Here is a 202223-nt window from a genome sequence, read left to right on the forward strand (position 1 = left end):
AGATTCTGATAGCGACAACTAATAGTTGATTTAATGCGTTATGGTTGAGAAATACTAGATGTCGTTATGTACGTGGGAAAAAACGTCCGGCTGACTCGTCCGGCTGGCTGACTGATAAACCACGTTATAGATATGTATATTTACTCTATTCATTAAATTATTAAATAAAAAGATGTCTCTTACTTTTTTAAAATATGAACTAATAATAAATACTTAGTAAATCTTCTATAAATAGCTTTAGCTATTAATTAAAAAGAAAATAAACTAATAAACTTTATTATTAAATATTGTTAGCATAGGTATAAGCGTATTCCGGGGCGTGGTATATGCGCCTATATAGTATAAGGTTATAGATGTGGTAATGTTATGATAAAAGGTAATAATTCTGAGCATTTATGAGCATTTAATTGTATAGATAAGAATAAGGGAACAGATGTATTGTGATGAGTCTGGTTGTTGTTGTTCGCAGGTTGCATCCTCTAGTAGGGAAAAGTGAGGGGAAAGATAACCTGAAACGTAACCTGCTAAACTGCTAATTACATAATGTGCTTACGTAGCTATACGTATTACATAATCAATATTAAAGTTATAAGTTATAATAAATCAAGTATTTTTATATAAGGTTTTATACCTTAAACTTTATTAGTTTATTTTATATACAATATTAAAGTAAGTTTAGCGTTATTATTATTCTTATATTATTATTATTATAAAAGAATGTTATATGTTAACAAATATAAATCTTCTTTAAAAATCTACTAACTTTAAAACTATAATATTAATAGCTTTTTTTTGTAAAAACTTCTCTATAAAGTCTTTTTATATAAAGTTAACTATAACATAAATATCTATATTAACTACTAATTTAACTTTATTATATATTTGAAACATAATTATTTGACTTTTAATACTTTAACTTATAAAAACTAAAATAAATTCTAATATAATATTTTTTAAAAATACCTCTATATTTACTTATTTTTTAAATCTTTAGTATTAATTATGTGAAAGATTACAATAATATTAATCTTACTCCTTCTTAAATTTAAATTCTAATAACCACTTATATATTATATATAAAATTTAATATAATTAAAAGAAATATCCTTATATTTCTTATAATTATAGAACTAAATCCTTTAGAAATTAAATAGCTTATTATTAGGGCTAAATATTATATAAAGGTTTACTAAATAGTTATTCTAAAATAAGGTTTTCAAATAGTATTCTTTTAAAATTATAAAATTATAAATTACTTTTATAAAAACCGTTTAGAGAGCTTAAATATAATTACTTATATAACTTAAAATAGCTAATAAGTTTTTCTATATATCTCCTTTTTATAATCTCTAATAGCTCCTATATATATAGAGTAATAATATATATATTAGTATAATTAATATTTTATTCAAAAATTTATTTTTTAAAGTCTTAATAAAGCTTTAAAAATATATATAAGCTTTCATAATATTTATATTTAGCTTATTAAAAGCTTACTTAATGAATTCACTTTGAATTAGCTTAAAATATAATAAGTTTATTATTATTCTTCTAATAGTATTATTTTAAAGTATTATAATAGTTCTATTCTTGAAGTTTAAGTACTATATATTACTTTTTTATAAAAACTCTAAAAACTTTTTTTATAAAGTTAACTTATTTATCTAATATATCTATAAATACTTACTAATAAGTTTGTTACTCTGTCTATAAGATATATTTTATTATACTTAAAGTTTACTAAATATATTAACTATTAGATTCGCTGAAACAATATTCATAAACCTCCTCTATTATGATAAACTAATCTTCTTCTTATATAGTAATAGATTTATTAATAAAATAAACTATATTATAATTTAAAAGTTTTTTATAAACCTTCAGTAATTATTTAATAAGTATTTAGTTGTTTAATATAATAATAATTAACTTATACTAATTAGCTATTATAATTATAATTTACTATATTATTATTTAGTAGTTTTATTTAGCTTTTTACTTTAAGCTAGTTTATTAACTATACGTATAAATATTTAGCTTCATAGTTTATTGAATTTACAGAGAGATGTTTTATATTCTTTATTCTCCTATATATACTTATTATCTAATTAACACATATTTAGTATCAATGACTTATTTTTTAAAAACTTCTAGTTTTATTTAAAATATAGTTTTTGATTTCTTTTTATTAATTTATATTAACCTCTAATTATTTACTAAAATTATCTTCTCTATGTAGACTTATATAAGCTATTTCGCTTAGTTCTTAATAAGTACGTAATATAAATTCTTTAGCTTAATTAATAAGTATTATTTAAATATATAACGCTATTATTATTACTAACTTTCTTAAAATTAAATTAAAATAAAAGAATTATAAAAATATTTAGGAACTATAAGCTATAGTTAGATTAAACTAATAGAAGAAATACTTAAAAAGTAAATATAATATTATTATACTACTTTTACTTATTTCTTTTAAAATCTCTTTTTCTAATCCTCTAGTAAATATTTATTAAGTCCTCACTATAGAAGGTTTTATACTTTATCCTTATTAAGTTCTCTATTTTTTTAGTTTGGTTTAGCTAAGCTATCTTTAAGCCTTTCTAGCTTAAATAGCTAGACCGTTGTACTCTTTTAATAACCTCTTTAGTTAAAGAGTTATTTCTTATATAGCAGTATATATAATACTTTATTAGAAGGTTTATTAAAGCTATTATTAGCTAATATCTAAAAGTTTTAATAATCTTTTTAGGGTTAATATAATTAGCTTTATTATATATAATCTTATTAGCTTTATATTATATAGCTAATAAGATTATTATTCTATTAGTTTATTTAGCTAAAATATATAGTCAACTTAATATAAAAGTTTACTTATTAATAAGAGTGTATAAAGTAAATCTTATTATAATTCTTTTATAAAAGGCTTTATTATAACTATAAACTTAATAATATATCCTTTCTCTTATTATTATATATATAATTAAATACCCATAAATACTAAAGATTATTATATTTTATTATTATATTTTATTATTATATTTTATTATTATATTTTATTATTATATTTTATTATTATATTTTATTATTATATTTTATTATTATATTTTATTATTATATGTTATTATTATATTTTATTATTATATTTTATTATTATATTTTATTATTATATTTTATTATGGTATAGGCTTATTTATAACTATATACTATATAAGAATATATACTACACCTCTAAATATATTTATATTTATACTAGTATAATATCCCTATAAAAAACCATATTATAGCTATAAGCTTAATTATTTAAATATATAAAGCTATTTTATAAAGTGTATACTATTTTATTTACACTATTAATGTAAAAAATATATTAGTAATAATATTTAACTTTTAAAGTGTTTATTACTTTTATAGTTAAAAATACTAGCTTTTATTAATTAACTAATTAATTTATAATTGATACTTTATAAATTTTAATTATATTTCTATTAAAAAGTAAGTACTATACTCTTAATAAGTATTAATATAGTTACCTATTTAATATGCTTATAATATACTTAGTTTAATAACCTTATAAGCCCTTTTATAACGTTAACACTCTTATGATTAACTTCCCCTCCCTCCTAAGATTGTCCCATCGCACCTACAAGCTCCGCTTGTTCAGCACCGATGGAGCCAGATACGCCAACCTTATTCCCTAATGATGTTGATCAGAGCAAAAGGAACCGAGACTCTTCGCCTGTCTTCCCACTACTCAATAATGATGAAACAGCGGATGCGCTGTCCTCAGATGCTGCGAGACAAAACCGAGTTGGCGAAGATGACGTGGATGAAGAACCAGCCGTCGCGAAACCTTTTATCCGAACGTCTAGCCCGGACTCTGCGGCCCGAACTGCCTATGCGTATGACGACAAGGGATTTGACCGCCTCGATCGCAAAATGCACAAGTTCAGCCTTTACGAGACTGCAACCCGATACTATATTGTTGGTGGCGATGTGACGGAACGTCGGTATCGGATTCTGAAGATTGAGCGGACAACGGACGACTCAGAGTTGAGCATTACGGATGACAAGATTATTTACAGTCAGAAGGAGATGAACCAGCTCCTGGACACTATTGACGATGGCAACAAGGGGACAGGAGGCATCAAGCTTCGGTGCACAACATGGGGCCTCCTCGGATTCATCAAGTTCACAGGACCATACTACATGCTCCTAATTACAAAAAAGAGTACAGTGGCTATGATTGGTGGGCACTACATCTATCAAGTAGATGGTACAGAGCTGGTGCCGCTCACTCCTACCCGGTTCAAGGCCGACGTTAGAAACACAGAGGAGTCCCGCTTCCTAGGGATACTGAACAACCTCGATCTGACGAGGTCATTCTATTACAGCTACTCCTATGACGTCACTCGTACTTTACAGCACAACTTGAACCGGGAGCGAGAGGCTCTTGCCCAAGAGTTGCCCGGTGCTATGGATGACTTCAACGGCATGTTCGTATGGAACAGTCACTTACTGCAGCCGGCGATGAAGGCACTGAAAGACCCATTCGACTGGTGTCGTCCCATCATCCACGGATACATTGACCAAGCTGGTAAGCAGACTGGCAATCTCATGTGATGCGTCGATACTGAAACGAACAACCAGCGCTGTCGATCTACGGACGTACGGCCTACATCACGATAATAGCAAGGCGTTCCCGTTTCTTCGCTGGCGCAAGATTTCTCAAACGAGGAGCCAACGATCTGGTAAGCACCCGTCATAATAAGTCAGCCTCCATTTGGATGCACAGAAGTAGCCACTGACCTCCGGCGAAGGGTTACGTTGCCAATGATGTCGAAACCGAACAGATAGTTTCAGAGGCTCTTACCACGTCTTTCCATGCACCTGGCCCAAGGCTCTTCTCCAGCCCGCAGTACACGTCCTATGTACAGCACAGAGGAAGCATTCCCCTCTACTGGACGCAAGACAACACAGGCGTGACCCCCAAGCCTCCGATCGAGCTGAACCTGGTGGATCCGTTCTACAGCGCTGCAGCCCTACACTTCGACAATCTCTTTGAGCGTTACGGCGCCCCAATTTACGTCCTCAACTTGGTCAAAGCCAGAGAGAGAACGCCACGAGAGTCAAAGCTCCTGTTGGAGTACACCAATGCGATCAATTACCTCAACCAGTTCTTGCCTGAAGGACGCAAAATAATCCACAAAGCTTGGGATATGAGCAGGGCCGCAAAAAGTCGCGATCAAGACGTTATTGGGACCCTGGAGCGCATTGCCGAAGATGTTGTTGTCACCACCGGATTCTTCCATGACGGCGACGGTAACATCAATCCAACCAGCGTCCAGAATGGAGTGGCCCGGACCAACTGCATCGACTGCCTAGACCGCACAAACGCAGCGCAATTTGTTGTTGGGAAAAGGGCGCTCGGCCACCAGCTTCATGCCTTGGGAATTCTCGAGGACACATCTATCAATTACGACACCGACGCCGTCAATCTTTTCACGCATATGTATCACGATCATGGTGACACCATAGCTGTTCAGTATGGCGGCTCCCAGCTTGTGAACACCATGGAGACATATCGTAAGATCAATCAATGGACTAGCCATTCTCGCGACATGATTGAGAGTTTCAAACGATACTACAACAACTCATTCCTTGACGGACAGCGCCAGGAGGCCTACAATTTGTTCCTTGGAAACTACATCTTCGCCCAGGGACAGCCAATGTTGTGGGATTTGGCGACCGATTACTACCTCCACCATGCAGATCCCCGCACATGGTCCGAAAAGACTAAACGGGATTACATCGATTGGTTTACACCGGAGAATCTACAGGAGCGCAAATTCCCAGCCTACAGCCCACCTCCTGGCGATGCGAAGAAGATGCCCGTATCCTTTTTTGACGACTATTGGGTCGAGTACTACAGGCCATCCACCCTTTCGTCATTTCTCAAAATGTTTCCGTACAAGATGAATTCTACCATCAAATATATACCGTTCAAATCCACCCAAGACGGTCGATATGACCTGAGCCCTTTCAGAGTGCGCAATGAGACCGACATGGATGCGCATGAGAAAAAAAAGCCGAAGAAGGAGGTGACGATCGTTGATCCGCAGGACTATCGGTCTCCGCCAGATCTAGACGCAGCATCTGTCATATCGGACCGAACAACAGGCGGTAAAGGAATTTCGATCCACCGCTGGCTGCAGCCGATGCAGGAAAGGGTTGTTGGCCATCATGGAATCATGAAGGAGACGCAGGCGGAACCTCAGGGGTCGCCCAAGACGAAGCCCACAGCCCAGGAGAAGACAAAAGCAGCACAATGGACATTCACGAAGGTGGTCAACGAGTCTCTGAACCCGTCAGTCAGTCAACAAGAAGCCGCGGATTATGAGCGGTACATCAGCCACCCACAGAACCTGCCCTTGGTTGTATCAGCCGAGGCACAGGCCGAGAACCAGTCTGAATACCAGGATTATGTCCAGAGCAGCTGGCAAAGCGACCCGCTTACGCCTGTGGGTGCTGAGGAAGATATCGCTGTCTACACCGAGCTGCTCAAAATTGGAAGCAACCCGCTCACAGTGACAGAGGAGGATGCACAAAAAAAGCGATACAAAGCGTATAGAAAATGGTTGCGCGGGAAGTCCTTCTTCAAGCAACAGCCTCTGGACTGAAACCAGTATTATCCGGCAGCTCGCTGGCCTTTGCCTCCGCATCACTAAATAGGCCCGAGAGCCTAGGCTCTACGTCACACAAGGGTGCGAATTGCTGCCGTGGGGATATGCCAGCGGACTTGAATATCGTAGACAGCAATCGTGCCATGCTGGCCAAGGCCACAAAAGCATCTTGCGGTGCCTTGTCTTGCGGCACTCCTTGAATATCCTTCAAATTCAGCCAACACACGCTGACGGCCCTCAGTACCTCATTTGAATGCACTGGATCCGCAACCCTAGACCAGCAATTCAGCAAGACGGTCGACAGCGCCTGAGAAGCTGCCTGGACACATTCTGGACGAGCAACGATGAAAGGGTCGGATAGAATGGTCGTCAGCATGGACAGCAAACCCTAATCGTATGTAAGTAACGAAACAAAAAAAGTAGCATCTGCTTCTGACCTTGACGTGTGGGATAGCGAACGTGCCCAGTCTGCAGACGACTGACGAAACCTGTCGTGACAGCACTTCGACAATGCCGGCATAATCGGATGCATGCCAGTAACCGGCAAAAATGGCCTCCCTGAGCAACCTGGTAAGAAAACGGTTCTTTTGAGAGCCGGTGCTTGAATCTGGAAATTGGACATCTGCCAACCGTATCACAGCACCGTACGCCGGAACAAGGAGCTGTATCGATTCATCCTCATGTGTCAAGGTCGGCAAGGACACCAAGGAGGGAAAAATGGATTGCTCAAATATTTCACCAAGCCCTGTAGCCCTTAGCATACTGGCAGTGGATCGCTCAAGGAACTCCTGCAGGATAGCAAGGCCCCGCGCCTTATATGCAGTGTCTGTGTCGTCTATGAGACACAGAATAACGGGGACAAAAAGAGGCCATTTTGTGGCAATAATGTGCTCCTGGACCGTTCGTTACTTGGATGTGTTCAGCGCGGACTGTCCCTTCTTTTTTTTTAACTCACATCTGACTGCTCCACAGTCCAGGCGAAGACAGTGACAGCATGTGACTGGGTACTTTTCCATGGTTTCGTGTCTGTGCCACTAGAGAGAGCGCTTCCAGTGACCTGATCGTGATCATCGTCACGATAATAGGCTTGCCTGCCAGCTGAAGTGAGACGGCTGGAGGAGTAACGAGAAAAGATTGGCCGGATAAATCTGTCCAGAACTACTGAGGTGATGAAAGCGGTTTTTCGATGCCCGTCGCCTAGTGCATGATCCAACAGGTCTTTGGCTATTGAGGCCGTTGTCGGCGCCGACCAGTCTTCATGGCCGTCTGCGTACGCGGCCACAGCCAGTAATATGTCATCGTCAAGGCATGATGAGTGATGCACGACGAGGCTGAGAAGGACGCCTAGGACGTCGTCCACGGGAGCAGCATCTTCAGATGATGGACAACATAGAGGCAGGCCATCCGGGGTTCGCTCGAGGAGCATCGCGGCATAGTTGGCTAATCTGGCAGCATTTTCAGCATCTACAGATCTCCTCTCAATGCGATCAGTCTGCTTCAGGCAGAAAGATACCCCCTCGATGACACGGCGTTCCGGCTGCATCAATTTAGTCAAGGTTGGAACCCTTGGCGAGGGAAAAAAACAAACTCACCAAGGTCTGGCATTCGGACAACCCGTTGGCAATGTCGAAGAGAGTATAATGTTGTGGCAGGACTACCGTTGATTGTCAGTCTCTAGATAGCGTCGTTTGTTTCCTCGGGGGGCCGTAACCACCCACCTTGGGCTAGCTTGAATTGGATAGCCGCATTGGGTTGTTGCAACTGCGCAACGAGGGTGCGGAGCATAGCGCCGCCTTTCAAGTAGGGTTGGGCTTGGCTGAGGTTCGTGATTGCCAATTGCAACGTTCAACGGGGATTTTTCGGTCGCAGTGAACTTGAGAAATGGGTGAATCGCAAACGGCGGTCACAACCTCGAGGCGAAGAGGATAGCTGTTCGGGTAAAGTGGCTAACGATCCTAACTACATAACCTACCCAAGGCAGAGAGCAGCTGACTCAACAAAGGGGGCTTGGTGAGCAACGGCGCAGCGCTTCCCCCTTGGCACTCGCGGTATTGGGGAAATGGTAAAAAAAAAAGGGAAGAAGAAAAAAATACGGCCTGTGCGGTTTGGTTTTTTTTTTTTTTTTTTTTTTTTTTTTTTGCGGCGCCATGTCCATCCATGTTTATGAGGTTAAGGGTGACTGACTAAGTGACCAATGCCCGGCTTAGACAATTATATTGCATTCGTCAACAAATCGGAGAGAAGAGAGGAATAATCACTTTGGCAAACGACCCGCCCGCTGTGCTGGTCATGGTAGATCGCATAGTTGATAGTTGACGCGCTCTGTAGTACAGTAAACAGACTTCATTTGCAGCCCACTGTCTTCTGGTGTTGGTCTTCAATATCTACCGTACACCTTTATGGCCGGTCCCTACGATTGACGAGGCAAATATCAAGCCCGCCCCGCCGGCCCCCCCCTTTTCTTTATGCTTTTATTTCATTGACGTAGCTGTCTGGAAAGGCTCTCAGTTCTGCCGTTGCATGCCTGTGATTCCAAGCTCTTTAGAACGTTGCCTCACTTCGGCTATCGCACCAGCTGGATCGGTTTCGCCGCGGTGGCGGAGCTGCCACGCCACACACACTTCCAGGGCTTGCCCCATCCATTTACCTGGGCGAACACCAAGCTCCTTCGTTAGTAACCAACCGTCTACCAGGCGTCTCAGTGATGGGGCATCCATAACGTCCAAATCAGCCAGGTGGTCCAAGAAACATTTCCAGCCTGTGAGGAATCCCGAAACGTCTGCAATGGTGTTAGCTACAAATCTTTACTGAGATCAATTTTATAAGTACTCACCTGAATCGGAGAGGGATTCCAATTTGTCCGTGGCCTCAACGAGAATGGCATATACAATTTGAGTCTGCCAGTGGCCTCCTTGAGCATCCCATTTTCGGACTGCCATACCGACAATATCTCTTTGAGAAAAGGGCGGGTTCTTGGCACAAACATTGTCCTTCATGGCTGTGATCTGGCGGCAATGACGGGATGCCCCGGTGATCATGTCACACAGTTTATTCGGACCCTTTATGCCCTCTCGCGCCACCAGTGTGGTCACGGGTATAGTTCCCTTACTCTTTGGAAAGGCAACCTCGTCCTTCACATGTGAGTATGGTATGACTGCCGCCAATGCCCACGCCAAGTAAGCAGCCTCGTCTGTGGCAACGAGAGTGTTGTAAATGGATCCCGGCACGCGATCGCGAAAGAGAAGATCGAGACAGCCATAAGCAAGCTTCCACTTGGAGAGATCTGGTGCAGGGCACTGCTCGCCACTTGGATCTGTGAAGATGGCCTCGTAAAGCCCAAGGTTATGTATGAGTTCGAGAGCTTTCCGGGGATGTCTACCCTTGAGCATCTTCTCGACTTCGACCCCAACCCTCTCGCGACTGATCTTGAGTTTCAATGCGCCGAGCACAGAAGGCTCCGCCATGACTGCCGTTGCAGCAGGGTCTATGTCGAAGTCCAGACGACTGGCAAAGCGAACTAACCTCAGGACCCTCAGCGGGTCGTCCGTGAATGTCTGAAGAGGAGACATTGGGGTCCGAATGAGTCGCGACGCCATGTCCTCAAGACCACCTGTGAGGTCCTCGATGAGACCAGTATGCAAGTTGTAGAACAGGGCGTTGATGGTGGCATCCCGACGCATAGCATCCTCCTCGGCTGTGCCAAACTCCATGATTGGGTTGCGACTGTCTTGGGTGTAAGTCTCCTTTCGAAGGTTAACAAAATCGACGTCTAGGCCAAATATGCGGCAAGTGGCAGTCTCGAGGTGTTTCGACTTGTCTGGGTTGGCAGCAATCTTGTGGATGCTCCCCAGATCATCAGGGCTGATGTTGTGCTTCCTCCTGTTTTCCGAGTCGTCGCAATAGTCACGCATCTTCTGGCTGAAGGTATAGCCGGTCATGACATTGATAGCCGTGTCAATGTCATGACTCTCGATGCCAAGGAGCTTGTCGCGAACCCAGCCACCAGCCCAACGAAGGACCAGAGGGGGATCCGAAGGGCGACACGTCCTGTCGATCGAGGCAGCTACTTCGACGAGAAGTTCTTTCAGCTGCTCTTCCTTGGCAGTAAGTTGAAGGACGGGTGTCCCAATGGTGGTGGCTGCAGCAGCCATGTTGCGAGAAGGCGGAACAGGACGGCCTAGGAAAGTGTCAAAGTTCCTCTTCATGGGGTAGACCGCCCAACAACGTTTCCAGTTCGTGGCAGCTCGAGCACAGGTATGTATCATGTCATGACACACCTAGGGCAAGGAGGACGCCCAGGAAAGCTTTGAAAGTTGTTGTGCCGAGTCTCTTGCTAAGAAGGCGGACGGTGGAATAGCGCTACTTCGTTTTGTGGCCGTGCAGGTAGATGATGGGGTTGCAGAGCAGTCTGAAGCGGGGCTGGGTGCGGAATGGTTCATGAAAATGGGATGATATGAGGCAGCGGTGGGTTTGGAAATCTGGTAAGACAAGCGGGTAGGAGAGATGTGTGTCAAGATACGGTTCCACCGACTTGACTCACAGGCTCCAAGTTCCAAGCGTTCAGTCGAGGGCGGAGTGACGCTCCTCAACACCGAGGTCGAGGTGCCCGGGCCTTACCTTAAGGTACCTTAGAAGCAGGGTTTGGTAGACCGTACCTGGTAGCGCACGTGTGTCCTGGGCCTGCCCTCCCCGACACACCAAGTGCTGGGTCCCGCCCGTAGGGTCACCCTGAAAAGGTACCTAGGTCGTTACGTAAGCCACCTAGATAGTGTAGAAGCCCGCGCAACTCAGAGTTCCTTGGTGCCGCTAAACTATTACGTGATTGCTTTAGCCTTCGCTGTCATACACAACCTTCTTTTCTCTGAAGTGTACAGTCAGAAGTAGAGGTGAACACCAACACATGGACGTCGTGCACCAGCTCAAACTGCCAAGGCCCGCCGCAGAAAACTGTTGACGTTGCCCTTCCTCCCTCTCTGCGTCTCCGTTGAGAAGTTCGGGAGACTCATTGGACGAGACCGTTCTGCCCACAATGGCCAGGGGAACATGTCGCCATGCGTAGCTTCTGGATCCTCACCTCAGCCTACTACCCAAGTGCTCATCCAGAGCTTAATTGGGTTAAGGTAGACCCGAGACCCCTGCCGTGGACTGATTTAGGCTTGTCTTGTAGCTTAATCGCGACAGGGACTTGATCATCGGATTTACGCCGACCCTCTTGATAGAGCCCACCGTCTTCTCTCCATGTTATTTTTCTTTTCTTCGCTTTTGCTGCAACCCCAGCATGCACCCTTGTGCTACATCTCCCCAATTCCCCCTTGTCTTGTCTCCATGCTCTCGAGAAACAGGATCGGCACTGCTCTGGTAAGACTTCATGCGATTGGCCCTCCATACACCGTGATGCGTTTGGCAACTCGGTTGCACCGACGGCCGGTGCGCAATCTGCCAAACAACGTCCGTCTCATGAATCCAGGTTTCCTTGCCCTGGATGGGTGGCCTGATAGGCGGGCGGCCTTGGTGCACTCACACGCCCAGCGCCTCCTCGCCCCACCCGCTGCCCGCACGCTGTCGAGACCAATCTTCTTAGCCCATGCCCGACATATGCGCAAGTCAACGTTTGTATCCGTATCTTAGCGTCGTCTTATAACAGTCTCGCCCGTAAGTCTAAGTACTTGTGCTCCATGGTGTATCGCGTATGGTCCAGACGGCCCTGAGGAGCAGGACGGCTGTCGCCGTCCTCAACAACTAGATTTCAAAATACCGCCCAGACTTTTGGTCATGGTCATTGCCAGCTGCAGACAGATCAGCCTGGCTTACTTGGGATCGCCCTGCTTGTCGTCACCGCAGACTTGGCCGCGAATCCGCTGCCCAGTCTGCTCGGCCTTGCACCCAGGGGAGATTAGGTCACTACCTACCTTACGCGCTGGTGAGGCGCTGATGATTTCTCGCACTCGGTATCCTTCTCCTTGTCTCATGTCCGTTAGCCGTTCTCATACTGTCTCCCAGCGCATTACAGCGTACCGCGCCGCATCTTATCGCAACGTTCCGCCCCGTCTTATGTTGCTTGATGCAGGGTTGTCCAGGCTACTGCGGCAGATCGTGAGCAGCAGTGCGCGCCGTTGACGCCGGCTATTGTGTCGTTCGATTCGGTCCTCCCTTACCTAAACTTCTGGCTCGTATCTCCTGTGGGTGGCCCCGTTGCTGCAGATCCGGTTTGGGTGCACCCGTCGCGAATCGAGGTTCGAAACGCCGCCGCCCACTCCCCGTATCGAAACGCGCAAGGCACTTTGGCTGGAGCTTTGTATATGCTGGCCCGTTGCTTTCTTTACCCCCAGCTTAAATGCTAGAGGGTAAACGAAACGCTGACTTCCAATTATTCGGTGCAACCTATGGTCCTTGTGTCGATCGCCCGGTGGTGACCTAGGTATCCTCCTTCGACTGCCGCTATGCAACTGCCAACAGTACCTCGAGGCTAAGGTGGGTATGTTGATACGCTGGTACACGCCCGTACACTATGGTGAAATCTCTCCTTGCCAACGGTACCGGTGTGTAGTCCTGTTGTTCGTCAAGAGGGGCTCAACGAACAAGCAAATGAATGATGTTCCTAGGCCAAGTCGCTCCTCAATAATATGAACATGCAATAACATAACCCGTACTGTTGAACAGGCCACCAGGATTCCCAGGCGTGCAGGCATGCAAGTCATCGGCTTGTGGGCCTGCACCCGCCGCGTGCCGTCTCCCCTTTCCCCTTCTTTTAGAACGTTTGCTGCGTATTAATGGATCAGCTCAAGGCTTAATCCCATCCCTGGTTATGGGCTTGGGCTTTTCAGCTGACATTCGGCCACACCAACTCCGGAACCTTGATACCACCCTCGTCGTCAACCAACCCATCTCTCACACCCTGGCCCGAGGCTCGCATGAGGCTCTGCTCTTACAGCTTCGCCACAACTTGCTACTCGGCAGTTTTCATTCCAAGGCATCAGCGCTTCTCGCGCGCGCCTGGACCTGAATACTTCCGCACTCCTAGTCGCATTGGGGCTCTCTCGTAAAAGAAAAAAAAAAATTGTTTGGCTTGGCGGTTTGGGACGTCGGATGGACATCTAGTCAACCGCGCCAGGCATCATGGAAATCACACCAAGATGGAATAGATGGATAGGGGAGAGGCATAGCGTGTCATCCCGACATCAGTCATCGTGAAATTGCTTTGACCCTGCGACGGAATCTTCCTATAAGATGAGGCAACTTCCCACTTCAGTTACCGTATACCATTCCTGTCTTCATCAAGCAATCAGCAGTCTTTTTCCAGGTGTCCTTCTCTCCTTTCAATCTTTCTTGTATTGTATAATTCCCCCCTGCCGGTCAGGACTTACCTTCTCTATCACAAGCAACATGTCTTACATGAAGAGCATTTTGGCCGTCGGCCTTCTGGCTACCGCCGACCTTGTTGCCGGACACGCCGCAATCGTCGGTGCCACTGGCGATGCTGGTGGTCAGGGTATGGCTATCGGCATCGACTCCAGTACTCCCCGTGATGGTACCCGCCGCAACCCCTTCCAGCAGGACAGCACCCGCTTCAAGGGCGACGCCGCTGATACCTTCGGTGAGACTGTCGGTGGAGGCACCAATAACCTCGAGACGGGTACCAAGGCTATCATGGCTGAGACCGGCCAGATGCTTCCCCAGGTCAGCGCTGGCGGCTCCATTGACATGACTCTTCACCAGGTCAACGGTGATGGCGGTGGTAAGCAGCAGAAATCTATAATTCGGTTGCTTGACAGTCGATTGACAAGTGCCCAGGCCCCTACGACTGCATGATCAACGCCGATGCCACCGGTGCCCAGTGGACTAATATCAACGTTGTCACTACCCCGCCTGGCCAGAATTCCCGCAACCGTGACGGTGCCATGACCGACTTCCCACTCAAGGCTGCTATCCCGGCCGATCAGACCTGTACCGGCACCGTCGCCGGCCAGTCTAATGTCTGCCTGGTACGCTGCCAGAATGCCGCACGTGCTGGGCCCTTCGGTGGTGTGGTTCCCGTTCAGATGGCTGGCACTACTACACCGGCCGCCGCTCGCCGCAACCTGATGCTTGCCATGAAGAGAAGTGAGGATCTTCTTGCCAGGATGGTCAAGCGCGCTCAGTCGGCTGCCGCTGCCCCCGAGGATGATCCCGCCTACTTGGCCGAGCTTCGTGCCGACGGTGAGGAGATTTAAGGCGGTTTTTCTCGGATGGAATATGAGGTTGTCGCGGGGCTTAGTGCAAGGAAAGCCGCGGAGGCGGAAAGGATTGGCGATGGCGAAGGTGCTGATCTGATAGTGATGTTGATGCCTATTAAACCGTGTTTGGAGGTGGCTTGACTGCGTCTAGTCGTCGACAGTACACAATTCCATTCTTTGACTGCTGTGCTTATACTTGGAAGTCTATGATGCATGTTGGCTATTATATGTCGTTTACTCGAGATTGTTGGATCGTGTGGTTAGAAGGTACCATGACGACTCATACGCTGAAGTTGCATAGTGATGTACAAAGGCAGTATGGGCAATTGTCGAAGCTGCCAGACAAATGCAGACAATGATGATAATGGTGTAGGAAGGAGACGTTCAAAGAACATAGCATGCTCATCCTGTGGATTTAGGGGAGTTGGGGGATCGGATATTAAGCGTACATACATGGGCGTGGAATCTAGAGCATGTAAATCGAATGCATAGCTAATGGGAAAAGGATTTGCGGCCTTAGCTATGCTTTGGACAGGCTGATGCCAAGACCCGTGGCCGAGTGCGTGGTAGGGAGAGAGCAAATGATTCAGGAGCAATAGGCGATAGAGACGAAATAGTCACAGGATCATTTAAAACCGAGGTGCTTGGCTTGGCTTGACGATCCAGGGTGACCGGTAACGTGACTGCAGTTTACCGCAATGATTCTGCCCGTTTGGCCCCCCCGTTCATCTCAAGTGACCTTGTGATTGACACCCTCATGATGAGTTCATCTTGACTATAAACGACCCTGGGAGCATAGAGTGGTGCGGCCGCAGACTGGTATAAGGGGCCGAGTAACTTGAGGCGAGTCTTTCTTCCAGTCGAACGGATGACGCGTGACGTCAATGGCAGCCGCAGATCCTCGTCACCTTCCCCGCGAAAGTTAGATTATGTGCAGGCAAGGGCCTCCCAGCATGCACATAGACACCAAGCCCGAAGTCCCCGGCCAATAAGAGAAGCATGCGACAGCGCCCTCTTACGAAATCCGGCATAGCATGTCGACAAGCTAAAGTGCCAAGAGACGATGAGCGTTTCTCCAAAGGAGCAGATGTCTTGCAGAGACAGTGAAGTCGACTTAGATCCCTCATGTGTGCATCGTTTTTTGCCCCTCCGTCTCGTAGTCGCTCATGTAGATACCCTCAGAAAGGGATTGCCCCCTTGTATGTGGGCTTGTCCACGGAAGCTGGCTGGCCCAAGGGAACTCGATCCAATTGCACACGTCGATCAGAGGACAATCCATGCTTCGCCCATTCGTGTGGGACGTTATTGGCAGATACCTTCCCCAATACTCCGCACGCCATACTTTCCTGTACAAGCACTTAGTGTCGCTGACCTCACATTGGCATAGTAGGCCAGACCAGCTCGTTGGTCCTTCTCTTGTCCAGTGTTATTAGACTCACCAAGCAACCCTACCTCACCTTCGTTCTTCGAGTAGTGGGAGTCTGCTGGTGCGTATGGGAAGATGCTTCAACGTACTACCCCGTCTCCTTCATAAATACGGCCACCCCCTCATTCCCGCCAGTTTACCCAACTTACCTCCAAGCTAATCTACTCATTGCACCGTCTGACGTATGCAACAACCATCCCTACCTACCCAACCTCCATTATTCTAAACCCCGCATAACAAATACCTAGAATACAGTCCTAGCAGTCACCCAAATCAACTCAGACGCCTTTGCCGTTTGTCCGTATCTGCCCTGCAACGTTCCGTGCCCATCTTACAATGTCTAGTAAGCGCTCCACACGATGCCGGCTCGTTTGCTTATAGCATGTGCTGATTCGTATCGGTATAGACGATCAAAGCCGCACCGATGCCATCCCCATCGAGACTCATACGTCGCCGGTCGCTCTCAACGGAGAAGCCGCACCGGCCCTCTCTTCGTCGCCTGTAGATCGAAGAGCCAGCACTGATGAATGGGGTAAGTGTGCGAAGCCGCGTCCCGAGACGATCCGCAATACTCACCGGTAACCTGGATCAGACGCTTCGAAGGTGCCGCCGAGTCGCTTTCAAAAGCGCAAAGGCTCCATCTATGCCACCCCCGGCTCTCGCGATGGCCATGTCGACAGGAATTACGCGACAGGCTTCCATGAGAAGCACACCGAGAAGGGTTACGGCAAGACCCCTGCTAAATAATTTGCCTTCGACACGCTTGGGAAGTAAACGTCTTACACAAAAGTCTGCACATCAGAATCTATCACGCTGTGTACGAATCGACAAGTAAAGAATTGAATTGGCGACACCGGATCAGAGATAATGTTTTGGGTGTGCCTGTTCTGAGTCTGCCTGTATAAAAATTGCTATACGTAGCCCAACCATCGCCAGTGTATTGCCCAACTACAAAAGGGCAAGAAATTGATGTGTTATTCGTCCATGTCGTCAACATCAATTGCGTCTGGGTTGGCAGCAACAAGTGTGGTGTCTGTTGCGCTGACTTTTTGGGTGTCGCTTGCTGCCACGAAACCGGCTGGTGCTCTCGCCTGTCTCTCGAGTGCGGCCATGGCATCCGCCACTTCTGGGTCTGCCGAGTCGACGTCCGGCTGTCGCTGGCTACGAGCAAGCGCTTGCGATGCGATGAAGTTGACGTCGGTGTTGTACTGCGCCTGCACACTCCGCTTGATCCGAAGCATCTCTTTGAACGTATCCTCGTTGCCATGTTGCACTTCAAACGCTTCCCACTTGGCCCAAAAGTCTGGACTGGTACGTGGGTCGCAAAACTGTGAAGCATGGCCATAAATAGCCCGCGCCCGATCAATTTCGCCAAGGCGCTTCTCCATGTCGGCAAACTTGAGACACATATCCCGTGCCTCGTTATCAGGCAAAGTGGAGATGGCCTTTTCGTAAATGGGTCTTGTTGACGGCAGTCCAAAATTGGACGCCGACTTGGTAATATAGAAGTTGAACATGTCTGCCCGGTCCTCATCGGCCACCGCACGGGTGGCGCGTTCGTAGATACGCATGGCGTGTCGAGCAAGACCTCTTTCCTCTTCCAAGTTGCCGTACATAAGGTAAATTACCTTCGCAAACTTGGGCGGGCAGTCTTCGATCGCCTGTTCGAACAGGTCGCGGAGACGTTCGATGCCAATCTTACGATCAACGGCCTTCGTAAGGTAAAGATTCCACAGCTCGAATGCCACAGGATAGCTGAAGAGATCCAGGCCACGTTCGTAAATCTTGAATGACTCTTCGTAGTATTGATTCTCCTCGAGCAAGTTGGCGTAGTTAACCACAGTCTGTGGCGTCGCGATCCGCAACTCGAATATCCGCTCATACACCTTGCGGGTGTCTTCCAGAGAACTAACGCTTTCCACGAGGTCCACGTAGAAACTCCAGAGCTTCCAACTTTTGTGCACGCGTTGTTGCGGCGATAAGGTCTCGTCAAAATAGTCGACTGTCGATCTTTTTGGCGCCTGAACTGCCTTCGCCATGATCCGGACGGCATCGTCAAAGTTCTCATTCCGCAACTCCATTTCGGCCCATTCAATCCACATGTCTGCAAGTTCTGCTACGGACTTGAACGGTACCTTGACGGCCTTCTCCATGATAATGCGCGCATTGCGAATGTCGCCACCCCGCTCATAGAATTTCGCGTAGTTGGCCCAGAGTTGATGGAAGGGCCCAACGGCCTTCTTCGGCTGTATCGTCGCGATGGCGGCAGTGTAGGTTTGCACAGCTTCTACCTTATTTTCACCCCAGAGTGCGACCCTCTTCTCCCACTCGGCAACGTTATTGGGGTTTTGTCGCAGAACGACGTCGTTCAGGAGAAATGGTCTCCGATCCATGAGCTGCTCAAACCGCATCATGCGTATGTCGAGTTCGAAGTCCGCCTCTTCGTCCACGATGCCCTTGTCTGCACGATCAGAAGCAACTTCCATGAGTGCCCCGATAATTGACTCTTCAAACTCGGCATACGAGTCAAAGACAAGCGTGAAGTCTCTGACCGTCATAACAGTCGTGACAGCCTCTTCAAAAACGTCTCGAGCACGTTCGAAGCTACCTCGTCGAATCCAGTACGTTGCCAGCCCGCACCAGAGCTTGCCTCGTTGGTCGGCAAAGCGAACGATACCACTTCTGATGATTCTTTCCACATCAATACCTGTTTCGTGCCCGGTCTCTATTTCGGCTGCGTGCTCCACGATCATGTCCACCATCTCGCCCCACAGCTCATAATGCCCCTTGCCATGCTTGCTTGTGAAGCGCAGGTTATTGAGAACATCAATGTACTTCTTCACGGCCTCAGTGTAGAGGCCAACCTGTGTAAGAAGCTCAATAAAGTCTTCGGCGTCTTCGGGATGGATCTGCATGTAACGACGCCAAACTTTGACAGCACTGATGCCTGCAGCTGAATTCGCGAAGGGCTTGTATAGAGCCCAGATTCGATTGTGCTGAGTAATTGGCAAAGCGCGGAGAGCTCGATCAAACGTTCTTCTTGTAGTGGTCACCAGCGGTTGCTGAAGCAAGAACTTGAGGTAAAGCTCCCATATTCGAGGCATCTTGTTGAGAAGAATCAGCCCCCGTTCGAAAAGCGCGTTTACTTTTCGATACTCTGCAGCGAATATTGCAGGGTTTAGTTTCGAGACGTGTTTGACGCGGAAGGTGAGGTACTGTCGTGACTTTGTCAGCATGATAGGGAAGTTGAAACCTCAGACGCACGCGCGCATACCATCTTCCACAGCTTGTACGATCGAGGGAGTTGAAGACAAGCTCTCTCAAGCACGAAGGCGCGCTCGCGAAGCGTCCCATGTTGTGTCTTGAATTGTATGTAGGCCAGCCATGGCTTCGCGCTGCCGGGATTTCGCAGAACATCCTGTTCGTAGACAGAATCCTCGTCACTCTAAGCAGGCGTTAGCATTTGTATATTGGGGCGCGGGGGAGTCTCGAAGACGGAACTCTACACGTACAACCAAGTGCAGGTCTGCGCATATTTGGGAGCCGTCAGGCAGCAGATGTGCCGGCATCTTGATGCTGTTCGCTTGCCCAGTAGTCGTGTGCAATAGAGGGCTGAGGAAGCAGGAGGGAGAAACGGGACATCTGCGTCTGCAGAACGAAGAAGCGATTGACGAGTGGTTATCGGTGTGATTCAGACAGAGGCCATTATGCGGACGAGGTCTCGGGGATCATCGCGGCGCCAGCTGCCGGGTAACAGATTGGGTATCGTAACATTGACGACGAGGGAACGATAATGAAGAGCCCTTCGCGACATCAACAAGCACCGACCGGAGAAACCAGACCCACTTCAATGTAGTTAGTCAGCGCGCGCCGCACTACCATGCTCATGCACCTTAGTGTTGTCGCAGACGTCGGGCCCACTAATTGTCGCGATTGAGGACGGAGCACCTCCATGTAAATGTATCTGCATCGTCCCCAGGTGCCCAGGTGCCCGAGGTACCTCAATTCAAGATATACATAGTACTGATGCGTAAGACCCTAGCGGCTACATTACCACTGATGGTACAACTCGAGGCCACAGAGCTCTACGGCTCGCTGCGGCCTAGGTTCCTTTGAGATAGGTAGCCCTTCATAGGCAACTGGCACCTGCGTGCCTGAACCCACCTACTAGCTGGCTAGGTACCTTGTATTGCGTTCCATACCTACCTATCTTGGGTGCCTGACATAGGTGCCTACGTACCTTAGGTAAGGTAAGGTAGGTAGGTAGGTACCTTAGGTAGGCACCTAATGGGGCCCGGGCATCCCTACGTACCTTCGGTACCTTATCCCAGACAGGATACCTTTAGGTTGGTAGCTGCTGGAGCAACTACGGCAATTGAAGCACTGGATTGACGCAACGAACTTCCAATCGTCAACCCGCAACGACAACCGAACTCGACGCGCATTTTCTTGCTGGGGCGTTTACCATTCACCTCCTCAATCTTCCCTTCTTTGCACTCTCGTCGCACGCCGCTTATTAGCCGCCTTGTCCTACGGTCGTTGCATTATTATCTACGTCGATCTGGTCAACCGAAGCTCTCCTTTCTCGCAGCTCCAACCATCATGTCGGGCGCTCCTGTATGTGAAAGACTTCCGCACTGAAAAGGTACATTCTTCGGATTGCGTGGCTGACAGGGAGTTTGTTCTTGTGCAGGATCGAGAGGCTGTGTTTCCCACGCGCCAGTCTTTGGGAATCATGAAGGCCAAACTCAAGGGTGCTGAGACGGGTCACAGTCTACTGAAGAGGAAGAGCGAGGCTCTGACGAAGTATGCCTCTTTGATATCTCGGAATGACTTCTCATCACGTGGACTGATTGCTGACATTCTTTGCACCGTAGGCGATTCCGAGGTTCGCCGCTTCACCCCTTTTCTCAGTTGCGCCGGCTAACAACACCCTAAGAGATTACAAGACGCATCGACGAGGCCAAGCGAAAGATGGGTCGCGTCATGCAGATTGCATCCTTTTCTCTAGCCGAAGTCACATATGCTGTTGGGGGTGACATTGGCTACCAGATTCAGGAATCGGCGAGATCTGCTAGGTTCCGTCTACGCACCAAGCAGGAGAACGTGTCTGGTGTCCTGCTTCCAGCCTTCGAGAGCTATGTCACTGAAGGTAATAATGATTTTGGCCTGACGGGCCTTGGAAAGGGCGGCCAGCAAGTTCAACGTTGCCGTGAGACGTATGCTCGCGCCGTAGAGGCCTTAGTTGAGCTCGCTAGTCTGCAGGTGCGCAACCTCGGAACATCCCTCGTGTGCCTAGCAACCTAGCTGACGCCCGAAGACCGCATTTGTGATTCTGGACGAGGTGATCAAGGTTGTCAACAGACGCGGTAAGTCATCTAGGTCGATTTCGTGCCCTCTCGTGTACTGACGCTAGACAGTCAATGCCATGTAAGCGGCGCACAGCTATCTCGTGCATTCAATAGCCGTTGCTAACCATATCAGCGAGCACGTCATTATCCCTAGAACAGAGAACACCATCAAGTGTACGATCTGCCGGACTAAGTTGGTGGTGGCCATCGGCAAGCTAATTATGACATAGATATCAACTCAGAACTGGACGAACTGGACAGAGAGGAGTTCTACAGATTGAAAAAGGTGCGCTTCGGTATAAGACGTTCTTGATTGACATCAACTGACGGTAGAGTAGGTGGCGAACAAGAAACAACGAGACACGGCAGCCGCAGACGCAGAGATCAAGGCGAAGAAGGCAGCCATGGCAGACCATGAGGTTGATAACAGGTCAGGACCTACCGACCTCCTCGCCGCTGACGATGACAACGATGTCATCTTTTAAACATCAAGCATGTCCATGCCGATGGGCCACGACGATTGTATTATAGCCTAGGTAGCTAGCCAATTTGGCCGTCCCTGATAAATAAGTCCCTTTCGCCCTAAGCCGAAATACCCACTACCACTTGAGAACACGGAAACATGACCGTATGAACTACTGTCGCTGATACGTAACCTTGATTGTGTGCGAGTCTCCCAGTACCATGCCGGCCGTGTTCTCTTTCGCCGTAATGGCACCCTGTTCGCCGTCGTACTCTACGAAGGCTATGCCACGACGGCCAGGCACCAGACGGACCTCCCGAAAGCCCTCGAAACGTCCGAATATGCTGGTGACAGCCTCAATATCGTAGTCATCAGGGAGGTTCTGAACGAAGAGAATCTTGTTGGGCGGAAGGTACTCGTCTGGTACGACGGCCGTAGCAGAAGGGTTGGTGGACTTGAGGCCAGTGCCACGGGCAGCTTTGGCAGGTCGGCCTGTCATATCTGGTACGCTGCCGGCCGGCCCTGATCTCTTCAGTCGCTTCTGCTCCTCGGCGGCCTCGTAGGCCCTCTTTTTGTCTAAAATCGCAGTCATCAGTTGGATGGTCCGAGAGGTATAGACCGAGCAATAGACAGAGACGAGACAAAATACCTTTCTCAGCCAAGCGACGACGCTTATGCAACTCAAACTCTTCCTCATTGCCGGTGGTCTTAACTGTCGCGTCGCTCCTCGTTCGTGCCAGCGCAAGCTGCATAGGTTTATCGAAGAGTTCAAATCCTTGGACATCGTCGATAGCCTTTTGCGCAGACTCTGGGCTATCAAACACCACGAAAGCCTGTCCTTTGGCTCTCAGATTCGATTTGGCTACGATGTCGAGGACGTTGCCATACTCAGAGAAGATCTGGAGCAGAGCATCTTTCAGCTGGTCGATTTTGGCGCGTTCCTCGAGATTTCGCACATAGACTCTGTAGCACAAGTCAGCCAATGACCCGACGTGTCGAAGTGCAATGACACGCACGTGGTAATGGGAGCACTTGAAGCCATGCTGACAGTAAGTAGCGTTGTAGGGAATCAGTGATCAAGAAGACTTAACGACGAAGCTGAGGTTGAGAAGGTCCTGGATGGGAAGTGAAGACGCGACACGTGACAAAATGTGACGGGAGGTTTCGGTGACTCGGTGAGGCTGCTATGTGTTATCCAGCGCGTACCCACAAACCTAACAGGCACCTAAGGTACCTTAGGTATATAGATAAGGTAAGGTAGGTAAGGTGCCTAGGTAAGTGGGAAGGTGAAGGCGAGTGGGGTGCGTGCGTCGATAAGAACCTTAACTCAGACAGGTACCTCAGCCAGGTGCGGACACAACAAATGTGCCCCACATTGTTAGGCTCAGATCCGTCAAGCCACATTTTCAAGCCTCATTCCATGTCTAGCACCGCAGAACGTGGCCTCTAGAAGCCATCAGCTTTCGTGTCCAAACCTGTGAGAACACATCTCGCGCTAGCTACCACTTCGCCGCATCTTTTAGGAAAAAGCTCTGCTTTTGAAGCGAATCTTGTTCTGCAAGCTTGTTTCCAACTTTAACAACCCAACTTCATCGCAACAGCTGTCAAGCAAGGATGGATTACGAGGCTCTCAAGGAGCAATGGAGTGAGGTCGAGGACCGTGACGGAGTCCGTCTTAGCTGGAATGTCTTCCCCAGCTCGCGAATGGTCAGTCCAATCACCAAGTCGTCAAGCTTGCGTCAACTGACCATTACCTATAGGAAGCATCACGCCTCGTTGTGCCCATCGGAGCCCTCTACACACCTCTCAAGGAGAAGCCCGACACCCCTCTTCTCCAATTCGAGCCTGTTACCTGCAAGCAGCCATGTCGCTCGGTTCTCAATCCCTTCTGGTAGGCTGCCATCGCCTTCAACCCGAACTTTTGGCTGACCTTCTCCCGTTATCTTGCAGCTCAGTAGATGTTCGCGCACGTCTCTGGATATGCCCTTTCTGCCTCTCGCGAAATCCCCTGCCACCGCATTACAAGGACATCACCGCGAACGCCATTCCCCCCGAACTGCACCCCTCTAACACGACGATTGAGTATCGACTGTCCCGCCCTGCTCCCAGCCCTCCCATCTTTCTGATGGTTGTAGACACATGCCAAGAGGAGGACAGTCTTGCCGCTTTGAAGGAATCCTTGGTCATGAGCTTGAGTCTTCTACCCGAAAATGCTCTCGTTGGCTTGATCACCTACGGCACTATGGCTCAGGTCCATGAGATTGGTTACACCGAATGTGCTAAATCTTACGTGTTCCGTGGCAGCAAGGACTACAACGCTAAGCAGGTGCAAGAAATGCTTGGTCTTCTGTCTCCGGCTATGCGCCCTGGCATGCCTCAACAGCCCGGACGACCTATGCCGGCAGGTCCCGCATCGCGGTTCTTGCTACCCGTCCAGCAGGCCGAATTCCAATTGACAAAGGCTCTGGAGCAGCTTCAGAAGGACCCCTGGCCTGTCGCGAACGATCGCAGAAATCTACGATGCACCGGTGTTGCTCTGAGCGTGGCAGTCGGCCTTCTTGAATCCTCCTTCCAACATGCTGGCGGTCGCATCATGCTTTTTGCCGGTGGCCCCGCCACGGAAGGGCCTGGTATGGTCGTCGGCCCCGAGCTACGTGAACCCATGCGGTCACACCACGACATCGATCGAGATAACATCAAGTACTACAAGAAGGCATTAAAGTTTTACGACAATCTGGCTAAGAGAACAGCTCACAATGGGCATGTCATCGACATATTTGCCGGCTGCTTGGATCAAGTCGGTCTGCTTGAGATGAAGGGTCGTAAGTCTCGAATCATTCGTTGATGTTTATTACAACGCAGTGTGTGCTAATGTATCACGTCAGTTTGCCAGCAGACTGGCGGCAGCATGGTTTTAACTGACAGCTTCACAAGCTCAATGTTCAAGCAGTCGTTCATTCGCATGTTCGAAAAGGATGGCGACGATAATTTGCTCATGGGCTTCAACGCGACGCTTGAAGTGTTGACAACCAAGGAATTGAAGGTCACGGGATTGATCGGACATGCCATCTCGCTCAACAAGAAGTCTACTTCAGTGGGCGAGACTGAATGCGGCATCGGCAACACATGCTCATGGAAGATGTGTGGAATTGATCCTGGCTCTAGCTATGGCGTCTACTTCGAAATAGCCGGCCAAGGGGGTCCAGCACAGCATCAACAAACGCCGCAAAAGGGTATGATGCAATTTCTCACATACTATCAGCATTCGTCGGGCCAGTTCCACCTAAGAGTGACGACGATTGCGAGGAACCTTAGCGGGCCAGCAGGAGATCCAGCAATCGCTCAGTCGTTCGACCAGGAAGCCGCGGCTGTTCTCATGGCCCGGATCGCCGTATTCAAGGCAGAAGTTGACGACGGGCCTGATGTTCTGCGATGGGTTGACAGGATGCTCATCAGACTCTGCTCCCGTTTTGCAGACTATCGCAAAGATGATCCTTCTTCATTCCGCTTGGAGAAGAACTTCACTCTATACCCGCAATTCATGTTTCACCTGAGAAGAAGTCAGTTCCTCCAGGTGTTCAACAACTCGCCCGACGAAACCGCATTCTACCGACATGTTCTCAACCATGAGGATGTGAGCAACTCGCTCATTATGATCCAGCCCACGCTGGACTCTTATACTTTTGACCAGGCGGAGGCATCGCCGGTTCTCCTCGACAGCTCCTCCATTCAACCCACTCATATTCTCCTGCTAGATACCTTCTTTCACATCCTCATCTTCCACGGTGAGACAATTGCGGAGTGGATGAAGGCGGGCTATCAAGAACAAGAGGGCTATGAGAATTTTGCTGCGTTGCTTGAACAGCCCAAGGAAGACGCAAGGGTATGTCTCTTTGCTGAAAGTCTTTCTGTTGTCGCTAGGCTGACTAGGTACAGGACCTCATCACCGACAGATTCCCATTGCCAAGATTTATCGTCTGCAACCAAGGCGGTTCGCAAGCAAGGTTGGTCACTGCTGCGGGGGTTCCTGCGAATTGCAACTGACGGGCCATAGATTCCTGCTCTCAAAACTGAACCCCTCGACAACCCACACGACTGGTGCCTATGGCGGCGTTGGGGCGCAGAACGCGCAAACCATTTTCACCGACGACGTATCTCTCCAAACCTTCATGGATCACTTGATGAAGTAAGTCTTAGTTGTGGATGGCTTGGTCGGCGAACTGGTAACTAACGTTTATGTCCGTGCAGGTTGGCTGTGAGCGGCACAAACTGAGGGTGCCGCATGTGCAATAGACGCTGGTGAGCGCGCCGCCAGTATTGTCGAAGTTGATAGAAAACGGCGGAAGCGCGTCGTGGACAACGATACCAGTTTGACAACAGGTCTGGATTGGCATGTTCTGGCCAGAGCGGTTTTCATAGGCGGGATATTCTACCCATCATGAATCATGCATGATGCCCATGCCAGCAGACGGCTGTCAACAAAGTTTGCGGGATGATCTTCTAGTAGACGCAATACCACAAGTTTAGGAGAACCCATATCTCAAGTGACTCTTGTCTCTGGTTGCAGCATTGTGATCAGGAAAGGCCAAAGGCAAATCGAACTAGAAACTGGAGTGCTATAAGAGCTATCCAGGATACCGATGCGGACGAACACTGAAGATTGCCCCGTCTCCTCCAGCTTCAAAGAAGGCACACTTCAATGACCGCACTTGTGGCTGGTGGCTAGTGGCAGAAGTGTTTAAGCGACTGCTGAAGTGAGCCTAAACCGCGCAGAAAGAAGAAGGCCAAAAAAAGAAAAAAAAAAAAGAAAAAAGGATCCGCATGAGGACCTAATTGGTAGAGGATCACGTGAAGGCAGCAGAATGCTCCCTTGCAATTGGCTAAGGCTCAAAGAGTTCTCGCCAAATTTTCTCGTTACTAGGATGCCAGCCACAGTTTATGTGGCTGTGCTCTGGACTGCCATCTAGGGCTGCGGAGACGGCGCACACATCTGCAAAATTTCCTCGACCCTCTCAAAGCGTCTCAATCCTCCTTCGATCACCAACTTTCCCACCAGACCCAGATCCGAGAGCAGTCAAGATGCGTAAGCCTACCCAAGATTCAGCATGTCTGTGGACGTTGAAATACTAATTATGCCGTTGCCGTGCAGCTCCCAAGTTCGATCCCAATGAGGTCAAGGTCATGTTCGTCGCGCCGCCGCTGTTTGCTCGATCCGAATCGAAGGGAATCTGTCACTAACGTCGTGTTTGCGAATGCAGTCACCTCCGTGCCACCGGAGGTGAGGTTGGCGCCTCCTCCGCCCTGGCCCCCAAGATTGGTCCCCTCGGTCTGTCTCCCAAGAAGGTTGGTGAGGACATTGCGAAGGCCACTGGCGACTGGGTATGAACGAACTCCCCTCCCCCTCCCGCTCCCCTCGCGGGACAGGGTCGTGGAGAGAGCAGCGCTCACAGCTACAATTATAGAAGGGTCTCCGCGTCACGGTGAAGCTCACCATCCAAAACCGTCAAGCCGCCGTCTCCGTCGTCCCCACCGCCTCCTCCCTCATCATCCGCGCCCTCAAGGAGCCCCCCCGCGACCGCAAGAAGGAGAAGAACATCAAGCACAGCAAGTCCGTCGCCCTCGACGAGATCATCGAGATTGCGCGAACCATGCGCTACAAGTCCTTCTCGAAGGACCTGGCGGGCACTGTCAAGGAGATCCTGGGTACGGCATACAGCGTCGGATGCCAGGTCGACGGCAAGCCCCCTCAGGCCATCATCGATGCCATCCAGTCTGGCGAGATCGACAGTAAGTGCATCCCACGAACCGCGACTCCGCCGCCCGCTCGGTGCAGCGCAGCCTGGCCGCTCAACACGCTGACGACGTCTTGCAGTCCCTGAGGAGTAAACGAGGTCAACAGCTTGACGGTTACTCGCATGACTTCTGGAGTTTAGGAATGGTTCTGCATTAAGGGGACTACCCAAAAGGGACACTCTCTGGCAATCAAAGAAATTTGCCAAAAAATGATCAAATGACCAACCGATGCTTGCCGCAGACGATTTTCACTCGAGATGATGTGTTGTTGAGTCTCCCAATATCTGTCGCAGCGGGCCTGCGGCGTGGCCAATTTGCGCCTACCCGCCAACTACCACCCTTGACTACACTCTGAGATATTCCACGCTCTCCCATGGTCTATTTCAATTTTGGTTTCAAGGAAGATGATACGCTTTTTCGGAAGCAGATCCCAATACTCACCGCGACATCCCACTACACCATGGAAGTCGAGGTCCACCAACGCGGCTCACATGCTTGAATTATACTTGTGCTAATGACTTTGAAGAAGTGACATTGAGTACTAATGGCGACGATCAGCCATTGCACCCTCAAGATTGTTAGGCATGACTATCACGCCCTGCTGACTCTGCTTCTGTGCAAAGGTCCTCAAGCCCATCTTCGATCGCCTGGTACTTCTAATAACTCTTTCATTTTCTGGGCATCCGACGGCTCAGCCCTGCGCCCGGGACTGCCCCAGGGTTATGTCTGTTCGGTGTAACGTAAGCAGTACGTCACGGGACGGTCGCATGAGCGGCGCAATGCGCTCGGTTTCGCCTGTGTTTGTACCGTCCGTCAGACGTCTAGGCTGTAGACCATGGAAGCAACGCGACACACAGACTGTCCGGACGGCTAGGACCAGGACAGGTTGTCAGGCTGCGAGACAAGGCAGCGCAGGCGGCGGGAAGGAATGGTGTTTGGTGTTTGGCACTAATGCATGGGTCCAGGTTCGTCACCCCAACGGTCGGCGTTTAAAAAGAAAATGTACTGTGCATGGCCCCTATCCTTCGACTTCGCACGCACGTTGGCATGTCTTGAGCTGCGCGCGGAGCATGCTGAGTTACGTGTCCAGAGGCATCTCCTCGTCGAACTAATCCACGCGATCTTGTGGGTGCCATTTTGTCTGCTCAGGCCGTGCTGTTCGTCTGAGGTGAGGAGGCCTGTCGGTTGCTGGAAGTAAAGGAGCAGGCATCTGAGTCTCATCGAGCCCACGCAGGCGCTTACCAGGAAGCCTTCACTAAAGCCGCGCCCCAGTGGCTACCCCGAAGGCTGCGGCACGGCACACTTTTTGCGGTCCCCTGAACTCTGAGATGCTCGAACATTCCTCGTGGCCACCCAGTTAGAAAACCCTTTACGTTCAAAAACAAGAAGCAAAACTAGTAGTGACGTTGAACAACTGTGAATCACATGGATGTATTCGTCTCCCTAAAGACCTACTACTTCCTCATAGCTTTCAATGCGAAGTCCCCAGCACCCCTCCCTCTCACCCACAGTGAGGTTATGGTGCAATCAGTGGCAGGGTATGCTGCAAGTAGATAAGCACGTAGGTGACTAGGGTATCTTGGTCCTTGACTGGGTTGGCCGCTTGGCCAAGGCCTTGGGCAAATCGAGTCCCATCGGAACGAACAACACCTCGATGGATGGTCTGGAGAAGTGACTGCTCAAATAAATCCCACCTGCGTTGGCCTGGGCTCAACTGCTTTATCCGGTGTATCTCTCTTGGTTGTGTCGGGCCTCCATAGCTACTAAGAGAGAGGCAGAGCAGGCAGTAGTACAACCCGACAACAACAACAACAACAACAACAACAACAACAATAGAGGCAAAGCCACACACACCACCACCACCACCACCACCACCACCATCGCGCTGGAACTTGACGCTAGTGCCCTTGCGCCTTAGTCCCCTGCCTAACTACTTCACGTTCAACTTTTTGTTCCACCTCACTTTGCTTCTACACTCAACCATCCGCTTGTCATTTTGACATTCCGCCACCATCCGCCGCCGCCGCCGCCGCTACCGCAACCGCTGGCGCCGCCGTCGCTGCCCGTCCCTCGTTTCTGCGGATCCGACCTCCAAATCCACCCTCCATCCACGCCCAGTTCAACCATCTAGAACATCGACCGAACCGATCTGGTATTTCTGGTGCCATCACGATATCCCACAAACCACGAAGCTTGTTCAAGTCGCTACCGCAGCCACTTTCGCTGCGTTTCGAGTCCGACTCGACGGCCTCTTCTTCGGCCCAGGTCAGAGTCGCTGACGGCACTGGTGTCTGGTTGGCATCTTCATTCAGCCAAGGCAGCCCAGATGCCATGCCCGTCAACGGGCCCGTCAGCCATGCTTTAACCAGCGGGCAATGACAATAGGTTCCCGAATCGCGGCTTCCAGCTTCCTCTTCGCCTTGCCTCGACCTCTTACTATCCTATTACTAGCATCGCATAGCCTCTGTGCCTGCTCCTGGGCCGCATTCTCCCCTGAGCTATCGTCTCTCTCATGTTGCCTCTAGTCCAGATGCACCACATGGTGCAGCCGCCACCGAATTTCGACCCTCTTCCGACGTTCCAGCAGCAACAGGATCACCTGCACGTACAACAGAATCAACTGCCCTTTCCTCATCAGCAAGCGTATACCTATGATCACCCTCTAAGCGGCCCGCCTGCCGAATCTCCGAACGTCCCGTTTCCCGATGGCAAGATCCCGAGATCTTTCCCCATTCGTACCTCACATCAACAGCAGCTTCATCGGCAACGTGGGGTTGCAAATGTGGCCGAAGTGTCACATTTCCCCGATCGATCAGAACATCATTTGCGACGCAAGACACCGAACGGCACAATCGATGCGGGTTACGATGGCTCTGCTGTACATCTAGCCTCGGGGCCTCCGCCCCTGAAACAGATGATACTCCCAGCCGCGCCTACTGCCTACGCCGCAAATCACCTTCGCCCAGTCACCGTCACGGATCCAAACCTCCGCTCCAGACTGATTCCGGGCACAAAACCTCGCGTTTCCGTGCCCGTGATCCATGACGCAGCTGCCGAGAGCGTGAACGCATACCAATCATGGGCTCTGGGATTGGACATGTCGGCTCAGCCTTTGCCAGGCGTATGTTCTGCGAGTTCTCATGCCCCAGGCACGTTACAATATAGGTTTAATTCTCCCGACACGTCCCAAATTCTTGGGTCTGCTGCGCTATCGCGTCCTCGGTCGACCGCGTATAATGCCAACCCTTTCTTTCCTGCAGCCCTTCCTACGGACCATGCCACTCCAAGTTTTGTCCCGGGGCTTCTCCAGTCGGCGAACCCTTGGTTTCCTCCGCCTCAGCAACCCAGCTACGTTGGCCCGCCTTCCTTCCACACGCCATCTCCATCCACGTATGACTACCGGTTATGTCAGCTCTCGAACCCATTTCTTCGTCCGTCCGCCCACTTCACTCCGCCGCATGCTTATGTGCGCAACGCGTACGGACCAGGCTTTCTTCAGCCCGCACAGTTCAATCTGGAAGCTTTGGCATTAGAATCCAACGTTGGCGGCGTCATTGGTCTGGAAAGTGAGGCCGAAGCATCCCCATGTGGCTTCAGGGAAAAGGCGCTCGCTCAAGCTCATCGGAGCTATGTCGATTTGCTTACATATCTTCACCATGGTCGCAAGACGCAGCAACTGCGTCCCGGATCAGCGCTGAGCACGATGTCGAGGATGGTTGTGTACCCCAAACCCCCGAAGCAACCAGCAGCTACAACAGCCCCAATCTCTTTTTACCAGAGAGACATGCTCGCGTCGCACAAACCACAAATAAAAGCGAACCCGAGTGGCTTGTTCCTCGGGCCATCTGGGAGCGAGACACAACTCCCTTCACGTCCTAATATATGGGATGGCAACCAGCCGGATTTGAGAGAGAACATGTTTTCAGTCACAAACCCACCTGGTCAGCTTTTCCCAGCCAGTTCGGGCGAAACTCGCCACTTGCGAATGCGAAAAGTTCGTTAGAAATACTCACTCACTTGTGCGAGCAAAGCGGATGGAAATGGATTGACGGCGTCTTGCTCGGAGGATGTCTTCACTATGGCCTGGAACACTTTGAAGAGGCCATGGAATGGTTTAATCGGATCATTTCCCTGGACTCCGAGTAAGTCAACTCCCTGCAAAATCATCACGGCCGACTACATGTGCGTGAACGCCGTTTTGCTAACTTCTTTATCGTAGCCACGTGGAAGCGATCTCAAACTTGGCGGCCACATTCTATTGTCTGAATCGACAGGAGGAGGCTGAGGAATACTGGCTGAAGGCTATCAAAGCTAGACCGCAGTATTTGGAGGCAGTTGAGCATCTGGTCGGCCTTCTCTACAAGAAGAAGAGCCTTGACGCCGTCGAAGTAATCAGTTTCGTCCAGAAGGCTCTACAGCTTCCAACAAGCCAGTCCGAGTCTGTCGGGTCCGCTGCCGCTACATCACTTGCAGCTGTCTTAGATGAGAATCTTCCGCAGCCCGGCTTTGGCTCAAGCGGATACGCGATTCCAGGGAGTGAGAACGGTCGTATTCTCGCCCTTGTCCACGCCAAGGGGACAATGTTGTATAGCATGAAGGACATTCCAGGGGCATCCAAAGCCTTCGAAGAAGCAGTCCTAATCAGCACGGGAAGGCGCACATCCTCAATTCAGACACTTGTGCGACAAATCCAGCAGGTACTTTCTCCCGGTAGTGGGCTACGGAATGTATCTGGAACGGCGACCCCTGTACGACCATTGCTGCTACCTCCTGAGAAGGCGAGATGTACTGCAAAATTGGTATTCTCTGGAAACGGCGAACTTCCAGGGCTTCGATTTGTGCCAGAAGGTGGTCCGAAAAGGGCAGCCGTCCAAACCACAAGCAACTCGCTCCTCTCCCTCGCCAAGATCTTTCAGGATGCCATGTCATCCGGCACATCGTCTAATGGACTAATGCGGAAACCTACTGGTGTTGGTGACATCTTAGCGCTCTACTATTTATCCTTATCTCTCCAAGAGAGCCCCTCGACGGCCAACAACGTCGGAATCCTTCTTGCGAGCGTTCAGCAGCCTGCCGCAATCATGTCACCTGGAACTCTATCGACGCAACCCAACATTCCCGGCATCCCCCCTGGCAGTGGACTAGCCCTGGCTCTCGCTTACTACAACTACGGCCTGCTACTGGATCCGAAACATGTCCATCTGCATACGAATCTCGGAAGCCTTCTGAAGGACATTGGCCAGCTTGATCTGGCTATTCAGATGTACGAGCAAGCTGTTCAGTGTGATGGCAACTTCGATATCGCCTTGACGAACCTCGCAAACGCCGTGAAGGACCGCGGACGCGTCAACGACGCCATTACATACTATAAGCGAGCTGTTAACTCCAATCCCGAGTTTGCTGAAGCTGTGTGTGGGCTCTCCACCGCCCTCAATTCAGTTTGTGACTGGAGAGGCCGAGGAGGCGCGCTCGTTCAAGGAGGCGACTTCGACCGTTGGCACGTCGACGATGACGGCATGTTGGTGGACGCACGCCTACAAGGCCGATTTACCGGTCTTACCAAGAAGGTTATCGACATTGTGGCCCGTCAGCTCGAGGACGCATCGACGTGGGGTTCAGGGGCGCTATGCGAAAGCGATATCCTTCCTCTCGCTGTACAGCTTCAATCGATCGACCCCGACTTGAAGGATACCTCACCTGATTTGGCGGGAAAACTTCGAACATGGACAAAAAGCCCATGGGAAGGATCTCGGTTGTTGAGGCTGGTGGAGCGAGCCACGCGGGCTTCCATGCGACAATGGTACTGTGACAAATACGTTCGAGGTGTAGTCAACGGTTCCAAGTATGAGCGACCGCGCTTGCCAGCCAACTTGACCGTGCCCTCGGCTCCTACTGTCCTACCTTTCCATACCTTTACGTGCCCCTTGACAGCGAAAGACATTCGCATGATATCACAGCGCAATGCCTTCAGGATCTCATGCTCAACACTCCGATCACCATGGCTGCCAAACACCGTGTACCCGCCACCTCGACCTCCTTCGCCGCATCTAAATGTTGGTTACGTGTCGTCGGACTTCAACAACCATCCTCTGGCGCACTTGTAAGTCTCTCAACATCACCGGGGTATGAATTGCAACGATTGACTGATGTATCATGTTTAGAATGCAGTCCGTCTTCGGCTTCCATGACAGGAACCGGGTAAAGGCATTTTGCTATGCTACCACGGCAAGTGACAAATCAGTGCATCGTTCACAGATCGAACGAGAAGCGCCAGTCTTCAGGGACGCGAGCAATTGGTCTTCAGACAGGCTCGTGGAGCAAATAGTCCGAGATGAGATTCACATCCTTGTGAATCTCAATGGATACACGAGGGGCGCTCGGAATGAGATATTCGCTGCAAGACCAGCCCCAATTCAAATGTCTTTCATGGGCTTCGCTGGGACACTGGGCGCAGAGTGGTGCGATTATCTCCTCGCAGACACCACTGCAATTCCCCCGGACACGTTACGCCCCTGGCGTGGAAACTTGACCATCCACGACGTGTTCAGAGACAACACAGAAGAAGAAGTAGGTGACTGGGTTTACTCAGAGAACATTATCTTCTGTAGAGATACTTTCTTTTGCTGCGACCATGCGCAGTCGAGTGATCCAGACGAGCACAAGGTCTCATGGGAGGATGAACAACGCCGGAGATGGAAGATGCGCAAAGAGTTATTCCCAAAATTGCCCGACGATGCAATCATTTTAGGGAATTTCAACCAGCTGTACAAGGTAAGCTGAAGTGATGGAAACTCAGAAGACCGATAAGAGACATGGCTGACAGCTTCTTCAAGATTGATCCTACTACCTTTCGGACGTGGCTGCGGATCCTTTCCCAGGTGCCCAAAGCGATTCTTTGGTTGCTTCGGTTTCCTGAACTAGGCGAGACCAACCTACGGAGAACAGCAAAAGCTTGGGCCGGCGATGAGGTCGCCAGCCGCATCATCTTTACAGACGTGGCGCCCAAGAATCAACATATTTCGCGGGCCCGTGTTTGTGATTTGTTTCTCGACACGCCGGAATGTAATGCTCACACGACGGCAGCGGACGTTTTATGGTCCAGCTCTCCACTCCTGACCCTCCCTCGGTATCCCTACAAGATGTGCTCTCGAATGGCCGCCTCTATTCTGAAGGGTGCCTTGCCGAGAAGCCCTTCGGGGCTGGAGGCAGCGAACGACCTCATTGCCAGCAGTGAGGAAGAATACGAGGCGTTCGCAATCAAACTAGCCAACGGCCTCTCGTATCAAATTGTCCCTGGAGGTTATGGCGAGGGAAGCGGTCGACTAGCAACATTACGCAAGCTGCTGTGGGACAGCAAATGGACTTGCGCCCTTTTCAACACCAGGCGATGGGTAGCCGACCTGGAGCGCGCTTACGATGAAGCGTGGCGACGCTGGGTTGCTGGTGAAGGCGGTGATATTTACCTGTAGAAGGCGGCATTGTTAGGAAAATGCGGCAAACTGCTCGGGCACACCGGTCGCTGCTATTACGAAGGGCTCGTGAACAGCACCTGTTGGTCAGGGCTTGCCAACCGCTAGATCCAGCTCGTTGTTTTTCTGTTTCCTTTTGCACCCATGGTTTCGTCATTTCCTTGGCCAGAAAAGCTGGCTTGCCTATGTTTGGCTCAAATTAGACTTCGGGACGAATATGTATATCATGCATGCGGTTGTGAGTGTTGTTCACACCTCGCTTAGAGTTTTGATCACTGCTCATCCAAACGACAGCTGCGACGGAGTTGGGTTATTATCATAGGCATAGGCAACCGTCTAGAGCATCAGAGCCTTGGACAGGTTCTCTTTCTTTTTTTTCTCTCCTTTTTATTGGTCATTTGACTGGACCGATGGGTAGCTCCCCGTTAGGTCCAACGGTCTAAGGCGTTATCAGGAGGCGCGCCGCATGCGAGCTATGGTGTACATAGTAATACCCGGGGCCTCTTTCCTCCTTGTCGTGAGATGTGAGGTCCTTGCGATCCATGTCCGTTGAATGGCTTCCGTTGCTCTTTCCTTGAGGTCAACCATCTATGATACTTTTTTGATCACATACTTGGCTTAAGATGTGCTTAGGTTTACCAAGACATTCGGGGTCATGGGGCTATGGGCTTGAGACTCATGAACAAGCGCCCAATTGCTTCTGATATTTTCACGGCCCGTCTCAGCCGGTTCACTACGATTTGTCGTCTCATGTCAGGTTATGGGTTATGCCACGCCAATCGAAGCATCCATCGTATGCCAGCCAATGACAGGTTTTGGCAAGTTTTTACGCATGCCACTTTCATCAGTCACACACGTTCCCCTACAACGGCCGCTGCGAATATATTCGAACGCCACACACGTACTTATTGGTCGACCCACGCTGTCGGCTGCGATACAGGCCGGCTTGGCGGGGTGGAAGAGGAAGTTGCTCTAGTGCAACATGGGGGCAGCTGAGTTGATCGCATGGGTTGTGACTCTACCCCAAGGCAGCGGCGCGCCGCTATTGAATCACAGCTGTATAGTACCTAGTACGGTTCAGTAGTAGCCACAAACGTGGGACGGGTAAGGATTACTTCTTCTGAACGGGTGCAGTATTTTAGTGTACGGCAAAGGGATCATCGGAACTCAGATATCATCTTCGATGGGGCAATACTGTACTAAACATTGCCATTGTGTCTTTCTGGGGAGTCTGAACGAAGAACTTGATCCTAGAACAAGAGCATTGCCGATGGCATCGCAACGCTGTAATGTGTATCGCGGATTACGACGATGTCATGGAATTTCTTGCGTATACCTCGGTACGGGACATGGCTAACGGGCTAGGAAAGGTAGACACCTACATGCGGTACTAATTTCAACAGCCGCATGGGCCACGGCATGAATTTATGACTTTATACATTGAGGCGAGGGAGGGCGTCAAGGACGAGTTCATGCGCATGGGTTGGTTCCGTTGTCGCTCGGCAAGCCATTGTTTCAGGAGCTGGAGATGCTATGATATGGCGAATCAGACGGGCTTATTCCCTAGCTTCTACAGAACATCTGGCAGCGTCCGTTGGCCCGTTTCTGTGGCTGATCCGGTGCTTAATGCCCATAATGTCTCCGTACAAACAGTTTTCAAGGTGTACACGGCTACTGAGCTGTATAGGTGATCTAGCCAAACACCGCCGCACTTCTGACAGCGAACCGTCAGACACGTTAGATGGCTGGCTAGTCACTGGGCAAAACGGCCTATTTTGGCGCTTCAAGAGCGTCGTGTCCAGAAATGTATTGTCTTCAGAGACTTTGACCCGTCGAATGTCAAATGTGGCTTTCTCATGCCGCGCCGGCTATATCTCTGACTATCAACTCTGATATGTAAAATGCAATGTAATCAACTGAACGGGAGAAGGAAAAGGAAGGGCAAATCAGTTACATCACTCGGACGGACGCCCTGTCGACTGGTGGCGACTTCAGCGTAATGAGGCCATGTGAACAGTATGCTATGATTAAGACTGCACGAGAGTGAAGATTAGAGACGAGGCCGAACGGCTGCTCACGAGCCGATATTTAGCAACGTGTACATCTCGCGAGGCTAGTCAGATGCTCAACGTTCTTCCATGTCGGCGACCGTTGACAGCCGCATCCGCATCCAGCCGTACGGACGGGCTGAGACCTCTCGGTTCCATGGGTATGTGTTGTGGCTGGCTGGCCGGCTAGCCGTCTGGCCACAAGAAATGACCCCTTGTCTGTCGTGGTACCAGAGTCATTCATTTTGTTTCCTGGCGTGTCCCGACCTGGTGGCCCATACTGCCTTGGTCCAGGGAAACATCCTTGGATCCAGCCAGCCGCACGAGCGGGTCGAGGGACACTCGATGGAGTTTCAACTATCGATACTCCTACCCATCTTGGACACACATACATGAGGTGGGATATCGCGGGAGGCAACTGGTCACGGAGAGTCTTCGTGCCGAAAGTAGCCCCGGCAGATCGTGGGTGCAGAGAGGCAAACATTGGGCGGCGGTGTGGGTGCAAATCACGATGAGAACGGGGCTCAGGGGCCGGAGGAAATATCACGAGTATCGGCAAGGACAAGGTCAGAGGAAAATAGAGAATAAGGAACGCAGGTGAATGGGATGGCTATTTGGTAACCGGGGTTCTGTAGAACTGCAAATCACGGTAACCGCAAGAAGGCAGAAGATTCCAAACACACGGGGTTTGCGGCATCATCCATGGATGACGCCCCTCCCTCCGGGCCAGCATTGGGACTGAGAGGGACGGACGACGGTCGGAGGGAGGGGGGGCAAAATGCACCTGCAGGTGAATGTTTCATGGAACCAATGGGTCGGGCTGATGACAAGGTTAGGAACGGGTGCCCTGGACGGAGATCATTGGCGGGACGGGAGGTGCTAGTGCCAGCTGAACAAATTGTGGGAATTGTATGTTCATGGGTGATGGAGGGGAAGAAGGACGGGGGGGAGGGATGGTGGTCACTCGAAAAAAGAATCGTCAATTGGGTGCACTCGCTTACCATGTCCATTTGCGGCCTAGACCGACCGAACGACGGACAGGGGGGAGGCTACCTGGCCGTGAGACACCTCGCCTCGGACAGGGAGTTCCAATTGTGAGCTGCCACCCCAACTTTCGAATATCTCTACAGAGAACCAATGCGACGCACCCGCAGCCATGCATAGGGTTGAAGAAGAAGTAAGGAGTCTAATAATGTCGGATAAGGAACCCTCAATGGACACCACCCAGCTTCGTCTTGATTGCTTCCCAGCCGAGCCTGGCTTCTATTGCTGACATCGGCAAACAATGACGCCCATGCCGCAATCCCGGGAACGTGGATGCTGGCCCCCGCACCGCGTCGCCTGCCTGAATGCACTAAAACAAGCCGCCCTGTGCAGACTGACGAGGGGAAAGAAGCGTGGACAGAAGCTTGAAGGTATCTCTGTGTAGATCATCGACAATCACGCACATCGAGCCCAAGCCACAGCTCAGTGCTCCCTCGATTGCTGGAATCCAACGTTCGCCCTGCTTGGTGCCGTATGAACGGTTTTGGACTCGGCATGACTGCTTGTTGCTAGCGCCGCCCGTGGCTGCCACCGGCTACAGGATCTAGTCGCCGGTGTACCAGACCCTCGGGCGCAGCTAATGTGCACAGAGAAGTGCCGCGGGAACGCGAGAACCCGGTGTCAAAAGAAATCTCGTTGGCTCCGGCTGAAGACAACGACACCGGCGATGGCGACGGACATATGTCTCGTTTGGGCCCGTGGCGTCTAGTAGACATACGAACACAAAAACAGCAAGCAAGGTCAACTTAAACACCCCCCCTTCTTCTCTTTCCTCGTCTCGTCACGTCTCGTCACGTCTCGTCACTCTATTGACCAGTCGGCAGTTTTACCAGGCCATGCAGTTAGTTCTGTCTGTTCGATATTTCGCTTGCTGTTGTCATGCCTGCCGTGAAACTGGCCAAGTGGAGCTTCCGTTCCCTATCCCACGTGAAGGATGCCGCCCGACATGACGTACTTACTGATGAGCAGGGACGGAGTGGTGGAGGAGAAAACCACATCAACGTCAAATACCTACGATGAAGAAAAGCATTGTCGTCCTGGTATTGGCGGTATCCTCCAGGCGATGTACCATGGCCACCGTGCAGTAGATAGAATGCTATGGTATTATTGCTCATGAAGGTGATGCTGGGAAGAGACTAGCGACGCCCTAATGATTTACAGACATGGCCGCTGTCCAGCAGCCGTTGAAAACAGACCAAATGACAACACAAGGCCCGGGGGTTGGATCCTTGCCGCCAAATTGTCCGTTCACCGTTCCGGGTCCCAGAGAATTGGAAATGGGGAATCGGGCACGAGGCGATGGCGTCGAGCCCATACCAAAACTACTGACTACAACAATATTCGTACATCCCGCAGTATTAGCGCCAACATTGCAGCAGGGGGAGTCATCCTCCAGCGAAGTGTGACAATCACTAGGGAGTGTTAGGGAACAAGGGCACCCCATAGTTACGGACGAAAGCCGTCGCATCCATGCTCTTCCAACGAACGGCTCGTGTCTCGACGGACGTAAGGCACGGTCAGGACTCAAATCAATTCGCCTGTCTACCTAGGTCAAGGAAAGTTAGCGCAGAATACCTTGGGTTGGACAAGCAAGTCGAAATCACGGTGGTGTACCCAAGGCCGTGGCACATGGCCGGGGAGGGGGGTGGCCGACCATGCCTACGGATACAAACACTGTACGGCGGTGGTGTATGACACCCGTGATGCGTCCCGCTTAGCAAGTGACCGACCGTCATTGCCTGGGGTTCAAATCCCCCCTTTCTACGCAGGCTGTCATCTGCGATGAAATCCGTCACCTCATCTCCCATCGTGCTTGCTGTGGCTGCAGCGATTGTTGTTGTTGTTGTTGATGATGATGATGATATCGTTCTTGTGGTTATTATTAAACCCCACCCCCCAAACCCCTGTGTCTGCTAATACTACTCTCTGCACTTGTTTCTTCCAGTTCCAAGACCGATGTCGGGTATGCTCACGGTGGGGGAGAAGCACTGGCACCCACTCGTGCAGCTGAAGTGCCGTCGTAAAACTTGTCTCTCTTTATTAAGGCGCATGATGAGGGTGGCAGTAGGTCGTGGAACAGGCCCGCGAGGAATTCCGAGTCCGTACCCGTGGGTGATGTGAAGCTACGGACTGGATACAGACAGCGAAGGACAACGGGCGAATGATGGCTGGTCGGCGGTAGGCCCTGACCCATGTCAGTGGTGGTGGTCCCAGTCACTTGGTTTGAATTAGCCCGGGGCTGTTTTGGGCTTGACCAGGCACCGGCAACCTATTCGTGCCTTGGTAGGCAAGTAGGCTGGTAGGTAGCTGAAGCTGGAGGCGATCTAGACCAGTCCCGCGAGCGAGGGTCGACGTTTGCAATTCGTGGCAGGCCTGGAGATCCGCATGCGTCGCAAGCACGAGCGACTGGCTATCGGCAACGGTATTTCCTGTTTTGCGGACCGTGGACGTGTGTGCAGCGGACAGGACAGGTAGCAACGGCGACGGCGACGGCGACGGCGACGGCGACGGTGATGGGGAAACTGGCCGCATGCGGTAGCTCATGAGGCAGGAGATTGGGTAGCCATCATCTACCTTGCTGGCATGTCTTGGGCCGCCGACGTGTCGGTCGCCGGAGTGGGAGTGGACGACGACGCCGTCGATACGCACGTAAAAGGGAAGTACAGAAGACAAGGAAACGTAGAGACACTGCCTCGAGCGGCACAAGGATCTTGCGGGAAGGGGGAATGGAAGGTCCCGTCGTCCAGTCGGCCGTTTTTGGCAGTGCGCGGTCGACGGTGAATCCTTTTACACTGTTTTTGTTGTTGTTGGTGAGGTTTAGTGGCCGGTAGTACAGTCCCCAAGTTGTGGTTCAACGCTCTAGCCGTGCCACCACGACTTCTCTTAGGTCACCTGCTGTAGAGACCTACTTTAGGTACTTTGCGCACCTATCCGTACCTACGCAGTCAGGTAGGTAGTGATGGATTTGAGGTACGTGCCTCGCCTCACCTCTGTACCTACCCAAGGTTCCTACCTACCTTACCTACCCTACCTACCCTAGGTAGGTTCGAGAGGTGAGATGGACTAGTGGATACGCCGTACGGAACCGGTGAGGGGGCCAGCCGACGCCGCCCGTGTAGGCAAAACTCTGTACGCAGCGGGACCCGCCGCCGCGGACCCAGGTGCCCGGGTCAGGCTTCGGGTTGGTCCCAGCAGGGAGGAAGGTGTGCAAGCCTCCCCGCGATCCGCACATGGTCTTTGTGCCTCGCCATCTTTGCCTTTCTTGTGCTTCTCCATCTCACGATGTGATGCAGTGCCATCCCCTGGGCTGTGCTGTGCTGTGCTGTGTTGGGCTGGACTGGCTTGGATGCCACTCCGATCGCATCTCGTCCCAAGCTCTCACTGCCACCACTTCCATCATCGTCCTGCTTCAATGGCCCTTCCAGCGCTCCGGCTCTGGCCGCCGCCTTTGCAGCAATTTACGATGCTGGCGCCCAAAGCTCGCAGCAGCCACGGGACTGTTCCAAGGCGCCGACGTTGGCCCCCGTTGCCAAGACTGGACCTGGCCCGTGATATTCACATCGATAGCGCAGGGCGATGAAATGTTGTTCGTTGGAGCTGGCTTAGCTGGGATTGGTTTCGCATTGCCGGCCTAGTTGGGCAGGTGAATCTCGTCATTCCCGGCAATCTGCAAGTACAGACAAGGCAACCCAAGACACGACGCCCAACGCGGAGGCCTTTCGTTCGCTCGTCGTCGTCGTCGTCGTCGGTCTCCATGGAGGGAGCGAGATTTCCACCCGACACAATCTATCTACTACCCGTATCCTCTGCAAAGGAAGACACCACTGCATGCTCCAGGCAGGGACAAGGTTCCTAACTAGTGTTCATTTACCCCCCTTCCTCCCCAGGCGGATTACCTCCATATGCAGCCTGGGTGATACAAATATCACTCCCAGAAAAGAGGGCGGGTACCGCGGTTTATTTTTACGTAGCGTTCACCAAGACGAAACATGGCCTGCAGGGCAAGAGAGATCTTGGGACCAGCAGAAGAAAGTTGACCCTGCCCCGGCTCTCCGACTGGTGGACTGGTGGAGGTTTGCGGCTCAGGGCAAGGGGCTCTAATGGTCCTTGTTGGCGCACGACGACAAAAGTGACAACTGATTGTCGTCAAACATCCACAGAAACGGCAACACAAACGAGTGAGGCTGGATTTCCGGACCCTCTCCCGCATCGCGACGTCGTGATGGAGAATGAGACATTGCAACGCTCTGTAGGGGAGGTGAGGGGGTGGCTGCCTCCGTCTATCGCTCTGTGATCAGCAGCATGCCGGCCCAGACAGCAGACGACGTCCGTGTCTGCTGTTGGACTTACGCCCATCTCCCCCGCTGGATCAGTCTGCAGCCCGATTTCAAATTGTATTTGTGTTTTTCTTTTTCCATCTTTGGGATGATTGGGACCGTGTCTTTTTGCCTTAGGTAGGTGAAGGAGTGCTTCTGGAGCTGCGCTTGATCTCCAACTGCCTCGGCAACTGAGGCCAGCCAGCATCTGCTTGCCGTCCCATCCCTTGTCGTCTATTGTTGATGTCCCGGGGATAACGTCCATGCCTGACCTGACCTTGCCTTGCCTTGCCGTGCCGTGCCTTGCGTCTCCTTGCCTCGGTGAGCTCTTGGCGCTCGTTGTCTGAGGTCCTGACAGGTAAAGTGGCATGCCTATGACAAATGTCCAAAAGTCATTGACGGGAGACGCGGCGGATGCGAATGCGGTTGTGCTCGGCCCCCCGATTGCTACATGCCCACCTTGCTTAGGTATCCGTAAGGCATGTGTGTACATTTTGCCGCGCCTGAGCCAATTGCGCCTCCCCTGTTCCTCCTGGCGCTGCGTCTGTGCTGCGGCGGCCCTTGGAAGGAAAAGATACCCCAAGCTTACTTGTTGAATCCGATGCGTATGCGAACTGCCGAGGCTTGGGCTTACTGCCATGACTTTCCTTACCCAAGTGGAACAACGGACGTCTGCCGCGTCGGTGTCAGTGTCAGTGTCGTTGTCAGTGTCAGTTTCAATGTCAATCACATTACGTCGCATCTCGCTCTCTGAACTGATGGGAATTCGCTGCTGCTGTCAGAGTGCCTGGGTTGCCGGCCTACACTCCCCGTACACCAACATACGGTTGGCGAGCGCGCAGGCTACTGTAGATGTTAGTCACGCGCAAGAAGCTTTGAAGCTACCATGCAACATCCAAAGCTGTTGTTGGACGATTTCCCCGCTTCCCCAACGGACGGAACTCTGTACATTTTCTGTCATACGTGCTTGGAAGCGGACTTGGAAGCGGACTTGGAAGCGGATGTGCACCTAGCTCGATTGGCTGTGCGTTGTTGCTCCCTTGTCCTCGAGCCACCATACTTTACTTAGTGATGGATTGGTTCAACGCGCCCAGCACAACGTAAGTGCCATGACTAGCACCCGTTGCGCGGTTTTCGTGTCGCTTACCTCGCATCTTGTCTTTCATCCGTCATCGTTCAGGTGGAAGCTATTGATTTTCCGGTAAGGGCATAGACAAAAAGCTCTGGCTCAGGCTCTGGCCCTGGCCTAGCCATCGACTACGCCCATTAGCAGAAATTTGTGTCGTTGTGGCTCATGGCGGGTCCATTTAGCTTCGACCGTCCAACGTGAAGTCGACATCTATAACGCCGTCGCGCCGAGTTTGTCTTCTTGGATGACTGCATCCTGAGCCGTTTTTGAGTGTCGCAATGCAGGAGGGCATGCAAGTCCAAACACATGACAGTGTCGTCGAACTTGGGTATTGTTATAGTGGAACAACATAGAAGCCCCAGCATGGCAATGTCGCTGTGTGTCCGGAAAAAGATGTGTGCCACCTTGTCAATGACCCCAATGCTGCCGGACCTGATGCGTTCATTACTCGCGAGTCGCACCCGACCTGAATGACTGCATTTGCACTTGTTGTTGCGCAAAGTACCTACCAAGGTACCTTAGGTAATGACAAGGCACAGACAGGTCTAGGTCTGAGGAATCCAATGACGGGAGTACCTTAGTTAAGTGCGCTGGGTGTTATCCAGCCCGGACAAGTGCGAACTGCACCTTGCTGCCCCAGTCTGACCAATGAGACTGAACCACTCGAGGGCCCAACATGAGAATCTTCGTCATGATTGGTTGCGATGCGAGGCGGGCTTCCGAGGCAACTCCCGGGGGGCCAGCGGGCAGCTACGTGCCCGCAACGCAAGGTACCTACCTTATCCGTAAGGTAATTAAGTCCTGCTCTTCGTTGGGGCGCCGTCGACTTGCGGGCTTCGCCGCGTATCGTGTCAAAGCAGGTTGGCTATTTCCGGCTGTAACCCAACACAAATTGTATCATGAATTGGATCGACAAACAACTCTGTTCATCGGTATGCGAAACAAAAAGAGCCCGCCCAGGTATCATACGCACCTGGGACGACCAAGTACAGAGACTCGGAGAGCTTTGCTCAATCGACGACTGCCTCAACTCTCGGAGCAGAGCTTGCACCCTGCGGCAGGATCTGCGCAGTGAAAGATGTAATCATGTCACTGCGCCATCCCACTCCAGGGTCCACGCCATCCCGTTTGGTGCTTCCGGGGAACACGAGAGAGGCCCTCGTCATCGCTACCTACCTACCTGCCTGCCTGCCTGCCTTACCTACCCACGGCGCACGTGCCGAGGCCAGGCAAGGCAAAGGCACAGAAAGCATTGCCGTCTCAGGCACAACCACACTTACAACCAACCGACCGCCCACCACCCGTTCTGTCAGGGGACGAGGCAGCCGTCACTCAGCTGTCAGTGATTTGGGTCTAGACAGGAACTCACCCTCGGGCTTCCCCCGCCCGGCTCTGTGCAGAGCTCGTGCTGGTGGCGGAATCAACTCGATACATCTGAACTGGCCTATCTTACATATACGCGCATGGGATACCTGGGCAACTCAAAACAACCACAAAGATCGGATTGTGCTGATCGGCCCCACCAGAAACGGCGTCCAGACTCTGACCTTCCCATCGTGTTTCTTGAAGGCGGCTTGAGCAGCCGTACGTAAGGCATCGTCGACAATTCCAAACATGACAGACGACCAGGCGGGAAGGCACCCGCTGGATTGACAACTGCTCAAGCAGCATTACCTCCTCTGACGACGCGTCAACATGTCGTTGCGGACTCAAATCATAATGCCCTACCAGAGACAGCACAACACATGCTGAGAGCTGCGCTCGCTGCTTGTGTTACGTCCCGTCGCCTTGTACCACGCCCCCCTGCATGATCGCCGGTCTGCTCTCCCCACCAGGCGGTCTTGGTCCACCCTCCTTCGACCCCGGCTGAAGACGGCCGCTCCGAGCGAAAAAGAGTGCTGAAGGATGCATCATACTCACTATCATTTCGGTCCCAAACTGCCGTTCAGCTCACACTCAGGCTCCAGCTTTAGCTGCCAGCTCCGGAGCATCTGTCTCTCTCGGTCTGCCTGCCAATACTGCATCCGTCATTTGGCCGGACTCGATATTTCGGCCAGCGTGCGCAGCGTGCTTGACAGCCGCCGTTTCCAGCATGACGAGACCCGATTGGGATTGCACTCTACGTTCCTCGAGGAAAGAGCAGGGTCCGAAGACGGAAAGAAACAACTGTCTCGCGTGGTGATTGAGCAACGAGAAACGAGAAATTCAACGCTTCTCTCTTTGCATGGTACTTCGCATCCGCATCGCATCGTGTCGAAGCCATGCACGGCGCACGGCACGCTGCATCCCCATACCTAACGTAAGGCGAGGTGAGGTGAGGTAAGGCAAGGCAAGGCAGGGTATACCGTATGCCGGCCCGCTCTCGACGCGCCAGTGCGTGTTGCTGTCCACGCCCGTCGAGCATTGATGCAAAGTCCGTGCCTTTGGAGATCGCCCAACTGAAATGAAATAAATGGCTTCGGCTCTATTCCGTGCATCTGACTTTCAACTCCAAGCCTCGGGACGTCAGATTTCAGTCAAATCCAATGAACGGACTCGAGGGTCTTGAACCCCAGGTCCCTCAAAAAGATGCGTTTGGGAAATCCCAGACATGGATGCTTCAATCAAGCTTACCCGTGCATATCGATGAAGTTGCGTTGACGTTTATTTCCCCGGCCGGGGCAATGAGACCGTACATCAGTGCATCACACTGGACATTAGAGAGCCGCAGTTGTTCGTCGGAGGCATTGCAGGACATGGCACGGAAGGTATCGAAACGTCAAGCAGTCCGAATGCGCTTGGCTGATTTCGTCAGGTTGAAGGATTTGCACTTCCCAACACGGCGCTGCAGTGCTTTCGTCTCTCTCTGTGGCCTTGTCCGGTATAGTAAGGCCACAGTCGTTGGTCCTAATGCCCGAGGTAGGTAGTCCTCGCTCGATCGAGACCGTCTCCTCGACAAGCTATCTAGCCTCATCCGTCAGTCCAGCAACGCCCGATTTCAAGAGCTTGCGATATCCTGGCATCATCCTGGCATCAGATCAGAGATTTATGTCCCACCGGGTGCATGGCGTGGGCTTGGCTTGGGCTGTGGCTGAAGCCGGGGCCTCTACGAGGGGCAGGGACAGGCCCAGGACGGATACCAGTTCAAAAGCATGAACAAGGATCATGATCAGAACCGGGACCGGGACTAGAACCGGGGAACAAGGACAGGGTCTGGTGGGCTGTGGATATGGAAGTGAACAAGGGCCAGGGGTGTGTCTCGAAGGAAATAGCCGTAAGTCAGTCTGTCAATCGAGACTCGGAATCTGTCCCATGGCCTAGGATACATGCTTCTTACCTGGGCACGACAGTACGGTGGAAGGCATTGTTTGCTTTGGTCTTAGGCTCTCGACCTACATACCCTGGGTTCGCAGTGCATCAAGCGCCCTGAAGCCATCTCAAGCCTTCTTGCCTGACCGCCCGACTCCAACGCACATCGACAGAGATCGTCGGCTGCTGTAAGTGACTGGACTCGACATTCGCTCAGCCTCGTTCTGAAGAGGTTTCTGTCTGTACCTACTTTTGGAACGGACGGGTAATGAGGTGGTTGTGGATGCGCTAGAAACCCCCGCGGGGCCAACAGTCAGTCAATGGGCCTAGACCAGAATGAACCTGGGCCTCTGGGGTTCTCTCATCTTAGGATTCCCCCATGTCGGCCTTCTGCGCAAAGAAACGACGGATACAGTTGAGCTGGATTTTTTTTGTAGTACCTTTACCAGGTGCCTTGCCTCTGGACGATGCTATTGCGACACCCCACCTCCATGTGCCACGCCTCCCGTAGTGATCTCCCACGCCCCAACTCTGATCCTCACCCACGAAGCACAGTCAAGTAGGCCTACACCATCTTCTGGGGGGATGGTACATGCGGCAGCTTTTGTTTTGTCTCACCCCCTCCCCCATAAGGAAAGGCGTCTGTCTTCTCTTTCCTTGCCCTGCTCTATCGGATCGTGCTAGGTGCGAATACCGCAGCAGCTGGACCTCTGCTTTTGGGTAGGGTGCCTCACTCCATCCCAGGTAATGTGGTGCAGTTCCTTACCTCACTTCTGGGCTCGCCGTGGGTTTACAAGAACGCTCCACTCGCCATCACCATTTCTTCGTTCTTCTCCCACCCTTAAACCAGGTTATTTCAAACCTTAACCTTTCTTTTTCGCCTGTTATCCCCATGTCCTCCAATCTTATTGTTGGATTTGCATAGATCTCGTTCTTCGGCACAGCTTCTCATACTCCGTTGTCTCTCTCCCACGCCGCTTCCATCTGCTCAAGCACATATATACGCACACAACCCACACCTTTCCAAGATCTCCAACAGCCTCTTCATTCCCCCTCTCTTGTATCGTCTTCATCAACGACAACAACAACAACAATAACAACAACAACAACAACAACAAGACCATAGCCACCCCTTTCTCCTTGCTCCCAGCTTGTACACATCTCGACCTCATCGCCCAGCTGCCACATAGTTACTCTGGGCTTCGGTGTCTACCACCACAAACCTCCCATCATAATCTTAGTCAATCCACACCACACTTCTACAATGGCTCAAAGAAGAGGACCGTGGTCCCAGCAAGAAGACGGTTATCTCATGCAGCTTGTCAGCGACCAAGGCCCCTTGAACTGGGTTCGCATTGCCCAAGCCCTCGGAACCCGCACGCCCAAGCAATGCAGAGAGCGCTTTCACCAGAACTTGAAGCCCACACTTAACCATGAGCCCATCACAGCCGAGGAGGGCGCCCAAATAGAGATTCTCGTCGGCGAGATTGGCAAGAGGTGGGCCGAGATTGCAAGACGTCTGCATGGTCGCAGCGATAACGCAGTCAAGAACTGGTGGAACGGAAGCCAGAATCGCCGCAAGCGTCACGATCGCCGCAGAGCCAACCAGAGCACTTCTGGCTACGACGACAGAAGATATGGCCACTCCGCCTTTTCACGCCCGACTCTCACCCTCAACCCCCACCCGTCAGCACTCCCACTTCCAAGGCACGCCGTGTCGTCGCCTGTATCTCCGACGTTCTATGGTCACAGCCACAACCACACTCTCTATCATTTGGAATCGCCTCTGCCGTCACCCTGTTCGACCTCGTCTCCTGGCAGCGACGCACTGGACGGCGAGGCCTCGACTGTCTCCGATGCCGCGTCAAGCTACACCACATCTCCCCAATGCCTTTCCAGAGGCACATCGCCATCTCTTCAACTCCCTCCTCTTCGTCATCTAGACACTGGCTCCCAGCCTCGATCATTACCTAGTTTCGGTTCTCTGCTCCATGCACCGAGCGAAAGGAAAGAGCACGGTCTACTACCGTCAATGGGATCGCATCTTTTGACGGCGCCAAACTCGCCGGTATCGAGCACTGTCGCTTCACTTATACCAGCCGATAAGGACTCCCGGATGGACGTTTCAGCCCTTCTTGGATGACTTGGCGCGCCGTGCAATGCAAAACAGCACGTGGAAAGTTGAATTTAATCTGAACTTGTGTTGTGGCCGAAACTGTACCAAGAATCTACGGGCTTGAAGGCGCAATTAGACAAAGGATCGGTTCTTTGATGGCGAGTGCTGGAAAAGGCAAGCTGCCTTGTTTTTGTCTTTCTATTTCTATTTGATCTGTACCAACTCAAGCGAGGGAAAGGCGTTCGGAGACCAGAATATGATGGTTCGGCATGGGTCTGATAAGGTCCACAAGATGTACCGGGGAAAAGGATAAGAGCGTGTGTTGATTACCTTCACGCGCACCGCAAGACGCGGCCTCGTAATGCAAAAAAATTATTGCTCAGCTCATGAACTTTACCCTCTCGGGTTATGCACTTTTATCTGCTGCGAAGTTGAGAGCACGCTGTACAGCTCGAAAGTGACATGTTTGGTGTTTCCAACGCATGTGTCAGCGCAACTTGAGCAACTTTGGGGCTCGAGTAGGAGTTGCCGGGAATGGGCATCGTCGAACGGGGGCAGAGAAGGCTCAGCGAATGTCTGAACAAGGGCATAGACAAGGGTCTTGTCTCTGTTCAACGCCCTCTGTTTCCAACACAAGTCGAAGGGGTTCCCCGGGCTCTGTTGGACCCTGGGCCCAAATTTTGGAGCCCTCGGTTGGCGGACTACTGCGTACATAGTAGACAAGCCCAGGACAAGGTGAGGCGGAGGACAGAGCGGCAGCCAGGCCAAGCCAGCCGTCAGGACAGAAAGTCGCATTCAACACGAGGTAGATGGGGTTAAGGGGCGGGCGGGCTGATGTCGATCATGACGAGCAATTGCCCATGGGCGAAATTTCACAGTTTGCGATGAGATTTGGCTTAGTCAGGACGGACTCAGTTGCCGGATTTCGAAGCCAGTAGGAAGGGAGTCTGACGGCGACAGAAGATCGGACCAGCTGTAGAGGCAAACTTGTGTGCTTGCACGATAAGGCAGAGTTCAGACCTGGTGTGGTGTGATGTGGTGTAGTGTGGTGTAGGGCGGTAGAATGAACAAAGTGCGTAGTTAACTTTCCCGAGGCATATACGAAGCATGCGTGTCCACCGTCTACTATGGTACTTCATCTGATACAGGGTTCGATCACGGCCGTCTGTTGACAATTCTTCAAACGAGCGAGCACACGGCAAAGAAAGTGGTTGGTAGGGACGGCGGTATGACAATTGTCCAGAGTCAATTGCATGGCATGGGGCAGCTCATCTTTCGTCGTGCAAAAGAAGACGGTGATCTTCACAAGCCCCTGGTCTCCCACCCTCGGGATGTTCGCATCCCGTAGACAATCCCTGAAGGAAAGGCGGATGGCAGCGAGTTGGCCACGAATTGGCAGCGCGGCCGCGCTGACGGGACCGAGCAGGATCTGCGAGTGCAACCCTCCCTTCCCCTTTGACAAGAAAACCAAGGCCCGGCCGGGGAAGCCCTGCTTTTCTTTCGATGCCTTGCACCCTTGACGAAATTGAATGGATTGTCGTCCGAAGCACCGACACCGCTACACCACCAGAGCTACCTACTAATACCTACCTTACCTTGCCTACCTACCTACCCTCGACCGTTTCGAAGGCCCGCGGCGCACCTGGCACCGGCGCGGCTGGGTCCTGGCCTGTCCAATCCAATTTGACACCAACCAAAGCGTCAGTCACCCAGTGTGCCAGCCAAACCAAACCACACCAAACCATACCAAACCATACCAAACTAGGTAGATCCGACCACACGGGCCGTTTCCGACCACAAAGGTCGGTTGACCGTTCGCGCTCGCCATCCAACCTCGACTGGCGACCACCTCCACCGACGACGGCACCGCTGCGCCGACCGGAGCAGTCCAGTTGGTGGCCGCTACGTATGGTGCGACCGCGCCCGCCCGCGTCCGCAGACAAACTGGACAGGGACAGGCAGACAGACAGAGGGACTGAGGGACGCCTGCATCGTCACTGTCCACCGGTGCATTCGTCCAAGACAACGGCCCATCGAAGATCTGCCCCCAATTTCATCTACGCTCGCTCACTGCACCGCTGTTCCCCGCTCCCCCCTATACCAAAATCATCGACGTGATGGCCGGCGGTTCGTCATTGCCGTCACTGGCCTCAGCAGCATCATCATCTCTTGCATCATTACTGCTTGCTATTCGCTACCTTTTCGCGGCCGTGTTTTTCATCACATACCCAGAGGAGAATAAAGAAACAGTCACAGAAGCGAACGGTCTCCATACGTGCAGAGCCGATGTGCGAGACCCAAACACTTCGTGACATGGTACCCGATAGCATACGGGCGTAGCATACGCACGCGAGAGAGAGGGAAAGAACCAAAATTGCGATGCCTTTCCTCACCTCACTCACATGCGAGGGTTCTTGGCATGGTGATTCCACATCAAATATCCGTACTTGCTCGACTACCGCCTGTGTCGGCACAGCTGGGGGGTTCCCGGATGGATCTGAAGCTGCCTGTGGCCCGATGCAACATTGGAAAGTACGGGATTTTGCTAGATTTGACGATCGTTCTTGGGCAGGTCGGATGGGATTTGGTGGGTGGGTGGTCGATGGGGAAAAGGGCACCGGCGCGTGAACACTGAAGTCAGGATGATGGCAGAGGAGACGGGTGAGGACGTGGACAAGGGTTAGGTGGAGACGGATCTCAGATCCCATTTTTCTTTGGGCGGGCTGCAGGTTCACAGTTGCGAATCGACGAGTTGGAATCGACAATGCATGTGATGTGGGACAGGTTCGCCCCATCCACCACCGGGGCCGGGGGCCAATGGGCATCTGTCGATCAACGGTCGGCCAGCAGCAGCAGTAGCAGCGGCAACGGCAACGGCAGCGGCAGCTTGAGAACCGAACAGGTGGAAGCAGATTCAGAGGCAGATGGCACCGGAGCACGATGAGCGGCGACAGGGGGAGGTGGGTCGCCTACATGACACTAGGTAGGCACCTACTCTAGGTACCCAAAGTAAGGTACCTACCTACCTACCTACTTTCGCCGTACCTATTCGTTCCTCAGATACGTACCTACTTAGGAGGCAGTGGCAGGGGCAGGGGCATGGGCCGGGCCAGACTCGCCCAGGTCTCTCAGCGGGAAGCCTCACCAGCAGGGGCTGGTCAGGCTACCCATGTTCTCGCAATTTACCAAGCCGTAAGCAGAGTGCATGCGGTCTACGGGCACGTTCCGTGGGTCTTTCTCCATCACCACCATTCATCACCCGTAAATGCAGCATCATATCGAGATTACAACGTGCCAACCAACTGGCCAGCCACTCAGCCCTTCAGCCGTTATACGGGTGCCTGCTGTCTCTTGCCCCTGGACTCTGTCTGAGACATGGAGCTAGACCAGGGCCAGGCGGGTAAGGTATTTGCAATTGGGGAGTCACCTTCAAGAGACCAATAAGCCTGGGTCAGGATGAGTGGGCACCACCAAGACAGTCATACGGAGCCCAACGGTACGAATACCGGACGTAAGGTAAGGAAGACAGACATGCCTTCACTTTGTGTTGTGTTGTTGGAGCGAGGCATCATCGTGTATGTGCGTGGGAGGATCCTGCTGCATACTGTCTCGTCGACTTACACCACTGCTGCAGCGGGAATTGAGAGATGGCCGACCACTACGCTGCCGTTGTTGTGACTGTTGTTGTTATTGTTGTTGATGTTGCTGTTGTTGTCGCCGTCGTTATTGCTGCTGCTGCAGCTTCTGCTGAGCTCACGAGTTCCCGCCCAGGTTTATCAATCTGTATGCATCTGCCACTTCATCGCCTTGGATCGTTATATCCGTACGTCATATCCGTTCTTTATTTCACCTTACCAAGATTAGGCAGCTGTGCGAACAGACGACATGGGAGCTTGGGGATTGGGGGTAGTGGGGTAGTGTGGCTTCCACATTGCATCCATTCAGTGTTCCCGCATCCGCACCCGCACCCGCCAAGGTGCAGCAGGGAGGGGAGGGAAGAGCGCTCCAGGGGATCCGCACAGAGTGTATCGTAAGGTAGGTGCCCATCATCATGCTGCATATCCGTATGAAGTACAGATACAGATACTACTACTGCTTTCTCACCCACCCTCGCTCACACCAATGCCCACGCCCACGCCCACGCCCACGCCCACGCCCACGCCCACGCCCACGCCCACGCCCACGCCCACGCCCACGCCCACGCCCACGCCCACGCCCAACTACCCACCCTTGACCAACGTTATTTCTTTTTCCACCCCTGGGTTTCCCTCCCTTAGCATTGATGATTACTGATGGTGAGAGGTGCAGCTGAGTTGAGGCACCACAGACAGGCAGACATCGTGAAAGACAAACATTTTGGCTCCCAATCCACGGTAAGAGAACCCAACAGGTACTCACACCCACAGCATACATAGCACTGCGGTTGATCCCAGCTTCCCCGGTGCAATCTGAACTGCAACTGCACCCATTCGCAACATAACCCCCTTGTCGCTAGAACCCGATGGGTTCACCGCAGGGGCTACTACAGAGGCTTTGCCCCGTCATCGTTGACGACTTCTGGATACTTGATGCTCTCTGTTGCTTGACGCGGCACGAAACCCAGCCAAAGAGATGAGCCTTGCGCGGTTCACAGAGCAAGTTGAGTCACTCGCAGCATCCCCCGTGTCCCCCTCCCTCAGCTCCCCCATGCCTTGGGTCGCACAAACCAGGGGAGAACAATCCGCAAATGATCCTCTGTCACTCTTGGGTAGCCCTGAACCTTGGCCACGGATATCAGTACTCACATCCGCGGCTGTGGTTCAGCCCGATTTCGATCCCGGTGTGGTGAGCGACGCCTACCATATTGTTTTCTTTTCTGGAGGGTAGGGGGGCCGAAAAAAAAGAAAAAAACGGCAGCCATTCATTGCATTTCTCTACCGCCCACGACCCTCTACACTTCTTTGCCTTCTTTAACACAGGCAACCCGCGATGCAGAGTCGTCATCCTTGACATGGCGTCAATGACGCCTCGCATCATCAGCCTGACTTCCCAGCGTCTTCCTTGCCCCCAACCCCCAAGTCTTTTATGCGACCTACAATCTTCTTCGCTGGCTGGCTGGCTGATCAACTCAATGCTATTAATGGTTGGTTGACCTGTGAAGAGCAATTGGGTAAGTCACGTGGCCTGTCCTTCGAGGAGTCTCCGTGGCTTGGAACCTTCGCATATTCCACTCCGGCCAATCAGAGCACTAGGAAGCCGTGCCAACGGCACGCCACACACCGGTAGGTCCCTCACGGATAAGTTCCCCCAGACGCCATAACAGACATGGGGAAAAAACCCGGTGGTTAGAGCGAAACTGTCTTGGGAGAGAGTAGCTCCCCCCCCAGCATGACAAATCCCCCCCCTTGTTCTCTCAAGTGTTGGATGAAACCCGTCCGAACAAGATAAGACACGCAGAGAAAAAGGCACATACCCGAAGATGCGGCGAAGCCCAGTACGGATACCCTAGTCAGGGGATCTGCCAAACTGGTGGTCTGCGTGACTTCGACTTAGACAGCCGTCTCAATCTTCGCTCAACCATGTGCATCCCCCCCGCAACCGCTGGGATGGTAAGCAGCAGCAACATCAATAAAGGCGCCTCGTATCCAAGGATACAGCTCTATCTTTCTCTCTCTGTCTCTGCCACTATCCCGGGCTGGTTGTTCACGGAGAGGGGGAGGGGCTAAGGAGGGTGTACCAAGCTGCAACGCAAGCACCGTAAAATAACACGATGGCACCATATCGTGCCGTATGTGTAAATATTGGTTCAATGTGTGCGCTGGTAGTGCGTATCAATCATGCAGTCGATTCAAGGAATCAACGACGCCCGCCTGCAGTGGGACACCGCGGGCACACATAAGCCTCCAACACGGGACGACGAAACCATATTCCCCCGTTGGGAATACAACATTACACACCACAGTCGCCTCAGCCAGCCTGTCTGTAATGTCATCGCCGAACTTGTGTGCACGTGTGCACTGAGGAAGCTTGCCTGCATCGTTGACGGCCCAAGGATCAGGGTGATGGGCGCTTGTTACCTCATGTATCTTGGTGTGTGTGATCCTTCTTCGTTTATATTACGCTGTGGTGGCTGTTGGTCTTGGGGTGTCGACCTTCATATTTGTCATTGATCCTTCAATCTTTCTGCCCCCTTTTCTTTCCATCGTCTCAGCACCCTGTCCTCTTACCCTCTTGCCCACAGACCTGCCCTCACAGGCTTTTTGCAAGACATACATAGAGACAGGCGCGGGTCGCGCGAGCCCGCCGCCGCGGCACAGGTACCTGTGGCCCTATCAGAATCCCTCGAGGCTTTTGTGCGATGAACCACATGCAATTAGACTTATGTTAATGACCAGCCGACACGCAAGAGCGGAAGGCTTTCGCAAACGGAACTGTAGAGTTCTTCGTATCTCAATTGTATGCTCGGCAAACACTTGTAAAGAGACGCCCAAAATCAACTCGTCTTCAGTGGCCGAGGCTCATTACTCATATACATATTCCTCGTGATTCTTCGATTGTGTTGCTCTTGGATGCGTGTCACTCAAATGGTGAAAGCATGACTTCAACCTCTGTCGCCACCTAGTGTCTTGGGGCGAACCGTTATACTTCATCCGCAGACCCACTGCCGGTGCACTCACATCGTTGGGGAAGTCTTGTTTGCGGATGCTGCAAGTCAATCTTTGGCGCAATACCGGAACTGGAAAACAGCCACCGACTGCCGATTTGAAGTCTAATCGTCCTGAGACTCGGTATTGCCGTACCCACGGTAGGAGTATCGAGGAGTAAGTGGAGGGCTTTCTGGTGAGGCGTATGTGAGTGACCAAGAAGTCGTGCGATACTGAGCTAATAGTTCTTCCGAAATAAATATTAATCTGACCTGGACCTAATTCCGTCAAACGGTTGGCGTGGGGAAAACCTTCCACTGTTTCTGTGGTTGCAATATCTTCGACGGCTAGCAGGCCAACCTGAGTTCCAACAGTTCTGCCGACTGACGAGACAAAGAGAGTTACGAAACCGTCCGTGGGAGTCGCCATTGTGGTACTCTGGTTGGAGCGGGTTACATACCGAATTCCAGTTGCAACGGCGGACGCTGAGTGAGGCGGTCGCCGTACAGGTGACGATATACTCAAGCACTTCCAGTTATGGACGGGGAAGGGGAAAATAAGCAGGCGTAGTTGACGCTCCTCCTCCAAAAGTATTGCTACCCGGCGATCTGGGTGAAAAACGCCTCACCTCATCTACTCGTCTCCCTTCGGCTTTTCGGTCCCTGGGGGCGTTTACTAGTTGCTGCCGACCAAAATGCACCTTGATTCGTTTAACACACAAACCGAGCAGAGTAAAGCGCCGGCTGCTAGGTGTAAGTATTCGTAGCTGTTTGATTTGCTCGTGGTTTCGCGCCTTTCACTGTGGCTTCCCCGACCGGCACATCCTTGTTCGTCCCTGCTTCGGAGACTGCTTTCAATTCGACAGACCATGTGTCGCTGCCGCGAAATTCACCGGCGACGGAATGCACCCAGTCAAGACGCAGCTATCTCCTTACCCCTGAACCACCTTGGTCTTATGGGGATGCAGCCTACAACCTGTGCAAAGCATCGCCCTAAGTCCCGCTCATCACTATGATAGCCGCCGGGCAGGGGACAGGACCCTCGGAGACAATCGTGAACCTAAACGGGGTCTTCACGTGGCAATGTTTACAGTCATGGACGGGAGCTATCGGGGTACGTATGGCGAGAAGGAGTTTGCAAATGGGGCTCAAGTATTCGGGGCTTATGTATTCGCTCGGATATGGAGCACGTTATGGCAACGTAGACTTCAACAACACATAAGATCCAAGTTAGTGAACACAATGCAGGGAGATGCAGTAATACATTTGGGAAGTGAAAACGCGACTAGGCGGCTCAGCGCTGCTTGTTATTTCGCAACGCATGTCATTCCTTTGCCCAACGCAGCAAGCAAAAAAGCCCAACTCGTGCTTGATACAACGAACTTCGCTAACAATTCGTTTTCTCCACTGCTCTTACCCCTTTTCCGTCTGCACTGGGCGAATGGATGTATCGTAAAACGATATCGTACGGACTGGGCCGCTATCTTGAGAACTGCGACGACTTCCATGGATATCCGCCTGGTCGCAGTCCGGACTTAATCCTGCAGTATTGGGTGAGGCTTCGATATGTGACAAGATGACACCAGGTGCACTGACGTTGGGCTGTGACTTATTTCTCTAACCATCAGCTGTCTGCAGCGCTTGAACTCAAAGGACTGGCTTTTGCACCTATCGGTCGATATATGCCGCCTCGCTCCCGTTTGCGCATGTTCTATGACTGTTCCATGGTTCCATGTGGGTTTTGGTTTGCCAAGGGCAATAGGAGAATGCCGTCCTCTCCTGGATCGAATGAAAATTCTCTCTTGTGGCGGCTGACTTCGCGTTTACATCCCAGGCCACCGCCAGTCTGCGTCGAGGCATCCGGGTTTTCGCCCAATAGACCGTTCACTGTCGCCTTAGTGGGTATGGTTTCGAGTCTCCCGTCAACAGCTCGATCGTTGGGACCGGCCGGCACATCCTCGTTCATATGCAGGACCGTCACTTCGCTAGTTGAATCCGGGTCATCCGCGATGTTGTTTTGCATAGTAGTTTCTCCTTTGGGAAGCGACTTGGCAGTGGAGTGACATCGATTATGGTGATTTACGGGCTTATTCGAGGTGTGGCATGATGTCAAGTCGGCTCTGCCGGGCGTCTTTCGTGGATCGTACTTGGTGTCCCAAAACCGCCTCAACTGGGCTTTCCTCATCTTTTCGCTCAACTCGGCATCCGCGTTACTGTCCAGGTTTGGGCGCATCGACACTGCATACGTTAGCAAGTGCATCTAATGCTTGGCGACGTTCGGGTCAGCTTACGATATGTGGTATGCGTACGACGCGGGCTGCCCGTTGCGTCGGAATCAAGGGTATTCTCCAGAGCGGCGGTGTCGTCAGGATCTCGCGCTTTGTATCGGAATCCGTCAGTGTTCAGACAGCTAGGACAAACTGCGATAGAGCTCTCCTCACCTTTTGTAGGACTCTTGGCCTTCTCTACCCTGGCTTTGAAGAGCCGGGATGACCTGCTGCTTCTGTCCACGATACTGCCGGATCGCGCGAGGGCGACCGCGCCAACACCGTCGGGAGCAATGTCGGCAAGGACCAACTCCATGCGCTTGATCTCGGCGCGGAAGTCAGTCTCTTTCTTCTCCCATTCGGATGACACCTTGGCAAACTCTTCGAGGCTACGCTCCTTGGTCTCCTTCTCCTCCGCCAATGCCTTCTCGGTCACACGCAGCTGTTCTTGGAGCTCTCGGTACCCCTCAAGCAAGTGCAGAATGCAAGAATTATTCTCAATTGGCACCGGGTCGAGAACAGGCTTGGTCATCATGACATGGTGCAACGTGTTGATCATTTGCTCCATAGACGCTGCATGGCCAGTGTTGAGATCTCGCTCCTGAAAGAAGACACCGTCGCCGGGTTCGATTAGCGAGAGTGAGAGTCGACGAGGGGATGCAGGCCGTCGTTCCGACCGGATGCTAGGGCACTTGTTCACTCCTAGGTTCGCAGGTACAATAACATCAAGACTGGCGATGCGGGGAATGGATGTTCGTTGGCGCGGCCTGTTGCCGATGGGTAGAGGGCGTGTCTGCTTGTCGTCGTCTGCAGGCCGCTTCAACCCCAGATCAGACCTCATGCGACGAGGGAAAGGGCTCAATCTCTCAGAATCCGCCATTGTAAGGAAGACCGTCGCCCGCGCTCGTCCTTGCTGAACAGCCCGAGAGGTGTGCAAATGGCGAAGACTTGGGAAGTGATTGACTGTTGGCAGTTTAGCTGTTACGAGAAAGTAAAAGGCTTGATGTGATATCCCACGAACAAAAGCTGGTTTAATTACCGCGAACAAATCTCAACGGAGGGCCTCGTTTTGTAATGAAATGAAACCAACAGACTGGTGATGATGCAGGACGTGGCGCGATGGACGCTGCAAAGCGAAGGGGTTCGGAAATAAAGACCTGAGAGGCAAGCTTTAATGCTTGTGCAGGCGGCTCACTTCCCTCAACGTCGAGCGCGACGACGGGTGGAGCGAGTAGAGGCATCCTCAATTCCAAGACGCACGATGGCAGGAGCGAGTACCGTCGCCAGCTGTGCCTGCCTCCTTTTGCCTGCTCAACTTCACTGCAGGAAGAAACCGCTAGTGTCCAGACTTCCGAGACCACTTTCGTCTAAACATCCGGACCGCCTCGTCCAGATGTGCAGAAGAAGTATCATAGCCTACCGCTACATTTTGCACCTCGTCTCGGCATCTCACGATGGCCAAGCCGAGCCTGCTTCATTTATGTGATTGAAGAGGAGCTCTCCGCCACAATATACATCTAGGAAGAGATGCGATCCCAGTACTAATAACACGTGTTTTCTCCTGGACACATCATGTTACCGCCAAATAGTTCACCGGGAAACATGCTTTGCTCAAATTACCGCACCTATGGTATTTGTTGCCTGCGCATGTTTGCCGTCTTATCCAAAGCGTTACGGTCACCTCTGGCTCCTGCGCACAAACCGTGGCTCCCGTGTTGATCCAATCGTCTGTACACTAAGAGAACAAATCCTCGGCCTTCTGTCGTCTCTTCCCACGCCCCTCTGGTCTATCTGCGAAGAGCTCCTTTCCGGTGTTTCCGCCGAATCGGCTGGGGAACAACTCTTTGACGTTGGAGTTGGCCGCGCCTTTGATGGCAAAGCCCGTGCCGGAGCCGAGCTGTCGATTGAAGAGATCGCCCTTCTCACGCCTCCCGTTGCCGACAGACATGTTGCTTTGCATGAGCCGCGTAGCCTCGTCCGCGCCATCCATTACTCGGTCCATGTGGGTTTTGCCGATTGAAGGTCCCTTGGCGGGGAATAGCTCCTTCGACTGGTTGTCTTGCGCCAGTCTGCCCCGGATGCCAGACGCTCTTTCTCTGTTGCTTACCGTGTCCGCACGACTGACTTCAGTGTCCATTGAGGCATCGCCATCATTGTCTCTCATGGGCGATGCCGAGCGATTACGCTGCCCTCTCACCGAGCCGCGACCAGGAAAGAGCTCCTTTTCTTGGTTGCGTTGCGCGTACGACCTCACACGTGGACCTTCCCTTGATCTTCTCCGGGAGCGCGTTGATTTGGACTCGCGATCGGCCAGTGTCGCTTCGTCGTCATCGTACATTGCGGCGTCGAATTTCTCAACGCTTGGACTTCGATCACGTTGATGTCGTCGACCTCCGCGGCGGCGATCATCACCCTCGCGGTCGCGGTATCTGTTCCTTGTATCGCTCCTTCGTCTTCGTTCCTCAGGGTCGAACTCCGGGTGGAAAAGGTAAAAACGACTGCGTTGGGCTGCGCCCGGCGCCTTCTTGTCGGAGAGTACTGCGAATCGGATCTGTAAATTGGCCTCAGGATGCGATGCTATGTTCTTGGCTGGAATCGTCTCTAGTAATGGAAGCTGAGTCGGATCGGCGATTTCCATGGCGCTAAGGGCCTTCAAAGCTTCTTGTGCTATGGCGTCGGAGCCAAAGATGAGATTTGCGCAGTCGTCATCGATCCATTCGATCCTTTCAACAGGGCCATGGTGATCGCTGACGTATGTCTTGATGTTGTCCGTTGTCAGATTATCCAGTCCGCGAACGTGGACCTTGTTCCCGACCAAGGTTGCGCTTTCCATATCGAGGCCGACGGCGTGGGCAGGTTCGGTGGCAGAGGGTGCAGTATTCTGTGCGGCGGAATTTGATCAGCGAAATGCAGCTCAAAGGTATCTGGCATTGGGGCCACCCACCGTGTTGTCGGCGATTGATGCAGTCGGAGGCGCGAAGCCCTCGGCCACGTCGTCCATATCGATATCCCAATCCATGATGGCTGGTTAAGTAGTTGTGGGAGATGGTGTGAAGATGGCGAAAGTAAGGTTGAGAGTTGTATAGAGAAGCGAGCGCAAGTGTTTGTTTTGACAGTGGAGACAGGAGCGGTGAATGGGAGGCAGGAACAAGCGGGAGTCTTCTTTCCACAACAAACGGCAGGGAATCTGAGGAGAGACGAAGGGAATCCGAAGGCAATTGAGCATCGAAGTCTGCCTCTCGGGTACGGCAAACGCGCAATGTCTGGGAATGATGTTGGAAGTTCCGCGGTACGAGCTAGTTGTGTGGAGAACCGAGTACAGAGCATTGAGCACACCCCAGCGTACTACCTAGGTACCTACCTGCGTACGTAGGTAGTGCGGCTGACTGGTGGGGCCGGTGCCTGCCGATTTGATGCAAGCGCAATCGGTGACGGGATGCCCGGGGTCCCGGCGTTTGACGTCGCCGTAATTGCCGCGAAAGCCGGTGACTTAGCCTGGCACAGCAAGGTGAAGAAGGTGCCTGAGACTGACTACCTACCACGGCATTTGTCCTACCATTTTCTTTCTTCTACGGCGATCTATTTCTACAGCTTTCCTCAAGATTTTGTGTCTTTCATTTTCCATCTACTTCCATTTCCTGACAAGTATCTACTTTATTCACTACAGACCAATGAAAAGGGTATAATTCTCCGACTTCTCTCAGAACCAGCAAGTCATCTAGTACCTGATGAACTCATCCAGCCCTGTCTTCATGTCTGTGTTGCGCACCGTCACCTACTCATAGAAAAACGCCAAACGATCCCATCCCCAAATCTCCGTCTATGATCTTGAAAACAAATCTTCCCCAATGTAAGTGGGCCACTTGTTATTACACCGTCTCTAATCGTCTATGCGAGTCCGCCAAGGTGGATAGACAGGCTGTCCGAGGTGCTTTAGTCCTCGGTGTATCGTTTTCGCCAGCAGGCGGAACAGCCGCCAAATTGCTGGTCTTTGATATTTCAGAGGCAGCTCTTTTGAGAGAAGGCAAGCATGGGACAATGTCACCGGCTGACGGGCGATCGTGTTCGTCTATGCTGTCGTCCTCCACTGGGTCGTTGGGATCAAGGTAATGGTCATACACCCAGCAATTCTCGAGGCCGTCAATGAATTTCGGCGAGTTTCGCAGAAAATGCCAAGACAGCTTATCTTTGCGCATGGCGATGTATAACGACTCGATCTTCCCGCTGGGCTCGCACACGCCACAGTGCTTCCGCAGAAAGTCAACGTTGTATTCGCTGTCGACAAGGTTGGAGTCCAGTGGTCGTAACATTGGGAGGCCCTGGAGCCGTTCTGCATCGCAAAGCTTCGCCTGCAGAGGCATCCATGGCCGTCCTTTCAACAGACCCTCGAAGGCTCTCGCGACAGCGTTCGTGAAGGAGTCACTATCAGGACCCCCCACAACAACTGTGCGATGCAGACCACGCGAGAGGCATCGCTTGTAGGCATTGGTATCCCTTTCAAAGGGAAACGGCTGTGAGAAGGTTGGAAGCAGGGAAATGTGAACAGTCCATGCGCCGCAGTTACCTGGGTTACCGGCAAACCCAGTCGCGCCAGGTGAAGAGGAAGCACGAAATTCAGACCGGGAGAGTTCCATGTCAATGACAGACTTTCCGTGAGCTGTCCGGGTCGGCGTGGGTTGGCGTCGGGGTCGAGAATCTGCGCCACTAGGCCAAGTCGCTGCCTCAACCGTGACCTCCAGCTTTCCTGCGTCTCGTGTGGCCAATGAGTCCTTGTCCGACTCCAACTGTTCCAATCTTTCTTCCATGCTGTCATCGGCGTCAAACAGTTCCATTTGTCGATTGCTGATGTTCCGCAGTTCGCAGTCTACATTCCCTAGCCGCTCCGTGTGGGAATGTATGCGTTGTTGCATTTGAGCAGCTTGCCGTTCTAAATGATCGACTGACTGCCAGACTCTAGTGATATTTCGGTATGATCCCTTGATCTCTTGGCCGATCTCCTCACGGCTTTTCTCGACCAACTCCTCCAGCTCGCTCACTCTAGTAACAATGTTTCCGAGGCCTCCCTGTCGTTCATGATCAAGATGTTCTTCCAGCGCCTGTAAACGCTGTCTGAGCAACGCGACCTCGTGCCTGGCCGAGGATGGCTCTGGTGCCTTGACATGGTAGCAGGCCATATGTCCGCAGTCGCAACTGGCACCGGGGGTTGACCGATTCAAAGAAAAGTGCGCGCAAGCACATCGCTGACCTTTGATGCCCGGGACCAGAAGGATATAGCGACAGTGACCCTGGGGAAGGTTCGCCCCGTCAACACTACCGCTGGGGCCTTGCAACGGTGATGAGGAGGTGGTGGCCGACATCGAGGCAGCTAAGGTAGTGAGGAGGTTAGGGTGGCAGTGTCAGTGCTGATGATCGACCGCTGCTAAAACAGCAAGCCCAGAAGGCAGATCTACTATCCGGGCAAGATGCTATCGCAGGTAGAAAACAATGTGGTCGAGTGAAGTCCGGACGTGAGCTGGATGACAGACTGCGATCCTGTGGAGTGGACGGTCCATGGAACGGATCGAGAGGAGCGATGTGGGATTGCTGCAGCCGGCGATGAGGTGAGTGAGAGCGATGACGGCGTTGAAGGAGACAAATGTCTGGGCGCGATGGATGTCACAGGTCAAAGTAGTAAGTAGTTGGTCGAAGAGAAAGGCCTTGTTGCGGGCGGGGGGGTAGGCGGGGGGCGGCTCTTGAGATAACTACGGATACAAGAGAGATAATTGACCGGGAGGTTTGCCGGGACCGGGAAGCATGGGCCTGGGCGAAGTGGGTTCGGAAGTCTGGACTTGAATGAGGGAACTGACCGAGTGAGTACCCGTGGTGTGGTATCTCTACCCACCTGGAGACGTGGGATTCCTGGGTGAGGAATCTGAGGTGAGGCACGGAACGCTACGGTAAGGTATGGATGGCACGGGCGGAGAGCGGATTTGGCTAGAGAGAGAGAGAGAGAGCGAGAGAGGTGCAAGGGCGATGGCGAGGATTTCGGGCTGATGATGAGGCGGATTGCGGAAGATGTTGGCCAAGTGGAAGCAAAGTGGCATTGGATAGAGATAAAAAGGGCGTGTGCCTTGAGCGGCAAGGGGAGGGGGGGAAGACAGACGTCCAACAGGAGTTGGCTTGTCAGGTTTTGCAGCGTGAACCGGGGGATAGGGGAGCGACAGGGTTCGAGTGGGTGACAAGGCTGGATCGAGTGGTGTGGGATCAATGAGGCCGAGGATGAAGGGCCGGCAAAAACGAGAGATATCTGCGCCGGCAGGGTATTTTGGATTTCTTGAGTACTGCCTTTCGGGTGGTTGTGGTTGTGGTGGTGGTGGTGATGATACGGGGAAACGGGGGGCGGGAAAGTGGGTTCAGGCGACGGGATTCCATCCAAGTTCGATAGGATGATGGGGATGGCGGAGTGGATCTCACGGATACCTCCGCCGATGAATACCTTACCTGTGACCCACCTAAGGTAAGGTGCCTAGGTACGTAAGGTACCTTCGGCAAGGCATGGGGGCTCGCACTGTACAATGTAGTGAATGCTGGCCCCGCCCCCGGGAAAACCCCGCCTGCTACAAAGTGGTGCCCTGCAGTGTGCACACCTAAAATGTAATGTAGGTATGTAAGGTAGGTAGGTAAGGTAGCTAAGTTTGGTGTACCTTACACAGTGTGCATCATGATGGTGAGCAGCTTGGCATGTCGCACCGTTTTACATCACGGTTATCAATCAACTCGACAAACCATTGCTAGGGCCTTCCCGCTGCAGGACGCGCCAGCGCCCGCCAGGTGCTTCATGAGGGGCCTGTGACTGGCGTGTGTGGGGGGCAACCAGATAAGACACCTTACGTAGGTATGGATACCGTACCTCAGGAACCCGCGTGGGTTGCTCACCTTCTTTAGCCGTACCTTAGCTAGAGGTTCAGTTGAACAAAGCACCCAAGCACTGTCTGGTTCGACTTGGAAGTGGCCAATGCTTCGCTCATTCGGACGAGCCTTCACTTGGAAGAGTGCCCGGTTACCTCGTGGAAAGGTGCCTCCCATGTGCCTGCCCGCTTGCAATAGACCCCCACGCCATCGGCCGGCCGCAAAACACAGAGGAGAAACACCCCCTCCGCCGACTGCTCGTTAACCCAACCAAAGGGCCATGCAGACGATGGGGCAATCAGACACGCCTATTGCGACGTTGCCCTGCGTCACATCTTTCATTGATATCTCCACGAGTACACACCTCCAGATACAATGATACCGCTGCTGTCCAAAACTCTCTTCTTGCCAGGAGGCAACACTCGGTGAGCGTTTCATGGTGGTCCATTGGACCGGTGCCCAAGATTGCGATCCTGTCCCCTACGGGAACGCCATCCGATCCCGACGCTTCAACTCTTGGCGCGGGCGCGGTCGCGGGCGAATTGACATCGCAACCTGGCCTGATTCGACTGCTTTAACAACATCCCTGTACAGACCTGGCATCGGACACTTCAGAGCACGAATGCAGTGTCCATCTCTGGCAAAATGGCCCGGCCTGCCTTATCATCTAGAAAGAATAGATGTCTGCACTTGACTCAACTCACTCCTTAGCTAGGCTGACCCGGCTTTGTATGTAAGGCCGGGGATGGGGAAGGCCAACGGTCGGAGATGCGCACGCTCACCACACATTCTTGTTCTATTGAGGCTCTGCTTTCTGGATCAATGGGCGGATTCGGTGACAAAGTTGACGCCTTACTGGAGACGTACTCCAAGTGCTTGTCGCTTCTGGGGGGCCTGAAAGGATCAGAGCGAAACAGTCAACCACGACAACTCCGAAGATGCGTGCGTTCTGACCAATCCGAGGTGCGGCGAGTCTACTCATCGCGTCTCTCCGTCACTGGAAGCCACCTGGAGAAAGGAGATGGTACGCATGCGTCGACTCAATGCACACCTCTCACATACTTACCGATATCTTCCTCAGCCGCGGCCCGCTCTTCACTCAAGAGGATCATCAAACGCCTAACTTCGGCCATGACGCGCCTGCTGCGTGTTATGACAAGAACCCAGAGCCCAGCCATCGACTGCCGGTCGTTGAGGTCGTTGTCCAACTCGTCGCGCTTGGATGCCGTTAGAACCATCAACGATCTTTCACGACGGCTCAGCAGTACATCCCTCAAGTCCAAGTCGAGCAAGAAGAGCAAGCGCCACACAAGAATTATCCCACCAAACAAAGAGGTGAGACCGAAGCATGGGAGGTCTACCAAGGGCAAATTCAACCGACCGGAGGAGCTTGAGGTGCGAGAACCGATGCCTGCTCTAATTGCGAGCACATTTGTTGTTCCTCAGAACAGCCCGGACAGGCGCGTCTCAATGGCCACCATGTCGTCGGGAAGCACGAAATTGGGTGAGGTTCGCCCTAGGAAGCTACATCGAAAGCAGTCAGACAACTCGGCCGACTCAGACGTGTACAGCATGCCGCCAACGTATCCCCTGAGGCCGTACCATCCCGAGACCAAACGAAAGAGGTTGTGGGGATTGTTTGGAAGGGGATGAAATATCAGCCGTTGGCTAGTTCACTATGAGAACGGACGAAGTGACATGGCTTGGGGTCGGTTAAAGAATATGGCGAAGGAAAAGGCGCGGGGAAGCGTGCGTTGTGAGGGCGAAATGCGATTTTACGAATTATGCGGAATGCATGGCTTATGATGGATTCAGATGACGCCACGAAAAGTCCATGTTGCGGTGCGGTAACTGACTGATGGAGTATCGAGGACTTCAAAAATTGAGATTGTGGGTAGGTTGTTACACCACCAGCGTAAGGGTATCGCAAAACGAACTCGTAGTATGGTAGGTACCTGTCTAAACCCGTTATGTACCTATACGCCGAGCTTCCGTGGAAGACTACAAGCATTACAAGCCTCGAGTCTCCGTTGGACGTCACTGGCTCTGCCCCACTACCTATCCACAATTCAATCCTGAGCTGCACCGCACCGTGGCTTTCCTCTCTGATGTCTGATTGAGACGCCAGCGACAACCGCGACGCCGAAACCACCCCCAGAGGTACCTACGGTCCCTTCATCATCTTTGCTGCTCACCTCCTCTTGTCGCAAGGCGCGAGTCCAAGCCGATTCTTTGCTTGAGATCTCCTCAAATCGATCGAACATGCCGGATCGGCCCAACTGAAGCAAAACCACACGTCCCACCCCTCACGATGGCTCCTTCAGACCCCGCCGCCAACCTCAGCGCCTTGCTGCGTGCAGCCTCCATACAAGACCATGAAGAGGTCCTCAAAGCTGCAAACGCTTCGATAAAGGAGTCCAAGACCGACCTCACTGCCCACCGCACCCGCGTCGTCGCCCTGCTCAAACTCGATCGCTTCGACGACGCCCTTCGCGCCATAGCCGATGGTGGTGACAAGCTCCAGGATGCGTGTGTGCTCGAGAAGGCTTACGCCCTGTACAAGACCGGACAACTTCAGGCGGCCCGCGAGATCGCAAACTCGAGACCGCAGCGCAGTTTTAGACACGTTGCTGCCCAAGTTGCTTATCGCGCCGAGGACTTCAAAGACGCACTCGATCTCCACAAAGGTCTGCTCGATGATCCTCAGGACGAGGCGAACGACCTCAACATCAACTACCTGGCCTCCGCTGCTCAATTGGAGTGGAAAGTCGTGGACGACTTGAGTGACGAGGTCGCGCCGACCCCCCTCGCGGCAGATATCGATACCTTCGAGCTCGCATATAACAGCGCCTGCGGCTGCATTGCTCGCGGAGAGTTGTCCAAAGCATCGACGCTACTCCAGCGCTCGCTGCGCTTGTGTGACGATTCTGAGGATCTTTCCGAGGACGATAAACAAGCCGAGATGGTACCAATCATGGTCCAGCAGGTCTACGTATATTCCAGGTTAGGCAAGCTTGGGGAGGCACTTGACGTTCAGAACCGCCTGTCCGTTTCGGAGTAAGTTTCGCTCAACTGTTCAGGTCTCGACCTCGCTAACATCTGCGCAGTAGTTGGGACGCCGAGTCCAAGCTGATTAACCAGAATAACAAGTCGGCTCTCGCGACCGGAGTCGAGAATCCTTACCTCGCACAGCGTGAAGGCGAGCTGGCATCTGCTCTGAGAAAGCAGGCCAAGCTTTTCAAGTACCAAGAGAGCCCACTGAAGCAAAACCAGTATGTTTTGGGCGTCCAGACACAGAAGCTGGCCGGCGTCTACCGGGGCACTTCTAGAACCTTGGCCGAGGCTACGCCTACCGTCTTCGCCAACACAAACGTCCTCTCTGCCATCAACGCTGCGGCCCATGCTCTACGTCCATCCAAGAACGTAGACGTTAAGCATGTCATTCCTCTGCTTGAGAAACGCCCCACGGACGTCGGATTAATTCTCACTATTATCCAGCTCTATCTCGCCGCGAACAACACCGGCGCGGCACTGTCTATTCTCGAGACGTTCCTGCGCAATCTGGAAAACCAGGGAACGCAGGATGTTCGATTCTCCCCTGGTCTGGTCGCTCTGGTGGTCTCCCTTTACAGACAGCAAGGACGCCAAACCGGTATACGCACAGAGTTGGCCAAGGCCTCCTCGTTTTGGGAGAAGCGGAATGGTCGCCACGCCGACTCGCTGCTCCGCGGTGCCGGCTCCGAGTTGCTCAAGTCGTCTGATCCTGTTGATCTCGCTGCCGCAGGTGCTGCTTTCGAGAAACTTTGCGAGAAGCCCGGCACCGATGCGGACCATGTTGCAGCCGCAGGACTGGTGGCATCGTTCGCCACATCAAACGCATCCAGGGCTAAGCCATACCTGACGGACCTCCCTCCCATTGAGAGTCTCATTCAAGGCGTCGACGCTGGCCAGTTGGCTGGCGAAGGCATCGCTACACTCGCGACGCCAGCTAATCAGGCTACGAAGCGAACAATGGAAACCCAGCCAACTGAAGCAAGTGCCAGAAAGAAGCGCAGAAGAAAGCTGCCAAAGAACTATGAGGAGGGGAGGAAAATGGACCCCGAGCGATGGCTGCCTCTCCGCGACCGCTCTTCCTACCGGCCCAGGGGCAAGAAGGGCAAGAAGAAGGCAAACGAGTCCACGCAAGGTGGTTTGGCAAAGGAAGTTGAGACGCTGGAGCTTGCAGGTGGCGCCGGATCTGTCAAGGTCGAAAAGGCGCCAACGTCGTCAAACAAGAAGAAGAAGAAGGGTAAGAAATGAACGGCTCGGAGGACGCAGGTGTGAGATCGAGGACTCGCGCGCTAGATTACAACGCAGTCTACGCAACTGCCCGTATCCAAACAAACCGACCTATGAGTAAGGAGAAGAAGGAGAAAAGATTGAATTCGCTGTGCAACAGGTCTTTCTGTGAGACTTTCGACCGCTGTGCTCTACTCTACACCACAGCCCTGTCGGCCGTCCTTTTTGTTGACCCCAGTCGCCTCACAATGCTATGCCCAAAGTCCAGTGTCCATTCCCGCTTAGCCATGAGCCCACACATATGTAACACATCTGCCATTAGATTGACTACAAACACCTCCTTTTTGTTGTCAAGAAAAACAAAGAATGACGCTATGGGTGCATACCCACCAGCGCCTGATTTAGTGAGGGTTTCTTCACCTCTATCGCTTCAGACCAACGGATCAAACATCCGTCACCCTGTCGACGCTCTCTAACGTATCAGGGCCATCAAGCGAGCTGCCTGGTTCGGCGTGACAGCTCAACACGCATTTCTAGATGAACTCGGCCGAAGTGGGAGTGTCGTCCCCAGGGCAGGCAGCGATTTCGATGACTAGGCCTTGACCGCCTGGATCGGAGGACTAGGTAGTCGCTGCATCTCGTCGCTCTTTTCTTCTTCGCCTTTCTCCTGTCCTTGAGGCGTCACCGGCTCGAGGGGTGATAAGAACGCTGCACGGATTGGCTGCGGACTTGCCACAGTAGGGCTTGTCACGCCCGAACTCGCTACGACGGCGTCACTTTCTTCCTCGTCTCCAGACTCGTTTTCAATTGGGGGCAGCGGCGTCCTTCGGCCTTCGGAAAAGCTGACTGCGGCTTCACTCTCACCATCAGACGGCACTGAAAGTTGACCTCTGAAGGCCGGCGACCGAGAAGCGTGCGCAGAAGAATACTTTCGGTGAAGTTCACGAAAGCTTCTTGCCGTTGCTGTGCTAGCGCTTGCGCCCGACTCTCTGCGCTCCTTGGGAAGTAACGATTCATTAAGTGTGTCGCGGAAATCTTCCTCGACGCTGGCGGGAGAAGCAGGCTCATCGCGCTGACCCGGCTTTCGCTGCCTCAGACGCTCCTCGGGAGTCAGCTGTTGCAGTTCGGAACCGAAATTGATGACGGACGCCTTCTTGCCGTGTACCACGAAGCTTCCAGTGCCTCTAGTAAGCACGTCTTCGCGACCAGCGTCTTCTGAAGCGCTTCCGGTGATGACCTCTTTTCCCTTTCTGCTACGATGGTGCGAAAGATGGCCAGCGCTCTCCCTGAGGGTGCGTTGCAGGCTTCGTCGAATCTTTGTCCTGTCTTGCTTGTCGATGGACCCCGGGGTATCACGCGACTCGGAAGCATCTCCAGCTTCAGAGAGTGACCCGGTTCGCTTTCTTTCAGGCGGATTGCCGTGAGATTCTGATCCTAGCAAGCCTGCCTGCTCAAGGAGGACACGTTCGTTCGCATCCACGTCATCATGATGTTCCTCAGCCACACTCGTTTCTTCGTCCTTCCCTCTCCTAGGAGTCGGATGCTGCTGCGGGCTGTAGAACGTCGGGTCACCAGAGGATTGACTAGAACTGGAGCAGGGTCGTTTGCGGTAGACTGGCTCTTGGGATTTGGAGACCTTGGAGTCCCATGAGTTCTGGTGTTTGTGGGGGTTGAAGGTCGCACTTGTAGGCGGTGTCTGGTAAGCATCATTTGTTGGCGATTCTGGCTCCCCTTGCGCCATCTTCGCAGGCCCTTGAACCACGGAGATGGCTGCCGATGACCTCCGGCGGCGGCGTCCCACACTTGTCACTGATCCTGCCTCGAGCATGGGTGGTCTTTCTCGGGATGGCGACGCCTCGCGGATCTCATGGCCATTTTGAGACTTGGTCGGCACCAGACCTTGGAGTCGCTGCTCTTCGGCCATATCCTTCAAAAGGACATCTCGATGACACCTGGATTTCCACATGTCCATACGAATCCACTTGATTTTAACATCCATGTGAGCAGCAGCCGAAAGAACCTGATCCCTCGTCTTGGCTTGGATGGGTGAGAGAATCTGGAGATGGCGAGCGTTTCTCAGATGAATCTCCAGCTCTTGCTCCTTGATGGCGATTTCTTCATCTGCTTTAGCAACAGCGTCCATCATGGTCTGCCGTCGTTGAGCCTGAATGGACTCGGCCTCCTGGTGATCAATTTTACCACGAACGATGCTGACCTCGCCGGTGGGAGTCTGAATAACCTGCGCGGAGGCCGAACTTCCAAGTCTCCTGATCCCCCGTCGACTTTGTCCCTCGTAATTGCCGCCCACGACGCCTCGCATGCGGACGCCAGACGTAGTGAAGGCGGCAGCGTAATTCAATTTGGCGAGCCAGTCGTTCATCTCCTCTTCATTGTCAGCAAGAAGAACCTCCTCGACGAAGGCCCCAGGCCGAGAGTACTTGAAAGCGTTCTTGTGCTTCTTATACGTGGAGTCTACGAGCGCAACAGCTTCCTTCGTCGGGAGATATCCATCAGGCTTGAACTCCGGTAATGGCGGTTTAAACGTGATTGGTTCGCCGTAAAAGCCTTGTTTAACGTGCGATTCGTATTGGTGCATCAAGTTCTTGATCCATGTGGTGTTGCGGAAGAAATAAAGCTGGGCGCCCGTAAGAATGGCTCCCCATTCCTGCCAGGGTGATCTGGTTTTCTTCTTCTTCACATCCTTCCGCCACAAAAGACCGACCTTTGTGATTTTGATATCGACCACGCCCTGCGCCGCTTCGGCAGGGTTGATAGCGCTCTTTTCGTCGCGAAAGGCATCTGGCCGTGACCTGGCCGACACAATTTGCAAGACACCAGTTCTGAAGAATGTCCGCTGAAGCTCCTTTACGTTGAGGTCTTTTGCCGTTCCCAAGTAGTCATAGTGGTCCTCGAGCTCCATCACGTCTTTCAGACTCGGCCTCAGTATATCCAGCTTGCCGTCTATGATCAGCGTATACGGATCAAGGGGTTCACGGTTAGACCGCTTCGCGGCCGCTTCCGGCGTGCCTCCAGGAAACAGGGTTTTCCTCTTGGCTCTGTTCGCTATAAGTCGATCACCATTGAGGTCCACGTCGTCCTCAACGTGTATAAAGGGGGTGTAAGTGATGTTGTCGTAAAAGCATCGAAGGATCGGGTCCGAAACACCCTCGCCTTGGGTATTCTTCAAATAATCAGGTTGCTGCATCTTGTGCTTGTTATTCTTGTTGAATACATCCGTATGCAGAATGAGAAGCGAAAACGCCACGAAGTAGGCCTGGTCAGGGGAGGCATAAATGCCCGGATTGCATTCGTGATAGCGATTCGCAAACGCCTGCAAACACCTGTCGATCTGCTGCGTCTCTTTGGGCAGCTCGGCTTCCATGAGTAGTTTCCGGATTGCCATGTCCATCGGGTCACCAAAGAAACTAAACCGGCGCATGTAACTGCGCAACACGGCTGCTGCGAAAGGATCACTTCCCTTGGACAACGCACTCGCAATTACTCCTCTACTGAGAATCTCTTCTATCCTGGCCAAATACTTGGCGGGCGTTTCGTCCTCGAGCTTCTCAGGCAATGCAATCGGCTCCCGCGCAATCTGGAGTGAATTGTTCTTGGATGTGTTGGAGCCAGGGGTTGCAGGTGTCAGCGTGCCCGCTCTCTGGCCCAGATCAGAGTTTTGTCGCAGTCTGTTCAGGCCAAAAAGATCGCCAAAGCTCTTGCGCCCAATCGACGTGGATGTTCGACTTGCTCCTGGATCGAGATGCCCTTCCAACGAATCTCTGCCTAAAGAGCTCATGGTCGAAGATCTCCCTCGGCGTTGCAACCGGGCTCGGGTCGGTGACGACTGGCCGGAGTGAGTCGAGCCGGGACGAAATAGTGCAGTTGCCGGTGAGGGGTTCGTCTTGAGTGGCTGCTGATCAGGGGCAGAGGACGACACGGAGTCGGCGTGTGTACTGTAGCTTGATGGGGGCCTCGAGCCATGATGGGGTCGCGGAGTGCCCTCTCTGGATGTTGACGCGATGGGTGGGTGAGCTGCGCCTAATGAGGACGAGGATGTCCCATTATTGTCTGCGCCGTTGGCGGCGGGCTTGCCTTTCTGAGGCAGATGTGATAAGTCGAACATGGGTGATGGTGTTTTGGGTTTCCTGCGACCTAGGCGAAAGAAGCTAGTGCTTGACGGCACTGGAGGAGAGTTAGCTGCAGTGCCTGCAGTGCCTGCGGTAGTTGTGGGGTATAGTTGTTCCCCGAAGCTCGCATCGGATCGCGATGATTCGGAAGCTCGATTGGGGGGGAGTGACAAGGCGATGCCATCGTGATGGTCTCCGTTGGTGGGCGCCCTGGACGAAGACGGGCGGTTGGGTTCCTCGAAAGTAACAAGAGTAGGCCGATTTCTAGAAGCGAGGTCTTCCAGGCCCGTTTTCCTCCTAGATGACTTCCACGTCATGGCTCGGTTGGCCCCATCCTCGCTATTTCTAGGCAGCTCACCAGATCTTCGAAATCGGTCGGCTAGTCGCATTCGAGACTGCTTCTTCTGTGGTACTTGGAAATCGACTGTAGGTGCGGTCGTGATAATCTCAGGGGCTGGCGCGGATGGTTAGCACAATGAACAGGGCCAGGCGCGCTTTGGTGCCGCAAAGGGACTGGAGGAGACACACGCCGAGGGACAGGGGGAGGCTTTTCAGCCTGCTGCTTGGCCCTTAATGACAGCTGGGAGTCGGAGGCATTGCGGAATCTTAGGATTGAAAAGCGACGATGCTTAGGCGTCTCATCCTGGATTGGAGGAGTATCTGGTCGAGCGTCTGCGTCGTCAGGATCGAGGCGTGTCGAGGTATCGATGTCACCGTCGGTTTGGGCGGGCACAGTCAGGGAGGTGGAAGGGGTTTCAGACACGGAGACTCGGGGGACTTCTTGTGGTGGGTGTGGCGGCAAGGGTAGCGGCGGTTGTTGAGGCTGTTGCTCTTGCTGAGGCTGCTGCTGTTGCTGAGGCTGCTGGGGTGGAAAGTGTTGCGGGAGCGGCGGGAGCTGAGGCGCATCGGCATCAAGAATGGTATGGCGCCTCATATCGGTCTCGCTGACCATGTTGCCGCGACGGCGTAGAAAAGGCATGACGGCGATGGGTCATTGTTTGCCAGGGATACAACGTCAGAGTGGGAGGATGACGACGGCAGCCAGGAGAAGGGAAGCCGTTGGATCCGGGCACTAGGCCATCAACACAGCGGGCAGCGGAACAAGGAGGCAGGCCACATTGGAAGTCAGGTTCGTGATGGTAATGGCGGGAAAGAGAGAGCAATTGAGGAAGGGGAAAAGAAGTTGGCGGGCAGTCAGCGAGATGAGGTGAGGTCCAAGTTAGGTAGTCGGTAAGGCAGGCAAGTAAGATAAGGTAGGTAGGTAGGTAGGTAGGTACTTGACGGTGAGTTGAGGCAAGGTAAGGTCCGGTAAGGAAGGTAGGGAAAGGGTATTAAGCCAGCCGCAGTGCAACGCAGAAGACAGGACGCCAGGGCATCCTCCAGTTGGGTACGGGGCAACGTAATGCGGTGCGGTTGCAGGGGATCGAATAAGGGAGGGCGAAAGGATGGATGGGAAAGTGAGGTGGGGAGAAACGGACGACGTCCAGGGAAGGAAAGGGAAGAAGGGAAATGCTCGTGGCTAGTATGTGTCCTTGGGTATGATGGGAGTGCAGGGTCGATGTTGCACGCAAGGTAAGGCAAGGGCACCTTACGACGAGAGATGGTGATGGACGAATAGAGCGAGAAAAACAGGGGAATTCGATTGGAGATGGTGTCGCGTTGTCGACGAGTCCAGAGCCAGAGCCAGAGCCAGAGCCAGAGGTCAGGTATTCGTAGGTAAGGTGGAGGTAGGAAGGTAAGCACCGGTGCTGGCTCGGGCTTAATTGCACTGAACCTCACTCAGTTTGCCCGTACGAGGTAAAGTACGAATACTTTTTCATCTACCTTCCATCTACCTACACAGCGCAAGGACCAAGGATGGGTTTTCCGCCGGGGCTGATGTGGCCCGCCTGCACTAAGGGATTCGTGAGGTGCATTACCTACAGGTCACCTCAGTAGGGCCACCGGATTGGCATTGGCGGCTCCCGTCCTGCTGGGCTGCTGGGCTGCTGGGCTACTGCAGGATGTCAGAGGGCGGCATGGCAGCCGGGCGGGCAGCAGGGTCAGGCCCGGTGATGTATTGATTATCCCATTGTCGTTGTGTTGTTCCTCAGACAGCCCGGGCAGCCCCGCCAAGACCTCCCATTGGGTTCCTTCACAGTAGGATACTTTACATGCGTCTCCAGCCCATAGTGTAGGTACGAACACTCGACGCAAGGTACCTCAAAGTAAGGTAGGTCTTCATACCTTTTACCTCCCTGCTGAGCCAGCCCAGCCTCCAGGAGCCGGGACCACTGGCATGGCATGCACGCCGGGACTTTTTATTGATGGCAGCATGGTCTACCACCCCGTAGCCTGGGCACCAGGACTGGTGGCCCGGCCCAGCTCAGCCCAGCCCAGCCCACTCCAAAAGAGACGGACCGCGAATTTGACACCCCAGCAGTGCTTCGTACCGCAGTACTTGGGTATCCGCAGGTATTCATGGTCCGTCTCAGGGGTTGTGGTCGTGGTTGTGGTTGTGCTTGTGGCGTACAGACTCGAGTGTCGTGGTCTCGGCCCCCAACTCTTGTGCTGCCCCTACCTACAAATACCTCCAGCCAGTCTGCCGTGAACACAGTCAAAAGTCGCCATGATCGCTGCAGATCTCCAGTGTCAATTACCCAGGATTGCCTCTGTGAAATGAGCACTCCGTCTATTGAAAGCGACATGATACCCTTCGGGTCTCTGCGTCGACGTCTAATCTCTGTTTCGAGACACTGACCACGCTTGCCTCTCGTCAGTGTTTTCTTCGGCTGCAAGGTACATGGAGCTGAAGAAAGGGGGCAATGTAAAGCAACGAAAAAAGGGAGAGAGAAAATTGCATGACTTGGACAACAACGCTTTCGTCTCAGTGAGTTCTTGGTCGGGAATATGCTCCCAACAGTCCCGATAACACGCGGGATTCAGGAAGGGGGACCAAAGAGAAAGAAAAAAAAAAAAACACAAGGCACAGGTAAGCGGCTGCCTGCGCCAGGTTGCTTCCCTGCTCTCCGACTCGGGGGGCGAGTGTCATGCTGCAGAACCTGTCGCAATCTCTCCCGTTCGCCTCTATGTGACCTCTTTCATCATTATCAAAGCCCCCCCCCCCCCCCCCCCCCCCTCTCATGTGTAGCGTTTCTACATTATCTGCCTGACGGGACGAGACGACAACGACAACGACAACGACAACGACGACGCCGGCGACGACAGCGACAACACCCACGCCGAGCCTCCAACATGCGTCCCCACGTGTTACTGCTCTCGGCTGCTAGTCTAACGCTCCTGGCCCCTTCCGCCAATGCCGCCCGCATCGATCTTCATCATAACGATCACAATTCCCCGACCTCTCGAATCTTCCCAATTCTGACTTGGCTGCGCGACGGTGCAATTGAATTCGTGTTCGGTCCCGCGCCGGCCAGGTCGACCGCCCGTCCCGCTTCGCACAAAGGGAAAGCCAGCCTTCGGACCAAATACAATGATCAGGTCGTTCTGCGATTCAATTTGACTATCCCTGAGGAGGAGACCGTCTTCTCCGAGGCTGCCACGCGCCTGTTTCTCGATGTTTGGGCTTTTAACCACGACTATGTTGACATCCGCATTCGCAATGCCGACATTGCCTCCCTTTTGGGTCTGCTGCCCTCGTCTCTGAGATCCTCATATTCCACATTGATTCCTGATCTGGCTGCGTCTGTCTACGATACCTATCCGGCCGTCGCGGCTCCGCCGCGACATCAACGCCTCGATGACCGCCGGACATCAGTCCAGCTGTCCCGTCACGAGGGCGATAACGTCTTCTTCCAAGAGTATCAGCCTCTTTCTGTACGTGACGGCACCGCCTTCAGCTATCTCCCAATACCATTGAACTAACCTAGCCTAGGTCATTGTGCCGTGGATGCGCCTGATGGAAGCCATGTTCCCCTCCATTACTGAGATGATCAGCATCGGGCAGTCATTCGAAGGTCGCGACATTCCTGCCCTCAAGGTCGGGGTCAAAACACCTGAAACTCCTGGCGGCAAGAGGAAAACGGTTGTTGTCACGGGAGGCATGCATGCGCGCGAGTGGATATCTACAACCACAGCAAATTACGTCGCGTGGTCCTTCATCACGTCCTTTGGCAAGGAGCCCATGATCACCAAGCTGCTCGAGCACTTCGACTTCGTCTTCGTTCCTGCGGTTAACCCCGACGGCATCGAGTACACCTGGCAAGTCGACCGACTCTGGCGCAAGTCCCGACAACAGACCGGAATGCAGTGGTGCCGTGGATTTGACCTCGATCACGCGTTCGGTTTCGAATGGACCGGTTTGGATTCTGAGAACGACCCTTGCTCCGAGAGCTATGGCGGCACCGAGCCCTGGGAGGCAACCGAAGCTATTGCACTTGCAAAATGGGCGAAGAGCCAGTCTCAGGAGAAGGCTGAGTTCGTGGGGCTGATCGATCTGCACTCGTACTCTCAACAAATCCTCTTCCCATTCGCTTATTCCTGTGACGTGGATCCACCCAATGTCGAGAACCTCGAAGAACTCGCGACCGGACTTGCCAAGGCCATTCGTCTTTCCAATGGCGAACAGTACTCGGTCACTTCTGCCTGTGAAGGTGCCGTCGCCTCTCGAGGCGGTGACAGCAACGTCCGGCGCATCGAGACTGGCGGGGGATCGGCCATTGATTGGTTCTATCACGAGCTGCACGCTCACTACAGCTACCAGATCAAGCTCCGTGACACTGGCAGCTATGGCTTCCTGCTTCCCAAGGAAAATATTGTGCCTGTCGGCGAGGAGATCTTCAATGCCATGAAGTATTTTGGGGACTATCTGCTGGGGAACAATGGTATCGAGAAGTCGACCGAATTCTTACGACCGGCAGACCAAGACGCAGATCGTGGCGTCGAGCTTAGACGGATGAGGCGTAGGAGATGAACGCGATCATTTGCTGGCATCGAAGGATGATCATCAATGTGGAGGCGCGCGAAAGTGAGGGCGGAAGGGATGGCTATGATGTATAAGACTGGGGTAAATATCTCTTTTCCCCTTTGTGATGAAGTGTATACGACTGGCGTTACGGCAAAGGCGGGTTTACACTAGAGAGCATGAGACATTCAGGTCATGCACGCAGCGATACGCGAGCACCTGCTCGCGTTCCGCTTTTACTTCTCTTCTTTTTCTTTTTCTCAGGGGAGGGAAGACTTGTGTTTATTGAGTTACAGGCGCGCAACTTCCTACAAGATTGTCTGACAGCGTTTATAATTACAGAGTTCATATGAGTTGGTGCCGGCTGACCCTGACTTGGGTTACCAGTCCATAATCATGGCAACGGATGTGTAAAGAGCCATGAACTTAAGGGCGGTATCGGTGAGGAACGACCCAATTGAACCACTGTTGTTCAGTCAGTCAGGGCATTCTCTGGTGCACATTATGCCATGGAGCACTCACCGGACGCGACCTGCAGGGCCGGCAGCGCTCGTGTAGCCAAAGGCGTAAATTAGTCGGGAGAGGGCCCAGCCCGCTCCAATAGCAGCGCTGGCAACGGGGAAGCGAAGACCGGAGATGAGCAAGGCGCCGAGGAACGAGGGCTGGTTCTCGGTGAAGTTGGCGTGGGCGCGTTGCGCTGCGGTGCTCATCAGTGGCCGGCCTTGTAGGATTCCAGGAAGGGGGGGGGGGGGGGGGGGGAGGGGGGGGGGTTGGGGCGCAGACGTACCACAGTTAAACATGTAAGCCTTGCGGTCTTTCTCAGCAGCCTCGTTAGAAGCGTAAGGTACCGGGTAGACGAGACCGCTAGCCTTGCGGAACTTGCTCGTCAGAAGAACATGGGTGGTGTTGATGAAGAAAGTCGAGGCAGCAACGAGAAGGACGTAGCTACAAAGGTTCATGCGTTAGCAATTGGCATGGCGTCCTTGTCCCAAGGTGCTAACAGTCGGCGAGGGAGCTTTAGACGGAGAACGTGACATACCCGTACTCGTCGGGGACCTGCAGCGTCATAGGCATTGTGGCTGGGAGTGATGCGGTGTTTTTGGTAGGCTAGTGGTGAATTGACGGTTATTGATCGTATTGTAATCTGTTCCGCTGCGTCCGAGAGGTCAATTGAGCAGGGTAGAGTAAAGTTAGTTGAGTGATGGAAGTTGTCTAGTTATAAACTTAGATGGGAGGAGGAGGAACTTGACAACGGGGACCAAGGTAGGCAGCTCGAGACGCCAGGTGTCTGGGCTCTTGTCCGCCCCGATTCTCCGCTCGCTAAGAGGAGCAGCTTATTCAATGTCCATTCCCGTTCAGCTGGTCCCTGACGAAATACACCAAACTGTGCCCACCCACGTTGCCACGGCGAGTCTGCCTACTAGCTACCGACGGGATGGAGACGGCCACACTTAACGCCCGACTACCGATTCACGGATATCTGGCCAATGAACGTTGTTGAAACGAGATAACGCTGGTCCCGGACGAGGTCTGATTGTCTTGCAAGACCTTTGCCTTGCGGAATTCGGCGGAGTTTGATTTTTCTGTTGCGTGTGCGATGAAAGACCTCGGATTTCAGACGACACCAATTGCCATCAAAGACCCAGGAGTTTCGATAGCGCCCCGAAGAAGTCGAAGCCAGTAATGAAGCTATTCGCAGTCTATTTCAGCCCTACACGAAGCTTTAGCATGCGAGTGGTTTTAACTTCCAATAAGGTGCTGACCCAATCAGCACGCCATTTTAACTCCCGCTTCACCATCAATGTGCTGCTGGGGGGTTTGACTCCAAACGCAGTAACTGTTCATAGCTTGTGGCCACCATCTCGGCCTTCAGGCATAGCTTCCTCAACCCCTTATGCCATTTTCTTTGTCTGCATCTATTTTACGCCAAGATGAGACTCTATGAGGAGTGAAGTATCGTCTCTTCACCCCGTGCACCGATCCTCCGGACGCACCCAGTCCAGCCCCAGGCCCTCAAACACCCTCCTCTCCGCCGTTAACATGTCCGGGGCTTTTCCATTTCCCTCCAGGTCCAACCAGCTACCGTCAAGGCGACTGCGGATACCACTGCTGTCAAACTTCAAGTCCCTCTGCTTCTTGCAGTAGCGGCGTAGATCCCGCTGGAACGTCGTGTCCCCGCTCCATCCCAAAACAGCACAGCCAACCGTTTTCCAGGGGCTGATTATAATGTCTACCCTTCGATGCGGTGGCCTCTGGCTGGCGGAATCGACGCTGCTGGCCCTGCCTCGATCGCTCATTTCCGGCTCCTGCCAAACCACGAGTGCTTTGTCCAGTGTATCAAAGCCACCCCCCCTTCCCTGATTTCCGTCCCAGCTGAGTGGTCGCTGGCCGCGCTCGCTATTGTGGTTGCTCAACGTGAGGGTATGGGTTATCTGCCCGCTCTTCTCTAGGCTCACCACAAGCTTCTGAACGAAGTTGAGTGTGGCACACTCATCTGGATGACTGATGATCACATCCACGTCCCCGCTGTTGTGCTTCCCACGTCGGTACCCACCAACGATGACCATCTGGTAGCCAGGACTGAATTTGCGCGCATGCTTCAATATTGTGTTGGCAATGGACTCGACTTCGACACGAGTAATTTTGAGCTTGAGCTCCTCATAGAACTTGATACCGATTTGCTGGACGCGTGACAAGTCGTCCCAGCCATATTCTACTATATCGTCCAAGTCTCGCCACCCTACGTTTCGGTCAGCATGTTTTATGCCGAGAATTTTGGTAACCCGCCTTTCTTATAAAAGTCTCGAGCGGTGGCATCGCCAACTCCCCAGATGTCATAGAACGTCCGTAACACCGATAATTTGGGATCTGCTTGAGCTTCAGAGGCCTCGTGGAGCCTGCCTGCGTCTTTCCATTCATGCCACAGCTCAGCAACCTTAGTGCCGCAGCCGGGCAACCTGGCAACTTCTGTTCAACGGTGAGAGTCGGCACCGCATGTTAGGTATCATATAGGCACTGACCTTGCGGGCTTGAGATATTGCATGGGTATGCGGATAATGTCGCAATCGAGGTGGAATATGCTCTCACGCCGATCTGATCACCCATGAGTTTCCTCGTTGTCCGAATTGCCTTCAATTCCTCGATGAATGCTGCATTTGCAGGGTCAGCAGGCGTTGCCCGCTGACATGCGTACGTCGTCCTCAAAAAACCAGGTATCGGCGCCAGAGTGATAGTCAAGTCGTGCTCTGAGGTTGTTTGTCTCAGCAGCGAAGGCATCGTTGTCCGCTGACTCGCTGATGCTGACGCATTTTCCTCCGCCCGATGGAACACAGGCTGATGGTCCTGCAACGTCGTGTCTGCGGCAGCACGAGCTAGTATGTCGTTGCCTTTCACTGCTACCAAGGTATTGGATTCACCACACTTACGGCCCTCGTAGATGACAAAGTCACGAAGCGGAAGGACCCGGCCCTGATCAAGGGATTCAGTAAGCCAGTTGAGCTTTACTACTCGAACGATATCGACTTCGAGAGATTTTAGGAATGTCTGCGGGACTGGCCAAGCAGCTGATCCATTCCTATGGCCATCCTCGGTATACGCAGATGAATCGCTGTCGCTTGAGCCTTCATCCCGTTTTCGCTTACACGAAGAACCCGGAGGCTGTGACTCGGTGGCTGCCTCCACTGGCACTGTCTGTAGTTTTCTCTGCCGTAGCTCGAACAAAGCTCGTTGCCTCTTCGAGATTTTGCCGAGAATCACTTCAGCCTCTTGTATGTCGTAAGTCAGGCTTGGAATCTTCTCCTCTAGCTCGTGAAGCCGATCAGCGTCAAGGTGCGTAGGCAAGAGAAAAATGAGCGGAAATTCGAGGTCTGTCGCCATTCTTGTAGCCGTAGCTGAGGATGTTGGTGATGCTCCGGCAAGCAAGAAAAGTCGGCTCGGGAGGCTGGCGGGCGCGGCGCAGCCGAGTCAAGAATGAGGTTGGGTTGATGTGCATTCGAATTGCGAGAGGGCTAGACGCTTGCTGCACCGCAGGTTAGCCGTGTAAATGAAGGCGGTGCCTGCGAACTGTACTGCGCTGGGTGGGTTCCGAGGGTAGCATGGCTTTTGAAAGACGTCTCATCCGCGGCCATGTACAGACGCGACGCTGACATCATCGTCACCGGACCAATGCGCAATCGCACTGCAAATTTGCATGCTTCACTTAAAACGCTTCCCAAACATTCTTCTTAGATGATATCGTGTTATGATTAGTTTAGTTCTCAAGAGCCTTTTAAGTAGTAGTACATTGAGTAGTCGCGCCCTCAGACGTCCTCGAATTCGACGTCCTCATCACTCTCGCCGTCATCTGGCATCTCTACCTTCACCCTCTTGGCTGGTAATTCCTCCGCATCAGCAGCAGGTTCCGCCTTCGGGATCGGTGTGTTGTTTCCCATTGGAGTCACGTCTTCGAAAGCGTCTTCTTCTTCCTCTTCATCGTCGTCCGAGCCCTCCTCCGCGAGAGCCCTCGCAGCTTCAGCAGCTTGTTCGGCCTTAAGACGAGCAAAATAGTCGTCCAGTTCTGCATGTTCTTGATTATCGCCTGACTTGGCCAAGGCTTCTTTGCTGTCGACCTCCTCAACCTTAGCCGCAGGCGTCGGGCCCGCGTCAGCAGTGAATGATTCACCCGTGACAGTGCTGTTGGACATCCACGAAGGAAGTGCGTTTTGCTGTGCAATCTTCTCCTTCCGCGCCTTCTCCGCCGCCTTCTCAGCCTCTGATGGGCCATCCGTTGTCGAGATGCTGACTGACATGGATTTGGGACCGACATTGTCGAGACCCTTGACCGCGGTCGGTTGCAGTGACGAGACCGGTATGGTTGTGACAGTTTGGTAACTGGCATCTCGCACTACTGGCAAGGCTTTGCTAATTGCGATGTCGAATGTGTTGTCGGGAACCACCATCTCGTCGATGCGTGGTAGTAACTCGGTTATGAACTTGAACTGGTTATTCAGCCGTGTCGACTGCTCGTGGCCAGTCGAATTGCGCTCGAGATCGTGCGTAAGAGACGAGCCACACCGGTGGCAGACGAATCCTTCGGGTCCAACATTGTCTAAAACCTCCATCTGCGTCCACTCCGCCTTGCAACGTCCGCAAAAGTACTCCTTGCGCTCGCTTGCTGGAACCGTGGTGCCCTGGATCTGCTTGTCGACGGTGTATACACGCCACTTTATGGCATCAATGGTCTGGCGATAGTCGATGTAGTAGTAGGTGCGATTCACTGGTCGCGGTTTCGCCTCGGGGTTCTTGGGATCCTCGCGATATTCTAACCTCGTGTATCTGAAGTGCGCCCGGCGTCAGCTTCAACCGGATACCACAAGAGGAAGATTGCGAGCATACACAGCCAAGAAGCGATCCTCTCTTAGCTTTCCGCAGGCTTTGTGGAGGTCTTTTGTGTTTGTCGCCATCAAGTAGGCCAGGTCGTCGTCTCGCAGTCTGTGATGTCCTTCTGTCAGCAACCAACCAGCGGCAGAAACAGAAACCGAGCCTACGCTGAGTGAATGATGAGCGCGTCGATGATTAGGATGTGGCGCGTCTCGTAGAAGGCGCGCATTACCGACTTGACGAGCGTTTTGGCAAGATCCAGAGGCTGCGCCATGGTGTGCAGTTGTTCTTGCTGAGAGGTTTGCTGATTGTAGACCACCCGGTGAAGGTGAAGTAGGCAAGCCGAAGAATGAACTTTTGGCAGTAAGGTAGTTAGTGGTAGGTAGGTATACCTTAGGTAGATGGTGTAGCTGCGGCAAAGTACCTAAGGGTGGGGCCACCCTCTAAAGTAGGCACCCACGTACCTGAAGGAAACCCGTGCTTCTTCTCAGTGCGTTTGTCCTGGTCTTCCACCCTTTCCAGGTTAATTCCACCTAGTGAACCAGATGGTGATTGCACACTGCGGTCAGCGGCATGAACTGATTGACAACAGATGCCATGGATGACGATGGAGATCGCGAAAGGTGTCAATGAGGAAGATGGAGCGTGACAGATAACAATAAGAGCAAACACATACGCAAACAGAACAAACATAGCCTCGAGAAGCCTTGTAGATAGCGTAAATCGAAATTCTCCTAGAAATGATTATTCTATGCCCTGAAAGAGATGGTGAGTGGTGGGATGTGGTGAAGGTGTTGATTTTGATCTTTTCTCTTCGCGCCATCGAAGCTGCCTTCCACCTCGCCTACCACAGCGGCTCCTTTTTTTTTTTATAACCACTAAGTCACAATCACCAGGATCGAATGAGCTTGTCAGCAATGCGACAGTATCAAACCGGTTGTAGATGAAGACCTTGGACGGAGAGAATGTTGTCGAATGTTATCATTGGCGCAGAGGGAAAAAGAGTTCATCAATAACGTGAATGGAAGAATCCACCGGCCATATTACAGTCCAAAACTCCATCGCAGGCTCACCAAAACCTAGCGTCGCCGCAACACCATCTCTGGTATCATCTGGGGTGCAAATCACCTGCTCCGCCCCGAAACCCATCTTCTTAAAAGTCAAGCATGCAGGGCTGCTAGCATCGTAGCTGGCGGTTGCGCGCAAAACCCACGACCTCAAGCCCGAGTGCCAGCGCTGCCAGGTCCACCGGTTATTTACGTCCTTCATGTCATCAATCTTCTCTCTAAGCATATTTTCGGAGCTAGTTCATTGTCAGCCTCTGTTCAGCTACGTTTTTGCCAGTCACAACTTACATCTAAGGTGAGCGTCCTTGAGCTGTTGACTTCTTGATCTCGGTAAACACCGACCAAGCTCTCGCTGTCCTGGAACAATCCGGTTTTGAGACTGATAACGATGAATTGCATGCCTGGCCCAGCATGTTCACGGATGTACTTCTTGATCTTGTCCACGTTGGCGTTGTCAAGTGCGGCGTCTACTTCATCGAGCACGAAGAAAGGACTTGGCTGGTAACTGTGAATCGCGAACAGGAGAGCCAAGGCGGCCATCGTTTTCTCGCCTCCAGAAAGGTGCTCCATGTCTCTGAATCGCTTGAGGGGCGGCATGGCATGATACTTGATACCAGACAGGTACGGCGTGTCTGTGTCTTCTTCAATATCCAGGTAAGCTTGCCCTCCCAAGGGATAGGCTTCTGACCGTGTAAGGTCCTTGTAGACGTGCGAGATCTGCTCCTGGATGTGTGAAAAGGCCTTGTTGAAGAGTTCGTACCGCTGGGCTTTGACATGGTTGAACGCATCGCGGGCTGCCTTAAGTGCCGCTCTGGAATCCTCAAACTCCTTTTCGGTATTCTTCAGTCTCGTCTCGACGCTCTCTAACCTCTCAATGGCTCTCATGTTGGGGTTGAGCTTCTCGAGCTCCGAAGTGATTGACGCAATCTTGTCTTGCAATCGCTCCTCGACGCTAGGATCATCCGACTAGAGAAATGTCAGCAAACACAGCTTTAATATGCAAATGGCAGGTTGCCCGTACATTCTTCAATTCTTCGTCCAGACTGTCATAGTCGACCTCGATGCCGTGATTCTCGAGGGCGGCGGTCATCATTTCCTCGTCATCCTCCTCGTCCACGTCCATAGCATCGGCGTCTTGCCGTAGCAGGTTATCTTCGTTTGGCAGATTGTCGAGCGAGCCCTCTTGTAAAGGAATCTGCATCTGCTCGAGCTTGCAACGCCTAAGCAACGCAAACTTGCCGGCACTGTTCTTCTGGACTACCGTTTCCAGAGCATTGATTTCCTTTTGTCTGGCGTCGATCTCCTTGCTTCGCTTCTGAACCTCGGCCTTGGCCTGTGAGACCTTCTGGCTCTTCACCTCTAGCGTAGCGCGCTTCTCCTCGAGGGTCTCCCGCAGCGCGTCGAGCTCATCAGATACCTCGTGGCTAGCATCCTCGATATCTGACTTTTCCTGCTGATAGGTCTGGAGGTCTCGTTCCGATGCCTTCAACCCCTCTTGCAGTTTCTTCAGCCTTGCGTCCAGGTTGTTATACATGTCGCGCGTCCAGCTGAGTTGACTCTGGTACTTGGACTTTTGTACTTCAAACTTGGTTCGTTCCTCATCAGCTTCTCGTTGCAGATCTCTGTGCTCCGATTCATAGGCTCGGATGTCGCCGAAGCCAAGTCTCTTGCAGAAACCAGAAAAGACTTCGTCTTCCACTTTGGCGATGGCGTCGGAGAATTCCTTGACAGTACGCTTGGTTGCCTCGAGCTCGGCTCTCTTCTCCTCGTATTTGGGTTCCAGCTCGTCAAGCTGTCTACTCTCGTGATCTACTTCTCTCTTCTTGCTGTTGTAGTTCTTCTCCAGGTGGGCAAGTTCGGCCTTGGCGGCCGCCAGGCGTGGCTCAAGGCCGTGAATTTCAATCTGAAGAGACTCCTCAGCAGGGCTACGTCGCCCAGACTTTGGGAGCTTTTCGATCTCTTCCTTGTACTTGGCCGCCATTTTCTTGAGGGGTTCAAGGTCAGTGCTTTCGAAGCGACACTTCCCGCCCTTTTGCTCCGGGCCACGACCACCAGTCATCATGCCCGTCTTGTGAATGACCAGGCCGTCCAGAGTGACGGTCTTGACGGGGATGCGCTTCTCATACGAAATGAGCTTGGCGATCTTTTCGCTGTCGCAAACCACAGAGCTGCCACATGCATAGGCCATGGCACGCTCATACGCAGGCTCAAAATCAATCGTGTCGATGGTTAGGCGCGCTCCGGATATGCCTTTGATGGCCGAATTGACCGCGTTGACCTTGATGTTGTCAAGAGGGATGAAAGTCATAGGCGGGAAGCGCTGGTCCTTGAGATACTGGACACAGTCGTGACCGGTCCTCTCTGTGTCCACGATGACCGATTCGTAGTCCCGACCAAGCGCGGTGCTAACAGCCTCGTCGTACTTCTTCTGTTTAGGCTTGCACAAGTCACCAACCCTGCCCTTAACACCGGGATACAGTCGCTTCAGGTTGTTGACCATTTCCCTCATCCTAGCTTCGCGGTCATTCTGTCGTCGGCCATCATCGGCCTCTCGAAGCTGCTTGGCGACTTGCTCAAGCTTCTCCTCCAGTTCGGTGCGTCTCTGACTCGTTCTTATACGTTCAGACTGCATCTGGTGATACTGCTTCTTCTTCGTGTCGATTTCTTGGGACAGGGCTTTGATGTTGGCCTCTGTTGCCGACTTGCGTTCGCCGATGGTCTCCAGCTCTCCTTCGTACTTTTCCAGAGCGGCAGAGATGGTGTCGACCTTGCCCTTAAGGGTGTTGACTGTGACCTCATCCGTTTTTTGTTGCCGAATCAGATTGTCGAGCTTCGCTTGGTTGGCAGCAGTTTTTGATATGACCTGAGTTCGCAGGTTGTTGTATTCTTTGCGGTCAGCATCGCTCAGCTCCTTGCCGGTCTTCTTCATGAGCTCCTTATGCTGCTTTTCGAAGTGCTGTTGGGCCTTTTCGAGCGTCTTGAGTCTGTTTTCATCTTCCTTGATGAGCCCAGCTTGCTTGTCGCGGTCCTTACGAACTGGTTCTATACGCGAGCGGGTCTGCTCGATGTTGCGGGTCCTCTCTTCGATCTTTGCATCAATGGGAATCAACTTGTGCTCCAACTCGTCAAACTCGCGCTTCTTCGCATTGATGGCCTTCTCCACACCCTGAGCTTCTTTGGACGCCGCGTGCTGCTCCTTCTGAGCGGCTTCGAGCTTTCGTCTGAATGACTCAACGTTACGCTGGAACTCTTGTAGGTTCTGCTGGTGCTCGTGAATCTTCTCGGAAGACTCATCCATGCCCCGCTGGAAGTGGTAGAGCTTCCACAAGGCGTGTTTCACGATGGCCTCGTCTCTCTCTTCAGTCTTCTTCTGAAAGTTGTCGGCCTCCTTCTTCTGCTCCTGATACTGTTTGATCTCGGAATTGATACCACGCCGTCTGTGGAGCTGGAAGCTCTGGTTTTCCGCGGCTTGCTCGGCTTCCGTCTGTAATCTTTCGTACTCGGCCTTGTACTCCAAGCTCCCAGAGATCTGCTCAATCATCCTTGTCAGGTCTTGAGGGGATTGAGCGGCGATGGCCTCCACGTCACCCTGGAAGACAAGGAAGTTTCTGGCTTTGATGAGAATGTTCTCAGTCTCGAGGGCCTCGTTATACTGCTGGGCGGTGACGACACGGTCGTTGATGCGGTACTCGCTGGAACCCTGGTTCGTGATGGAGCGCTTCCACTTTTGCTCGTCGCCGGCGTCATCCTCGTAGACGGCCATTACCCAGGCTGTCTTTGGGTCGGTTCGGGAGGCTTTGTGCGACACGTCGTCTTCGTCGCCGTTGGCGTAGCCATTCGTCTGCCCATTAGCCTCTGCGGAGCCGTCATCGTTGATTTTGGAAGTCTTGAGAACGCGGCCGCGGTAGACAAGGTCCTTTAGATGAGCCGATCGCAGGTGCGATGATTTAATACCCAAGACGAAGGAGATCGCGTCCATGCTGGCAGTGGCAACCCGTCAGTCGGTGAGTTTCTGGGAGCATGACGAGAAGCGAACTTACGAATTGGATTTTCCAGATCCATTGGGTCCGATGATGGATGTAAAGTAGGAGTCGCCGAAAAGCAGGACATGATGGCCCTTGTAGGATTTGAAGTCTGGCGACAAGTGTCAGCGCGCGCGCAGGAAGGGGGGAAATCAAGACCGTATTGAGCATACTGAAGAGCTCAAGACGAATGAGCTTTCCCATCTTGCCGAACGGTTGTCGCGACTATCACGACGGGCGGCGTTGAGTTTCCCGACGATGAGGCGAGTTGATGTCGAGGCTCGTCGCAAACGCGAATCGGCGCGCGGAAGGGTAAGAGCAAAGACAGCCGTGTGGTGTGGCTCGACTGTAGGTGGCAACAAGTGAAGCCGGGATTGAGTTGATCAAGTAACAGGGGCCTCTGGCTGCCCAGGCGCATTCGGGGAGGCACTCTAGCAGGCAAGCGTGTGTTGCGTCTGGCGATATTCGTCCAGATGGCCGACTGAGATTCCCCACGCGCGTCTGGTTATCTGGACGCGACGGGCTGCGGGATGCGGGCCATACTGAGGCTGCCAAATTGGGCGCGCAACAAGAGCTCGAGCCACTTTACGGGGCAGGCGCCAGAGGCTGGCACCACGTGACCTAGGACTCCTTGATTATGTCAGCATCGCCTTACTGCCGGCGTGCGGAAGTCACTTCAGGTCCACGAGCCCACTCTGCACCAAGTTCACACCCACATCTAGTCCCCTCAACAGGTGCTCAACGTGGTGAACCAACCAACCAACCACAGGCTTGGCCAACGACACCTGCACAGATTACGGGCTAGACGCAGCTGTCAACGCATCTCGGCCAAGTGGCGCACGAAGTAAGTACTAGGTATGGCGGGCAGGTCTATTCGTAGGGCAGAGTGCGTGGCCCAAGTATCCGGGGCAATGAGATACCTATCAAGCCATATGGAACGGGCCAGCAGCGAACTCTCTCCACAGAGCAGGTACCTGAAGCAAAGTAAAATGCGGTAGCAGCATCTACCGCCCTGCCATGTGACGTAGACATCTCAGAGTGAATCCCTGTCTCGACAACTCGTTCCAGCTTGCATGCATGGAAAGTACACACAAAACCCGTCTGTCCTGCCTTCGGAGCGGTCAGCCGTTGATACATGCTGCCTTACTCCTTGCCCCAACTCAACGGGTTCTAGATGTGTTTTCCCACCTTCACGCTGCCTGCATCACGAGCCCGCCTTGGTCTGTGTCGCTCGCATCCCCCGCCAATCCCTAGCACGGCCTAGGTCGTCACGCTGCCGCCCAAGCTACGAGGTCGGCCAGCTACCTACCTGGTATACCATCCAGACTGGCCCAACTCAGCGCCGCCTGAAGCTGTCCCTTACATTGACCCAACGTTACCTACCTCCCGAACAGTCTCGTTTCCAACCTGTCGATAAAACCTCCTTGTCTCCTTCGCACCGTAGATACTCGAACGGCCGTCCCAACACATCGCCTCAAGATGGCAGAGCCAAAACCGGTGGACATACGCACTGCAAAGGGCGAAGACATGCATACCGACAGCGACGCAGCATACACCCCTGATCACACCGAGGCGCACTCGTCGTCTTTCGCCTCTTCGCCGCCTGATCACGATGGCCTCCATACGCCCACCATGGCCCCTACCAACCCGGGAAGCCCCAGGCTCTCAAGGAATCCTTCCTTCTCGGGCAGCAGCTCTTACCACGAAGACTGGGACCCCTTCCCGCCCCTCGACCGCCTTACCATGCTCGACCTCCTCGATAACTTCGCGCTGCCGCAACAGCTCGAGAAACTTCAAAAAGGCATTTCCGCCCAGACACAGAAGGTTCGGAAGTCGAGAGATGCTTTCAGGAATAAGAGTCAGCACGCGCGAGAGCGCATGGTAGAGGAATGGAGGCGTCGCGTTCCCACCGCCGAAGAACAGTTGGAGAGATACAGGAAGCGCATGCGCGTCAGCGTCGATAAGCTCGGCAAGCAGTGGAACGACACCAGAGTGGTGACCATGCGAGAGAAGGTCTCTTTCATCTGCGGCGTCATGAACATCTTCGCCAGCGGACTACTCATGGGCGGCTACCCCGAATACTTCCATCTCTGGTATTCGGTCCAGGTTCTATACTTCATGCCCATCCGCTACTTCACTTATCATCGCCGAGGATACCACTACTTCCTGGCCGACCTCTGCTATTTTGTCAACTTCCTCCTGATGCTCAGCATTTGGGTCTTTCCTGGCTCGAAACGACTCTTCCTGTCCGTCTATTGTCTGGCCTTCGGCAACAATGCTGTCGCCATCATCATGTGGAGAAACTCGCTGGTTTTCCACAGTTTCGACAAGGTCACCTCTCTCTTCATCCACATTATGCCTTGCGCAACTCTCCATTGCATAGTTCACTTATGGCCTGAAGAGATGAAATCTGTCCGGTTCCCCGCGACATGGACCATCCAGCACTCTCCAGCCGGCTCACCAACTGCTTATGGAAACGTGGTGTCCATGTTAGCGTGGAGCTCCATCCCCTACGCTGTCTGGCAACTGTCATACTACTTCTTCATCACCGTCCGGCGGCGGGAGAAGATCGCGGCCGGCAGGCCTACTTCTTTTACATGGCTGCGAAAGTCGTACTCAAAAAGCTGGATAGGCAAGCTGGTGCTTTCGCTCCCGGACTCCCTGCAAGAAGCGGCATTCATGCTGATCCAGTACTCATATGCGGTCTTGACGATGCTCCCTTGTCCCATTTGGTTCGCGAGCAGATACGCGTCGGCCGGGTTTTTGATGATCGTCTTCACATGGAGTGTTTACAACGGAGCAACCTACTACATTGATGTGTTTGGAACACGCTTCCAGAAGGAGCTGGAGTCGCTCAGAGCTGAGGTCAAGCAGTGGCAGAATACACCGGAAATGGCCGGCCATTCCCCTCTCATCACACCGAACCCGGATGGGACCGCGCCCAGCGAGCTGCAACTATCCTCCGGCGTCGAAGATGACGGCAAGATTGATTCCGCCTTTCAACACGAAAATGAGGATAACCAGGAGAAAACGAATGCCGGCGCACGTGGGGTAGATGGGATCCCGCTGCTGAGCGAGGAGCTGCCTGCCCAGGCAGAAGCCTCCGGTGTCGATGGCGGGGCCAGAGACGTAGCTAGGGAGAGGAAGGCAATTCCTTTGGAATGATGGTTCTATACGAAGTTAATAGATGCAAATGATATGCTTGTATGAAAGCACTATACGGGGCACAACGACGGTGTGAACTGTTGGCTGTTCAGAATGATTACTTAGGTTCATCCTCCCACCCTTCTTCTGCATCAAAGTCACGTCGTATTTCACTTTCCGCCTCGCGGTACGTTGAGGAGTATTTGTTAATTCTGCGATGGAACTTGACACAAGCCATACCCTACCCCCTATTGAATGATATGGGAATAGATACTGCTGCGCTCGCGCGATTCGTGTCCGCTCCATTTTTCCCATCCGTTCCTCATAGGCCTTTGAGCAGCCATTCGTTTCCTCCCATGAAGCTAATGCCATGAAGCTCATGCACAATCCCAAAACAACAAGAGTCCCAGCCTTCCCGTCGTGACGCCGTTTCCATGCACATAACGCAGCCGGTAGCAGGGTATTTCGTGACCCCATAACCAGTTCCCCCACCGAGAAACCAAAAAAGAAAAAGAAATCAGAATTCGATTGCTCGCTCCATTCCGCCACGTCTTTCAACCGAGCCATATTAACCTCCTAAGCCACGCAAACGGATGTCATTAATGTAGTTCGCCAATGCGTATCCGCGACGGGGCAAAGCGGCAGCAGACGTCGATGCTTCTGGCTGTTACCGGATGATGCCCCAGTCAGCAAGCTTGCCCCCGTCGCTATCTTCTCGAGCTCCCGGTCGCCGGCCAAACACGTTCCAAAAACGCAGCGTTTCGTCACCGGCGCCCGTCACGACGACTCTGCCATCAGGGCTCATCGCAAGATATAGAACACGATACGTGTGACCGGTGAGACTGACCACCTGCGTCATTGACGGATACTTCCAGACAACGATCTGGTTTTGGCTGTACCCGTGAGTCGACACGATTTCGTTGGAGTTCTTGGACCACGCTATGTTGCAGACCTGGCTTCCCGTGTCCACCTCGTTGATCACAGTGCCACGGACGGTGTCGTGGAAAATGATTCTGCGATCAGCAGTTCCACCTCCAGATGCCAGAAGCCCTCTCTGGTGCGGTGACCATGCGATGGCTTTGACGGCAGCGGTATGGTCCGAGAATTTCCAGAGTGGCGTGTCCGAAAGCTTATCCCATACCATCAGTTTGTTATCGTTACCACCACTGGCCAGCTGCCCATCTTCGCAGTTCCATTTCAGGCCGCACACTTCCTGTTTGTGACCCACAAGTTTCCGCAACCACTGATCCGGAGCGCGAACGTCTCTGTGGTAGATGAGGCGGTCGCGAGAACCAGATGTCAAAATATGGGTGTTCCAGGCCAGCGAGCCTACCCTGGCGGTGTGACCCGTCATTGTTCTCAATCGCCTCGTCTTCTCTGCGTCCCAAATCTGAACCAATCCTTTCCCCGTCCCGATGGCGATGTGCGTTCCCTTCTGGATCCACGATACGCTGGTGACCGTGTCATCCTCGAGGGTGCACAGCTTATTGACTCTACTGGTCTGCGCGTTCCACATGTACACGCTGGACCCAAGACCGACTCCCAGCACGTTGGCGCTGCCCCAGTCGACCAGGTTCAGATAAAAGTCGTCCGCCAGGTCGGGGGCGTCCAATACTTTGTAAGGCACTTTGCTGACCGCGCGAGGTTGCCGACGTGGGCTGAGGAGCATCTGTTGGCTATTGAAACGAACTGGAGAGAGGCTGTAGATTTCAGAGCGGGTGTCTAGATTGGGGCCGTGCCGACTTTGTGGCGTTCTCGACGGCGTGAGGTGGCCTGCGTTGCTTAGTTGCCGGGGTGACATGTAGGAGAATAAATTCTTGTGAGGGGTTGAAGGGGTCAGAGTGGATGGTAGAGAAGCCGCAGAAGCATTGTTTGGCGGCGTGCGCGATCTCGTGGCATCATGAATGTTGGCCGAGTGAGATGCGGTGGACAACGAATGCTCCGGTGACAGTGTCGACGGTGTCGCTTGAGGTATTGAGCCCTCGAAGAGCTCAGCTCGGAGCAACGTCGAAAATGTGCGGTTTGCTTCCTCGGCTGAAGAGCGTTAGATGAAAGTGCCGCAACGAGCTGGCCCGATTTTGACTCACTCTTTTGGAAATGAAGCTCTCCGTGCGGAGTTCGCTTCTTTTGCTTTGAGGGAGTCGCTGGTGAACCGTCTTCGTGCAACAAACTAAAGCTTGCTTGGAGGTCTTGACCAGAGCGCGTGGGAATGAATCTATGAATCAGATGTTAGCAAGAGTTCTTGCATCGTGTGGTGTTGCTGCACACGCACCTGTCACCGTTTATCCTCTGGCGCTTACGATGCGGGCTGGCACCCGGGGTGCTCTCCCGTTGCGATCGATGATGAATCTCTCGGAGCAAGGCGTGGTCGACAGCATCGGCATCAAAAGCAGTGCCCCGAGATGGCTCGCTAGGGCGTCTGATATGCTGGACTTTCCGCTGGTTCGCATTTTCCAAATGTTGGCGACTCTCCAGATGGCCACGATCTGAGGGAGGGGGCGGCGTCGAGAAGCGAGCAGGGGTCACGATCGCGGAGGTATTCGTCTCAGCTACTGGTCGCTTTGCTGGAGCGGAAGCAGCGACAACTGCTGGTGGATCGCTCGGGAGCGTCATTGTGGGTTGTGGAAGTGAAGTCGGCAAGAGAATGCGGGCCAGGGCAGTGTAGAGATTCAGGTCGAGGACGGGCGAGGCGGCTGGGACGAGCGTCGGGGGAGATGGCGGGGAGCCGAGCCTGTGCGGGCGGGAGACGTCGCAGTCGCACGTCGGGTAGACAAAGTTGCAGGCAATTGATGGAAGAGGTGTTTATCGTGACGTCGGGCGCAAGCGAGAGTGAATTCGGCGGTGGGCAAGTCGTTCGGAGGATTGGCGCTGGCAAACGATTCACCACCTTATCCCTGATGGTGGCGCTCAACTCGGCATCAATCGCATGCTTTCCCCTCGGGATGGTCGCAAAAGGTGAGTCGTCACCGTCAAAAAGACAAGACAGGGACCAGTCGTAAAGCTGTTCGGATGCGATTAAATAAATGAAGCGGACAGAACGAGAGAAACAGAAAGTGTCGTCGTGCAAAGTGCGGACGTGGGTATCGTGAGCGTGTGTACAGATACAAGCTGTAGAACTCTGGGTCCACGGTGCAGAGGTCGCAGCAGGGTAAGGTACAGCACGGCGGAGAGAAAGGCGTCGACGGCGGACGGGACGGTGAGGTAAGTCGGGGTCGACCCAAGGTGTAAGGGACGGGAAGGTGTCGGATGCCAAATGGTGGTGGTGGGTGGCCGCCCAGTACAGTGCAGGAGCCAGCAGCAAGCAACATGGAAGCAACAACATTGGACGTGGCAGGCAGTACCTGCCTACACTGTACATGACTTACCTAAGGCACGGTACCTACCTACCTAAGGTACCTAAGGTAGTTAGGCAAGATGCCTAAGGTGTGGTACCACGCAGCCCGGTTCAGGGAAAGTCGCGGGCGACGACTTGATGGTTTCTGCCCTGAGGTGTTATGTTATTGACGCTATTGGCCGAACAGGGAGCTAGCGTTGACGGCAGAGCAACAACACAACGGGCCAAAGGCCAGAGTCCTCACAATGTCTACCTTAAGGGTACTCAGTGGGTTCCATTCCCTGGATTGGGTGTTTTGACTCCCTGTAGGCCCCGTCCCGTCCCTTCCCTTAGGTCCCCCGCCTCCCCGTGTCCCTGGTTGAGTTGGCCGCGAATCTGGACGCGACGAGACTTACTGTATGTAGGTACCTACCTTACCTTCCCTTTAGGTACCTTACCCAGGTAGGTACGGTATCTTATGTTACACTTGGATCCGAGGACGCGGGCGCATCACGTCTGTAGCACCTCACCTCAGCGGAATGATAACAATGACGGACAACGGAAACCACAACAAAAAGCCCGTCTGCACGCGATGGCGAATTGCTTTTCCAATTCTTGCGTATCTCTTTGAGAGTTGGGGCATGGGGTTCAGCCAGAGTTTCAACACAGATGACTGGAGGCCCTTCCTCCCTGGGTCAGGTAAGGTATCCAAGTTGAGCACATCCAAACTGGTCATGCGGCTCCATGATCTTCAACTTCGTCAGGGTTTTCCTTCGAGTTGACAGTATCCGTAAAAGCCAGGCATCCAGGACAATCCACAATAGCCCCCAACACGCCTACTGTATCCGTATGCAGCAAACCTGAGAATGGGAATGCAGACGGCAGACTAGGGTCAAGCAGTGTGCGCGTGTGAGAAAAGGGGGGGAGGTGTCGCGCTTCTCGGGCCAGCGTGTGTCGTGGAGCCGCGCCGAAGTCCCATGTGTTTGTTTATTATTGACATACATCCCGCCAGCGGCCAGCCAAGCCTGGGGCTGGAAGGCTGGAAGGTCCACGTTTCCACGTTTTGCGCCAGTCAACACGTGCTAAGCACCATTGTTGTCGCAGTGTTTTGTTTGCTCTTAGGTTTTCCCTCTCCTCCCGGGCCCGAAAATTCGCGCAACAAGACCCCTAAGTCCCTCCCGTGTCCCGCGTCTCAGCCCCCGTCCTCACCCCAGCCACCTAGGTGCGCAGAACCTTGGGTAGAACAAGCTCGATGGTATGTGGATGCACCCAGCCACTGCAGTTCTATGTTGGCATTTGATACTAGTGGTATCTGTATCTTGGGGCACTTCAGCCTGACACGCTCCCATCGTGATGGGGCTTTCCTTCCCGTGAAAGTCGCGACAATCCAGGAACATAACCATTCGATGCGGGGAAGATCAAGACGAGAGGGAGGCAAAAAAATACAGAACAACATGGGGAGTGGGGACAGAGGCTGGGAGCGACGCGAAGCAGTACGCCAAAAAAACAACAAAAAAAATAAGGAAAAAAAAAGGAAAAAAAGAAAAGAAAGGGGAAAAAAATCCCTTCTCAGCGGTTCCTCAATACTCGATACGTCATGTGAACCATCCGCGAGCTGGTGTGGCAGAGACGCGAGGGGCGACGCGTAGAACGCGTAAAGAGCTCCACGCGAAAAGCGTTCCGTTCCATCATCTCGTCTCAAATTCGGGGGGCGCCCAGTACAGTTTGAACAAAAAGACACTGCCCACTGTACTGCACTCCTTTGACTTCTCCGCTTGTTGTGGCAGCCCCAGCCTGCATTCAATTGGCAGACACATGGGAACTGTATTCGTAGCCAGCAGTCGGTCTTCCGCTGATAAAGGTTCGCTATGCCTATTGGCTCCCTTGCCGCTTCCATGCACTCAATGAGCCCCTCGCTCTACAACCCCCTCACCCAATGAGCAACAAACATCGACTGTGGTCCGCATGGCCATCTCTCTCGGCCATGGAAGCGTGATCCTTGCTCATGCTTGTCAGCATGCAAGGTACCGACGGCGCACATTGGATGAGATTACATGTCAACGGGCACTGACAAGTGCGATGACTTGCTCTGGGTCATAACACGACGACCTTTGTTTCGAATCTTCTTATCGTCTCATATAATTCGCCGTTCCAATCCCATCCGCCTCTCGCCTGGGCACTCCATGATTCCCGACTGCTATCATAAGCATCACGATGGCTGTCTACTCCTGGAGGATCGTCGCTTAGGTATCCATCTCTTCTCCGGGTTCAAGCAAGCCCGAGCAGCCTAGTAGATGTGCCCCGTCGATGGTAATGACAGGCAACGTCATCCCTGGCTTGCCATGGGCACAGCACCCGTGGCGCAGATGGTCACCATTCAGTCATCCCGCGCTATATTGTGGAAAGAAGGACCATCAACGCTTAGCCTGGTGCTTCGGGCAACATTGACAGAGGCTCGCTGTTGAAGATTTTCTTGGTCATTCAAGCCATCAGTCCGGGGGCTGATCTTTCGTCTCTACGTCTCCTTCCCCGCCTGCAGCAACTGAGCCAAATATTTCTCGAGCTGCCGCGTGGAAGTCTTGCTCGTTCTCGGTACTTTGCCGCGTGCTTCCCCAGCCGACTATTTAGTGTATGCAGATCCCAAGCAAGACACTGATCCTGGCCTGTGGAAGCTGGGCGCTGATGCACGATGCGTGATTTGAAAAGTGATAGCCCTGCTTCCAACAAAGATCACCGACGTCGAGCAACAAGCCAATGTCTGCTTCTTTGGTTCGGTCAGCATCGCGGCGTGGCCATGAGTGACAACGCCGAACGAGAGAGACAGCGTGGTTGCGACCCACGTGAGAACACAACAACGATACGACGGTTCAGGTCGTAGGCCATGGTGCCAGTCTCGACCGTCGGCAGATATATGACAATCACCAAAACGTCCCTTCAAGTCGTCTTCAAGAGGGCATCGTCCGTTCGCCGATTTGAGCCTTTGATCGCAGCTCCGGGGATCGAGCGAGCACGGGCTCCTGGCTGTATTCTGGCTTGCTCTGGTTGTCCAGGCTGATGGCATCGGTTCCAAACATTTCGGCCAGCGAGATGACGCGCAGGTCGATTCGGAAATGGTCCCCAACTTAGCCCCGTCTGCCATATGCCACTTTGCGGTTTTTGTTAGGTCGGGGGCGCCGCGCTTTTCCTCGATTAGGACCTTGGACGTGGTTCGGGGGTCGGCCGCGGTGGGGCCGATGCCGAAATTGGTCAAGGCGTCGAATATCCCGCCCCATAGCATTCAACCACGACCCAAGACGTTGGCTAAAGGACTTCGAAGTTGGAGCGTGAATATCCCCGTCATGGCATGGCACGGACAGCAATTCTCTTGTCTCGCGGCGAGTGCACCGCAGTAGCCGGTCTAGCCCGGCAGACCCTGACAACGTTGCTCTTGGTGCCGGCCGGCGACAGACTTGCCGAGAAGCATTGCAGGCGACGATATCACGCTCATCGCCATCGCTGCTGGCATCGTGGCATCCTTCACCACGGACTACCCTCAACGTTACTCTACATTGGCTTACTATTGCCTTTCGGGCTACGGTGCCAGTCGACGAAGGCATGTACCGCATCCTCCAATCCTTGCTCCCTTTTTCGTCCGTCTCACTGCCTGTTCTGCTTCTTGTTGCAGCGGCTTGATGCTAGGAAACCAGGTTATTCTTCCCCGTTAAGCCCGCAGATCCTCTTGTTAGGGGCAGCCGCACACCACCTTCGTGTTCAGCAAGGTTGATGGCGACGGTTCCCAGGGCTCCTGGTTCATTGGTGCAGCAGCGAAACTGCTTCCCAAAGGCGTATCTTCGACTGCACGACCCCGTCTTGAGCTACCTGGTCGCCCCCAGTCACCTAACGAGCATGTCAACACCCTGGTGTCGTCGAGCTGTTGTGTGGATGGATGATGGATGACGGTTCTTCTGCCCGAAGCCAGTGCCCATGGGCCGTGCTGAGCTCGTAGGCTTCGGACAAACCATCTGACTAGTCCCAACCCGTCACCCAACCCTAGAGTTGTCACCAGCCCAACAACAAAGACTAATTTGAGAGCCGGGCATGGCCATTTCAGCCATGAAAATTCTCCTGCACAGCCTGGAGCGATGCTCGAGCAGGCTAGCGCGCGATCGACGTGCTCGGCCGAAAGTCAAATCATCTTACCCATCCACCCATTGTGACGAGGTCTGAAGTGACCACCACAACACAACGCTGTGGGGTTTGATCTCTTCGGCTTGCCGCCAATATCGACAACGCTTGATTGATTGCCTGAATCAGACAGACGGCGAGAGGCACGGCCAGGCGGTTTGGCGGGTACCTGACACACTTGATTTTGGCTCGCTCACGGGCCTACGTGCCTGACATGCAGCTTGCGCTTCTTGCCTCGTCCGTCAATAGTCCCATCTTGTCGTCGTCGATCGTTGTCGGCACGCCCTCCTAGACCTGTGTGTACTTTTGCCGAGCCCCCCGTCTTTGATCAAACCCCCCCGCTGTTGAGATGGCGGCGCCCCGGCGCTTGTGGAATGATGTTGCAGGAGCCAATGGTTCGGAGCCACAGCTCTATTTCTTCTTTGATATACCCATGCCTCCGTTCGTCCACAATCCCTCAACCTCGACGCCTCATATAAAGTACTCCCGCTCTCAGCCAAGATCATGTCTCCATCGCCCGTCTCCCCTCAGGCCCGTGATCTCGGCTCCCGTTCTGTCCTTGCCCTATTCCGGCGGAAGAAGCACATGGCTCAAGTAGCTGCCAATCCCAACCACCGCCGACACAGGCACGGCGAACTTACTCAACCCCAGGCCAACGGTCCGTACAGCTCTCTCAGTGTCACGTCTCTCGCCAGCCAAAATTGCGACATGGATGTGGACGAGGGCGGTGCTGATATCCCCGATATCCCCTTGAAGCGGCCAGCCACCCGTCTGCCGCAGGACAAGACGTTCAACCCGTCTCGTTTCGAAGAAGCTTGGGTTGAGGACGACAGCAACTGGACTCATCACGGGCCCATCAACCCCAATGCTCTGAATGTTAGAAAGGACAGAAGGTGAGAGAATAGGTAACGGCTGCAGGTGCGTTGATGTTGACCAACCGGCTTTTGTAGTGCTGTGCAATCTCCCGAGATCCCTCCAAGGGGAAGGGTCAAGTCTCCCGAGCCTCTTCAAATCCATGAGCGGCATATGTCCTCCAGTCCACCCAGAAGCCCCCGCACACGATCTTCAAGATCGAGGGCAAACTCGACTACATCGTCATTCCAGACGAACGCCACCTCCTTGCCGCCTCTTCAAACCAAGGGCGCCGGAGACGACGAGATCCTCGAACCCCTAGCCGAAGAGGAGGTGGAGCCTGGATCATTCGACCTTGTGGTGCCTTCACATGGCGACAACGGCATCTACTCGCTGGAGACTCGGTCAGAGCTCCTCTTCTCGAAAGAACATTTGCAAGCCATCTTCAAGGACCATGTTCTGCTCCAACGTTTCACCGACTTCCTGCATTCCGCCCGACCCGACTCACTTCCGCTCCTCACGTACTATCTGGACTGCCTGAAAGCTTTACGCGCCATTGCGTACGCTAACGCCATCGCCCGCGGACTGGACTCGCTACCTGCACACGGGTTTTCAGTTCAAAATGCCGAAAACACCTCCAACACCTCGTTGGAGAAGAAGGCCGAGGCCGCCTTTGATGTCCTCGTGCAACAGGACCTCCCGGCCTACATTACGTACATGTGGATCCAGACAGTCAGCGTGTCCATCAAGAGACGCATCACGGGGACCCTTCCCGTCCAACTGAGGGAAATGTCAGAGGGGTTGGCGGAGGTATTCTGTCTGACGGATCCCTCAAGGCATGATAACCCCATTGTGTTCGCCTCAGAAGGTTGGTTAACCCACGGTAACGCTTCCAACGAACCCAGCTAACCTCATAAAAAGAGTTTCACAGAACCACGCAGTACGGAATGAACTATGTGATCGGCCGTAATTGTCGGTTTCTCCAGGGCCCGAAGACCAACCCTTTCAGCGTAAAGCGGATCCGAGATAAGATCCTGGCTGGCCAGGAGCACTACGAGACCTTCCTCAACTATCGCCGTGACGGCTCACCGTTCATGAACCTGCTCATGGTCGCACCCCTCTACGACAGCCGGGGTACGGTCCGCTACTTCATCGGCGCCCAAGTTGACGTCTCTGGCCTCGCCAAGGAAAGTTCCGGCCTAGACGCCCTCCAAAACCTTGTCGTGGAGAAGGAGGCTGCTGCTGCTGCTCATATACGGGAGCAGGAAGTCGATGAAGAGAAGGATGAGTTCCGGGACCTGAGCGAAATGTTCAACATGACAGAACTCGAGACCGTCCGCAGGCGAGGTGGCAATATGCATCGCGTTCCCCAAGACGAGGAACATGCAGCCACGTCAACGAACTGGCACAAGCCTCGCATCCTCATTCAGGATGAGACTTCGTCTATCCAACAACACAACTCAGCCCCGACCATTCACAGCGGTAAGCTCTCCGGCGTGTACGAGCACTATTTGCTAGTCCGCCCCTATCCCAGCCTGCGCATTCTCTTTGCTTCGCCCTCACTGAGGGTGCCCGGAATCCTGCAATCCAACTTTATGGACAAGATCGGCGGGTCCAATAGGGTCCGTGATGGCCTCCACAGGGCCTTCGCCGAGGGCCACGGGGTGACTGCAAAAGTTCGGTGGATGAGCAAGCCTTCCAGCGAAGGCCGGATCCGCTGGATACATTGCACACCACTCCTTGGCAGCAACAGTGCTGTGGGCGTATGGATGATTGTCCTTGTCGACGATGAATCTGACGCTGGCATGCGCAAGGGAAAAGAGGCTCCCCCGGTCGATGGACGTTTGCGTCGGACCGGTGCCCTGCAGCAACCGCGTCCCTCGAAAGATGACAACATGAGCCTGTCATCTTTCGCCGCGATGAACAAGGCCCGCGACGAAGTAGATGCGCCCGCAGATTTCGACATTGACCCAGACCGGCCTGGAAGTCGAGCGAGTCGATCGAGTCGGCTGAGCCGAGGGCCTGCCGGATCCCGCCGACCCATGTCCCCGGCCTTCAGCGACAACGACGAGCCTCCCCGGCCTGCGTACAAGGTGCGGCTGGAGGAGGATTAGTCGCGCGCAACTTGGAAGACTTGAAAATGGCCCATTTGTTCCTTTGTACTTGATACCACAAAACTCACAACTTTCTTGTTACCGGCACCGGATTATAACGTTACACCGCGTGCAAGCATTGATCTAGAAAGGAAGGTGGTTTGCAGTCACCAGATGTATCATGCTGAATGCATCCCTTCCGTAGTATATACACCCTAATTCAATATTTGCGTCATACCGCACTCTCTACGACACTCCTTTGATGAGTGAAGTCAAGTTGCATGCGGTGTGGAGCAGAGTCTGGCGCCCATCAGTGTGGACTTTTCACACCCACGCCACCACGCTCACCAGTGCTAGCCAGCGACAACCAGATTTCTTTGAAAGGGTCGTTAGATCCTAGTCATATCTGAATGTCCGAATTGGACCCCTCAGCAATTCCAGTCGTACATTGTGCTATTGGGGTAGGCGCCAGGCGAGTTCGGGAGCAGGGTGATATTTTTAGGCTTCATTGACTTATCGTCATGTTCATCAGCTCGTCAAATTCATGTAGTCTAAAAGTACGAGCTGCAAAGGCCTCCTCAGGCCTACCAAAGACACTCGTTATCTAGCCCGACGCACATCCCGCGTAACCCAACCTTGGGACACGACAGAATCAACCTATATTGTCTATGCAGAGGAAAGCGTGGGTATGGTTGGCATCGTGGAAGATGTCGATAGGCAAGTCTCAGGCCGGAGCAGAACCGGCTTGCTCTAGTAATCGTGCACGCCATCCATCGCAGACCTCCTCAAAGCCACTCACAACATCGCCACATACCCCCGCGCACTCGCGTTTCCGCAGTCTCTCGCTCCAGTTTCCACGTGTGAGCCACCGCTCGCCTTCCTCGCAGAGCTCCTCTTCTCTCCTGATCTCAGCAACTAGCTCCTTGGCGCTCTTCAACCGACGGGTGGCTGTCGTAGTCGTCTGCCTCGACATGTGCAAGGTGTCCGATAAGTAGTTGAGGCTCTGGACGAGGTCACTTGTGAGGGTGTGGAGCGCCGTTAAGGAGTCATATGCTTTCGTCGTTGGCCGGGGCATTGACTCTGACAGCTCGAGTAGGAGGGGCAACAAGTCGTCGACGGTCTCTGAATCTGGAGGCGGGACGAGCGGAGAAAGCAGCGGAAACGTCAAATTATGTAGTTGACGGGTCTGGTGTGTCAGGTGGGTCGTGAGTGCCGAGTGAGCGGTGATAAGCCTGGTCAAAGTCAGGAAATAATGCGTGGCTACGGCATGCTGCCGGTGACATACCTCGTTGCGCTGCCCTCGACGCCGGCCTGAGATCCAAGATCCCTCAAGCTCTCCGTTACGCGGCTAAAGACCCCATCCGTGGGCCCCCCGTTGCTCTCTGTCCCTCTTCTAGCCAGTGACTCCACCGCATCGATTTTTGCGACCAGGCTAGGAAGCATGCCTGGAGAGTCGAGATCCGACTCAGACCCGTATTCACTGCCATCGTACTCGCTCCCGCTTCTGCGGTGGCCCCGCCGGGGAGGCGACGGAGGGCCCAGGTTGAGATTCCTGGCCTTGCTGCCAGCTTCACCAAGGCTTGCGACATCAACACCACTGTCCCGTGTTCCCTCTGCGCCCGGTTTGCCATCGGCCTCCTCGACACTGATGTTTGGGGCACCAGTCTCGTCTTCGTAGTATTCTCCCTCGTCGCCCGAATCGGAGAAGGCGTCGGCCAGCTCGTCTGCGAGATTCCCCAAGCCGTTCCCGGCAGCCGCGCCCCCACTGGCGTAGGATACATCGAGAGCATCTTGTTGGTTGAAGCTGCCCCTTAGGGGCGTTGTCGATTCGTGTGTTGAAGATCTCGACTGTCGGCGGTGCTGGGGAGACGAGGTTGCGCTGTACTGGTATGAGGCATCGACGCTCGAGGCGTGACGCGAGTGGCTCGGAGTCGAAGGCATCATGGAATCGGGTCGGAGAAAAGGAGTGGCGGTCGGTCGCTCGGCAGTACGGGCCCAGAACTGGTGTGGGAAAGCCGTACGGACGAGAGTTATATGTAGAAAAGGCCGGATCGATGACACTCCGCGGCGTGCGTGTCGTGGCAATCAACAAGCAAAGCAGACGAGTGTTGTTGCTCTGCTTGACCCGGGGTTGCTGGTGCAGAAACAAACAACAGGGGTTGTCGCATCAAATATACAACCAGGAAGACCCAAGTGGAGGACACTGCAGCAGGATGAAGGCGGGTTGGTGCTCGAGGGCCGCAGTCACGCAACAAAAAACAACGTCGAGCGGAGCAAAGCAAATGCTTGTTCGACAGCCCATGCAAGTCAACGTCGTGGAAAATAGAGAACGCGGGCGTGGGCAACGGCAAGGGCAGAGGCGATGGCGATGGTAATGGTAATGGCGAGCGGCTGTGCGGGCGAGCTTGGGAATATTACCTCTCTTATTAGGAGAGCAGGCGGATTGCGGATAGGGCGAGCGTCCAATTAATGCAATTTGCTGGGCGGGCACGGCGGGCTTTGCTTTGTTGTTGATTATTATCGGCCGATGGATACTCGTAATAAGGTAGACCGGGCTAAGACGAGATTCCTTTGCGCCTGTGCGTCGGGTCGTCCTCTGTGTCTTGGCCGTGGACCTCTGCAGTCGTTGCTTGAGTACCCCCACCTACCTTAGTGAGGATGCTGCAGGGCAGTTCGACTATGTCCAAACTGCAGTGTAAGTCAAAGAACCAAAGGCATGTACCTGTTTGGGACGATAGGCAGAGGGGAAGGGAAGGAGAAGAAAAAAAGAGAAAAAAAAAGGAGGCCGAGATGCCGACTTGCTGGATCGCCAGTTTGATGTGAGACACCGACCGCTGCCCTGTGGTGTAACTGAAATGTACCTACCTTTCTCTGTAAGGTGAATCTACCTAGGTAAAGCACTCACCTACCTTGGGTACCTACCTACCTTACCTAGGTAACCTAAGGTATGTAGCCTGTGCCACGCTGCTGACTCCTGCGTCTGGGTCCCCTGTGGCCAGACGGGCTTTTCCCATCCAGGGCCCGGTATCCAGGCCGTTTAGGGCATCTGTCAGCTCCTTAGCACACGGTCCCTGCATAGGTGCCCGCTTTCCAGAGCTGTACCTAAGGGGGAGGGAGGGGGGGGGGGGGGGGGGGTGCGCTAGCAGAATGAAGGCAGTCTGTTCGCAGTATGTTGAAAATTTAGCATTATGCTTACACTTAGTTATGAACTAACTATAAATAGTATAATATTATTATAAGCTATAATACTATATATAAATACTTACTACAAATAGTATAATATTAAAATAAATAAAAATTAAAAAAAAAGAGGTAATTCACTTTATAGCTAGAAATTAAGTAAGTTTAAGAGAATAAAAGTTTTTATTTTTATATTTAAACTTAAGACTTTTATGATATTTTATATAGTTTTATAGCTATAGTATATTATATTATTTAATAGAGTCTAAGTACTAACCTTTTTAAGTAGGCTTAGGTGCTAGTTTATAAAGCCCTAAGGGTACTAAGCACTATAAGTAAGTGTACTTACCTTACGCCCTGCTTTACGCCTACCTACCTTAGCACACTAACACTTACTTATTATACTAACGTGCGAACAGAGTATTGAGGGAACATAACGTGCCAGACCCCCCCCCCCCCTCCCGGGTAGGTACCTACCTTGGTAAGGTAGGCAAGGTTCCTTACCTAAGTACCTAAGGCGCCGTTGCACACCTTATTATGTCAGCACAGAAAACCCCTCCCCCTCCACTTCTTTGAGATTCATGGACACGGCTGTTATCGTTGTGGTCTACCAACACTGTCCGAACCAAAAACATTTGGTTGCCGGCGCTGCTTTCGCGGACCCTTTGTCTTTGTCCGGCCCTCGCGCTCCATTCATGCCTAACTCTTCAGCTGTACACCCTGCAGCTTTATCACAGTTGGAGTCTGACCATCACCACCCACAGCCACTTCCTGGCGCAGACACTCCTCGATAGTTCCGACTCCAAGTTCGCGGTCCGGTTCCGCAGTCATGGCCACCTTTCGTCGTTTCCGCCCCGACGATGTCAACAAGTTCTCCAAATGCAACCTCGATCCTCTGACCGAGACGTACGAATTGGCGTTCTACCTCCAGTATCACGCAAAGTGGCCTTCCATGTTCCAGGTTTGCGAGGACATGAATGGAAATATCATCGGCTACAGTACGTCAACAACAACACTGCCAAAGGCATGGTGGACCCATCTGACATGATACCCAGTCATGGGCAAGCTCGAATCTTCGCCCGATGTCTACAAGTTCTCGGAGCACTACCTCCCCTGGCATGCTCACATTACTGCCCTCACCGTCGCGCCCGAAGCGAGAAGGCTGGGCATTGGCAAGATACTCTGTGAGCAGTTGGAGGCCGCCGCCGACGCAAACGATGCTTGGTTCGTCGACTTGTTCGTTCGCACCAGCAATCACAAGGCCATTACGTTTTACAAGAACTTGGGTTACAGCGTCTTTCGCGTGGTCAAGGACTACTATGGCGACCATGCTACGGATCCTACGCTCGACAGCGAGGACGCGTTCGATATGAGAAAACCCATGAAGAGGGACATCAAGCTCCAGCATGTAAGAGACGACGGAGAGAAGCACGAGGTTGATCCATCCGATGTTTGGTGAGAACTTGGACCATCTTCTCCGGCACAACCCGCCTGCACCTCAGATCAGCGCAACGTGCCATCGCCCGCTCAAAGCCACGCACCATCGACGTTATAGACGCTGCCGCTTACGAAAGAGCTCTCTGGGCCGAGCAAGAATGCGATGACGTTTCCGCACTCCTCCGCGGTACCCTGGCGTTGGAATGCCGTCGGCTCATCGAACTCGGCGTCCGACGGGCGGTTGTGGAACTTCCAGGCCTTCTCCATCAGCGGCGTGTAGATGGCCCCGGGAGCTACGGCATTGACCCGCACCTCGCGACCTCCGTTCTCGTTGGCCGCCGCGCGGGTAAGACCAATTACACCATGTTTGCTGGCGTCATATGCGCCGTGTTTGGCGAAACCTAGGCAGTCGGCTTGTCAGACGAGTCTCCTGCAATGGGTCCCTCAAAGAAATGACAGCGTACCTTTGACGCCATGTATCGAGGCCACATTGACAATCGAGCCGCCGTCCACTACATTTCTTAATTCCGCCCTGAGGCAGTACATGCACCCCGTCAAGTTGACAGCAATGATCTTGTCCCATTCCTCATCCTCTAGGTCCGCGACAGCCCGGATGCCGTGGTGCTTGCCTATGACGCCTGCGACGTTGGCCGCTCCGTCCAGACGGCCAAACTGCGCGATGATACCGCTTATCCAACCTTCGACTTGATCCTTTTTCGAAACGTCCACCCTCGTTACCGAAAATGGCATCTTTTGCTCTGAAAAATAGGCCTCAGCCTCTTTCAGGGCATCGGGGTCGACGTCGGCAAGACACACAGTTGCCCCTCGCTTGGCAACGATCTTTGCCGTGGCTAGGCCGATGCCACTGGCACCGCCGGTAAAGGCATAGACCTTTCCTTCGAGTGATGCCATTGCAGTGGCTCTACTTGTATATGAAGACCTGCGAATAGATGCCGCTAAGAGTTCCAAATCGTTGAGTCGAGAGGGTGTCGTGTGGACAAATTGGGTATCCCAAAGCTGGGTCGCATCGTGAGGGACACGGCCTAATATCCCGTGGATCCGATGCTAAGCCGCCACCAATCACAAGACGTCGGCACTGACTAAGACGGATGTGTTCGCACACACTTGACCCGGACCGAGGAAGGCGAGGGTCTGGGGTAATCGCAGTGCTCAGGATGGCTGTTCGACCCCGAAGCTCGTGAAAAATATCGTCCCGTCAAGACGTTTGCGACTTCACGGGTGCGGGCCAAGCTTCTCTGTGTCGGCTGAGTTGCTCTCGCAGTTAGACGGGCGAGCAAGAGTGGGAAGGACAGCAGATCCCAGGTTAAGTAAGTGCCTGCCAACTTTGCCGATCCTTCGTCCCGTGTGAGAGTTCCAGTGGTTGGTTGCCTTTTCCCTTCAAGAATGAGGGCGTATCTGAAGTTGAGTTGACAGCCGGCGGCCTTCATAGACTCGCACAGACAGCATGCTGGCATCGGGAGTCTAAAAACGTGGCCAACCCAACACAACCTTTGTAGCCAGACATTTACTTAGTGAGTGGGCGGGTTGTCCTTTTTGCGCGCTGGGCATGACCTGACGGGAGACCTGATATAAGATCAGCTCCCACAGAACACTTCGGTTGTTTGTGTGTGGTGAATGGAACCCCGCAAAAGCAGACCCCGCAGCCCCCCATATCACAGGGGCTCGTGGCGCGGCAGTTCGTGTTTGATTGGTGCCCGTGGAGTCGGAGGACGGGAGCTGCAGCGAGCCCAGCCTTGCTCTCCCCCACCTGACCCGCCATCCTGACGTACATGGTGCCCAGCTCTGCGCCGGCTCTTGCACCTCGCCATGCTCCTTTACCTGTGACGGGATGCAGCTCCTACCCCAGATTTCTCCAACTGTTCCCGTGCCATCCCAAAACTGGGCTAAAGACGACCACTCCCTTCGAGTTGCGGTAAAACCGAGAGAGGGAAGGGTTTGCATCTTGTCCGAGCCCATCTCCTGATTTTCCCTCTCGCCGCCTCACCTGACCTGACGCTGCATCTCCTCTTCCAGGGTCCTTAACATTGTGCGGCCTCCGGCATTTCTGTTATTTATACAGCAGACGAGAGACGAGCTCCCTACAATATTCTGAGCCGTATCTTTTAATCTTCTTCTTCGTGATTACCGTGGCGAGCGGTGTTCGACTGTCTCTGGAGCCGGTCTCGAAACGATCTCTTCGCCATGCAGCTATTCTCACTCCTGGCCGTCGCCGTGACGGTCGGCGCCTCTACTTTGACGCCTCCCGTTCTTCCGCTGATTGTCCGCAACCCGTACCTCAGCACTTGGTTGGGCAACGCCCGCGATGCGCCTTGGGAACATTGGCCCATGTTCTGGACCGGGAGCAGCGTGAGCTCTAGAGCCACAGTCTTCGTCAAACATACGTGTTGCTGACTTTGAACCGCGCTCCAGGTCGGCTTCTCCGTCATGGCATCTGTTCCAGAGTCCAATACTGTTTATCCGCTGCTCGGACGACCCCAAGACTCCTTGTCCTCGTCTTCCAAGTGTGTTTGACCTGCTTGCGGACGTGACAACACCTTGAACTAACATTCTTCCCGAAACTACAATATAGCCTTCCCAACATACCTAGGCGCTACGTTTGATGCTTCGACCACGAATCTGTCGTACTCGATTGCCCCGCCAAGGGGGTCTTCGGCGCCGGTCAAAATCGTCCTTTCGTTTCTGTCCCCAATCACGCCCACGTCAACCTTCCGCCAATCCGTACCTGCTGCGTATCTGACAATCCATGCCGAGGGGTCCTTCGATATCAATATCTACACGGATTTGAATGGCGAGTGGGTGAGCGGCAACCGGGACAACAAGATTGTCTGGGACCTCCTCAAGCCCCAAGGCGCCAAGGAGCAAGGTGCGGTCCTGAAGACCTGGCAGGTCTCAAGGCAAACACAACAACTTCTTACCGAGTTCGCCGACCACGCAGAATGGGGAACGCTGCATTTCACTGGCCCCGCCGACGTCTACCACCAATCAGGGACGTCTGGAATCCTGCGACAGCACTTTGCGACCAAAGGCAATTTGAAGAACGAGGTAGATACTTTGTACCGGAAGATCATGGACGAGGAGCCGGTGTTTGCCTTTGCCAAGACATTCCACCTGAGTAACAACACGGGGGCCGGTCTTTCATCGACAGACAGCGTGTTGTTCACTTTCGCCCTTGTTCAAGATCCAGTTGTCCAGTTTGCAGCCGCCAGAGGGTTGACGCAGATGAGGCCTCTGTGGTCTTTCTACTTTGCAACCTCACCCGAGCTGATCCAATACCACTATGATGACTTTGCCGTCGCCAACCTTCTGGCAAGAAACTATTCGGACCAGCTGGCCGTTGACGCTTTTGCCTCCGGCTCCCAGGACTACCAAGACATTGCTGCGCTGTCTGCCCGCCAAGTCCTCGGTGCAACCCAGTTCTCAGGAACTCCTGATGACCCCATCCTGTTCCTAAAGGAAATATCTTCAAACGGGAACTTCCAGACTGTAGACGTCATCTTCCCAGCATTCCCATTCTTCCTGTACACGAATCCTCGCTGGCTTGCTTACCTTCTCGAACCTCTTTTGGAACATCAACTGAGCGGCCAATACCCGAATGACTACAGTATGCATGATTTGGGCTCACATTTCCCCAATGCTACTGGACACCCCGATGGCAAAGATGAGTACATGCCCGTGGAGGAGTGCGGAAACATGCTCATCATGGGTTTGGCCCTTGTCAACGCCTTCAAGTACGACACTCAGCCGGCGTTCATCCAGTCCGTTGATGGTCTTGCTGATCCACTAACGTTGTTGGACCCCAAGAACTCCGGCGGGCGACCTTTGGCGCTGTCTCCCGATGTCTATGGCATGGATCGTTCATCAGCTGTCACTGCCTTCAGAGGAGCCAAGGAGGCTGAAAAGTGGGTGTCCAGGTCTTACGAACTTTGGACCAAGTGGACGGGATATCTCGTTCGCGAGTCGCTCATCCCAGCCAACCAGCTCTGCACTGATGATTTTGCCGGCTGGCTTGCCAATCAAACAAACCTCGCCTTGAAAGGCATCATTGGGATCAAGGCCATGGCCGAGATCGCCGACGTCTTGGGGAAGACGGATGACTCCAAGTACTACTCGGACATCGCCAGCGACTACATTGAACAATGGCAAGGCTTCGGAATCTCAAGAGACGGCTCCCACGCCAAGCTGGCGTACACGTGGTACGGCTCTTGGACGACCATCTACAACCTCTACGCAGACTCTCTGCTTTGCTTCCACTTGCCAGAACGAAAGGCGGCATTACGGGGTGGACGTATCGCGGAGTGGTTGCAAAGGACCTTGAGTATGGGCTCTCAGACGTCTTTCATCCCGGACCAGGTCTACAGCATGCAGAGCAACTGGTACCATGCGGTTCTGCAGCATTACGGCCTTCCGCTGGACAGCCGTCATCTGTATACGAAGAGCGACTGGCAATTCTTCGCCGCGGCCGTCACGAGCAAGAAAACTCGCACTGAGATACTTCAGAGTATCGCAGGATGGGTCAACGAGACGACAACTGGTAAGAGGGCAGTATTTGATGACCGAGCCTGAGACATGCTAACAAAGCCATCGTAGACCGACCTATGACCGACCTGTACGAGACGGAGGGCACTGGTGGATGGCCCGGGCCACATTTTATGGCCAGACCTGTTGTTGGGGGCCACTTTGCCTTCCTGGCATTGGAGAGAGCATGTGGAGGAAAGGCAGTCGAAGGTCTCAGCTTCTTAGATGAGCCGGGGGCGTTCACGGAAATAGATGTCCGTAGGGCTCTCGAGGTAGAGGCTGTCGAGGGAGGGGACGTTGAGCAACTACCAGTGATGGAAGACTTGTAGAGCTCGTAATCCAATGAGACCAGAAACGCAAACGTAGTCGGAGTATCAATAGCCGAATATCAATTCGATTGGGCCTCGGTCGTCCATCAACCCATAAAAAGTGCCTTGCATTAGAAGAGCAGTTGCGCATCACACAAACAAACACCATTGCGAGTGAATGCATAATGCAGGACGTTGAGGGAGCTCAAAGGCCATTCGCCTAAGGTTGTGTTCACAGGATGTCCCGTCAACTCTATCGATTTTGGTTTGATGTATGATTTGGTCTGGGGTTGAACACGCATGCCGACATTTACCTTTGGACATCAAGGTCTGGGCCCGTGGTCTAGAAACATCGCACGCCAGGACGGCAGGTCAAGCAGTATTACGCCTGTTTGCCTTCGCCATCCCGAATTGTTAAAGCTGTGGGTCTACGTCGTAAGGGCAGTCGGCTCCGCAGCACTTGGTGGCAGTCTGGTAGATAATGAGGTGCCATGTGTAGGCCAGCAAAAGTGCAGCTTAGGAGGTGTGTATCGCCGTCTGCCTACCTAGTATCGACCTGCAAGCACAGTTGGCTCGTGCGCGTTGGGAAGAAAACAAAGAGCTAGACTGATTATGGAGTAGTCATATGCTAAATCTCGCCAAATCAACATGGGGCATTCGCTTCAAAGCAGGCTCACGCAGGGGAGGGGACTGTCGTAGCTTCTGACTGGTCAGCGAACACAGGGAGAGGACACAGGCACGCTGGGCTCCTCCGCGCACGGCTGCAGCTTTCCCTTTCCCAAATTTTTCTTCGTACGGTTCCCACCCTTCCCCGGCTGCAGTCACAGTCAATCAATCAATCACAGAGCAGTCTTTTCTCGCCTCCCCTGTTCGCTGGCGTTGCCTGCTCTGCTCTTGCTGCTGCTGCTCCTTCTGCCCGCCCTGTCTTTCTTTTCCTCAGGACCAAAACTCTAGCCCTGTCTGCACCTGCCTAGCCTGCTGGTCCGCCTCACCTGCTCCAGGCTGCCTATTGCTTGCATCCACGGGTCGTCTGTGCCTTCCCTGACTGACACCCTGAGTACCTTACCTTGGTAAAGTAGGAAGTGTACGGATACTGTCCAGTCTAGACTACCAACAGCACCCCCCAACTCAGCACTAGGCTTCTACTACCAGTAGTACCTGACGGTAAGACGGTACCATACAATTGACCACGCGCGCCCCAAGGCACGCACGCACACGCTCCTTCGTCGTATCCCATCCCACCCACGCCTCGACCTTCCGACGCCTTTTCCTCTCCTTCACATCACTCACTCTTCCTCTTTCCTACCTGGCATCTCCACGCCGCGTCCTTCCTCCCGATTGATGCTTTTCGCTAAACGCATCTAATTACTTATCGGCGACCGTAATTCTTCCCTTTCTATTTCATTCGTCCCGTCCCGTCTTGTCGACTTTTTTTTTTTTCTTCCTCTCTCCCCCTAACCTCGATTGAGGCTCCAGCCTGATTCTATCCCTCTGTTCTGACCAATCTGCCATCACAACAGAAGAGTCTGCGTCAGTCACCAGTGATCGCGTCGCTGGCCAGCTTCCCCCAGCTACCAACACCCAAACACCGACGTTTTTACAGTCGACGGAACAGCATCACTCAACATGGCTACCACATCCATGGATTACGAGGCCGCCAATGGCGACCGCTACGATGGTTCGTTTTATCTCGATGCTGCCCGTCGCCCTCAAACCAATTCGGCACTGACAGATTCACGCCCTGCAGACGAGGCTCCTCGTTACGAGCGCGACAACCGCAGCGTTTCCCCTCGTCCCATCCGCGATGATGGCGACTCTGGACGCCGTCGCTCTGCTTCGCCCGCTGGTAACGGCGACCGGTACGCAAATTTCCGTCCTTCTCAGCCAATTTGGTTTTTTTCCCTCTCGCTTTTTGACTGACAAGCTTCTCTGGTTCCAGTGGCAACAAGGACGAGACTGGCTCCAAGGGTGGCGATGATGACGGCGCTATCAACCCTGGCTCCAACCTCTTCGTCACCGGCATCCACCCTCGTCTGACCGAGTCTGAGGTCACTCGTTTGTTCGAGAAGTACGGTGAGGTTGAGAAATGCCAGATCATGCGCGACCCTCACACCAAGGAGTCCCGTGGTTTCGGCTTCGTCAAGATGGTCACCTCGGACCAGGCCGATGCTGCCAAGGAGGGTCTGCAGGGAGAGCAGATCGAAGGTCGTACTCTCAGCATCGAGAAGGCCCGACGTGCTCGTCCTCGCACTCCCACCCCGGGCAAGTACTTTGGTCCTCCCAAACGTGGTAAGTCCTGCCTTCCCAGTCAATGTCTTGTTTGTAGCAGTCTACTGACGCTTAATCCAATAGAGGGCGGCGGCGGCGGCCGCGGCGGCGGTCGATTTGGCGACCGCTATGATGACAGACGTCGTGGTGGTTACGGAGGCGGCTACGGAGGTGGTGGCGGTGGCGGCGGCTACGGCCGCGATGACCCCTACCGTTACCGTGGCTACGACAGACGCGGCTACGACGACCGCAGCGGTGGCTACGAGCGCGGCTATCGTGAGGACCGAGGCTACGACCGCAGCTATCGCGAAGACCGTGGTGGCTACGAGAGACGCGACCGCGGCGGCGGTGGTGGCGGCGGCGGCAGCGGCGGTGGCGATGACAGCTACAGCGGCGGCGGCGGCCGAGTGGACCGCTACGGTGGTGGCGGTAGCCGCGAGGACCGCGGTGATCGCTACGCCCGTGGTGGCCCTGATGAACGTCGCGGCGGCGCTGGCTACGAGCGTGAGCGCGGCTACGACAGGCCCGCTGATCGCGACGGTGCTCGTTCTCGCGATGCCCCTGCTGCTGGTGCAGGTTACAGCGATGCGCCTGCCCGCTCTGAGGCCCGTGAGCCCTACGGAGGTTGGATTATTTGATTACCTATCCGCCCGCATACTCTGATTGCTAACATGTCTAGGTTCTCGCTGATTTCCTACACCTTTCACCACATGCTGTTGATGCGTCAAGTTTCTTGGCAATCGACAGATGCTTCTTCTTCCATCTTTCATAGTGCGATCGATTACGGCGGATATCCCAAAAACTTGCGTCTCATGGAGTTCTTGTGCACTACAACTAGTCGGGATGGAAGCACAAAAAATGGGGTTTTCGGCCTGCGTGGTTTACCTTTTCTGAGCCCCGGCATTCTCGCTCATGACGGCTCAAATGCGAGAATTCATTGCCATACTAGACGGCATATTCCTCTCAAGTAATGCTGTTTCAGGACGACGAATGTCTGGCGGTTTCTCTGGTAGCTTTGGCAAAAAATCAACGCGGCAAAACGGCAGGCTTCGACAGGCTTTGGCCAGAGTGAAAGTCACTTTACCCTCTCGTGGATCAGCACTCTCGTTACACCAAGTCATGGGCCCGCGCCGGTCTATGGCTGTTCCCCTTACGCAAACCAATTTTCCACCTTGTACCATTATCTATCGCATCCCGCTTCGGGGTCGAGTCGAGTTTGAGACGCCCTCGCAAATCCGGCATGGCTCGATGCAAATTCAGCATGATAAGATGTTGACCAGCAATGCAACATGAATGACAACCGCGTCCCTAAAACAACTAAAACGTAACTGTGCCGCCTGAACGCCAACTTTCAGCTTTCCAGTCGTAAATGAAACGCCCTTTTTCGCCATTCGCTCTCTGTCTCGTCTCTTGTCACCATTGCACCTCAGCGACGCCGGGCACAACAAAGTCTTGGCTCCCTCTGCATCATTTCGCGTTGACTGTTACGAAAGCAGGCTGAATTTACATTTGCGGTAGAGAACGCTGGTCAAAGGTATCTACCCCTATTGTAACAGGAGCGAAACTAACTGCATACTTGCCGCCAGCTGTGGCTTCTCCCAACCACGACTTTCCCCCATCTTGACTCCTGTTCAACTTGTGCCGCCATCGCAAGGGCTTCACACTCAGGTCATCCCGTCCAGGACTTGTGGATGCTGCGCTGATCGGAGCATTCTCAAGATGCTCTACGGGTTCCCGAGTGGGCGCTACCGAACCCCCCGTAGATTGGTTCCAAACAATGCCCGAGCAAGGCAGTCCCTACTTCTGCGTCGACTCCAAAAAGGCAAAAGCAGCCAACCTACGTCGGGAGGTTTCGTCGGAATATGCTCGCCAATCGCAGGGGGGGGGAATGCTGGGGTTAGGGATAAGTCAGCTTGACCACAGACATGCCTCGCCAATTCGAATGAAATCCACTCAGGTAAGGGGTCGCAACAGTTTTGACGCCAATCTAGGTTAAACACATGTCAAGTAGTGTAGCATAGTCCCTCTTGTCTATAGAGAGGCACCACAGAGGCTAGAAAAAGTTGATACCAGACAAGAAACACATGACACAGTGCTCTTTCAACCCGCAATTGAATTTGGGTTCAAGTGGCACAAGCTGAGTTACACTTGGGCCAGCCATCATGCTGGAAGTAGGTTTGTCAGTTGTTCCGTGTGGAAGTATATCATTCATCATCAATCGTAGAAAAATTTACATGAAATCGACCCCCCCCCCCCAAATCAGTCGTCTCTGGCCGTGCGGTGGTCGCTGGGTGCCGGTGCACCAATAAGCCAGCCAACACCTGATGTCAGGGTTCCCATGGCTGCATCACGAAGCTGATCTCGCTTCCTCGCCCTGGGGTGGTCGTCGTGCGCCTCTCCGTCACCGCTCGCGATTGATTCGGCTATGCTCGGCGCCTTGCTGCCGCCTACAGACTGCTGCAGAGTCGAGAGTGCAGAAAAATTGCGCGATGCAGCGCGAGCTGTGGCACGAGACAGATCGAACAACGACATGGGCGCATCGTCGCCTGCCTTGGCGGCCGCCGCCGTTGTGGAACGAGACTGATTGCCGTATGGCCTGTGGGACCGGATTGCCGGCCCTGAGTCGAATCCTCCAGGCATGCCGTGCGAGCCAACATCAGCAGCGGAGTCTAACGCGGCTTCGCGGGCGGCTTCCTCTTTGAATGCTGAGTCGAGCTGCTCCTCGCAGCGCCGGAAGGTCTTGAGGATCTCCTGGAGCTGGGAAGGCGGAGCCATGCGAAGCGCAGTAGCCAGGCAGTCGATGCGGTGCTCCAAGTGCCTGATCTCAGCGTTGCCGCTGGCATTACCCAGATGTGTCGGACGGACGGTTCTTGCCGTCCTAATGTACTGGCCTGCTTGCAACGCTGCTCGCCAGGACCAGTCGTCGTCAAGCTGGACTGTGGCATTCGAAACCGAGTTGTCCGCTCGGCCGCTCAGCCGGTTGGCTACATAGGAGTACGCAGTCTCAAAATCGTCTTCCTTCAGGGCGGCCTCGATGCACATGGCCGTGATGCGTTTCTGCGCGGCATCAATGTGTGCTTGCTCGTCGTTCTGAACCTGAGGAATGGCCCCCTTTTTGACTCGGTCTACCAGACCGGCGCGGACCATATTGACGCCCATGTCTGCGAGGTCCTGGATACGTGTATAGCTGTTCGGATTCTGCTCCAGGACTTTGCTGATGATGGAGACCGGGTCGGAGTGCACGCGGAGGACAACGGGGCTGAAAGGCTCACCCTGCCTCAGCACCAGGCGGTAATCACTGAGGGCGTGTGTCGCCTTCAGTAGCGCATCGATCTTTCGCCGCTCTGGCAGGGATTCAGGAATGGTAAGGGGGAAGGAGTTTATGCTGCTACTGTCAGCGGCTATTCCAGGTTGTGGACTGTGTGATACTCACATCTCATCGCATTTCTTGAGCCCACCCCTAGTACGGTTAGGATTGGAGGCATTGTCATATGCGTTGAGAGCTGCCGCAATCACCAGCTCCTGAACGACCTGGGCAGGTAACGGTTTCTCGGCAGGGTCCTCGTACAGCGACCTTGCCAGAGGATATCCTGAACATGTTTAGCAGACAGCCCGGTGTTCCCTTTTCAATCCCAACTTACGTCCACTTGCAAGCAGGGCTTTCAAGATTTCCGTCTCAACAGTTTCGGCTTTGACTCGCGCAAAGAGTCCTACGACTGGCCCATTTGCACTCGATACGCCCCAACATCGGAGCCAGAGCAATTTGTTTCGAGCCTTGATCCAGAAATTCGCGTCATGCTTTGGGGCTTGTGCCGCAACGGCGTGTATTAGCTTCGCGGCTTCGGCATTCTGGTCTCGTTCGTCCTGTATAAACGCCAAATCCCCCGCTCTCTTGACGGTACAGCCCAGCCCGAGTCGTGTTAGTATATATGCACTAACAATAATAGCGTGCAGCAGGTGCGTTGCCTTCTTTGAAGGAGTAGTGAGCGGGTTGTGCGGCTTCAACAGATCGTCCCGCATGAATGCTGTATTTTTGTGGTGTAGGATACCATCCCCTTCCAGATGAGGCACCGCGGACAAGGACTCTGCTGCGGCCTGTAGCGGAAGCGTGTCATCCTCACCAAGAAGATCCATGACTTTTCTCAACATTTGATGGGCGCCCTCAAGTGCTTCGACAGAGGCCTCGGGGACGACGTAGGCGCAGGCCAAGACGGCACGAGCATACCGACGGTCAAGGTACTGTTGCTGCTGCTCGTTGAGCCATATGGCATCACAGTCGCCCAAATCAACATCTACAGCACCTCCCCACTGCTCAACGGCCGCGGCGGCTGCCCTCCAGGAACTCGAACTCAGTGACAGGAGCCACTCCAGAGCTCGCTCCCAACCTGGACTGTGCAGTTCTTCGTCCGTGGATACGCTCAGGGAACTATCCTCAGACTGTTTCCAGCGGGCGTCATTGTGAAGCCACGGAACCAGGAGGCCCCTCAAGTCCCGGCCGATTAGCGCGTGGTCCTCGGATCGCACTCCAGTCTGAGATAGGAGAGCGTCCACGGCAGCGCCGTCAGGTAGCTTCTGAAACTCGGCAAGGGTATAGGGTGTGCTGTCCGCAGGGTAGTATTCGTAATTCCTCCTCAGCAATGGCAGCAATGTCGAGACCATCCACAGACGAATGCCTGGAGCGTATTGCAGAAAAGGACCAAGAAGCTCAGGCAGCTGCGTAAGTAAGCCGGCCTCTTCGTCAACGCGGTGGGCTCTTCGGAGGAGGAAAAGCGTTATCGGGTCGTCCTCTGTATTAAACGGTGCATCTTCCCATGCCAAGGATAGCAACCGAAGCTTGCGAACCTTCTTCGCCGCGTCCTCCTCGGACAGGTTCTCGACAACAGTGTAGTCCATGCTGGCGGCCTCGCGATCCGCAAAATCCCCCGTAGACAGCTCCTCAAGGAAGGAGACATAGTCGCGGGACCTGACCGTCTCGGGAAGGTAGGTTAGGAGTATGCGCAGGACGACATCTTTGCGCAGGACGGCGGCGTGTCGAGAGGTGAGAAAGGCCAAGCTGTCAATATCGGCGTTAATGGCAAGGTGGACAGCCAGCAGCACCAGCTTTGGCGGGTACAGGACACGGCTCATGATGCAGGGTTTCGACCATATCCGTGGAGGAGTATTGGTCGAGAGATTTGGATATCGCGGGGATCTTGTTACGCTGGGTCAAGTTATCGGCGTATCGAGTGTCGAGACGCAGGTAGAGCTCTAAAGTAACAGACATGCACAAGGTCCCTTAGCTTCGTCATAATCAAGTGGGTCTACAGGGATCGAAACGGGGAGAATTAGACGCGCGCTAGCCGAGTGAACCCGCCGCGGCTCCGGAATCACTGTTGGAATCAGGTACCTTCTGATAGGACGAGATTTCCTTGCAGCCGCGGTGGCGGCCTTCTTCGGCTAGACACCACTTCAGAACTTCGACATCGCGATCGAGTCCGCGACCTTCCGACGACCTTGAGCTTCACCCACCATCCAATTGGCGTCTGCAAAATCATAATGGCCTCTGGATACGGTCTTCACGGAGGCATGTGCTCGGTTCCGAAGATTTTGATGCGCTACTGACTCGGGATCATCGTTATAGGCCCGTCGCGGTGCTTTCCCTTCTGGCAGGAGCTCCTCGGCTGCTACGTTGTGAACACCACTGGCGAGGACCATTCCGGCAAGAAGAAGTGTGGTCTGGCACTGGAGGACTACTACGAGTGTCTGCATCACAAGAAGGAGGTAGGTTTCCAGGGACCTGGCGTCGATTGGGCAGCCAAGGGCTCACCATAGTTAAACAGGCTGCGAGAACGAGGGCACTCCAGGCCGCCTACCGAAAGGCCGAGTCAGCCAGCGCACGAGACAATTCCCCGAGTGTCGGTCAAATACGCAATCTGGGACTTATCGGCAAGGAGGATGACACCAAGGCCGTGACGGGGAGTTGAACCAGAAAGGGTGGCTTTGCGACACAGTGAAAGAAATGTATACGGCGCGAACCGGACAGGTGGCAGTTGTACGCAGCAATGAAAAACCACCGATCTTTTCAAGTCATCGGCTTGCGTCGTGACGATAACTAGCGATGTTGGAAACCCGGGTATACGAGTGACAGTAGAATGCCGACGCACCTGGGAATGCTACTGTTCTTGAAACTGACACAACCATCCAAGGACCATCATCGGATACGGTTTAGTGACGACAACAGCGGCGGGCTTCTGGCTCAAATCTGTATAGGACGGATGTCCTTGAGGCAGATAAATGGTTAAAGTACAGAGGGATTCAGTCTGAATCCGTCCGCACATGTTTTGAAATATCGAGGCGCTCGGCAGCGAAGAATTGCTGGGTTTAGTGTAAGGCAGTCATTTGAATTCCCGGGACGAAATAGGGATAGAAACGCCCCGAGTAACGCACGACGAACAAGTTGTCTATTCTTTTTTGGTAGGTGGCGAGCGATGTCTGGGTAGGTGCTGCTTAAGGAGAGCGCGGCCCAGAGGGTCTGCCGACCTAGGTAGGTAGCCAGTAGTACCTGCCAAAGATAGCTTTGACGTTCTCACCTCTTCAATGGTGAGAATCCTGCCAAAACCCAACCCCGCGTCACCACCACCACCTGCGTGCATGGGAACTGACCAGCCTTACTTGGCCGCGTTCCCCGTCAGAGAAGATGCCAACTCTTCGTGGGATTGACGTCTCTGTCGTCCTCAATCCCACCGAGCCTCCTCTACCCGAACTTCCTCACCCAGACGCGTCTTCTGTTAGCCTTCGTGGACTGAAGCTGACCAGCCCAACGTCGTCTCCAACTTCGAGCTTGCACGCCACCCCTGAAAAGTGTCGAGCGCAGAGCACGGTATATATCCCGTCCGCCCCAGGTGCCCAGTTCCACCTCCGCTATGGAATCAACAGACCGCCCGCCGACGCCAGGTACTTATATTTCAGGCTGGTAATGAACGGTCGCCCAGTGGCATCGTGGGGCATCAAGTCACAGACCGGCACCATCGAGATTGTCAGCCACGCCTTGTACGTGCCGGACAATAAATGGACATACCGAGAAAGCGGGATGGTTTACAGGCGGGAAGGCGTCGAGAAGAGATTCTTCCATTTCACGCCTCATTCCGGCAAGGATACGCCTGCCGCCATGGACGGCGGCCTCGTCGAGCTTCAGGTCTTTCGTTCAAAGGGAAGGAAGAGGAGGTCCCCCGAGCTTGCCGATTTCAGAAACCAGGACGCCTACGGAATCACGTAAGTTTCCCCATTTTATTCGGGCAACTCAAGTTCAAGATGTTCATGTTGGGTGGCAGCTCTCCTACGGGTGGTCTCATTGAGACGCCCCAAGACTTGACTTATTATGACTGGCGTCTTGTCGACGCCGTGGACATACCATACGCCACGTTCCGCTTCTTCTACCGTACTTGGTGTCATTTGAAGGAATTGAATCTCGTGCCAGAATCTCTTTGCAATGAGCTCATTGCATCATCGGGATTCACTGAAGAAACCACAGAGGAAACCCCGCCAGACACCCCCAACGTGCCAGCCGAGCCAGCAAGAAGCAGCGAGACAACCAATTTCACCTTTGACCCAGCCGACGGTTCTGTTTTTGGAAGCGGCGTCTCTCAGAGCAGCCACAGGCGGGACCAGAAAGCGTTCAAGCTTCCTACACCACCCAAGCTAATGCCCCCGAAACCCGCTCGACTGGAGCTGCCGCAGCCAAGCAAGCTATCTCGCGATATCAGGAAGGTATCAGATCCTGCGAGACCGTTGCCACCTTTACCAGACATTGAAGTGCCTATCCGCAGACCTTCCCTGGAGTCATCACGAGCTCCCTCCGTCACACCTTCCCTCCAAACATATGCCGATGAGTCGAGCGGGGCCGACGAGATTGAGCTTGGAGTTGCTAGGCGAGTTGTCTTGCCTCAAGCCTCCAATGAACCGGGCGGAACGGAACAGCCGCTGCGCCCGCTCCCCGCACCTCCCACGATACCCCCGTCACCTTCTGACTACGACACAACGCCCCCTTCCTCGGGCGGCTCCAAGGCATTCAAGCACATTGGGCGGCAGGAATACTTGGTCGGAACGACACGTCAGCGAGGTGCTTCGGGGTTCGATGTCGACGCCCCTGGTGAGGGAAGCTCGTTGACCACTGAGAACTTTAGCAACATAAGCATTTCGGAGGGAGAATGGTTCAGGAGTCCATCACCACTGCGCCGCAAACGAGGCAGGGTGAATCTGAATGAACCCAACGCGCCAACGACTCTGCATACGACCTTGTTCTCGCTGGGAGGGGAAAACGATGATTTCATATAGTTGTTGATCACAGAGACGACAAGGCGGTGGCGATGTCACATTTATCATACGATAAGGGGTTCCTGGCGGAACATTAGTCAAAGGCAGCAGGTGATGTGCAACCGGAATTTTCTTGGGAGGTGAAGGTTGCCATGGCCTTGATGTGTAATGAAATTAGGTCATTGGTACGCGGCGGAATTTACTCTAGTCGATCGACTGTGTGGAATTGTTCGTAGCACAACAAAGCGTGCACTCAAAGCAAGCAAACACATGAATCACCACCACTTTTCGCAGAGCACTCGATCGCTTCCGAGGTCCAGCCCACTAGAAGAAGTGAGCTTACGGACGAATTCGTCCGTCATCGATGGCACCCCGCAGACATACACTATTGCCGAGCCGTGATCCTCCTTTGGTCCCAAAGCTGCAGAAATGTCCTCCAGAGTGATTCGCTGGGGCCGAAAGCCGACGTCCATCTCGTTACACGACAGGACGTTCCTGTCAACCGGCTTGTTCAAGCCAGTCAGAAACAGCTGCAGACGGCCGCTGACCTTCCCTCGTCCATAGATGGTGGCCAGGCGTTCCACAAATAAAATCTTCTCAGAGTCGAGGTCATCAGGTGCCTTCACAGAGTATAAGAAGTGGATGTCGTATGGACAATTTTTCTCAGATAAATGGCTTAAAATACTCATCAACGGGTTGATGCCGACGCCGCCGGCCACAAACACAATTCGGCGAACAGATGAGAGATCAACATCGGGCGGGGGCCAGACGAAGGCGCCGCCCACGCGAACCTTGATTAAAGTTCCGATGGATGCCTCCTCCCAAAGCCAGGCGGCCGGTGAGTTTGTTGATCTCTGCACCGCAAGCTCGAGGTATGACGCGGTTGGGAGACTGGCTTTGGAGGGAGGGCTGGTGATGGTGAAGCCGCCAGGTTTGGGGATGTTGGGAACGAAGGTATCAAGCCATTGCCCAGGGAGAAACTGGAGTTGGTTCAGCATGTGCCAAGGATGTGATGCATTTGGCGCTCTGTTGCCGCACGATGCGTACCTTGATGCTTGACTCGTCACTGATCCCTAGGCGAAACAGCCGCGTGTTATCATTAATTTGACCGATTTGATCCAGAGTCACAGAATGGATTTGCTTTGATCGACGTCAGCGCAGGACTTTGGTGGACATAGTAGAGGGAACGGAAATGATCTCTCACTGAATCACGCGGGTCGCTTGCGGTGCGTTCAATGTGCGATTCTTTACTCCGGGTTGCCTCCATTCTAGCGGCTGATCGGAACTCACGAGAGTGAGGGCCTGAAACGACACAAAACAGTCTTGATCGGCCGAGGCCACGCATTTGGTGACGCTGTGGACTCTAGCAGATATTGGAGTTGAGACGCCCTTTGATGGCCCGACGTCGGACACTGGATGACATACGCCGTCGCGCGCGCACACACCCACACACACACCCAGGCCCGTGTGGGCCGCAAAGCCAGGAACCGCCGTAGACAACAAGCTACCGCAACCCCTACCGTTATCTGGCAGGTAGTCGTCGGCCTTGTGCCGTAAAGCCATTTATTCGGCCGGTCGTCGCCTGAAACGGAAGGATTCTCTCCCGAATTTGGCTGCGCCGATTGACTACGTTTCCAGACCGAGCTGTACCTGCACACCTACCCATATGGATCTGGGTCACGACGGGCAACAGAGCGCACCGTCAGCTTCTGTCGGGATTCATCAATTCATTCATTTACGACTATGGCTCTAACGCAAGAAAATATCCGTTGATGTACAGTCTACTACAGGTATCCCGGATCTCTATCAGGAAATGCAGGTATCCACCGATGCAGGTATTTACAGCTTGGAAATGATGGCGCCAGCGAACTCGTCCGTCTTGGCCTTGCCACCCAGGTCACCAGTGAGGGCCTTTCCTTCCGCGAGGGTATCAAAAGCAGCCTTCTCGATTCTGTCGGCGTACTCGCCGAGGCTCATGTGACGCAACATCATCATGGAGGAGAGCAGGAGAGCAGTGGGGTTAGCCAAGCCCTTGCCGGCAATGTCGGGGGCGGAGCCGTGGACAGCCTCGAAGATGGAGCACTCGTCGCCGATGTTGCCGGAGGGGGTGAGGCCGAGACCGCCGATGAGACCGGCGCACATGTCGGACAGAATGTCACCGTACAGGTTGGGCATGACGAGGACCTTGTCGTTGTAGGGGAGAGGGTCGGTGGTCATCTTCAGGCAGGTGTTGTCGAGGAGCTCGGCATCGAACTCGATATCGGGGAAGTCCTTGGCGACCTCGTTACCGGTCTTGAGGAAGAGACCGTCGGACATCTTCATGATGGTGGCCTTGTGAACAACGCGGACCTTCTTGCGACCAATCTCGCGGGCGTGCTGGAAGGCAAAGCGGAGGACGCGCTCGGAGGCCTCGCGGGTGATGAGCTTGATGGACTGGACGACACCATCAACAACGACATGCTCGATACCAGAGTATTCACCCTCGGTGTTCTCGCGGATCAGGACGGTGTCGACGTTGTCGTAGGGGGTCTTGTAGCCGGCGACGGATCGGCAGGGACGCAAGTTGGCGAAGAGGTTGAAGGTGCGGCGGAGAGTCAGGTTGAGGGAGACGTGGCCCTTGCCAATGGGGGTCTGCAGCGAGAAATGGTGAGCAAAACTGGCTGATGATCCTGGCTTGGTAGGCATATACATACGGCGAGGGGACCCTTCAGGGCGATCTTGTTGCGCTTGATGCTCTCAATGGCGGCATCGGGGATGGCAGTCTTGCCATCCTTGAGGATGGGAGTGACATCGACAGGCTCCCAAGTGACGGGGGCCTTTTCTGAATGATCAGTACCAGGTCTACTGCTGAGAAAAGAGGCGCAAGTGCTGTGACCAAACGTACCTTTGCCGCGGCGAAGATGTCCTTGACGGCCTGGGAGATCTCGGGACCGATTCCGTCACCCTCAATCAAGCTGACCGGGTAGTTGCCCTGCGCGACGAAATCAGCATGCTAGTGCCTCAAAAACCTGGAATACTGCGGATTGGGCGTCGCCAATTGAGCTGTCCAACGTGTACAACAAGAGCGACATATTCCTATTGCGCGCAAACCATGTGGGGCATCTGGAACGGGAACGAGCTTGATGGTGTACATACGTTAGAGTCCTTGACGCCGTTGAACTTGGCGACCTTCTCGCTGTAAAATCTGGAGTTCTGCTTCTTTTGTTAGCCAACGCTGTGCTAGCCGTCAGATGGTGATGTTGCGGCTCGACGCTGCGGGTTGTACGTGGAGCTGCTGGAGGGGCCAGATCGGGGGATCGGGGACTATCAACTGCGTACCTGGAACTGGGAAACGGCGGCGGCGCGAGGGGCAGCGCGCAGAACCTGCCGCCTCATGGGCGCAGCGAAAGTACGGGCGGCCAGCATTGTGACGGAGGTATGAGCGGTTCTTTAGAGGGGAGAAGGATACAAGTTACGCCGAAGGAGTAGAGTTGCGACGAGGTGGCTGATCCGGGAAGATTTTGTTATCGGGGGATCGGAATTTCAAAGTCGGGTAAGGTCGGCTACGCTTCGTAAATACGTCGCTTACATAATATGACAATTCCCAGGATTCGCTGCGGGGACTTTCAGTAAAAGGTTGGCAAATTATACAAGCGCGTCAACGGTGCTATTATATAGGACGAGATTATCGTAACCCTGATCGCAACAGAGAGCACGCTTCAGTGGAGGAATGGCCGTTGAAGCCCTGAGTAAGAATTGGTGTTCCCGCCAGGTGCTTTGTACCTTAAATGCTTTGGGACGTCGGACGCCCGTCAGGCTCAGTCCCCGCAAAATGCCCTGAACGTCAAACCCAAACTACCTACAAACCATCTCAATAGGTATGCTTTCGAGGCACCAGTACTAAGAACGCTGCTCGACTTTTATCGTTGCAGATTCATCTATTTTGATCACGCTTGCCTTGCCATATTAAATACACAAGCCCAAGTCATCAATGCTCATTTGATCTTGGTGGGCCGCCGCCTCAAGATGGTTCGGTCCAGTTCACCTGGTCCATCACTTCTCCGGCTGATGGGTGCGCATAGCCAATCCTCAAGCGTAAACGCAATGGCTACATACAGTTAGCTTTGTCTGTATCAATCGGCCACGAACTTGACTTACTCCCTTGGCCCCAGAGACAATCATTTTCTGGGTGGCCTCAGCACCCGGGCCGACCTCCGTACTGGAGATGCTCATGAGCTGCAGCTTCTGCGTCTTAGGAACGGCTGCTTGCAGTCCCACGTTTGACAAAGGACCAGCACCCGAGTTTCGGAACCGCGCAATGGCCTGGACAAGACCCTCGGCATTGCGCTGAACCTGGAAGCTGACGTTGAGCCCATTGTTGTCGTAGACTGGTAGACCTGCCGGTGCCTGCGGAGCAGCTTGCGGCTGGGGTGGAGGGGTTGCGGCAGCCATTGAGGACATCAGGTCCATATTTGAGCCGCCGCCTACGACGGGGGCAGGGGAGGCCGCTGGCTGAGCAGGGCCTGGAGAGAAAAGGTCCATTATCGACGCAACATTGGATTGTTGCGGCTGGGGAGAGGCGGAAGTAGGAGGTGACGATGTGCCGCCCAAAATGTCGGCAAGCAGATCGGTGTTGGAGGCACCGCCAGGAGCAGGTGTAGTTGTGAGAGGAGTGTCCATGAGATCGAATAGGAGATCCTGCTCAGTGGGCTTGACAACGCGGGATCTCCTGTTCGCAGCCTTTGCAGACTTTTTGGTCGTTGCGGGGCCCAGCACGCGCGACTCCTCCTTGATCTGAGGAGGCGGCATCTTCTCCAAGACGCCGTTGCGGATCTGGTCATACGAAAAGAGGTTGCTGTACTCCACGGCTCTTTGCTGCACCTCAACGTCCAAACTCGTTTGATGAATCTCCAACAGCTGGCGAACTCTTGCGATCTGCGTCGAGTCGGACAGTCTCGTTGTGAGCTTGATGAGGGCCGTGACGATATACTCGGTCGATACCTGGGTGGCGTAGTTGCTGTTCAAGATGGTCGAGAAGAGATCAATGATTTCATGCTCCTTCACCTCCTGCACGAGCTCCTCCTCCTCATACTGACCTCCTCTCAGCAGAGCGTCCCCGTACTCGCCAATGCACCATGCTCCGGCTTGCGTCAAACTCTCTTGGGTGATGTCCTTTTTCAGATTCGTGTAGAGCTTCTGAACCGCGTACGTCTGCAGTTCGGGCGCGGTGGCGACTAATCGGATGAAGGAGGACATGATGGGCTCCTTGACGTAGTTACCGGCGAGAGTGAGTACCCGAAGCATAGTATCGACGTGCCAGCGCTTGTTGGGTGCAAACTTATCCGCAGCGATGCCTATTTGACTGGTCATTGTGGGCTTAAACTCGTTGTCGGCGACCTCGAGGAAGGCGAGCAGCTCCCGGATAAGAACCCGGACGTTGCTCTCGTTAATAAGGGTGAAGCTTAGTTCTAAAGCGCGCCTCCTGATGCTGATATCGGGGTCTCTCAAACACTCGAGAATCGTGTTGCGATGCCTCTGGACGGCATTCGGCTCGATGGCCACGACCTTGATGAGAGTATTGAGAGCGACGTAGCGGATGTTGTTATCGCGGTTGGACAAGAACTTGCCCAGGATGTTGACTCCAAGGACGCGCAAACCAGAGTCGGCCTCGATGTCCAGAATCGTGAGCACAGCCTCGTACAGGATAGAATTTCCCACATTCTTTGACGAGTCCGTGTTCGTCGCAACCTGGGCCAGAATATCGTTGATTTGCTCGGTGACCTGCGCGTCTCCCATAGCCAGCACCCTCAGCAGGCGCAGAATCTTGACTTGGACGAAGGGGTCGGTGATGCCCGTAACGTCGTGTTCGGGGGCATAACCAGATGTTGCCAACCCCTTCAGAGTCCTGACAAGGCCCGGAACGAAGGACTTGAACTTTTCGACAATCCCTTCCTCCCCACCTTCTTCCTCGTCGGCCTCGCACAAGCTGGTGACCAGAGTCAGACCGCAAAGCAAGACACCATGATTCCGGTCGGACAGGAGCTGGTGGGCCTTGTCGACGAAGTGCTCCTGGAGGTCGGGGACCTTCCGGCATATACGCATGGCGCAAAGGGCGGCTTTCCTCCGAATATAGGGGTTCGACGTGTTAATACAAGCCTCGACTTCGGCGAATAGATCTCTGGACATTTCGATAGATGCAATGTTGCCGAGGGTGCAGAGGGCCAGGCCGACGACATATTGGTTCGAGTGGGAGAGGTCACTGCAGCGTGTTAGTTCACGACTGTATAGCCACCAAAGGCATCACATCCATACTTTTTGAGCGAGTTTGTGACCAGTGTCAACACCTCCTGATTCTCGTCAAGTAGCAAACTGGTTGCCAAATGACCCAGGCGCTTATCTGCGAATCGCGGAGAGGCCAGCAGCTTCAGACACTCAATCTGACCGAAATGAGTTCGCTCGCCGAGGGTGAAGAGGTAGAGGAGCTTGGCGACATTGTTCCTTCTGTTACTCGACAGTCAGCCACGGTCCCGATACCTTGGGTTGGGCGCCTCGGAGCGGATGCGCACCTCACGCTGTGATCGCCACTCTCTTCCCTGAAACTTGCTCGAATAGAAGCGCTTTCCTTCTGGATGACAGCTCGTTCGTCGGCAATAGTCTTGGCGGCTCTAACGTTGCGGATGAATTGCTTCACTGTGGTATAATGCATGTCAGCTCCAGACCAGCGGCATAGAGGGGCAGGGGCTACTCTCGTACAGGAACTCATGTCGGGCAACAAGGGGCGGCCCGTGTAGGGCCTGGAACAGGCTGATCGTGCCTACGGGTGAAATGGACGAGGATGCAGGCTCGTCGGGAGCTCTCGTTTCGCGAGTCACCAGCGTCGAGATGTTGGAATGGTCGAGTTGCAGCAGACTTTCGATTGTTGACGAATAGACCAGATTGGCATGCCCAGGATGTCAGGTCCGGGCGGGCTCGACGGTGCACGTATCGGTGCTGGTGCAGGTACAGCAGGTCTCCAGCCTGCCACTGGCAGGTCCCAGCGTCACGTCAGTGGAGCCGATGTTAGAGTGCGGCCCTATATGTCAGGCGCAAATTATTCCCGTAGCGGGTCGGTAAGCTTCAGGGGTTTTAGGGGCACTGTCGCGGGCCTTTCAGCAGGCACCTTAGCCGCCAATGTCCATTCGAGTCGGCCACGGTGTGGTCCAGTAGCTCCCGTCGTCGCTTGTTTCTTTCTTCTCAGCTGCCTTACCTAGGTATGAGGGTCAAATCGAGGCAGTGCCTGCAGCCCTGCCAAGTCAGATCGGTCTGCCGCGTCAGGCACATGTGATTAGCTCTGTTGAAGAGGTTTTGGGCTTGATCTCACGCCTGTGATTCCCTTGCCCGACCATTGTTTGAGTACTTTGACATCCCGAGACGATCGACAACTACTTCTCAACACCTGACATGCAACAATTTCACATACTGCTTGGTCCGCATGGTGCTACTTTACTTTTGCATTCGTCGTCCTAGAGGAAACCCCTTCTAAGTGCAACCCCGGTCTCATCGAAATACGTCTTGTGTCTCTGTCTGTGGGGTGTGTATATTCGTTATAAAAGCATCATGAGAGCAGGAACGGGACAGGCAAGCGTGCTGGTAATGAGACGTAATCATAGAGTCCTCCATCCGTCCGAATGTCAAACTCGTCCTTCCGCTGGGTCTTTGAGCAAGGAAACTTGCGCCGTCGAAAAGGGATGCATTACTTTCCCCCCAACCAAACCAGACCCGAAGGCCTACCCACGTCTTTCCTCGCAAGAAACAAAACGTCACGTCGCCAGTGTTCTAGGCCTGGCGCCGCTGCTCGAACAACCTGACGCCTTACTTCTGCATCATCAGCTGGACGAACTCGTTGTCTACACCGCCTGTTAGTGCCCATGACGCATACCAATCAATCGACACTCACAGTCAATGCGTCCATCGCCGTCCTGATCGGCCTCGCGAATCATCTCGTCAACCTCGTCGTCGGTAAGCTTCTCACCAATGGAGGTCATGACGTGACGCAACTCGGCGGCGGAGATGAAGCCGTTGTTGTCGCGGTCAAAGACCTATTCAGAGTCAACATCGATCGCAGCGGAAAAGCACCGTCGTAGCCAACCTTGAAAGCCTCGCGAATCTCCTCTTCGGAGTCGGTATCCTTCATCTTGCGGGCCATCATAGTCAGGAACTCTGGAGGACAGTCAGCGGGCCTGTATTGTGTGACGCAGGATTCCGCATGTCCACCTACCGGGAAAGTCGATGGTGCCGTTGTTGTCGGCGTCGACCTCGTTGATCATGTCCTGGAGCTCCGACTCGGAGGGGTTCTGGCCGAGAGAGCGCATGACGGTGCCCAGCTCCTTTGTAGTGATTTGGCCTGTCCAACTCTTTAGCTCGATTCTACATGCCTCGACGGCGGCATCGAATGCCGCTGGTGTATCGACGGTCGCGAACGGCGTTCTCAGGAGCGCATCGAAGGGGAGCAAAAGGGGTGAGGCACTGACCATCGCCATCCTTGTCCTTGTGTGGGTTAGCAAAGGCCACGATTGTCGCCAGGAGCAAGAGATGGCAGCGAGATGAAGAAAGGGACTCACAAAGAGGGAGAAGGCCTCCTTGAACTCGGAGACTTGCTCTTCGGTGAGGGAGTCAGCCTGAATTAAGAGACGGCGTTAGCATGGGCGGCGGCGATGAGTGTCAACAATCAACAATCAACAGCCCCTCAGCCGCGGGGTTGGCTCCTGATGTCGATGCGGGACAGGGCGCAAAGTTGGAAAGCGACATTACTGACCATGACGAATAGAGACTATGAATTGCGGAAAGGATATTTGGGAGTCTGATGTGTCCGAATGTTATGGGGGCTGAGTTGCTGAAGCCGGAGGATATTCGCAAGAGTTGTTCTTAGGTCCTGGCCGGGTTGGATGCTACTGGATGCCTTGGGGGGTCGAGCTTTTCTTTAGTGTGCAGCTCGTGGGGAGGAATGGGGCGGAAGGGGGGAATGTGGTCGGGCGATAGGGGGGCCGCGGGCGTCGAAGGCTGGAAGCTGACAGGCTGGGCCGGCGTCCGGAGCATCAGGTGTTGAACCATGTCGACCAGGCTGCGCTTAAGCTGCCTTTCGAAGTCTCCAAGGCAATTCCAGTCTTGTCCTCACTTACCTATAGGCCTTATGTAGGTAAGGCACCCTCGTTAAAGAGTTCCAGGTAAGGTACGGAGCCCCATGAGCTCTGCAAACCTTGCCTAAGGTGCCTATGGTAGGTAGGTATTCGTAGGCAGATACACCGTTCCGTGTGGTACCTGTGAGTTGGACTGAACTTCTGTCCTCAGAACGGCTTTGGGATGGACCCTTCCAGACATGGAAATAGTAAAGGGTGATGACTGCCAGGCGTGCCAGGTGTCACTGTGTACCAACATGGAACCCACAGCTTAATTTTCCAGGTACATTAATCATGATGCAAGCTGACATAAAGTAATATCAGTTGCCTCAAGGTGGGAATTCGGCAGTCAAGTTCCCACTGTAACTTGCACGCCGCCTGTTGCTTATACCTAAATCTACTGCATAAGGTAGGTATCCGTAGATGCTAAGTACTGGGCCTGGTGGTAGGCACTGAGCAGTCTCGCCAGCACGGACAGTCAGGAGCTGCCGGTCGGTCCACAGGCGCCTCAGTGCCTGCCTCTACCTGGGTATGTAGGTAGTAGGTAGGTACGTAAGGAAGGAGATGGCAGGCCTGACGCAATCTGTTCCACCATGAGATACCTGTCCAATTCCAACAGTGTACCCAAGGTAATGTAGGTAATATTAATGCGACCTGTCGGCGAATCCCCGGTCTGGAGCACGAGCACCTCGAGATTCAAGAAGCTGTCTGTCACTTGCCGACCTGTCTGACTTAGGCAACTTACAAACCACATGCCTTCTGCGCATACCTGCGAAAAGTAATGCCAAACGAGTCTTGGAGCTGTACCTTGCCATTCCGGACAGCGCGCACACGTTCAGCCGCCCTTGACAACTCCCGTTGACGTGTGTCCGCCCTTGCGTATTTGACAACCGACACCTATTACACTTTCGCGACTCGTCGGCACTCGTCACGTTGCGTCTTGCCCACGCCAATGGTGTCCTGTTCTCCCTTCACGACCCTCCGTTCATGACGACGACCCTGAGCGGCCCGCGCAGCGAGCGACAAAGGACCCCAGGCTGAGGAGTATTATCACAGCTATCTGGCGTCCGCCATGTGGCGAGACCGCACGAACCTGTAAGCCTGTCCACATGCGCTTCGCATCCCTCAAAGGCACCTGCGAAGCTGCTCGTCCCGCCTCTCGCTGACACCCAGCCTCCCGCCGCAGGTATATTTCCTATCGGCAAACGTATGCACACCATCCTACGAAACGCTCCAAATACGGTGGTGCAGCCGGTGGGAATGGCTTCGGCGATGCCTTTGGGGGTAGCAGCTATGCTAGTGGGAGCGACGACACCCGCGGCCTCCTCTCGGCTGGCGCCTTCGAGGACGATGGCGATGCCGTTATAGAGATGGATCTCCTTCCACCTCGCTGGGCCGATATATCCGATGAGATCACCGACCTGCTGGCGGACATCGCCACCAGGAGCCAAGCTCTTGAGCGCTTACACCAGAAGCATGTGCTACCCGGTTTCAATGACGAGGACACCAAGAAGGCGGAGGAAAGAGAGATCGAGACTCTCACACAGCAAATCACCAAAGGTTTCCATGACTGCCATCGGTGCATTCAAAAGGTCGAACAAATGGTCAGGGAATCGAAACAGTCAGGTACCATTACCAGCGCCGAAGAGACGATGGCCAAGAACATACAGATATCATTGGCTTCACGAGTCCAAGAAGCTAGCGCGCTGTTCAGGAAGAAGCAGAGCGCATATCTGAAAAGTAAGTGCGAGCTCTGGCACATGTCCCGTGACAGCCCATTGATGACAACACAGAACTACGCGGGATGAGCGGCCTCGGGGGCGGCGTGGCCAGTGCGGATAGGGGATCAACACCGCAGCCCTCAAGCTCCTATATGGACCCTTCAATGCTCGAGTCGGACGCGGACAGGTCCTTTTCACAATCAACACTCCAGGCTACACAGCAAAAGCTCCTCCAATCGAATGACACAGCCATCACCCAGCGCGAACGTGAGATTGAGGATATTGCACAGGGTATCATTGAGCTGGCCGACATCTTCCGCGACCTGCAGAACATGGTGATCGACCAGGGCACCATGCTGGACAGGATAGACTACAACGTCGAGCGCATGGCCACGGACGTAAAGGGAGCCGAGAAGGAGCTGGTCGTTGCCGCCGGATACCAGAAGAAAACGACAAAGCGGAAAATTATACTGTTGCTCTTGATCATCATTGCCGGCTTAATCATCTTGCTAGTGATTAAGCCCAAAAAGCATGGCGACGAGTAGGCGCTGGGAACGACATGTGGTGAGATGAGAGACGAGGTGTAAATTAAATGTATGATTTTCTTCTAGACAAATGTTGAGCGAATTTTTGTTCTCATCCTAAGTCGCGGTGCGTCCTCCCGCGTCGCTTATGGACGACGTCCACAATCAGTCCTTCCAGGACACTGATTTCAGGCATCAAGCCCTGCCCTTTAGATTGACCGAGAGCTTCATTAATCTGTTTCCTCACAGCAGCCAGGTCGGGTAGTCTAACTTTTGCTTTCTTTCTTTGAGGATGAAGGAGATGAGCTAAGAGTCTGATGACTTCGCGTCGAATGGCAGACTCCTGCAACAGTACACCGCGCTTCTGCAGCTGGCCAAGTAGCCGGACACCCCGCAGAATAACCAGCTTGTCGTCTCCCACTGATGTCGAGGCCGACGCCTGCGAGACGGAGCGTTTGAAACCCCATCGGGCTATGGCTACTTGCAACTTCGGATTTTCAAAGATTTTGTGCAAAGGGTGATAACCGTGTGTGACGGGCAGATCTGCCGGGATGTGCAGCGCCCTCCTCGAGCTTAGAGCATTGCATGGCGGGGCATCCGCAGGGTGCACACCCAGCAACCCGCCCGGCACTGTGTGCCCATTGTGATATGCGTCGAGCAGACCAATACAGACGTCTTCTACATCGTCGAATCGTCCGAATTTCCCCAAACCGAAAAGCACTTTTTGCCAGTAGCGTGCAGGTACAGGCGCCCGCAGCAGCATCAGATGGTTCAAGTAGTCCATGGCCGTTCGCAAGGGCCCCCACGTGACAAATGCTATATCCGGATCCCAAGACAAGGGTTCCAGAATGTTGGAATAGATATGCTCAATAGACGTCGCGGAGAGATCGATGTCCATGGAACGCATGTCCCTCATCAGGGCAAGCGCATGGCGGGCCTGGCCATGTTGAAGACTTTGCTGCAGCAGGAAGTTCGACGTGGTATCGATTGACTCTTGAGCAACTGCGGGCTGTATGGCGAGCAGCAAGTGATACGTCCTCATATTTTCCGCATGGAGGGCTTCGTCGCGGATGCTTCCGAGTGTGGCCAGATCGTCAAACACTTCCGGATGTATGTCGGTGTGTAGCAGCTCGTGGAGCAGCTCGTGCTGTGCGGTTTCTGCAAAATGTCTGACCGCCAGAGCGTAGGTCGAATGGCCGATGCCGATATTGACTTTGTGCAATTGTTCTATGCGGCCCATGACTGCATCGGGGGTGGGATCGCGCAGAGCAATAGACTGCAGTGACAAAGGCCCGATTTGGCGCACCCCAAGAGCGTGGACGGCGTGAATTGCGAAGTCTAGAGGTAGCCAGGAGCTTGCAAACCAACGCGCGCCCAACGTATCGCTGTACCGCCTGCCCGCCGAGCCATGGTCCACCTCGTGCGTGCCGTCCATTACATCCAGCAGGGATTCACGCTGCATGCCCCAGCCCACCGGTATACTCCCTTCCAGTACCAACTGTTCCTCCAACTTGAGAGGCGTTCCTGGGTAGTAACGAGTGAGAAATGTCAGGTAAGGCTCAGACTTGACGGCATGATTTGGTACGTCGCCATAGAGAAGGAACAGGCCGCGCCACTCCGCGCAGAGCTGGGAGAGCCCGCTCTCATACAGCAGGGGGACAACGTCGTCGTAGAGGCTGTGGTGGCAAGTCGAAACATACAGCGACTTCAAGGTCTGCTGCAAACCAGCCTCGGTGTTTGTAATGAATCGACAGAGCATGGTGCCGAAAGCTTCTAGGCCGGGGTCGAAGTTGGGCATCAGGCGCATGTGCCATCGCATCGCTCTTCGGTATTGGCCGTTGCGGAGGCATTGGGAGATAATTGTTGGATATAGAGACGGCCACCGGGCAGAGTGAGCCTCGAGCATCCACTCGGCATACGAGACGACGCGCTGAAGTTGGCTCTCATCATCCATGAAAACCTCCAGAATCATCGCCCAGAGGGGCTCTGCGTCTTCGCCGTCTGCGGCGCGCAATGCCTTCCGGCTTTGAAGCACGTCCCATACGGCAAGCACGCCGTCTTTGCCCTGCTCCCGCTTGGCGACGTTGAGCAGACCAAGCCACAGCGAAGCGTCAGTATCGTTGTCGATGGTGTCGCTTAGGTCAACCACACAGATATGCCCTCCACTTGCCGCCTGCCTCATCTGACCTCTCTGCGTTTCCGATACTCGGATGTCTGGGCATATCCCCAATGACAGCAAATGGTTCCGTGTTGTCGGCGCATCGGGTTTTGTGTGCAAGGTACGCTGTGCTGCAGGAAGCGGATTCCGCCGCGCGGAGTTGCACGTCACAGACTCTGAGACGGAAGGCTGGATACGAGAACCAGGCTTGCAAGGTCTGGCACATGCTGTCCTCGGTAGATTTGAGAACGTTCGCCGGGTTGCATCCAGTCCTTGATATCGATGGCACCGGCCGAGGCGTGCTCTATTCAAGTGACGGAGACATTGTGAGGCCAATTGCATTGCCCTGCGTAGTGTACAACCAGGACGCGAGTACGAAGAGACGCTGCGTGAAGCATAGCAACGGACAGGTTATGGGGGTGCAGGTTTCGGTGCTGGCCGCATCTCGGAGCTGGGTAGTCGGTTGAAAGATTGAATCCTGGAGAAAACTAACTTCTGCCAGAATATTGCCAACAGCTCCATCAGTAAACCGATTTGAGCTCCGTTCCATTCGTCGGCAGAGTGCGCGAAAGTGGGTCGGATTAGTCAGTCGGGCATTTCGGCCCACCAATCCAGGCTCATCATCCCATGTTCCTGATTGAACCGACCGTCTTCACAGTCGATACTACGAGCAAGCCCACGACGACGCAACCCACCAATATCCCCCGCGAAACTCGCAATTGAATCGATCAAAATGGCGTACGTGAACACCCGCATCCCAGAAAGCTGGCGGTCGATTGCGTGGGAATCGTGATTGCCAATGGCTGCCCGCCGAGAAGCGCAAGGAACCACATCATACGAGGGCATTTCTGACGTCCGCACAGTCTCGTCAACGCGAAGAACAAGGTCCCGGAGCTCCAGAAGTTCTACCAGACCGCCTACAAGGAGCACAACCGCCTCTGGAAGATCGTACGTCAGGCTGGCGCAGTCCCACGCCCGCAATCCTCCCACGGTGGTCGACCAGCCGACTGACTCGATTATCGCAGAACCCTCGCAGCCGTGTCTACATGATCCCCTACACCGTCGCCCTCTGGGGCACCCTCGGCCGTACGTCTCCCTACTCAGTCCCCCCCCTAACCCCTCTGGTGACGTCGTGTTGCTTACAATTTACAGTCACCCTGTACGGTGGTGTCCGCAAGGTCCTCGGCTACAACAGCTACTTTGGCAAGAACTAGATGGAGCACATAAGCCTTCCTTTAGCAAGACCGTTGGGCAGATTGTATGATTCGTAAGGCGATCAATAGACCGAATCAACACTAGACAGCACATTTCTTCTGTTGCACGCGATGTAGAGTCGACGAACACAGTGACGTCGCAATCAAGTTTCATGACTATGCCTGTCAGAATTACCAAATGGCAACCTTTCCCTGCTCCATCTTTTTTGGCAGAAAAGGTCGTCTAAAGTACACGTGCTCTGTAGCCCGCGTATGGTATCGAACCTCCACGCGCGGCTCCCACCCATTTTCGTCATTACCCATTATGTCTAGTAACCACTAGCTCCGGGTGCCTTCTCATCCTTCTTGAGGCTGACCAAGATCTCGCGGAAGCGCTCCTTGCCAGAGCCAGAGGCGCCACCCTTGGCGCCCTTTCCACTCACGTCAACCAGCTTTGCGATTCTCTCCCAGCTGGTTCCCCCAGAGACGGTGTCCTCGCGACTGGCTAGGAACTGCTCTGCCTCCTTCCGTGCCTGGGAGATCTGCTTCTCCTTCTTGGCGTTGTAGTTGTTGTAAAAATCGTCAATGTTCTCTCTGGCCTCCTTGACGGTCTCCTCGCGCTGCGCCGCGAACTGCTCCGCACGCTTCTCGATCTGAGCGTCTCGTTTCTCGCGCCATTCACGAATGACAGCGGGCTCCTCCTCTTCTTCGACGTAGGCGCTGTAGCCAGAGTTGTAGTTTACGCTGGGGGCGGTGATGCCGCCACCGGGGATGGCACCGGGGGCAACGGCCTGTTGGAGGGCTGTCAGTGAATGCAAACGCGGCCGGGATGAAGATGCAAACCTCGTTCTGGTTGGCGAGGTCGGGAAACTGCGACTCGAATGTAGACTCCTCTGCGATGACATTGCTGCCGCCGCCTCCACCGAGAAGATCATCGTCGCCGGAACCGAATGCGACGGCATCATCGCTCGTGGCGAACTGGTTGGCATCCTCGCCAAGGAGGGCCTTTTCGCGGGCCAGGAAGTCGTCGGCAGAGGGGGAGGCACCCGAATCCTTGATGTCGGTCTGAGCTACGTGAGGATGTTAGACCTGGCATCAGTACCCTGAGTCTTCACGTACCACCCGAATCAAAGTCCTCCAGCGAGGGGAATCTGTCGGCCATTTTGGTGGTGTTGTGTGTAAATAGAACGGAAAAGGAGGAGGATGGTAGTAGTCGTGAGAGTCGCCGTCAGCAACCCAGATGTATTCGCAGCAAGTCTGACGGTAAAATCGCCCAAGATTCCGTTGATTCGAGGTCGTTTCGTTGGTTCGGGTGGAAGACGTCGACGTGGTAGGAGCGAAGGTGCGAAATGATAGGTAGGTAAGGTAAGTAGGTACTTGACAGGTGACGCTACCTTGGTCAGGAGCGGTGATTGCCGTGTGCAGCATTCGGAGCTCTGCCCATCGGATAGTTGAATGTACCTTGAAAGGTACCTGCGTTGTGTCATCAGGGAAGTCCGTGCTGCGTCGTGGCTGGAGTCCAGTCACAGCCTTTACCTGCATAACCCCGGTACCGCGAATCGGATTTCTATTAAGGTAAGAGCAATCCGTCTGAGCCAGGAGCAAATGTTTTGATTCATCTTGACCTTTGAACTGATGCTCATACATTTCATTTTTCTTCTACCCGGAAAAACATTCAATTCATCTCAGAAAAGGAAGCATTTGATAGGTCTGCAGTCTCTCACTCGCGCCTTTTGCTTTCGTCGTTCAAAGGACGCCTGATGTGCTGAACCGGACACTTTGCGCAAGCAGGGTGTTTGCTGCTGGAGTTTCAGCCCCCAGTGATTGATCGTAGACCTCTTGCGCCTGCTGTGGTTCTTCTCACTCTGGAGCACCCCAATCCTGCGCATCGAGACCCAAAGCGCAGGTAGTGCCATAAGGTGCCCTCCACGGGAATCAATCGCCAACCGCCATCCAACGGAGCCCAGGGTTACTCGGATTGGCGACGTCGCGTCCGCAGAGCTCACTGCGCGCCCTCATCCCGTCTCATTCGCAGCATAAACGCGGTTTACCCGAACAGTCATGGCATACAACGACGACGCCGTGCTGGCGAAGCTGTCGGCACTGAATGAGAGTCACGACAGTATCGCCACGGCAGCTCAATGGATCATGTTCCACAAGTAAGCTTTCTGGCTCCAGGATGGTAACAATGATGGCACTGACACGACAACTCGTAGGAGGCATGCGGATCGCACAGTCCAGCTCTGGCTTCAACGTTTGCGGGACTCATCAAGCACAAAACGGCTGAGCCTGATCTACCTTGCCAACGGTAAGCAGATGTTGGTCCGCCGCCTTGCCTTATTCTCGCTAACACGCCACAGAGGTCACCCAACAGTCAAAGGCGCGGCACAAGGAAGACTTTTTAGTCGCCTTCTCTCCCGTCGTCGCTGAAGCTACGGCATTGGCGTACAAGGGTGCGCCGGCCGAGATTCAGAACAAGATTAGAAGAGTCGTGGATGTCTGGAAGGACCGCTTCATTTTCGAACCCCCCATCCAGCAAGCCATCGAAGCGCGCATCGACGGTACGTCCATCAACGGCCGCTCAAGGACCATACTAACATTTATCAGAGCTCGACAAGGCCCGTGGAACCGCGAAGGCAAGCTTTGGAGGGCCTGGCATCGGTGGCGGACCTTCAGTCCCAGCGGAGCTCATCCCGGTCGTAACCTCGTACCAGAATGCTTCGAAGCTCAACCTGCCCACGAAGACAGCCATCAGCACCGCCAACCAGGATTTTGAGAAGCTCACCGACCCGTCCACGCCAGTTCCCTCGGCACCTGTCTATGCCGCACGCCTGAATGGTCTGCTCAAGAGTCTGGCAAGCGCAGAGGGTGCCGTTGCCGAGTGCGTCAAGGCCCGCAAGGATCTGATTGGCGAGTTGGAGAAGCTTCTAAGCGCGAACCAGGAGGCGCTTGTCAATGACGAGAAACAGTACGCCGAGCTGACGAAGCGAAAGGCGGAAACTGAGGAGAAGAGACGTGAGGTCGAGCTCGCCATTATGCGTGGACTGCCAACACATGAGGCATCTCAGTCGCCGGGCAACGGAACATCTGCGAGTCCAGAACCAGAGAGACCAGAGGTAGAAGCGCTCACGCCTCCTCCGGTCGAGGCTTTCACGCCGCCTAGCGTGGAAGCGTTGACCCCTCCCCCGATCCACGATGAGCCGCCTGTTCTCCGAGAAGGTGAGGCAGATCGCGCGCGATCGGCGTCAAGCCAGGCTTTCCAGCCGCCTCCCGCTACTGGCATCGAGATGCTTTCAAACCTGGCTTCTCAGTATCAGTCCATTCCGGTATCAGCAAACGGATCTAACAAGAGGCGCCGGCTAGACGGGGACGATTTCCCTGACCTTGGGGGAGACGACGGAATCGACGCTGATGTGGCAGAGATGCTCCGCAAGGACAGCAACGCTACAGCTTAAGAAATGTCGCTGGGGGCTTTATCTGACACGTTTTAATGCAGAACATTTGGGGTAGTCAGAGGAGCATGTAATGTTAGGAGGTACTTTAGAGAACGGCCGGAAGGCGTCTTGGTTTATATGGCCGTGACCAAAGACTGGGCTGATTTGAAGTCATTCACGGTATAGTTATTCGGTCTTGAAGTAACATCATCATCCTAGTCAGCAGGCTACGGCAACGCTGGAGCATGCCGTGCGTCGAGAGAGCTATGGGGTCGGCTGCACGCAGGCCCGACTTGGCGATCCCCCGGCTTGGCTCCTGCAGCATCGCACCACTTGTGAGAGCAACAGGGTTGAGTTTAATAAAAGTCAAATCAGTCGCGATCACAAAGAAGGACGCAAAAGAATGTGTGATGGAGCAAAGCGGATGAGGCCAGTGTATCAATCACGCGGGTGCATCGTGAGGTTCGTACAGACTAACGCTTAGAGCTCTGCATTTCCGGCCTCGGCAGAAACGGAAGGCAACGGGGCGGGGAGGGCTTCGGCGAAGAAACTGCCGGCCCGACTATCGCCGAGAGGCCGGGCTGCTGCAGGCTGCAGCGCGTGTCAGCAACCCCCCCCCTCCCCCCCAGTGCATGGTAAATTTTGAACCAGACCGATGACGGAATCTTAAACCTCTTCCAGCAGCCAGCTATGGCCGGATGCATGCGCAATTCGTTCAACCATTCCGTATGATGAAGCAGCCTTGTCCCGCACCTCCTAACTATGCGCCGCCCATGAGATAGACAAAAATCATTCCATACCATTTCGAAATGGCCACAGGGGCAGCGCGAACAGCGGTGCTGCTCCCGTACCGCGTCGGGAGCTGCAAAGCGGGCTCGCTGCTGGCGTCCATCCCCGGCCTGCGCAGCGCTTCGACGACGACGCCTTCAGTCATTCAACATCCACTCTTTTCGCCCGCCAGAAGCTACAGCTCGAAGCCCTCTGGGCAAATCATCACACCTTTTTGCGCCCGCGCTTTCGGTACCGGGTTACGACCGACAACATCCTCTCGAAACCCTCAAACCCCCATCTCCATCGCCGTTCTGCGCTATTTCTCGGCCGGATTACGCGCCCAGAAAGATGTCCCCGCCCCGACAAAACTTGAAACGACAAAAGAAGGCGAGCATGGCTCCAGACGGACTGAGCCGATGGAGAATCCGGAACATGACGACTTCCAAAAGAGCGAGAGAGCGGCCAAAGCGGCCCAGGTGAACCTGAGTGCGAAGCTGTCGAAGGAGGGCAAGACTCAGGGTAAGGCTGGATTCTCCGAGATCTGGCGATTGATCAAGATCGCGCGTCCGGAGCTGAGGTGGCTGGGGCTCGCCATGGTCTTCCTCGTCATTTCGTCCAGCGTCACCATGTCTATTCCCTTTTCCGTCGGCAGAATTCTCGACATCGCAACTAAGGACCCGTCAGAAGATGCCCGTTTGTTTGGTCTGACCATGCCACAGTTCTTCATGGCTCTGGGCACCATTCTCACGATCGGGGCCATGGCTAACTTTGGTAGGGTGATTCTTCTCCGCATCGTTGGCGAGAGAGTGGTCGCCCGGCTGCGATCCCAGCTGTACAGGAGAACCTACGTACAAGATGCCGAGTTCTTCGACGCGAATCGTGTGGGAGACCTCATCTCTCGCCTCAGCTCGGATACAGTCATTGTGGGCAAATCCATCACCCAGAACATCAGCGACGGTTTGAGAGCCCTGTTCAGCGGAGGTGCCGGCTTCGTGGTCATGGTTTGGTTGAGCCCGAAGCTCACCGGCCTTCTGCTCATCATGCTGCCGCCGGTCGCCGTCGGGGCCTTCTTCTACGGTCGTTCGATCAGGAACATCAGCAAGGGGATCCAGAAGAACCTGGGCACACTGACCAAAATCGCGGAGGAGCGTCTCGGGAACGTCAAGACCAGCCAAGCATTCGTCGGCGAGGTTCAAGAAGTCTCTCGGTACAACCGCCAGGTCAAGAAGATTTTCGCCCTCGGCAAGAGAGAGTCTACGGTCGCCGCGACGTTCTTCGCCTCGACGGGCTGGGCCGGCAACATGACGATTCTCGCCATGCTGATCGTTGGAGGCAACTTTGTGCGCAACGGTGCTATGACCTTGGGAGATCTCACGTCATTTATGATGTACACGGCCTTTGCGGGTTCCAGTCTGTTTGGCCTATCTTCGTTTTACTCGGAACTGATGAAGGGGGTCGGCGCCGCCAGCCGTCTGTTCGAGCTCCAGGACAGGAAGCCAGGCATATCGCAGACCGTGGGACTCAAGGTCCAGTCAGCGCAGGGCCCTATCCGCTTTTCAAACGTGTCCTTCGCTTATCCCACGCGCCCGGCCGTCAAGATCTTCAACGACCTCAACTTCGAGATCCCCTCCGGTAGCAACGTCTGCGTCGTGGGGCCCTCTGGCGGAGGGAAGTCAACCGTCGCGGGTCTTTTGTTGCGCTTCTACAACCCTACGTCTGGTTCCATCACCATCAATGGCGTGGACATATCCAAGATGAACATCAAGTCGCTGCGACGTCGCATCGGCATGGTGGCGCAGGAGCCTGTTCTGTTCTCCGGCACTATTGCGGAGAACATATCCTACGGGAAGCCCAACGCCAGCAGAGCCGAGATCGTTGCGGCAGCCCGCAAGGCGAACTGCAACTTCATTAGCGATCTTCCCGCTGGCTTGGACACACAGGTCGGCGCCCGGGGATCGCAGCTGTCTGGCGGTCAAAAGCAGCGCATTGCCATCGCGCGTGCTCTGATCAAAGACCCCGATATTCTCATTCTGGATGAAGCAACGTCCGCATTGGATGCCGAGTCCGAGACTCTTGTCAACGCTGCTCTGGCGTCGCTGCTCAAGGGCAGGAACACGACGATTTCGATTGCACACCGACTGTCGACGATCAAGCGATCCGACCTAATCATTGTCCTCTCCAACGACGGCAGAGTCGCCGAGATTGGCAAATACACCGAGCTCTCGGCCAACCCAGAGAGCGCATTCAGCAAGCTCATGGAGTGGCAGATGAGCGGCGGCGAGATCCCCGAGTCCCGTAGCGACCGAGGCCACATCACCGAAGAGGAAGAGATTGAATCGGACCTTGAACGCGAAGAGGTCGATGAGGAGGATGTCGACGTCGACACTAGTAGCAAAAAGGAGAAGGCTGGCGAGGAGCAAAGGTAAATCGGAGATGCCGGGCTGGCTGGCTGTACTGTTGTTTCCTAGTGTTTTATATCATGCAAAACGGGACATGAACGTTCGAGGCGGGTTGCAGCAACGGAGGAACCGTGCTGCTCGGTGCGGCACACGCTGTCAAACCATATATCACCAGATAGTTATTCACAATTATACAGCATCATAGAACAACTCCACTCGACCTGGAAGGACGTCTGGAGGCTGCTGGACAAGAACCGAGATAAATTAATAAGCCTAAAGGTTTGGTAGCATCGCGCTGCTCATGATATTGATCACTCCATCAATTCGCCTCAAGCTTGGAAGTCTTAAATTGAACGAAGTCCGGATAGATATTGAGGTCTAGGTAGTATTGCATGAGTATTGGCCAATACTGGGGGCGTCGAGCTCCCATGCCGCAAGCGGAGTCCTGTCATGACTGTTGGGTGCCACAATGGTCAGTGCCTCCACCACTTGACTACTTGGGGATGGCATTGTCTTGCGTCCCCCACGGCACGTGAAAGAAACCCGACAAGGGAGAGGATACCTGAATCCTTTCCATCACAAACCAGAGAGCTCTCACAACAAACACAGCACGACGTCGTGGCTTACTACCCGTAATATTCATCACTCGGGCATCGGAGCATACTTGTTTCAACCAGATTACATCATGGCGAGCGAGACCGAAGGCACTTTCGAGGTTGAAGGTCAGAAGCTCCACACCAAGACCTACACAGTGAGTTCAACGTCACCTTCACACAACATCGACCCAGTAACTAAGGTCCATCAGCCCCAAGGCCCCATCAAGGCCAAGCTCATCTTTGTCCACGGCTTCAGCGATCACATCGGACGCTATCCGGAGCTTTTCTCTTACCTTGCAGGCCGTGGCATCCAGGTTTTCGCCTGGGACCAGCGTGGATGGGGCCGCAGCGTGACCAAGCCAGCCGAGAGAGGCCTTACGGGGCCAACATCTCGCGTCCTCTCCGATGTTGCCGCCTTCATCCGCGACAAGCTGCCATCGCCGGATGCGCCCGTGTTCGTCCTGGGCCACTCCATGGGCGGCGGCCAGGTCCTCGCCCTCGCCAGCGACCCGCAGTATCATGAGCTTGTCGGCCAGGTCCGCGGTTGGCTGCTCGAGAGCCCCTTCATCGCCTTCACCCCCGGCGAGGAGCCTAGCTTCCTGAAGGTCTTTTTCGGCAAGCTTGCCAGCCGCCTGCTCCCGACGAAGCAGCTCGTTAATGAGATTCCCGCTGAAAACCTGACGCGGGACAAGGCGGTGCAGCAGAGCATCAAGGATGACGACCTCATGCACAACACCGGTACGCTTGAGGGTCTAGCGGGCATGCTGGAGCGGACGGACGCGCTGGCCCATGGCAAGCTCAGTCTGAGCCCCAACGTCAAGAGCCTTTGGCTAGGCCACGGCACCGAGGACAAGACGACGTGCTTCAATGCCAGTAAGAAATGGTACGGCGCGCAGAGCATCGAAGATTGCACGCACAAGCCATACGAGGGTGCGTACCATCAGCTGCATGCCGATCTTTGCAAGGAAGACTTCTTCAAAGACGTCGGAGACTGGATTCTGGAGCGCGCGGGTGACTCGGCGAGGCCCGAATCCAAGTTGTAGGAAACTTGGGTTTGCGAGGGTCATCTAGCCGCTCGTGTGCTCGTAAATGTAGCCTTTTATGATAGTCAGATTTGCCACCTGGTGTTTTTACACTTCTCCTCAGTTTGCCTTTACACGGCTACGGCATCTTACAGACTCATGTTCCTTCATATATTGCGTCTAGCGGTGCAGACTGATTGCCCTCGCATGTGCTGACGTCTGCCCCTCACGTTGTCACTGCCATGATAACCGCAGAGACTCGGGGCTTTTGCAACGTTGCCACTATGCTCTTGCAAGTCATCCAATCACGTAACAGAAATCTTCCCATCAAAGAAAGCATCCATGCGTAGATACTTGGCTGAGCGTGCTCTCGTATCGCGACGGCAGCTCCTGCCGAGGCTCGTGTGATGAGCTAAGAGGCGACAGAGCGGAAGGAACAGTTGGCTCAAGGACAACTCTTTCGTGGGTAAGCGTCAACAGTCGCTTCCGTTCCCCCGCAACACCCACGAAGCATCTGCGTCGACCAAGGTACCGTAGCTTCCCTCGAAACTTCAACAGGTCGTCTTGTTAGCTCGCCACATTCATGTTTATTCCAACTGGTCAGATCTGGATGTAAGCTTTAGGTGGCCAGCAGCGGACGGCCGGTTTCCACCTGCCCTCTATCCTCAACCGCGTCAACTCCTACGGTCAGCCAGGCTCGTCACACTTCCCCGAGGTTCTGAAGACTTTGCAGGAACAGCTCCTTCGTTCGTCATCTTGTAATCCTCACGCTACCGCCGCCATGGAGCCCGACCTATCCAAAAGTATTACTATGCACCCGTATCCTTTCCACTTCAACACACCTTCGCATCTCGCCAACACGTCTCGAAACTCATCTCGGAGTGTTTCTTCGAATATCAGCAGCGAAGAGGTCCCAGCCAATGCAACTAGTACAGCTTTGGAGACCCCCTTTCGTGCCAAGAACAAGACGAACGGGTCAGGGCTAATGCACACCTCGGATGTCATTGACGTCGAATGCCAGTCTCGTGTGCCCGGGGGAGGCACCGAGCCCGACCCCTACGGTCTATCCTGCGCCTTCAAGACCCCGGAGGAGCTTGCTCAAATCAAAGCCGACACGTCCCAAAGGAGAGAACCACGGCATACGAAGATTGGCCCATGGCGGCGGAGCAGACAGGTTCAGAAATATTACGAAACCCAGAATGCGGCGATCGAGCGCATGCTCAAGTCCGTCGACGACCATGTTGCCGACGCACGCCAGGAAGCCGGCGACAGCCATCTCCGGTTTAGGATAGCCATATGGGGCTCTTTTGGTACCAGCATTGTCCTAGCAGCCCTTCAGCTGCATGCTGCCATCAAGACGGAATCGTTGTCTCTGATAACCACAACGGCCGATGTCATCTTCGACCCGTTGAGCTACCTGGCCTTGATCCTGTCCGCCCGCACCACCAAGAAGGTCAACCCCCGGCGCTTCCCAGCGGGCAAGTCTCGCCTAGAGACAGTTGGGAACATCATATTCTGCAACTTGATGATGAGGTGAGTGGCAGCACAAAGGACTAGATAATTCTGTCCCTGGGGAGCTGACGATCCGCCGGCTTCTCTTAGTCTCTCGATGGTTATCATCGCCTTTGCCGCCCGCGAACTCAGCGATATTACGTCGGATAGGCATGTTAAGAATCTCAAGTCCGAGGCCGTCATCTCTCTCTGTGTAGCCTTCGGCACCAAGCTGGTTCTGTTCATCTACTGCTTTTCCCTGCGAAACCGATATTCCCAGGTCCGGGTTTTGTGGTCTGACCATCGTAACGCTCTTCTGGTCAACGGCTTCGGAATCCTCACCTCTGTCTGCGGATCACTGCTTAAATGGTGGATTGATCCAGCCGGTGCCATGATACTATCCGTGATAGTGATTATCCTATGGTCGCGCACCGCCATCGCCGAGTTCTTGTTGCTCGTGGGTGTCACAGCCTCGGTCGAGACGCAGCAACTCATCACGTACGTCTGCCTGACTCACTCTGAGGCGATACAGGGCATTAATACGGTGTGCGTTTATCATTCCGGGCCGCGCTTGATTGCAGAGGTTGACATAGTCATGGACCGAAAGAACACTTTGGCCGATGTACACGGCGTCGCCGAAGCACTGCAGGTCAAGCTTGAAAGCTTGCCAGACGTCGAGCGAGCCCATATACACCTTGATTACGAGATGACTCACAAGCAGGACCGCGGACTGAAGAAGGATCTGTAGCATCGTTCAGCTTGAAGACTGTCTCACAGCGTCTGCTGAAACGGGGGCCTGAAATTGGATGAGCCAGATACTTGATATCAATAGATGATTATGATTATTCCTTGTCGCTGTTTACAGTCTATATTGAAACCCATATATCGTTTGCACCTGTTTATCATCATTCGTTCGATTCTCTCATGCAGAGAACGCTTTATGGACGCCAGGCCAAGGAGCCTGAGCCCCAGATAAAGCAGTGCTGGCCATAGCTAGCGTTGCAGAAGGCGCACACTTTGATTCTCCCAGATTCTGCGACCGGTTAGTCTCGTGACGATCATGCGCATATGGTTCATGGAGGCAGACCTTTCTCAAGATCCCACAGGCCATTGCTGAGCATCAGGTACGCCTCCCGAGCGTCCGCGGTATCCGGCAACGCGCTGTTTCCCCCGGCCTGGCTGCTGCAGACGCGGGCCAGCTCCGCTCCGGTGGATGCCCTGCCTTCTCCAGCGGCGAGAGTGAGCCAGTGGTGGCAGAGGCAGGCGCCGCGGAAGGTGATAGACGCAAGTTGAAGAATCGTCGACCTCCGGAGGAGTGACGGGAAGAAGGTGGCCAGATCCAGCGGGTCGACCTTCTTCTCGCCCCTGGCGCAGAGTTTCAAACCCACGACGAAGTCATTCTGGCGATAGAGGACGGAGGTAGCCTCGCGGTTGATCTGACGGCACGTCTGCAGTACCTCGACGTGAGGCCGCCTGTGAGTAAGCGGCACGGTGCGTGCTGTGGGCCGAGGGGCACGCAGGTAGGCGTTTTGGTACTCCGGCGGCTCGACTTTTACGCGGAGCTGACGTCGACTGCTGGACACTATGACGGGCTCCGGGGAGAGGAGGAGGAGCTCGTAGATGTCTAGGCGAAGCTCGTAAGGGAGGTCGAGAAGGGTTAGGCGCCGCGGGCTTGGCTCCGAGGCGGCGGCGGACTGGAGCGGCTACAGACAGGAAGGGGGAATACAGTTAGTCCCGCTCGACTAGACCTTTTTTTTCCCCCTTTCAAACGAGAAGCAAGCAGAAGCCACACAAACAAGGTATGCGGGAAATTGAAGGCGGTGCGGTAATTTGCAGATGAGAGAGGACGGGGGTTGCTGGAAGGCCTAGTCCGACATGTCGATATGTATGCCGTACCGGATGGACCCTGGGTGCAGATCGGTGGCACAGGTACTCGGATACATATTCCGCTCGCCGGAAAGGCTTACCGGGCGGTAAAGTTGAGTATCTCACAGGGTGACCTCTCGAACCAAGTCGAAGCGAGGTTGGAGATGCTGCGCGGTGTCGCTGTGGTGTGCTTGGCATATGTGTGACGTAGGCAGGGGCGGTTGTGAGGTCGGTTTCCCCGGATGATCCACACTTGTGACCAGCAATCTCACTGCTGAGGATATCGTGGGGACTCGACGAGGGCTGACGTGGATGGAGGATACATGCCCGGCCGTGCAGCAGTGGTACGAAGGAGAGTTGCATGGCAATGGAGCGAATGTGGGCGCGACTGCAAAGGGGGGACCACGGCGGGTAAGGTAGATGGATGGAGCAGGACGGTGAAGATCAGGACTCACTAGCTGGGGCTGCAGCTCGAACGAGTGATCGGAGGACATGGCTCCCTCTGGGCCTCTCTGCCTCTGCCTCTGCCTTTGCCTCTGCCTCTGGACAGCTCTGAATGGCCAAGTCTGGATTGTCAATCAAAGGTTGATGATGGACGGATGGATGGGGGCCTCTTCTCCTTTTTGGGGGCAGAGCGGCAGAAGGTGATGGACCCTTGGCATGGGGTTGTGAGATGGGCGGCACAGAAGGGATGAATGACGATGCAGCAGCAAGTCGGTTCTGGGTTGATGGGCCGGCGGTCGAAACCTGGAACGGATGGGAAAAAGGACGAGGGGAGTGCGGATTTAATCCAGCATCCGGGCCGGCACGGTCTTCATTCCAGCGCCTGTGTTTTCTGAAGGAGGTGAGGCACGGTACCGTCAGCACCTCGGCGTCTTCAGCCCGTCCGCAGGCAAGGCAAAGGCAGACGAGCTCGAGACACGAAGACGGGACGAGTCCTGGCTCACTGTTGTCTTGCTCGAGGTGACCGCCGAGAGCGGTCTCTCCAACAAAGGGAGACGCGGAGAGGCAGAGGCAGGCTAGCCCACTTGCAGCGGGCATAACTAGCCGCATGGGTGCTGGGTTTGAACTCTGCGGGAGCTCCAGCCTCCAACCTCCAGCGTCCCGTCCTGTCCTTCACGTCGGTGGCAGGCAGGACCTGGCGGGAGGATGTGGCGGGTGCGGGGAAGCTTTGGGGAGGACGGTCTGCCACCTCGTCTCAAGTACGGATAACCTGGGCATGGAGCTGTGCACTTTAAGACGCAACGATAGAAGTGACGGTGGGGGTTGGGCCGGCAATAAGACGAGCAGAGCATCGGCAGAGGCAGGGCAGAGCAGAATGCTTTGGCTTCGCCGGTACGACATTGCACTGACTGCAGGTGGATGGCAATGCGCATAGGTTAGGTTAGGTTAGGTTAGGTTGTTGTTGTTATTATTATCGTCCAGTCTGCGGACCTGGGTCCATCTTAGACGGCCCATGTAAAGATAGGACGCTGTTGTGGCTCTTGTAATTCAGTCTAATTCCATTGAATTTTTCTTGTTATACGCGAAGCACCTAGCTTGCTGCATCTTAGCTCTGCTTAGCTCGCCAGGGAGGGATACCTACACGATAGCGGCCGCTTCTCCTCATCTCTCGTCTCCTCACGTGTCTCAACCAGCATGGAATGCCTCCTTATGAGCTTTGCCATTGAGCCCGTCACCTATTATCGACGAACCACTCTCGTGAAGCAATGACACCCCGTCCTGGGGCCAGAAAACCGGCACCAGATGAGGTGTCTTGCACCCTCCACATCCGCGGCGGGCATGGAACCCTGCAAGGCGTCGACGCGGATTCCCGGGAGGTGACGGGTAGTGGAACAGGCACAGGTGCCTAGATGGCCGAGAATCAGCCCCGAACGGTGGAAGAATGGGCAGAGATACTTCTGTCTCTCAATGCCGCAGGTTCGGGAATGAAATGGTAGCACAAATGTCGCGCGTCGTGTTGAAGGGTTTTCAGAGGCATCGGAGGATAAAGGAGGTGCTCCTCGAGCCCGCACAAGGCATCGCTTGAGAAGAAGAAGAAGTGAAGTGGCCACGGCACAGCGCTTGAGGTATGTATGTACGGATACCTTACACTACACCATGCAATCTTCTCTTGGATACCCAGGGCAGGTGAGTAGGCAGGCATGCCATTGGCGTCTGAACAGGGGGAAAAGGTGGGAACTTCTCACTCAAGCGTCATTCTGGTGGTCCAGCCAGAGAGAGAGAGAGAGAGAGAGAGAGAGAGAGAAAGGGAAACCCGGCAGAGTGTTTGATGGAAGTTGGCCACCCACCGGATCAGAGATCAGAGAGCAGAGGCGAAACATCGTCTCAGCTTTGAGGTCCTCGGTGCACTCTTCTCTCCTCATGCATCTGGGTATCATCGAAGAAGAGGCGGTCTGAAATCACCATCATCAACATCTCCGCCGCTGACTTGCTCGACAGTCTCGACAGTCTCGACAGTATCCATCCGTAACTGCCACCACTACCACCCATCCCGCCGCAATCTCCTGCCATGCTGCAACGGCCTTGCTAGTGCTGCACAGCTGTTTGCCACGACCCGGCCCACCTCGACCTCTCTGTCCTATCCGGCCCTGCAGCGCTCTGGGGTCTTTCGCCAGCGCCCCTTGTCGCGCATCGTCGCTTTCCTTGCTGGCAATACATGTTCGATTTTTTATTGTATCACGAGTATTATTCGTCGACCAAGAAGTAGACCTGCCCGAGACTCCTTGCCATTGGTAGTCTCTTCTCTGCGACGTCCACCCGAGGTACGTTCTTTTCTCACGCTACACACTTATTTTTGCTGTGCGATGATATCTGAAGCTTCTCGCGGGAGAGGGGGGGAAAAATCGCATCGTATCGCGACTAACACGTACTCTTCGCTAACGATATATAATTACGGGCCACAGACATATCAACCGACCAGTTCCCGTCCCGCCTGCACGCATGCTCGCTTGCAACGGACGTCAACAAATTCCTTGCCCCTACTCATAATCTCTGGGTTTCCTGCTTCTTCGTCTCCTCCTTCCCCTCCCTTCCTCTCCCCGTCCTCGTGCAGCCTCCAAGGATCCCTGGGGCATCACCAACTGAACACGAGCACAGCAAGGTACCCCCGGCTTCCTTGCGTCTTGTGCCCACCTCGGAGCTCTGCTCCCACCTACGAATACTCCACGCCTTCTCTTCTCTCCGCACCGCAAGTGGACTCGACCTAGACCTGGACCTTGACCTGGACCCAGAGCGCACGGCGCCTATCCCCGCCACACACTCCCATCAGTCGCCCAACTTCAACTTTTGCCGTGCTACACCACCAATTCTGACGGAGCACTTGTGTTATATTGTCCATGGCCTTTCGCTGACGCCCGCACCTGTCTTTGTCTCGCTCTTTTTTTTTTTTTTTGGTGTGTCCGTTTGGCTTCGCGTCTGTCTCGGAACGCCTCGTCTTCACAATGGCGGCCCTTCGCGGAGGCGATCAGGTCTATGCAACGGTTCGTGGGGCTCAACCGTCGATGCAAAACCCCCAAAAAGTAAACAAACAGCTAATCGCCAGCCTTCCATAGCTCCTGTTGAACGACACATACCTTCCAGGTAGGCCCAGCCCGCTCAATCCGCTTCCTGTGTCGATGCTCACACTTTTGGTGCTAGGCGCACTAGTTCTTGCTCATTCTTTGCGCGATGCCGGCACCTCGAGACAGCTCGCCGTCTTGGTCACGCTCGATACCGTCTCCGCTGAGGTCATCACCGAACTCAAGGTGAGCTGAGCTCCCGTGCGAATATCTCCACTCCCGCCACACTCTGAGCTTCCCCGAGCTTCGTGCTAAACACCAGTTGGCTTCCAGGCCGTCTACGACCATGTAATCCCTGTGCCGAGAATACGAAACGACCGACCCGCCAACCTCTACCTCATGAACCGCCCCGATCTGCACTCTGCCTTTACCAAAGTCAACCTGTGGAGACAGACCCAATTCTCCAAGATTGTCTACATTGACGCCGATGTCGTTGCGTACCGGGCTCCCGACGAGCTGTTCGACATCGCCGCGCCCTTTTCTGCGGCGCCCGACATTGGTTGGCCGGACCTCTTCAACACGGGTGTCATGGTGCTCAGCCCCAACATGGGCGACTACTATGCGCTCATGGCCATGGCCGAGCGAGGAATCTCGTTCGACGGCGCCGACCAGGGTTTGTTGAACATGCACTTCAAGAACACGTACAACCGCATCAGCTTCACCTACAACGTCACTCCTTCGGCGCACTACCAATACGTCCCCGCCTACCGCCACTTCCAGTCGAGCATCAACATGGTCCACTTCATTGGTCCCGACAAGCCCTGGTTCAAGGGCCGCCAACCGAGCCAGACCGACTCGCCTTTCGAGGACATGGTCGGCAGGTGGTGGGCCGTCTATGATCGCCACTACAGAGCCACGGTGTGTCCCACAAACCACTCGTCCAGATCAGATGCTGACGGAGGTCAAATTCAGGAGACGAAAGCTGCTGCCCCTCCACAGCATGACAACGTCCCGGAAATCGTACAGTACTTCACCAAGGGAGAATTCCAGCCGCAAGTTGCTCACGTAGCATCAACGGGTGAGCATTGTCGCGTCGCGCTGCCTTCCCCCACAGGATGCCCGTGATCATGGCCCGTCCCATCCGCACCAGTATCACGGATCGCTGCCCCGTGACCCCGGTCAAGGACCTCGGCCTGAGATTGCGTATCAGGCTGGCCCTTCGTTATCCCCTTCCAGCGAGTCTTTTCATGTTTCTCCCAGACCGCAAGCTGAGACTTGACCAGAGCAGGTTCCAGCGCACCAGGAGCGAGGTCCATCACCGCCACCTGCGGAGCCGCCGCGAGAGCCAAGCAACCCCCCCGTGCCAGCATGGGATGCTCAGAGGTATGTTTTTCATTGCCCGTCTGTGCCAGACCTTGGACTAAGCGGCCTAGACAACCGCCCCCCGCAGACTCGAGGCCGGAGGCTCTCAACTTCCCGTCGCAGGTGTATGAAATGTCTCAGGATACCGCTCCGTTTGTGCCTCCCGAACGATACCCGAGCCCGCCGCGCAACATGTGGTACGAGGTCCCCAAAGAGAAGCCTGCGCCGCCGACGCAGAAGCCGCGACCCATCTTCCCCTGGGAGGTGAACCAGCCCAAACCGACCCGCATCTTTACCGGGGAACTGGCATCGCCATCGGCCGAGGAGCCCTCGAGCACAACAACTGGTGAGAAAACGGCGTCATCCGCATTCCAGGCTCTTGCTGAGCCGTCTCTTGTAGGATCATCGACGACCGGCCAAAAGAGCGAGCCCAGCACCCCAGCCACCCCGACCATCAGAGTTGCCACGTCGGATCCTTGGAACGCCTTCACACGTACCAATGCCTGGGACGAAGTGCCCGAGATCGAGCGCTATGTCGAGGGTCTTCAGAAGCATCGTCGTGGGAGGAGCCAAGGGTCGCTGGGCGGCACACCTGTTGCGAAGGTGGCAAAGGAGCACGGGCTCAAGCTCACCGACTTCCCCAGCGTAGTCGACCGACCAAGTCTTCCAGTCACTCCCGCGCCGATTCGCCGGCCAAAGTTCTGGGGCGGTGGCGGCCCTGGTGCCAGCGAAGGCGACGACGAGGAGGAGCTGCCGGCCGCCCATGGCGTGCCGCCGCAGTCTGACTGGGTACGTGTACATGGAATTCGGTGGACCCCCGCAGACTGTCTTTGTGATGTGACTAACGTGCCGCGGATACAAAAGGACCCAGCAGTTCAGCTCCAGAAACTGGCTAAGCAGCAGTCTGAGGCTTTGCTGAAGAAGCTTGGTGGTGAAGGAGGTCCCGAGGGTGTGAGTCGCGAGATCCCAACACGCCCCTTGCCGTTCGGCTCTGAGGGTATTTTTTCACCTACTTATGTTGCGCAGTCATCTGGAGGGGTGGTGCTCAGCCCGCAGCCCGTAAAAGGCGGCGTTGCCTCGAGCATTGTGCGCAATATTGGTGGTGAGACGGATCACTCGACAGCAGCCCGGACCCCCGGCACCGTGTCGTCGTCGTCTGCCATTCCGGAACCGTCTTATCAGGGCCCGGGCGCCGCCTGGGAGAAGGGCGAAGACGTGCCGTTGAGGGAGACGCCCGCACTGTCCACGGAACAGGAGCGCGACGTGCTCGACACATGAGCTGGTGGGTGATGAACCGTGAGCCATCCCGTCTAATGTCTAATCGAGCAGCATTGATCTTGCGTGAAGCGTTGAGCGGTGGTGCGCAGGCGAGGAGCTGCTGGCTGTGCTGTACTATAGCAACTGGCATGTTTAGCGACGAGTATAGTGTTGAGACGACTGGGGGATTGGGCGCAGGAGTAGCGAGGGGTACATATTCCTTCATGTCCAACCACAGCGGCGCGCGTAGCAGTCATGATGTCTAATGGACCACGTACCTACCACATCTTTAGGTCAATAGTTGGTCATTCTTGTTGCTTTGCATAAAACATGCGCTAGTATTCCTACAAAAGTGGTATGATTTTTACACCAAGGCCAGATCCGCCCGAACGCCGCTGACTATGCCTACTGTCCCGCATCGTTTACTCATCGTCCTCGGCCTCCTCGACCGTGACAGCTTTGCCCTTGCCCTTGTGCTCGTCCTCCGCACTCTCCTCCCTTGCCGCGGCCGTCTCCGAGCTCCTGCTGGCGGGCTCATCTCGCCTTTCGTCGGCCGAAGACTCGGATGGCGCCGGATTGCCCAGGCCCGACAGCCCGCGGCCGTTGCCAAACAATTGGTTGGCACCGCCCCAGTTCGGGAGCACCGGGTTCGGAGCGATGACGGGTGGCGGCTCTGATCGGCCCGTAGACGCGCTGGAGCCGGGCACACTTTCTTGCCGAGGCTCGGGGGAGGTGGCGGCAGTCTGTGCAGCCGGGCTGCTCGTCTCCGGAGCTTGCGCTGTGGTGGTTGATTGTTGTGTGGATGCAGGGACTTCCGAAGTGCTCGTCTCGCCTGATGCAGAGGGTGCCGACTCGGGGAACGGCTGGGGGGCATAAGATGCGGCCGTGCCGTCAAGTCGCTGTAGAGGCAGAAGAGACCATCCAGGAGGGATGACGACGCCCTCCGGGAGCTCGGCGCTGCCAGCGGGTATCGCGTTGGAGTGGTTGGAAGCCCCGTGTCTCGTCACGACAGGCCCGTTCACCCGTAGTGTTGGGTGGATCGGAACCTGCGTCATTGGCATCGTCGGGAGCGGCAGTTGAGTCGCTCCGATGTTGACGACGGGAGCCGCGCCAGTGTTGGGCAGCATGTTTTGCGCCTGTTCCTGCTGCTGCTGGAGCTGACGGATGCGGCCCAGCTCCGCCGTGAGAAGCTGGAGCGTCTGCAGCTCTTGGTGCATGTGCTGAAGAGACTGGACCTCACGTTGGATCATTTGCTCGAGGTGCTGAATCTGCCCGCGTATTGCCGACATGTTGTTAGCTCCCGGCGTCTGCGCGGCTGGGGTGAAGGGGCCGGCTGGGGCTCCTTGGCCGAGGGGCGTCGGGATAGCCTCCGGCGGGACGCCCATCTGCTGGGCCAGCTGCTGCATGTTCTCGCCCTGAGCGAACCCGAGGCGGAGCGGACCGAGCTGGAACACCCGGGCGGCACCGTTTCTCGGGGCTTGCTGCGCAGGCTGTCCGCCCGGGGCGGCTGGCGCGTTGTCCGCAGGTGGTTGCTGACCGGCGGGGGCCGCGGGCGCAGCTCCGAGTCCGCCCAGCCCGATTCTGGCGAGAACCGCCTCGCGGTTCTGTGGTGCAGCAGCATTGTTGTTGACGACGACGGGGCTCCTGCAGGTAGGGCAGACTTGTTGACGTTCCAGCCAGCTCTTGAGACACCCAAAATGGAGAATGTGTCCGCACGGGAGCTTCTTGGGGCGCACCCGTTCGACCGCCCCAGCGCTGGGATCCCAGGGGCGCATCTCCTCGCGGCAGATGATGCACGTGTCCTCCCGCGACAGCTCTTCCTGCGTGGCATCGGGATACTTGTTCATGTCTTCGACGGCCTTGCGGTAGCGCCACAGAGCAGAGCCCCTCTTGATGACGGAGCGAGCGGTCATGAAGAGGTCACGCATGATGTGGATCGGAAGGCCGTAGAAGGTCAGGAGGATTCCAAAAAACACCAGGTAAATGGCGAGTTTGACGCAGTCTAGAGGGTTAGCGTAATGTCGGCGGAGCGGGAGTCGTCCGGCTTACCAGCAAACAGATCCAGTATCAGAATCCACTGGCCCTTGGCCTCCCACCCCGGAACCTCAATGTCCATCTCGTCAACGTCCTCCTCGCGAGGGAGATCCGCGTCGTCGCCTGCGCCGTTGTCGTGCTCTCGTTGGCGAAGCAGCTCCTCGCGCTCCTCGCGGACCTGCCTTCGGCGCTCCTCCAGACGCTGTCTAGTCTGCGTCTTGATAATGTTCTGTTCCATCACCGATACCATGTAGCGGATTCCGGTTCGTGCCGAGCACGTCGCCAAGACGGCGAATTCGAAGAGGAACATGACCATCATGTTGGGTCGCGCTTGTTGGATGACCGTGTTGACGGTGTATCGGAGAAGCCATATGTCGTAGACTAAGCTCAGGAGAAGCGAGATGCTGAGTCGGGTGTGGAAGAGGCCGGGGTTCGTGGGCGGTTGCTGCTCGAGGACCTCAACACGTCCGTCGCCAATCCAGCCCCAGACCTTGCCTGTCACCAGTGCGGTGAACATGACGAGGAACCATGCTCCAATCTCCTCGCGAAAGATTGTCATCGCTAGGCATGTTTCCGTGATCGCGAACCACGCCCTTTCTGAAAGCTGCTCAACCTCGACTTGTCGCAGCGGACCGTACAGTAGTCGCTGCAGGCCGTAAATCATGGTGCCGTAAATAAGGTAGATGAAGTTGACCAGGACCTGGACACGTCAGCGGAGCTTCTTCGCGATTGCACGGGAAGACGAACCAGCAAGCAAAAGTTACTCTGCGCGAGGTAAACCATGGCCGAGTAAAAGTTCGCTCGTTGGTGGAAGGCCGAGACGACGACCGTGGCCGCCAGGGCCGTGGATACCTGTCGAGGGTCAGCACGTTAGTCGTCCGAGAGGCGGAGTTGGAGGCTGGAGCTATGCGAACGAAGCTCGATAGCTCTCCAGCGGCACGAGGAACTTACCCCTGCGTACCACGCGAGCCTCATCTTCGCGTTCGATGGGCTGAAAGCACGGGATTTGTATGTTGAAATGGGGGCGGCCCTCAAGTGCCCATGGTGTTGATGCAAGCCAGAGAGAGTCCCGTTTGCGCTGTTGGCGTGGTGCGTCGGAGCTCGTAGTAGATGCCACGTTAGTGACAAGCATCCACTCAGCTGCTGTGGATTACCTGAGCAGTGACGCAGGACACCCCGGCAGGTTCCAGGCTGAGCACGTGATGCCCGGTTCGCCAGCAGGCTCGGAACTAGTTTAGGCCGATTCCGATGGAAGGCCCGGGCAATGGATCCGTCCGGACCGAACCCCATCCAATGAACCCCGGACATCGGCCAGCCGTCTGCCGAATCCCGACATCACCGTCCCCGATCCCGGCACTGACGTGAGGCATCACGGATCATAGAACCGGGTCTTTCGTTTTCTCCCGGCCTTCACTCATGAGCGTGATTGACGGCTGAAGATGGTCCTGGGTTCATGGCTTGCAGTTGAACGTTTATCATGACCACCACCATGACATCCGGATTTGCTCCTGTTGTTACCCCAGCACTGATTGCTTCTATAAGATGCCGGCCGCACATCCCCAGGCACTCCTGGTACTTTATCGCAGCAACAACCCTGATGATTCTCAATCGTCCCGACGAGATCCCCAAAGTCTACAGGCATGTCATGAGACACGGTGTCGGGCCTGGTGATGATATACCCGGAGCAGACGAGCAGCTCATGATGTCGAGGAAGTTGAGAGAGGCCCTCGTAAAAGCATCTGCCGTTGGAGGTCTACCCAAGGTATCCCTGAGAAAGAGGTTGAAGGGGGGCACTCGCTGACGCTGGTCAGGCAATAAACTCGCTCATGGAATTGAAGAAGGCGACACCGGAGCACCTCCTAGATGAGCCATGCGACGGTGACTTCAACGCCGTATCGCCCACGGCGCGGCATCAAGATGTCCACGCTACACCCGCGTCAAAGATCATCGAGCGTGGGCAGCAATTCTGGAACAACATTTATGGGAAGATTTCTAGACGGATCCTGAGCCAGCTGGACAGGTCTGGTACGGAGGACCTGGGCCTGACGGCACGGCTAATGTATGGGTATATTCTGAGCAACACCAACGTGCTGTCCCCCGTGGAAACGTCATACGTGCTCATTGCCGGGCTCATCCCCCAGGATGTAAGTCAGATGCCGCTGGGTTTAGGATCATCCTGACAACGACAGGTCAACCCACAACTCAAGGGCCATTTGCGAGGCGCTCTCAACAACGGGGCGACGGCGGACGAGGTGAGGGCTGTGAGAGGCATCGCCATGGAGATCTGCGAAGCCTCGGGTATGAAGCAACTTGGCGAGTATGTGCCAGGCGGCTGGGGATGGCGCAGTGAGGTTGCGACGATTTGACGCTGGACGGTTTTTGGCGAGGCCGGACGTCGAAACGATTGCTCCATTTGGCCAGAGCAGTCCGCCTTGCCAGCAACTCACCCCACGGAAGCCCTGTCAAAGGAGATCACGCTGCATGTCCCGCACATAGGCTCATGAGGCTCAAGACTCGAGACAGCTTTCCGCGGCGGAAGCTAGTTCCGCAATAAGCGAGGACAGAGACGATTGGCATGGAGGGGGGAGGAGGTGGCCCAGGCCAGGTTATCTGGTCCACCACCACTGGCACCTCAGGGTCTGTGTCGTATGTGATACTGTGCTCCCGTGACGATAGACCGTGGTACAATTCAGCAAGAAGCGGCAAGCATGGGTGGTAGTTGCCGGCGCGCATACACGTAGATTGGTACGGCCGTAGGCAGCTGCATATAGGACTTGTATCGAAGTTGTCTCCGTAGGCGCACCCGTAACGAGCGATAGGACGAACATGGGGAAGACAGGACAGGCCTGCCACGGTCCATGCAGTGCGACCCTGTCGAGATTGGCGCCGGGTTTCTGAGCCACCAAATGGGTTCGGCCGTGGAGAGCAGCGTCGTAGCGGCAGCCTGACCGAGTAGCGGGGACGCGGTCGGTAGGAGCCCTGTTGGACTGTCGACAATCCATGACGGAGGCAGAACACCACAGCTGAAGGCATCACCACGATCGGCCAATGTCACGGAGTGCGATTAACAAGGCGAGGGCGCTCGCGAAGGCGCAAAGAGGCATGGGCTCGATGCAACAGCACATCACTAGCTGCAAAGATGCCCCTGCAGCGCGTCTGGCAGACGTGGTTCTGCTTGGCTACCGTCAGGGTGGTGGTGGAGAGAGAAGAAGTGAGGGAGCGGAAGACCAGGCCATGCCCCAGGCTCCTGTCAAAGCTCGGCATAGGTTGCGAGAAGAAACAATTGAAAGCGTTGGCGTGTTGATCTTTCCGGCGGGCAGGGAGCAGGGAAGAGGATTAGCGAGGTTGACGGGTGCAAGTGACGGTCCTAAGTGAGGACCGGCCGCTGTTGTTCATCAGTCTGCAAAGGCACCCCGTACGAATACAGAAAATGGAAACGGTGGCTGGTGCATGGCGCCACGGGAGGGGTTGCTTCGGGGAGGTGGTCGGCGACCATCTCGCAGCAATTAATTTCGGAAGGCTTGTCGTCCGGGACAGCACCCCTGTGCCATGCACTCACTCAGTGCTCTCTATCCCCCCAAGCCAAGTTCAGTGACAAGTTCAGTGATCACTCGTCAGCGGTCTTGGAGAACGACGACGACACGAACCAAAAGCCAGCCCAGCCCGACGGCAGCCGCGATTTGCTGATGCCTGTCATTGGGCTGGGCGATGTCGAGCAGCGTAGGTCGGGTCCAGCGAACATGGGTCCGTTCCTTCTCGACGCCTCCGGATCGTCGCCGTGTGCTGCTGTATCCCCCCTCCGTGCCCGCAGGACAGAGCAGGACAGCGCTGCCTGGCCGTCCGTCCCGCACTGCGATCCGTCTTTGTCTTCGGTGGTGGATGCAGAGGAAGAAACTATTGATTCCAACTCGTGGCGATCACCACAACGGCCCTCGCCTTCGCCGTCTTCGCTGACCTCTGCTCCAGCAACGGCATCCCGTCGCAGCCGACTGGCCGCTCTACGCTCGCTCGCGACCCTGTCCCCAGACCAGTGCCTTTCTTGCCTCGGTAATTGGTATTCTTCTGCCTCATCTGGCATCCGTCGGAATCTGGCAAGCCTGGGCTGTCGGCACCGGGCACCATCTCCGACCTGGCGATATCGCAGGGCCACATCGCAGAGCTAGCCCGACCTTTGCTCAACTCAACCTCCCCCGTCGCGCCTTTGACCCCTGTGCACTCTCGCCGCACGTGGTTCTGGGGTCCATCTAGAGCTCTTTGAGCAACTTGAAGCCGTCTGGTGTGGCATTCGTCCAGCTCGAGCCGTCGTCGGGGCGGCGGCGTGGCGTCGCTCGAAACCCGCTGCGCGGGTCAATGAGCTTGTCCATGAGGCCCGTTTGTAACCTTGTTTACTCGCCTGCCTTTCTTTGTTGTTCTCTTCCTCCTCAATGGGGCAAAACGAGCAAGGGAGCCAGTCGTCTCCCCTTGGCACGTTCACTCTCGCCTTACCCAAAACACCACCGCGCTCTTGGACCGTGGCCTCGCCCCGGGCGCCTTACGCCTCGCACAGGCATAGAAGCCAACATCATCATTCATACACAACGCACAACGCACACGCCCTAGCTGGACGAGCACCGCATCTTTCAGTGTCTAGGCCCTCGAACGGCATGGCTGCAGGGCCATTGGACACGGAGAGGGTGCGTTGGACTGAACACAAGCTACTGGGCCGCAGGGCCGCGCCGCCTTTTTGCTGGGATGACCAGTCCCGCCGGTCTGGATTCTCGTCCCAGCATTTTGGTATGGCAGCCAGTAGCTTACAACGCTGGGATCTCGCATTGTTCTGAACGCCCGCCCGCGCCCCTCGAGAGAAGAGACTGACCCCCCACAAAGAACCGCACATGGGGACATCCAAACTGGCTCAAGATGGCATCTTCCGCGCCGCGGTCTCGTGACGAGCCTGCAGATCTTACTGGCGACTTTTTGCCACATTCTGCTTCTAGCCCTTGCAGCAACGTCAAGTGATGCTCTTTTTGCTAAGGATCGCGGACACACTTGAGCCGGCAGCACAGTCATGCCGCGAGGCTGCAGAGTCGTCTCAAACTTTCGTTGAGATATTGCCCGCGGCGGCGTTTTCTGGGAATTCAGAGGGCTTCCACGCCGTCTGACCATCACGGCGGCTACAGCGCTTGCGCGGTCTGGGCAGCCGTCGTGCTCCGGACCAGACGTCGTACTGAAGGACACCCATTTGTCCCCCAGCCCCTCCGAGCACTACGTGGAGAAGGCTGTGGATGCAACTGTCGCATATCGGACCTGGTTGGTTAGGCGATTGACTTGAAGAAAGCACCTGCCACCGGGCCAGCCAAATGACCTGCGCCTCTATGCAGAGGATACATCCAAGGCAGTTTGTATCAGCCTCGATATCAGCGACCGTTGAAAGACGCGGGTAGGATCGAAGGCGGGCCAGTCCAGCTTGTTTGCTAGCAGGCCTTAGAGCAACGCCGCCTGCATTGGTTCGGGTCGATCGACGAGCATCAAATTTTGTACACATGAAGAATGGCAAATCCAGGAGTACCTGTTGCGCGACTACCAGCATCCCAGAGGGTAAAATGTCGTCTTATCACTGTGTTCAAGGTGCTGTGCACTCAAGTGCGGTTGCGCGAGGAATCAGAATGCCGATGCTGCTTGGGGAAACACGCGAGGCATCATCGAGGGGTAGTAGTCTGTAGCAGAGTCCGCGCAGATGATCAGATTGCTCCCGCTCCGTACCCGTCCCGGTGGTGTGGTTTCACGGCGCCTTTCTGCACCGCGATGGCGGCCGAGGATACGATGTCAAACCCCCACACCAATCTGCGACTAGAGTTATGGTGGTGGTGGTGATGAACGCAACAGCTGGGGCGTGCAATTCAACAAGTCGGCCCAGGACAGGAGGCCATGCGAGATGAGCCCCTCAACAACTGGAGTGAAGCCATGGCACCAAATGTCATCTCAATCGGTCTGAGGAGCCGGCCAAGCCCGGCCTCAGGTGAAGCTCAACATCAGTGACCAGGCTACTGAATGGTCGATGTAACGGCGACGTGGTCAAGCCGGTCTGGCCGTCCTCTCGAGGCTCACCGCTGCGAGCGCAGGGAGACAGGAAATTCCGGATAACCTGTCGAGCGCAGTCGATCATGATGTATTGGTTCTGCCTGCGAAGTGCGGATGCTTTGATATCACATCATGCCGTCCACGCTGAGAGAGGGGGAGAGAAGGAAAAAAAGGGCATCTGTCTGATATGTCGATCATTATTCAACCCAAACCTTTCCTCTGATGTCGTATCTGATCTACAGAGTTTCCACGGTACAGGGGCAGCGGGACAGGGGTATATCCCTGCTGTCAGCTCGCAACTTGCAAATACGCCAAGCCTAGTTGGGAAAGCGTGCATGCTGCAATAGCGGCCGCGGCGAGACAAATCTCCAGCGTCGGCCTATCACGAAGGGTAGAGGGCGCGGACGGACGGCGCATCTCAGCGTGCAAACGGGTCGTAGCTGCGAGAACCCAGAGGCCATTGGATTCTCCATCTCTTTCTCCCCCTTGCCTACCTATCACCGGGCCTCCGAAAACAGCGTTGAGTGCTATGTTCTCCCGTTGCGCGGTGGTGTTGAATCTGGAGGCACACAATGATGGGCAATGAATGAGACAAACGGCGCACGTCATGCCACACACACACACACACACACACACACACACATATCACACACACCATAGCGTATCTGTATGAAGGGGGAAAGAAAAAAAAGGCAAATGAAACCTAGCCACTGGCCGGCGTCCAGTGTCATCGAAGCCCACTGTTGCAGAAGTACTCCGCAGATGGATCTCTCCTTGGCCAGCCAATGGCGCTTCGTTTCGTTCCTTTCCGTTGCCCTTTTTGACTCTCGTTTAGCCTACCCGCAAGAGAGATGATGGCCGGCTGGCTTCTTGCGTGCCTTTGTGCAGGGAATGAGACGTGAAGGCACCTCAACCTCAGCCTGCACCTACGGACACCTGGGTAGGTTCTCACTGTCGAAGAACGGGCATGTCCAAGGTTTTGCTAGCGGCTGCCCTGTAGGTAGCGAGGGTTAGGTAGAGGGGTCCGAACAACCCAAGGCACGGGCAGTGAAGCAGTCCAAACTGTGTCTGAAATGAGTGCCTTGTGTCCCACTAATCTGCCCACGCTTGTCATGCGTGTGTTCGGAGTTTATCTCGTTTGGGGTTAAAGATAGAAACCTTGATTTGACGCGTGTGGGGTCGTCCCTTTCATTGTTTTTTTTCCCTTTTTTTGCTGCTGTCTCCAATGCTCCGTGGACCATGACCAACCCACCCACCCCGTCCAATGAAGGGAGGCGTCTCTTCTCAATATCGCCTGGCGCGCTCATCTTCCCCCCCAATTCCACCTGTCGCGGCGTCCACCCCCCTGGTCTTTCATCTCAGTGCTCTCAGTGGAGACAGCATGGGACAGGCTTCCTTACCTAAGGCAGATAGATACGTATCTCGACCTCAAGCCACGAGAAACCCTCGGTCCTGGAGCTAGTCGGCGGACGACGTGCTTGGCGTCCAAACGATCCAGCCCCAAAGTCAGACTTGCTGCGTAGAAATCTCAGGGTCTCCTGGCTTGCCCAAACGCAGACAGCCCGAGCCCCAGGGCGCCATCGGCGAAGCTTTGGGGCGGACGCCTTCGTCTGTGTTCGTCCTGCGTCCCGGCGTTGGCCCCCAAGTGCGTGCAGAAGCAGCCCGTCTCTCCTCTAGCACCGCGATGCGAGAGACGGCCCTCGACTGGCGCGAGCCCGCCGCATCGCTCAAAGGGGCGCCACTCACAGCACAGCCAAACCGTCGTCCCAGGAGTTTGGTTGCAGCGCGCCATGTCCCGCTTGCTTTGGCTGGCAGCTTGCGTAGATGCCGCCGGTCCGTCACAAGCCATTGCGGCACGGGCAAAACCGTTGACCACCCTGGCAGCCCATGCCCGCAATCGTAGACAGGAAGTACAGGTACACCTGGGCCGTGATGCTGGCTGCTGGCCATCAGACGTGAACAGACACTGGACTGGCCAGGTAGACTGGCCTAGACTTGGCCGACGTCGCAACGAGCCATGGAGACTGGAGTGGCCTCTCGACTGGGAGTCGCGACTGACGAGGTGCAAGCGAGCACTGAGCATCGACAGCATCCATGAGCAGACAAGTCATGTGCAGCATGCGTGGTTGTGTGAGGTGGTTCCTTCCCCGTCCCCATCCCCGTTCCATGGGCGGTGCGGCGTCACAGGTGCATCTGTCGCGGCCACCAATCACAAGTGTTCCTTCCGCCCCGCCTTGCCCGCTCCCTTTCCCAACTTCCCCGTCCACCAAGACAGCCCGACCTAGGCTCCTTTCGGCCTGGCTCTTGGGAATTCTCGTTTACCACTTCTTCTTTGGAACAAGCGCCTTTGCTCCAATCCGCGAGGCAGGGTCCTGCCATGTGAGATCTGCGGAATCCAGAGAAACGGGTCCGCCACCGCTCGATTCGCTTCCCCAAACCCTGCCGCCCATCAAGCGTCACCCCGGCTCGGTCAGAGGCGGGAAAACACCACCAGCACCAGCATCAGGGCCAGTGTGTTGAGCCCTGCTAGCCAAAGTTGGATCTTGTTTATTCGATACAGAAAAGCAATAGCAGCCCGTCTTACTGCACTGGGTTTGCAGAATCGTCAGGCGGAGGCACCTCGCAGGGATGGCGCCTCACGATATGCCGGGGGAACGAAGCGGTATGCGGCCAGTCCATCAATTGTTTTGTTTGTGAGGCATCCCGTCCTCTTTCACGCAGCACACCCCGTGGGCAAGTCATTCCCATGCTGACTGCGTACCTAGGTGATACACTCCTAAACCAACGGCGATTATTGTGTTTGTGTGAGATTGTTGCCCTCGCCTCCAACCATAGGCAGTGGCCCCGGTCTCACCTTAAACGTGCGTTCCAGCAGCCATTTTGATATTCGAGAAGTCAGCATGGTGATCTCCGGCTGTTTCGCGGAGTTCCACTTTTGGTCAGCCCGTTCAGTTGGACGGAGTGAGGGAATGACGGCGTCTTGGCCCATGCGTGTCTTCATTCCGCGGCATATGAGAAAACCGGTGCTGCACGTCGGCGAGCGTAGGCTGGCGCTACTCTCCTCTAGCCCATCCTCTCACGCCTACGCTGTTCCGCACAAAGTATGGCGACAGTCGAGCAGCGGCGGCCAGCATCTCCACAAGACGTTTTCCTCGCCTCGGCGCATTTCTCAGAGGCCTCAACTGAAAATTGTATCCGTTAGGTAAGGTACGCTATCCATGATGAGTCTCCACCTGCCGCTATTCCGTTCGGCGAGCCCGAGCTTGGCACCCTTGACAATCCACGACTACGGTCTACGCAGCACGTAGGTATGGACGGTCGCCTACCGGCCAATAAGAGACTTCCGTTTCACGGCCAATCAGCGAGCAGGAATCACCGCTTGGCCTTGCTACGCCTCTTGGTGCCAAAGCCGGTCCGTTGCCGCGCTTTTTTGTGGCACAACCCCTGGCGGAGATGCCAATGGAAGGGGAAAAGTAGGCTAGGAAAGTGCGGCAAAAGTGACAATGACGATGCCAATGTCGGGCAAGCGAGTGGGTTTGCGAGGGACCGTTTTGGATAGACATGAAGGGTCCTCGCAACAGCATGGCGAGTTGAGAAAGGATCGGGCCCGGGCAGCATGGCATGGGGTGGGTTGGAAGCCGTCTGGTAGGTATGCGGAGGGCGTTGCTTTCTGGTCTGTGAGATTCTGTAAGGTAAGGTTGGGTACCTCGCACAAAGCCCGAGTACCAAAACAAGACGCTATACCAAGTGCAAGCCAAGCGCCACGGCAGAAGCAGAGCAGAGGGCTCTGTATGATGCGAGACAGTTCGGAGAGAAAATGGAAGCCCCCCCCCCAGACTGGTCCCTGCTCGATTTTTGGGTGCCCGACGTGCTGCCAAACCTTGCGCCTTGGCCGTGAACCCAGATTTCACTTATTGGTGACGGGATATGACGAGACACGACCACACCGGTCAAGTCGAGACTGAAGAAGAAATCGACAACAGAGGAAAGACTCGAGGGTGAGGCTATCGCACAGCTTGCCGAATTAGGAAGTTACATGGTCCGTGCTGAAAACCCGGCAAGGTGGGCTGCCATTGGCAGGCAGTGACCAGTGACCAGTGACCATCCGCACCGCACCGCACCACCCACACACCGCGCAGCCGTCCCTGCCAGTCGTCCCGCCCGTCCTGTCCCAAGCATTCGGATGACGGGTTGTGTGTGTGTGTGTGTACCTACTGCATAGGATGTGTGTGCAGCGCCCATGTCTCCTGCATGCTGCATCATGTGGCCGTCTCTTCCCGTTTTTGCTCTCCCCTCCGATCTTGCTTAGGTGGTCAACCCTGTGCCAAACGAACAGGACAGAAAAGGGCAGGGCCGGAGGGATGATGGAGGATCTCCCATTTCCGCAGCGGAACCTCGCGCCGCTGCAGTCTCTCCCAGCAGACATGCGCACGCCTACCTTCCTTACCCCGACGGGGAAGAGGAGAATGAGGCGTGAAAGGCAAGGGCCAAAAGGACTGCACCTTCTGGCGAGGTTGCATCCATCCCTTTCACGACTCTCTCATTGCAGGGGAGTTGCGGTCGGTAGGCCAATGAGGCAGCCTATCCAGTTGATACGTACCTTGCTCAAGCAAGCCTGCAGGCAGGCAGCTATACTACTATGTACAATTGGGCGGTAAGTACGGATACCACCTTTTGGTAAGAATACTCGTTGATGCATACCTAATACCTTACCTAATACGGATACCTAGGTAGGTTCATTCCCCTGGCTGTCTTCCCTGCACCTGCCTCCTCTGCAAGCTGCAAGCTGCACTGCGATGGCAGGCTCAGCCCTATGCTTCCAAGCCCGTCCCGGCTGCCAGGCTAGCCCGACTGCTCTCCCTGGCGAGTCTTGCTGCCCTCCGTCAGCCACACCTGCCCACCTGCCCTACTGCATAGTATCATTGGAGCACAATCCCTTGGCCGGGTAGCTGCCCTCCTTTTTTTCTTTTTTTTTTTTTTTTTTTTTCTGCTGGCTTCCCTCCTGTCTTACCTGCTGCCGGATTGGCAATCGCCCGCGAGACAGCCTACTAGTGTTGCACCGCTGGCCGCGATGCGACTGCTGCTCCGCCCCAGTATTGCTTTGCGCATCGCAACCATGGACCAGAAAAACGAAGCATCCCAAGCAAGCATCACGATGAGACCGCGATCGCCATCCACACAGAGACCGGTCTAGCCTTCTCTCATCAATCATGCACCCCGTCGCAACGAGTCTCCCACGGACGGTTTGCTTGAGATAGTTGCCTACGGACTGTCCAGACGCATTGCATCTCATCCCATCAAGATCGTCCCATCGCATCGCATCGTCTCGTCCCATCTCCTACAGGACGGCTCAGATACCTGCAGGGTCACATCGTACGTCTATGCTCTACTTGCCTGCTTCGCGCTTACCTACGCAGTACTGCGTATTGATATCATTGCCTACCGGCTTTCTTTGCCAAACCCTTCCGACCCCTGTCTCGATAGATCCCTCTGCGAGGCACACCTGCGCCTCTCATTCGTCCTCACTCGCCGTCATTACCCCCTGAGTCCTTGCTGGCCTGGCTAGCATCGACCAACGTACGGTCCCGTCGGTCGGCAGTCGTGATTTCCCTCTCTCCTGACACGGCTGTCGTCCCCTCCTGGCCAGAGTGACCAAACAGTCCGAGGACAAATGCCCCTATTTTCTACAGGTTTGCACTTTCACGGTAGCCAACAGCAGTCTGGCGAGGCGTCGGCATGGCAGGCCGCAATCAGCCAACACTGAGCCAGTGTAACGGACGCTAAAATGGCCGCCAGATACCTGGTGCCGGGTCGCCCAGTCAGAGAGCCAGAACGATTCCCGCCCGCTTCTGCCTCCAACATGTTGTTCTCTCTGCATTCGATGCAAATTTCACCTGGTCCTCACTTGCGTCAGAATGTTCACCGCGCTCTGACACGCATATTCGGCCCCTGAATCCAAGCAGCACGAGAAGGAAGCGGAAGCGACCCCGTCGGACGACAGCAAGGCATCATCTCCAATAGCCCGGTTCAGTCGTCGTCCGCAGGGCGCTTTACTCTGTAGGGCTGGGCCGCCCTGGGCGCCTCTGTCGGGACGTGACCATGTACATACACGCTCGCAGCAAATTTTCGAGATGCACGGCGGCGCTGGAACAAGTTCCCAGCACGCGGTACTCGACGGGTAGCTGGGCGGCACAGGAGCGGCATGTGTCGCTGCTGCATGTCTCTTCATCAACGCCGGCCGGCTGGTTACACTCCAACGACGGCGGCGGCATCGCTCCTGTGTATTCTGGCCACCTCCGCACGAGACACACGAGGACCCTGACTGCGAGTTCAGCAAGCCACACGATGAACCGTAGAACGAATGCATGCAACGGGCCTGAGGCTCCGGCGACTTTGCTTTGGTTCGCCCACTCTTGTCGACTCTGGCTCAAGTCTTATTTCGCAAGCCGCTTTGTCTGAGGCACCGGCACGCGAGTGCAAAGATTCGATGACGCCTGCAAACGCCCTAGAACAACCCGTAAGCGTGCCAAGACAGAAACCATGAGGCCCGGTCGGCATGTTCCTGGAGCGCTGCGAGCAATAGTCTCGGACGGCTCAGAGGCGCCAGCCCGGGACGCCATATCGGATGGCAGTCTTGGATCCCGGCGAGCACCGCGTCGGTCGACCCTCTTCGACGAGGACACGCTTGCACTGGCGGGAGCGAACCTGCACGCCTTTCACGAAGACATGTTGGGAGGCTGCCAGCGTTCGTGGGATGGCCGCAACCATTCCGTGTATGATGGACGATGCCGTCGTGGAGAGAACCTAGGACGGGGCCTTTCACCAGATGGAGACATCTATAGTACATGACAATTATCGACATGATGCTATGTTTGATGACCGCAGGGTTCCTGGGAGACAAGAACTCGTGTCGGTAAGGCGCATCCATGTTTCCCAGGAAAGCGGGATGGAGTCGCGCAGCCTGGGTACCGCAACGTGCCACGGGCATGAAACATTGGTAGACGACAAAGTCACTGGATACCGCCGTCACCCATGCCCTTCTCTGGATGGCAGCCCTTGGCAAAAAGTTTTGGGTTCATCGGGGCTGGTGAACGCAAGCCGGGGTTGCACCGCCTCCCAAATTTCTTTTTAAAGATTTTGACTATCTCCACGACAAGGATGGTGCACATCGTAAAGGAGCCAATCATGTGCTGCGCCGGGGGTCTTGGAGGGGAGAGCCACCACCATTCCTCTTTGGGCTTCATGTCTCGACGGACGCTGTTGGAGTGTGTGACGGCCCCGGCCGCTAGCCCATGACGCGAGATGCTCGAGGCAGTAAGGTAGCGTGCGGGTTCTCGTTAAACGAAACGGCCTCTCGACGCGGTTACGTCTGGATTCGAATGAGATTGCGAACCAAAAGGACTCTGCTTTCGACAGTGTCACTCCCCGGGAACCAGGGACCACGCGAGAACCATTATCGCGAAGTCTTGGCCGCCGCTGAGAGACACACCCGCTGCTATCTGTCTGGCCCATGCGGCAACGGCCGTAATGTCGAGCAGGCTAGCGGGATATTCCAATATTCATCCATCACTCCAGAGTCCAGCATTGGTGCCTCGTACGACGATGGGCAATATTACTTTCCAGGCGCGATCTTGTTCGAAAGGCACGATGCCACCTAGCAGCCGTCTTTCAACGACTCTTTGCTGCTGCCCTGGTCTGCCTCGTGCCTGAGACGAGCGAATGAGCAGGTGGTCACGAGGGACCGCCTCAAATGGCTGGAACAACAGCAACATGCGGTTATCTGAATGCCAGACTGTGAGCCACAATGGAGGGAGACGCAAATGGAAAGTATGGTGAAGCTTCGAGCTTGCGACTAGCTCGGTGTCTCACGACGCTTGGTGGCAGCAGAGAGTGAAGACTAAGAGAAGCATCTAATATCCTTCACTGTGAAGTGACATAGTGTATTAAAGTATACTTTTTAGAAACTCTACTAGCACGTAGGCTACCCTTATAACTACCCCCCTTCTTTTCTCCTTTCCCTTCCCCTTTACTTCTCTTAGCTTTAATAGTTAGAGAGGATTATAGTAATCGTTATAATTACTTTATTTTTATATATTTTTTTTAAATTTATTTAGCTTATTAAGTTTATTTTAAACTTCTTTTATCTTCTTATTATATCTAAGCCTCTTATAAAGATTTTTTTTTTAGTTTTATTTATAAGTATTAATACTTTTAATATTATTAGATTTAGAGAAAAAATATATAGTAATTTAGTAGATAAATATTTAGTAGTAATATTTATTTTTAAACTTATCTAAAGATTTAATATTAAAACTTATATTATTAATATCGTTTTAGAGTTTTTATTTATACTTTTTTATAAAAATAATAAAGTTAACTTTCTATTTTATTTTCTAATTTATTAATTTAGTAATAAGTATTTTAATAAGTTTAATTAAAATAAGTTAATCTTATTAAAAACAGTTAATAAATAGAGGAAAAATAAACTTATATTCTTCTTTTTATATAATCTTATATAGTAAGTTATTTATAAGCTGTTAAAGTTATTAATAATATTCTTATAAACTTAGATTAAAGCTTTCTTAGTTATTATAAATAGTATTTTAATATGTAGTAAGTATTTATTAAAGTATAAATAGAATTTTTATAGTATAGCGTAAACTTCTACAAATTAGATGTGGCTGGGCTTAAAGGGTAGAAGAAGCATCTAATATCCACCACCAGCACAATCCGGGACCCGTCGGCCGCACATACGTTTCCCAAGGGGCCGGTTGCACCAAGATCAAGTCTCGGACGGGGCCACGAGCCATTGTGGCCATCGACTGGACGAAATACGCCTCCAGAGAGCGGTGCCGTGTTGCGCAGGCCTAGCGCGTTGGTGCTATCACCGATTGACTCTGGAACCTTTCCAACGTCTGAACCCTGACCAAGCCGACCAACCCAGCGAGCCGGATTGGCATGGCATCACAGACAAGAGACTCAGTTGCTGTTGACTGGCTCAACTCTATTCGGGAGCCGTGGCCATGGGCTCTCGGCCACGACGTTCTGTCTAGAACCACTGCCTGTGTCTACGGACTGAGATGCTCGATGTAGACCTTGGGCTGGCCGCTCGCTGTCTCTGCCAGTCGCACATGTGCGATGCAAGCTTCCTCGCTCACCCAGGCGTTTAGGGTTCGATAGAATCTGAGTTGGCATGTTGCTGCCGTCTCGGGACGCGGCGATGCGAACAAGATGCTGACACGCAGCGTCATCCAACCCGGAAGGGAGGGCCAGCGACGTTTATTGGCCGGCGAGATTAACAGAGGCAGACAGACTGATGCGCAGAATCTGTCCGTCCGTACAGCGACCCAATGCCCTCGCGAGGAAGCACAGCCAGAATTGTGCTCTCTGCGAAGACTGGTAAGTGGGAAGCTAGGGCGGACGGATAAGGCCGGGCTGTGCACACCAACATCTCGGCGGCGGCCGTGGCTCTCGCACCTGGGTGCTGCCATAATCTGCCAGCGTGGGGAGAGAAGGGGTTACGGTGATTGGGCCGCCCCAGGTTGCTAAATCGCGATGAGAGCGCAGCACAGCACAAGCGCAGTCAATGTGCAGTGTGTGTGTGTGTGTGAATAAAAATATCCCCCTGGGACTGCAGCAGTAAGCAACGCAACCTTTACCGCCGTGCCGCCAGAGCCTCCACAAAGCCGAATGCTTGGTTCTTCCTATTTCACATGACGAACCACTTTCGGAGAGGTTTATGCCTTTTTGAGGACGACGCACGCAGCAACCAGTTCAGAATAGGACCTCTACGAATACACACACTCACACCAGCCGCGCGACTGTCCATTGGCGCTAGCAAGAATCTGGTCATCTTTATCGAAAGGGGGGCTGTGGTTGTTGAACGCAAGCTTCCTGGAGAGCATCATCATACCATCGCATCATGCAGAAGACGGACGACCTATGTGCCTGCCTCATGCCCAATATTCTGGGTTTTCTTTTTTTGGGCGCTCACGTTGCTTTACCGCTATCATAATAGCATATGCAGGACATCGCGTGTCCCGCGTCGGTCCTGGAAATTTACGACTGGGTTTTACGAGGCCGTCGATGCGAGGAGTCGAAAAAAAAGGACAGGAAAAAGAAAGTTTCGGTTAGGCAGGACTCCAGGCGGCAGAATTTTGGCCCTGGGGCAGACCCGTCCACAATGCTACCTGCACGTTGGCGAGTGAAGATCCAATATAGCACGTTGCTGATGAGCGGAAAGCCAAGAAACATCCAGGAGTAGGCGCAAACGGCAAGTCTCTGGTCTGCCGGTGCTGTGCCGTGCCGTGCAAAGGAGAACGACTGGTTTCGGCGACATTGTCACGGATTACGGGCTTGATAGGCTTCATCACCACCACGGCATCCAATCCAATCCCATCCCTCACAAACTGCAGAGCAGGCTCGGCATCCCGCGGCGGAGAGCGACGTGCCGGGCCTCCATCTGACTGGCGGGGATCCCTCTAAGGTGCACACAGAACCGCAGATGAAGAAGACACTGGTCCAGCAGGGCCCTGTGCAAGTCAAGTCAGGTCGCCATTCGGGCAAGGTTTGTACAGTATTTTTCGCTCATTTGGCCCTCCTCCCCTCCCTGCTGGAGGTCCTGTCCTCGCACTCAGTGCAGGGCCTGCCCCGCCAGGGGCCTCACGCCAAAAGAGAGAGAGAGAGAGAGAGAGAGAGCGAGCGAGCGAGACAAGGGTCTGGACACAACTTGCCTACTTTGGAGCCACCCACCTGCACCCACCAGCCAAAGTATCCTGTACCAGGCTTATTTGTGCCAGGGGCGTCCAAAGGCCCAAGCTGCCGGGGTCTGGCGGGCCTCGCTGGCTGTCGTCCAAGGGGCGTTTGGGACCTGTCGTGCTGGGTGGTAGTGGGCGTGTGGCCTGTTAGTGGGAGGCCACCAGCCAGCCATGCGAGGTATCGAGTACCGCTGACCGCCGTGCGGAACCAGGAAACTGGACGACTCGCTTTCCGGGCCCAGTTGGCACTTGAAGGGATCCTTTTCTCTGGGCTACTTGCTGTCTGTCTCTGTCGCACACCACCGCGGCAGACGGGTCAGAGGCACGACGGATAGAAATGAGAGACCGGTTCAGAGACAGATCTTGGTATCCCGCATCGCTGGCAGAGACAACGAGCAGCAGGAGTGCATGTTGCAGGCAACCCGCACGCCCTTCCCTGGAAGACAGACAGTACATAATCGAAGACCGAGTCTGGAATGGGAGCTGTTTCGTGGCTCTGGTACCCGGCTTCGTTGCCATTACCCGACCAAGTCGAGCCGGGCTAGGCCCATTTTCGTGCGTATCTGGGTGCTAAATGAGGTGTCCATGAAGCAGAGCGACCAAGATATCAAAGTAGACGAAGACAGGGTCTGAGGAGGACGGGCGGGCAGGAACAACAAGAACGAACTACGAAAAAGCCACCACTATCCTCACCCGCACCCGCACGTCCAGTGCACACCCATGTCGACAACACACACACACACACACACGCGCACACCCACCTCAGTCTCTGTGCCTCTCTCGCACCCCCCCTTGCCAATCCACACACACACACACTCGCACCCCATCCCTGACCCCTGCTGCTTGTACCGCCTCTCTCGCTGCTGGTGCCGCTGCTTTCTTGCTTGTTGCTCTGCCCTACGAGTTCCTAGTGCAGGCCCTCCTCCCTCCGCCCCCTGGACGCCGGTCCCTTGCCAACTTCGACCTGGGTAGAGGTACTGCGTGGAGGGGAGGGCGATCCGCGTCCACCGGGTCCCAAGTCAAGTCCCCAAGTCTCCTCAAGGGCCATCAACAAGCAAGCCGTGGCTGTCGTCGACCCATGTGCCTCCCGGTCTGCAAGTTGTGCGCATGTCTCTCTCTGTGCCCTCTGTCGATACCAGGCGCGGCTTCGTGGCCGGTCTATATCAGTCGTGGGCCCCCAAGGCCTCTCCAAGATCGTTTCCCGCCCCCATCGGTCTTCATCTCTACAAGTCCCAGATCTTCGGTTCAAAAAAGCCTCAAAGCCAACGACAATCCCGTCTCTCACAGCTTGACAAGACGTACAACATCACTGTCCACTCTCGCTCCAAGACAGCAACAGCAACAGCAGCATCACCAAGGAGAGGTCGGGCACACAGCATCGTCCATCACACGGGAGCCAACTCGACCAAGAGCGTTATTAGACCAAACGGCTGCCTCACTGTGCCGTCTATAACACTTCTTCTCTGCACCTTGGAACCGACAAACATCATCGGGCTCTTCTGCCACTTACACGACTCTTTCGTTCGCGGCATCGGTACCTCACACGCGGAAACGCCGCGGGCATGAACATCGCTGCAGGTGCGCTTCCTCGGCCCCACTTGAAAGCAGGCGCAGCAGCACAGCACAGCACAGCGCAGCGCGCAGCACCCTCAACTCAGTGTTCGTTCAGTGTCAACTAACAAGAGGGCGAGCAGCAGAGTGACGTGACGGCATAACTCACTGTGTGGCTTTGCTTCGGCCAAGGCGACAACACCTCGAACCCAACCAAGGACCAACAACTTATAAACAACACCAGCAGTCAGTCTGCGGACTTGACCGGCCACTCACAGCTCCAACAACAAAACCGACTTCATCCGCAACAATGGTCTCGATAGATCAGTCATATAACATGCTCCCCAAGCACCTGAGCTCCGAGCACGACGACTACATCCTCTACCCCGAGCCGCCCCAAGCAGTCTTCACCACCGCTCCCATGGAGATGACCATCCCTGCCAACGCCTCGTACATGTTCCCTACCTCCATGCCCATGGAGGCTTCTCCCGTCTACGAAAACAACTTCATCTACCAGGGACGCACCTCACCGAGCCTCTACGAGGACGGAGACTTCCAATTGCCCTCCTCCAACCTCTCCACCACATCGGCGCCCTCGGCGGCCTCATCCAACGTGGGCTCGCCGCAGTCACATCACGACCAGCCGGCGCCGGTGCCTGAATGGGCGCACCCCGGCATCGCTGTCACCCCGGGCATTGTGCCCCACGACTACTACAACACCACGGGTACTGAGTACTCTACCTACGCCGGCTCAGGTATGGAAGACTTTGCAGCTTTCGACTTGGTCAACACAAAGCCCCCGGGTTTCGTGGGTGAGTTGCAGAACGTCTCTAGAACCTCTCATTTCGCAGCCCCTCACCGGGTTTCCTTTTCTCCTTCGTCTTCTCCTTCTGCTGCTTCTGCTCGCGAGGCCGCCGCCGCTTGTCCACTGCGTGAGCCCGCCCTCATCTTGGACACCCGGCTGTCTTCGTCGCCCGAGTATCCCGCGTCGCGCAAGTCCAGCGCGACCGCGGCCTTTGCGTCTCCCTCTACTTCTTTCTCTTCTCCTCCAGCGCCGGCTTGGAGCAATTCGCCAAAGACGCCGCGCGTTTCTACTTTTTTTTCTCAGAGCAGTGGCCACTTCGTCGCCCCTCTTGGTTCTTCTTGTTGGTTTTCCTCTGTCAAACCTCGCCATCCCTGCCGACGACTCAGTGCTAACCAGCCATTCCCTTCAGACCCTTCCCTCATCCACCCCGACATCAGCCGCCCAATGCCGATGCCGGGTTTTGATCCCAACTTCCACCACCCTCAGTATCCCGCATCGCCCGCCCTGTCCGCTTCGTCCCAATCCATGGTCCGCAACGGCAGCCAATCGCCTTTCATGCACAGCGGCTTCCAGCAGCAGTTCAGCCCCTACGCCACACCGGCCGACGCCCGCCGCCCCAGCCTCCACTCGTTCCCCTCCAACTATTCCGATGGCAACGGCTACAGCGGCGACGAGTCCAAGGAGAAGCAGCGATGCCCGCACCCCGAGTGCGGCAAGACCTTCAAGGACCTGAAGGCGCACATGCTCACCCACCAGAATGAGCGCCCGGAGAAGTGCCCGATCGTGACGTGCGATTATCACGTCAAGGGCTTCGCCCGCAAGTACGACAAGAACCGCCACACCCTCACCCACTACAAGGGCACAATGGTGTGCGGCTTCTGCCCCGGGTCGGGGTCCGCGGCCGAGAAGTCGTTCAACCGCGCCGACGTCTTCAAGCGCCACCTGACGGCCGTCCACGGCGTCGAGCAGACGCCGCCCAACAGCCGCAAGAAGAGCACGGCCGCCAGCAGCGGCAAGAAGCTCGCCGGCTACCCTCCCGACGCCACCGGCAAGTGCTCGACCTGCTCGCAGACCTTCTCCAACGCCCAAGACTTTTACGAGCACTTGGACGACTGCGTGCTGCGCATCGTGCAGCAGGAGGACCCCGCCGAGGCCATCAACGCCAAGCGCCTCGCCGAGGTCGAGAACGACAAGGACGTGCACCAGACACTGGAGAAGAACCACCTCCCCACGCAGACGCAGATGCCGTCCACCGAGGAGGACGAAGACGAGGACATGGACGACGAGGACGACGAGGACAGCAAGCACCGCTTCAACTCGCCAACGAAGCGGAAGGGCAACCCCGTCAACGGCGTCCAAAAGTCGCGCGGCCTCACCCACTCCCGCGGCGGCGGCCCCATGCCCGTCAAGGCCAAGGGGCGCAAGAACCGCCGCGACTACCCCTCGTCGTGGGGCTTCGACAAGGGCCAGATGACGATGAAGAAGCGTGTCATGGCCGTCTTTGACGGCCCCCGCCGCCTGGCCAAGGACGACATGATGCTCTCCACGGACCACGAGGTGCGCATCAAGCTGGCGGACGGCAACAACTACGTGACGGACCTGGACGTGCAGACGCTCAAGCGCGCCGAGGGCTTCCTCGGAGCCACTGACGACGAGAAGGGCCCGTGGATCTCTGACGACCCCACCGAGGAGCAGCTCAGGGAGATGCAGGCTGTTCTTGAGAGCTTTGAGCAGTAATGGAAGGCGGCGGAGGCATTGAAGTCATCAATATTTGCTTGGCATGCGGTACTATATCACGGAGCTGGAGGGCGGCGGAGGAATCTGTTAGAAGCATGGCTGGCGCACGCTTGTATGGATTTACGACTGGATTACGAAGAGGAAATCTGGTATGAGGACTCATGATTGGATGGCTTGGTTTACACCGCAAAAGGTGCTTTGGTTGATACCCTAACTCTCAAGAATTCTTGTCTCGATCAAGACAATCTTTTCATCATCACTATGCATTCTCGTCGCCATTGGAGTGAAGTGTGTCTACTGCTGCCATTGGGGTGGACCGACGACCGGCGGCCTAAGGACATGGTGATGGACATGATGCCGCGGACCCTGGCGACGAACCATGACCCCATTTGGGCATGTAGACGACGGCCGTATCCTCAGTGCAATAAACCAGCGCCAGGCAGCCATGATACCTGAAACATTCGACCCGCACGCTGCCCTGGTCGGCGGCCAGGTCACGGGGATGTATTCGTGGTTGGAACAGGTCTGGCCCTGGCGTCGGAGAGGAAACGCGAGACCGGGGCAGGGGAGATGGGAATGACTTCATCAAGCCGAATTGTGGTCGGGATCTGGGCTGGACTCGGGAGGGAGGCCTGTGAAGATGACCCGTCGGGTCCAAGATCGAAAAATAGCCTACCATGCATGGAGGTATCCAATGTTTTTTTTTGTGGTGGATGGTGGGTAGCAGCAGGCACAGCACGTTGTTGTTGTGTGTGCAGGGAGGCAATAATGCAGTTTTCCGGGTGCGGATTGGCGGGAGCGGGTGCGAGGCACAGCACAGCCTTCCGGTCTGACCGGATTGTGCCCAGTCGGATCGCGTTGTGAAGAGAAGTGGAGGCTCAGGAGCTTATCTAATTCTTCCTCCAGGGATGGGACGGATACACCGCGGATGGAGAGCACCTCCCTCAAAGTCGTCAGCGGGGTCCCAGGTCCTGGGGCGGTGCACCGCAGTCTTCTGTAGATGTCCTGCAGGTGCGAAAGAAACAGCGGCGTGGCTATGTGGCTGTGGAGCGGCAGCATCCGCCTGGCGACCCACCGAAACAGGTACCTCGACCTGACGCTTTCGGGTCCGAGTCGGGAGTTGAGGCTCCTCCACTGCCTGGCCATATCATGCGCTGTATTTGCGAGGATGGCAGGCCTGAGCCCCCTGTATTTATGCCGTCTTGCGGCTCAATCGCACCCCGGGTTCTTGCCTACCTGCCCTGAGCTGTGGCAGTGTTTCCGCTGCCACCGCGCTGACAGCCGCCGCCTGTGGAAACGCTCTCCAGCAACTGCCCGCCTGCCTGTCTTCCATGTGCCTTCCATGTGTCTTCCAAAATAACTCACTTTGCACGCAACTCAGGGCATGCTTGCCGGCGGCGGGGCACAGTGACATTTCGTCGTGGTCGATCGCTGCCACTGCCCCTCCCCCTCCTTTAACGCACGCGACAAATTTTCCCGTCCAGGCGTCTGTCTGCCCACGTTGCGTAACTTTTACCAAGTTTCTTTTGCAACCCGAGTTCCCTGAATCGCCCGCGCTGCACAAAGACTGCCGGTGCTCGTCCTCGTCATCGCAATCGCAATTGCCCGGCCCCCTACCCCTGGCCTCGGACCTCATCCGCCGCTCCGCCTCCCCCGCGCGTCCTTCCGCCCTCGTCCCGTCTGGGCTCGCAGCATCCCGCTCGGTGCGTCGGTAGCCAAGCCCTGCCTCGCGGCCGCCGCCTCGAGTCCTCTCTTCCCTGCAACCCTGGCGCTCTTACGTCCTCCATCAGCCATGGCGCTCACGTCCCGCATCTCCCTCGTCGGCCCGCCCGCCGAGTCCCCGGAGGACTTTCTCATCAGCTCCCTGGGCGTCATCTTCCCCGACGACGTCACCAACCAGCACGGAGACGCCGACCACGGCATCGAGTACGCCTCCCCGCACCTCCGCAAGCCGCTGCGTTTCGACCTCGCCGAGCCCAGCGCCGACGACGACCGTAAGCTGTTCAGCCACTACCTGTGGAACGCGAGCCTCCAGCTGGGCGAGTTTGTCGAGGCTGGCACCCTCGGTCTGGACACCGTCAAGATCGATCTCGGCCCGCCCGTGTCGCATTTCAATGTCCGCGGCTTGACCACCATCGAGTTCGGAGCCGGCACCGCCCTGCCGAGCATCATGTCCGCGTTGCTGGGCGCCGTCCGCACCGCCGTGACCGACTACCCCGCCCCCGCCGTGCTCAAGACGCTCCGTGCCAATGCCGCCCGGAACATTGACGCCTCGGTCTCCCCCACCGGCGCCCTCACGGCGGAAGAAGTCCTGGTCGAGGGCCATTCCTGGGGCGAGCTGGACGACCCCTTCTCCGTCGCCAACAAGCACGCCTTCGACCGGGTTTTTGTCGCCGACTGCCTGTGGATGCCGTGGCAGCACGCAAACCTGCACAAGTCCATCGCCTGGTTCCTCCGGGACGGCCCCGACGCCCGCTGCTGGGTCGTCGCCGGCTTTCACACGGGCCGGCCCAAGATGCGCGGCTTCTTCGACGAGGCGGCGCTGGCCGAGGCCGGGCTGGAGATCGAGCGCATCTGGGAGCGAGACTGCGACGGCGTCGAGCGGGAGTGGTTGTGGGATCGCGGCATCGAAGACGTGACCATCCGGAAGCGCTGGCTGGTGTGCGGTGTCTTGAGGCGAAAGGCCTAGAAAACCAGACTGCGCTGCGCCGAGTGCATGACCCCTTCACTTATATTCTCTCTGCCCTCAAGAATCATCCAAGGCCAAGGCACACGCGCACACCTCTCACCTCAGCTGAGCACGATTTCTCGGGGGAACTTTTGCTCTCGCAAGGTCAAGCGCCCGCACCATGACGGCTAGCTTCCTCGCAGAGCCCGCATCGTGCCCGAGCTGGCCCCGGTGCGGCTGAGCTGGAACCCGCCCCTTTCAGCTGCAATGGGCGCGGGTGCCGCTCCCGATTGGCCCCCTCGTCTCCAGGTGGCTTGACCCAACGATGTACTGGGCCCTTTTGGTCGAAACATGGCTCACCTCTGCTGCTGTGTGTGCTCTGCCGTGTAAGTAAGCAGTTTGGGGACAGACACCGACAAGGCCAAGGTATTTGAGTATTCTGAGTATTTGAGTATCGTGGTCGGCTACGGCCGAATCGGGCTGGCGGTCGATCGCCAACAGACAAAGTGCCACCACCCATCTGATATGGAATCTTTAAACCTCGATTCGGTTTCCAAGTGCTCCCGCTTCCCTTTTCCGCTGTCGACGTGGTGGTTATTTTGTGTGTGCATGTGTGCATCCATCCGTGCCGGTATCTCCCGTCGTTCCGAACTGCTGTCTAGGCCAAGCTCAACGCATTCTTCCTTTGCGGCTCCGTCATGTCAGCGCCTCAGCCGCGCCCACTTACACGATTTAATGTACATTCTGGAGGTGAGGGTTGCGAGACATGTGCGTCATCAGATCACTAAGCCGGTCTGCACAACCAAGAACTTGGAGCTGAGAAGGCGAGCTACGCAAACTGCGTATAAACGAGTCTTTCTCGTCTTGACAGGGCATGTCATTGTCATGCCTACCGCTGGTGGCCTGGGAAATGAGCGGAATGGTTTGTCTGGCGGAGGTGGTGCGTCGCGGGCCTTGGGTGAATGTGTTGGCAGAAACGGCTGGATAACTACTCATCCAGACGATGAGAATTTGTACCTCGCCGGCATGGTGTCTCACGACGAACAGTCCGGCCACCCCCCGCATCCGTGGCCGGAGCGGACGGGTCCCGACGGCTGCCGTCAACCAGGTGCGCCATGGCGCGCTTTCGTATACCATACGGGACCGAGCCCTGTTCTCAATATCATTGTGTCGCTTGCTACCACTGAGTCTAAATGCCAAACTATGTACACGGCACGCTAATTCGGCGCCTCTATCGATGGTCCTTTCTCGTCCACCTTGACGATTAGATCGTGGTTCACGCGGAGGTTCTCCGCGGAGCTGAGCGCCTTGGTCACGGTCGTCTCGTGCCGCTCCTGCGTGATGCGGCGCAGCGCCGTGACGAGGAAGCCGGCGACGACGTCGACGGACCACTCGTCCGGGATGAGGGCCAGCACGTCTTCCACGTCGAACCAGCCGCCGAAGCGCTCGAGCAGCGCGCTCGTCTGCTCGATCTGGTCGCTGACGTCTTCAATCGCGAGGAACTCGCCCAGCACCGCGCGGAAGAGCCGCGCCTGCATGTCGTGGGTCGGCGTGCTCTCCCGCCTGCCGTCGGGACGCCTGTAAATGCTGGAGCCGCCGCGCAGACAGTACGAGACGGCCGTGTCGTAGTCCCCGAGCTTGTGCACCAGCAGCCGGATGGCGTCCTCGTGCCGTCGCTCACGCCCGTCCAGGATGATGGTCTCGGGGACGAGGAGCTCGTCTGGGAGGGCCGCGATGCGCTCCCTGATGGCTGCGGCGTCGTACTGGTGGGCCTCCCCGAGCAGGTGCAGCAACCGCAGGCGGCTGTGCCATACCTCGTTGTCCTCCGGCGCGTTATCCGTGAGGAACTGTCGGTAGGTCGGCTTGGGCGCCTGCAGCGCTCTGTACGCTGTGTATGTGCCGGCAAAGGCCTCTCGGCTTTCCGGGAACGACTCGAGATCGCTTATGACAATGTCCAGGTAGTATGCGATGAGATCGTTCACGTATTCCGTGTGCCCCTTGCCGAAGACGAGATGCTCGAGGTAGTACTTGACCGCGTCGGGCGCCTCTTCGCGGAGGATCTCCACGACATGCGCTGGCTCAAACTTGGCTGCCTTGCCCTTGTCCTCGGCGAACACCTGCACGCCCAGCTTGGGATTGCGGCTGGCAAGCCAGACGCCATACTCGCGGACGAGGGCCTGGCTGCTGATCTTCGTGAGGTACTCGCGGACGCGCTGCTCGCCGTCGCTCAGCTCCCCGCCGTCGTCCCGCTCGCCCTCGACGATGCGGCGCCACGTCGCGAGCACGTCGCCCGCCATCTTTCGGCTCTGGTACAGCCGGCTGAGCACGAAAAGACGGTGGTACGTCTCCAGGAGCCCGGCCGCCCGGTCGAAGCAGTCTACGCCCTTGTCGACAACGTCGTATAGCTCCGACCTGACGGAGGAACTCTTCTTCGCCAGACCCTTGGGAGACTTTTGGTCCAGCTCGAGAAGCACCAGCAAAAGGGCGGCGTCGACCGTCCGGAAGACTTCGCTCTCGTCAGCGACACTGCCAAAGCCCTTCTTCTTTCTCCAAGCCGCCAGAAAGCGCCGCAGGAACTGCATGACCTTGGTATCGAGGTCACTGACCGAATGGCTCGCCTTCTGGAAGTGCTCGCTCTCTAGGTAGTTTTCTGTCGTCTTCTTCACCCCGCCAAAGATCCAAATGCCCCTCCGGCTCTCGACGATCTCGTTACGCAGGCCGGGGACCAGGGAGAGGACCACGCGCGGGTCGAGGCTGCTGTCCACGAGGACCTCCTCCAGCGCCTTCAGCTCGCCGTCCGAGAACGGAGCCTCCGCCGCGTGGAAGAGGCTCGTCAAGAGCAGGACGCCGGCGCGCTGTCGCAGGTAGCTGAACGTCACGAACTCCAACTCTGACTTGGCGTCCTGGCCCCGGAAGGAGTTGAGGACCGTGAAAACCGCATGTCGGTCGAGCTTGGCGGGGTTGAAAGCACCATCCTGTGCGCAAGCAGCTTCGAGCCTGGCTTCGAGCCGCAGCAGCAAGGGATTGCGAACGGCCCACCATATGTGGTCGCCCGACCAGACTGCGATTCTCGAGCTGGCGTCGGCCAGCCGTCTTGCGAATTCTCTTTCTTCCGCGTTCCTGCTTTCCTCCCACCCTTCCGGCAACGCGTCTTCGTCCTGCGATGCAGAATCGAACAGCTCCCGCTCCTTGGTCATTCGCTCCAGGGATGAGGCAGTGCGTGCATCTGCACTCCGCGGGGAGAAAATCGGGTTTTCTAGCCCGCCTCCGGAAAAGGGCGAGAACTTTCTCTGGCACAGCCGGTCGACAATCTCCTCAAAGTGCGTCTCCTCCACGCCCATGAGGGATCTGATGCCCAGGGGCATCGTGGCGTCTGTGTCTGGCGAGTCTATCTCGAGCCACCATTTTGATGTTGTCGGCTCTGTGCCGTCAGAGTCCCACCGCTGGATTTCCAGCCCGTGACGCAGGCCGGTATCGAAATCCTTCGTCATGGACGCGATGACATAGCCTTCCTCCTCGTCCGCGAGTGCCATTTTGGACGACGACATGTCTGACGACCCGCCATCTACTACGACCTCCCTGGGATACCTGTCAAATTCGACGGTCGGCCTCGTAGGATCACCGTCGAGGTTCACAAACATGCCGATGCCGGGGTCGAGAGGCCCGGTGCCGGTGACAAGTAGAAACTCCTCCGCCGTAGGCGAGACAATGTGTGGCTTGAGGAAGACCGGCGTCGGCTTCGTCGGAGATGTCTGGGCCCCCGGCGCAGCAGGCAGTGGCTTGTCTGTCGACGGCGGGGGCACCTGGGCCTCGCCGGAAGGCCTCGGACTGGTCGAGGGGGTCGGTGGCGACGATCCCTGGAGCACGCGATCTACCGCCCCTTGCGGACTCTGGTCACGACGTCCGCTGAGGAGGCCACCCAGGCTCGTGCTTCTTGCATGTCCATGGGGGTCTCCCGCGGACAGCAGCGGTCGGTTCTGAGCCGCAGACACGCTCCTCAGAATCCCTCCGTCGGCGCTGCCAGCGATGTCCTGGGCTTGGCCAATCTCCCCCGCGGGCTGGGAATCATCCAGGGACGATATAGTCATCAACGGAATGCGAAGCTGTCTGTCGACGTCCAGCAGGGAGTAACTCCTGGCGTCCGCCACGCATGCGATAGAGTCTCTGCGAACCGATATCGTCGTTCCGGGCACGTCGATATTCTAAGCTGCGGTCAGTCGTCGTCGGGTGAGATGGAGGGCATGACTACCTTGACGGCCCTGGCGACCTCGCCTATTCTTACGACTTGGATTCTCCGGTTCAACGACAGGAGGATAAACACGCCCGCGGTTGGGTCGCCATCGTCATCCTGGGGCTGATTCAAGTCCACGCCGCCAACCCAATTGCAGTTCTTGACCTGGGTGGTGCCGAATACCGGGCTCAGCTCGGGGAGCGAGTAAAATGTGACGGTCGAGTTGCAAAGGATGCAGGCCTTTCCGACCTTGGGCAGCAGCAGGATCTGCTGCACGCCTGGGCGAGAGTTGCTAGACTCGGCAAACGCCGGCCGCAGCCTCGAAGCGAGTATAAAGGCAGGTCGTCCGGCTGGGTCGGCGGGGTCGGGAGGGATTTGGACAAAGTGAAGCAATTCGGATGCGCTCGTGCCGACGTAAAGGTTATGATCTAGACGTGTCAGTGAAGGCCAATCCGAGACAGCACGAGAGCCTCACCTAGGTACTCGACGCAATTGATCTTGACGCCGTCGCCGGCGCCATCTGCAGACAAGGGCACCTCGTCCATCAGCGTGCGCAAGACAAAGGGTCCCTCATTGCGGGCCATCGCATCGGAGCTCCCAGACGCAGACGAGCGCTGGTCGTCTGGATCTTCGGAGGTCATGGTCTGTCGCTTGTGCAGTCATCGGGGATGCTACGCCATCGTCTGCCGTTGCCCTTGCGCGGAGTCAAGGTCGTGATGCGATCGGTACGGATGCTGCTGCTGCGTTGCGTTGAGGCTGGCAAGCTCCGGCATGGAAAGCTGCTTGGTTGATGGCGGGTGGGTGACACCAGGTTCAGGCTTCCAAGTGCTCCAATAGCTCCCGCTCTGTTACGTAGGGCCCTACGTAGGCAGCCCGTTCTCTAGCGTCTTAGTGGACTCATGCACCTGGTTGCCGGCCTACCGGCGCAAGCATGTGCGGCGCGCCTGGGGGTGGCTCCGCAGGCACGATGATCAACTGGCTGCCTGTGCGCCCCTGGAAACCGCCTGCATCCCACTGATTGGTCACCTGGAAAGGGAACACGTTCTCGAACTCTGAGCTCAGCCGAAACACAACCACCTGAACGCAAGCTCAACAGCTCACGACTCCGACCCGGGAGCCCGTCTTCAGCGTCTTTTCTTGATGAAGTGATGAATTGAACCATCGACCGCCACAGACACCAACGTAGACATGGCAGACCTCGTCGAATCAGTCCTGGCCGCCGACGCCAACGCCCAGCATGCCGAAAAGCCGGGTCCAGCTATGCCGGACGGGGGAAACAAGTTCCAACATGCCATCTCAGCCTGGAGAAGTAAGGAGGAGCTTGTCCGCCGTGTGGGATTCGTTTGACTGACCCAGACAGCCATTGACTACACAAACCTCATTTCGAACCTCGACAATACCGCCTCCGAGATTGTCGCATACCAGAGGGATTCGACCGTCCAGCGAAAGGAGCTAGCACAGAAGACCAAGGACTTTAGAAAGCTTGATGATGCCACGAAACTGTCCGAGATCAAGGGTCTCTTGAAGGGTGCGTGTTTCGCCGCAGCGTAGCGACGTTTGCTGACTGTCGCAGCCTACCAAACCTTCATCGACCTCCTGACGAACCACTCCAAGTCAATCAACTCCGCCTTCCTGCAAGCCTACACGTCTCTATCCGATGCCCCGGACCCGTACCCCCTGCTCGAGGCGTCCGTCGACTCTATGCTCGTCTCCGAAGACACACTGCCGAAGCTCACCGAAGAGAACCAGCACCTGCAAAAGTCCGTGGCCAAGCTGACGACACAGCTGGAGGAGACGGAGTCGAAGCTGCAAACCGAGTCCGCGGCGAAGAAGGAGCTCGAAAGCAACCTGGAGAGCAGGGTCAAGGAGGTTGAGGCTTCCTGGGTTGCTGTTCTCGATGAGAAGAAGGACAACTGGGCGTCCAAGGAGAAGACGCTGGAGGAGAAGGTCGAGAATCAGGAACGCCTGCTCAACGAGATCAAGGCGAGCTACGAGGTCAACCAGCGACTGGGCAAGACGGACGACGGCGACCAAGAGGGACAGGCCCACGTCACCAGCGCCGAGATTGAGATGCTGCACTCTGACTTGGACCGGACGAGCGCGCGCCTGGCAGAGATCGAGGCGCGAAACGAGCAGCTGCGGCTGGAGCTCGCACAAGCAAAGTCGTCCATGCCATCACAAGCCCCTGTGGCTTTGGAGGACGACCCAGGATACATGCGCATGCGGTCCGAGAACTCGTCGCTCATCCGGAAGCTCGACGCGGCCCGGGTCGAGAAGGAGGGACTCAAGCGTGACCTTGACAGCAGGCTGCGTGGCCTGGAGAGGGAGGTTGGTTTGCTCAAGGAGGAGCGCGACAACCTCAAGGCCAAGGTGCAGAAATGGAGCGACTACGACGACGTGAAGCAAGAGCTCGAAGTGCTCAAAAGCATCGAGTTCTCCACGGGCGATGATGACGATGTGCGAGAGGCCACAGAGACTGCCGCCGAAGCCAAGAGCCAAGGCGACACGCTCGAGAAGCTGCTTCTGGCGCGTAACAAGAAGCTTGGCGACGAACTCACCATTCTACGCGTTTCCCACCAAGACCTCCAGACAAAGTTGTCCGAGCTGCAGGAGGAGATGTCCAGGACAAACATGGACCTGGAAAAGTCGCAGCAGTTGAACGAGCGGCTCGAGAACGACCTGGCGACGCTGCAGTCGGAGTCCTCAAATGCTTTCCCGTCAGGCGCGTCCGTAGCCGGCACCTTCAACCGGTACGCACCGTCCGTCGCGCCGGGGCGAAGGCCTGTCGGAGGAAGGGTGTCGCCCACGTCGTCAATCATCAGCAGCATCAACCCTCGCACGGTTGGCGAAGAGCCGATGGGCGGTGGCTCAGGTATCCTGCCGATGATCACGGCGCAGCGCGACCGATTCAAGAAGAGGATCGCTCAACTAGAGGGGGAACTATCTGAGAGCCACCGCACCATCTCGCAACTGCGACAGGAGGTGTCGGCCCTCCAGAAGGATAATCTCAATCTGTATGAGAAGACGAGGTACGTGTCGACGTACAACCGCGCCGGCCCGTCAGCGTCGTCGTCGTCGGCGGCATACTCTTCAAATCCCAACCCGTCGACGGTATCGATCGGCGGGACCGGAAACCCAGGCATCACGATGGACAGGTACCGCAAGGCGTACGAATCGAACATCTCGCCGTTTGCCGCCTTCCGAGGGCGCGAGTCGGCCAGGGCCTACAAGCGAATGAGCTTCCCGGAGCGCGTGGTGTACTCGGTGACGCGGATGGTCTTGGCCTCACGGACAAGCAGAAATCTATTTGCGGCGTACTGTGTCGCATTGCACCTCCTCGTCTTTTGTTCTCTATACTGGCTCGGCACGGTCGACGTGGAGAAGCACGCCAGCAACCTTGGCAAGTCGGCAGCAGGAGCCGCCGCAGCGGGCGCCGGCGGCGTCCATGGGGCCGGCGACGGTCACGGCGACTGGCACGAAGAAGGGTTCAACGGGCACTAGTCTCAGGAGGCTGGCAACGGCAAGGTCTTTGACGAGGCCGGCCTGTACGCACCATTTTGATATTGCATTTGGACGATTGGGCGGCGTCTGGCTATGTACGGATATGAATGTGGCATTAGTGAGATCTCATCAATACAGATAGATACCAGATCACGTAATACCCAGGGACGGCACCGTCCGCCAAGCGAGATCTTTTGGACAAGAATCGGGCACCGACCGCTCGTGGCTCTCCAGCAAGCGGTTCTATTCTTGTCGGGTTGTCTTTCCAGGCCTGCCACCCGATGTCAAAAAGCGGCACGCCATTCGACCAAGGCTGTTGGCGCTGGCCCGTCTCCGCGGCCCAAATGGGGTCTCTGCCCGCAGCCAATGGGACGGCGACAACAGCGTGGTCTGGCGCGCCAAAAGCATGTACAAGAGCGGATACCTGCATCGTGGGCGCGTCGCCGGGGAGAAGACGGGTACAAGGTCGTACCGTCCCTGCCAATTTCGACGGGCCTATGGGAGTCGAGTCTTGACGCGGTGTGCTATTTCGGTCTCTAGCCGCCCTGTTCGTGAGAGCCGTTTACCGGGCCGTCTCGCGGCAGCTGGAGATGGAGATCGCGGGTCGCGGACGAAGACGGGGTTGTAGACTGGGGCGACGAGGGCTTCGAGATGGACGGATGTGCCTTCGTCGCAGCCATCACCCTCTCCTTCTTCGGTCGCGGCATGTTTATTGGGGTTTCTGAAGCCCGCGGAGACATGTCCCCGCTACTCAACTTCGACCAAGCCTTTGGGCGGGCCGGGCGCTTGCATCTGAAAGACCCCGACGAAGATCGCTGACCATCCACCCTCCACTCCGACATTACGTGCATCCCGCCCTCCACTCCATTCGCTCTCGTTCAACTTCCCGCCCTGGCTCGTTTTCTATTCTGCCGTCGTACGGTTGCATGGCAGGGCGGCTGCCAGTCTTGGTCTCTGGCTCCTACGAATACCCACGCGTTGCCTTGCACACCACATCGGGAGACCCTGGCCCCCTCCCCGCCATCTTTTTCGAACCGCGAGACTATGCCGGTCTTGGCAGGTCGGTCCCTGCCAAAATGGAGAGCGGCCAGTCGCTCTGTTTGCCGCCAGAGGGAGGGTTCATGATGTTGTGGTATATTAAAACCGGCTGCCCGCTTGACTGCTTGAGACTCGTTTGTTTTCCACCACAAAGTCTAGCTCATATATTCAGAGACGAGTATTTCTTTCCCTTTCCTTTCCATTTCCGTTTCTTCGTTGTTTCCTATCTTCGTTTCCTTGGTTTCGGTTTCCTTGCTTGGAATTGGGCTGTATTTTCTGACTGTTGGTAACGGGCACAATCACACGACGACCGGCAACACCATCACCAACACCAACACCAACACCGCATCAGTCCGCCCCCATCAACACCAACATGCGTTTCGCGACTCTGTTGGTGCCAACCCTGGCATCCCTCGCCCTGGCGGCGCCCACATACCCCACCCTCAACCTCAACTCAGCCCTGCCGGGAAATATTGAGGATATTTCCGAGTACTTCAACATGCTCGCCACCAAGGTCCAGGCGCTCAAGTACCTGTCAGCCGAACCGGTCTGCGACCTGACCAAGGCCAAGATGATTTCTCGTGGGTGGCCCTTGCTGGCGCGGGTCGACCATCGTAAACTGACTTGACCAGCTGCCGAGGACCTCCCTCCACCGTCCGCGGGCCTGACTCTCAAGCACGTCGCCATCGGCCGCGGCACCCAAAATTACACATGCGACACCAGCAACGCAACAGCTGTGCCCGTCGCCACTGGCGCCAAAGCCACGCTCTTCAACGCGAGCTGCGTGGCTGCCATGTACCCCGACCTCCTCGAGAAGCTGCCCTCGGTCTCGATGCAGTTCAACCTCACCGACAGTGACGACCAACAGCGACTCGGCCCCAGCAGCCTTGCCATCTCTGGACACCACATCTTCCCCACCACCGGCGTCCCGTTCTTCCAGCTCGCGACCGATGGAGTCGAGATTGGTGACGCATGGTGCGCAAAGAACTCTTCCATTGCCGCGCCCACCATGGCGGCCAAGGGACAGCAGGGTGAGGGCGCCGTGCCGTGGCTGAAGCTTCTTACGACGGCGGGAAGTACCGGAAACCTTCAAGAGGTCTACCGCATCACCACTGTTGGCGGCAGCGCTCCCGCTACTTGTCAAGGCCAGCCCGCCGCATTCGAAGTTCAATACGCTGCCGAGTGAGTCTTCCAAACATGTCCCGTCTGCGCAGCATCGCTAACAGCCTACCAGGTACTGGTTTTACCAAGGCAAAGCGCCCGTCAAGTCCGCAGCCTCTTAGGGCAGGAACAGCAATAAAATAGTGTTAGTCCATGGCGTTGGGGGGGTTTTCTATGAAATATGCACAAGTTTTCTTCGATATACCATCATGTATTTCCACGGCATCCCGTGGCTGAGTTGGTCGGCCATTGACTGAGCCGGTGGATAACATTGCGATAATTTTAAATGACCGAGTCACATTGTTTGCAAGCGAGCGGCATCGTGACAACTGTACGAGTTCCAGAAGCCTCTCAGGCTTCCATGCCCTGGATTCGGCGTCTGGACTCTCCGACCCACCCGCTAAACCTACCTACACTAGGCTTACCTACGGCGGCACCTGGCCCCCGGCCATTGCCGCAAATCCCCGCCAGCCGGGGCAGGTCCGTGGGAAGCAGGCAGCTCAGGGTGCCCGAACAATGAGGTGATTGGAGCAGCGAAACATTTGCCATGCCATGCCACCCCCGCCCAAGCCCAGGCCACATGTGCAAAGTCTCTGCAAACAGCCAATGGCGAGTACGTGTGCCCTTCCTTCAGGACGCCAGAAAGAAAAAAGTGGCTCGCAAACCACCCTCGGTGACTTCACTTTCACTCGTCCCAAAGACGATCATCCCTCGACCAGACGTACTTTCTTTCCAGCTTTCGTTCTTGCAATCAACCTCCCAGTCGCCAGCGTTCGTCGAGTCTCGTCAAACACTCGTCGCAACAGAACTCCACGATTTGTTTATCCTGTTCCATTAGCACCTTTTAATTACATACTCTCAAGCCGCGGATCAGCCGTCACCCGCTCCCGCCTGATCCACCCCGACAGCTTCCATTGCGACTACAAACAAACCTTTGGCCGACCCTCTGGCCAGCAACATTCGTACACAGTCGTTTTATCCGAAAATAGACTTCCGCTTGCTTTTCACGCCCGTGTTGTAGTCGACGGCAAAGTCCATCGACCGATCTCCCGGCAGCCGCGACCGACGACAACTGCCGACCGAATTGCCTCGACCAGGCAATCCAACCCATGAGTGGATACCCGAACGGCCATGAGTGAACGGGATGCAGCGCTGGAGATGCCCCGGAAACGACGAAGGCTTGACTCCATGGCTTCAGACCCGCCGCAGCTCACCTGGCCGCCTGCCCAAGTCCCTGTCGAAATCTTTGACGAAATCACCACCTACCTGTCTCGGACCGACGTCAAAAGCCTGCGACTGGTCAACCACGAGTTCGACCGCATGGTCTCGGCCAAGTACTTTCGCAATGTCGTCGTCCCGTTCCGGTCAGAGATGTACAAGGCCCGGAGGAAGGTGGCATGCGAGGAGGATGAGGAAACGACCCAACCATGCACCGACACCCTGTTTGCCAGCGGAATGCGCATCTTCCAGTCCTTTGGCAACCACATCTTGCGGTTCGCCCTGTCGCTGGAGCTGGACGAAGAGAGTCTGGCATATCCCCCCATCAAGCCCACGCAAAAGGCCGTCACCTCTTACTGGGGAATCTACCGGTGGCCCCACGAATCGTATCATCGGTACACGGAACTCGAAGGACTCGAGCAGACCGCCGACGAGACCGCATCGATGAAGGAGGCGTTGAAGTGTCTGAAGCACGTCCAGGAGCTGGGCCTCTGCTGCGACGCCGGGCTGGGCTACCTCTTGGGGCCGGACCAGCAGCTCGAAAGCCCGCCGCTGCCGCATCCAGTTTTCGGCCTGCGCAATCTGCGGTATAGGCTGCTGCAGCGGCGCTTGGCGCGAGCCGAGTCGGCCAACATGAATGCCCGCAAGCTTGCCTTTGAAAGTCCCCGCGACTTCAAGTACACAGTGCTGGAGTCGATGGTCAAGGATGCCGGCTACTCGCAGGAGCAGGTCAAGGAGGCCATCAACATGCTTCTCAACACGGAGAACGTCTCGCTGATGAACATTGACTTTGACGAGCGCACCGCCTCCGTGCCTGACCTGGCCATCAACGTCTTTGCCCAGCAACAGCATCCCAACGTCAACGCAAACCCCGTTGACGGAGACGCAGAAGATGCTGCGATCCAGCGCGCGGTGGCTTCGGCGCTGGCTGATACAACCACCGGCCACCCTCTGCAGCCCAAGAATCTGACACGGGCCCAGAAAGAGATGCTTCTGGAGCTCGAGTGGGCTCACCGGGCACTCATCCAGTCCTACGTCATTGCCCTCAGCGACAACGCCCGCACAAACGACTTTAGCTCACTGACGACCCTGACGATCGCCAAGATACCCAGCAGCCACCTATTCATGTTCCAGCGGCAGGACTTTTGGCAGAGCTTGCCGAACCTCACAAACGTCGCCCTCGCAGTCGTGGCAGACTGGCGCCAGGTCGCCAAAGTCGCACCCGGCTGTGTCGAGGACACCTTCGTCTCGCCCGTGGATGCCGTCGGCAGAGCCTACCGCGTGCTGCGGGACTACATTGGCAAACAGAAGAATATCTCTTACCTACACTTTGAATGGATCTGCGGCGGCGAATTCGCACCGGGTATCACGCAGCGCAACCACTACGTCCTGCCCGCACCCTTCTGCATACCCGCGCATATGCCGGCGCTCGAAGCCGCCAAGTCGCCAGACCTCTTGCTTTCCCTGCCGCACGTAAAGCATCTCTCCTTGAAGAACTGTTACAGCGCGCCACACGTATTCTTGCAGGTGATCCGGTCCATGGCCCTCCAGTCTCTGGAGAAGCTGGAGCTGGAGACCGTCTCCCTGGCTGGGCCACCTGTACGACGGCAGGGCTATGCAGCCTTTTTCCACGGGCACCTGGCCGCTCCCGCTGCTGCCGCACAGCAAGGCCAGCAACAGCAGGTCTGGCAGTTGCAGCCCGTCCAGGCCAACGGGCAGGCTCTCCAGCCGCCACCGTTGCCACCCGCACCCAACCAACCAGGAGCAGCTCCAGCCCAGCTGATCAATATCCCGCTCGGAATCCTGGCCCAGGGCCCGGCGCAAATAGCTCAAGCGCTCAACATCGGTGCCCAGAATGCCCAGGCACCGGCGCTGGCACAGGCACCGGACCCTGTCACCCCCGAGTGGGACACCATGCGGCTGCGGGTGCCAGACCTGCTCACTTGGACGGGCGTCATCGAACGGCTCGCACCAGTGCCTGGCATTGCAGAATTGTCGGCTACGCAGGACAATGACGATGAAACCGAGGGGCTGGACGATGCTGCAACGGACGAGGGCTACAAACTCATTCCCAGGGCAAATCTCCTGCGCAAGGAGAAGAAGAGCTTTTGTCTCGAGAGCATGTCATTCAAGTCGTGTGGGTACGTGGCGCTGGATGTGCCCTTCATCGACAACACCAACACGCTGCCGCTGCGCCCCCCGTGGCAGGAGCCGCAAGAGATCACGACGCGGCGAAGGGAGCTGGCGCCGTTCATGCAGCACTGCAACGACCGGCTGGCGGCCAAGATCACCAATTTCTTGCCGCCGCAGGAGCGTTTCAATCTGGCGACTGCGTACGGGATGGACCTGACCTGGGCATCCTGGTATGACGAAGAGGTCATCGAGGCAGCGAAGAGGGACGGTGTCATGGTTCCCGGCAAGGGCCGCTTCAGCGGCACGATTACCACGACGGCCAACTAGTATGAAACGGCCGTGGATTCTGTGTATTTCAACTTTGGGGACTGACCGGCGTTTGGACAATGATACCACGGGAAAAGACTGAGACGTGTTGGACGTCATAAAAGCACTTTATGAGTTTTGAGACAGCGAGGACTAATTGAATGCATATCCATTTCCGTTTGACGCCAGTCATGAATGCTCATCTAGGACCACTTTAGGGAATCACTTTTGCAGGTTTTGTTTATTGGTGGCCCATCAGACCTTTGCGTGAATTCGCATGCCAATCCCTAAATGCCATGAGACCATAGCCATCCTGTACACCAGCATATGAAAAGCCGCATTTTTTTCCACGCATCCATCAACCCAAGACCTCCCAGGTTCACGTTACACCAGTCATACCGCACTCGAAATCAGGTCGCTTATGCGGCGGTGATGGCCTGGCGGACGCGGGCACCGCGCTGGCGGGAGTTGAGGCGGACCTCCTCACGGCCAACGACGGCATCGGACTTCTGGACGACCTCCTCGCCCTCGGTGAGGATCAGCTCAATGTGGCAGGGGTTGGACATGTAGGGGTTGATCTGCGGCTGTTAGTGGCGGACGGCGGGTCGAGTGACAGAGTGTACGTACGCGACCGTGGGCACGGTATGTGCGTCTCCGTTGCTTGGGGGCCTGGTTGACCTGGATGTGCTTGACAACCAGGTTGCCAGTGTCGAGACCCTTGGCGTCGGCGTTGGACTCGGCATTCTTCAGGAGGCCGAGGAGGAACTCGGCGGACTTGACGGGCCAGCGGGCGCGGGAGACACCGAACTGCTTGCCTGGATTGGGGGTCAGTACTTCGTGTGTCCTCCTCTCGTGGTTCATCTTCGACCCCGCGTCGTCGACGACAACGATCTCGGTCCGGGACATGTCGTACCTTGCGCCGTGCGGCCGATGGAGCCGGCGTAGCGGCGGAAGGGGACGGCCTCAGCCTTCTCCTGGACGTTCTCGAGGAACTTGACGGCGCGCTGGAGCTTCCAGCCGTTGATGGCCTGGGCGGTCTCACGGGTGTTCTTGAAGGACACGCGCAGGTAGGAGCCGCGGGCGCGGGCCGACTTCTCGCGGGCAATCTCGGTCGCAGCGTAACGAACCTATGGGCAGGCCATTGTGTCAGTCTCGTGTGCACATCGTCTGCGGTCTGCGATCCTCCCCCCGCCTCGGTCCCGGTGATGTCGAATTTTCGTCATGTTTTCCCTCCCGGCACTTTGAAATGCAACCAGGTTCTCGGCGACGGCGGCGGCGTGGTTTTCCAAGGGCGACGACGGGTCTCCTCGCGAGGACCTCACAGATGGGGAAGCAGCAAGCACTTACCATCTTGATCGTTGGGTGTGGTGATGGTTTCGGCGTCGGTGGTCGTCGTCTGGGCTGGCTGAGTGAGTTAGAAGAAATTCACAACTTTGCTTGACCCTAGCCCTTCAGCGCGGGTTGGCTCGCTTGCGGATCGGGAAACGGCAGGGGTCTGCCTTAGGGCTCCGCAACCCTACGGGGTAAAAACGGCCATTTCCAGCGCCAGTCTGGGAAGAAAGCCATGGGAGAAAATGGGCGTACCTGGCGTTTGACTTGTAAGGTCGCGACTGAATCTACTGCGTCGAAATGGCAGCCGATTTGTGGTTGTCGAAAATGATGGGAAATATTTCTTGTCTCGCGTGCAGTGCCTTCTCACCACCAGTGCGACCCTTTCTGGCAGTTGCCGATTTTCCAAAAGAGTGGATACCGTCTTATCTAATCGGAAAGAAAAATTCATGTTCGGAGGCCGGTAAATCTCAGCTCCGCGGTGGCCAATCACGAATGACACCCCACATCCAACGCATGTTTGGACCTTGTAGCTCTCTGAAAAAAAAAAAAAGTTGGAAAATTTCTATCTCCAGTAGTCTCCAGCGCCAACCCGCCCTCAGAGGACACCATCTGCACCTGCACCTCTGACCAATTCGACTTCTCACAACGCGGGACTGGCAGTAGTCTGACGTTTATTTCTTTCATATACCCCAACATCCGATAAGAGACAATGGCTCCTTTCCAGGCTCGTGGCGGCGCCGGCGGCAGAGGCGGTGGCCGTGGTGGTTTCGGCGGTGATAGAGGAGGTCGCGGAGGTGGTCGCGGCGGACGCGGTGGCTTCGGCGACAGAGGCGGAAGGGGAGGTGGCAGAGGCGGCTTCGGTGCCCGCGGAGGTAATTAACCATATCGATGGCGATGCCAGAGCAAGAAGCTGACGCGATAGCAGGCGGCCGTGGTGGTCCCCGTGGCGGCGCTGGTGGTCGCGGTCGTGGAGGTGTTGGCAAGCCCGGTGGTCGCGGCGGACGTAAGCTTCATCCACGAGTCCCCCTTGAGAGAGAAACAGCTTTGAGCTAACAGCGCGCACAGCCAAGGGAATGAAGGGAGGTGCCAAGGTCATCGTCGAGCCTCACCGTCACGAGGGTATCTTTGTCGTCCGCGGCAAGGAGGACGCCATCGCAACCCGCAACATCGTCCCCGGCGAGTCCGTCTACGGCGAGAAGCGCGTCTCCGTCGACGACGTTGTCCAGAACGAGGACGGCACCACCACAACCACCAAGGTTGAGTACCGCGTCTGGAACCCCTTCCGCAGTAAGCTTGCTGCCGCCGTCATCGGTGGTCTCGAGAAGATGTACTTCGGCCCCGGCTCCAAGGTCCTCTACCTCGGTGGTGCCTCTGGTACTTCCGTCTCCCACGTTGCCGACATTGTCGGTCCCACCGGCTTCGTCTACGCCGTCGAGTTCTCCCCCCGTTCCGGCCGTGACCTGATTGGCATGGCCGCCAAGCGCACCAACGTCGTCCCCATCGTCGAGGACGCCCGCCAACCCCTCAAGTACCGCATGCTCATGCCCATGGTCGACGCCATCTTTGCCGACGTTGCCCAGCCCGACCAGGCCCGTATCGTCGCCATGAACGCCCACCAGTTCCTGAAGGTCGGCGGTGGTATCCTCATCTCCATCAAGGCCAACTGTATCGACAGTACCGCCCCCGCCGCCAAGGTCTTCGCCATGGAGGTCGAGAAGCTGAGAGCGGAGCGCATCGCACCCAAGGAGCAGCTCACGCTAGGTACGTCTCGTCCAGTTGCAGCCAAGAGCCCGCAAGCTAACAGTCGCAGAACCCTTTGAGCGTGACCACTGCCTCGTCGCTGCCGAGTACAACCGCTACGCGAAATAGATAAAGATGTATGTGATACGCGGAGAGGGATGTTAGCGGTTGAATCTGTACATTTGCGAGATTCCCACGATGGTTAACTTTTGCTTCAATGGGTTTGGTCAGGTCGGACTTCATCTGGACAGGCGTTAGGAAAAAATTTAGGACGGTCTAGTTCAGAACTTTGCATGTTAACCCATAGGTATCAAGAGTACTTTATGAACGACATGTCATCAGTCTTGTACTCCATTCGTCCCGGTAGTTAATTGCAGTTGATTAGAAGTTGATGCTCAAGGGCTGGTCGTTTCCACCACTCGTCTCACACGTCAAGTCACTCGATTTCCTCGGCCAAACGCGATTCAGCCGCTGCCGCCGGCGCTCCACCCATCAGTGACCCATCGAGCCACCGTTCACTGGCCCACGACCCCAACGTCGGGTACGCCTCTCTCGTTCCGCCGATTCTCCACCGGTCCGCATAGCAGTCGTCCTCCACGGGCACTCGTGCAAAGTACACGACCCGCTCCTGCTCCGGCTGCCACTCCATCGGCTCCGCGGGGCCGCCTGCGCCGAGGCTGTCTGCCCAGGCCTCCACAACCTGGCGTTGCTGTTCGAGGAGGGCCAGAAGCTGTCGGCGGAAGTGGTAGTCTTTCTTTGCCTCGCGGCGCTCGGGCGGTTTCTCGCGGCTGTGGTCTGGCAGCCGTTGGGGTCGCTCCGCCGGGTGGCGTTTCTTGCTGCTCGAGCTAGCGGTGTCCTGTCGGGTACCTGGCTGGCCTTGGTGCGTGTCATGTTTGGGGCTGGGCTGCGTCTTGTCCATCAGGTAGTCACCGTCAGTGTCTGTCACAACTTCGTGACGGCGGTGCTTTCGATGCTTGCGCGGGCGGGTTTCGCTGTTTGAGTGACGGGTAGATCGGCTCTTCCTGTCGCCGACGCGGTCTGCTCGGGAGTCGTCCCTGGCCTTGCGTGAGCCGCTGCCAGAGTCCAGCTCCGGCCTGCGGTTGGTCGAGCAGCGGTCGGATTGGCGGTTGCGCGCCATTGTTGAAGCCCCAGCCCGAAATGTTGTTCAAAGTCGGTTTCGAAAGACTCGCTGGCCGGAGATGGCAGATCAACGACGGGGTACTTCTGAATGGAGCCTTTTGTACGGCTGCATCGAGAGGACGTTCTATTATGGATGGCATAGGCAGCCTCCTTCGCCTCGAATCAAAGGTGGAAGAGGCTCGATGGCCCCATCCGTGTTTCTGGGCGAGGGCCGGAAATGCGGAAGAGGGCAGAAGATACGGGCTTGTTAGAGCCTGAGTGAATCATCTTGAAACTCTTTCAGACCTCTTTCGATCACCACCTAATCCTTTCCGTGGGCTTAAAGAGGTGGCACATGAGAATGTTGTTCACCCAGGGCCATCTTTGTTCTTGAGCTCCTTCTAGAGCGCCATTGTCAGCTCTGGAGGCTCAGGCTTCAGGCTCGACCCTCGAAGGCATTGGATAATCACTTGGTATCAACGCAATTTGAATCCTAATATGAAGTTCGGCAGCCTGAATTCCATACGTCCGGGATCAGAGACTCTAGCCTTGCTCTCCCGGCCGTCAGCTGTGAGGTTCCTGATCCTTTTGTTCGCTGTATCCAGGTCGGCAAACATGGACGCGAAATGGATGTTTCTGGGCCCGTCTGTGATCCAAGGAGAAGGCTCGCGGCATCCCCTAGCAAATCACATTACGGTGGCCGCTTCAAGTTTGATTCCTCATATGCGCAATTTTTCATGGAGCGGACGCGATCAGCACCGCCTTGGAGTCGAGAAGAACGCTACTGGGCCATGACCACCCTCAAGTTGGCATTGGAGATGGACTGAACGCATCAGACAAACCACAAAGAGCAGCATCGTCCTCTCTCGATGACTTAAAAGCCGAACCGCGAGTCCTTTTCCATCGCTTAGACGGCGTCTTGGCATGTCTCTGCTTTATTCGACAGCAGGCCAGGCAACACACGGGAAAGCTAGCTCACAACCGGTCGACAACCTCGGCAATGATGCAGCCCTCAAATGCCCAGATTGGGGGACCATTCAGTCTGGCCATGTCCGGGAAGATCAGTGCTACTCGCACTGCTCCAGGTGTTCTCTTGGTTTCTGCCAACCCCAATCCGCGTGGGTCCAAAACTGATTCCTCCCTAATGGACCGTCCCATGTCTGTCGATCAAAGCCATCAGTCTTGCTGCCATATACCCGTCGTCAATTGACGGCTCCGTGAGGTAGATCGGGCAACTAGTAATTCTGCTAGCCCACCCAGGCTGGCAACAGCCAATGACTTTCCTAGCCACGGCTTCCCCGTCACACTTGTCGCCGACCGAGGTGATGCCTCACGAGAGCTAGACCCAAACACAACCCCCGCAGTATCCTCCCGGCCGAGTGCGTGGCAAGTGCGGCACATTCGACTCTTTTTGGACGTGAGCGGTTCTCAGCAAGTCGAAACCATGGACATCTCGGGGTAGCGTAGCAGTGCTTGTCGAAATACTCTGAACGAGACGCACAGACAGACCGCGGCTCGCCTCCGACTGAGCAGGCAGGATGGTGCTCGACGCTGACCCCTGTAACAAGAGTTCATTCAAGACAACGGCGTTGGTGGACTTTACTTGCCTGCTGCTCGATTCGCAATGGGCCTTGCTGCTGGGGCTGAACGAAGCCAAGCCGCTAGGCCATGTGCTCCTCCGCATTTTGGCTGGTCTTCAGCAACGGCGTGAGGGGAACATGTCATTCACACGCTCCAAAGCCTGGATTCGCGTGTGATTAAACCAGAAGCCAAGGCCGCACCCGAGATTCGGTTTAAAGCCAAACCATACCAACGGTGAGCCATCATCACCCATGGGCTTGGCTCGGTGGCTTGCTGTCTGCGAAACCGGTGCTCCCTCACCATCGACGGCCTTCCATATGTTGCAGGGCTGACTAGCGTGAGTTGCGGCGATTCGAGAATGTCTCTCCTGATTACGATGGGCGTGATTTCCCCTTCTGGTGCCGGTCTATTAAAGATAAAATGAGCAGATGCCCATTTGGCGCCCTCCTCCGTCGACCGTTTGATTCACGCCACCTGTTTCTGGACTGGGCATCGAATATCGGAGGGAAGGGGTTGACTATGGCGCACGGGTGTGCTATTTCAGTCGAGAGCTTCTCCTGTGCCTTACAGATGGATCCGTAGGGTTGGGATGAAATGGCTGAAGAGGCGGCGTGTTTTGGCTTGGGAAGCTTGCAGTCGCGTTTCCCCGAAAAAGATGTCCACCACCCGGGAAATGACCCCACTTTCCCCCGCTGGAGTTGGCGCAAGGATCAATGGGTTTGGGGAAAATGTACGTGCCCACTTGGGATGCTACCCTCCCACTGTCATCACCACAACCACGAAGCTCTTTGGCTGCTTCATCCTTGTCCTTGCTCATCACCGTCTTTAGCCCTGCATCTCAGAATCTGCGCCCTCTGCCTCTATCATGCTTCTGGCCTGTTTCCCCTCGTCCAAGGCCTATGGCTAATCAAAGCTTGGCCCAGCCCTCCAGGTTTCTCAACCCCGAATCTCGCTAGAATCATCTCGTCCAGGCCGACCTTTGACCATGCAGCGGAACAGCTGACGCCAACATGATGCATGGCTCCCCAAGTCGAAGGCTTGATTCAGCCAGCCGTTTTATCCGTCAACCTGCAGCAGCACGTCGCTCGTGGCTTCTCCGAGGATACGGCACCCCAACACTTTAAGCACCGTCATTGCGCTGCCACGTCTTTGCCTCGTCCCATCTTCAAACGAGAGACGACACTTCAGACGGCAAGCCGACGCCTCCATCTTCAGCAGCATCAAGCACCATCTGTTCGCCGGCACCTCGAGCGCGCTCGCGATGGTGGCGTTCCCACGTGGTCAGCGCCGGCATCGTGCCGTCAGCCAGGTCAAGGGAGGCTACGATGCGATAACTCAGTTGAATCTATCAGCCGTGTGCGATGCTATTTCGGGTTGGACGTCGTCCTGACTTTTCGTCAGCCCTGCGCCAGCCAATTATCGATTCACCGTTGACACTCAAAATGGGATGGTCTTGATTTCGTGGCAGAGGTCGCAGCTCTCCTCTGCCTGCACTGCCGTGCTACCAGGACGTCGGGTAGGATGGTACTGCCGCGTTTGCTTCCGCTGACCTGCAACCCGAAGACGGTTGCCATCTCTCTCTCTGCACCTCGCGGCTCAGCTATCAAGCGAATGCCTCGGATGGAGTCGTCCGCCACCAAGACCACCAGCGACTGCAGGATGGATAACACGAGTCGTCTTGCTGGAGAATCCCGAGTACCCAAAGACGAGCCTTCTAATTTGCTGCGCCCAATCCCTGCCATTTTGTGGCTTGACAAGGGTTTCACTAAACGGGTGAAGTCGTCGGTCCCCCAGAGTCGTCGGTGGCGGCGGGCTAGGAAGAAGTCTGAATTTTAATACAGTTCGAATGCCTCCGCCTCCCATCCCGGCGGGCGCCCTGACCTCGATCGATCAAAGCCCAGATCATTGCGACAAAAAGAACACCACAACACGCGGGCAATCCATTGACAGGGCAAATGCGATATATTGCGATCTGGCTTGCATCTCAGGGGCAACAGCGAGCCACGCAGTAAGATTGAGGATTGCAATGCTCTTCCCCGAATACGGTGCTGACGACGGCACCGACAGCCAACGGCGACCATGTTCCTGGGGGAGCCTTGCATCTCACTCACGCCAGCTGTGGGATTGACGGGGGCCACCCTGGCGTCCCCAGGTTCGTCCGACCCCGCGCCAAGCTGGCTGTGTGGGCTAGCAGGTGGTAAGCTAAGTCCTCCGCTTGGCCTGTTCCAGCTGCGATGACCGTCATCCTGGAGGGGACTAAGCCAATCTCCAGCTTCTACGAGGCCTCTCTCGGGGTGCCAGGTACCTCCAGCACCCTGCTCCGACATGGAACACGCTCTCGACACCATCCTAACCAATCCTG

The 202223-nt window shown here is 54.9% G+C and overlaps 56 protein-coding genes across 56 annotated transcripts; 32 read left to right on the forward strand and 24 right to left on the reverse strand.

Annotated features, from left to right (window-relative positions):
- Positions 1 to 3672: 3672 nt before the first annotated feature.
- On the forward strand, positions 3673 to 6683 carry FIG4 (Polyphosphoinositide phosphatase; the record flags this gene model as incomplete). Its single annotated transcript, XM_037323765.1, has 3 exons — positions 3673 to 4600; positions 4654 to 4754; positions 4824 to 6683. 3 exons carry the CDS (start codon positions 3673 to 3675, stop codon positions 6681 to 6683), a joined length of 2889 nt encoding a protein of 962 aa, XP_037178450.1.
- Positions 6684 to 7591: 908 nt separating this feature from the next.
- CGCA056_v008519 (uncharacterized protein) lies at positions 7592 to 8471 on the reverse strand (the record flags this gene model as incomplete). The annotated part of the gene is made up of 4 exons (XM_037323766.1): positions 7592 to 7594; positions 7642 to 8223; positions 8279 to 8340; positions 8405 to 8471. 4 exons carry the CDS (start codon positions 8469 to 8471, stop codon positions 7592 to 7594), a joined length of 714 nt encoding a protein of 237 aa, XP_037178448.1.
- A 719-nt stretch (positions 8472 to 9190) lies between these two features.
- Positions 9191 to 10837, reverse strand: CGCA056_v008520 (CCA tRNA nucleotidyltransferase; the record flags this gene model as incomplete). The annotated part of the gene is made up of 2 exons (XM_037323767.1): positions 9191 to 9465; positions 9520 to 10837. 2 exons carry the CDS (start codon positions 10835 to 10837, stop codon positions 9191 to 9193), a joined length of 1593 nt encoding a protein of 530 aa, XP_037177788.1.
- A 3232-nt stretch (positions 10838 to 14069) lies between these two features.
- Positions 14070 to 14896, forward strand: CGCA056_v008521 (uncharacterized protein; the record flags this gene model as incomplete). Its single annotated transcript, XM_037323768.1, has 2 exons — positions 14070 to 14421; positions 14478 to 14896. The coding sequence occupies 2 exons, from the start codon at positions 14070 to 14072 to the stop codon at positions 14894 to 14896; spliced, it is 771 nt and encodes a 256-aa protein (XP_037178046.1).
- A 1765-nt stretch (positions 14897 to 16661) lies between these two features.
- CGCA056_v008522 (uncharacterized protein) lies at positions 16662 to 17072 on the forward strand (the record flags this gene model as incomplete). Its single annotated transcript, XM_037323769.1, has 3 exons — positions 16662 to 16668; positions 16732 to 16857; positions 16918 to 17072. 3 exons carry the CDS (start codon positions 16662 to 16664, stop codon positions 17070 to 17072), a joined length of 288 nt encoding a protein of 95 aa, XP_037177790.1.
- A 227-nt stretch (positions 17073 to 17299) lies between these two features.
- Positions 17300 to 19894, reverse strand: SYF1 (Pre-mRNA-splicing factor SYF1; the record flags this gene model as incomplete). The annotated part of the gene is made up of 3 exons (XM_037323770.1): positions 17300 to 19540; positions 19600 to 19770; positions 19838 to 19894. The coding sequence occupies 3 exons, from the start codon at positions 19892 to 19894 to the stop codon at positions 17300 to 17302; spliced, it is 2469 nt and encodes an 822-aa protein (XP_037177793.1).
- A 1033-nt stretch (positions 19895 to 20927) lies between these two features.
- vma-8 (V-type proton ATPase subunit D) lies at positions 20928 to 22161 on the forward strand (the record flags this gene model as incomplete). The annotated part of the gene is made up of 9 exons (XM_037323771.1): positions 20928 to 20942; positions 21019 to 21131; positions 21203 to 21213; positions 21265 to 21590; positions 21646 to 21694; positions 21746 to 21755; positions 21810 to 21850; positions 21907 to 21962; positions 22015 to 22161. The coding sequence occupies 9 exons, from the start codon at positions 20928 to 20930 to the stop codon at positions 22159 to 22161; spliced, it is 768 nt and encodes a 255-aa protein (XP_037177785.1).
- A 114-nt stretch (positions 22162 to 22275) lies between these two features.
- On the reverse strand, positions 22276 to 23181 carry usp102 (U1 small nuclear ribonucleoprotein usp102; the record flags this gene model as incomplete). Its single annotated transcript, XM_037323772.1, has 4 exons — positions 22276 to 22281; positions 22333 to 22715; positions 22789 to 23102; positions 23156 to 23181. The coding sequence occupies 4 exons, from the start codon at positions 23179 to 23181 to the stop codon at positions 22276 to 22278; spliced, it is 729 nt and encodes a 242-aa protein (XP_037177786.1).
- Positions 23182 to 23753: 572 nt separating this feature from the next.
- Positions 23754 to 26412, forward strand: sec23-1 (Protein transport protein sec23; the record flags this gene model as incomplete). The annotated part of the gene is made up of 7 exons (XM_037323773.1): positions 23754 to 23846; positions 23900 to 24030; positions 24090 to 24961; positions 25025 to 26022; positions 26076 to 26143; positions 26194 to 26325; positions 26388 to 26412. The coding sequence occupies 7 exons, from the start codon at positions 23754 to 23756 to the stop codon at positions 26410 to 26412; spliced, it is 2319 nt and encodes a 772-aa protein (XP_037177787.1).
- An 806-nt stretch (positions 26413 to 27218) lies between these two features.
- On the forward strand, positions 27219 to 28025 carry rpl-12 (60S ribosomal protein L12; the record flags this gene model as incomplete). The annotated part of the gene is made up of 5 exons (XM_037323774.1): positions 27219 to 27222; positions 27289 to 27322; positions 27398 to 27518; positions 27602 to 27926; positions 28012 to 28025. 5 exons carry the CDS (start codon positions 27219 to 27221, stop codon positions 28023 to 28025), a joined length of 498 nt encoding a protein of 165 aa, XP_037178036.1.
- A 2437-nt stretch (positions 28026 to 30462) lies between these two features.
- SEC (putative UDP-N-acetylglucosamine--peptide N-acetylglucosaminyltransferase SEC) lies at positions 30463 to 35401 on the forward strand (the record flags this gene model as incomplete). Its single annotated transcript, XM_037323775.1, has 5 exons — positions 30463 to 31053; positions 31959 to 32074; positions 32152 to 34032; positions 34094 to 34703; positions 34766 to 35401. The coding sequence occupies 5 exons, from the start codon at positions 30463 to 30465 to the stop codon at positions 35399 to 35401; spliced, it is 3834 nt and encodes a 1277-aa protein (XP_037177760.1).
- Positions 35402 to 48490: 13089 nt separating this feature from the next.
- On the forward strand, positions 48491 to 49369 carry rca-1 (Myb-like DNA-binding protein myb-1; the record flags this gene model as incomplete). Its single annotated transcript, XM_037323776.1, has 1 exon — positions 48491 to 49369. One exon carries the CDS (start codon positions 48491 to 48493, stop codon positions 49367 to 49369), a length of 879 nt encoding a protein of 292 aa, XP_037178015.1.
- A 10597-nt stretch (positions 49370 to 59966) lies between these two features.
- On the reverse strand, positions 59967 to 61250 carry CGCA056_v008530 (Uncharacterized protein; the record flags this gene model as incomplete). Its single annotated transcript, XM_037323777.1, has 2 exons — positions 59967 to 61112; positions 61176 to 61250. 2 exons carry the CDS (start codon positions 61248 to 61250, stop codon positions 59967 to 59969), a joined length of 1221 nt encoding a protein of 406 aa, XP_037177480.1.
- Positions 61251 to 65941: 4691 nt separating this feature from the next.
- CGCA056_v008531 (uncharacterized protein) lies at positions 65942 to 66772 on the forward strand (the record flags this gene model as incomplete). Its single annotated transcript, XM_037323778.1, has 2 exons — positions 65942 to 66143; positions 66201 to 66772. 2 exons carry the CDS (start codon positions 65942 to 65944, stop codon positions 66770 to 66772), a joined length of 774 nt encoding a protein of 257 aa, XP_037178667.1.
- A 658-nt stretch (positions 66773 to 67430) lies between these two features.
- On the forward strand, positions 67431 to 69418 carry SRP72 (Signal recognition particle subunit SRP72; the record flags this gene model as incomplete). Its single annotated transcript, XM_037323779.1, has 2 exons — positions 67431 to 68176; positions 68227 to 69418. The coding sequence occupies 2 exons, from the start codon at positions 67431 to 67433 to the stop codon at positions 69416 to 69418; spliced, it is 1938 nt and encodes a 645-aa protein (XP_037177522.1).
- Positions 69419 to 69989: 571 nt separating this feature from the next.
- sec73 (Protein transport protein sec73) lies at positions 69990 to 74430 on the reverse strand (the record flags this gene model as incomplete). The annotated part of the gene is made up of 4 exons (XM_037323780.1): positions 69990 to 73579; positions 73883 to 73978; positions 74053 to 74196; positions 74286 to 74430. The coding sequence occupies 4 exons, from the start codon at positions 74428 to 74430 to the stop codon at positions 69990 to 69992; spliced, it is 3975 nt and encodes a 1324-aa protein (XP_037178538.1).
- Positions 74431 to 76758: 2328 nt separating this feature from the next.
- On the forward strand, positions 76759 to 78436 carry ecm14 (putative metallocarboxypeptidase ecm14; the record flags this gene model as incomplete). The annotated part of the gene is made up of 2 exons (XM_037323781.1): positions 76759 to 77340; positions 77399 to 78436. 2 exons carry the CDS (start codon positions 76759 to 76761, stop codon positions 78434 to 78436), a joined length of 1620 nt encoding a protein of 539 aa, XP_037178537.1.
- Positions 78437 to 78807: 371 nt separating this feature from the next.
- Positions 78808 to 79501, reverse strand: Mgst3 (Microsomal glutathione S-transferase 3; the record flags this gene model as incomplete). The annotated part of the gene is made up of 4 exons (XM_037323782.1): positions 78808 to 78892; positions 78950 to 79124; positions 79215 to 79372; positions 79467 to 79501. The coding sequence occupies 4 exons, from the start codon at positions 79499 to 79501 to the stop codon at positions 78808 to 78810; spliced, it is 453 nt and encodes a 150-aa protein (XP_037178536.1).
- An 847-nt stretch (positions 79502 to 80348) lies between these two features.
- On the reverse strand, positions 80349 to 82303 carry Polm (DNA-directed DNA/RNA polymerase mu; the record flags this gene model as incomplete). Its single annotated transcript, XM_037323783.1, has 4 exons — positions 80349 to 80366; positions 80422 to 81167; positions 81448 to 81576; positions 81853 to 82303. The coding sequence occupies 4 exons, from the start codon at positions 82301 to 82303 to the stop codon at positions 80349 to 80351; spliced, it is 1344 nt and encodes a 447-aa protein (XP_037178535.1).
- A 422-nt stretch (positions 82304 to 82725) lies between these two features.
- Positions 82726 to 84059, reverse strand: tfa1 (Transcription initiation factor IIE subunit alpha; the record flags this gene model as incomplete). The annotated part of the gene is made up of 3 exons (XM_037323784.1): positions 82726 to 83740; positions 83801 to 83896; positions 83953 to 84059. 3 exons carry the CDS (start codon positions 84057 to 84059, stop codon positions 82726 to 82728), a joined length of 1218 nt encoding a protein of 405 aa, XP_037178534.1.
- A 1011-nt stretch (positions 84060 to 85070) lies between these two features.
- Positions 85071 to 89078, reverse strand: psm1 (Structural maintenance of chromosomes protein 1; the record flags this gene model as incomplete). Its single annotated transcript, XM_037323785.1, has 5 exons — positions 85071 to 85088; positions 85141 to 85818; positions 85874 to 88832; positions 88893 to 88986; positions 89048 to 89078. The coding sequence occupies 5 exons, from the start codon at positions 89076 to 89078 to the stop codon at positions 85071 to 85073; spliced, it is 3780 nt and encodes a 1259-aa protein (XP_037178532.1).
- A 1275-nt stretch (positions 89079 to 90353) lies between these two features.
- On the forward strand, positions 90354 to 92039 carry CGCA056_v008539 (uncharacterized protein; the record flags this gene model as incomplete). The annotated part of the gene is made up of 1 exon (XM_037323786.1): positions 90354 to 92039. One exon carries the CDS (start codon positions 90354 to 90356, stop codon positions 92037 to 92039), a length of 1686 nt encoding a protein of 561 aa, XP_037178531.1.
- Positions 92040 to 92685: 646 nt separating this feature from the next.
- Positions 92686 to 94631, reverse strand: CGCA056_v008540 (Fizzy-related protein-like protein; the record flags this gene model as incomplete). Its single annotated transcript, XM_037323787.1, has 3 exons — positions 92686 to 94052; positions 94106 to 94233; positions 94291 to 94631. The coding sequence occupies 3 exons, from the start codon at positions 94629 to 94631 to the stop codon at positions 92686 to 92688; spliced, it is 1836 nt and encodes a 611-aa protein (XP_037177386.1).
- Positions 94632 to 99999: 5368 nt separating this feature from the next.
- Positions 100000 to 102461, forward strand: PHOT2 (Phototropin-2; the record flags this gene model as incomplete). The annotated part of the gene is made up of 3 exons (XM_037323788.1): positions 100000 to 100388; positions 100446 to 101215; positions 101269 to 102461. 3 exons carry the CDS (start codon positions 100000 to 100002, stop codon positions 102459 to 102461), a joined length of 2352 nt encoding a protein of 783 aa, XP_037177387.1.
- Positions 102462 to 103164: 703 nt separating this feature from the next.
- CGCA056_v008542 (uncharacterized protein) lies at positions 103165 to 104381 on the reverse strand (the record flags this gene model as incomplete). The annotated part of the gene is made up of 2 exons (XM_037323789.1): positions 103165 to 103672; positions 103726 to 104381. 2 exons carry the CDS (start codon positions 104379 to 104381, stop codon positions 103165 to 103167), a joined length of 1164 nt encoding a protein of 387 aa, XP_037177384.1.
- A 2068-nt stretch (positions 104382 to 106449) lies between these two features.
- naa20 (N-terminal acetyltransferase B complex catalytic subunit naa20) lies at positions 106450 to 107079 on the forward strand (the record flags this gene model as incomplete). The annotated part of the gene is made up of 2 exons (XM_037323790.1): positions 106450 to 106618; positions 106676 to 107079. The coding sequence occupies 2 exons, from the start codon at positions 106450 to 106452 to the stop codon at positions 107077 to 107079; spliced, it is 573 nt and encodes a 190-aa protein (XP_037177385.1).
- A 68-nt stretch (positions 107080 to 107147) lies between these two features.
- On the reverse strand, positions 107148 to 107969 carry lvr-4 (Levodione reductase; the record flags this gene model as incomplete). Its single annotated transcript, XM_037323791.1, has 2 exons — positions 107148 to 107458; positions 107522 to 107969. The coding sequence occupies 2 exons, from the start codon at positions 107967 to 107969 to the stop codon at positions 107148 to 107150; spliced, it is 759 nt and encodes a 252-aa protein (XP_037177449.1).
- Positions 107970 to 109259: 1290 nt separating this feature from the next.
- Positions 109260 to 111922, forward strand: CGCA056_v008545 (putative glutaminase; the record flags this gene model as incomplete). Its single annotated transcript, XM_037323792.1, has 4 exons — positions 109260 to 109424; positions 109488 to 109581; positions 109648 to 111609; positions 111666 to 111922. 4 exons carry the CDS (start codon positions 109260 to 109262, stop codon positions 111920 to 111922), a joined length of 2478 nt encoding a protein of 825 aa, XP_037177390.1.
- Positions 111923 to 113527: 1605 nt separating this feature from the next.
- Positions 113528 to 114807, forward strand: CGCA056_v008546 (putative RNA-binding protein; the record flags this gene model as incomplete). The annotated part of the gene is made up of 4 exons (XM_037323793.1): positions 113528 to 113579; positions 113649 to 113760; positions 113841 to 114190; positions 114254 to 114807. The coding sequence occupies 4 exons, from the start codon at positions 113528 to 113530 to the stop codon at positions 114805 to 114807; spliced, it is 1068 nt and encodes a 355-aa protein (XP_037177388.1).
- A 1621-nt stretch (positions 114808 to 116428) lies between these two features.
- Positions 116429 to 119296, reverse strand: sec39 (Protein transport protein sec39; the record flags this gene model as incomplete). Its single annotated transcript, XM_037323794.1, has 3 exons — positions 116429 to 117554; positions 117603 to 117759; positions 117811 to 119296. The coding sequence occupies 3 exons, from the start codon at positions 119294 to 119296 to the stop codon at positions 116429 to 116431; spliced, it is 2769 nt and encodes a 922-aa protein (XP_037177389.1).
- A 408-nt stretch (positions 119297 to 119704) lies between these two features.
- On the forward strand, positions 119705 to 120132 carry CGCA056_v008548 (NADH dehydrogenase [ubiquinone] iron-sulfur protein 5-A; the record flags this gene model as incomplete). Its single annotated transcript, XM_037323795.1, has 3 exons — positions 119705 to 119720; positions 119790 to 119929; positions 119989 to 120132. 3 exons carry the CDS (start codon positions 119705 to 119707, stop codon positions 120130 to 120132), a joined length of 300 nt encoding a protein of 99 aa, XP_037177381.1.
- A 713-nt stretch (positions 120133 to 120845) lies between these two features.
- On the forward strand, positions 120846 to 122482 carry CGCA056_v008549 (uncharacterized protein; the record flags this gene model as incomplete). The annotated part of the gene is made up of 2 exons (XM_037323796.1): positions 120846 to 121420; positions 121480 to 122482. The coding sequence occupies 2 exons, from the start codon at positions 120846 to 120848 to the stop codon at positions 122480 to 122482; spliced, it is 1578 nt and encodes a 525-aa protein (XP_037177383.1).
- Positions 122483 to 122736: 254 nt separating this feature from the next.
- On the reverse strand, positions 122737 to 123728 carry oxnad1 (Oxidoreductase NAD-binding domain-containing protein 1; the record flags this gene model as incomplete). Its single annotated transcript, XM_037323797.1, has 4 exons — positions 122737 to 122785; positions 122846 to 123441; positions 123509 to 123601; positions 123666 to 123728. 4 exons carry the CDS (start codon positions 123726 to 123728, stop codon positions 122737 to 122739), a joined length of 801 nt encoding a protein of 266 aa, XP_037178591.1.
- A 572-nt stretch (positions 123729 to 124300) lies between these two features.
- On the reverse strand, positions 124301 to 125866 carry CGCA056_v008551 (Isocitrate dehydrogenase [NAD] subunit 2; the record flags this gene model as incomplete). The annotated part of the gene is made up of 5 exons (XM_037323798.1): positions 124301 to 125092; positions 125155 to 125277; positions 125346 to 125432; positions 125597 to 125653; positions 125780 to 125866. The coding sequence occupies 5 exons, from the start codon at positions 125864 to 125866 to the stop codon at positions 124301 to 124303; spliced, it is 1146 nt and encodes a 381-aa protein (XP_037178590.1).
- Positions 125867 to 126461: 595 nt separating this feature from the next.
- APL4 (AP-1 complex subunit gamma-1) lies at positions 126462 to 129203 on the reverse strand (the record flags this gene model as incomplete). Its single annotated transcript, XM_037323799.1, has 5 exons — positions 126462 to 126548; positions 126599 to 128699; positions 128753 to 128941; positions 129007 to 129130; positions 129194 to 129203. The coding sequence occupies 5 exons, from the start codon at positions 129201 to 129203 to the stop codon at positions 126462 to 126464; spliced, it is 2511 nt and encodes an 836-aa protein (XP_037178593.1).
- A 3464-nt stretch (positions 129204 to 132667) lies between these two features.
- tlg2 (t-SNARE affecting a late Golgi compartment protein 2) lies at positions 132668 to 133861 on the forward strand (the record flags this gene model as incomplete). Its single annotated transcript, XM_037323800.1, has 3 exons — positions 132668 to 132690; positions 132782 to 133335; positions 133389 to 133861. 3 exons carry the CDS (start codon positions 132668 to 132670, stop codon positions 133859 to 133861), a joined length of 1050 nt encoding a protein of 349 aa, XP_037178592.1.
- A 91-nt stretch (positions 133862 to 133952) lies between these two features.
- On the reverse strand, positions 133953 to 136022 carry CGCA056_v008554 (uncharacterized protein; the record flags this gene model as incomplete). The annotated part of the gene is made up of 1 exon (XM_037323801.1): positions 133953 to 136022. One exon carries the CDS (start codon positions 136020 to 136022, stop codon positions 133953 to 133955), a length of 2070 nt encoding a protein of 689 aa, XP_037178582.1.
- A 709-nt stretch (positions 136023 to 136731) lies between these two features.
- CGCA056_v008555 (uncharacterized protein) lies at positions 136732 to 137212 on the forward strand (the record flags this gene model as incomplete). Its single annotated transcript, XM_037323802.1, has 4 exons — positions 136732 to 136787; positions 136862 to 136946; positions 137024 to 137084; positions 137151 to 137212. 4 exons carry the CDS (start codon positions 136732 to 136734, stop codon positions 137210 to 137212), a joined length of 264 nt encoding a protein of 87 aa, XP_037178579.1.
- Positions 137213 to 137520: 308 nt separating this feature from the next.
- Positions 137521 to 138353, reverse strand: clc1 (Clathrin light chain; the record flags this gene model as incomplete). The annotated part of the gene is made up of 3 exons (XM_037323803.1): positions 137521 to 137982; positions 138035 to 138261; positions 138311 to 138353. The coding sequence occupies 3 exons, from the start codon at positions 138351 to 138353 to the stop codon at positions 137521 to 137523; spliced, it is 732 nt and encodes a 243-aa protein (XP_037178139.1).
- Positions 138354 to 139252: 899 nt separating this feature from the next.
- On the forward strand, positions 139253 to 140646 carry CGCA056_v008557 (UPF0400 protein; the record flags this gene model as incomplete). Its single annotated transcript, XM_037323804.1, has 4 exons — positions 139253 to 139350; positions 139408 to 139499; positions 139552 to 139752; positions 139799 to 140646. 4 exons carry the CDS (start codon positions 139253 to 139255, stop codon positions 140644 to 140646), a joined length of 1239 nt encoding a protein of 412 aa, XP_037178294.1.
- A 788-nt stretch (positions 140647 to 141434) lies between these two features.
- Positions 141435 to 143822, forward strand: CGCA056_v008558 (ATP-dependent permease MDL2; the record flags this gene model as incomplete). The annotated part of the gene is made up of 1 exon (XM_037323805.1): positions 141435 to 143822. The coding sequence occupies one exon, from the start codon at positions 141435 to 141437 to the stop codon at positions 143820 to 143822; it is 2388 nt and encodes a 795-aa protein (XP_037178118.1).
- A 658-nt stretch (positions 143823 to 144480) lies between these two features.
- On the forward strand, positions 144481 to 145434 carry CGCA056_v008559 (putative monoglyceride lipase; the record flags this gene model as incomplete). The annotated part of the gene is made up of 2 exons (XM_037323806.1): positions 144481 to 144546; positions 144601 to 145434. The coding sequence occupies 2 exons, from the start codon at positions 144481 to 144483 to the stop codon at positions 145432 to 145434; spliced, it is 900 nt and encodes a 299-aa protein (XP_037178277.1).
- Positions 145435 to 146194: 760 nt separating this feature from the next.
- On the forward strand, positions 146195 to 147652 carry MTP5 (Metal tolerance protein 5; the record flags this gene model as incomplete). The annotated part of the gene is made up of 2 exons (XM_037323807.1): positions 146195 to 146946; positions 147016 to 147652. The coding sequence occupies 2 exons, from the start codon at positions 146195 to 146197 to the stop codon at positions 147650 to 147652; spliced, it is 1389 nt and encodes a 462-aa protein (XP_037178372.1).
- Positions 147653 to 147842: 190 nt separating this feature from the next.
- On the reverse strand, positions 147843 to 149264 carry CGCA056_v008561 (uncharacterized protein; the record flags this gene model as incomplete). The annotated part of the gene is made up of 3 exons (XM_037323808.1): positions 147843 to 147937; positions 147992 to 148607; positions 149226 to 149264. The coding sequence occupies 3 exons, from the start codon at positions 149262 to 149264 to the stop codon at positions 147843 to 147845; spliced, it is 750 nt and encodes a 249-aa protein (XP_037178374.1).
- Positions 149265 to 152213: 2949 nt separating this feature from the next.
- On the forward strand, positions 152214 to 154910 carry gyg-1 (Glycogenin-1; the record flags this gene model as incomplete). The annotated part of the gene is made up of 9 exons (XM_037323809.1): positions 152214 to 152252; positions 152325 to 152352; positions 152410 to 152516; positions 152604 to 153188; positions 153243 to 153348; positions 153554 to 153653; positions 153704 to 154421; positions 154497 to 154583; positions 154659 to 154910. The coding sequence occupies 9 exons, from the start codon at positions 152214 to 152216 to the stop codon at positions 154908 to 154910; spliced, it is 2022 nt and encodes a 673-aa protein (XP_037178375.1).
- Positions 154911 to 155311: 401 nt separating this feature from the next.
- On the reverse strand, positions 155312 to 157898 carry HRD1 (ERAD-associated E3 ubiquitin-protein ligase HRD1; the record flags this gene model as incomplete). The annotated part of the gene is made up of 4 exons (XM_037323810.1): positions 155312 to 156891; positions 156939 to 157623; positions 157671 to 157775; positions 157875 to 157898. 4 exons carry the CDS (start codon positions 157896 to 157898, stop codon positions 155312 to 155314), a joined length of 2394 nt encoding a protein of 797 aa, XP_037177623.1.
- A 514-nt stretch (positions 157899 to 158412) lies between these two features.
- CGCA056_v008564 (Uncharacterized protein) lies at positions 158413 to 159289 on the forward strand (the record flags this gene model as incomplete). Its single annotated transcript, XM_037323811.1, has 3 exons — positions 158413 to 158685; positions 158735 to 159067; positions 159113 to 159289. The coding sequence occupies 3 exons, from the start codon at positions 158413 to 158415 to the stop codon at positions 159287 to 159289; spliced, it is 783 nt and encodes a 260-aa protein (XP_037177624.1).
- A 16312-nt stretch (positions 159290 to 175601) lies between these two features.
- Sp2 (Transcription factor Sp2) lies at positions 175602 to 177833 on the forward strand (the record flags this gene model as incomplete). Its single annotated transcript, XM_037323812.1, has 2 exons — positions 175602 to 176103; positions 176506 to 177833. 2 exons carry the CDS (start codon positions 175602 to 175604, stop codon positions 177831 to 177833), a joined length of 1830 nt encoding a protein of 609 aa, XP_037177625.1.
- Positions 177834 to 179625: 1792 nt separating this feature from the next.
- Positions 179626 to 180522, forward strand: EFM7-1 (Protein N-terminal and lysine N-methyltransferase EFM7; the record flags this gene model as incomplete). Its single annotated transcript, XM_037323813.1, has 1 exon — positions 179626 to 180522. The coding sequence occupies one exon, from the start codon at positions 179626 to 179628 to the stop codon at positions 180520 to 180522; it is 897 nt and encodes a 298-aa protein (XP_037178377.1).
- Positions 180523 to 181718: 1196 nt separating this feature from the next.
- Positions 181719 to 185373, reverse strand: Tgfbrap1 (Transforming growth factor-beta receptor-associated protein 1; the record flags this gene model as incomplete). Its single annotated transcript, XM_037323814.1, has 3 exons — positions 181719 to 184703; positions 184784 to 185160; positions 185208 to 185373. 3 exons carry the CDS (start codon positions 185371 to 185373, stop codon positions 181719 to 181721), a joined length of 3528 nt encoding a protein of 1175 aa, XP_037178379.1.
- Positions 185374 to 185920: 547 nt separating this feature from the next.
- Positions 185921 to 188233, forward strand: COY1 (Protein CASP; the record flags this gene model as incomplete). Its single annotated transcript, XM_037323815.1, has 3 exons — positions 185921 to 186041; positions 186093 to 186260; positions 186306 to 188233. 3 exons carry the CDS (start codon positions 185921 to 185923, stop codon positions 188231 to 188233), a joined length of 2217 nt encoding a protein of 738 aa, XP_037178381.1.
- A 1411-nt stretch (positions 188234 to 189644) lies between these two features.
- Positions 189645 to 190554, forward strand: CGCA056_v008569 (uncharacterized protein; the record flags this gene model as incomplete). Its single annotated transcript, XM_037323816.1, has 3 exons — positions 189645 to 189852; positions 189904 to 190453; positions 190506 to 190554. 3 exons carry the CDS (start codon positions 189645 to 189647, stop codon positions 190552 to 190554), a joined length of 807 nt encoding a protein of 268 aa, XP_037177628.1.
- A 1540-nt stretch (positions 190555 to 192094) lies between these two features.
- CGCA056_v008570 (uncharacterized protein) lies at positions 192095 to 194110 on the forward strand (the record flags this gene model as incomplete). The annotated part of the gene is made up of 1 exon (XM_037323817.1): positions 192095 to 194110. The coding sequence occupies one exon, from the start codon at positions 192095 to 192097 to the stop codon at positions 194108 to 194110; it is 2016 nt and encodes a 671-aa protein (XP_037178193.1).
- Positions 194111 to 194508: 398 nt separating this feature from the next.
- rpl-17 (60S ribosomal protein L17) lies at positions 194509 to 195439 on the reverse strand (the record flags this gene model as incomplete). Its single annotated transcript, XM_037323818.1, has 4 exons — positions 194509 to 194667; positions 194717 to 194904; positions 195003 to 195216; positions 195437 to 195439. The coding sequence occupies 4 exons, from the start codon at positions 195437 to 195439 to the stop codon at positions 194509 to 194511; spliced, it is 564 nt and encodes a 187-aa protein (XP_037178192.1).
- Positions 195440 to 196130: 691 nt separating this feature from the next.
- On the forward strand, positions 196131 to 197290 carry MED36A (Mediator of RNA polymerase II transcription subunit 36a; the record flags this gene model as incomplete). Its single annotated transcript, XM_037323819.1, has 4 exons — positions 196131 to 196293; positions 196347 to 196424; positions 196487 to 197182; positions 197232 to 197290. 4 exons carry the CDS (start codon positions 196131 to 196133, stop codon positions 197288 to 197290), a joined length of 996 nt encoding a protein of 331 aa, XP_037178191.1.
- Positions 197291 to 197597: 307 nt separating this feature from the next.
- CGCA056_v008573 (uncharacterized protein) lies at positions 197598 to 198299 on the reverse strand (the record flags this gene model as incomplete). The annotated part of the gene is made up of 1 exon (XM_037323820.1): positions 197598 to 198299. One exon carries the CDS (start codon positions 198297 to 198299, stop codon positions 197598 to 197600), a length of 702 nt encoding a protein of 233 aa, XP_037178189.1.
- Between the last annotated feature and the right edge of the window lie 3924 nt (positions 198300 to 202223).

Source organism: Colletotrichum aenigma (assembly GCF_013390185.1).
Source record: "Colletotrichum aenigma strain Cg56 chromosome Unknown KSG_Cg56_contig05, whole genome shotgun sequence".
NCBI classification, from domain to species: domain Eukaryota; kingdom Fungi; phylum Ascomycota; class Sordariomycetes; order Glomerellales; family Glomerellaceae; genus Colletotrichum; species Colletotrichum aenigma.